General features: G+C 41.5%; 3 protein-coding genes across 7 annotated transcripts; 2 read left to right on the forward strand and 1 right to left on the reverse strand.

Moving 5' to 3' along the window:
- The first annotated feature begins 11894 nt into the window (after positions 1–11894).
- On the forward strand, positions 11895–45367 carry LOC134499264 (putative N-acetylated-alpha-linked acidic dipeptidase). The gene is made up of 19 exons (XM_063305910.1): positions 11895–12092; positions 14574–14685; positions 20993–21179; positions 21552–21653; positions 24029–24154; positions 25587–25773; positions 27078–27171; positions 29530–29628; positions 32322–32407; positions 32863–32982; positions 33949–34031; positions 35028–35091; positions 36441–36508; positions 39289–39380; positions 39913–40003; positions 41862–42126; positions 43923–44004; positions 44257–44349; positions 45143–45367. Exons 1-19 carry the CDS (start codon positions 11963–11965, stop codon positions 45330–45332), a joined length of 2271 nt encoding a protein of 756 aa, XP_063161980.1. The 5' UTR covers positions 11895–11962; the 3' UTR covers positions 45333–45367.
- A 7242-nt stretch (positions 45368–52609) lies between these two features.
- LOC134499265 (N-acetylated-alpha-linked acidic dipeptidase 2-like) lies at positions 52610–222133 on the forward strand. Of its 4 annotated transcripts, XM_063305915.1 has the most exons (20): positions 52610–52726; positions 56780–56891; positions 59885–60071; positions 63859–63960; positions 65991–66116; positions 68103–68289; positions 71289–71382; positions 72930–73028; positions 74545–74630; positions 75815–75934; positions 76298–76380; positions 77468–77531; positions 79541–79608; positions 81230–81321; positions 82292–82382; positions 83282–83546; positions 85540–85621; positions 86147–86239; positions 86807–87429; positions 222121–222133. In XM_063305915.1, exons 1-19 carry the CDS (start codon positions 52645–52647, stop codon positions 86994–86996), a joined length of 2223 nt encoding a protein of 740 aa, XP_063161985.1. In that variant the 5' UTR covers positions 52610–52644; the 3' UTR covers positions 86997–87429; positions 222121–222133. The 4 variants fall into 4 exon arrangements, with proteins under 4 accessions (XP_063161985.1, XP_063161983.1, XP_063161981.1 ...); XM_063305913.1 differs by lacking the exon at positions 52610–52726 and having other exon boundaries at positions 56748–56891; XM_063305911.1 differs by lacking the exons at positions 52610–52726; positions 56780–56891; positions 59885–60071 and adding an exon at positions 61389–61508.
- On the reverse strand, positions 90165–107201 carry CHORDC1 (cysteine and histidine rich domain containing 1). 2 transcript variants are annotated; one of them, XM_063305916.1, is made up of 11 exons: positions 107061–107200; positions 100256–100305; positions 99656–99712; positions 99073–99233; positions 95930–96030; positions 95428–95486; positions 94793–94863; positions 94565–94670; positions 93204–93323; positions 92403–92465; positions 90165–91713 (listed from the first exon to the last, which is right to left on the reverse strand). In XM_063305916.1, exons 1-11 carry the CDS (start codon positions 107122–107124, stop codon positions 91561–91563), a joined length of 1005 nt encoding a protein of 334 aa, XP_063161986.1. In that variant the 5' UTR covers positions 107125–107200; the 3' UTR covers positions 90165–91560. The 2 variants fall into 2 exon arrangements, with proteins under 2 accessions (XP_063161986.1, XP_063161987.1); XM_063305917.1 differs by having other exon boundaries at positions 91584–91713; positions 93278–93323; positions 107061–107201.
- Positions 222134–288358: the final 66225 nt, after the last annotated feature.

Here is a 288358-nt window from a genome sequence, read left to right on the forward strand (position 1 = left end):
GAATTTCCTTACCATGAAAGCTGTTGAGCAGTGCAACAGCCTGCCTCCTAGAGTCACAGAAGTTCCACCACTGGAGGTTCTCAAAAAGGTTGGGCAATCATTTGTCTGGACTGGTTTGAGGATTCCTGTCTTGGGCAGGGGTTGGATCTGAAAACTTCCAAGGTCCTTCCAACCCTATGATTCGGTGACTGTGAAAACTGAGCTGTGTGTGTATAAATGTGAGGGAATGGTATATATGTGCTTGTGTGGGAGAAATGTTTATGTATATGGATGGAGGAGAAATGTGTTGATAGCTTTGGGCACAGATATAGAACCCTGGGCCCAAAAGATTGGTCAATCTTTTCATCTTGATGACAGCATGAGACAGTCTCTTCTGCTTTGCCCATAAAATTCACTTGCATGTAAGAAAATAAATACCCACATTAGAGTATACTGTGATTATTCTTAGTCTTTCACAACCCACATGAAGTTGTCTGTTTTCACTCTGCTTATTTTCAGAATCTGCTCACTTTCCCCAGCCTCCTCCATCTCTTCAAGTCTGTTTCTGACAGAAGCATCTATTATTTGATTAATTCAAGGCAGCTAGCTGATGTTGAATATGAGACCATTAGGGCAACATGGGGCATCACCAAATAGGCCAGATGTTACCAGCTTAGGATGACTTCAAAGTGACATATTTGCAGAGGGCTCCAGTGGCAGTTGGAGAGAACATCTGGCCCTGGGAATTCATCAACGAATGTTCATCAGCTGCTTTTTGAACACAGAAATAGCAAATGCTGATAAGGTTTTGTTAGAACCAAAGAATACAGGGGAAGTGTGAGGGAGACAGAGTTTTACATGGCTGAGAAGCAAGAGTGATCCAGTGTGGTATATGGTTATAATGTTGGACTAACAGTGGGGAGACCCAAATTCTAGTTCCCGCCCTCACCCAAGGAAACTCACTGGATGACTTTGGGCTAGCCACTTTCTCTCAGCCCAACCTACCTTACATGATTTTTGTTTCAGGAAAAAAAATAGAAGGGACTGATTCATATGCTGCCTTGAGCTTCTGAATGCAAAGTAGGATAGAAGTCTCATAAATGAATAAGGAAAAGTGAAAGTGAAAGTGAAGGACTATTTTATTGGTGTGACCAGTATAACCTTATTTGCTGAATACTGGCTCTTTTCTTCTCATTCTGTCTCTAAGCCATCATATCTCTGGCAACAAACACTTTTTAGAGAGGGATTAATGAAGGCTTGAGCCAATGGGAGATTAATCTGTCCAAAGAATGGCTCAGGATTTGAAAGAATCAACTGATAAATAGAGTACATTGCATCAATTCTAATCATTTAATATATATCAGTACTACATTTAATATATGTTGAGTTTCCTTACATACTTCCATTGACTGGGCCATTGATTTGAATAAGGGGTTGACTGTCAATGGCTCTCAAGGCAGCATACAGCCCCCACCCCCATCCTTGGACAGTATTTTACAAAATTGTAATATATAATACAACCGAAGAGAAAAAATAAACATTGAGTTGAGTTCTCACAGTTCATTAGGGCAAACTAAAATGGGTCTGGGTAGCATGTGGTTTGGCATGTTATGTCAATCCAGACACTGACTTAGCATGTAGTGTGAACTGTTGTTGCTGTTTGTTTGTGTGTGTGTGTGTGTGTGTATGTGTGCGCCTTTGAGTCATTGTTGACTCCTGGTGACTGCCTGGACAAGTCCTTGCAGTTTTCTTGGCAGGATTTTGGAAGTGGTTTTCCCTTGCCTCCTTCCTAGGGCTGAGAGAAAGTGGCTGGCCCAAGGTCACCCAGCTGGCTTTGTGCCTAAGGTGGGACTAAAGCTCACGGTCTCCCAGTTTCTAGCCTGCTGCCTTAACCACTACACCAATCTGGTTAGCCCATAATGCAGTTTTTTAACTGGGACATTACATGTGGTCGGAGTACAGGAAATTAGGAGTTAGAGCACTGAACCCAAATGTGGTACCAGGATTCTGTAGTTTCCTGTTTTCCTGGTTACCAAGTAGTTTTATTTCATTTCATTTACAAAAAGCGTGTGGGTCCGCCAGCTAAAAACCGAAGCATTCACATCATTGCATCCAAAGATCTCTCTGGAATCCAGTCTCTCAGGCCTCATTGTAAGGCCTCAGCCCCACATGTAAAAAAGGGTGGGGCTTCAATCGCATGGTTGTGGCCTACCATCTTGACTTTTTCTAACCTCCTCCCTTGCGGAGACCTCTGCAAAGATGCCTCTTTGCTGCCAGGTATCTAATTGCATGTGATCAGAGACTTGCAGGAAAAGAGTCAACCCCCCCACCCCCACCCCACCCCCCGCTTCTGCTTCTACTTCAATCGGAGATCCTGTGGATAAGGAATGGTCTGTCCCAGAGTCTCCTACCATATGGAGCCCTGGGGGAATAGCAGGAAATGTGGGGTGTCGATTTATTTTTTATTTATTTGTTCATCATATTTATATCACTGCCCATCTCACAACATGTGACTCTGGGCAGAGCACAATAAAAAAATTAAAAAACAGTAATACAAAAAACAATCAACAATTAAAAAATAATAATATTACAATTTAAAAAAGGCAAGGAAAGAGGGACAGATATTAACCACAGTGGAGCCACCTCAACAATTCACCCTAACCCTTGGAGCCCCTAAGCCTGATGCCAATCTTGTGAAAAGTTAACAGGGATGGGGCCAGTCTCACCTCCGGGAGGGGGAGGTTGATGTTCTATAAGGTGGGCACCACAGCAGAAAAGGCCCATCTCCTGGGTCCTGCTAGATGAAGCTCTTTAGCAGACAGGACCTGCAACATACCTCTTCTGCCAGATCTATTGGGATGGGCAGATGTAATTGGGAAGAGGCAGTCCCTCAAATAACCCAGCCCCATGCCATGAAGGGCTTTAGAGGTCAAAAACAGCAACTGAATTGGACCCAGAAGTAAACTGGCAGCCAATGCAACTTGCAGATCAGAGGTGTAAATGTGCTGTTCTGGTGCCATACACAACTACCCATGCCTCTGCATTCTGCACCAGTTAAAGCTTCTGGATACTCTTCAAGGGCAGCCCCATATAGAGCACATTACAGTAATCCAGTCTGGAGGTAACTAGGGCATAAATGGCTGTGAGCAGAGCCTCCTGATCTGTCAACCAGCCCCCACCCTCCAAAGAGCTGAGCGATCCTGGGGGACACCATGGTGCAGCAGGAGAGCTTCAGTGGGGCTGTGGAACTTTGGATGGGAAGGGCTGCCCGGTGAAGCAGAAACTCTGATTTTACTTTTTTAAGTGGAACACCATCAGGTCATAAACCTTACTTTGTGAATGCACAGGAAGGTATTTCCAAGGTCAGATGGAATGGCTTCCCTTGCGTGAGAAAGGAATCTTTCAATCAGGCCATCCCATCATTAGTTTTGAAGGCAGAACTACATGTGTGCACGCTAATTCAGCTCACAGGAGAGCGCATTCTAGTTGTGCTCCATCACAGGATTGTAGTCATACATGATAATCTGAAATAATTCTCTCTCTCTCTCTCTCTCTCTCACACACACACACACAGGGTTAATGAAAGTCCTGTGTATATATGTCTCTTTTTAAAAGCCTGATATGAGAATATTGTGTTCTTCCATTAACTTTACTTTTAAAAGATGGGGTGGCCTTTGGAACTGTAATCAGTGTTTCACCTTACACACTTTCCTCCCCATTTTGATTTGGATCATTATTCATAGTCTCTTGACGTACAAATTATTCCATTTAAATAATGGTATTATGCAACCAATGTCAAATGGGAAATACTTTCAGGAGCAACACTGTACCACTTTAACCTGGATTTGCTGTGGGTGATAACAACTGGAACATGTATCATCTCAGCTGCACAGTTACTCTGCTGGTAAAGTTCAACCACATTTAATACCAAATCATCACAGGCTGATAGTTTTGCGTTCTGCTTCCCTGCCTCCCTCCCACCCCAGCGCCCCTTCTGTTTTTCTCTCTTTCATTAGATTGTTATTTCCCTAGTTTCAGGTCTAAATTTTAGGGCCTTATTTTGAAGGGAAACATGTAATCCATAATGTGTGTGGGTGTGCACCTCATCCCTGTTGGAAAACAAACCAAACCTGTCTTTTTTCAGAATTGCAAAAGAAAAAGATGTTGTCCCTTTATGGTTTCTAACAGGTGCTACATCCATGCCCACATGTGCTCCAAATCACATTTTTCTCTTCAGATCCAAAGAGCTGCCCATCCAAAGGGGTGAGATCTTGTGGAAGCTGGGAGCACATTGGTATCTCTGCGAAATCAAAGTTCTTGGAAAGTTTCTTCCTTGCCATATTGCTTTTGTGGCTTTCTAGCATCTCCAGGACCTGGCACCCTCTTCCTTTCTGCCATGTTCTATTGATGGCGTTTCCATCATGTCCCCAGTCTCTGAATGAGACTGGTTTAAGTCATAAGAACATAAGCAGTGCCCTGCTGGATCAGACCCGTGGTTCTTCTAATCCAGCAGCCTGTTCTACCAGTGGCCAACCAACTGCACAAGAAAGCCCACTGGTCCATCAGATGGCCTTCAGAGGCAGTCACACTGGCATCCAAGTGAATAGCCATTGATCCCAGGACTTCCATGAATTGGTCCAGCCCTTTGAGAGACTGTGGCATTCTCAAGTCAGATCTCAAGTTTTGCCAGTCATGCCTGAGATTTCTCAAATACTACAAGATTTCATCGGGGTGGGGTGGGGGGTGGGGGTGCTGTATTCAGGATAGAACATGCTCTACTAGAGCATCAGGGTGAGCTGGTGCATTGGTGGTGGTGCAAAAACACAGCTTTGTTCTCATTTCCATGCAGCCTGCCTGGGAGAATATGTCCACAACCAACGGGTCACTTAAACTCCAGCAGTTTAGTGGAGAGAGATCTGTGCAAAGGAAGGTGGGAGGTAGCAGATGAATAAACAGAAGAAAGCATGTAGCCCATCCTGATGAGATTATTATTGCAGAGAAAAGAAATGGTGCGATGAATAAGAGAGAAGTTTTCTGCTAACACAGTAAATCTCAAGCAGAAGCCTGGCATTTGATTTTTATCACAGGGTGCACCAGATAGTAGAGAAATATGCTCTCTCTTATTATGAATTTGGGAAAGCAAGAGAGCAAGAAAAGAAGAGAAAAACTTGCATGCAGTGATCACGGAGGGCCGCCATGGTTATGTGCTCAAAGTCACAGTTCATCACCTGCAGGCTTCTGACCAGACTGAAAGGAAACCAGATAAATTTTGTCCTCTAAAGCAAGGGGGTGGGGGGAGGGACACATCGCTTTGCAGATATTTAAGCTATCTACTGCAGTCTTTTAAAATAACCAAATCGGAGAGGGGCTTTTCTTTCCCCACTGGGATCTTACAGGGACAAAAGGGGTACTTGGAGGTTCTGTAAGTTAACTGCTGAATTCCACATTTAAAAAATTAAAAATAAGGAGAATAGCATGACTAAACCAATTTAAGAAGTCGAGTAGGATGTTCCATGAGGCAACTGGCCCAACTGCTGTTGTGTCCAGCTGTCTCCTCAGACAGCTTTCCCTGTTTTAACTCCATAACTAGGTCCCTTCCCCAAAGAAGCAGGTGTTCCTGAGATGAAAGCTGACTTAAATAGCAGTGTAAGTGGGAAGAGCTGACATCTAATTCCGGATTCTACTTCATGCACACAGACTTATATCTTCCCCTCCCATGTCGTTATTGTGCATTCAAATACTGCTTCTGCAGTTTCTCCCAGAACCCATGGAAAGATCTGAGAAAACTAGTGGAACCAAAATCAAGCACATAGAGGCCTGTCTATAAAGAATCAGTCTCTCATCTGGTTAATATTCTCTGAATATGACTTCACTGTGCAACTGTGGTCACTGCTCATTCCAAAGGAAGGGAATAAGTGGTTGGGATTCAGCCAGAGCATGGTGGACAGAAATCCATGAGGTTGGCCATGAAATCCCTTCAGAATTACCTTTTCATGATAGCTCTTTCCTGGTCAACTAGCGTCTTATGCTTTAGATATCATGATATCGTATCAGAATGTAGAAATATTCCTTAGGAATATTCTTTCATTTGGCACAAGGCCTGGTTAGTGAACTCATTAACAAATTGGGCCCTGATTACTGCCTCACTGAGAGTCAGTTCAGCCTAGTAGTTAAGGTTCTAGGCTAGAAACCAGGAGTCTGTGAGTTCTAGTCCCACCTTAGGCATGAAAGCCAGCTGGGTGACCTCGGGCCAGTCACTTTCTCTCAGCCCACTTTCTCTCAGCCCAATGTAGACTAGCCTCCTCATGGTACACCCCAGGCAATGTGACCTGTCATGGCTAAATAGTCCAAACATCTGGCTGCTGGACCTCACAAGGATTTCCCAGCAAGAAAAAGCAGCATGAACACCGAACTGCTATGCCATATGATCAAAAAAAAAACACTGCCTCATTTTCCCAATCTTGGGTATTATTTTGAATTGTTAAAGGACATCCAGACCCTCCCATGAAAATTGTTTTACCCAGCTGGTAAAATGTCTTGGACTTCAGCTCCCAGAATCCCTGGCTAAGGATGATGGCAGCTGAAAGTCCAACATCTCTGGAGAACACCAGGTTGAGGAAAGTTCTACTAGAACACAAAATATGAACCACATTCCTCTCACCCATCCTGGTTGATTACTCCCTATCAAATACAAGCAGGTCTGCATTTTCATTCTTAATTCACCTGTTAACATTCCCAGTTGATTTATGATTAAGTCTGAACCACAAATCTTAACTGCAAGAAGCAGGCAAGCCGAGAATAGCATCTGAGAAGAAAAGTAGATGATATATATGAGGAGGGCCTTTCTTCTATTCTCCATCTCCCTTCCTTGGAAAAATTGCAAACAGAAGAATAGTACAATCTGGACCAGTATTTTTAGCAAGATTTGGGGAAAGTCTAATTCTTCTGTCTGAAGAATGTTTCACACAGATGTACTATAGCAATTTGTTTTTAAAGCTACCATGTAGCTGCTGCCATTTATGGTAGCAAAATCAAAAGGGGTCTGACAGCACCTTTTTCAACTAACACACTTCAATACAATTTTAATGTATTCTATTATTATTTTTTAATTGAAATTTGTTAGTCAGAAAAGGTGCTGCCAGACTTCTGGTTTTTGGCTTATCTTGGACTAAGACAGCTTGCCTCCTATAATGTTTATGATACGTCCCTGCCATCTACTGGTAAATTGTGATATTGTAGAACAGTGACAATTCTGCTTAAATAAATTATGGAGAGTAAAATAAATAAACCCCAGGTGTCCAAGGTAGAATAGGCTCATATTCTATTCCTGTCAGTAAGGCTGAATATTCACAGTATCTTTATAGAGACCCATTTCTGTAGATTATTTCAGCAGCCATTAGAACATTCTAATCAGCCAATTCCCCCTGCCCCCCCAATCCCCCACGAGGACTTTTGATTCCTTTTGCTTGCTGGGATGATTTGCTTGATTCTTATCTGGATTAAAAAATATCCACTAGCTTCTTAAAAGTGTACAGTAGATGTGTGTTTTAAATAGCCGGATAGCTCAGTTAACTGAAGCCCCATGTTAAGACAGGATATGAAGGCAAATGTTGAGGGTGTGTGTCAGTGTTGACTCCTGGTGACTGCCTGGACAAGTCCCTGCAGTTTTCTTGGCAAGGTTTTGGAAGTGTTTTGCCATCAAGACATGATTTTAAAAATTGCGATTAAGCCCTCCTAAAAACACATCTTTCCCTGCTGCTCATAATGTGTGTTTCAGCTGTAATACATTCACACATTTAGCTGTCATGCAGAACCCCTTCTCCCTACAAGACTTCAGGGTTCAGTATTTCAATACTCAATACAGGTACATTACGAGAATTGTTCCCCAAGGAAGATTGCGGTTTAGCTACAAATTAGTACTGATATTCCAAATACATTCAGTCTGTTGGTCCTTCAAAAGAAGGCTTTTCCAGAGAGGTTGGGCTTCAGAAAATCAAAGAATGTCAGGGTTGGAAGGGATCTGGGGATCATCTAGTCCAGCCCCTGCCCAGTGTAGAAATCTGCCGCTAAGGTATCTGGAACAGATGGCCAAACAACTTCTCTTTAAACAACTCCAGTGAAGCAGAGCCTCCACCTTCCAAGGCATTCTGTCCCATTCTTGAATTGCTCTTCCTGATGTCCTACCCAGATCTACTACTGTGGCATTTAAAGCCGTTATTTCTTACCCTTCCTTCTGGAACAATTCTGCATTATTCTGCCTCATCCTCCACATGACAGATGCTCAGTTACTTGAGGACAGCTATCGTGTCTCCCCACACTCTGCTCTTTTGCAAGCCAAGCATGTCCAACACCATTTCTCATAGGGTTTTTGTTATTGTTGTTGTTGTTGTTCTCCTCCTCCTTCTCCTTCTCCTTCTTCATGTTCTTGTTCTAGGCCCCTTTTTATGATAGATGATTACCTCTCTGGTCATGTTCCAGTATGTCAATGGCCTTCCTCAGATGTGGTGCCCAGAATTGGACCCCAGGTGTCCAAGGTAGAATAGGCTCATATTCTATTCCTATCAGTAAGGCTGAATATTCACAGTATCTTTACAGAGACCTATTTTTGTAGGTTATTTCAGCAGCCATTAGAACATTCTAATCAGCCAGACCGGTGCTTCTCAACCTCAGCAACTTTAACATGTGTGGACTTCAACTCCCAGAATTCCCCAGCCAATTGGGGAATTCTGGGAGTTGATGTCCATACATCTTATGGACTTGAAGTCCATACATCTTAAAGTTGCTGAGGGTGAGAAACACTGAGCTAGACCATTGCCATTATCACCACTATGTGCATAAGTCATTGAGGTCCCACAATAGCATCTTACTTAAGGCCTCTTTGAACAAGTTGTCTTGCCCAGAGCGGCTGCATTTACACAACACATTTAGTCTGATTAACACAAGCTTAGTTAACTAGAACCAAATCTAGGATGTTATGCTAATACAGCTCATTTAAATGACTTGATTAAATCTAACTACAGCATAAAGCTGGGTTCCCACAAGCCAGGTTAATACAATATTAAGTATTAGGGATGTTTGCCACTTTGAGATGACCAAATATAAAGGGAGGATATAATAATAATAATAATAATAATAATAATAATAATAATAATAATAATCAGCACACTAGATGCCATACCCAAAAAGATGCCATACCAAAAAACTTTGGATAGCACTTAGATAATCAGTGCATTAACAAAATGTCCATCTGACAATTACAAAAGGCCACCCTGCTTGGATCCGCACGTATACTATGCCGATAGATTATGATAGGATGTTCTTTGGAAGAACTCAATGCAAATGAAGCCAACATCAGATAAAGAACTGGCAGCTGTGATTTCACGTTGTGTATGTAATAATAATAATAATAATAATAATAATAATACAACAGATGGAGTATATATACTGTCCCTTAATTCTCCCTTTAAATATGAGTGTGTGTTAGTTAATAGCTGTGGTATTATTTCCTTCATTTTTTTTCCTTTTCTTGATTGTATAGTTTTAGTAAATAACATTATTACTTTACTATTGTTTATTTTTGATGTTATGTAAATATATTGAGAGCTCTTGCACGGAAGTCAAATTCCTTGTATGTCTAATCATAGGTAAAGGTAAAGGTTTCCCTTGACATAAAGTCCAGTCGAGTCCGACTCTAGGGGGCGGTGCTCATCTCCGTTTCAAAGCCGAAGAGCCGACGTTTGTCCATAGACACTTCCTCCGTGGTCATGTGGCCGGCATGACTACACGGAACGCTGTTACCTGCCCGCCGAAGCGGTACCTATTGATCTACTCACATTTGCATATTTTCGAGCTGCTAGGTTGGCAGGAGCTGGGACTAGCAACGGGAGCTCACCCCGTTGCGCGGATTCGAACCGCCGACCTTCCGATCGGCAAGCTCAGCAGCGCAGCGGTTTAACCCGCAGCGCCACCGCGTCCCTATATGTCTAATCATACTTGGCCAGTAAAGTATTCTATTCTATTCTATTCTATTCTATTCTATTCATAATAATAATAATAATAATAATAATAATAATACCCTTGTTGTATTCAGGTAACATTGGATTCCCAAACTATGACTTAACCTAATTGCTTGATATACAGAGCATGACACTACGGCTATGGCTAAGTTCCCGCAGAGGACATAACTACAACCTACCAACCCCATTTTAACTCAGCTGAGCAAGTTGTGTGATTTGTGCTTCTACAGTACGTATCATGGCTCATGAATGTAAGAAATATTTTATGAATGGTCACTTGTGACAGTCTGTCTACACCCCAAATTCAATTTGCCTCTGATCTCAAGCCCCAAATGTTCTGGTTGCATGCAGTACAATAAGCTCTAATGTGCTATATCAAGCCAGTTACCAGGGTTAGTACATTCTACTTTATAATTTGCTATGTCATGTGACCTCTGGCCAATTATGTTTTTCTTTTCAATAAACAGTGGTTGAATGGCCAATGATTTGGTCCTCTGTGCAAAACCAATTCTCTACACACAGCAGGATAATACGTCCTTTGTGGATCTGATAAACTGGCTGCGATGTTTAAGCCGGTGGCCGCAATGGGCCAATCTTGCTTTTACTTGCAGGCTGTGGAATTGGTAAGAACTTGGATGGGAAATCTAACAGTATAAGAAAATTGGAAAAAAAGTCAATTTTAGAAGAAGGCAGTGGCAATCCACTTGTGTATTGCTGCCAAGAAAACCACATGCACATGGATAGGTTGTTTGACTTAAAAGGTACCTTGTCTTTTACAATATGCTAGAATAAATTATTGATGCCTTTGAACTTTAGAGGGACGCGGTGGCGCTGCGGGTTAAACCGCTGAGCTGTCGATCGGAAGGTCGGCGGTTCGAAACCGCGCGGCGGGGTGAGCTCCCGTTGCTCGTCCCAGCTCCTGCACACCAAGCAGTTCGAAAACATGCAAATGTGAGTAGATTAATTGGTACCGCTTCGGCGGGAAGGTAACGGCGTTCCGTGAGTCATACTGGCCACATGACCCGGAAGTGTCTATGACAACGCCGGCTCCAAGGCTTTGAAACGGAGATGAGCACCGCCCCCTAGAGTCGGACACGACTGGACTTTACGTCAAGGGAAACCTTTACCTTTACTTACCTTTGAACTTTGGTGCTGGAGAAGACTCCTGAGAAACCCATGGACTGCCAAGAAAACAAACCGATGGATCATCAAACAAACCGACCCAGAGTTCTCACTCCAGGCACAAATGACCAGGCTCAAATTATCCTACTTTGGACACTTTATCTGAGCATCTAGCTCTCCAGAGAAGACTCTGATGCTAGGAAAGTCAGGAGGAAAGAGAAGAAAAGGACGACCAGCAGCAAGGTGGATGGATTCAGTTACAGTGGCGATGAGCACACCATCGGGAGACTTGAAAGAACAGGTTAGGGAAAGTTCATCATAGAAAAAATCTATTTATGTGGTTGCTAGGAGTCGAAAACGACTTGATGGCATATAATCAATCAATCAAGAATAAAATAAATTTGTTCGCCTCCAAGGTGCCATAAAGCAGCATGCTGTTTTTGCAGCCACAGACTCCCATAATCCTTCCTTGAGAAACTTGATTCTGCTACTTGGGGAAGTATTGGGAGTACTTGGAAATTGTGCGCTGTAGGGGAAAGCATCTTTTGGAGTTGCAACGGGTAAAACCAGTGGCCCACAGAGACAGTGTTTGCATCAGTCTAAGAAGCCCTTCTGAGCAAAGCAACAACAGAGTGAGGCTGCCAACTTTGGCAGCAGACCAAGAGTGGTGCCTGGCCTGGAACTTTTCCTTCTTGAGGCTGATTTCTCTTTTAGGAACCTGCAGGAGGAGCTAAGATCCAGAGAAAGAGAGCAGGGAGGACTTTGTCCCCAGCCATAGTCCGTGTGCCTCTCTGTGTTTGGCGGAGGACTGGGAAACATCAGGCAAATCCCCAGCTCTGCAAAGGATGTGGACCAGCTTGAGGACAGTCACCGAGCCCATCTCCCCAAGGGGCAGAAGCTGTGGGTCCCGGACTCGGTTCTGGGTGCTGGCTGTGGGGATATCCATTGGCTTGTTCCTCCTGGGATTCATGATCGGTAGGACTGAGGCTGCGCAAGATTGTCATCCCCCTCCCCCACCCTGCCCAGGAGAAAAGGACTTGTAGAAAAGTTCTTTGTGTCTGTCTGTGTGTGTGTGCATGTGTGATCTGTCACTCATTATGGAAAAGGAAATTGCATTCATGTGCTTGGAAAATATTGGTGCAGCTTGTTAAGAGCAGGATGGACAGGATCCAGAATTAGTTTCAGTTTCTTGAGGAAACAGGCATTTCGCTTGACAGATGCTTTTTAGTTGTTGCTGGGGAAAGGGACGGATAAAAGCTCATGCTTTCCTCTCTTGCAGCAACTACCCAAAGAAAAAAAATGGGACAGAATAAAAAAAGGGGGGAGGGGGAAGCATTGATGGAATTCATTAAGCCACAATATTGGCTTAATTAGCTTTGAGTCAAATTCGACTCCTGGTCATGTCCTGGTAATTTTCTTAGCAGTGATGCAAAAGTGGTCTGCTTTTGCTTTCACCCAGGATGTTTTCTCTTGACATGTCTTAGACTAGGCTACAGCCCTGGGGGCTCCTGGTGATCTCCCATCCAAATATTAATCAGCTTCAGGCCTGCTTAGAATTTTGAGAGCTGGCCAGGCCAGTTTAGTTCTGCTACCTGCTAAGATGTATTAAGGGAGAATATGGGTTTTATTAGTTGCCCCCACCTCTAAACCCTGCTATAATAATCAGACCTGCAAGGCAATGGTAGGGGAGGCATTCCACTCCATAGGGATTTGAGTCTTTGCCTGCCGGATTCAGATGTTCACAAAATGGATCCTCCATGTATAAGGGCACTGGCTTTGGAGCATCAGATGCTGAGGGCTAACACTGATGCCGCTTTCATATTTGGCTTGTGGGCTCCCTAGAAGCATTTGAAAGTTTGGGAATCCTCCGTGCAATTATTTGGGAATAAACTCCATTTAAAACCAGTGGATAACATTTTTCTTTTAAACAAAATTATTTATTAATTTTATTAATCATTTTTTAAAAGAAGAGGGAGGGAGGACAATGAAAGGAGAAAAATAATTGATTTTTTCCATTTTTTTTTCAAATAATTGATAAAAGAAAAACAAATGATGCAGAAATATATCAGGAACTGGACAAAGGAATTACCAAAATTGTACAGTTAGTGCTCAGTATATCATTGATGAGAAATTAACTATAAAAAACAAAGCATATTGAATTATTTTAACCATACAAGAAAAGATTTGAATATCTGAGCTGTCCACTATTTGTTATTTAAAGAAAGAAAGAGAGAGGGAGAGAGAGAGAGAGAGAGAGAGAGAGAGAGAGAAAGAAAGAAAGAAAGAAAGAAAGAAAGAAAGAAAGAAAGAAAGAAAGAAAGAAAGAAAATCTTACTAAAACATTATACACACATATTTTGCTTCTAACTTCCCCTTTATTGTACTCTGACTGATGTACAATATTTATAAACACTTAATTTTTTGTGTATTTCTGATTTCAGCAGTCAGTTCTTTTTTCCCTTGAAAACCATACTCTAAATCACTCTTTCTCAACTTTTTCACCCTGGAGGAACCCTTGAAATATTTTCCAGGTCTCGAGGAAGCCCTGCACACTCAGATTCAAATATAGGCCAGAAGTTACAAAATTATTATATTTGTTTCATAGGTAGGCCTGTATATGTGCATTAACAGTGTTATTAAACCAAAAATAAAGAATGAAACTACCTCTTTAATGTCAAGTTGCCTGAATTTGAAATAATTTTTTAAATAAATCATGATCTCCCAGGGAACCCCTAGTGAACTCTCACGGAACCCTAGGATGCCACGGAACCCTGGCTGAGAAACCCTGTTCTAAATACTTACATTTGCCTTGTTGCATAAGATGTATTATAGTATGTATGGAAGCCATCCTTGCTTAAATTTGGTAAAACGTCTGTTGTTCTAACATTTTTCATGTGTAATAATGTGATTTATAAGTTTTGCTCTGGATTGTTTGAGGGCAAGGGTAGAAGTGGGGTAGAAATGGGGTTCATGGGCAGGAAATAGACATTTGGGGTTAAGACAAGCTTGTCCTACAACACTTATGTGACTCCAACTGGATAGGGAACTTAGTATGAGAGAGTTTGGCTGGGTTGGAGCAACACACTTAACCAAGTCAGCTATAACCAAGTAGCTACATTTACACATCATGCTGAAATTGGTTGGTTTAACCTCTGCTAGTTGCTGGCTGGGTGGCTTAGCCTGTTGTGTGCAATCAAGCCAGTTGATAACTGTAGTTTATGGTTCATGAAGAAAGCACAGGACATGGGTTAATTCAATATCCAGATTAATTATCTTTTTGGGAGAGATGGGCGGTGATAGAAATTTGATAAATAAATAAATAAATGTGTTAACACAACTGCTGTACCTTCTCTTGTGAGGTGGTGATTTTTGTGTGGTGAATTGCAAAATTTTGGGCATGCAACAATTCACTTAGTACTTTTCATGCCATGGAAATCACTTTGATCTGACTTTCAGGCTGGCTGGCTAACAGACATGCCAATCAGTTGCCGAGGACAGATCTCCATGAGAAGATGAAGGAGGCATTCATGAAGGAGATGAAAGCAGAAAGCATCAAGCAAATTCTTTAGTAAGCTGTACTGGATTGTATGTATGCTATGTTGCAGATGCTGGGAAAGCCTTTAGCCCAGGAGAGGTCAAAAAAGTCACACACCAAGCATTTCTATAAAAATAATTTATTTACAGAAAGCAAAAACAAAAGCAAAACATTTAAAGTACTTAGCTCCGTTTGGAGCAAGCCTTGCTGAGCTACATTTCCAGCAGAGAGAAAAAAAAGGAAGAAGAACAAGTCCGGGCAGGTCCTCCCCCCAGGCTATTTTGCATGAAGCACGTGAGAGGAGACAATCAAATGCAACCCCTTCACCTGGCCAAATGATTAGGTATAATAGTAGCTTAACCTATTAGTAGGAAAACCTCAACACTCCCCTTTTTACACTATAGATTAAGTTGCAAACCAATCTTCTCTGACAACTCTTTGTATCTTGGTACAGGAAGAGGTTTGGTTAAAATATCAGCAATCATGTCTTTTGATTCACAATATTTTAACATTATTTCTCCTTTGCTTATCATATCTTTGATATATTGATATCTAATATCGATATGTTTTGTTCTACTTCTGCAGGCTTCAGATTTTGCCATAGCAATGCAAGCTTGATTATCCTCATAAACAGTTATAGGCTGGTTCACTTCCATGCCTATGTCTTTTAACAAATGTTTAAACCATGTAACCTCATTACAGGTTTGTGTTAGAGAATAAAACTCTGCTTCTGCAGTGGAAAGAGCAACAAGTGTTTGTTTTCTAGAATGCCAGCCTAAGCTAGATCCAGCAAATTGAATTAAAATCCCAGAAGTGGATTTTCTGTCACTGACATCTGCTCCCCAATCAGAATCGGCAAAAGCCTGCAATTTCTCAGTTCCAGAGGCATTTAGCATCAGGCAATAATTCTTTGTTCCTTGCAAATACCTCATTAACCTCTTCAATGCTGCTTTTCCAGTAGATGTAGGCTTCTCTACCTGTCTACTTAAAATGGCCACAGAATTTGAGATATCTGGGCGAGAATGATTTGCAATGTACAGTAAACTTCCAATTGCAGATCTATAGTTCTCTGCCTCAGTTAATTGAGTTTCTCCTGTATCTTTCTGAAAATCTATTATCATCGGAGTAGAGACTGGTTTACAGTCTTGCATATTAAAATCTTCTAGGAGCTTTTGAATTTTACTACGTTGGTTTAACAGAAAGCTACCATCCTTGTCTCTGTGTACTTCCAAACCTAGGTAATTAGTCACAACTCCAAGGCTTTTTAATATGAAATGGCTTTTCATGCAGGCTTCAAAATCAAGCCTTTGTTTTTCTGTTGATGTGAATAGCAGCAAATCATCAACATAAATGCACAGATACATACAGCCTTGTTTGTCCTTCTTCATATATACACAGGGATCTGCTTTTCCTTTTTCAAAACCAAAATTCTGCAGTTTTTCATCTACTTTTTGGTTCCAGGATCTAGCAGCTTGTTTTAACCCATAGATTGACTTCTGCAGTTCACAGACTAGATTCTCCCCTTTTTCATAGCCAGGGGGTTGCTGCATGTATAATCTGTGGTCTAAATCACCATAGAGAAATGCAGTTTGAATGTCATAGTGGTTAACTGACATTCCTTTCAGTGCAGCAACTTTTAACAGTAATCTAATTGATTCACCTTTAGTAACTGGTGCAAAAGTCTTGTCAAAGTCTAAATCTTTCCTTTGAGTGAACCCTTTTGCAACCAACCTTGCTTTATATTTTTGGATTTTGCCATCAGCATCCCTTTTCAGTTTGAAAACCCACCTACAACCCAGACAGCGTTCATTGGGAGGTAGATTTACCAGTTTCCATGTTTTATTTTCCTTCAAGGATGCTAATTCCTGTTGCATGGCAGAATGCCAATTTTGTGCAATCTCAGGTGGTAAAGCATTCACTTGTTCTAGAGACTCAGGTTCTGTGAATATGTGAAAAGCCTTTACTGTATCAGCCTGAAAACGTGATGGAGGAACGCCTTTATTACTCCTCTGAGATCTGCGAGGTAATACAGGGCTTAAATTTTGACTCCTATCACTTTCCTGAGAAGCATCTGTCTCATCAGACAGATCTTCAGTTTGCTTTTCTGGTTTAATGTCCTCATCAGGCAAAAGATCACCATCAGCAAGTCCTTGCTGTTCTCTTGTGGTGGTCAGTTCAACTGGAGAGCTAGAATTTAATCTCCCCCAGTTTTGTTCAGCAAAAGAAGCGCTTTTGCTAATTATTAATTTCTCTCCCATTATGAACCTGTAGCTCCTCTGGCTTTGTTCATAGCCAACAAAGATGGCTTTCTTTGTTGTGGGGCCTCCTTTCCTTCTCTGCTGTTTTGGAATGTGAACCCATGCAGTGCTACCAAACACTCTAAGATGGCTTACCTTTGGTTTCACACCATAAAACAAATGGAATGGAGTGTCCTGAATCACAGAGTTATACAACCTGTTCTGAACATAACAAGCAGTCGATAAAGCTTCTCCCCAGAACTTAAAACATAATCGTGAATCTTTTAACATGCATTCCATCGCATTTTGCAAGGTCCTGCCCTTTCTTTCAGCAACACCATTTTGCTGAGGGGTGTACGGGTTAGAAAGAATTTGTTCTATCCCTTTTTCCACTAGGAACCTTCTGAATTTGTGAGAAAGGTATTCTCCTCCTCTATCACATTGGAGTGCAGATACAGGCCTAGGGAATTTTCCATTTGCCCATGTCACAAAACTTTTAAATTTCTCAAATGCCTCATCTTTATGTTTTAAGATGTAGATAAATGTGTATCTTGAGAAATCATCAATGATGGTCATTGCATACCTTGCTTGTCCAAGACTTGGAGCAAAAGGACCAATAATATCAGAGTGTACAATTTCCAAAGGTCTAGTTGTAACTCTGTCACTGTGCTTACTCACAGGAGCTTTTAGTGTTTTGCATTCTTTGCAAACTACACAATCTAAGTATTTATCACAGGGTTTTATCTTTAGGTCAGCACACAGCTGTGGCATTTGTGCTATATACTTGTAATTAGCATGACCAAGTCTCCTGTGCATCAGGTGTACACATTGGTCATGATATGGTGTGTTGCCAACTGCAGCCTTGCAGCTTGGCTTCCTTGCATTTTGCACAATGTACAAGGAGTCTTTTAACATACCAGTAGCACACAATTTCCCATTTTTACGTATCTCACAACCATTTTTCTTAAATGTTATGATATACCCTGTTGCAGCCAATTGTGCCACAGATAAAAGGTTTGATTGTAAATTTGGCACATACAACACACCTTTTACAGTTTCTCCTAAGCAGGATAAATACAAGTCACCTTGTCCCATAATTTTGGTCACAGACCCATCAGCCAAAGATACACTTTGTCTTTCAGTTTTAGACAGTGACACAAAAGAGCTTTTACAATTACATAAATGACAACTGGCCCCAGAATCTAACACCCATACATCAGAATTACCCTTCTCAGCAACCTGTGCAATTTGGGTTGTCTGAAGAGCCTTCTTCTGTGTTGCCCTTGTGTTCTTCTGCTCTGTCTTTCTACTCTTGGGTCTCATGGCACAGTCTCTTTGCAAATGTCCAGCTGAACCACAAGTGAAGCATCGCTGGCTTGCTAGCGCTGTGGCCTCAGGTTCCTTTCCCTTCTTTTCCCTCATTTTCTGGTCTTGCAGCTTTCCAGAAGAGATGGGGGGGGATCTTTCCTCTCTCTTCTCCCATTCAGCGAGTAAGCGCTGTGTAACATACGATGGGGTGAGGTCTGCTTCAGGCATAGCTTCCAGGGTACAGATCAGCGTGTCCCATGTTGCATTTAGTGAGGACAGGAGGATATAGGATTTTGTGAGAGGTGTAAATTCCATTCCTCTCTCCTGCAACTCAACATACAGCTGCTGAATATAATGCAGGTGCTCAGGAAGGCTATCTCCTTCTGCAAGGTAGGCTCTGTACAGCTTTTTCGTCAGAGTAACTTTACTCCCTGCTGTTGCCTTTACATATAAGTCTCTCAAAGCGTCCCAAAGTTGCTTTGCAGACTGCATGCCTCGCACGTGGACTAGCTGATTGTCCTCAACTCCCAAGATAATGGTGGCTCTAGCCCGCTCATCCTGTCTCAGCCATTCAGCACTGGGATTTTGGGGGGTTTGCTCACCAATTGGCAGCCAAAGATCCTCTCTGCGAAGATACATTTCCATCTTCAGGGCCCAATTCAAATAGTTGGTCTCTGATAGGCGCTCCAGAGGCATCGCTGAGGGCTGGGAGGTAGCCATGGCTTCTTCCTTCTTTTGCAAGTCACCTCAGCTAGCTTCTTTGTCCTGCAGACCGGCAGTTGCTGGAAAATCTCCAGGTGGCTCCAAAGAAAATCTTCACAGGTCTTTGCTACCTGCCTTTAAATTGTGCATGAGGTGTGGAGTTGATCTCTCTTTTCTCTCTGGGTTTTACTGCATTGTTTTACTGGGCACATAACCTGTTGCAGATGCTGGGAAAGCCTTTAGCCCAGGAGAGGTCAAAAAAGTCACACACCAAGCATTTCTATAAAAATAATTTATTTACAGAAAGCAAAAACAAAAGCAAAACATTTAAAGTACTTAGCTCCGTTTGGAGCAAGCCTTGCTGAGCTACATTTCCAGCAGAGAGAAAAAAAAGGAAGAAGAACAAGTCCGGGCAGGTCCTCCCCCCAGGCTATTTTGCATGAAGCACGTGAGAGGAGACAATCAAATGCAACCCCTTCACCTGGCCAAATGATTAGGTATAATAGTAGCTTAACCTATTAGTAGGAAAACCTCAACATGCTAGTCTTTCCAAAGGTTTAGGAAGTATAGGACAATGAGATAGGAAGAGAAATGGCCACTTTAACACACACACACACCCCTTCCCCAGCCTTGTTCTTGGATTATGGGAGTCTGGAAGACACATCTGGAAAGCAGCAAGCTGAGAGGGTTGGGAGCCAACGTATGACAGTCAGCTTCCCAGGATCAGAACTTGGTTGTGCAAATTGTCCCCCCTAGACAGATCCTCCCTCCCTTCCTTTTCCCTCTTTCCCACTCTCCTTTCCCCTTACTCTTTCTGTCTTTTTATCTTTCTTTTATCCTCTATAGAGAAAGTATAGAGACTTTTAAATGATGAGTTATAGAGCTTTCAAAAGCATCTGTGGCTTATGGTTCCTTCGCTCTACTTCTTTGCTCCATACTCTTGCACATTCTAGTGTGTGTCTCTGCATGTGTTCATGTGTTTCAAGTGAATGCCTGAACTTGTCCCAAGGCTGAAGAGATAATACATTTCCTAGGGTTGAAAGTGACATGATAGGCATCGCGAGGGCTGCACATGAGCATCTTTTGTTATGCTTCCACCATCTCAGGACAATGTCAAGAAAAAGCCAGAGCAAGACCTGAGGCACAGCTCTGCACACATGGAACTGAACTGAAAAAGACAAATTTGAGTGACACAACTCAGTCACTCAGTTCAGAGCCAGCAACCCAGCATCATCTGCATAAATTCACCTCCCCAACCAATGCACATCTACCAATCCCCTTGTATTAGTGCCTGCTGATTGTTGAACCATTCGCTGAGCATTTCATTTATTCTCCCACATGCTGAAGAGTAAAAATCTGTTCTGCACACCTGCTGACCAATCTAAAACCATACCATTTGGATTACTGCAATGCACTCGCTCTGGGGCTGCCCTTGAAGAACACATGGAAGCTTCAACTGGTGCAGAATGTGGTGGTGCATGCAGTCTTGGGCATTTCAAAGTTCACCCGTGCAACACCACTGCTTCATGAGCTGCATTGACTCCCAGTAAAGTATGCTTCTGGGTGCAATTGAAGGTCATTTGTGGGATCATTTATCTCTGAAGGCTTCTGCCCATCCCACCAGATCTGGCAGGATAGGCATGCCCCTGGTTCCCTTCATTAAACATTGCCATCTTGTGGGCTCAAGGAAGCATGCCTTCTCTGTTGCAGCACCTGCCCTATGGAACAGCCCCCCATCCACCCCCGAAATTTGGATGGCCCCGATCCTCTTGGCTTTCCAGAAGGCTGCTAAAACTTTTTCCCCATGTGTTAGGGCTGGGATGTTAGAGGAGTCCAACACAGCTGTTTGCTTTACGGAATTATTATGTAGTGCCTCAGTTACCATTTTTCCTGTATCAGTTTAAGTGGTTTGGGTTTTTATATAGTTTTTGTACATATTGTTCACTGCCCAGAGTTACATATTCAAGATGGGGTGAATATATAAATTTTCTCAACTAAATAAAGGAAAAAAAATAAGTATAACCATCTACCAAAATATAAGCAAAAGTAGGTTTTCCACTATCAAGCAGATAATGCCATCTTCTTTCTTCTAGCAACTTCACCCAGCAACCTCACTTGGCAGGCACACAGGAGAACTTGTGCCTAGCTGAACAGATACAAGCAGAGTGGACGGCATTTGGCCTAGACTCGGTGCAGCTGGCTCCTTATGATGTTTTGCTTTCCTACCCCAATGAGACAAATCCCAACTACATCTCAATCATTGATGAGCATGGCCAAGAGGTAAAGGACAGGGGCCGGATTAGGTATAAAGATTGGGTTTTCACAATGTGATAGACTAGGCTAACATGGGGTTGAATAGTTGAATAGTTCAAAGTTAAATGTGTTGTGGGAATCATTCCATTGTCATAATGATCACATTAAGTCGTCACAAAGACTATTTGGGCACTGTATGTTAGACAAACACAGCTATTGTTTTTAGAGTTTAGCTAAACTGGATTCACTTTTATGGGCTCTTGGCAAATACCCTCAAGTGTGCCATTCCTACATGAATTCCCATCCCATCCTTCAACCTTTGCCCACACTCAAGTTGAATAAATCAGATGCTGCTTTTATATGCCATGTTTTTCCCCTTGTGGCTTCTTTATTATCTAGATTTTCAACACATCACTATCTGAGCCTGTTCCTGCAGGATATGAGACTATTGAAAACATTGTTCCACCTTACAGTGCTTTCTCGGCCCAAGGTGAGCCAGAGGTAAGGATTAAAAGGAGTTGGGGCTGGATTTAGACCTGGCAAGGCTCTAAGCAATAGGAAGATGCAGCAGCTCTATCTGACAAGTGCTAACAGAGAAGAAGGCTGTGTAACAACTGAAGTTGGCATGGATCCCCCAAGAGGCCTCACAAAGCTGTGAAGGGGTGGGCAAGGGACCTCTTTGAACAGAAGGTGTGAATGCATGAAGAAACAAAGCATATCTAAATCAGTCAATGAAGATTATGTGGGCCATTCTGGAGGGCTTAATTTACTGAGATGTTCATATATGAAATTATGATAAAACTGCAGAAAATGAAAACAATTCTGAAATTTTGAGGGGCCCCTTAAGACTTGGATGCCGTAAGCTGTAGGTTGTTTAGATTATGCCTAAATCCAACTCTGATGGGAATAGCTTTGGTGTTATGTGAATGTTCTTGCATTATGTAATCTCTTTACTTTTAGGTATTTAGGTAACTTGAAATAGGAGTCCTTAATCTTGTAGGGTTATTGGGCAGATTTGGGCAGAGGTAGGGGGGGTGCTTTTGGAAAAAGTGGGCTGACTGTCCATGAGCATAGCTACAAAAGATCAAAGTACAGGAGGCAAATTGGCAAGATTTCCTCTTGTGTTTTCTTTCTCCTTATATCTGACCAGATTGTCACAGGCTGACATGGGATCCAAGATAAAATAAAGAAGGTCCCAGAGTCTGATGCTTTGCTTTTCAACAAGGCTCTTTCCTTCTTAATTTTGTTTAAAATAATCGTACTAAAAAACAAACAAACAAATAACAAGTAGAGGAAGTATGGTAGGTAAGAGGTCTACAGGCACTTTGGTGTCCGTGAATACCACCTTCACCCCAGACAGCAACAGATACTCTTGAATTGCCAGAGGCAGCTTCAGGTGATTAAATCTGAGTCACACTGTCAGATTCCTCCAGTCAACAGGTTCACAGGACCCCTTATCGGAGCATCTTCCACCACTTCCTTATGGATGGGTCGCCAGATGGGAGGGGGCGCTGGGAAGGAGTGTGAATTGCATTATTATGGCTAGAGATTTATGGTGGTTACACATCAAGGCCAGTGAGTAGAGATACACCAGCAACATCACCTGGATGGGAAAGCGGGGTGACATACTTTCATGGGAAGTGGGAAAAAGAAAGCAATTAAGGGAATGTAGTTTTAGATGTAGGTTTAAGCGGGAATTCTCCATTCACAGCTTTATTCTTGCATTGGTCATTTTGCTTCATTAAAACAGTTCAAGGATCTTAGTCTCCTGACTGTCATTGTGTGACTGCTTGAATGAGCCAGCGCTTACACATACCCAGTCTGCTTAGGATGGACTCAAAGGTAATGGCGTCCCTGGACTCAGAAGCGAAGCAGTGCTGAGTCTGGTTAGTACTTGGATGAGAGACCACCAACTAGGAAGTCCCAAGACTGTAGACTAGCTGGGAAAATTTAGAAAAAAAAAATTCAGAAGACAGTCACAAACTATTTCTGTCCCATTGCCAAGAAAACTGCATGGAGCTATCCATGAAGCTACCAGGAGTGAAGGATGACTTGAAGGAGACATTACCTTCTAATAGGAAATTTTGGAATATGGCCAGAGAAAAATAAGCAGTTGAGATTTGGGGGAACCCAAACACTCCTTCACTTTAGGTAACTTCCTTCCTGATGAGGGAAAATTATCATATCACCTCTACACAGCTACATATGCATGCTCCATACGTATAACATTCTTTTCCCTTGGGGCTCCATTTGTATTTATACATTTGCTTTAACTTGCATATCATTCAATACCTTTAGAGCAGGAACATGTGGCCCCTGAGGTCAGAGATGGTTGCTCCGAAAGGCTCTCCAAAGGTTTCTGCCAAACTGTAATCTTTAATGGGAAAAAAATCAAACACATGGGGTGGGACGATTTAAATGCAAAAATACACTATACTCAATTTAGGTTTTGTCCAAGCCCCACCTACCTTTTCACACATGACCCCCAACATATCATTCCAGGACGAAAGGAAGTCTTTGGCTGAAAAGAAAAATGCACATCAGCTAGTGAGGGTTGTGGATTAAGGGAGGGAGATTGCTTAGAATGGCAAAACAGAAATATATAAGCAAAAGTAAGTTGGCCTCCCTGATTGATTGATTGATTGATTGATTGATTACATTGTGATATATGGCTACAAAGAGTTTGAAATAAATTATTATGTCTCTTGGAAGGACCATGGGCCACGCAACTCTATTGATCTCCTTCCTTTCTGAATTCTTCCTTCCTCTGTAGTGTTGCAGATCTGGAAGGCATTAGATGCTCTACCATTCTGGGCTGGTCTCCCCATCAAGCCAAACACTGTGTGTGTGTTGTTAATATGCCTTTTATATTCCAGGGAGAGTTGGTGTATGTGAATTATGGCAGCATAGAAGATTTCCACAGGTTAAAGCGAGAGATGGGAATTAATTGTTCTGGGAAAATTGTCATTGCCAGATATGGGAAGATCTTCAGAGGAAATAAGGTAAGAGTGTATGGGCTTTGTTTTTCAGGCATGAGAGAAATGTTCACCACAAACCAAAATATTGTTCAAAGCTTGAAACAACAATTAATGTACTCTTGGAATATTCCACTTGAAATACCGTTTTCTTACATTCTTTTAAAAATCATAATGTTAGTGAATTTATCTGTCCGTTAGATAGTTGCAGCACTAGCTCATGGACACCTATTTCAACTACTGGATGAAAAATAAGAGAGCAGGATACCAGTTCCCAGTTCCCATTGTTCCTATCAGAAACAACAGGGACAAAGCAAGCTGTTTGCTTCTTAGCTCAGAACTAAACTACAAAACACAGGATATTTTGTTTCAGACTCAAAACGCATGAACTGGGCAGTCTGATCTCAAAACATTTTACAGGTCCTCATACGGCACACAAATAGAATTTACTGACATGGACGTGGTAATTTTTTTAATTTGGGGGGGTTTGTATTCCCAAAGTCCTCCATTCCTGCCAAGAAGATTTCTGAGGAATGGGCCTTTCACCATTGTTGGGCCACCACAGAAAATATTTATTCCAAAATCACTGCCACCCACTGAATCTCAGTTTATGGAGGACCTTCTGACATCAATCTTGGGATGAGGCAGGCACGTACAGGAAGAGACTGTCCTCTTGAAACTGAAACCAGGACTTGGCAACTCAACTCCATGGAGTGCCCAAATCCCCTTTTTGTATTCTTCAGTGCCCCCGCAGACCCCAGCTTCCTAAAATGAACAGCATGGTTTTCCAACCATTTTGTGGGAGAAAATACAGGCAAACAGTACAGGTTGTCCTCACTTAATGACCATTCTCTTAGTGATAGTTCAGACTTATAACAGTGCTGAAAAAACCAACTTATGACCGATCCTCACACTTATGACTGCCACAGCATCCCCTCAGTCTAGTGATCATGATTTGGCCACTTGGCAACCAGTTTGCATTTATGACCATCACATGTGGTCATGTGATTGCCATTTTTGACCTTCCCAGATGGCTTCTGGCAAGCAAAATCAATGGGGAACCGTGTGATTCTCTTAACAACCATGTGGTTCACTTAAAAACTGCCACAAAAAGGTTGTAAAATTGAGTTTGATTCACTTAATGACTGCTTTGCTTAGCAACCAAAATTCTGGACCCAATTGTGGTCGTTAAGTGAGGACTACCTGTAGTGTAAACCATAAAAATAATTTAAAAATAAAAAACCTCCCCCCACCCTTAAATCACCCTAAAAGAGGGTACAGTGCTGGTGCTATAGGGCATAGCCTTCACTTATAGCTAATTCCACAGAGACATATTTTTCTCTCCTCCTCTCAGCCACAGAAGACAACAATGAGGTTGTCCTACCAGTCAAAACATGGATTATTTTTTTTAGCTATGTTAATAAAATTATGTAATTCAATAAATTATTTTTACCCCTAGGTTAAGAATGCTTATCTGGCTGGTGCCAAAGGCATCATTTTATACTCGGATCCTGCTGATTCTTGTGCCCCTGGAGTTCAGCCTTACCCCGACGGCTGGAATCTGCCAGGAGGTGGAGCCCAACGTGGAAATGTCCTCATTCTGGATGGTGCTGGGGATCCTCTCACTCCAGGATATCCAGCTAAAGGTGACTAGGAAAGAGGTCTTCTAGCGACGCATCCTAAAATGGAATTTTATAGCCTCTTGGCTTTTATATTTATTTATTGCATTTTATATTTGTAATGTCTATGATTTTTATGAGATGTTAATGTTATTGTTGTAGCTTGATTTTATTGTAAGCCGCCCAGAGTCCCTCTCTTTGGGGGAGATGGGCGGTAATAAAACTTGAATAATAATAAATAAATAAATAAGCCAAGGTTCAGATAAATGTGAGAATGGTGTCCTAAGAAGATAGCCCACGATTTTTATTTTGTTTTGTGGAATAAGTATAACAGAGAGGGTACAATATAAAGAGTCTAATGTATAAGCAAAAGGGCGTGTGCATGAACTAGTCCACATGTTCAGGTTGTAGTGGATATATGCCTCCTGACCTCACCATGTCACTCTTCTACATACCTATGCAGTTCACTTGGTGTTACTCCTAGATATACCATTGTGATTGGATTTTGAAAAATTAAATGCAGGTGGATGCAAGGGTCCTAGATCTCTATGGCAAAGGGCCGTATTATTTGCTGCCCCTTGGGAAGGGAACGCATATATATTGTTTTCATATAAGGTGTTAATCTCCGCTATAACCTGAATCTGTCTCTGTGTTGAGATTATAAGGTCTATATTATCTTTCTGAAGAGGATGTTTATTATGCGTTTGGCTGCATTGTCCCATGTGGCAGGTCTTACCTTTATTTATCTTATTTAATTTCTTGGGGGAAATAGGCAGTAATAGAAGTCTGAAAAATAAATAAATACATAATTTATTTTACTAAGCCCCTCCGTTTGAAGGTAATCCTCTAGTAAGGCACAATTCCCATTTTAATTCAGATGAAACCACATCAGCATGATGATTATCAACAATAATAATCCCAGAAACCATGAGCAAAATATGTAAAAACTGTGGGATCGCTTCTCCCAGTAGCATCTCTCAGCCCAGTAAGATCAAGTCAGGGACTTGCTCCAGGTCCCCTGTCTCACGAACTGTCATTTTGCAGAAACTTTTTGCAGAAATATGCCTTTTCAACTGTCACCCCCACTGATGGAATCGGTTGGCCTCAAGCATCTGAACTGCTCCTTCAAAGGCATGCTTCTGAGGTCCCTGCATATGGCAGTCCCTGGGAGATGGGGCAGGTCCACCTCACTGGATCTTATTGGGGGACAAATGTTGCAGGGAAAAGATGACTGTGCAGTTATCCAGGCCCTGAACCATATAATGCTTTAAAGGTGACTCTTGAATAGCCCTCAGGATATAGTATAGTAATTGCTGCCTTCCTTACTCTAGAGCATGCATATCGCTTGGAAGAAGCCCAAAGCGCAGCACACTTAAATATTCCTGCCCACCCCATTGGTTTTCATGATGCTGAGCAGCTGCTAAAGTAAGTCCTAATGATTGTTTTGTTTATTCATTCAGTCGCCTCTGACTGTGACTTCACGGACCAGCCCACGCCAGAGCTTCCTGTCCGTCGTCAACACCCCCAGCTCCCCCAGGGACGAGTCCGTCACCTCTAGAATGTCATCCATCCACCTTGCCCTTGGTCGGCCCCTCTTCCTTTTGCCCTCCACTCTCCCTAGCATCAGCATCTTCTCCAGGGTGTCCTGTCTTCTCATTATGTGGCCAAAGTATTTCAGTTTTGCCTTTAATATCATTCCCTCAAGTGAGCAGTCTGGCTTTATTTCCTGGAGTATGGATTGGTTTGATCTTCTTGCAGTCCAAGGCACTCTCAGAATTCTCAGCCAACACCACAGTTCCAAAGCATCGATCTTCCTTCGCTCAGCCTTCCTTATGGTCCAGCTCTCGCAGCCATATGTTACTACAGGGAACACCATTGCTTTAACTATGCAGACCTTTGTTGTCAGTGTGATGTCTCTGCTCTTAACTATTTTATCGAGATTGGTCATTGCTCTTCTCCCAAGGATTAAGTGTCTTCTGATTTCGTGACTGCAGTCAGCATCTGTAGTAATCTTTGCACCTAGAAATACAAAGTCTTTCACTGCTTCTACATTTTCTCCCTCTATTTGCCAGTTATTAATCAAGCTGGTTGCCATAATCTTGTTTTTTTTGAGGTTTAGCTGCAAGCCAGCTTTTGCACTTTCTTCTTTCACCTTCATCACAAGGCTCCTCAGTTCCTCTTCACTTTCAGCCATCAAAGTGGTATCATCTGCGTATCTGAGATTGTTAATATTCCTTCCAGCGATTTTAAGTCCTAACGATATGATCATTTTTTCTTCAATCTCTAAGGTTGGTTGATGGTGGTGGTAGTTGTTTACAGTTTTCCTTCCACTTGAAATGGGATTTGAACTTGGTTTTCAAGAAGCAGCTTTGATAAAATTCTGGCCAAAGGGTTAGTGCATGTGAATGTCCTGTCTTTCAGTGGGCAATCTCTTCAGCATTATGTGTTTCCATTCTGGCAACAGGGAAGACGTCCTGTGATGGCCCAGTTTACACAATATTTTAAGACAAAGGCGAGAAACCGGGAGACCGGGAATTCTAGTTCTTCCTTAGGCCCAAACTCAGCTGGATGACCTAGGGCCAGTCCTTCTCAGTCACTAGGAAGCAGGCAATGGGAACCATTTCTGAAATATTGCCAAGAAAACTTCAGGGACTTGTCCAGGCAGTTGCCAGGAGTCAAAGCTGACTCAAAGGCAGCAAAACAACATAGGCAGTTTGGTGTAGTAGTTAAAGGTGCTGAATTAGAACCTGGGAGATCATGAGTTCTAGTCCAGCATTAAGCACACAAAGCCAGCTGGGTGATTTTGGGCCAGTCACTTTTCCCCAGCCCAAGGGTTAGGCAAACCACTTCCAAAACATTGCCAAGAAAGTTTCATGGACCTGTCTTATGTAGTCACCAGGAGTCAGGATTTCCTCAAAGGACCATAACAGAGCTGGATTACTGGGTAGGAAGTGTAAAGGAGAGGGAGGGAGGGAGGGAGGGAGGGTGGCAGTAATGGATCCTCTTTGAAGAAAATGCTCTACATTGTAACAAACTTTATTTTGCAATACCTGCTTATAAAAGAGATAAATGAATGTTCAAAAGAACACACTGTCCGAGTACTTGGTTTTCTTCAGCTTTATCCCCTTTCCTTTGTTTTTCAAATGCCTCCCAGAGGGTCTTTGTTTGCAGGCAGAAAAGTTGAAGGGAATGGGGAAAAGGAGCCAGTGCTTAACAGTGAAAACAGAAAGGTCAAAGATCATGTTCTTTCATTCACCATCTCTTTCTGAAAAGAACGCAACATGCATTTCTCCAACTGCATGCAATGTACTTCAGCAGTATTTTAGATTCCTTGGATTTATGATCCTCTATCATGGCTTCCCTGGGACTTCCAGCAAGGCTGGGCTTTCTCTTGCTGCAGTGGTGGTCAGGGGGCATGTCTGGTGGATCCATCACTGTCCTAAAACATTCTAGGGCAGCATCAATGGACTCTAATATTGGGGGACACCACTGGGAAGATGGCTTTTCCAATCCAAATCAAGGTGATGAGTGACCATATTTGAAAACCAATTTTTGTTATGATTTCCTATTTGGGGATAGGGGTGGGGAGACTTGAAGTCATAAAGCTGAAGTGTTGACGAGATGTCAAAAGCCTTCTCCCCATTTCCAGAAATTATTTCAGATTCAGTGTCCTTGTCAGTAATGAGAATCTCTTTTCTTGGGAGATGGAGCAATACTTTTTCTTTTACAATTCAAGTAAAGTTATTTTCTGAAGAGGGTTGTAATGTTTCCTGTTTCCAACAGGGAAATGGGAGGTGCTCCTGCACCAGATGACAGTTGGAAGGGACAGCTTTCCGTGCCTTACAATGTTGGACCTGGCTTTAGAGGAAGTTCTTCAAAAAGGTGGGGAGACGTTTTACAGAAACCTTGGTAAAACCTGTTAAGAAATAAAGAATGAATAAAATAAAAGTGTGGGGAGAAAATAACACCTTCTCTTTTAGAGTGGGATAGGGCAGGAGGTAGCTGAGGACTCCTGGTTGACTAAGACCATCTCTCTCACGAGATGGAGTGAAACAGCTGGGAGGAACAATGAATTTAATCAATCCAATTCCTGTTGACCTTTCATTCTGCTACCAAACCAGGTTTGCAGAAGTCCTTGGAATGACTCCCATGATCACAGAGGGCTGAAATGCCTATCTACTTAGTAGCCATGTTCTCACAACGCATCAAACCCAGTTACTAAATTAAGCCAATTTGCACAATACATTAATCAATAAGCAACAGACCTGCTTGTTCCCTTTGGCATTTGGGCCACAGTGTTTGGTAGGTCCTATGGTTTGGTTTGGTTTGTTTCCTGTTTCTTATTGACTGTAAGATGGAATGGTGTATTTGGACTTCTGCAACAGGTTATATTGAATGATTGTGCTTGAGATTCCCTTTTTAATTAATTTGAGCTGTTTTGTTGTTTTAATTTCTTGTCAGCCACCCAGAATTGAGAGAGACAGACAGACAGACAGATGAGACTAACATTAACCAAGCTTAGCAGAGTTGCAATAAAAAGGTGGGAGGATGGATGGATGATAAATAGATAGATGATGGATCGATAGATAAGATTAACATTGCTTCTTCAGCAAAGGATCGTTACCTTGTCATGGTGCGGGAGCTTGAGCACCTTAATGATGCCATGAGCTAAACCGTGAAGGGCCACCCAAGATGGGAAGATCATGACAGAGAGGTCAGACTAAAGGCGATCCCTGGGGAAGGTAATGGCAACCCACCCCAGTATTCTTGCCCTGAAAACTAAATGGATCAGTACAACCAGAGATATGCCGGTATACCATCGGAAGATGAGACCCCCAGGTCGGAAGATGGTCAAAATGCTACTGGGGAGGAACAGAGGATGGGTTCAACTAGCCCCAGACGTGAAGACGCAGCTAGCTCAAAGCCGAAAGGACAGCTAGCGGCCGACGGTGCTGGTGGTGAACAGCGAATCCGATGTTCTAAGGATCAACACACCATTGGAACCTGGAATGTAAGATCTATGAGCCAGGGCAAATTGGATGCGGTTATTGGTGAGATGTCAAGATTAAAGATAGACATTTTGGGTGTCAGTGAACTGAAATGGACTGGAATGGGCCACTTCACATCAAATGACCACCAGATCTACTACTGTGGACAAGAGAACCACAGAAGATATGGAGTAGCCTTCATAATTAATAGTCAAGTGGCTAAAGCAGTGCTTGGATACAATCCAAAAAATGATAGAATGATCTCAATTCGAATTCAGGGCAATCCATCTAGCATCACAGTGATCGAAATATACGCCCCAACCACAGATGCTGAAGAAGCTGAAGTAGAGCAGTTCTATGAGGATCTGCAGCACCTACTGGACAACACGCCTAAAAGAGATGTTATTTTCATCACAGGAGACTGGAATGCTAAGGTGGGCAGTCAAATGATACCTGGAATTACAGGTAAGCATGGCCTGGGAGAACAAAACGAAGCAGGACATAGGCTGATAGAATTTTGCCAAGACAACTCACTCTGCATAACAAACACTCTCTTCCAACAACCTAAGAGACGGCTTTATACATGGACTTCCCCAGATGGACAGCACCGAAATCAGATTGACTACATCCTTTGCAGCCAAAGGTGGCGGACATCTATACAGTCAGTAAAAACAAGACCTGGAGCTGACTGTAGTTCCGATCACGAACTTCTTATTGCACAATTTAGGATCAGACTAAAGAGATTAGGGAAGACCCATAGATCAGCTAGATATGAGCTCACTAATATTCCTAAGGAATATGCAGTGGAGGTGAAGAATAGATTTAAGGGACTGGACTTAGTAGATAGGGTCCCAGAAGAACTATGGACAGAAGTTCGCAACCATGTTCATGAGGCGGCAACAAAATACATCCCACAGAAAGAGAAAACCAAGAAGGCAAAATGGCTGTCTGCTGAGACACTAGAAGTAGCCCAAGAAAGAAGGAAAGCAAAAGGCAACAGTGATAGGGGGAGATATGCCCAATTAAATGCAAAATTCCAGAGGTTAGCCGGAAGAGAGAAGGAATTATTTTTAAACAAGCAATGCACGGAAGTGGAAGAAGACAATAGAATAGGAAGGACAAGAGACCTCTTCCAGAAAATGAGAAACATTGGAGGTAAATGGATGGATGGATGGATGGAAGATAGATTGATAGACAGATAGATAGATAGATAAGATTAACATTGCTTAGCAGAGTCACAATAACAAGGTGGGAGGTTGAATGAATGATGCATGAATGCATGAATGAATGAATGAATGAATGAATGAATGAATGAATGAATGAAGTTAACATTAACCAAGCTTAGCATGTAATGAAAATGCATTGCCTGGCCTTTACTGGCAACTTCCTCAGGCTCTAGAGCTGAAGGACTTTCATCATGCCCATCCACCAGAAAAGATAGCAGCATTAGAATACAGTCTTTGATTGTATGCCTGTGAGTGGATCAGGGCAGAATGTAAGCCCTGCTGTTTTTCAGAGTCCAGCTGTTTCACTTTTAAGGATGTTTAACCTGAGGATGACTGATTCTTTTTTTTAAAATTGCACTAGAAAAGTGAGAATGCACATCTACAGTTTCAAGCAAGTGAGACGGATTTACAATGTGATTGGAACTCTCCGAGGAGCAACAGAGCCAGGTAAAGCCTATCTCTCTCACAAGTCTGATATGCTAGGGGGGAGGCATAGCTCAGCTGAAAGTGTATAAGGTAACCCCAGGTCTGCAGGGCACTTGCATGCAGCAGTGGCTAAAGTTCAGCTATATAGCTAAATTGAGGGATATAAATATTGAAGGTAAGCACAGGCTGCGATCTTGGGAAGAGATAGGCAAATCATCCCAGACTACTGGCTCATAGTTGTATTTTCACTAGTCCCACCTCTGAATGCAGCAGTGAGAGATGGGCTCAAATAAAGAGTTGTTATAAACAGTCCTACTCACAGGTTCTGACTTCTCAATTATCTCTTTAAAATCTCTAAAAAAATTAAAGTCAGTATTCCTGGTGGCCTCGTGCCTACCTCCTCCCAGGCCACTTTTGGTGAACATTTCTCAACTTAATTATCATAATGTGAAGCTTTTCTATCCCTTTTGATCCAGATAGGTACGTTATTCTGGGTGGCCACCGTGATTCTTGGGTGTTTGGTGGGATAGATCCCCAGAGTGGAGCTGCTGTTGTTCATGAGATTGTCCGAAGTTTTGGGAAGCTGAAACAGAAAGGTTAGTCCACACATCTTAAAGCTGCTGAGATTGAAAAATACCGAGAGAGAAGATAGGAGGTGTTGTGTGCTTCTCTGTTGATTCATGTCTTGTCTTCTGTCCAATGTTTTAAGTTATCTAAAGCAATGCATCAAAATAATGCAATGATGCAACCGTTTTTTAAAAAAGGAATCTAAACAATGCTAAAAGACCAGGGGTTTGGGGTACAGCTCTACATTCAATCTAGAAAAATAGAAGAAAAGTATATTGTAATGCTTTGTATCATCAACATTACCATTACCATCATGATGCATTTTCTCAACTGTCTTCATTGCCATATGGCTTCGGTCAAAAGATACATTCACAGCCTCCGAAAGCAAAAATTCTATAGCAAACTACGCATTCAGAATAACCATTCTAGAATACATTATGCAGAAACAGTAACCTAAGAAAGCAAAAAGGAAAAAGAAATCAATCCTATAAACATCAATGTAGAGTTAGTCCCACTGAGTTCCATAGGATATATTCCTGGTTCCAATAGAAGAGAATATCTGTAGCTCAGGGTTGAGCTGTGGAGTCCTTGGTGCTCTCTGAGCTTGGCTGTTTGCTTGCAGACGTTTCATCACCCTTCTAGGGAACATCATCAATGCAAGGGAGGGTAGGGTTTGCTCCCTGTTTATCTACAGTAGCTTGCCCTGCCAGTGTTGGTGGGGTGTGACTTTCTCCTTGGTAGTTTCTTGATTAGGGAATTCTTTACAGATTTGATTTTTTTGTTTGTTTGTTTTAGCATGATGCTAAATGGGACAACTGACCCACGGTATCCCACTTAGAAGTGCCTGCTTGTTATTCATAGACTGCTGAAAAAACTAATGGGAAATAAAATCAGAGGAGGTGGGGTGTGGAATATTGTCATTTGGGCTACCTTTACTCTGTGATGAGTAATTTTTGAATACTACACTAATGGTGCTGTAACTATTATAAATATAGGTTGGCGACCCAGGAGGACCGTGATTTTTGCTAGTTGGGATGCTGAGGAGTTTGGTTTAATAGGATCAACGGAGTGGGCAGAGGTAACTCAATAAAGTTAATAATAACTTTTAGCACTTTAAGTTATTCCAAGCATCCAGCTGAAATTCTTAGGGCTATCCTGATTAAGTAGATGTCATTAAACCCAATTTGCGGTTGGGGTAAGCTGAGGCTTAGATAGCAGATTGCCCATGATGACCTAGACTTTTTATGACCCAGAAGTGAACTCAAGATTTCATCCTACCAGATGGATGATTACTAATATTCTGGTTGTATTAAATTAGGTGTATCGGGGCAGACTTGGAATATCTCACTATCTCATACATTTGTACCTTCTACAGTGTGAATACTCATCTCAGTTCCTCTAACACAGTATTTCTTAAAATTTTGCTCTCAGCACCCCTTCCCACTTGTAAAAATTATAGAAGACCTCAAAAGCACCTTTGTATGGGTTGTATTTATCAATATTTACCATATTAAAAATTAAAATTGATGCAGTCACAGAATATTTATTTATTGAATCATGTAAAAATAACAGTATTAACGCCATTATATATTAACGTGAATATTTTTCATGAAAATACCCTGTATTTTTTTAACAAGTGTCATTGTTTTAAATTTTTGCAAATATCTTCAATATTTGGCAAATAATTTTGATTTTGAGGACCCCGAGAAGGTCTTGGGTATCCCCAGGTGTCCTAGGATGATACTTTATGAAACACTACCCTAACACAAGCATGTCATTCCAATCCTCATTTTTTTTTCTTTAGCTACAGCATTTGAGGACTCACAGCCATCTTTTAAAGAAGGGTCTTTTTTATAACTAATAAAACTTAGAAAAACTACTAACTTTAAAATTCAGGGTGGCAGTGGAGGCTAGCGTACAGTGAGTATCACCTGTGGAGTTAGATGTGTGATGGATCATTTACCGCTTCCTATTGCAATTTACAAATAACAAACCTCTATGTGCAAACTAGTCCACAAAGAAATATTTGGGTCACTAATCTTAATTAGTTTTTAATTCCACTTTTCCATTGTAGGAAAATGTCAAAATACTACAAGAGCGGGGTGTGGCCTATATCAATGCTGATTCCTCTATAGAAGGTAAAACACACCTTGTGATTGATCATTTCTGGAATTTATTGGGTAATCAATGGTCAAAGTGCTTGAAACTTCTGAATATGCCAAATCTTCCTTCCCGTGGGTTTGAGACTGGATTTCAGTCGATGTTATTTTACCAAATTTAGATAAGAATATGAGATTAGTGGGGTTTGCTGAGGCCAGGCATTTTTCTCAGCTCTGTTGTCTAACTTTGTACATGATTGAGAAGCAAAACCTCAAGGAGATAAGTTTTCCTTGTTTGTCCTCAGTTTCTGATCAGCAGAGATAGGCTTATTTGGGCCATGGAAACAGCTCGGAGGTAGCCCTACTTTTGGCCAAAGCAAGGACATGACATCAGTGGCAGATGTATCCCTATTTATTCTTCCTAATTATTCCTCCCAACCTTTTTCCTGTATTGGAGAATGAAGCTGTATATACTGCTTGCTAAGATACAGCTGTGTTAAGGTCAAGTTCAGCTGCCACATTGTTGGCTTTGGTATGTGGAAAGTGTCAGCTGATGAAGATGGATGATATTTTGTCCTTTGCAAAATGGTTTAAGCCAGCTCTGAAGCATTCTTTCACATATATTATGATCCATTAAAATTAATTGTAATACCTGGATCAGTGTTTATCAACCTCCGTAACTTGCTAGCTGAGGGAATTCTGGGAGTTGAAGACCGCACAGCTTAAAATTACGGAGGTTGACAAACACTGTCCTGGAGACTGAGTATTTGTTGAATATGCAGGTTAAAGTGTCACCAGAAGCCACAGTTTAAGGGACCACACTTCTTTTCTCTCCCATTATATTTCTAGTGAAAACCAGTCTGGTGTAGTGGTTAAGGCATCAGGCTAGAAACCAAGAGACCATGAGCCCAACCTTAGGCACAAAGCCAGCTGGGTGACCTTGGCCCAGTCACTTTCTCTCAGCCCTAGGAAACAAGCAATGGCAAACCACTTCTGAAAAACCTTGCCAAGAAAACTGGAGGGACTTGTCCAGGCAGTCTCCAAGAACCAGACACGATTGAACGGATTAAAAAAAAACATTTCTAGTATGGCATCCTCATCATAAGGTATCTAAATCCTTGTATGGGATCCATAGCAAATAGGAATCGAATAAGCTAAACTTATCCAACCAGTTCAACCATTTTTGATACAACTTTTTACAACCATAGAAACCTGTATGCATATCTTACCCTAAAGTCCCAAAGACTTTAAAAAAAAACATTTAAGCAATGTAAGAACAGTAGATATCCACATTCAAATATGTTGGTTGGGTTTCCCCCCAAATAAAGTTAATTGCTTTAAAAAGATTCCTCCTGAAATATAGTAAAGATACTGGTCTTTTCTTTCAGGCAACTATACCCTTCGAGTTGACTGTACCCCATTGATGCATAGCCTGGTATACAGTCTAACTAAAGAGGTAAAACATGGACACGTATGCTGTGAGATCACAGATCAATATCTTATGGTTGTTTTGGAAGGGAATCCAGAACAATTCTCAGTGAGGTTCTTGGGAGCTTCACATCTATGACCTAACTGGGTTCATCCTGGTTTCTAATCTCTACAACAGAGATGGGTCTTTCTGGCTTCCCAGATGTTTTGGATTATTTTATTGATACACTGCTGAAAATGTCAAAACCCCTTCTTTTTTATGAGGTTTCACAAAGCTCTTTATATGTGCATGTGCATGAGTGTGTCTGTGTGTGTGCGTGTGTGTGTGCGTGTATTTATATTATATTATATTATTTATTTATTTGATTTCTATAGCCGCCCATCTCAACAAGTGACTCTGGGCGGCTTGCAACAATAAAACCATAAAACAATTAAAACAATTATAATTCAAACAGTTAAAATATAAAATAAATACAAAATAAATATACATGGCTGCCAAGTGAGCAATGCATGGATATTAATACAGCCAAGAGTCGGGAACATCCACACGCTCGAGGCCCCAGGCCCGGGCACAAAGCCAGGTCTTTATGGCCTTACGAAAGGTTAATTATATTAACCAGCATTTCTTTACTGGTATATTCTGGATGCCTTGGACTGCAGCATTTGTCATTTCCCTAGAAGATTGCTAAACTGCAGGTGGCTAGGGAATTCTGGGAGTTGGAGTCCACAGGTCTTAAAGTCGCTGAGGTTGAGAAACACTGGCATAGACTGTAAGGCTGGGCAATGCTTCCATTTAGGCAAAGGGGTACCAATTTTGAGCATGCATGGATGTACGTGTAGCCTCTGTCTTCAGCTTCTTAAACCAAAGAGATATTTTCTTAGGATCATGCTGCAGTTGTGAAGGGAGATCCTGCAAATTCAGGAAAAGATGCAGCTGCTTTGAGGAGATATAGACAGGTGCTAAATGAGAGCACCCACACACCCTGAAGCACTTTTTGTCTTCAGACTGAAGTTGTGCTCAGCCCTAAGAGACATCATGATGAAAAGTTCTCCCAGTTTTCACTGCCTTATTCCAGGTAGCACTTAAAATAATTGCTCCTCAATTTGAGCACCAGGTTTTATATACGCTTCCTTAGCAATTCCTATTCATTCATTCTAATCTTTTTTTCTACTGCTCCTAAGGGCAGGACCAGAATGGCTGATTAGATATCACACAGAAGCTGATTTCTGATAAAAAGTGAGCATTGTGTAGCTGTAAAATAAAACATTTCCACAAATGGTGGTCTTTGTTTAGATGGAAATATTTGAAGAGAGGCTGGACAGTTATCAGTCTGGGATGCTATACTTGTATTCTGCATTAGAGCAGGAAAGACGCTAAGATGTGTCAGCGTACACCAGACAGGAAACACAACTAGATAAACTAATTCTACTTTATTGTAAGGCCATGTTAACAGAATCTTGCAAGTCTGAAAGTACAAGTCTCCTGCCATCCCTTTTTACTGCCTGATTTGTTAGGGCCGATCCTTTCTAAGGTTCTTTCTCTTCTCGTTACTCAGCTGTGGGTTCCTCCCCTTGCATCTGATTGTTCCCTAGGCAGCATCTCTTCCCTCGCCTTTCACGGTCATTCTCACATTCCATTACAAGACGTGTCTGAAAGGTGTGAAAAAAAAGAGTTCTTAAACCACACCCTCCAGACACTCCTAGTTGTAGTGGTTAAGGTGTTATCTAGGGCCAGAATTCTATCACATTCTCCTTCAGCAAATGCACCTCCCAAAGTTGCTGTTGCAGGGATAAAATGAAGCCATCTTAGAGGAGTCAGCCTAGAAATCTACCAAACAAACAACTGTAAATTCTATGAATGCCAAGACATGCACTCTGTTACTTGATTGAGGGTAATCAAGTTCACATGCTACGCCTGGTCCAATGTCCACATGAGAATCTGTCCTGCCCTCTCAGTCGTAGAGCTTGCTATGTTGAAGGTGATACCTGAATTGTGAGGACCTAGTTGCTTTCTCTGTACAATTGTAATCCTGCAATCTCAACATGGGAATGTTAAAGACTCCAAGGGCAGAATTGGTATCTGCAGCTCAGTTGGTCTAGAAGGAATGTCCTTCTAGATCGGACAAATACTGTACAGCCAGATCATAAGGCTGAGCATGATTTTCAGTTGAGCTCAAACTTTGTCTGAGAAATGCAGGTCTTCCTGAATAACAATAATTAAAACTGACCACTTTTCTCTTAGGTATGTAAATAGCATGGTACCCTGAAAAATAAGGATCATGTGGTTTGAATAATGACAGTGCACAGAAGCTGGTAGCTTAGGAATGCCGGTATCAGCAAGTCTCATTTCATAGGATTGCCTACATGATTAAGGGAGTAAGAAAGCTTGTGGCCAGCAATCTATGTCTTTACAAGAGCATTTTATGTCAGACACCAGCCTCCTCCAGTCCGGTGTTCTCCAGATGTGTTGGATTCCAAAATATCCTGGGCATTGTGGGAGTTGTATAATATAACTGGAGCCAACCAGCTGAGAATGGCTATATTGTATATTTCCCACTTAGACCATGGCAGCATTATCATTAAAGCTACACAGCACTTCGAATTCAATCTCCAAAAGTGTTTTGGAGCACATAGGAATGCAAATGTAGCACCTGTTTGTAACATGCTAAAGCAACAGTACCTTTTCCTGGGATCACATAGCTGCAGACAGGTGCTATGTTCATGCACTCCCAATTTTCCTTTTGATAAAGTGATGGTATGTCATCCCTTTCTTCTACTTTTTCAAGAACACAAAATATACCTTTGTAGATACCAAGCCCTGATGAAGGATTTGAAGGCAAATCTCTTTTTGAAAGCTGGTATGAGAAAAATCCATCAATGGAACATAAAGGCTTCCCAAGGTAAATGCCAAACTGGGGAAGGTGGAAATCAAAACTGAGTTGCCTTGCAGAGAAAGGAGTGGATTTTTTTTGTAGCAGCTGAGATGCAAATACAAAAGTGAAGTTCCAAATATACTGGGACCTGTTCTGCAAGCCCAGCAAGATAGAAAGCAACTGAGTATCTCTCCTAGATGGTACTCATGGCAGAAAAGTTGTGTAGATCCATTGCTCAGGCAAGGTTCTTCATTTTGGCTGGGGAAGAATTGTCCCTCCACACCGATGTTTCAGAACAGGTGTGGTTATGCCTCCAGCTTCACCTCTCTCTCTAACCTATTCACGGGAACACCCAGTCTCTTTCCCTACTTTCTTCTGTAAATAATAAAAAACAGGCATATAAAGGGGGTGGGGGGAGAAGGATGGAGATGGAGATGGAGCAGATATAAATCATTGTATGGAAACTTTTTGAGATCTCTAGTGACTCACATTGAAATAATAATTTTATAATTTCTTATACAATTTGTTCCCCTTCCCCTCCCTATTTTCTTTCCAACAGAATCAACAAGCTGGGTTCTGGCAATGATTTTGAAGTCTTTTTCCAAAGATTGGGAATTGCTTCTGGAAGAGCTCGTTACACTAAAAACTTTGTAAGTATATTTATATTTATATATGTCATCTTTAGTTCTGGATGGGGTGGCACTGCCCCAGACAGACTCAGTATGTAATCTGGGGGTTCTCCTGGACTCACAACTCCTGCTCAAAGAGCATGTGGCAGTCGTGGCCAGGAGGGCCTTTGCACAACTTCGGGTTGTGCACCAGTTATGCCCATTCCTGGAACGAGAGGCCCTCCAAACAGTCACTCATGCCCTGGTCATCTCCCATATAGACTACTGCAATGCAGTCTACATGGGGCTACCCTTGGAGAGTATCCGGAAGCTTCAGCTGATCCAGAATGCAGCTGCGCGGGCCATTTTTGGTGCCCCTAGGTCGGCACATATAACACCTTTGCTGAGCGAACTGCACTGGGTGCCAGTCTGCTTCTGGGTCCAATTCAAGGTGTTGGTTATCACCTTTAAAGCCCTACATGGCATGGGGCCAGGTTACCTGAGGGACCGTCTCATCCCCATCACATCAGCCCGCCCCACCTGATCACCCAGCGAGGGCATGTTACAGACCCCGTCCATAAGAGAATTTCATCTGGCAGGGTCCAGGAAATGGGTCTTCTCTGCTGTGGCCCCCGCTCTTTGGAATATCTTGCCCCCGGAGGTGAGGCAGGCCCCTTCACTCCTGACTTCCAGAAGGCCCTGAAGACCTGGTTCTGCCATCTTACCTGGGGTGGGAAAGTGGGCAACCATCCTTGGGGGTGGCTCGCACCCTAAAGTCCCTCCTTCCAGCTTGGAATTTTATACCCTCTTGGATTTTATATTTATTTATTGCATTTTATAATAATTGTAATGTGGCTGGTTTTATGAGATTTTAACATTTACAATCGTAGTTTGATTTTATTGTAAACCACCCAGAGTCCCTCTCTTGGGGGAGATGGGCAGTAATTAAATTTGAATAATAAATTAATAAAATAAATATATTTATATTTATAGCCTTTGAGTCAGTATTGACTCCTGCCAAATGCCCGGACTAATCCCTGCAGGTTTCTTAGCAAGATTTTCAGAAGTGGTTTGCCATTGCCTGCCTCCTAGGGCTGAGAGAGAAGGACTGGCCCAAGGTCACTCAGCTGGCTTTGTACCTAAGGCGGGACTACAGCTCACGGTCTCCCGGTTTCTAGCCTGGTGCCTTACCCTGATGTTAAAAACATTAAAACATTTAAAAACAAATAACAATACAAACCCTCCCCAACAAAACAAAGAAACAAGATAGCAAAGAAAACAAACCTGGATGGGAAGAAGGGAAAGGAAGAAAACGGGCGTCAATTGTCCTCACTGTACTGGAGTGAGCACAACATTAGCACCAAATGGCAAAAGACTTAAAGAGGTTAATAGCAGCCAAGACTGAGATATTTCCATTACAGCTGGAGTATCTAATGATTGTGCCATCAGCCTTTTGGCTCAAGTGGTCACTTCATGAATTTGATCTGCCCAGGAGTTTCAGGATTGAAAGTGATACCTGCCCCATCAAAGTTACACTTGCCCCACTAAACAGCTTGTGTGTCTACCTCAAGGCTCATCTACAAATCAGCAGCAATTCACCATTTGCAAGGAGCAGATGATTAAACCCTGGAAAATAATGTAAATAATGCAATGCAATGCAACTGAAACATACGTTGAATTGTAATGCATCTGATAATCCATTTTAGCACGTTTGCAAACCAGGCCATCAGGTTCAGCTACCATGTATTTCATCTCGTTGGATAGATCTGTGAACATAGCGACTGCATTTTGTTCACCCAAGTTTTGGGTTAGACACGTTGTGAAAGCCCCACTTCTTTGTATACTAAAATAGTCGAATTACAAAAACAAAGCCCATGCATACTCACACCTTTCTTTCCAGAAAGTGGACAAGTTCAGCAGCTACCCAGTTTATCACAGTGTCTATGAGACGTACGAGATTGTGGGAAAGTTTTATGACCCGTCTTTTAAGAACCACCTGGCTGTGGCCCAAGTGCGAGGAGGGCTGGTGTTTGAGCTGGCTGACGCAGTCATCCTCCCTTTCGACTGCAGAGATTACGCCAAGGCACTTAATGGCTATGTTGGTACCATTTACAATATAACTATGAAACATCAGATAGCAATGGGAGCATACAATGTATCATTAGGTAAGTAGACAAATCTCCAGTACCAAGGTAGGACCTTCAGTAAGACATAGCATTCCTTTCTGATCCCTTTGGCCTAGTGATTGTGAGAGTGAGTTCTCATGCGGTCAGTGAAAAACCATGCAATGGCAAATCTGACCATTGCAAAAACAAGGTCCAAGTGGAAACTGGCCTTCCTATGCAAAAGAGAGGGTTAGGTAGTCCATTACATAGGCCCAAAGGGTTTACTTATTGTTTCTCTAAACAGAGCTTGCCCTTGAAACCCAGCAGTTGCTAGAATTCTTTAGTTAGAGCTAAATAACATTTACCTAATAAAGATGAATTATTGGAACATCTTGGATTCTTGTGGGCTTGCCTCCAGTCCTGCCTGTTGGGTGAAGCCCGATAGCAGCCATGTGAAGGATACTTAATTTTTCAGCCACTCTTTCCAGCTTTTTTTCTTGAAGTGTTATATATGCAAAACGACTCACTTGGCTGGGTGTAGGTGTTTAAACCTGTGTATCACTGGGGGTTCTTGGGGTTTAATTTAGCCCACTGTGAGTTAGTTGACTGAGTCAATTGATCCCCTTTTTGGTGTAACCTCTTCACTGTTCCAGTTAAGCATGTTGTGGGGAAGCAAAAGCTTAGTACAGCTGGGTACCCTCCAGATATATTCTGAACTTGGTCCAATATACAGCTGCTTCAAAAATGAAGGTTAAGATCAGGGCGTTAAGACCTAACCCTTCTTACCTGTGGTTTCAGGAAAGTCCCAAGGCTACTATAGATCTAGAGTCATTCCATGCAGGTGATAATAGATTCAGAAAAAGAAATGAAACTATTTCAGGAAGCTCAGTGCCAGAAGACTTGGGACAGCCACCAGTGAAGAATGCAACTATTAATGACTACTAGATATGATTCCCATATATCATCACAGGATTGGAGGCACTCCCCCCAAATAGAATTATTAGCCTGACTGTGATGATTGCCTGAACCCAAATAAAATGCTCAGACTCCAAATCAAAGTTTAGGTTCTGATTTTATTTAGAATAGAGTGCCAACAGAAAGAAAGCTGAGAATGAGAAAAGCGCGCCCAAACATGACACTTACAAACATGGACAACCATTATTTGCTGCTTCTAACAAAATGGTACTTCCATCCATCTTCCCAATTCCATGTATATAAAATAAGAACAAAGGGGCAGATAACTCTTATTTCAAGTGCAGCACCTGTACCCAAGCGCAAGAAGTTAACAAACAGGTTAAGATTGTGCCATGCACTCTTCATCTTCTCCTTGCTCATCAGCATCTGCTGACACAATCATCTTGGTTTGCCTAAAGATAGGCCAAAGCAGACGATTTGCTGCTGAATGCTATATAGAATTGTTATCTGCCCCACATAACATATGTTTGTATCTTCTTTACTCCACTTATCCTTCGTTTTTTGAGTTTACATCTGTGAAACTAAGACTACCTTAGAGTGAACAGCTGTTGACCTCTTCCTACTTTTTGTTAACATGGGTTTCTTACCATAAAACATGTTATTTCCCAATCTGGGCAGTCTCAGAATTTCCCAGCCAACTGGGCCATTATGGAAAATTCTGAACTACAGTTCTCATACCTCTAAACAGCATGGGCAATGATAAGGGATGTGAGAGGTGATGTTCAACATCTGGAGAGTCATAGGTTCTCTACACCTGAGCTAATTTTATGGAAACAATAAAGGTCAGATTCTCGTAATATAGCATTTTATTTATTATTATTATTATTTAATTAATTAATTTGTCCCCGCCCATCTCCTCCTTTTCTTCTGCATTGTTCCAGACTTGCTTCTTGATTCCATAAAGACATTTTCAGAAGTTGCCATTGACTTTCACAGCAGACTCAAACTACTGGACATCAATAAGTAAGTCTTCTAATTTTCTGGGCATTCAGATAATACTTCCTCCTTTCTCCTGATATCAATTGACATTTAAGGGCTTCACACAAGCTCTAGCCTGAGAAAGTCCAGTTGAAGTATTCTTCTCCCACCTTTACTGGGCTTCCAAAAGACTGTGCATCCTGATTACAATTGGTTTCATGTGGGCACCAAAGGGGGGCTCATAAGGGACACGTCATGCTTCCTCTAACATTGTAATCTCAATTGTCTGATTTCCAGCCCAATCAAAGTAAGATCTTGGAATGATCAGTTGATGTTCTTGGAAAGAGCATTTATTGATCCTCTTGGATTGCCTGGCACACCATTTTATAGGTAAGTAGAAAAAAATATATGTCAACTTTCTTTCCATCCTCCCTGCCTTAAAAGTCCTTAGATATCATAAGAACATAAGCAGTGCCCTTCGGGATTGGACTCCTGGCCCATCTAGTCCAACAGTCTGTTCTCACAGTGAGCAACCAACTGCATACAGAAGCCCACTGACCCCCCAGCCAATGGCCTTCAAAGGCTTTCACGCTGCCATCAAGGTTAATAGCCACTGATCCCCATGATTTCCATGAACTGGTTGCTCCAATCCTCATTTATTTTACAAGCAAGTTGGATTTAGTTCATTGTGTAAGTGCATAATAAAAATCTCAGCAATGCAAAGTTTTTAATTACTGTAACAACAAATTGCCCTATCTATCACATCATGTTGGATTTGTTTGGAAATGAGTCCAGATATTTGCCCAAAAGGTAACAAAATCTAAATAAATCATGGAGGTCATGCTATCAGGTCATGGTCAGTTGAAGTATGGGGACTAGATGAATTCATGGAAGAGAGGGTTCCTAATCTTTGAACTACTTCTTAAAAATGGATCTTAAGATCTTCTTAAAAAGAGATATTTCATCTCCCAGTCCAATCCTGTTAGCTTCCTGAATGCATCTGGTTTATCATTATGTGACACACAACACTAGACTATATGGGCCTTTGGCCTGATCCAATTAAGTTCTTTTTAAAGTTCTTAAGGCAGCAGGTTGGAGAAAACTGATTTATTTCAAACCTTGACAACTTCTGCTCCAAATATTGTGATTCCAATGGCCAATTGACATTGCTGCCTTTTTCTAGACACATCATCTTTGCTCCAAACAGCCACAACAAGTATGCTGGAGTGTCCTTCCCTGGGATCTATGATGCCCTATTTGACATTGATAATAAGGCAGACCAACAGAAAGCCTGGGAAGAAGTCAAGAGGCAGATCTCCATTGCTGCCTTCACCGTGACAGCTGCAGCTGGGACTCTTAAAGAAACACCATGATTTGCTAGACAGCCCCAAGCTGTTGATAGTTCCCTGTTCAAAACTGCAACTTGATGACATCGTCATTAACTCTGTATATGTTGTGCCTTCGAGAGGATTAAAGATTCAAGATCATTAATACCTCCTGCTAAAAGATCCATTCAATCCGAGCTGAAGCCAATGGCATTCTCCCGTATAAAAGTTTCCATGATAAAAGTTTCCATGAAACTCCTTGCTCTCACCGCCAATCAAGAAAATAACTCTGATGGCTTAAAATGTCCAATTATCTCCTGCTATTGAGAGAACTCTCTATATCTTTTAGAATTGGTCTGGGCAGGTGGAAAAAGACTGAATATAACTTTGGTGATCATTTTTCTGGGTTTTAAAAAAAATCTGCTTAAAAGCATGAGTTTTACCTGGAAGGTAACTTTTTTGAAGACTGTATCTAGGACTTATTTTTTAACCTGCTGACTTTAGATGATGTAGGCTGTTATATAGGCACACACTGTTCTGTGTTCAGTTTGGAGATACTGGCAGACTCCAGGAGAAGATGATACAGTTCCTACAACCAGGGTCTTTTTTTTATTACAATCTGATCAAATATTAAGATTTTAAGTCTGAAGTTCTGGCCTTGTTTGTTCTTATGCAATTTTATTAGTAGTATTGCATCTTACTTCCTATAATTAGGTTTTCTGTCTTAATATTCCACGTTGGCTGTCCCCTTTCCTCTTCTTCCAGGATTGTCACTGTGGGCCACTTCTGTTCTTCCTTCTTCTTTCTTTGCTTCTTTTCAATTCTTTTCTGTTTGCTTTTTGCCTTAGGTGTCACCACAATTCCTGCACTCCCTAGACTATTTTTAAACACCTGATTTGAGAGCCTTTAATGGCTGGAGGGTCATGGGGATTCCTATCATTGCAAGTCCTTCTGTCTACAATACCATGAAGTTTTTAATAATTTTTTCAAGGACCAGAAAATAATACCTATAGATTCAGCCCTAAGCTGTTGATATTCAATGTTAATGTTGTGGAACTAAAAGTGACCACAGTATGGTTACACTTTGGACACACCTTGCAATGACCCAGCTCTCTGGAGAAGGCTCTAATGCTGGGAAAAGTGGAAGGAAAGAGAAGAGGTTGACTAGCAGCAAGGTGGAGGGTCTCAGTTACAGTGGCGATGAGTGCACCATTGGAAGAGCTGAAGGACCAAGTTAGGGACAGATTGTCATGGGGAAAATCTATCTGTGTGGTTGCTAAGAGTCAACAACAGCTTGGTGGCATGTAATCAATCAATCGGCATAGATGCAAGTGGGGATGTGCCAGCAGGGTCCAACGCAGTCACATTTAACTACAAAAGGGGAAACTTCTCAAAAAATAAAAGAACTGATGAAAAAGAAGCCATCTTGACTTTGTTGACCCCCTGCCCCCAAGGATGCCTTTGTTATGGAATGCATTCTAGTTGAGCTTCATTTATTGTGGTTTTAAATAATCTTCAGGTATTATTTTAAATTTTTTCCTCATCTATTTATTTATTTATTTATTTATTTTATTCATTCATTCATTTGTTCATTTGATTTGTATAGCTGCCCATCTCACATTTGTGACTCCGGGCAGCTCCCATAAGTAAAACAAACTAATAACACAACCAGTAAGCAAAATACAGAATTCAATCACAAACATAATAACCTTCCTTTAAAACCCAATTAAAAACCAGTTAATCTCTTTTTCATTACTTCCTTTAATTTATAACCCCCACATGCTGGGGTCTTCCTGGATTTAACTGACATATTGTGGAATGGAAGCATCTTTGAGGTTGATTCCCCACCCCCTTTGTGTATGCATTGTGCATGAAACATCCCATTTTTACCTGTGTTGCATGCAGAATGCATACAAAAAGAGGGTGGGGCTTCAACTGGATTGTCATAGCTGCCATCTTGACTTTTTGTCCCAACCCAACCTCACGGATGTCCTGTTTTACAATGTGTCAGTTAAACGCAGGATGACCCCAGCATGGTTTCTAGCATAAAGTTAAGAGAGCTTTATTCAGGAAGCAGAAAACAAGCTGTAACAGAAAGGAGCAGACACAGATCACAAAAGCGTAAAGTAATAATAAGGAATGCAAAAAGAAATTTGAGAAGCATATGGCAAAAAACATTACCAAAACAGTAAGAACTTAAAATTTATTTAAAGCAGAAAAACTCTCAGGAAAGTAGTTGGCTGTTAAATAAGGATGGAGTAAAACAGATACTCAAGACTGCAGAACAACTGAATTCTTTATATCTGTTCTGATGATAGAGGATATAGGGCAGATATCTGAGTCAGTGGGCTTTTCCCTACTGCTGAGTTAAATTGTTTCCCAGCCTTTCTTGAATCAGTGGAAATTTTTACCAGAATGAATGTAGCTCCTCTATGGGCTGATCTCTGTTTTGCCTCTGTTGCCTGCAAACAGTACTCTCTTGATATTTTGTGTCTAGTGTATGTTAAACAGAACATTCTGTTGAGCACCTCAACAGTGTTTGGTTAAGCATGGATTTAAGGGTCAGCATGTTCTATGAAGGGAAGCGGTGGCGCTGCGGGTTAAACCGCTGAGCTGCTGAGCTTGCCGATCGGAAAGTCGGCGGTTCGAATCCGCGTGACGGGGTGAGCTCCCGTTGCTAGTCCCAGCTCCTGCCAACCTAGCAGTTCGAAAACACGCAAATGTGAGTAGATTAATAGGTACCGCTTCGGTGGGCAGGTAACGGCGTTCCGTGTAGTCATGCCGGCCACATGACCATGGAAGTGTCTACGGACAAACGCCAGCTCTTCGGCTTTGAAACGGACAGGACTGGACTTAATGTCAAGGGAAGCCTTTACCTTTACCTATGTTCTATGAAGACCTGGAAGACCAGGTTAGGGACGGATCTAGGAAGTCTATGTGGTTGCTAAGAGTCAATACCAACCTGATGGCACATGATCAATCAATCAATCAATCAAAAAAAGTGTTCCATGAACACAGAGTGCTTGGAAATTCTGCAGGGTGGTAAAGGGAAAACCCCAGCTTCCTTGTGAGTAAGCCACATCAGCAGGAAGAGTCTTTGCAGATTTGGCACCATCTGAACTTAAAGCCTATTCTGATGAAGATGAAAAGGTGGGAGGGGGTGGAGAAGAAGGATGAGGGAGATGAAAAACTCCAGCTATTGGCAAAAAGACAAATAAGGACAAGACATTTGTGCCTGGGCTACCCTTATCTGGCTGAACAAACAATCTGCCCCAGCCTTCTACTCTGCCTGGCTTTGAACCACCTTCCTGCCCCAGGCAGAGAAGAGAGCTGGTTCCTCCAGCTGGAATGTCAGATGGGAAGAAAGCAAGCCAGAACCACCACACATACGGTGTTGTCCACCCACCCACACTGATCTAGACCAGTGTGTCTCAACCTTGGCAACTGGGAAGCATGGCTGGCTGGGAAATTCTGGGAGTTGAAGTCCACCCGTCTTAAAGTTGCCAAGGTTGAGACACACTGATCTGGACTGTTGGTGAGAACACAGGATTGAAAGCCTCAAACTGCTGCTCCCAGCATGGTTTATGGTTTTGCTTAGGGATTTTATTTCAAATGTTACTTTGAGTTCTTAGTTTGAACTGCTGAGGCTCCAAAGAATCTGTGTTTTGTTTTCAAATGCATCCTTGAGCACTCAAGGGACCAGGGAGAATCAACCTTTGAAGAGTCCAGTGTTTACATGCTATGTAGCTCCTCACCTCTTTGTCTACAAGGATCACTGCCACACACCATACTATGAAGATGCCATGCTTGGAAAAGCTGGTCACTAGATTTTACTCCTTCGTGTAAACATTTGTATCTATAGCTGCTGGATCACTTTCAAGGTGTAAGGGGGCTTGAAGTAATAATTTGCTGTGGAGGTTGTAGAAAAACATAACTGGGCTCCTATATGCAGTCTGTAACTCTGTCTTTGATGGAGTTTTTAAAGGTTAATAAAAGAACTCCAAGCAGCTAACAACAATCTTGCAAAGTAGAAGCATGGACCAAAAGAGAACTTGCACATTAAGCTTAATTACATTCAGAAATAAATTCATAGTAGTTAGCTGAATAGAGTAGTAGCGATAGCTTACTTTTATTCAGTAGATCTGGATACAAGTAGATTCATAGTAGAAAACAATCATCACTGGTTCTTTGTAGACATTTTTATGGAACTAGAAATGTCTGTGTGCAAGTGAGATGAAAAGGAACAAGAGCTGCATTCTGCAGCACCTCCTGCTTGCAGGTCTGCCAAAAGGGTAATGGAGATCGTTAATCCCCAAGCCCAAGAAGAAGGAGGAAGTGGAAATCAGGTGACCCATGTGACATCCCACAAGCACAATAGAGATGTGTTTACTAGAGAGACCCCTTTATGCTTATGAGACAATGGTGTGTTGACCCCTGGTAATTCCAACAGTCATAGCCCAAGTACCTACCAGATTCCATAACATTCATAACATTTTTAAAGGCTCTCCCACTATTCTTCAAGTGACAGTATGCATGTAGTGGAATTCCATCTGGTTAAAATATTTGGAGTGAGATCCACTTGAGACCTGTGTTTTGTTGAAGTGTCATTAATTGGGGCTGAAAAATGGAGAGAAGGTCTATGATAACTACCTTTGAATGAGACACCTAATCTCATTGGTGGGGATGATGAAGACTCTTAAATCCATCCAGGCTTTCAAAGATCAGGAGGTTGGCTGAAACAATGGATGCAACTGAGATCAGACCTTCACCTCTACATTCCAACAAAATTGCCCACTTCCTGAATGAGGATTTGTTACACGGAAAAATAAGGTTGAATGTCCCTTGCTTATAGGGAGAGGACCACAAAGGTTGGTTTCTTTCGGATGACATTTGAAAACATTTCTTGGGGGTGGGGGATCAGGCAGAACATAAATAAGAATCCAATGACATTCCCCATTCTGCCCAAACTTTCTCAGAAAGCAATCTGGCTGCTGATGCTGCAGATCCCAATGATAGAAATGTCTGCTTCTCTTTCACACATGTGTATACACAAACACGTCCTTTTTCCAGATGAGGAAAGAGATCTAAAAGATTGGTGTACATGTGAATACTCAACTCTGGGTGTCTGAGTCTGATTCAAACACACAAGGCATCAAGAACCAAGAATTAGCTTTTCTTAATGAAATATTAACTGACCCTCATCAGACTGTTACCCAGTAATCTAATCAAGGAGGTATAGCATTAGCTGTAATGCTAAACATTCTTGTAAAGCAAACCAATGAGCTGCTAGGCAAGGATAATGGTTCTGGATGGTTTGGAATCGCAGAGAAAATATTTCCAAGGTCCATAGGTCAGGGTTCATAGTTCCTTCTCCCACTCTCCAAGAAAGAATGAGCAAAATGATGGATTTTGTTAGCACAAGAAATAGCTAAAGCTGGGAGGAAAAGTATTTTATTTGCCCTGTACTAAGAAGAATAGTTCTTAGTTCCAAAGTCTAGTTCTAAAGTCTAGTAGATAAAATGCACTTATACCACTGATCCTCTCTGCGTAGGTGTGGGGGAAAGGAAGGTATGTGTCATGTTCATCGTTCCAATGGTTTGCATACATCCTAATGTTTCGCATGTCATGTTTCTGATCCGTGTCTATCAGCTGCGGGGTGGGGAATTTTAAGTGGATGTTGATCATTTTTTCCTTGATTGTATTTTTGACATACAGTGTATAGGGGGGTGGGTGCATTTCCCTGAAGGCCAAACTGTTGGCAGATTGCCAGGAAAGCCTTTGGCCCAGGAGAGATCAGAAAAGTCACACACACCAGGCATTTCTATAAAAATAATTTATTTACAGAAAGCAAAACGAAAGCAAAACATCTTTAAAGGACTTAGCTCTCATTGAGAGCAGCCTGGCTCTACATGTCTGCACAGAAGAGAAAGAGGAACGGAAACAAGTCCGGGCAGGTTTCTCCGCCCAGGGGCAACAGCCATCAAGCACGTGAAAAGAGACAATTAAAGTCAACCTCTTCACCCCGCCAAAATGATTAGAGACAATAACACCTTAATCTGTTAGTAGGAAAACCATTAACACAAACTACATGATGGTTACAAGATTTGAGCAGGTTGCTGAGTACAGAGAGTCAGTTTGGTCTAGTGGTTAAGGCAACGGGCTAGAAACCAGGAGACTGAGGGTTCTAGTCTCGCTTTAGGCATGAAAGCCGGCTGGGTGACTTTGGGCCAGTCCCCCTCTCTCAGCCCAAGAGCCAATCAGGCATGGTATGAGAGTTCTAGTCCCGCCTTAGGCATGAAAGCCGGCTGGGTGACTTTGGGCCAGTCCCCCTCTCTCAGCCCAACCCACCTCACAGGGTTGTTGCCCCTGGTGGTTGTTTGGTGTATTGCAACGCAGGCAAGGCAGCTCTTCCCAAAATTCAGCTCTTCCTACCGGCTGGTTTACCAGACTTCCCCAACCTGGTGCCCTCAAGAGATATTGGGTTTTAATTCCCATAATGGGACTCGAACTCCAGCCCCTTTGAGTAGCACAGGCTGGGGAAGACTAGTTACCATTTCACCCCAAAGACAAATCGTCCTTCTGCAACCGAGCTGGCAGAGGTGTCGGTAGAATATGGTTAAAAAAGTCAAAACGGCGGCGGCGACGGTGCGGTCGCAGCTCCGCCCGTTATTTGTTTTTTGTTTTAATATGCCTCTTCTTGACTTTTTTGACCGTAGCCGGCGGGCACCCCTGGCAGCTGGTCCGTTGACCTACCCTGAAAAAATAATTTTGCCCTGTCAGATTTCTTGATCTGCTTTGCACCTGGTCTCATCCGAGCTTTAGGTGACAAATAAATGGCATCGCTTGTTGCAGTTGTAGTCTAAAGACGGGAGTCCGGAAAAAGTGGCCGCCCCGTGCAGGAGCTGGTTGCACGCGTTCAAGTGCAGAAAAGTGGACCCGGTGCGCGTTAAACTCGGGTAGTACTCGGATCTTTGACATCGGACAAAACGAGAACAGGGAATCCTTCAGCGCTCCAGTCCGGGGTGCGGAGTGAACGCGACCACCCCGCCTGGTGTTTCGTGCTTTCGACGGCGCCCGGCAGGTTATTCATATATGGGGCACTCTGCGTGTGTGTGTGTGTGTGTGCGTGTGTGTGTGTCTAGGGGGGGCTGGAAGGCGACGGTCAGCTCCCGGACTGGGACAACCGCCTCTCCCGGGGCGCTCGCCCAGCAACCCCAGCCCAGCGCCCCAGGTCGCTTTCGGCGTGGGCGCGCGCGCGAGGTTTGCCAGTGGGCGGGGAGATGGGTGGGGGCTCCCCAGTTGGGACGGGAGGATGCCCGTCCCTGGTCCCGCGCGAGCCGTCCTTGGTCTGGAAGGCAACATGGCCAAGCGGACAGTGGTGCTCTGCAGCTGGCTGGGCTTCCTCGCGCTCCTGGCCCTTTTCCTGCTCGGCTTCTTCGTGGGTAAGCGCGGGGGCTCTTCCCGTCTCCACCGGCGCTTTGGGAAAGCGGGGAGGGGGGAGGGGGGGCGAGGACGGGCAGGTCTGGACTGGAGCGCCGTCCCGGCGCGGGCGGCGGAGCCCGGGCTCCTCGCGCAGCAGATAGGAGCGCTGCCTTCGGCGCGGGGCCGTCGCCTTACCGGGTACGCGGGCTGGATTTCCACCCCAGACCCTCGCCCTGACGGCCGTACCGAGGGATAGGCTCGGAGGGGATGCGCGCGTGTGTTTGCGTTGCTGTGTCCCGCAGCCACAAATTCCGCCGTAAAACTTGCAGAGACCGGGGTTCAAAGTCCCACTCGGCCAGAAATTGGTCGAGGTGGCTTGAGGGCTTTTTCTGTCAGCCTCAGTTAAGCCACAGAGTCGCCCAGCAAGAGGCATCCTCCACAGGCTGCTCTCAGTGTCCTTACACACATACTTCCAGCCTCAAAAGTTTTAAGAAGGGAGCCCACAGGCCGGCCTGGAAGACGCCCTTTGCACATGCTCACTTGCGCTCTCCCAGGCATTCTGAATAGATTCTTGGACTTGCATTAACTTCTGGCAGATGCTACATATTCTTCAAATGAAAGGAAAAAAAAAATCTATATACTCCAGAACTTTACAGCCAGGTTTTTTTTTTTTTCAGGGACCCCTTGCCTCTCCCCACCATGAACTATGGACTCAGCATCAGTCCCCATGTCATGAATCACTCTGCCATCCTTGGCAAACTTGTTGAGCTGTTTGTAACAGGGATATCAATCATTGTTGCAGCACTCTGGGATCAGATGGTCTTTATTTGAAGGTCAGCTCTTAACAGCTCTAGATAATCAAATGATGATTCCTTCCTTGCAGTCAACATTCATTGCTTGCTTCTGATATTTTGCACCTGAATTTTCCTTTTAAGAATTGGTGAAGAGGCTCAGAGAAAGGGCCTTTCACTGACGACCAGGAAAGTTGAACAAATTGTTCCAGTGCAATTTTTTTTTATCAGAATTGCTTCCTAGAAAGATAAAGGCTAACTGTTTTAATCCAAGCATTCATTTTTATTCTGACCTTCCAGTTTTCTTTTCCAGCTGCAGTCATACAAACAAGCTGGGTTTCCAAACCCTCTTAGCAAAGCCCCCGCCCCCCAAACAAGTTGACCAAGTTTAAAATGTACTGCGCTTGCTCATGTTATGGGCATGATAACTTTGGTGAACCCAACTGTTCCTTTCCTCATCCGTTTTTTTTTTCCCCATGGAAAAAAAATTGGGAAAATGTAGCATGGATTTACAAATTTCCTAAGGCTGAATGTTACGTAACACTTCTGGTTCGCCTGAAATAACAATTAATGTCAAAGCACAAAGAAAGCTTTTGCAATGCTACTTTTGCAATGCTGGAGTGTAAGTGAGGCAATAAAAGGTGGCAACTTTTATTCCTTAGCAAGTGGGACAGAGACATCATGTTATGCCAGTTCTCTGGGGTCAATCATCCTTCCCCCCCCCCCCCCCCCAGGCACAATTTAAATTGCTCTGGCTTTGTTTCCAAGCTTTCTGTAACTCTGTATTCATCTCACAGCAGCTCTGCGGAATGGCTGTCCCCAAGGAGTTTGATCAACTTTGGGGACTGGGAGGCTCTGCAAAATGGGAAGACCAAAGTAACAGGAGGTCCTAATATGTGTTTGGTTAGCTATCCATGTAGCTGTAGTGGTCTTCCTCGTGTCCCCTCCTGCAAGCACAAACATGCCCTGCTAGCTTCTTAGATGACATGTCTTCGTGACATTGGCTTTGTCATATTTCTATCCATCAAGGAGTCAGCTTAAACTCTTCATTAACTGCTCCAATTTGAAATAGTGTTTTTCTTCTCCTGGTATACAGCAATTTTTGCCATGGACATGACCTAAGAACCTTCTAGAGCAGTGTTTCTCAAACTTGGCAACTTTAAGATGGGTGGACTTCAACTCCCGGAATTCCCTGGAGGAACCCTTGAAATATTTTTTCAGGCCTCAGGGAACCCCTACACATTCAGGCTCAAATTTAGGCCAGAAGTTACAAAATCATTATATTCGTTTCATGGGTAGACCTCTGTATATGCACTAACAGTGTTCTTAAACTAAAACTAAAGAATGAAACTTACCTCTTTAATGTAGAGTTGCCCGAATTTGATTTTTTTTTAAAATAAATTGTGATCTCCCAGGGAACCCCTAGTGATCTCTCACAGAACCCTAGGGTTCCATGAAGCCCTGGTTGAGAAACCCTGGTCTACAGGATTCCTGGTTTTTCAGAGTCATCTGGACACATGATGCCTGTCTGGCATTTTCTGAGATGCTTCTTAGGTTTTACATGAATTCCTTATCAGGGTTGTCTGGAGAGTGTGGCCAAAAAAGGTCAAGATGGTGGCCATGACAATGGAATCAAAGCACCACCATTTTTTTTCTGTGCACAAATTATCAATATAATTGATATTCTATTTCCAATATAATATTGGGGGAGTTCTCATGACATATTGAATCATAAACTAAGCAAATCAGTTGAACTCTGCACGATGCATTAAGCTAAAATATGTTGGGCTGATCTGTCATGGCACCCTATATTCTTCTGGACCAGAGTTTTTCAAACTTGGCAACTTTAAGATGGGTGGACTTCAACTCTCAGAATTCCCCAGTCAGCATTCTGGGAGTTGAAGTCCACACATCTCAAAAGTTGCCATGGTTGAGAAACTCTGGTCTAGATGGTGGAACTCACTGCCTCAGGGACAGTATTTGATTCCACTCTCCCCTCTTTGAGAAAGGATTTCAAGTCTCTTTGTAATTGGGCCACTGGATTTCTAATGGCAGATTTATTATTGATCAAAGTATTTTAAATGTTTTATTCTTTAAAAAAAAGGCAGTGCTTCCATATTTTATTTTCTTATGTCATGATGAACATCATTTTCTAATGGAAAGACAGGAGGCAAACTTAATCCTTAATACTAAAGTCTTGATCTTTTTTCTCAAAGGGTTCAGGCGGAGGCTTTTTCTAACCTTATCTGAAGAGGTTGGGAATCTTCTTCAGGCAAAGTAGGGATTCTTCTGCAGATCCATATCACTTCCTTGATAAATAAACAAGGGAAGGAGAACAGCAAGGAAATATTCTTGTCCTACAGCACAGATGAGCAAATTGCAGGCTGTATGCAATTTCTCCAAAGAAATCGGGTCTCTTACCAGTTTGCTGCCAGTGTAAGCTTTCGTTGCAGTTTTTCATCCCAGCTGAACTCTCTGACCAAAATGAGCCAATGCAAATGGCAAATTAAGCCTTGCCGGATTCCATTCCCTTCTGAAGTAATTCTTGCAGACGCCACTTCCTTGCCATTCTTCCACCACAAATAAATCCTCCATGTGATGCAATCTAATAACGAGAAACTTTACTCATCTCTTTAGAAAGCAGCCACACAGTGCTGTTACTCACTTTGCTCGCACACCAGGCCCAAGTAATAACACAAACCAGCAGCTCTGCAATTACTTCTTTGCCTCAATCTTGCCCAGATAGGCACTTGAATGGAATAACATCTTTTGCAATTCTGGTGACAGGAACGCAATGCAAATTGAATTTGCATGAGATGCAAATGCAAACAGAAAACATGAAACATTTTCTGAATTCTCTGTTAAAAGCACACATGGATGCGCCAATCAACAAGCAGCCCTCTTCCTGTTCCTAGACAGCAAATGTTTTCTGATTTTAGCCTAAAGTACCAGCTTTGCAGAATTGCCAAGAATTGCACCGCGTGCTGTCTTTTAATTGGGGTGATTGATTTGGGGTTATTAGAAGGTGTTTGCTCTTATTTCCATACTGAATTTCCCCCTGTTGACTTCTGCATCTTAGTCTGTCACTGAATGGTCAGGGGACAACTCAATGCTGCTGTCATTTTGGATTGTTGCATTCATACTTGATTTCCAACAGGCACTGCTGAAAGTTTAGACCACAAAGATGATGAGCCCTCGATAGGTCAACCATTAGGTGTTATCAACCTAATTATTGGGGAGGAAAGGAAAGAACTGGCATTTTGTTCTTTTTTGACACCGCAGGTTGGTGTGTGAACTCCTTAGGCAAGTCGCGTGGCACCAGCGAGGTCTTTCCAGATGCAAGAAGGCAACTTTTTTCAGAAATGAAGGCAGAAAACATCCAGGATTTTCTGCAGTAAGTCTGCTGCTTTGACCACCTGCTACTTCCTTTTATCCCTTAGGTTTTGGAAAACAATCTTGGGTGGGTTCATCAATGGGTTAGTGCCATTGCAGACAGAATTAGAGGAGGGTTACCTCCCCCCGTTCCCTTTCTTCCAATGTTTCACACACACAACTTGCCACTTGTGGATGTTCACCTCCTGAAAAATAAGAATATGCAAACAATGTCACTCCAGTAATGAAATGTTCCCAGGAAGTCTGGAATGTCCTTTGAATCATGGCACTCTGATCATTCTGGGTGGGGACCAGAATATGCTCCCAGTTCTAGAAAGTCTGCTTTTGAAAAACAGCTGGAGAATGGTCAAATTGATGTGATTCAGAGGGAAAAAATGGACAATTCTGGAATGACATGTTTTGTACTTAATTACTGAATCACCCCGGCTTGTTCTATTTTCAGCCTGATGGCTCATGGAGGCTGAAAGAAGACATGGGAGGAGCTCTAAGGGGAACTATAAGTTCATGCATGGTGTGGGAAAAGTGATTAGAAATCATTGATTGATTGATTGATTGATTGATTATGTGTCATCAAGTCAGGGTTAACTCTTAGCAACCACGTAGATAGAGTTTCTCCATGACAATCTGTCCCTCACCTGGTCCTTCAGGTCTTCCAATGGTGCACTCATCGCAACTGTAACTGAGTCCATCCATCTTGCTGCTGGTTGTCCTCTTCTCTTTCTTCCTACCTTTTCCTGCATTAGAGTCTTTTCCAGAGAGCTAGATCTTCATGTAATGGATCTGAAGTAGGGTAATTTGAGCCTGGCCATTTGTGCCTCAAGTCAGAACTCTGGATTGATTTGTTCAATGATCCATTTGTTTGCTTTCTTGGCTGTCCATGGTATTCTGAGGAGTCTTCTTCAACACCAAAGTTCAAAAGCATCAGTCTTCCTATTCTGCTTCTTCAAAGCTCAACTTTACTTCCATAGAGTCTCACAGAGAATGCCATTGCTTGCATAAGTCTGATCTTTGTAGGTAGACACACGTTGCGGCATCTGAATATCTTTTCCAAGGCTTTCGTGGCTGCTCTACCAAGTGCAGGTCTGAGGCATATTTCTTGACTGCTTGTTCCTTTACTGTTGATGGTTGATCCTAAAAGGCAGACGTTCTCCAGCACTTCGGTATATTCATTGTCAATTCTAAGGCCTGTTGTTCTACCTGTTGTCATTAGTTTGGTCTTCTTTAAGTTTAGTCCTAACCCTTTGCATTTTTGGCTGTCAGGGTAGTGTGACTGGCATAACTCAGGTTATTGAAGTTTCTTCCTCCAGTTTTAAAACCACATTCATCTTATTTCAAGAGACCATTCCCTCTCCTTAATATTAAGAGCTTAGATCATTTGATTTGATTTACCTTTAATTAAAAGTAAACACTGTTGCTATGATTGCTGTCCTCTATTTAACAATGTTCTGCCGCTGTTCTATTTGATGTAGCAACATTGGAAGTCTCTGGTGCCACACCCAAGGCTCCCAGGAGCTTTATTGACAGGCAGAGCCTTCCATGGTGCACCTCTGCCCTAGAGGGAAGATATTTAGCCTCAAAGGGGGATATTTTTCCAAGGCTGAGTTAGCAGGGGTGATAAAGGTACTCCTTTTGTGGCAGTATTGATATTTTGGTTAGGAATGGCACACTGAAGAGCAGTCTGTCCCAGATTGATTGGGAAAGGATAGGTAGGAAAAGAAAACTTTACTGTAAGAATCCTTAGTAGCAGCTCAGTGGGATCCTGTGCCCTGATGGACAATTTGACCTATTCATCGTAGTAGATCTAGTACATCCCAGTGAACAAGCTAGTACAAGTGATGATCTGAACCTTTCCTGCCTGAGTTTGTGAAGATGGGGCTTGTATATTCTTTACTGGTGTCAAGATGGCTGTAGAGTATGAATATAGACCAGAGGGAGGTGAGTCAAATGGGGTGGCCTAGATGGCATTTCAGGGCAAGGCTTGGGGATGAGAAAGTGGGTGACAGCTCCTATGTTGCTTTGTCCCAATCATTTCCTCCATAGTTCTGTCCTGACAGCATGCCAGCCCTTCAAGGTAGATCAGGCTAGGAATCCAACATCATGTAGGTCAGTACTACTGTTATTGTAAGGCTATAGTAACAGAGCCTTGCAAATCTGAATGCACTTCCCCCCTCCCTTTATCTTTGTGAGGACTAGGGTGGGGCTTTCTGAGGCGTTTACTCAGGTTACATTCCTGTCCTGGACTCAGTCCTCTTTCATCTGACCGTTGTCTTGGTAGTGACTTTTCCTCCTGTCCCTCAAGGCCATTCCCTCTGTCCTCCATGCAGCACAGCAACCCTAGCTATATGGAACACTTCCCATAGCTGTTGTTTGCATGAGAGTTGGGTGGCATATAAATTTAATACATTATTAATTTATCATTATTACTATTACAGAGTGGGAAAGACCAGACAACTTATTGTCTCTGGACCTTCTTTTGGTGCCTGCAAGGCTCCCCACCAGATTTTAATTCTCTTCTTTATCTTTTTAAAAAGCAAAGTGCCATCCTCTAGGATCACCTTCCTTTATAAGAATGCTTCTGGAGCTCAGTGAAGTCCCTAAATCTTATTAGAAAACAAACTTTTTCAAACCAGAGCAAGGTGATTGCCTGTACCTCCAAAAGCATAAAAGCAAAACCTTAGACTGTTGATGGAGAGAATCCAGGGAGCAGAATAGAAAGATGGTAGGAAACCGTCCCATAATTTCCTTTTCTGATGGATTAATGTTTTGTGATTGGCCACATCAACCTCAGCAGCCATTGTACAAGCAAGTTTAAAATGGATTACCCTGTGGGGTTCATCTTAAGCTTTTATTTTGAGCAGATAGGGACATGTTGCATGAGAAGATGAGGCAAACTCGAACATTTTCACAACAAGGTACGCCGTAAAACCAATGTCACAACAGTCCGGCTTCTGGGCTCGCATGTCCTTCCATCACGATGTTTTGTGCTTTTTCTAGCTCTTTCACTAGATTCCCACATGTGGCTGGAACAGAGCAGAACCTTCACTTGGCAAAGCAAATACAGAATCAGTGGAAGGCATTTGGCTTGGATACAGCAGAACTGGTTCACTACGACGTCCTTCTTTCTTACCCCAATCCGAACTCTCCCAATTATATCTCAATCACCGATGATGGTGGAAAAGAGGTACAGAAAGCAGGATGTTCCTTCTTCTCTGGGGGAGCCCCCAGGGGAAGGACTGAATGGAAGACTGCTTGGGGGAAACCACAGCAAATCCTGAGATTATGCTGGAAAGGCAATTATGTTGGAATTGTTTTTTTTTTGTTGTGTTGGGTGGGCAAAAATAACAATTTCTAACACCTTGTAAGGATGGAAAACAAAATAGACGTGCCTCCACAATACTGTTGGATGGGCATGGATGGACCACTCACTAGGTGTTAATGTGGGAACATTGTATCATTTGGCAGAGAGCTCCAGCCATCAGCATATATTAGAACAATAATCTAGTTTGGCCAGTTAGTGTATTAGACCTCTCTGGAATGGATATTTCTACAAGCAGGAATTCATGGGCATCTGTGGGGTGGGAGGGGTGGGAGGGGTGGGAGGGGTGGGCTTCAATCACCCAATTGCAGCTGGCATCTTAACTTTTTTCACCACTGCTCCCCTGTCCCCCCCAGCAGGAATTTACACTATATTTTTCCTATATCACTTTTATTACAGAATATATATATATATATATATATATATATATATATATATATATGTATATATATATATATATATATATATATACATACAGGATTAAAAACTACAGAAATGTAAAGAGACAATTAGAAAAGAGGGAAAGATATGAAAAAATAAAAGAAGTAAAAACACTAGAAATCAAAGAACTAGGAAAAAGGAAAAAAGGAAATTTAAAGAAGTAACTTCCAATCTTTTTTGCAGCAGTTACAAACATGATTAATACTGTTTCCACCCTCCCAAATTATATAACATGATTCCCTTCTTCCCATAAACAACCCTTTTCAATCAATAAATCCTGAAATCAATTCATTTTTGTCTATTTTCAGCAAAAAGTCCATCAAGGGTTTTTGTTCCTTCCCTAATCAAACAGGACAATTTAGCCTTTTCAGCAAGTTCTACCATCTTCACAGTCCACTCCTCCCTCGTGGGAATTTCTGTATTTTTCCATCTTTGTGCATATAGTAGCCTCTTTGCAATTACCATATATAAAACCAGTCGTCCATGAGTCTTTCCTAGTTGGCTATCCATAAGTCCTGGTAAAAAAAAAAAACTTCTGGTTTCAACTGAACATTAAGTTTTAAAATTCTCTGCATCATTGTATATATTTGTATCCAGTATTTTTTCACAAGTCCACCATGCACGGCAAAATATCCCTTCATGCTTTTTACATTTCCAGCGAGTTAGAAATACCTTTATACATCTTAGGTAGTCTCTCTGGTGACGTATACCAGGAAATTATATTACATTCCCTTACGTCTATGCGTGGAAGACAAATTGGTTGCTTTGTTTGGTGTGCTCATTTTCAGCATGCTTTAAATAGAGTAGCTGTACAGCGGCTTTATCTCATAGATGGCAGCCGCTAAACAACCTTGGCTGATGGTAAATGAGCTAAATACTTTTGAGCCTGGTTAGGATGTATTTATTTATTATGTGTTTGTTTTGCAACAGTTGTAAACCACACAGTCAGTTAAGGCTCTGGGCAAGTGAGCAACAGACCAAGAAAGGAATAGGGTTTTTGAAAAAAAGATCAGATTCTTCAAAGTACAGTATGGTCCAATTACCCACAATAGGATATTGGAGAAGGATGGTAGAATGATAGGGTTTTTACAGCATTACAAAATGCAAAGAGATAAGGCTTGAGAGCTACTGGAGACCTGCTTGCTGCCCCAGACCCCATGTACTTTTCAAGAGGGAGGGGACTCTCAGGCCTTCTCTGCATGTTTGGACCAGATGGGGAAAGTTGCTTTCGGCAGGGCCGGGCCTGATGTATCCTGATGTAATGCTGTATAGGGGTTTATAATAACCAGCAGTTTGCATTGTGCCCAAAAACCTACTGGCAACCACGATAATAATCTTAAAACTGGTGTTATTCTGCATTAGCAAGGTTGTCCTGCCAGCAGCCTGGCTCCCAAGTCATCTCCAAGGGCAGCCCCATGCAGAGTAGAGTGTGTTGCAGTAGTCCAACTACATGGTGAGGAAGAGAGGAGTAACCATTTTTAGGGAATTTGGTCTGGATGGGAGGATGTAGAGAGTATAGAGGATGGCCTTGAAAGACAGAGGGAAGATCTATTGCTAAGGCAATGATCAGATAAAGCGGTCTTGACCCCAGACCAAGAGAGTGGTTTATAAAAATGCTTCAGACAGCACCACCACCACCCCTCCATTCACAGGAAAACAAAAGAGGGAGAAAGAGAAGCACATTCCAACTTGGAAGTTACTATAGCTGTTCTAATCAAAGGAGCTTTAGGCTCACACAGTGTCTGTTTCTTAGTCTGGTCTCCCTTATAAGGCTCAGAGTTTATAACTGGCATACCAGCCAAAGTTGGGCAAATGTCTCCTGGCCGTGGTTTACATGTGCTGTAACCATGAATCCAGAATGACCTTCCCAGGTGATGAAACAACTTTTTGGGGGGAAATTATAACCCTGTTCAGAGTAGCTACTGGGGCTGATGTTACTGGATGCCCAAATATTCATTGATAAATAGCAGTAGTTGCTCAGCATTTGATCTGAGCTTGTTTTGATCGATCTAGTCTCCAACAACCCCCTGTATAACTGGGTGTTATCAACATCTTGATGATACCTTACCCCAAAATGACTTCTCCCAGCATTTTCATGGAGGTGTCATATCATATGGGGAAAGCCCCTGGGTCCCCATATGATATGACACCTCCATGAAAATGCTGGGAGAAGTCATTTTGGGGTGAGGTATCATCAAGATGTTAAATTACTCCAATAAAAAGCCACGTTAGAGCAATCAGTGCTGTCTCTCATCACTACCAACTGGAGTTGCCCTCCCAGGTAAGAGCAAAGCCACCTTAAAATGGTATCCCCAACTCCCAATCCTTATAGAAAGCCCAGAGGAACACAGTGAGCTGATAGGAGAAGATGGACCCATACCTTCCACCTCGGTCCCAGTGAACGCCATCTGTTAAAGTGGCCAATGCAGGATAGAAAAAGATATAATGGAAGAAGACAATTGCAGACTAATGCTATTGCTGCCAAGAAAACTACATGGACTTGCCAGTGCAGTTGCAAGAAGTGGAGTCTTACTTGAGGAACCCTTTACTGATAGCAGCTCCCCCAGAACAGATGCCGTCCAGATGGCTGGAGTCTACAGTCCCCAGAATTCCCAGGTAACATGGCCAGTGGAATTCTGGGAGTTGTTGCTCCCATATGTCTGGAGAGCGTAAGGCTAAGAAAGGCTTCTGCGCAGGTAAAAATGGTAAATGTAAGTGTCTTGGTGTTAGCCAAATCCCTAAAGGAAAAGCAAAGCTTTTTGCTCCTCTAAGAATTTTTTTAAAATGCAGGAATCTTCAGATTCTCACACAACATAATGATAATTTTCACTGATTCCACTTTTCACTGATAAATGCTAGGAATGGCCATCTGAAAAAAAAAAGAGTAAAAAGAATTGACCTATGGATGATTCTGGTTATTTTCTTTTTAATTGATGACAGTTCTGATACTCCAGCAAAAAAGAAAGACACACAGCTAAATCTTTTATATGGCAGTTATAACCAATTGGAAAGTAAATCTGATTGTATTGCGGATGTGACTTCTGACTTCTCAACTTCTGAGCAGATGTCCATGAGAGCTACATTTCTAAATGAAAATTGAAAATCAAAGTTGGAACCTTCAGAACAATCAGAATTCTAGGAGCCTGCCAAGTCTGCAACCTAATTAGGCTGTCATTTCAGCTTTCTAATGATGTATTTTTCTTCTGAGTAGATTTTCAACACATCGCTATTTGAGAATCCTCCTGGAGGTTATGAAAATATTTCTGGAGTGCTGCCTCCTTACAATGCCTTCTCAGCACAGGGTGAGCCACTGGTAAGGACCTGAGCAATTGGCTTCCAGCTTGGTTGGCTTCAAACAAGGGTTGGACCGATTCATGGAAGTCCTGGGATCAGTGGCTATTCACCTGGAGGGCAATGTGATTGCCTCTGAAGGCTATCTGCTGGGAGGCCAATGGGCTTCCTTGTGCAGTTGGTTGGCCACTGTGAGAACAGATGGCTGGACTAGATGGGCTGCTTATGTTCGTATGAAGTGTATAGAAAGAGCAGCAGAAGCTGTCAATCAAACCAAAGCCATTCTTCGGGCTACTATATCTGGGCTGCAAATCATCAGACAGAACTAGATGGCAGCAGTGAGTGCAGTTATCTGGGCTGCCATCTTGATTTTTGCAGCCCAGGTACCTTACCTTATCCTACCCAACACTCAGTCTGTAATAGCTGAAAGCTGTCCATGAGCAAATAAGATTATACTGCCTCTCCTCTTATATTGAGTATCTCCATGTTTTGTTTCTGAACGGAGATGTTCTTCATTTATCTTGTTTGACAGACATATTGATTCTTTGTAAATCACTTAGCCCTTTCTTAAAGCACTGTGGTCAGGAATTCCACATGTCACTGATGCCTTGTGTAATAAACGACTTTGCATCCTGCTAGTCCAACAGAAATCATTCTATTAATTGGTATACCACTGGTACCTCTGGCCCCAGATGTGAAATGGGAAGCAAACTTCCTGTCCTGGGGAGAACAAGGGTGCCAAAAGCAAAGAAAGCATCATCAACCAAACCACAGCCAGGGACATGTGAGACAATTACAGTAGGAGAATGAAGCAAGGATGGTCCATAGTCCAAAGCTGGAGAGGTTTAAGCGGAATATTGGGTCCTGAGCATCACAAGTGGCCAAAAACGAAAGTCTAAGGGGTTGAACTTCATGAGAACTTGGATCGGTGACCACCAGGATATGCCTAGCGTGTAAGCTAGACTCAGAAGATCAGAAGTTTCAGTGGCAAACTGCTTCCCTATTGCTGTCAAGAAAAGTAAACGGATAGGTCAACAAAATCATCAGGAGTTTATTTTACTTTATAGTGAAGGATCAGAAGTCCAACAAAGTGGATTGAGACATGATTTCATGGAGGTAAACTGCCAAAGAGATTTTCTTCAGCACGGCATTGTATCAGGGAGGGAACTTTTTACACCAGACCATACCAGTCTCCAATCCAGACCAGCTGGTGTGTGTGGCTTCCTCTCAGAATGTGAAGCTACTTAAGAATAGTGACAAGTCCTAATGAAAACGTCCTTGCATTGGGCTCTCCCTTCTACGCATTTCAGCCTTTTGATATTGGACACCGAGTTTTGGATGCATCTGAGGACTTGGGGTGTGCCAGAGAATATGTACTGGAGCTTGGAAAAGGAGGCCCTGTGTGTTGGTGGGATTAGTTCTTCCAGGAGTATCTGCTAGGGGAGGCATCAAAATCTGCAGAATGGCTGGCATGGCATTGCAATCCAAGCCCTTTTCTTGTTGTATGTGTAGTGACTTTGCCCACACACATATACAAGAAGTGGGACTTTGAGTGTGACATTGCACCTGGCATCTTACAGATTTTCACACACACCCTAAAAACAACCATGAGTTCTCCCCAGTCTGTATGTTGACAATTGGCTCTGGGGATTTAATAATTTCTGCCTTCATCCTTGGTTCATCCTCTTTCTTTGAAGAAGAGTCATTCAAGGAGACCACAACACTGGCCACTCTGTTCTTATTTTCTCAGAATGCCTATAGGGACTCCCAAGGCTTCCTGGTACATAAAGATGCTTTGCTTTACTGTATTGCCAACTTCTAATAAATATTTGAAGTTAAAGCCACTAAAAAATGGGTTGGGAGGCCTGAGGGGGCAATCAAATGTATGTATGGGCATGTTGGCACCTGTGGGCACCATGTTGGGGATCCTGAGCATAGAAGTTCAGGAAACAGTTCTCTGCATACGTGAAATAGATTCCATGTGTAGTGGTAAATTAAACAGAGTTAATAATACCAGACCAAAAATGCTGTTTTTGTTTCCATCCTGAAAAGGCAGATCTGGTGTATATCAATTATGGACGCACTGAAGACTTTTTCAAGTTAGAGCGAGAAATGGGAATTAACTGTACGGGAAAGATTCTCATTGCCCGGTATGGAAAAATATTCCGAGGAAACAAAGTAAGTTATCAGCATCTTTATTTCCATTCTCTCGTGCCTATTTTCTCAGTCAAAATCAATACCACTCCAAGAAATATTTGAAAGTTTTCTGTAGAGCTTTGTTTAAATACTGTGTATACGTTTTCAAAAAAGAAGCAGATCAAAAGTGGATAACAATTAATTAATTGGACGTTGAATTTTTGAAAGCTTGTGTTGTGCAAGCCTCAAATACAGTTCAGTCATTTGCGGTCAAATGCTTTATGGGAACCCAGATGGTGTTTTACAATTTGTGGGAACCAGGCCATTATGTTAAGCTATAGTATAGGTAAACTGTAATAAAGACAGGGGTTTAGCACTAGGCTAGAATAGTGCTATTCCAAATACTAGTTGATAATCAGGCTCCCTTTCTGAACACATCCAACCTGACCTTGATTTCTTATTTGTGGACTGTGTTTGTCAGCTCCCCCATATACCAGATCTTTCTGCTACACACACACACAGCTTTGGACCAAGAAGCCAACTGCGCTTCGTCTCTTTTCTTCTCAATTTCCTCTTACAGCCCAGGTAGGCCATTTGTGGTCCCCAGACCTCCTTAAAATGCACAATTGAATTTTGCAGTGCAATTGCCCCAAATAGGCAGTGTGTGTTTCCTGCATTTTTAATGTAAGAAAAACATGTTACTCCTAGTCTAAGGTACTGTTAACAGAATTAAAAACAAAATTAAGCTAACTCTGAATGTTTGGTGATTAAAGTGTTGGACTAGGACTGGAAAGTCCTCACTCAGCTATGGAGAGAGAGACCTGGGCTTCCTCACCTGGGTGCCTTCAGGACAGTTATTCTCTCTTAGCCCAACTTCCCCACCCAATTCCCCACCATTCCTCTTGCAACAACATGAGAGACCCATCTTCAACAGCTTCAGGGGAAAGGTGAGATAAAGACATAATGTAATATAATAACATTTCTTTCCACCAAATCCAGGAACTGAAACTCAAAATCCAGGCCTTGTCCATGTATGTCATGGAGCATTATCCATTTTGTACCCTCACCCCCTTATGGTAGCCCTTGGCTTGCCCCAAGAACATAAAGTCTGGCCTCCAGTCACAAAAAAGTTTGCCCATCCCTGCAGTGCAATAACAGATTAGGAGAGTACCTTTATTTTATCTATCTCCCCCCAAAACAGATTATCCCAGATTATCTGAGATGCCACCATTCGATCTATTTAATTTACTTGCAGTGCTCTTCTCATTTCTCCACAGCTATATCCAGTGGGGAGGGAAGGGGAGGTAAAAAAAAAATGCAAGGTCACATACCCATGAGAAGGAGTGGAGCTTCATTGGGGTCAGATCAAAACCATAAAAAGAAAAAGAGGGCCGAATAGGAAGACAGCACAGAATAACAGCAAAACAAACTTACAATGGGCCCTCCCCATTCCTTAGCCCAATGCCTGTGGGAAGGGCTCAGTCTTTAAAGCTCATCTAAAAGAGTGTAAGGATTGGGCTGTTCTGATTTCTGGAAGGATGCTATTCCCCAGGACAAATGCCTCAACAGAGAAGGCACACTGCCTGGGCCCCATCAGATGACATTGCTTAATGATGGAACTCAAAGCATGCTGCCTCTGTCAGGTATTACAGGATAAGTCGACACCAGGGGAGAAAGATGGTTCCTTAAGTAATAAGGCTCTATGACATGAAGGGATTTAGAAGTGATAACCAGCACCTGGAATTGCACCTGGAAGCCTCTTGGTAACAGTGTACCTTGTGCAGCAGAGGTTGTTACATGAGCATATCATGACATGCCCATACCTGATTATGCCACTGCATTCTGGACCAGTTGAAGCTTCTGAGGTCCCTGTTGAGTGCATTGCAGTAATCAAGATTAGAGGTGACTGAGGAATTGTTGGTATCTTGTTGTTGTGCAAGGAGCAAGTCAGAGTAAAGGATAATACTACCTCAGAAACTCAAGGGAATGCAATACCATATAGCTTCTTAACAGCTGATTTTTCCGCAGGTTAAAAACGCCATGTTGGCCGGAGCAAAAGGAATTATCCTTTACTCTGATCCTGCAGACTACTGTGCACCTGGAGTCAAACCCTACCCAGATGGGTGGAATCTTCCTGGACAGGGAGTTCAGCGTGGAAATGTGTTAAATCTAAATGGTGCAGGAGATCCTCTTACTCCAGGCTATCCAGCCAAAGGTTAGTGTCCACAGGCCCATGTATGTCACCCTGAGCCTGCTCATTGGGAACTGAAGACCATAGCTTGTTGATGTAGTATCTGCTTTGCATATAAAAGTTGTCAGTTACAAGTTTTGAGCGCTTCAGATAAGGCTAGAAAAAAAATAATCTAAGCTCCTTAATATAAATGAGGAATGGGTCAGCTCTTCCAGTTGGGGGTACACTCTTGAAAATAGATCCTAGGGGCTGTAGAGAGTTGCATAGCAATGAGCGATGCCACCAAGGGTTGGAAAAATGCTGGAATGTGAAATGTTAATTGGCACCTTTTGGTGAAAAATTAATGTGAAACCGTATAGCTGAAAACCAATGGTTTGACTGTTGGAAGTTCAGCAGTCCAATCTAAGCACCTCTTCAGATCACAAAATGAAGACTATAAGTGACAGGTGGTCTGTCTCTGATATAGGCCAGCCTTCCCCAACCACAGTAAGGACTCTCTAGTTGTGTTGGGTTTCAGTCCCTGTAATTTACTGCAGAGTAGGTTGTTGATTGGGACGCAGTGGTGCTGAGCTGCTGAGCTTGCCGATTGGAAGGCTCGAATCCGTGTGACGGGGTGAGCTCCTGTTGCTAGTCCCAGCGCCTGCCAACCTAGCAGTTCGAAAACATGCAAATGTGAGTAGATTAATAGGTACCGCTTTGGCGGGCAGGTGACAGCGTTCCGTTTAGTCGTGCCAGCCACATGACCACGGAAGTGTCTACGGACAAATGCCGGCTCTTCGGCTTTGAAACGGAGATGAGCACCGCCCCCTAGAGTCGAACACGACTGGACTTAATGTCAAGGGAAACCTTTACCTTTACCTAGGTTGTTGGTTGGGAAAGCTGGTATAAACCAGTGGTTCCTCAACTCCTGGTAGGACATGGAATTTTACTAAATGTTTCTCCTGTCTTGCTTGATCTGACAACAGGTCATCCAGATCACATTAGACTGTCCTAATATGGCTTCTTCTTTTTTTCTCCTTCCATATTTTGGGAGAAGAAGAAGGAACCATGACTGTCTGCCACCTGTCAAAACCTGACACGGTGTTGCTGAGGGTGTGGACCAATAGCAGACCTGGCATCGTTGCTGTGCCAGGACTTGAAATTGTTCCTGATAGCAACAATGTACAACAGAAGAGCTGAGAGGCATCACATTCTCCTCCTCAGCCAACACAGCAGGGGAATAGCTGCTCTCTTGTGTCCTGGTCCTTTCATTAGTGACAGACCATGCCCCGGGCTCAAATCCCCGTTTGGCCTAGCAGGGTTCATCAAAAACATCAGCTCAGAGATCCTTCCCTTTCCTACAGGACAGACTTCAGCTTCCTGTAAAGATTAGCTAAGCAGTGATTCCTTGCATGGGTAATTTTAGAAGTTAGAAATTCAACAGGGGAGAAATTCAACAGGGGAGACTTATCCTCTGCTGGGCAGCATACGGTACTTAAGAACTTGGAGAGTCTATTATTAGTATGGTTGGTTGCACAGTCAGCGAGATGTTTAGACTGAATGATGATGATGATTCCTGGTGCTACTTGTTTGTATTTAAGAGCAACCCATGAGGAGGAAGTTAACCTGGTAAAACTTTGCCCACCACTTTGTTTTCATGCCTTTTCATTTCTGTTGGCACTCAGGTTCTCTAACAGTGATTGGAGAGAGATAGGAGAGAAAAGGCTGAGAATCATAGGTCATTCTATAGACCATTGATCTACCTCAGTCTAAGGCAGCTTCTCTCCCACTTACTTCAGTGGGACATGCTCCAAAGATGAGGTGCAGAGGATTAGATCCTAGGAGATAAAATTATTGGGTTGCATCAGTATTGCTCATCAGTATTTGAGGGCTCATTGTGATAGAATTAGAACTTATCTGTATACCATAGATCCATCTGTGATTCCTTTGACCTGGTACTTGGAGGCATGGCCTACCTTAGTGCCATGCTGAACATTCCTGTCCTCCTCAGCTTTCTCTTTCCAATTCATATTCACATTAATATGAAGAAAGCCAAAGAGGAGGAAAGTTGGATGAAATTCTCAGATGTGGACTACCTGAATTTCTTTAAATTAAAAGGTGGCTTATGGATGTTGGCTCCCGTATTTCACCATACAGTCTTCTCTCCAGTGACAACCTTCCTGGCTTTCCATTCAATCCAAAAGGAAAGGCATCTTCCCAAGCAGGTGGTTTCAGGGCAGGAAAGAGGATGCAGGCAAAGAGGAAATGTGTAATCAAAACAAGACTTCAATTTCTGCTACCTTGTAAGAATAAAGTAAGCTTAAATATGTCATCTCTGCAAGAAAAATCTGAAGAAAATGAGGAAGAAAAACAAAAGAGGAGCGATCAAAAATTTCCAGAGAAAGGATAAAGTTTAAGCAGATCAAACCAGGATGCTGGAACCCAGTTCCCTAAATGCCAAGTGCTAACCCTGGTTCCATGTCTTCATATTGTCAGAGCGCGGGAAAAGACCCAACAAAATACACTCACCTGGTTCGTTGGCTCGAAGGAAGGAAGTTTATTTTCAACTTTGCAAAGCTGGGCCCCCCGAATTTGGGTCTACTCGCAGGTAGACCAAAGTCCAGAGAGCACCAGTTGGGGCATTCCAAACTCTTTTATACCCTCTCTGCCGCCCCTCCCTTAGGAGGCTTGGCTCACAATCTTAACTAAGCAATTTTCCTTTTTCTGCAAGCAAGCTCCTGCCCTCCCCACTTGTTGGGTGAGCGACCTGTCCTTGTTTCTAACCACATCCTTAACACACATACAAGAGCAAGAAGCATCCACCCCAGTTGCAAAGCTTACCCAGCTGCAAACCCATTTGTCGGAGCATATGCGGTTTCCTACGAGCAAGCATAACAGGGCATCAGGAGGACAGTTACCCACATCCATGCCTTCATGAATTTGAGACATGCTTTCTGCTTTTCACACCTGCCTGTGGTCAGCTGGTGATTTTCCACCACCTCTCACAATATCTTACTCATCTCAGGCTTTCCTTGGTTTTTCAGACTACATGTTCAGACTTGAGGTTAGCGATGGAGTGGGAATTCCCACCATTCCAGTTCACCCCATTGGCTACCACGATGCTGACGTTTTATTACGGTATGCAGATTAAATTACTTTCAGTAATAAAATCACGTTCAGAAAACAGGGTATTTCAGTATTGTTTAACTTAGTTTCCTTGTGTCTGGGTTTTTCTTAAAGGTGTGGAAATAAATCATGACACGGGCCTTGCATTAACATAACTCACTTAACCACCTCAATCAAAGATTTACTGGCTGCGTTTGTACCACCAGCTAAACTTGGTTAGTTTTAAACTTGGTTCGTTTTGTTCACAGCTTACTGTAGGATGAATAACAAACCCAGCCTATCTGGTTCTTTATATACGTTCACAAATCCAATCTACCTGATGGGGCCGTTGGAAGGAGAACAATGGACAAAATTGGGAGGGAGGTGTGCATGCATACTTCACTGATACTTGGAGGAGGAGGTGGGATGAAAGAAATTATAGAAAGTATGGAAGAAATGTAGAACTGATCTTGGGGAAGGAGGGAGCAAAGCCATTAAGGTCGGGAGACTTGTGGAAGAGGTTACCAGTTCTGAGGTAGAGGGAAACCTGAGAAATAGATTAAAAATAACCAGGCCTTGATTTTGTTTAGTATAAGATGGGACAGAGTGAAACTTGGATAGGCTTTCAAATTTCTATGATCTCTACCTTATTATAATAAAGAGCATTCCTGGAATCCCTGTGTGCCTGTTTCCTGACCTGGCTGACACCAAACTTGAAAGCTTGTCCAAGTTGTCCAACCAGGAAGTGTGTTTGGTGTAGTGGTAAAGGTGCTGGACAAGAAACCAGGAGATTGTGAGTTCTAGTCTTCCTTTAGGAGTGGAAGTGACTTTGGGCCAGTCACTTTTTCTCACCCAACCTGCTTCACAGGATTGTTGTTGGGATATAAACCATTAATTTATTGATTAGCTTTAGAAGCTGCTTGTAATGGGCCAAGAAATGCTGCCTAGGGAACGATCAGAGACACCGTAGCCGGCAGCTGGATAATAGGCAGGGCAAGAGGCTCAGAAGGGACCCTCCCCAGTTTTTCCAGCTTTAAGGAGATGGTGGGAGAAATGTACTTTCAGACTTGCAAGATTGATGTCAGCCTTACTAGATAGACCAAACAGAAAATACAACCTGATGAGCTAATGCTACTTTATTGTAAGCTACATTAACAGAATCTTGCAAGTCTGAAAGTTCAAGTCTCCCACCATCTCCTTAAAGCCTGAGGAACTAAGAAGGGTCCCTTCTGAGGCTCTTGCCTTTCCCACTGGGCAGCTGCAGGCTACGCTGTCTCTGATCGTTCCCTAGGCAGCATTTCTTGGCCCATTCTCCCAAGGTCTTTCCCACGTACCATTATACTGCCAGACTCCAGAATGACTCTGGGCAGCATACATTTAAAATAGGGAAACAATCAAAAGCAATTAAAAGAACCTAAGCATCCCAACAAGCTACACCACAGTCACCCCGGGTTCCACAAATACGCTAGCCCAAGGCCTGGGAGAACGGCCAGGTTTTTGAAGAATATCATCAGGATGGTTAACTAAAGGGTTCTCAAAAGACACGGCAAAAGATGGAGAGTGTGTCCTTGCTTTTCCAGGTTCATGGGGGGCCCTGCAGCTCCAGACAAGAGTTGGAAAGGAAATCTCAATGTATCCTATAACGTTGGGCCTGGATTTTTAGAACGCTACTCCACAAGGTGAGTTCTAGCATTTTTGTCATCTTACTTCCACTCAAACTGGGCATGTCCACTTAAAGCTGAGAGTTGTTTTCATCTTCTGAAAGGTCATGAATTTAGCAAGCAGTTTCAGGCAAGCTTTTCTGTCTAAACTTAATTTTTCCTCACCCCCCTGTAAAAGGGATGCTGTTGCTAACCATTTGGGAGGGTTTTGATTTCCTAGATTTTGGAGAGAGCTGAAGCACAAGCCCTATTTTCATCCTTAGTTTGCTCAAAAGAAAAGGAGCAGGGAGATGAAACGATAAGCAGAAAGATTCTGCTTTTGGAGAGGGAGGGAGAGCTTCCATTGTTTTGGGGCAAATGTTTAAAATGGTACCAATTGAAGCGACAACACCCCCACCAACACAAGCAAGGCAAGCCACGGTATATAAACTGAGAGCAAGGCCCACTCCCTCTTTGCACTGAAGATGTTGCCTAGTCTGGCAATGAAATGTCTTCAAGAAAACAACAAGGCTCAGAGAGCACCAAGGACTCCATGATTAAAATGGTGTCATATTGCTGTGATGCCAGAGCCACCCCTTTTGGACATGCATGAACAATCAGAGACAAAAAGGAAGGAGCTTGCATCACATCATAGTGAAGCTGTAGTTGTTATTTGCCCCCCCCCACTAATGGTATGGGAGAAAGACCTTGGAAAATGGGGAGAAGAGATGCTGCCTAGGGAATGGTCAGATGAGAGAGGGCATAGCCTGCAGCTGCATAATGGGAAGAGAAAAAGGCTCAGAAGGGACCCTCCCTAGCTTCTCAGGCTGTAAAGGAGATGGTGGGAGATTTGTACTTTCAGACTTGCAAGATTCTGCTAATGTAACCTTACAATAAAGTAGAATTAGCTCATCGGGAAGGCTGACATCAGTCTTGCACCATACCTTGGCATTTTCTCTGTACCCCTAGGCTCTTGGGAAAAATTCAGTTTTTAACAATTGCTGGAGGGTGTGTCATGTGAGGGTCACCTTGGTATCTGGAAGTTGTTAGACAGGATGGGTGTAGCCACCAAAAAACAACAATATACTTCTGTTCTGCAACTTTCTCATTGTGGTCATCCAGGATCACTAGCCATTTTTCTGAAGAGACAAGTTGATTCCAACCAGGATTTGGTTATGGCTGAGATCAGATACTTGTTTCCAGAAGTGGTCACTTGAATGAAGCCAGAAACAACTGAGGATTTGATCCAGGGATCCATTTGGAGATGCTCCTACCCAATCACAAGAAGATGATTGATTTCACTGTAGCAGAATTGAGTCCTTTTGCAAAAATGCAACTTATGAATGCTTTGCGGCACTCCTAGTATGGTTGACCTTACTGCTGGGTCACCAAATCATTCATTCATTCATTCATTCATTCATTCATTCATTCATTCATTCATTCATTTGATTTCTATAGCCGCCCATCTCAGCGAGTGACTCTGTGCGGCTTACAACAATAAAACTATAAAACAATTAAAACAATTACAATTGTAATTTTTCCCCTTCTTTTCCAGAAAGATTAGGATGCATGTTCACACTACCAGTCAAATTAGACGGATATATAATGTGATCGGAAGCATCAAAGGAACAGCAGAACCTGGTGAGCTTTTGAATTGTGTTGGCTTTCTTTGAAGCAAGAATGGGCAGGTTTTTGGTAGCTGGAAACCAGGCAAAACATGTTTTCAAGGAAGGCAGGGGTCACAGTGGATGGGGTAAGGAGGACATATCCAGGATAGGTTGTTTTTTCTTGGGGTCTTGAAATTAATGCTTTTTCAGCCATATTAACTCTATTTTAGCTCTATCATCTTTGTGGGTTTCCCACCTCAAAATGTTGATAACTGTGGTCTGAGAAGGCAGCAGGGACTTAAAACAAGGAGGAGGAGGAGGAGGAGGAGGAGGAGGAGGAGGAGGAGGAGGAAGAAGTTGTTGTTGTTGAGGGCTGGGACCTCAGGTTGTCCACCCCAGCTTTAAAGTGTTTCTTTTGTGAATGTGAAGTGAGTGCAGTAGTAGGAAAAACAAAACTGGCTTGCCGCTTTTCTGCGTGGAATATTGTGATCCTATGGATGATGAGCTGGTTTGGTGTAGCGGTTGAGGCACCAGGCTAGAAACTGGGAGCCTGTGAGTTCTAGTCCCACCTTGGGCATGAAGCCAGCTGGGTGACTTTGGGTCAGTCACTTTCTCTCAGCCCCAGGAAGAAAGCAATGGCAAACCACTTCTGAAAACCCTTGCCAAGAAAACTGCAGGGACTTGTCCAGGCAGTCACCGGGATCCAAAAACTGACCTTAAGGTACAACAACAAAGGATAATGAATGTGACTTGCTATGGCATGTGGAGAGCAAGGTCACCTCTTATTCAGATGTCATCTTTGCATTTTTTACAAAGCTGAGGTGACTTAAGAACAGCCCTGCTGGATTAGGGCTAGAAGCTGGATTAGTTGCTGGTTTCAACCAACCTCTGGAAGGCTTACAAGCAGGCAGATCTCTGTTGTCTCTGTCTCTGTTTCTGGCTTTTCCCTTCCCTTCCCCCTTTTCCCTTTTCCTCTGGCTTTTTTCCCCTTTCCCTTTCCCCTACCTCCATCTCTCTCTCTTTTTATTAAAATTTTTAAAAAGGAAGATAAAAACTAATACAAACTAATATAAAGCAAGAGAGAAAAGAGAAAAAGAAATAAAAGAGAAAGCTAAGAGTTCAAGAAAGGAAAAAAAAAACTAAAAGTAAAAGAGAACGGGAAGAGAAAAGATACAAAGAAGTGGCTTCTGATCTTGTTCGTATGCTTCCTTGTCCTAGATCGGTACATAATCTTTGGAGGCCACAGAGATTCCTGGGTCTTGGGGGGTATTGACCCCACCACGGGAGCTGCTGTTCTTCAAGAGGTGGCTCGCAGTTTTGGCAAGATGATGGAGAAAGGTAAGATTAGCAGACTTGGAGAAGAGAAATTGGGACACCCAAAGGAGAGATGGTATGCGCTGGGATTTAAGTGTAAGCACGCATTTGAAGTGGATTGTAAGTCAGCTTGATCCTTTGCTCAATAAATGAAGGAGGTAAATAAAACCAACAAATAAAACAAAATGCTCCTCCAAAGATACAGCAAGGAGAAATAGATATTTCTACTGAGCATCTTAAACATCCCTTGTCATGCTAAAAGGGATTTATGCTTCATTTTTAAACCAACTCAGGCTTATTTGTGGATAGATATTGATAGGTTTACATCTTCAGCCATCAGCAGTAGAGAATTAAGGTTTCTCTGTAACCTTAATTTCATCTGTGCAGGTTGGAGGCCTAGAAGAACTATCCTTTTTGCCAGCTGGGATGCAGAAGAATTTGGGTTATTGGGCTCCACAGAGTGGGCAGAGGTAAGTGAAGGACTCCGTAAAATCGCATTATTTATTTATTATTTCAATCAAATTTATAGAGCCACCCAGCTCGATCAGCTCTGGATGCTTACCACAAAACAGCCAATTACAAAAAACATGCAACCAATAAGATGGCCCAAAAGCAGAATAAAAATGGTGGGAACCCCAAAGAAGACAACTTGGTTGTGCAATGAAAACAAGCCCTCATCCCAGAACCTAGGGGAGGAGATGGGTCTTCAACACTCACTTAAAGGACAACAGAGTTGGGGTATTGCGAACTTCCAGGGGTGGGTGGGAAGATATTATTCCGGAGGGAAGGCTCCATGACTGGGGCAATGTGAACTTTGGAGTGGGGAAGGATATCATTCCAGAGGGCAGGCTCCATGATCTGTTAGATGACATTGCTTCAAGGATGGGACCAGGAACTTGCCCACTGTGCCAGATCTTATAGGGAACCAGAGACAAAGGGAGAAAGGTGGTCCCTCAGGTATCCAGGCCCCATTTCATAAAGAGCTTTATAGTCACCACCAGCACCTGGAATTGCACCTGGAATTCTGAACCAGCTGCAGCTTCCAAGTGGCCTTAGAATGTAATGCTGAACACAGCAGGATTTTCCCATAATTTCTCTTGGCCAATAAGCAAAACAAAACTTTTTTTTTCTTTTCAAAGTTTCAGAATAAAAGCCCAAGGAAGGATCAGAATCGAGATAATGATCAGAATCGAGATAATGAGAAGGAAGGGGATTCCCTAGGGCTGTACAACATTCCCATATTTGTTTGAGAGGATTTGCCAGATGGTAGAAAAGAGGAGTTCACGGTCATACTTCTCTGAGAAATCCTCAGGATGTTTGAACACGATTGGTAGTATTTACATTAGGGCTGAAGAGCGTTTGGACACCCAGATATTGCTGAACCTCAAGTCCCAGTTTACACTGTGATAGCTGGAGTTTCTGGGAACTGTAGTTCAGCAACTTTTGGAAAGCTTCCTGTTCCCCACTTTTGATTGCATATGCTATTCACAATAGTTCATAATGGGCATAATACACTTGTTTTTCTACCTTGCAACCCCCTTTTTTTTTAAACTGCAGGAAAACAGCAAAATTCTTCAGACACGGGCTGTGGCTTACATCAACACTGATTCTTCCATTGAAGGTAAATGTCCTTTAGTACACGTAGTCAACCTTGGCTGATCTTGTAAAGCTTAAGTAGGGTTGAGCCTGTCTAGGACTTGGATCAGAGATGACCAGGAAATTACGGGCCTATGTTGAACAACATTCTGGAAGAAGGTAAAACCATTTCCATACCATCTAGGAAAATGGCATAGATGTGTCTAAAAAGTTATAGGAGTCAGGCTCAACTCAAAGGAGATTTTATTTCATGGTAGTATCTTGAGGGTCAAAATTCTCCAGTCTTGTATTAGAGGATGGGTGCAACACACCCATACAAGATAATGATCTACAATCAAGTCATGTGTTCCCATAGCCACAGTTGTAATCAGTAAGCCAACAACAAACCATGGGAACCAATGGTAGGTTGCTGCCTTAAAACAATACCATTCATTTAGTAATTCCATTCTATATCATTTTAAACCAGATCATACACACAATCCTAGCTGGGACTAGGAAGCTAAGCAGGGTTGGATGTGGTCACACATGGATGAAAGACCATCTGGGAATTCCAGGGCTGTGGACTAGACTGGGAGGCTGAGTAACATCTTGGAAGAAGACAGTGGCAAACCACTTTTGTATTGTTAGAAGAAAAGAGTGTGGACACATCCATGTGTCACCAGGAATCAAGGCTGACTTGAAGGACACCCTTCATACACTGAGACATTCAGACCACGCATGGATGGAGGCCACCTCATTCTTAGGCAGTTTCTCTTTCTAAATTTATTTTCTAATAAGCATCTCTCCATCTCTCTGCAGCCCCCATGGCTGTACCCACTTCCTAATCTGCATAGAGCCCCATGGGAGGAGTTCCCTTGAATTTAATTAAGTAACCAGTGATGCTGCAGTAAGTGGGAAGCTGCAGTGAAAGATAGAATGCCAACATCCAGCCCTCAGCCACCTTGTAAGTAAGGTAAGCATAAGAACCCTGCCCTAATCTGTGAGATGCTTGGCTGAAATGTTCTTCTCCTTTGGGAAGAAGAAATAAAATTGGAGTAATTCCTTTTCCAGCAGATTGAGGGTGAACAGATGAAAAAAAATGGAGAATAAATTTTTAGCACAGTCAAACTGAGCATCTACATAGCTGCAGATGCTCATTTTAAAAACAACATATTATTATTACTGTTGAAGTACAGCTTCCTTCAAGTTGAGCCCAACTCTTGGTGATTTTGTGGACCTGTTCACATATCCATGCAGTTTTTTTGGCATTAGAAGGGAAGATATTAGACACTGTCTTCTTTCTGGATTTTTTTTTTTTTTTTTTACTTCTCTTCTCCAGCCCTGGGATTTTCTTGTAATCTCCCATCCAGGGACTAACCATGTGGGGCCCTGCTTAACTTCTAACTCAGACAAAGTTGATCAGGTGCTTTGAGCTTCTGAGACACTGATGTTATTACAATTACTATAGTTTAATAATTGCAATGATATTACAAGCTTACATACAAACTTACATGGGATAATGGTTACTGTACTGAAATCTTTGAAAAGACGCGTAACAGTTCAGTCCTTAAGGAATCACCTTCATTTAGAAGTCTCACTGAATTTCAGAGCATAACCCATGACTATGTCTGCATAATACTATAGCTGCATTCCAGTTGGATAACTGGAATTCCACATTCCAGTTATCCAACTGCAGAAATAATGTGGCTTGGTTTAGCATAGAGGAGATACTGGAGATATTTTCCACTGCTGCCAAGGTATGCAAGTTACACAGTCTCCTAGGATTTGGACAGTTGTTTCATGGTTGGTTGTGCATGTTATGTATTTAAGTATCCTCTTGTTTACATGTTAGCTGTCAGAAATCTTATGTCTTGACTCATCTCAAGAGGTGGGAGAATTCACTGGAGTGCAAGGAAGAGAAAAGATCTGGTCCTGTAGATAAATTCAGTTTGAGTGGGAAGTAGAGGAAGCTGTATTTTGATTTTTTTTTAAAGAGTATTTTTGAGAGAGAACTCTTAGCACTGACTCAAAACAATTTCTGTATTTGTGTTTCAGGCAACTACACCTTGCGAGTTGACTGCACTCCCCTTCTGAACCAGTTGGTGTATAATCTGACAAAAGAGGTATAGTTGGAGCATGTGCAACATGGGAAAAACATTTTCTTTTAAACCAGGAATGAAGCCACCACATTCCAGAGGTTCTTCCATGGAGCAGCCATGGTTCAGTTGAACCAACATCCAGAATGTTTTGGTTGTTCTGGCATAGAAAGGAAACAAAATGCAGGCAGGGCAAGTAGAAGACGGTCAATTCACATTGCCATCCTCTCTCTTTCTCCTCCTCCTTTCAGCAGTTCCCAGCATGGCATATCCTCCGATCCCCATATTCCCAGTGCCTCCCTCCCTTTGTCTCAGCCTCTGCCATCCCAAATGTAAAAGACAAACAACAAATGTTGGCCATGTCTATTTTATGGTAGCTCTGATTAGCCACAAAATGATTGCTGGGTGGTATACGCTTATGTCTTAGATGGTATGGTTGTAACTACAGAAATAAGGACATGTCTTGTATCTGTGCCTTCCTGCATGTGGTTTCCTGCCATCCCTGGTATTTGAAAGAACATTTAGCATTTCCCAATCAAGCACTCTTATTTTTTTTAAAGAACGTATTAACCTATGAAAAGTGGGTTGTGATTATCTGGCTGGTCATCTCATGAACATAATTGCTCATGTTTGAATGCAGCCAGTCTTGGTTTTCCTATCTGATGCCTGTATACTAAGCATGGATGTTATCTGGGCAAGTGAAAATGAAGTGCACTGATGTGTCTAGGTGTCACGCGCTGCCTACTACTGAGTAAGACACAGACACTAATTTAGGGAAGATCAGGTTCTGGTTTATTTCAGCATAGTGCATAGCTAGAAAAAGCTGAGAGTGAAGGGAGTGCGCCGGTACGGGATTTAAATAGCCCACGCCGGTCAGCGCTCCCCCCACCTCGGGTTGTGTCATCCCCCCAAGCCCTGTATGCTTCGTTGCCGGTAGGTGAGGGGTCGCGGGGCCCCTGCTGGTGCCCCAGGCTTCTCTCGTAATCTTCTTCCTCCTCCGGCCGGTGATTACTTTCAGCTGGGCGATATCCTTTGCGTTCCTGCTGACAGCTCCAGGCATGCCTCGTGTTCCGCCCTGTCTTTGTCGCTCTTTCTTCCCCCTTGCGTTCTTTTGACTGGATTTTCCGGCCGGGGTCGTTCCCTTCTCCTCGGGGTCTGTGTCTGTTGTTGTGCGTCGCTTTGCTTATCTTTTAATCCCTTGCTCTTGTTTCCGTGGCATTGTTATGTGTGCCGTTGTGCTGACGCATTCAGCTCAACGGTGCTCATGACACTAGGGAGTTGGAATCCTGGGTAAATGAAAGACCCCGCTCCCATGGAAAATTATGAGCATAAACATCACCAATATAAGTGCACAGAGGTTCCAACATTAGCTTGAGGAGAGCACATAATGTCAGGGGCAGCGCCATTGCCCCATTCATCACACAGCAAAAATTGCAGCATATAGTAAGGGCACATCCTTTATTTTTGGCAGCTGATTTTGATACCACTTCTTGTTCTATCAAGTCATTGTAACCCAGGAAGAATCTCTTGATTAGGTTGGGTAAACATTCAAACCAACCAACCAATCAACCAACTTGGATCTAGAACATTTAAAATGCTTAAAGGGGTAACAATATGGATGATAGATCAAGATTCATTTCCTGCCCAGATCTCAAGTCCTGATGAAGGATATGGAGGAAAATCTCTCTATGAGAGTTGGCTTGAGAAGGACCCTTCCCGTGAAAATAATCAGCAACCCAGGTAAGATATATTCTTGCCTACATTTTATTTGCATGCATGCCTTGGGGACCTATGCACACATGGGTGAACTATTAGTTTTCACATCTGCTGCATAACTATAGATGCAGTGTTGTTCTGTTCCCACACTGACCATCATAGAACACAGTAGGCTAGGCTCAAATGGAGTTGGGTCAGAGGATGATGATGATGATCATGAAGTATGCTGCTGAATCCTTCCATGGGGGAACCTAGCCACTGTTGTGTGAACTAGGTGATTGTGTTAAGCCATAATATGGTTTATATGTTAAAATATCTCCTGCCATGCAGATGTAGCAACCGTGGTCTGTTAACCTGAGTTTAACATTTTATGCGATGCCACCCATTATATTGTTCACCAGCACTGAACTCAAGCAGTGCACCCGGATTTGCAAATGACTTCCTAGGCAGTTATCTAGGCAATTATTCTAAATCAATAGTTGGGTCACAGAGGTCTTTTGGAGTTAAGCAGTCCTTGAATCCAGAATTAGAGAAGTGTGTTTAGCTCGAGTGAATTTGGAAGGGGTCATCAGGTGTTTGGATCCCAGTTCTCTGAGAAATGAGAAATCCAAGATGTCTTATCCTTCTCCTTTTTTGATCTGAAGGTTTTTAAGAGGAGAAATGGATGTCAAAAGCTTTAAGGCCTAAACATCTGAATGCCTCCCCAGATTGGTCCATTTTTTTTTTCTATTTTGGGGGTTAGGGGGCAAAATGAGTGCCTTAAGCCCAAAAGTATGATGTCTCCAGCCACGTTCCCTGTTTAACCACCAGATTTAAAAAAAAACAAAAACAAAAAACGCCACCGCCCACCGCCCCCCCCCCCCATTCTAGGGAAACCACCACCATACTTAGCCAATTTGCAAAGTTCCATTGTTTTTATCCCCAATGTAAAAAGGCTAAATGTTACAAGAGGACTGAATCATGCATTCTCCTCTTCATTCTTCTGTCTGGGCAGGATCAACAAGCTTGGATCAGGCAGTGATTTTGAAGCTTTCTTTCAGAGACTAGGGATTGCGTCTGGCAGAGCCCGCTACACTAAAAACCGGGTAAGCTGAACTGCTTGTTCAAATGCTGTCTCCAGCAGCTTTGGGGAGAACAGCCAATATATTTATTTTATTCAGTGAATCGGTTTCTTAGCTGCTTGAATCACTGAAGCAACTCTAAATGATGTACAGGGAGTAGAGATTAAAAGCAGAAATATAGTAATACAAAGCAGCAGGCGTGTCAAACCACATTGGGGAAGAAGAATGCCATAAAAACAGTCACCAGGAAGTGGGGTTATAAATCACTCTGCCCCAGAGTTTAGTGGAACAGCCAAAGCCTTATGGCTCTTCTAAAGGCAAGGGGAGTCAGAGCCATATAGACTTTAGGGAGATGGTGCAGAGAAGGCACTTCTCCAATATCCTGCAAGATGGCATTGTTTCATGGATGGTTTTACGTATCTATGGAAGATACCAAGACTGAATGTGACTTGAAGACACCTTTACTTTTAAAAAGTTGAATAAACTGCTAGGAAGGCCTCTGAAGTAAATAAAACTCCATTTTACATTCTACAGTTCTTTTAAAAACTGCTTCATTAGAGCTAAGTTGGTCTAAAGTACAGCGAAACCTTGCTTTAATCTAATTTTAAATGTCAAGTCATTGACTGTACATCATCACAGTGGTCTACACCTTTTGCAGAAGGTCCTTATACAAATGTTGTAAGCTATGCAAATGGTGTAATTTGTGTCCTTTGCATAATGCCATCATTCTACAAGTGGTCTAAATCACCATGGATGTTTCAAAACTGAAGTAAAATTAATGTAAATTTAACTGCCTCATCCAGACTATTTGGGATGCTGTGGACTTATCTGTGGTTTTGAGGGGATGTCTGGATGATGTCTAAAACATTGCAGCTGAATATGGGTTTCAATCTGCTGACTCATTTGTTTAATTGTTTTGACAGAAAGTGGACAAATACAGTAATTATCCTGTTTACCACACTACCTATGAGACTTTTGAACTAGTCAAGCAGTTTTACGATCCCACTTTCCAGAAGCAGCTCACTGTTGCTCAGCTACGTGCAGGCTTGGTCTATGAGCTTTCCAGTTCCCCAGTTCTTCCCTTCCAGTGTCAGGACTATGCAGAAGCTTTGAGACTCTATGCCAATGAAATCTATGACCAGGCCAAGAAACACAAAGCACAACTTGAGATGTACAAAGTATCATTTGGTAAGCATTCTCTTGAACACCATTTTGAATCCATAAATTTATGGCTGAGCCTTCTACTTACCACCATTCTGTCCACCAAGGATGGAATCACAGAATCTGAAGGATTCTTGAAGGCATTTAATTAATTCCTTGGTTCAGTAAAGGACATCTGAAGTCAGTTTTCCCACCTTTGCTTGAGAACCTCCAGCAAGGGAAGCTGTACCCTACCCGAGATTTTTAAATCATGATTTGTTGAATGGGTTGTTATAGTCTTCTTCACCCATAGCCCCAAGCCAACATTATGGTTTATTGTTATTTGTGAACTACCCACAGGCTGGTTTTGTACAAGAGGCTTCACTTGGTTTTCTACAAGAGGCTTCACCTGGTTACTCAACTCATTTTCCAGATTTGTGCAGTGCATTGAACCATAAAATAGATTGGGTTTGCATAACACTAACACAGGAATAACTAACCAAGGTTGAAAGCTAACATGTGATCCAGATAGAGGCACTGTCTTTCACTGATATGGTCAAGTGTATTGGGCCTCTGAAGCAGGCTACTGATTTGTCTAAGCTCAGTAATATTGTTGATCAATACTACATAGACATGTGGTTTTCTTGGCAATTATATGCACATGGTATATCATTGCCTTCTTCCAGAATATTTTTTTTCAACCACATGGTCAACCTGAGATACTCTCATGGTCTCCCATTCAAGTACTAACCAGTTCTGATCCTGCTTAGCTTTTTGAGATCAGCTGAAGTCAGTTTGAAAGGTGAAAGGTCCCCTGTGCAAGCACCGAGTCATGTCTGACCCTTTGGGGGGATGCCGCTTTCGTGTCGTTTTCTTGGCAGACTATAGCGGGGTGGTTTGTCATTGCCTTCCCCAGTCGTCACCTTCCCCAGCAATTTTACCAACCTCGGAAGGATGGAAGGCTGAGTCGACTTCAGCCGGCTACCCAAGAATCCAGCTTCTGCTGGGATCGAACTTAGGTCATAGGGTCTACTAATTAAAACTGATTCAGGGATTTTACACCAAAATCACACTATTATTAACTTCTTTGATTTATGGTTCTTAATTGGTTTTCTTGATCTTGAATACCTTGAATTGCACCTGGAAACTCACTAGCTACCAATGCAGCACAGCAGCAGAGGTGTTACATGGGTGAACCAAGATGTGTCCATAACCCTCCATGCTGCCATATTCTAGACTGGCTGTAGCTTCTGAGTGACCTTCAAGGATAATCTCATGAAGAGCTAATTGCAGTAGTCTACACATAATATGACTAAGGCAATGAGTTACTGTGAGAAGGGATTCCTGATTCAGGAAAAGGTGCATTTGGCACACCAGAGGAATGTGGGCAAAGGCTTCCCTAGCCACAGCTCTCACCCACTCTTCAAGCAGGAGTTGTGAGTCTAGGGAGACCCCCAAATTGAGCACTAGTTCTATCTGGAGAATTCCTACCCCATTCAGAACTAAAGATGGAATGTCCTTGGTACTAAGAGAACCCAAAACACATAGCCACTCAGTTTTATCAAGGTTGAGTTTAAGCCTGTTTCTCACCATCCAGACCCCAACAGCCTTCAGACCCTGAGAGAAGGCCTTGACAGTATCTGTTGGTTGGCCCAGAGTTAAGATGTCATTAGTGTATTGGTGATACCTGATCCTGTGCTGATGGATGATCTTGCCCAGTGACGTCACATAAATGTTCAGTAGGAAGGGAATGAGTATTGGGCCCTGTGACACCCACTGCTCAGGGGTCCCAGGCTTGACCTCTCCCCCATCCTCTGGACAGCTGTGGAGAAAGGAGAATGACCATAATTCTGTGCCTCCCATTCCTAATCCCTACAGTCTGTCCAGAAGGACACCATGATTGATTCAAAAGCTACTGAAAGGTCAAGGAGATCAGGACAGTTGCACCAACATGGCAGCAACCCCCTACCCCACCCCACCCATCTTGTTAAACTAGAGACCACAAAGGTTGAACCTGATTGTGCAACTCTTCTGTTTGTAGATCCCCTCTTTTCTGCTGTGAATCATTTTGCAGATGTAGCAACAGATTTTCACCGCAGGCTTTCACAGCTTGATATGAATAAGTAAGTTTCATATTTCTGGAAAAGTTAGTGCACCTTTATTGCTATTATTTATAATAATTTATTCATTCATCTTTAAGAGAACGTTTTGCTTACATCACAGTGCTTCAACACTTCGGGATTAATATAAGACATTCATTTGCAAGTCCCTTGCCCATTTATCTGGAAGTAATATAAGTTGAATTCAGTAAGGCTTACTTCTGAACAAGAGGTAGAGAATTTTAACTAACAGCTAAAAGCAGCTGTTATGTGACACAGTGGACACCTATATGGCCTTTCACTTGATCCAGTTAGGCCTTTCTTATATTTCTTCTAATTCAATATTCAGGGCGGCATGTTTGCAGGGTGCAAATTAACATCTAGGGCCATGTGTAGCCAGGGAATTGCCCACTTTAATGCAGAAGGGATCTGTCATTGTACAAATGCTGTAGAAATTCAAGATGGTTGGGACATAGCATATCTCAGGTCACAAGATCCTAAATTGTCCAGGCATGTTTGATACCTTCCTCTTCCTTCTATCTTTTACAGCCCCATTGCTGTACGGAGCATGAATGATCAGCTGATGCTTCTGGAGAGAGCTTTCATTGATCCTCTTGGTTTGCCAGGCAAACTGTTCTACAGGTAAAGCATCTGGGTATAGTGAGACTGTTTGCGAAGTATGGCTTAGTAACTCTTGACTTTTCCCCTGTATTACTAGATTGAAGAGATGGGGACACCAATGGACAAATAGGGTTAAAGATACCCAAGTAACTAGTGGTCAAAAATCAACCTGTCCGGAGAAGTTGCACTTTTAAGAAAACTGATTTTCTTGGTAAAGGAATCAGTAGTAAAACAAAGAAGGTGGCTTTCTACACCCAGCTGGCGAGACAATGGTCTTCAGTACGGTATGGTCTCTGCGGTGAGGAATAAGGGTTGTAGCACCTCCATTTGTGAAACTCTTCCCCATATAGCTTCAGAGACCAGCTACAATGTTCTCACTTCGTTGTAAGATTGTGTTTTTTTTAAAAGATCTTTATCTCAGGCAGTTTTGTTAAGGATCTGTTTAATGCTGTTCTGTTGTTTTCTTATGCCTTGCTAAACATTCTTCCTGCAATCCTTCACAGAAGACACTTTAAAAACATTTAAAGTAAGATTTGCTCTTCTGGCACAGCTTTGCTAATATTTTGCTTCTGTCTTCTTGCCCTACAGACACATCATTTTTGCTCCAAGCAGTCACAACAAATATGCAGGCATGTCATTCCCAGGGATCTATGATGCTCTTTTTGATATTGACAGCAGGACAGATCCACGCAAAGCTTGGGAGGAAGTCAAGAGGCAGATCTCTATTGCAGCCTTCACTGTCCAGGCTGCTGCAGGGACTCTGGAAGCTGTGTTGTAAGACAGTGGTGGCAGAACTGAAGAATTTCAGTGGCCTATTTGATTTGCACGGCCAGAAAGTTTTCCTCCTTCAAATGCATGTAATTTTACAACCACAGGACATCACAATAACGCTGTTTCCAGTACTGATTTGGACATTGATCAAATTGGAATGGAGATGTGAAATCCCCCTACGCTCCTTTCTCCATATTCAGTTCCAATATTTATTTCCTTAGGCAGTCACAAACACCTGGCTCCAAGTGGCCAAGCCTAGGGATGTCAATATTGTTCTGTACACAAATTGGCCTATGAATGGAGTAGCTGGTTTAGGACAGCCCATGCCTGCTTGGGCATTTTGAATTATGCACAAAATGCAACAGGGCTGTTTTGCTGTTTGTATGGAACAAAATGTGGCTGTTTTCTTCTGAGCACTAATGAAGAAGGTGGGAAGAGGGGTGGAGATATTGTTGGCTGAATGGGGGTGAAGATGCTGTGACATTAGTAGCAGGCAGAGGTATGGAGGGAGAGAAGACACTTGGAAGATCAGGGGCAGGCAAGAGGGTGGTACGTGCTCTAGTGAGGGATGGTGCTGGGAAAATTTGGAGTGGTGGATTATACAACTCAGGAAGCCATGGAGGAGGGAGAGGTGGTGATGTGCACGGCCTTGCCCTACCCGCTCTATTCACATTTTGTTTGGCCTGAAACCTGGAACAACTAAAGCACTGTGGGATTTATTTCTCCTAAACAGTGGTTGATTTGAATGTTTCAGCAGAACCTCTTGAATGCAATAATTTGCTCCATCTCAGATACATTTTTCCTATCTCGTGTACGTCCCCTAGTCAAATGTAATCCGCATATTCCCTCCAAATAGAGTGGGTTTTTTTCCCCCCTATCTAGTATACCCGATAGCATAGAAATCAACCTTCCTCCAACTGGTATTCTTCAGATGTTTTGAGGCTGCGCTGCTTGTCATGCACAGCTGACAGCGACACAGGTTAAGAGCGATCAGGGTAGACTGATCTTCTGTGGAAGAAGGCGATCTGTTTTGAGGAAGAACCTACCGTACATACCTGAACTCTGCTCAAAGCAATCCCTCGGCTCTCTGTAAAAAGTAGCAATTGCTCAGCACATGCTGAAAGCATCAAATTGATGCTACTGAATATCCGCTAAGGGGCCCTACTATGGTATCAAATGGCCTATGGCTTTTAGGAGGTAGTCAATAGGATGCATCCTTTACAATGTCAGTGTGTGGAGATCTACCAAACTAGATTTGGCAGAAGGCAGAACTCTCAAATGTTCTGTGGGTCTGAGCAAACAGGTCCTCTTACATAAATAAAGAAAAATTCTCCCAGTTCTTCCAAAATGGTAGAAATTAGGCATGGAACTAATTATTTATTTATTCCATAAATTTATAAAGACGATCCGAAGGCATGAGACCTCAAACATCCTCCAACGGAATTTAAAACGAACGTCCATGCGTGGGAAAAGACACCAAAAAGGAAAAAAAAAACATTTGAAAAAATCTAGTGTTCCAGACACCTTTCTTTTTTTTTCAATTTCCATATACAACTGAAGTTCTTAGATACAGTATGGAAAATCTCAGTTAACAGCCACTGATTTTTTTTAAAATTCTCATGCTATAATTTAGAGCAAATATCTTTATTAGTACACAGAATAAGTCATTTTCTGTTTTTCAAGACAAAACAACAGTGCTGACTGTTGAAATGGCGACTTGGCTATATAGCACTTCTAACACCTTAATAAAATTTGGGTCCCAATTTAAACATGCCTTGCTCAAGAATGACCATGCATTTTACCTGGAAAAAAGTGGTTCAACTGCGAATATAGAAGTTGTGCTTGAAAGAGTGCCCAGTCCACTGAGCTACAGCGGCAGCTGCCCAAATTAAGACCTACAGGAGGCCCTGCACATTAACGCTCCGAGCTAAGGGATCAGCCCAGCTTTCTTCTTGCCTATTATGAGACTACAAAAAATGCCAGGGGAAGAATGCTGTCAAGTTCTACCAGGTCATAATACACAGTGCTAGGATGGGTTCTACATAGCGAATCACTCACTAAATAGGCCTGAACCACAGAAGCCTGTGGAGATTGTTCATTGCACCCATCTGCCACCAGCTTACTCCCAAGAGCAGCAAAAAACAGGAAAGTTGCAGTATAGTCATTTCTGTGATGTAAAATCAGGATTTATCCAGGCAAGTGAACGAACAAGTAATGGCCATCTGGTGGGCGGAAAATTGGCTCTCCAAATGTGCCTGCAGCTATTGGTTTCAAGTCCTGCTGGTGCTGTTGCCTCCTAGAACCCTCTGAACAAAGCTGTGACTGATAGGCAATATGAACTAGATCTAAGAGTTACGATAATGAAATATGACAATGCTGGAAAGCGGGGAACTAAAGATACATTGTCAACAAAAAGCAACCATTTGATAGTCTGAGACTAAATTGACCTCTTGGGAAAATATTCCCAGTAACTGTAAGTAGACAATTAAGATCAACCTGGATTTGTTGTACTTTCTCCACCAATTTTTACACGTTAAACCACGGCTTTGCTCTTGAGAGGCAATTTTCTGAACTTACCACCCTCTACTTTGTTTGCAATTAAAGTTCCACTTGACCTGTCTTTATGCAGTTCGTCATTCGAAGGCACAGCCTGCTCAGAAATCAAGTCACAGGAAACATCTATAATCACCAAAGACTCTGCTGCAGTGTTTCTCAATCTTAGCTACATTAAGATACATGGACTTCAACTCCCAGAATTCCCCAGCCACCCAGAATTCTGGAAGTTGAAGTCCACATATCTTAAAGTTGCTAAGGTTGAGAAACACTGCTCTGCTGGGTATAATAAAGTTGCCTGCAGTGTCTGTAACTCACTGAATTGCTTCTCCAGACTCTCAAGTGCAGGATATTTGCATCCAAGGGTGATTGGGGTACAGGTGTGGTGACCTTTAGGCAGAGTCTGGAAGAATAAGACCACCAAGATCAGTTTAAACTGTCTCAAACGCTTATAAGAATAACAACCACGAGAAGTGGTGTTATGTCTTTTTCCCTCTGATTGCCAGATTAAAACCTTTTTTAAAAATATAAGTATATAAATACAAGCAAGGCATGCTTTCAAAAAAGGTACCTCTTTCTTCATGCAGTCAGTTATTTGAGTGGATATCTGCTTCTATAGTAGTTTGCTCCATGTTCAAGTATATAGGAGCTTGCTCCATGTTCAAGTATACAAAAAGTTCAGTCTGACTACAGTAACTTATTCTGCCACGCAACTCACAATTTATACAAAGATCCTGGTTTTGCATGAAACTGGCCATTTTACATGTATTTTATATATTTCAGCCCTCCCAGCCTCCCCCACTCCCATTAAAACCCACACTTCTGGAATGAGTGAAAGTAGCAAACCAAAATATATAGGTATGACAGGGTAACAGACAATACAGCAGAGTCTCAGCATACCGAGATGCCTTATTTCAGTGTTTCTCAGCCTTGGCAACTTTAAGTTGTATGGACTTCAACTCCCCTCCCTGGCTGGGAATTCTGGGAGTTGAAGTCCACACAGCTTAAAGTTGCCAAGGCTGAAAAACACTGCCTTATTTGCTTTAATGCAAAGGAGACAGAAAAACTGATCAGAAAAGCACAGCCATCAAAATCAGTCCCAGATATGCAAATATAAATGTTGAACCACAAGACAAATACTTGAGCATTTTGCATCTGCTTATTTCCTCTATGGCAGAAGGTAGGCCTAAGAGAAGCACATGAGAAAACTGCTCAAGGACCCAACATTTGCAATGCCTGCTTTAGCTATCTTAGTGCCTTGGAAAGCCTCAGCTTTCTGAATAAGTGCAGAGAGGTAGCTTAACAATTCACTGACAGCAATATATTTCCTGAATTCCAAGGAATAAAGAAGAGAAGAATTACCAACTTTACGCACAGACAAATCTAAAATTGTCAGACTGTTTTCTACCATTCCATTTCTGCACTGATTAACATAAAAATAGATGACACAGATACACAGTAAATAATCCTTTGTGCTATCCTTGCTACAGACCTAGAAACAGGAAGGGTTGCAAGTATCCAACTACATTAGGAAAATTAGCCTGAATTTTCACTATACAAGATGCTGCTTCTTGGAAGATGCTAGAGAAGATTAGCAGCTAGATCAATGTTTTTCAACCTTAGCAACTTTAAGAGGGGTGGACCTCACCTCCCAGAATTCCCCAGCCAGCCGTGGGCTGGGGAATTCTGGGAGTTGAAGTCCACCCTTCTTAAAGTTGCCACGGTTGAGAAACACTGCTCTAGATGTATTTGGTTTGGGCCAATGAAAACATGCGTCCTTTACGATAAGACGGCAGAGAAAATTCTGATGTTTGCAAGGTTTCCACAAGCATCAGCCATAATTGGGCAAATTAAGGAGTCAGTACAACAAAACCAGTGATCCACCGCACCGCTAAAAAGCCATGCACTTTGCTTGAGCTGGAATGAGAAGTATTAAAAAGTGACTGCCTATAAAATCAGTTTGTGTTAAAACAGCAAGTCACCATTTCACCAGGCACAATAGCCCAGACTCTCCAATTTCAAGCTTGTTCTGCAATGTTTTGAGGCTCTCTGTGTTGCAATTTGGATACTGGGAGTTCCAAGCCTGCCCATAACATGGGCTCAGCTTTCCTCATGGTGAGCTCAATCTTTGTAGCGGTCATATTTACATAACTTCTTTTCACATCAATCACCTGGAAGAGGAAAATAGTCCTTTCAGTTCAAGCAGTAAACTGGATGACTGACACTTCAAATGCAATTCATTCGGTATGCAATTATAGTATCAGCACATGATCATCCTTATTTATTATAGAGAAACGAGTAAGCACTGTTACGGCTTCAGGCAGATGTTTCTTAGTGCAAGTTCCTCAAATCTGGAAAATAATGTCCACCTTGTACACATGACTCAATATTATCTATGAGAGAATGGTGAATAAAATGAATACTTGCCAAATGAATAGGGTAATTGGAAATTCTATTCCCAAAGTATAAAAATAGAAGGAGACTAATAACAGCAGCAGTTTTGAATGCTTCTTGTCTATATTTCTGAGATCAGGAAGTGTTTACACAAACTACCTCAAATGTCACAGCTTTATATCAAGAGAGAAAAGGGACACATCTCTGTTTTCAACTGGTTTTCCAACAGGCTGTGATTGTGATGAACAAAAAACTGATTCAGAGGGGCCATATAGACTGTTGCACATCACCATGTGAAGAGTGATTTAAGTGCATAGAATCCATTCACCAACCACCTACTTCACCTGTCAGCTAGCCTTTGGCATTTGAACCTTTCTTGAAACAATCACACTGCATTAGAAATGTCTGACTGGAGATACCATAAAAAGACTACAAGAGAAACTTGAAAGCAGAATTATGTACTTACACCCCATAAATTCAGATTCTGATTGAACTCCTTATCGCCTTCAAACACAATATGGATATTTAACTGCAAAAGAAAAAAAGGTTTATGCAACCTCTCTTTTTAGAACTTATTTTCTAGATTATTCTACTGCCATTCTCTGAACCTGTCCTATTTCTCTGAATCCTTCTTAAAGCATAGTGCCCCAAACCTGACACTACCCCAGACAACCAAACAAAACACAGTGGAGAAGAATGATCACTTTCTGCAACTGGGAAATTATGTTATCTACTGATGTGGCCTAAAATTGCATTTGCCTTTTTTGCAATCACATCACACTGCTGGCTCATATCCAGTTTGCAAATCAACTATTATTACAAGCTTTTTCACAACATTATCAATCCAGTATTTGCCACTGCATTTCTTTGTGGTAAATTTCTAAGTGAAGAACTTTGTTTCTATAACATTGCATTATTTTCAGCCTATCTCTCTAACTTGAATTTATTTTTTTTTTCATTTTTTGGTCCTCTGAAGTATTAACTATGCCACCTAATGTTGTGTCCTCTATAAATCTGATAAACAATACCTCTATGTTCTCATCCAATAAAAATGCTGAAAAGTGCAAGGCCCAGGTCTGAACCTGGGAACAGATCACCATGGGGAAAATCTATCTATGTACACTGACTTGATGGCAATCAATCAATCAATCAATCAATCAATCCATCCATCAAAAGTGTGTGTATGTACATCAGCCCTTAATTTTAGGAAAAGAAGAATGAATTTTAAATATCAAGAAGAGGACTCCAAACCAAAACAGTAACTCACTAATGTTCTGTTTGCCTCTACCCGGCTAAGTTCAGGAACGGAATTCTTGGCATAGATTGAAATAGTCACTTCACCTCCAGTTTGATGCCAATCGTGTCTGCATGGGACCACCTTCTTCCCCTTAAAGTTGAGCACACGAACATGATTAATTTTTCATTAAAAAAATCACTGCTATCTAATTTTTCATTGGAGAGAAGACTGCCATTGTCAGCCACAGTTTGGAACAGAAACCTTTTATAAGTAAAGCTCTCACTAAAAACAGAGCATGGGAGTATTTATGTAATAAAAATATTAAGTTTTCCCCAGTTGTAGAATATATGCAACTGTATCTTTAAATAATGAAAGGAATCTGTATTTGCCACCCTTCCAGGTAGGACAAGCCACAGAACTTTTTCCCTTTTTCTTTTTAAATTTAAAAGTTCTCCTAAGGTTACGAAAGGTAGGCCTGATCCTGCTGGAACTTCAGAAGCCCTATTCCAGAGCTTCACCTCCATCAACCTGCACAACCTACTCCAGCAAGTTCACTGCAAGAGAGACTCTTATGTAACAGTACTGTCATGAAAAGAAATAAGTAGAAATAGATATATTTCCAGAATAGAAATAGATATATTTCCAGAAATAAATATATTTCTTCTACATGATAGAGCTATCCATGTTTGTGCCCAGGAACTTTACCATGTTTGGCCAGCTCCAGTCATCACGAGCTAACAGGGCAAGGAATGGAAAAAGAGCACCTCTTTATACACCTTGCTTTCTGGAGCTAGGCAGGAACAACTAGCAAAGTGGTGGGGAAGTGTTTTTTCCCCCATTCTAGCTATAGTTACAAGACTTAGTCCAACCTACTGGAGCAAGTGAGAGGGGTGACTCAGCTTTCGGGACACCCTCTTCTCCTGTAGGAAAAGGGGGAACTGTATACTTTATGGACAATTCGAGGGAATCTGTAAGATTAAGGGTTGATGCTGCATGGGAGACACAACATACGGTTCTACCTAAGCTTTCCTGTTCTAGGATCCATCATTAAAAACTTGCTGGCAAGGTGCTTCAAAAAGACCATTAAAGCTAAACATTTGGTTTAATTTTATTTTTAGAAAAATGGATTAGCATAAGGAGTAAGACACAGCGTAACCCAGTAGAAACTGCCAGAACAACTCACAGAAACATGTTTGTAAAATGTGTTTAATACATGCTACATTTCATTCTGTACATAGGGGCTTCTCTAAACGCTGTGTTCAAACTATCCTTTCTTTCCGCTATATGAAATTTCACAGAATTCAAGCTCTTGTCTTAAGGTACGAACTGACTGAAAAATCAAGTTTCTTATCCAGCCCATTGAGCCAAACAGTATAGCTGCAACTACTTACGGCATCCTTCTTAATCCATTCGTGAGTTCCTGTTGTGCAGCCCTCTTGAGACAAAAAAGTATTAAAGTCTGTCGTTTTTCTCTTACAACAACTCCAGTACTTCATCCTATATATTATGAAGGGTGGGAAAAAAGCCACATAGAATCACGTAGCATTATGGCTAGTAATCAAAATACGCTGCTCAGCTACACAGAATTTTAAGAATCAGTTTAGCCACACGATACCCACCCTTCATGGAATATAGGCACACCAGCATGGTACGTGCACAGGTCTTCCATGCTGTCTGGTCCTTCAAATGTCTAGGGAAACGTTAACAGAAAATTGTTCATTAGCCACTGAATTACAGCAGGATACATGCCAAAGTTTCCCAAGCTGGTAGAAGTCAAGCACTGTTACAGCCGTTATTATTATTCTGCAATTCCCACTGGATATTGACTGAGAGAGCTTCACAATTAGCTGAGTTTACTGCTTCCTCCAGCTGTCTGGATGAGAAAGAAGGGTGGGGGGGGAATGCTTTTCTGTGGGTTTTTTAAGGGGCACTGGGAAAATATTTGCACGTGCTTACTTGGATAAACGCTTTCCGCTTTAAATTTAAACTTCGTTTAAAATAATACCTTTTTGTTTTTATGATTATACATTTAAACATAAGAAAAGGGGTAAAAACTCCCTTTGTTGCAATTACAAGAAAATGTACTTATATGGTCATATCTCATATGCAGTTAAACTCTGATATATACATATGGTAACTATTCATGGCATATGTTGATCTAACATTGGTTGGCAGGGTCTGTACTGAAAAAAAAAAAACTTGAAACAAAGCAGAAGGTCTACTGTATTGTTTCAATAAGATTTAAGATATTTACCTTTGAACAGCCGGCATTTTTGCACGTAGTCCCAATCTTTATCACGTCACCATCATCTTCTGCAAAATAAGGACTCTGTGCTTTATTTCTAACATTTCACGCTTAAAGAAATTTAGGGAAAGACGGATTGCGATATATACAGTACAAGATCAGGGGAGCACTCACACTGAGCATTTTGGGCACAGGGTGTTCGCTTTTCAAACACGACAGCACCACGCACACTGTAAGAATGAAGCGGCAGGAATAATCTCTGCCTGCAAATCATAAAGAACTTTCAGCCACCATGGCTTTTATTATATTTATTGTATTATGTATTATAGTGTTGTATAGTTTTATAGTTTTATTTATGTTTTATTGTAAACCGCCCAGAGTCCCTTCTGGGAGATGGGCGGTGATAAATTTGATTGATTGGCAAACAAACAAACAAACAAACAAATAAATAAATAACGGACACAGCGCGTTCTTTTGTGAAAACACCTTGGAATGCTGCCAAGCTACGTACCCGTTCTTATTTCATTTCCCGATGATAGTTTTAGCTTTTCTAATGCTTGTTTCAAAGAAGGTGATACTTTCATCTGCAAGCAGCTCATCGGTTCATCAGAACTAAGGAACCAGAGGGGGGAAAAATGCATCATTTTAATTATTCAGTCTCAAAATCTAAATATTTTGTGTAGTTTAAGGAGGTCAAAAAGAGTTCTTAATTTTAATATCCTGGGTAGTTACCATTATGGTTAAAAAAGGACCTCTAGCACTGTTGCTCCTAAGCATGGGCAAGCACAGATCACAGCACGCAATCAAGCTTATTACGTGGCAGCAAAGAACTCTTTACTACATCCTAAAAGAGACTCAGCCGACACTCAGCAGGGGATAATTATTTCAGGATTTAAACTTCTCTGAGTGAAGCTGCTAGTTCCCAGGGGAACCCCGCTTGTGAAATAAAGTTGCTCTTGTGAAATACACGTGGCAGGCAGCACCAAGATTTGCATTTCTCAGGACAAAGCAAATTTAGCTGAGCATTAAGTTGCTCAGTTTGCTCTGTGATGCAGAAGGAAACGTGCCACTGGAATTCTCTTTACTCCCCTTTCAGACTTAGCAGGACGGCAGAGAGAGAAAAATCCCTTCCCCCTGACGGCAACAGGTCTGCAAAACATTTTGAAGGTAGAGGACCTGCTCCAAACTAGTATCATGACTATTGCAGAGCTTGTTGAGTTTATTCTTGCTGCCTAGACAAGACAGAATCTGTAAAATCAGTTTCAGCTACTGCTGCTTGAGGAAATGGACAAATTAGGGCAACTATAGGCTTCCCTTGCTTTAGGCTAGGACTATGTTCCCCAAAAACCTTGTATAAAGTGAATTCAAATTAAGTGAGACACTAAAGGAGTGTCATGTTCACTGTTTCAACGTGCACTGTGCATCGTAACGTTTCACATGCCGTGGCGCTGACGCGCGTTTCTCTTTGGGAGGGAGCTGCTGTGGAACCTTGTGCCAAGCTCTGTATCTGTGTTCATTTCAATGGGATGTGTTTGGGTTATGGGCTCTGCTCAAGGACTTTTCCCGTGGACCATCAGAAGCCGTTAGGAGCACCTGGGATTGTGAGCCTGGGAGGATTCTACGGGGGGAGGGATCTCGTTTGCACCGAGGGTTTTTTAGTTTGCATTTGGTGCGCTTTTATCACTCTCAGCTTTCTCTGTGATCCTGCATACTATTCTTTAATAAATCAGATATCTTTGAGTTCCTGCTCATGAGTCTGAGTGTTTTAGAACAGGCATTCATTACAAGGAATGGAAAAAATTGGGGCTGTGGAGTCATGGTTAGGGTCAACTTTTGTAACCCACGTGCATTGACAAATGTACTCATAAATTTTTAGATCCTTATTCTTAAGCAGTAGGTAATTCAGGTATGCTTTCTCCCTTGTCTTGTGTTCTCTCATTGTCTTCAGCTGGATTTCTAATGTGTGTGGTTGTCATGGTAGATGGATAGGCAGAATGCATCACAGCTATATGAATTTCATTAGCATTCTTAGTTGAATTGCACATGGTAGATTCGCCCAAATTAAAAGCTTGCCCTAGGGCTGAGGATCCACCACCAGCTTCAGCACAATGTGGTTGGGTCCATCTGTGTTTCTAGTGCTAGAGAGGTCCTTTTCGTTTTCCTTCTGGGTAAGGGGCTGAACGAGAGGCTGATGGTCATTTTGGCCATAACAGCAGCATTGGCTATTGCAGGCATGGAAGTAAGTGGGAAACAAGAGGAACAACTAGAACCACCACATAAAACGATGGTCAATGTGTGAAGGAGGGCAGAAAGGGGTTTTGGCAGGAAAAAAATTCAAGCAGTTTTCGTGGGAAGAAGTCTTGGCATGTTCCCAGACTTCTAGTACAAACTGACTATTCTGGCACAATCGTAATAGCCACATAAAGTGAATTCTTGGTTGAAGATGATCCATTGCCCAACAGCAAGGGAAATTTATGCTTATCAAGACGCACACCTATCGTTAAGCTCTAGCAGGGTCAGTCTAACTCAGGGATATGTGAGCTCTGTCAATTCAATGGCCCCATCAGACTTAATGCAATATCCTGAGATCCATACTCCAAAAGTGGATAGTGCTACTAAGGATACGGTCATGCAACTACAAGCATGCTTGGAGAAAGCTAATTATTTATCTCTCTTTCTTTCTGGCTTCAGGCCTGGATATAACAGGGAAATAGGCATGGCCACACTGATTGATGACTTTTGATAAGAGAGAACATCAGAGTGTGCTATCCTAATCCTTCTAGATACAGCATGGCAGCATACTTTGATACCATTAACCACAGGATCAGGAATTGGAGGAACAGGACGTAGCTTAGAGGTACTCCTTGGTTCCAGTCTCTTACTATGGGCACAACGGCTTCAGTAACACATACCCAGTTATGTGCCAACTATGGATCTACATGAAATGAAACAACCTGCCTTCAGAGATTCATACTTCAATAGCTATACTCACAATTGGATTGCTGCCCTGGATTCTAAACAAGGCAATCCTTGAGGATGGTTTGGAAATGCAGATGACCAGTTGTTCAATGGTGTGGCTAAATGGGTCTATTTCATGCAGCCTGGAATCCAGGTCCAATTTAAGGTGTATTAGTTTATAAAGCCTTGGAACTGAATACTTAAAACATGACTTTCTCCTCATACCATCTGAACCATGTACTAACATTCATTGAGGAGCCCTTGCTTGTGGCCCCACAGCTTAGTCTGGCTTATGTAATAGTGGCCAGGATTAAGAACTTGTCAGTGACAGCACAAAAACCTTTGGCTTATCTTCGAAGTCTGGCTGGCCAGCATACTGTTAATGAAAAGCATGTGTTCATCCAATGCACTTATAGGGTAAGAGTTACTCCAGAAATAGTGTTTTTTTTTAGAATGCCTTTAATATTGCTTCTCTAACGTGATCTTTGCTTTAATTCGTGTTTTTTTTTAAGGATTATAGATCTAAGGTTTTATCTGAGATTGGTTGACAAATATATTTTGGGATCCTCCAGGAGAAGAAGTAAAATAAAACACACTTAGAAATCCAGGGGTTTAACAGTAAGAAAAAAATATAACAAAAATAAAGTTATAACCTATGAAGTTGATTTGGCAGTAAAGCCAGTCTTAATATAATACCTTGGCCTCTGAATTGCTTCTATTGGCTTTGGTGCTTGAATTATGTGCTCTTGAAATTTAGGTTTCAGATCAGCTAATTCTTTTCGTTCAGAGGTAGTTTTCACTTCAGGTTTGACTGGTTCTGGAGGCTTCTCACTATTATGGAAACCCTTGGTGCAACCCTGTTGTAAAAACACATGTTTTATTTAATACAATCTATTACTCAGTTCTATCAATATACTTGAAAATGTCCCCTTTCTTCTCAGTTTTCAGATTCTTTTACCATTCTAATTTGTATGCTTAGTTAAGCAGCTGTTCCACTTTTTTATTAGAGTTATTATACGTATACACCAGTACCAGCTTCTGTTCTTCGTGGTATTATAAGATGTTAGGGCAGCAGAGTTCCTGTGCTTTAACTAGCATAGATAATAAGAGCTTCCATTTATACACAATGTGCCGTGGAGGACACCTGCAAGAGATTACATGAACCCAAGCGGTTTTTGCATCTGTCTGCCTTACTGGAAAGTTTCATTGATTAAATTTGGCCCTCAAGCATCAATATCATACTGTAGTGGATAAAAACTTTATAGTTACTAATACATACCATAATGCTTAGGAAATCAGAAAAGTCTGTTGTTCTCCTTTTACAGCATGACCAGCCCTGTAAAAATATGGCCACATCAAACATGTAATTCTCAACTGGTGACTACTGTTAAAGAACAAGTGAACTACAAAGCAGAGAACACTAACTTGAAGATGACATACTAGTCTTAAATTATTTATTCGGCATGATTCCTACTTTTTTTGTATTTCAGTTGCATCACTTCTTTCCAGCTCTGTTTGTACTGCCCAGCTAAGGCTTGATTAAGTGATGAATCAATTTAATTAAGTTTACAATCAAAATACGAATCACACCTAGTGAAAATATCCTTATCCCCAACTGAGTCAAATAAACTAATAAACTGCAAATCATTCAACATAATTCAAGCGGCTGCACCTGCCCACCTTTTTTCCCCATGATTTAGCATGTATTTATACTAAGGGTCAGTGTTATTTGAGGAATTTAGAAGGAGAAAAAAAGGAGTTCTACTGTACTCAGGTAAACGGATACAGAAGTCATGAAAACACTTGAAATAACTGCAGTTAGTATTATTTAACTGAAGCATTTTAAAAGCCTTTGAAATAATTATGTTTGCCCACTTACTTTAAGAGCATCATGAAAGACAGGTACTCCTGGATGATATATGCATGACTCTAAAAAGGAAGAGAAAGCAGAGAGCTTAGCCAAGCTCAGCAGTGAATAACATCATGTGAGCAGTATTTAGCTGAACAATTTAGTCTTATGAGACAGCCATTAAATATTTTCAAATGTTTCCAGAAGAATAGTGCCAGCTAGCGATGTATTAAATACTTATCTAAACAGAAAGAAAACAGAATTTAGGAAGCTTTTATAGTTACAGACCACTTATTTTGGAGGCCACTGTATCGCTTGCTCTAGCCCTTTCTCAGATACTTTTCTCAGATGCTGTCTGATCTGCAAAAACCAAAAAATTAACACACACACAGGGTCAGGAAAATAAATTCGTAGGCTATAATTATTATCTGAGGGACTGCCTCTCCCCAGTGACACCTGCCCATCCCACCAGATCCGGCAGAAGAGTCATGGTACGGGTCCCGCGTTAAGAGAGGTACACTTGAGGAGTCCCAGGAGGTAGACCTTCTCTGCCGTGGCAACCGCCTTATGGAATATTCTCCCCCCTGAAGTTAGGTTGGCTCCATCCGTGATTTTCTGGAAGTCCTTGAAACCTGGTTATGTCATCAGGCCTGGGGGTTCCAGGAGACCAGTGGGATCCTGAGGTGGCACCATCCTTGTTGTTAACATTCGCTGCTCCCTCTTAGCCTTGTGATTTCTAATTTTTTTTTTAATCATAGTTTTTTCTATGTTTTATTCTTATAATTTTCTTGTATGCTGCCCACTTTTTGTGAGATGGGCAGTCATGTAAATTTGATAAATAAATAAATAAAGGCACAATATTGAACAAGTTGAGGGAGGAACTTACTAGGCAATTTTATTCTTTTTACTAATCTCTAAACTGACAGCTGGCTTGGTATGAGCTCTATCCAAATTTTACCTAATTATGGTAGTATCGCTTGTAACGCAAGTTATCCTAGTATGAACCAAATGCAAGGAATCAGTCCAAGGTCAGGATCCAAAACAAAAAGTAACTAGTACTGCATGTTTTAGGAACTTTGGACTTGTGTTTGTTTGCCAACATTCACTCATGCTTCCTGGGAAACCTGATTTGGAACAGGAATTTCAAATGATTTTGTCTTGAGAAGAATGATGTTTAAAGGAGTAAAGAAGGCAAAATCCAATGGGAGGAGATGGGCGGGGATAAATTTGATAAATAAATAAATAAATAATAAAAATGCTGTGAGCTACTTGACACTACTCCATGGATCTCATTCTAAATGTTGGCAAACTTTAATCTAGGTGCAAAGATTACCGCAGATGCTGACTGCAGTCAGGAAATCAGAAGACGCTTCATCCTTGGGAGAAGAGCAATGACAAATCTCGATGAAATAGTTAAGAGCAGAGACATCACACTGACAACAAAGGTCCGCATAGTTAAAGCAATGGTATTCCCAGTAGTAACATATGGCTGTGAGAGCTGGACCATAAGGAAGGCTGAGAGAAGGAAGATCGATGCTTTTGAACTGTGGTGTTGGAGGAAAATTCTGAGAGTGCCTTGGACTGCAAGAAGATCAAACCAGTCCATCCTCCAGGAAATAAAGCCAGACTGCTCACTTGAGGGAACGATATTAAAGGCCAAACTGAAATACTCTGGCCACATGATGAGAAGACAGGACACCCTGGAGAAGATGCTGATGGTAGGGAGAGTGGAAGGCAAAAGGAAGAGGGGCCGACCAAGGGCAAGATGGATGGATGATATTCTAGAGGTGACGGACTCGTCCCTGGGGGAACCGGGGGTGTTGACGACCGACAGGAAGCTCTGGCGTGGGCTGGTCCATGAAGTCACAAAGAGTCAGAGGCGACTAAACGAATAAACAACCACCACCATCTCCTGAAAATGTAAACAGGTCTCAAGGGAAAAAATGCCAACACATATATGAAATTCCACCATCTGCTGGTGTCAAAAATGTGCAAACAACAGTCCCAGTTCACTTCCAATTTTTCGCTATCAGCTCTGCAAATACTTATTTCTGCATCTCAGCTTCTGAAGGAGAAATTAACAAGGTACTTTAAACAGTAAGCTTCCATTCAAGCAATACATGCAGCACATCTTGTATCAACAGAGAAGGTAAAATTACTTTCAAGATAAACTTGATTGCTGGTGACTGCATGGGCACATCCACGTTATCGACAGTTACATGGAAGTGATCTGCCAAAGCAGTCTTCTGGTGAGGTTTTCGGACATCCCAGTTTAGTCCATAACCCTAGCACCATAACCCTGGTGCTCTTTCATCCAAGTAATCACTAGATACAGCCATATTTTGCTTTTGCAAAATAAGTCAAGCCTTGCCAGGTGTTGCCTTGGGGAGGCTACTAGCACTGCAAATATGGTCAGACAAAATATTAATACTAAAACATGGGAAAAAAATCAGTCCCCAAAGTTACAAGTGTTAAAAAGGTGGGGAAAACCTTGGCTTCTGGAACTCTTTCCAACCCTTTTTCCATCAGTGGCCATATGAGGCATTTGTTATTTTCTTCTGTGTAGTCAAGTAACGTGTTGTACCTCTGTGTCTTTGCTCTTCCCTCATGGGGTTGTGTCTAGATGTGTGTATAAGGAAGCAAAAGGCAGATTGTGAGTGCTCTTCTCTGGGTCACTTGAACAGGAGGGAGAGGGGCTTCGAATGGACAGCCAGCAGTGTTTCAAGCCCAACTGCTTCTCCAATAGGCCTGCAAACATTTATTCTCTTCAGCCCCTGGCCTGATCTGGCCCATTTCTGATCTTCATGGTTATTTGGCCAGCTCCTCCCCATGCACGCAAAATTTGTTCCCATTCTGTTCAGGGTTATCAATCAGGATGTCTTGAGCCCCTTTACATAATTTCTTCCCAACATTTATGCTTTTGGCCCTTAGTTGTTTCTTTGCACCTTGTTACTCGCCTAGAGTCTGTGAGAATTGGGGTGGGATATAAATATTGGAAATAAACAAACAAAATTTCTCTTTGGTCGGAAAGAACAACAACAGTTTCTCTTTACATATTAGAGTGCCTTTATTCTCCCTTAACGATCAGGTCACAGGTTAATATAGGTTCAGAAAATACTCAACGTGCCTTAAGTTTCTGTTATTTATCTCAAGTAAAGGGATTGCTGTCATCTACTTGTTTAGGCATATGGAGGCTTGTTATACATAGTATATAAGATACTTTGAGCTAAAACCAATCCCTGGAGATAGTGAGGTTTGTAATACAATACCTCACAAAGTTAAAGAAGGAAGCTGCATATAAGTAATCTTTATTTGGCCAATGACCAACACAAATACAGTACTCTTCTGCATCTGCATCTTCCATGAAACCCTAATTTCTTAGCCTTCATCCATAACTGAAATGAAACCCAGACATGAAATCAAGCCTATAATTCTCTGTATGTTTCTTTCCTCTGCTGTCCTTGCCTCTCTCATCTCTGTTGTGTTCCGGTAGTCTAAATTTAGAATTTATGCTATTCAGGGCAAGACAATGTCATTTAGTTATTACTGTCACAGTATATTATATAATAATACTTTTAATGATGCTATATAAAGAAATCCCTAAGAATTTTCTTGATGAACCATAATTCTGTTATATTAAAGGTTTCATTTGTATGACACACATATTCCTCCAAGCGCTACAACCACATAGTCCAGTTGAGCATATCATTCATATTGCTCAAGCTTATCTTCTAAAATAAAGTTGAAATATTATCTGTGCAAGAGAAATAACATTCTTTCTTAATAACTAACACATAAAGTCTGCAGAAACTATAGTATTACCTCACAAATATTTAGACCAGCTTTTCTCAACCTGGGTTCCATGGCACCCTGGGGTTCCGCAAGAGATCACTAGGGGTTTCCTGGGAGATCACGATTTATTTTTAAAAATATTTCAAATTTGGGCAAATTCACTTTAAAGAGGTAGGTTTCATTCTTTATTTTTAGTTTAAGAACACCATGAATGCATATAGACAGGTCTACGCATGAAACGAATATAATACTTTTGTAACTTCTGGCCTCTATTTCAGCCTGAATGTGCAGGGGTTCCCCGAGGCCTGAAAAATATTTCAAGGGTTCCTCCAGGGTCAAAAAGTCAAGAAAGGCTGATTTAGACCAAACTTTAAAAAGAAAGGAGAAAACTTAGCCAAACAATCACTGAACTTCACATTCAAGATATATGTAACATCTAAACATCAGATAAGGGAATGGGAATAAATACAGTCAATTCTTGTTATTTGCTGATTCCATATCTGTGAATTCACCTACTCGCTAAAATTTATTTGTAACTTATTTATTTGTAAATTAATACTTGTGGCACTTTTGTGGTCATTCATGGACATGCAGAGCAGCAAAAAATTTCAGTTGCCCAACACACACATTCCCAGCTGAGGTTTCAGTATTCCCTAATTCAGTGTTCACGCTGATTTTATAGAAGGGGGCTATTGCAAATATTGAGAACTGACTGTAAGTTACATTCACTAGCCCTCTGCTATGTCATTGCCAATCTTCTACAGGTAGAGCGTGACTGTCGGCAACAGGGAACCACTCTGGTTTGGGAAAACATTCCGAATAATTTAGAACTTCAGAAAGCCAGGGTTCTCAACTGAGTGCCTTCCTAGGGATAGAAGACATGGAAGGAGATAAGAACACAGCAAGACTAGGGCATACATCTCCACCCGCCCTCCTTACAACCAAAAGACTGCAGATGCTTCAGCCACTCAATCCATGCAGTTTCATTCTGACAAAGGATTCTTCTTTAAGGTTATTACCAAGTAAGGTGAAAAAATGTGGGAGGAATTGATGTTGAAAAGACATGGAAAAAAAAGATAGGCACAGAATGTAGATTTTATTGTGCACCACATGTAGACCTCAATGCACCACATAAACATTTGCATCCCGATTTCTATTATTTTGTTTTTTATATATATGTGTGTGTGTGTGTATATATATATATATAATATAATATAATATAATATAATATATAAATATATATAAAATTTATATATGAACGTCAAGGAAAAGTACTTGACAAGACAATTGTTTATGTATTAGAGGCCATCATTAAACATTTGCACATATGCAAAAGGGGGCTAAGAACGCTCACACAAAAAGCAGCTGCAAATATCCCAGATACTACATTATCCAATGAGGGATGTCCAGTGATCCAGATCTGAAGGAGGTAAAATTGAGAACAGAGCACAAAGGAGCCCACATGTTTTCACCTGTTGGGACTTGTCACTGGGATTGTGCTGCAGCTGCAGTGGGCAGCTGCCCAACCTTAGTAAAAGGTACAGTTGTTTTAAGGAGTCGCCAATAGGTGAAAAGTTTATGCCCCTGCGTGCTCCGAATCACCGCATAGTGCCAGTTATTTCTTATTTCAGTTTATTGCAAAACTTAAGGCAGATTATGGCAATAAAAAAATACAGAAGGTAAAGCAATGATAAGATTCAGGCAATTAAAATCAAAACTAAAATCAAAATCCATCAATCAAATAATGAGCAATTAAGAGCTTGACAATAACCAAGCTTTGGCTGTTGGGGACAACTTGAGAGAGCATTTCCAGCTGACCAAAATAACCAGCCACCTCCAGTTACACTGCATGAAAGCCAAATATAGTCTATTTTCAGCAAATGTGTGTAAGCCTCCTCTTTTCTTTTCTTTTCCTATACCTAGCCAACTTTTGCAGATCTTGAAAAAGCCAGTTAGTGGACTACCAGGGCTGTAGACCAGACAGGCGTTGAGGTGTCTAGATGGAGAAGTACTAGTAGTATTTATTCGGTCAATGACAAGCAAATTTAAAAAAGAAAATAACAACAAATTAAATACAGCAGTATGCTAAAACAAATTAATACAGCAGTATGCTAAAAATCAAATCAAATACTATTATGTATACTCCTTCAATACTGTAATACTGCACTGATTACCCAAATAATGATACATCTAAAAACTATTATATAGAGTGAATATCCCCTGGCAGCTTTTTAATTAGGACATACCAATGCAAAAATGATATTGTACATAAAAGTGGGAATGGAGAAGTCAAAGAGCATCCTGAAAAAAGGCAGTGGTGAACCACTGTGCGTTGATCACTGTAAGGTTGTGCTATAGGGTTAACAGCAGATGGCTAGTGCTGGCGACCTTAGGGGACCTTGACAGACCAAATGAGGTCAGACCAAATCCCACAGCGGTTCACTTGGCCAGGAGGTCAAAAGACCATCCAGGAAGAAGGCAACACTGCCATGCAGTTGTCAAGAGAAAGGCAAGGAGGTGACATAAAGTCAGGGGTCAGACTGGAGACAAAGGAGACAGCAGTCAAAGGAGACTGTTGGCCCGGGTCTCATTCTGGGCCTCTTTAAGATGTGTGGACTTCAATCCCCAGAATTCCCCAGCCAGCTTTGCTGGCTGGGGAATTCTGGGAGTTGAAGTCCACACATCTTAAAGAGGCCCAGGATGAGAAACTGTGCTCCAGACTTTCTGGCAGGCTTCCCCCTTCCTCCGAGGTTGTCTTTCCCTCCCCACAACCCCGTGAGAAAGGATAACCCCAAAAGGCACGGCCCCACCTTCACCCAGCAATAAAGTTTCCACGACCCCCTTCGCCCTCTCCAGGCTGGCGGGACTACCACCCCCATAAGCGCCCGCAGCACGGCCGTCTCTCCTGAGCGGCGGGGGCTCTCAATCCCATCGCCCAAACCGCTCGCTGCCCCGGCCGTGCTGGCCGAGGGTCATGGGGACTGTAGTCGCAGCTCTCTGGAGTCGGCAAGCCGACGATTCGGGGATGGGGGAAGCCGCTCACCCTCCGTGTTGGCCGCGGGGTCGAAGCGCTGTCCGCACCCCCGGTTGTAGCAGAGCAGAGCCATGGCCGCCGAGGGAAGACGCCGCGCGCGCAGAAACACCGGCCGCCACTCGCACGACCGACGGACTGACTGACGGACTGACAGGAAGGAAGTCACCGCCTCTTCCTCGTTCCGGAAAGTGCCGAGCAGAAGCTTCGGGAACCTTCGCGAAACTTCACGGGGCTGGGACCGAAGGCGCAGGCGCAGAAGTATGGCCCCCTGGCGGTCGGAACAGGAGAGAGGAGGAAGATGAGCGGCGCATGCGCATTCGAGGGCGGCGAAAGGGTTTTGGCTTAGGGAGCGCGCGCGTAGCCGGGGAGGCTGTGCAGCTGTTTTTGCAAAGCTAATCCTGGTTATGGTTAACTTGGGCAAGAAGTGTTTGTTTGGTTGTGGCGGAACTAGCGCGGTCCGTTCGGTCCCTATCGTTCTGGGGGCTTGCACGAAGCCAGAAAACCCGGGTTAAGGGTGTTTTGTGTGAACGGATCGTTTGTGGGACAAGAGAAATGGGTGCAAAGGTCAGCTGGGTGGGGAGAAGCAAGGAGGAGCGGAAGAAGAGAGTGTCTTTGGGGACGGCTTTGTCCGACGGGCAGCAATGTAACAATTGGGGCTTCAGTCATAACAGGCACAGCACAAACACAACGTGGAAATACTTCTGAATGCACCAGCGCGGATACGGGCTGTAAGAGACAGGCAGTTGCATTCTGTGCCAATTCTGCAGGGCTGTTGGACTTGAGCCTCCATAATTTCCAGTGATTGGGATGAAATGGGGGTTCTGGAAAGTTTTTAGCATTGTAGCTGAAGAGTATCAGGGTGGAAGGGAGAAGCTCTAATTTTAGGTCTCCAGAGCCATTGCCCTAACGTTACTGCTGAATAAACGAGAATAAATGATTACAATACTGGGTTTTGGAGGCAGCAGTTCTCTCATTTTATGCATGGTATTTTGGGAGCTTGGCCCAAATGAGGGAAGTTGGATCAAATTTCCAGGTTGGCAGTTTTGGTCGCTAGTATAGAGACATCCAGGCAAATAACTGTCCAGATTTGCTTCCATTCAATGTGATAAAAGTAAACTCAAAATTAAATGCAACCATTGAAATCTCCTAGACCAAGCAGAATAGTAATCCTGATTGCACAAGCCCTGAATCTGCTTAATTTATTGGCAGGGTTCCAAAATAGTTCCAAGAACTGTCTGTAGGTTTGATTTAGTGTGCGGATCTATGACCTGCAAGTTACAGTTTTACTGGAAAGTATGAACTGGCCACAGCAGCTAACCAAACAAGCCATAAATAAAAGAAAGAATGGCTTAGTGTGATGTGGGTTGAGAACAGATTCAGTTTATCAGATTTAACATGCCAGGGGGAAGCTGCTGCCAGACATCAGTAAAGAATTACTTTACTGTAGCTGGGATTAAGCAGAAGATGCCAGTCCCTCCCCTCCAAAAAAGGGAACAAGTAATTTGACAGCTGCTATTTAATTTTTTCAAGTTTAAATTTAATTTTCTCAATTAAAAATACATTTCAGTGTGCAGATCACTACTTCTCAAGTGCCAAGTGTGGATTAGGAGAAAATGGAGGGTCCATTTAAAGAGATGGATATTGTAGGGAAATTAAATGATACCATTTTTAATTGAAGGAAGTGAGTTGGGGGCTAGTTATCCAAGCTGTTTTCAGCCTGTTTCTAAACTGCAGTATTAACAGTAGCCAGTATAACTGGGTCATTTTCAGCTGCATGCTCGTAGCTTCAAGAGGGCAACGGAATAGATCTGTGTTGACATACATCATCATCATCATCGTCATCAGACCCCAGTCACATTGCTTACAGGAAACAAAAAACATAGCTGAGTTCAAAAGGAGATGCTTCTCCTTTGCTGGCTAATCACAATTACAGAAATCAAAGCTTTTTTATTGATCTTTAGGGCGACTCTGTTTCTATTATAAAGCAGCTGCCAGTCTAGAAATTTCCAGTGAAGACGAGGGCTGTTGCAGCTTTTCTTCTGTCTGGTTCAAACTGGCCTTTTTTATTCAAACTGCTTGGCTAAGCCTGCACCTGCACAGTTTCAAGGCTTTAGTCTTTTTCTGGAGAAGCTCGCATACTGTGCTTTTTGTCATCTAAACGTTCAGAACTTGAAAAGCAAATCAATATTAATAAAGAAATCTTAGCTCTCCCTAAAGAGCACATTGTGTGCTTCAAAACACCAAAACAACCACAAAAAATATTTATTGCTAACAAATTATCACTTCAAAATATTGGCAGCAGAGCCTCCTGTAGAAAGCAGTCTGTGAGAGCCCTTTAAGTGTTATATATGAAACTTAATGAAATACTTGCAAGTAATTCCCATGAACTATTTTTGTTCTTTTTTTCTCTCTCTCTCTGTTACGGGTTATCTGTTGTACCACGCTTTTTATTTTGCACACACAACATGATGCATTGCTGGCAAAGCAATAGAACTGAAATGCAGGCTCTATTTGCATGATAACAACCATGGTTAAGATAACAATGGTTTCTGTAGCCTTGTTTTCTGGGTTCACTAGAGTAAAGAAGAAAGATGCCCTTTGGTTATGCTTGACTCCTGATGATTATGTGGATACAGATATGCAGTTTCTTTGTCAGTGATTTGAAAGTTGTCTGCTCTTGCTGTCCTCCAGGATCTTACCTGATATCCTGGTCTAGCCTCAACGTGGTCTTCCATCCAAGTGTCAACCTGGCCTGATTTTGCCTAGTTATTTGTTCATTTGTTTATCGCCCAAGGTCAGCTATGTGCAGAACTAAAAACCAACTTCATTGTCACAGGAAATAAAATATTGGGAGAAATAGTTGAATGGAATTGGAACCTGAGGAAAAAGGCAGATATGCAGAGGAAAATAAAAAGCAAGGAAACAACCAGGTGCCAGAGAAGAATTGCTATGGAGCATGTCACGGGAAGCGATCCATCGACACCAGAGCAGGTCTGGAATGATAGGATACCAAGGATAAGAGCTGCCATACAGCAAGTCATATAACGGTCACCAGAAGGCTGATTAGGAAGACTGGATTTGGAGTCTCTCAAGGCATGTTCAGAGTTGGCTGAGGGGGAACAGGAAAGCCTGTGAGTTTGCTGTACGGAATGAGAGGGAGATAGCAAGCTTGGATACCTGCAAACAAGTTGAACCCAGCTGTCTGGCAATGGAATAGGACTGCAGAGATTTCAACCATCATTTTGGGTGAGATTTATACATTTCGTGTGGCAGAGGACAAGCCCAGGATAACGTAGGAGGAATCTTTGCCAATGCATCGTTTGAGTTTTCTCTGTTTCTCCCCATGCCTGCTCTCTACCCCATGACTTGTCATCATGATTACTCACCGACACAGCCTTGCCAATCTTTCAGAGCACCTCTGCCTGGCAACATCTCATTCAGGCAATTTGAAAGATCCCAGACATTCGTTCTAGCCACCCTGAGCTCATTAGGAAAAATTACGTCTCAGGGATGTAGAGGTAATAGCTGTGATATACCAAACAAGATTGTTTGAGACTTGATAATGAGATAATCAGAAGCCTATTGGACCAAGAATAATAGGTACCACTGGAAAACCAGCGTGATGTAGAGGTTAAGGTGTTGGACCAAGACTGCGGAGACCTCAGTTCAAGCTTATTCTCCATCATGGAAGCCCACCAGGTGACCAACAGCCAATCACACTCTGCCCAACCTATCTCGCCAAGTTGCTGTGAAAAATTAAAGGAGATACTTTGTATTGACTCCTAGGGGAAAAATGGCTATAAAACTAAAATAATAGTAGTAGTATTCTGACCACCCGACCAAAATTACACTTCTGGATTTTGGATTAATTGATCTAGATTAAATTTTACTTGCTAGCTTTATGATTGCCATCACTTTTTTTTTTTTGTATCACTTATTTCCGGTTTTGTGAATTGTCCAATACAATAGCTTCTTACAAGATTGGCTGTCAGATCCTATCCTCTTCTGCATGTCATTTCTTAGTATTGTCAGATGCTAAATCCCAGTGCATAACAACAATCAGCTGTCCCCCTGTCCCATGAAACTGTGTGTGTCTTGACATATGTTACCAAATACCAAACTTCAAAATATTTTTTTTTCAGATGCCAGATGCAGTTCAAATTGCAAAGACACCAAAATTATGCAAAAGATTGAATTACTAGCCACTATTCTGAGATCAAATGCAATCAGAAATCAAGAACAAGTAACAATAAGCAGACCTTCGATTATTCAACCACAACTTTGGCAGAGGTATGTCCCAGATTGATTAAAGCAAACAGCTGTGCCTTGTAGTTTTAGAAATTACCTGGACAGATTACAACTTCAACTTCCTTTGTATTATGAATTATTGGTCCCCATCAAGAAATGTTCCAATCACTCAGAGCTCATTAGATGTTTCTGTCCTCACCAGGATGTTAAAGGCACCCTATTTAGAAGTAACGGTTGCTCATTAAGGCCCACTTTCACTAGACTCTCAGATGCTGCTGCTGACATCCTTAATGACTGTGACAAGTGTGATAATTGAATGATTCCCATTTATGATGTCAGCGTGACTATGAAAAGTGGGCATACCTGATTTCAAAGATGGTGGTTATTTACAGCTCCTTTTGTATTGGATGTGTCCTGTTGATCACAAAAATAGCTCCGCTGTTTTCTAACCCCTTTTTTTTCTTTATCCCCTGGAGAAGGGAGTGAGGGGCAAGGGGGTGGATTCTTCAGACCTTAGACCAATGTTTCTCAACCTTAGCTATTTTAAGCTGTATGGACTTCAACTCCCCTCCCTGGCTGGGAATTCTAGGAGTAGAAGTCCATACAGCTTAAAGTTGATAAGGGTGAGAAACACTGCCCTAGGCCATGAAGTGATTGCTTATCATGGGTTGGCTAACAGCTCTGGTGGCTCAGTGCATCTATCTGGGATCCCCATGTGATACTCATAGGCATATCCTTTGGCAACTGTCCTACTGGACTTAGTTTGTGTTTTCTAATAATTAAAAATAAAATTGAGAAGCTTGCATGCAGTCTCCTAAACACCAAACTTTAACTGTAGCTTTATTTTTTTTAGAAAGCAGAAATACCCAGCAGAATTGCTGGGATGAGAGAAGATTGGAGGTCCCAGTGCTTTCCTTCCTTTCCCAGCAAACCCACTCTTGATCACTGGTTGACCACTCCTAAGTGTTTGAGACCCAGCAACCACCCATCTAAGGCCTGTACTTCATAACGTTCCTTTGAGTCAAGCTTGGCTCCAGATACCAATATGGATATGTCTATATAGTTATCCTGGCAGCAATATTAAGTGGTTGGCCATTGTTTTCCAGGAACCATTTTTCTCACGAGTCCTGGGATTTTCTGACAGTCCTCCATCTAAGACTAGCCTGGCAACCCTGCTTAGCATCTTTCAAGATCAGCCAGGGTTGGCTTTGTGCTGCCATCTTGCTAGGCAAAAGCACAATGGTGGAATTTTATGCTGGCCTCTTTTCCATCCTCCTCCAAATGTATATGGACTCCTTTTTTCATCTGCCTCATTTGAGTTTTATTGCAGGTCACTGTGAGTGCCATTGGATTTATTACATTTATAACCATGCTTTCTCTTCTGTTTAAAATATGAAATACAGAACTTCAAGCAATACAAACTCCTTTCATTGTAATTAAAGTTTTAATACTTGTTTTTTGTTAAAATATATAGGAAATTCATAAAAGTAGCAGTAGATGGCACTCAAGGGCTTAATTCAGAAAACACCGACATATTTAAGATCTAAATTGTATTATTGCTATTCCTGGATGAAGGTATTGCTTAGAATTTCCAGTGTTCAGAAATATAGTTGAGTGTCCTCTCCCATGTTTTTTTTCTTTCTCCATACCAAGGTTTAGTTCTTGGCATCTCTAGTTTGAATCTGCCTAAGAAGCTTCCTGTGGTGGAAGTAGTTAATCGTGGACTTTAATCAGTGATTTGGCTGTTCAGAATCAAACCAAGCCATCTATATCTCAAAATGTAATGCGATGACCAAGCAACTGAATGATGAATGTTGAGTTTCAACAGCACCAATGGGTGTGTGTGTGTGTGAAAAAAGCCAAGATGGTTGTGCTATTGAAGTCCCATCCCTTTATACATGTCTTGACTTGTTTGCTCCCACCCAGAAGATGCTGCTGAGTGGTACTTGGTTTGGGAAAAGTTGCAGAAATTTTTCTGCATATGGTACGTCAGAAGTTAGAGGGAACATTGGCTCCAAGTATAGATGTATGACTTCTCTACCAAATGATAAGGGAGTCAGAAACCAAGGCTACATTCAATCCAAATATAGAGAAATCCAGTTTCATCTGAGTTCCACTTACAATTAATATTAACTGTGTGAGGGTGTGTATTGAGAGAGAAGCAACTGCAGAACACTGCAGAGCCAAATGAGGTATCAATGGCTAGCTTAATCCAATGTAGCAAAATATAATTCCTGTATTCACATAACTTCCTGTACTTAGGCAAATCATGTTGTTTATTCGTTTAGTCGCTTCCGATTCTTTGTGACTTCATGGACCAGCCCACGCCAGAGCTTCCTGTCGGTCGTCGACACCCCCAGCTCCCCCAGGGACAAGTCCGTCACCTCTAGAATATCATCCATCCATCTTGCCTTTGGTCAGCCCCTCTTCCTTTTGCCTTCCACTCTCCCTAGCATCAGCATCTTCTCCAGGGTGTCCTGTCTTCTCATTATGTGGCCAAAGTATTTCAGTTTTGCCTTTAATATCATTCCCTCAAGTGAGCAGTCTGGCTTGATTTCCTGGAGGATGGACTGGTTTGATCTTTTTGCAATCCAAGGCACTCTCAGAATTTTCCTCCAACACCACAGTTCAAAAGCATCGATCTTCCTTCTCTCAGCCTTCCTTATGGTCCAGCTCTCGCAGCCATATGTTACTACGGGGAACACCATTGCTTTAACTATGTGGGCCTTTGTTGTCAGTGTGATGTCTCTGCTCTTAACTATTTTATCGAGATTGGTCATTGCTCTTCTCCCAAGGATTAAGCGTCTTCTGATTTCCTGACTGCAGTCAGCATCTGCAGTAATCTTTGCACCTAGGAATACAAAGTCTTTCACTGCTTCTACATTTTCTCCCTCTATTTGCCAGTTATCAATCAAGCTGGTTGCCATCATCTTGGTTTTTTTCAGGTTTAGCTGCAAGCCAGCTTTCGTACTTTCTTCTTTCACCTTCATCATAAGGCTCCTCAGTTCCTCTTCACTTTCAGCCATCAAAGTGGTATCATCTGCATATCTGAGATTGTTAATGTTTTTTCCAGAGATTTTAACTCCAGCCTTGGATTCCTCAAGCCCAGCTTGTCGCATGATGTGTTCTGCATACAAGTTGAATAGGTAGGGTGAGAGTATACAGCCCTGCCGTACTCCTTTCCCAATCTTAAACCAGTCCGTTGTTCCATGGTCTGTTCTTACTGTTGCTACTTGGTCATTATACAGATTCTTCAGGAGGCATACAAGATGACTTGGTGTCCCCATACCACTAAGAACTTGCCACAATTTGTTATGGTCCACACAGTCAAAGGCTTTAGAATAGTCAATAAAACAGAAATAGATGTTTTTCTGAAACTCCCTGGCTTTTTCCATTATCCAGTGGATATTGGCAATTTGGTCTCTAGTTCCTCTGCCTTTTCTAAACCCAGCTTGTACATCTGGCAATTCTCGCTCCATGAACTGCTGAAGTCTACCTTGAAGGATCTTGAGCATTACCTTACTGGCATGTGAAATGAGTGCCACTGTGCGATAGTTTGAACATTCTTTAGTGTTCCCCTTTTTTGGTATGGGGATATAAGTTGATTTTTTCCAATCTGATGGCCATTCTTGTGTTTTCCAAATTTGCTGGCATATAGCATGCATTACCTTGACAGCATCATCTTGTAAGATTTTGAACAGTTCAGCTGGGATGCCATCATCTCCTGCTGCCTTCTGATTAGCAATGCTTCTTAAGGCCCACTCAACCTCACTCTTCAGGATGTCTGGCTCTAGCTCACTGACCACACCGTCAAAGCTATCCCCGATATTGTTATCCTTCCTATACAGGTCTTCTGTATATTCTTGCCACCTTTTCTTGATCTCTTCTTCTTCTGTTAGGTCCTTGCCATCTTTGTTTTTGATCATACCCATTTTGGCCTGGAATTTACCTCCGATGTTTCTAATTTTCTGGAAGAGGTCTCTTGTCCTTCCTATTCTATTGTCTTCTTCCACTTCCACGCATTGCTTGTTTAAATATAATTCCTTATCCCTTCTGGCTAACCTCTGGAATTTTGCATTTAATTGGGCATATCTCCCCCTATCACTGTTGCCTTTTGCTTTCCTTCTTTCTTGGGCTACTTCTAGTGTCTCAGCAGACAGCCATTTTGCCTTCTTGGTTTTCTCTTTCTTTGGGAGGTATTTTGTTGCCGCCTCCTGAACAATGCTGCGAACTTCTGTCCATAGTTCTTCCGGGACCCTATCTACTAAGTCCAGTCCCTTAAATCTATTCTTCACCTCCACTGCATATTCCTTAGGAATATTAGTGAGCTCATATCTAGCTGATCTGTGGGTCTTCCCTAATCTCTTTAGTCTGATCCTAAATTGTGCAAGAAGAAGTTCGTGATCTGAACTACAGTCAGCTCCAGGTCTTGTTTTTACCGACTGTACAGATGTCCGCCACCTTTGGCTGCAAAGGATGTAGTCAATCTGATTTCGGTGTTGTCCATCTGGTGAAGTCCAGGTATAAAGCCGTCTCTTAGGTTGTTGGAAGAGAGTGTTTGTTATGCAGAGTGAATTGTCTTGGCAAAATTCTATCAACCTATGTCCTGCTTCGTTTTGTTCTCCCAGGCCATACTTACCTGTAGTTCCAGGTGTCATTTGACTGCCCACCTTAGCATTCCAGTCTCCTGTGATGAAAATAACATCTCTTTTAGGTGTGTTGTCCAGTAGGTGCTGCAGATCCTCATAGAACTGCTCTACTTCAGCTTCTTCAGCATTTGTGGTTGGGGAGTATATTTGGATCACTGTGATGTTAGATGGCTTGCCCTGAATTTGAATTGAGATCATTCTGTCGTTTTTTGGATTGTATCCAAGCACTGCTTTAGCCACTTTACTATTAATTATGAAGGCTACTCCATTTCTTCTGTGGTCCTCTTGTCCACAGTAGTAGATCTGGTGGTCATTTGATGTGAAGTGGCCCATTCCAGTCCATTTCAGTTCACTGACGCCCAGAATGTCTATCTTTAATCTTGACATCTCACCAATAACCACATCCAATTTGCCCTGGCTCATAGATCTTACATTCCAGGTTCCAATGGTGTGTTGATCCTTAGAACGTCGGATTTGCCGTTCACCACCAGCACCGTCGGCCGCTAGCCGTCCTTTCGGCTTTGAGCTAGCTGCGTCATCACGTCTGGGGCTAGTTGAACTCATCCTCTGTTCCTCCCCAGTAGCATTTTGACCATCTTCCGACCTGGGGGTCTCATCTTCCGATGGTATACCGACATATCTCTGGTTGTACTGATCCATTTAGTTTTCACGGCAAGAATACTGGGGTGGGTTGCCATTACCTTCCCCAGGGATCGCATTTAGTCTGACCTCTCTGTCATCACCTTCCCGTCTTGGGTGGCCCTTCACGGTTTAGCTCATGGCATCATTGAGGTGCTCCAGCTCCAGCACCACGACAAGGTAACGATCCTTTGCTGAAGAGGCAAATCATATCATGGTTTAATATGATCATCTGGTTCACATGATGGGTTAAGACAATATCCTGAACCACAGATTATCTGGTCCTGTTTTAACTGCCTGCAAACCCAGCCAATAAATCAGTACAGCTAGTTAACTAACCCAATGGGCTCGCCTAGTTGCTTTTTTTTTTCTTCAATAGAAAAACTATTTTTTTCCCTCATGAAAAAAGCAAATGGGATAAGGTTATGGGTAGAATAAAACAGCCTAAAGGAAGCAAAATTGGTATCAAATGCAGAGCATGCCTTCTGATTTTTTTTCCTACTTTCGTACCAGCAGTGTTCATAGGAAGTGTCTATAATTTTTTCAGTGTAACAAAGTAATAATTGTGGCTCCTGTGTTCATTTCTGGTTTCCCCTGGCACTGTGATATCAGCCTTGCAAGGTAGTCCAGATAAAAAGCATACCCAGGAGTACCAGCTCTATCTTTATTGTAAGGTTACATTAACAGAATCTTTTCTCCCCCGTTGCCTTTACAGCCCAAGAAACTAGGGAGGGTCCCTTCTGAGATGTTTGCCACACCCCTTTTCCTTCTGTGGGCTCAGCTGCCTCTTATCCGACCATTTCCCTGGATGTGGCTCTTCCCCTGTCTCCCAAGGTCATTCCCACATACCATTACATGTGTGCATGCATGTGATCGGGAAGCATGGGGCAGGCTGCATGTGCTCTGCTTTGAGACACATGAACAGGAGAAGGCTTAGAATGGGGAGTCAACAGCTTTCCAAGCTGACACTCTCCTGCTTCTCCCAAAGGGAAGTACTGGGGGATTTTTACCCCTAAAATGTGGGCCATTTTCAAACTCCATCTTTCTTTTCCTGCTTCTTTCCCCACATTAACCTTTGTCCAGTTCTGTTCAGTTTTCAGAGAATTATCCTGCTGACAGATAGACAGCATCCTGAGCCCCTTTTCATAATTTTCCCAATATTCCATTTAGTTGGGGGGGAAAAAAAGCTAGGTAAAGCCCACAGAGCAGGGCTTCTGGGATTCTTTCCAATTCTTTTCGCAGCAGTGGTCATAGGAGGCCATATGGGAATTTATTCACCTTAGAAGGGATTGATCTGTACATCAGTTCAATGTGTGTTCTGATCTAATGCGAAATTCTAGAAGTTTGTAATGGTGCCTGTTACAAGGGTCATATGAGAAGCCATTTCAAAGCCTTTAATACCAAATTAACTGTTGTTGTGGCAGTGGTTGGGTTCACTGTGAATTAAATCACACTTGTTTCTTCAGTGCAAACACAGTCCCTGTGGATTTGTAAACCACTGGTTTATGGTTTGCCATAGTTGAACCCAGCCACTTGTGACTTATTCAATAATTCATGGGTTAGCAAGCCAAGGTTTAATGCAATGTGGGAACTTAGGCAGGAGGATGTTTGCATTTTCTGTAATTCTCATTCCTTTCATACCCAAGGGCCCCTTCTCTTGACAATGTAGGATTGCTCAGATACCTCCCATGCCTTCTTGGTTCTTAATCTTCATTTAAGCAGCCTCCCAGGACATAGCTGAGATTTTAGAGTAAGATACATTGGTGTGTGAGGGCATACCTATAGGACAGCTGAGTTTCTTGATGTTGTCAGAAACCCAGTTGGTACTGTCAGAGAGTTTTATACTCAGACTGAGTTTTGTGCTCAGACTGTGGCTATCATTGTGAATCCACTCTGGTTTTGTCCACATTGCTCAGACAGGATGAATGGATGGATGCTCACAGGTGCATGCATTCCCCCCCCGCACGTGTGTACTAAATACACTAAGAGAAATTACGCAAAAGCTTTGCATGTTAGAGAAAGCTGCCAATGAAAATAGGTGCACTTGGTTGGTATGCTTATCGACGCCATTTCTTTTCATTGGCAGCTTTCTCTAACTTTGCAAAGCTGATGGTGTGCACCGTTTTTATCTGCACCACACATTACGGCACTCTGAATGTTTCATGAACAAGAGCTTTTTGAGGAATTTCGAGAAGGAAAGGAGAAATGTTGTGGTCTCCAACTGTGCTGTTTTCCAGATTGTGGCAGAATTTGTTTTGATGACTCTCAAAACTCTATTTCCATTTCTGTTGAAATGCATGGCAATTTGGTCTCAGGTTTTTCCATTATTGGACTGGATCAAATCTTGAGTATGTTTGTGTTTTATATGGTAATAGAAGAACCTGGCCTGAAATTGGCATGCATTTTCTTCTTTTTACACTTCATGAAAATCTGGGACACCATATAGAGATTAATTTCAGGCCAAAATATTCTTTGTTGTTCTTTTCTGCAGAGGAAGAGATATTAAGCCAAGAACTAGAGAGAGCTTAAGGATGGAGGAAAAAGAATCCCCCAGCAATTATTTCATCAAAGGATAACTTTCAGAGTCGAAATAAACTTTTATTTAAAAGGAAGAGGGATTGTGATATGTAAATAAAAACAGAGAAGGCGGAATGGCAAATACTCTGAATGGTAGATGAAGGATTTATCTGTAACTCTGAACAGGGAATAGAAATCCTTTTGCTAGAATTAAGATGCTGACATTTTATGAAATAACTAATTGTAGCAGTGAAATTAGATCATTACATGTGTCGGAGGTAATGTTATCCAGGCTATTGCATGGATGTTTGCTTCTCATTTTCCCCAAACATCTGGGAGAAAAAACACTGATAACTACCCAAAAAGTTCTTTTAAATTGGTCGAACTACTGTCTGGGTTTCCATATTTTTTTACCTTAAGGGACTTCTTTCCATATCATTTGGTCTGCCAGAGAAGCCTTGCACATCTGTTATGGAAATGCTGACATATTGTAAAAACATCTGGTGTATTTTAGATTGTACAGTTAAGGGTACATGGGGAACATCTAAACCTGCCAGATGTAAGTACCTTGAACAAGAGTGACCTCACCGCTTGGAATTCTCCGGCCACGGCTGAAGATTCTGGAAGTTTATGTCCAGAACAGGGGAATCTCTTCTGCGAGAAGTATTCTTCAGTGTTTCTGAACCTTGACAACTTTCAGGTGTGTGTACTTCAACTCCCAGAATTCCCCAGCCATGTTGTAATGCATGTAATGCATACTATTTGTTTTTAGTTTCATATCTCTTGGTGCATTTGACTGATAAAGTTCTATACGAATATTTTGGCTTGTTTTCAGGCATGCCATGTCTGGATTTTCATTGTACTTTTGCTACCATGACCCCCTTTTTATCAGCAGTTTTTCTCTGATGAAATGCAGATTTGCCCACCCTTTTTTTTTTGTATGTGCATTTTTCTCTCCTGACATAGAACATTTTTTTAGTCATCACTGCATCACTATGTTCTAAAAAGGGCACATTTCAGATTCTTCTCTTTTGGAAAGGTCAGAAATGAATATATTGGTTAAAAAATTTCACTGTCACACATTAATGATCCATCCCTAGATGCCTTCAAATCAAGCTTATTTCCTGGCAATTCTATAGGTTCTAAACCATTATTTCCAACCTTGGTCAATTCCAGATGTTTCAACTTCGACTCCCATAATTTCCCAACCATCATGGCTGTTATTAAGAATTCTGGAAGTTGAAGTTGACACATCTGGGCAGGGGTGTCCATAGGGTGTGGTGAAAAAAGTCAAGATGGTTGCTATGATGGTGTGTTCAAAGCTCTGCCTGTTTTTTATGTTTGTTGCATGTGCAATGCACATAAAACAGGCAAAGTGTTGATTGCATCACAGTAGCCACCATCTTGACTTTTTTTTAATTAGACCTTATGGACATCCCTGCCCCTGGAAATTGCCTATGTTGGGAAACACTATCAGTCCTATGGAGTTTCGTGAATGCTTCATTTCACTTTCATGAGTGAATGATGCATCTAGTGAAGGCCATTCCTGTGCTGTGTCTAAATTACTGACCATCAGTTCCCCTCCAAGATGCCACATTCCAAGATAATGGAATAATGACATATGACACAACAACAGCAACAAACTCTTTGCTTTTCCATCTTTTTAAATTTAAATCATGAAGGCAATTCTAAATTTAAGACAACTTGCCACCCCCAGGAAAAAAAGGTGTGTGTGTGTATACATGTATGTATGTATGTATGTATGTATCTAGCACAGTGTATGGGCTAGACCTCCCAGGTCCAGATGGGAGATGGGAGATTCCACAGAAGGTTGTGCAGAATGACAGGGCTAAGATCCTGTGGGACTTCCAGATCCAGACAGAGAGACAGGTACTGACCAATCAACCAGACATCATTGTTGTCATGAGTAATGACGGTGAGCAGGAGGGGGCCTCTATCCAGGGGGGAAACGCATGCGTAGTACTGAGGAATTAAGCAGCCATTCAAAGAGACACAGATCAGGCCCGCCTTAGCTTTTGGGGTTTATATGTCTGGGTTTTTTCCCATGCTTATTCAGTTTGTTAGGATTCTGTTTATGTAGCAGTAATAAACACTAGAGAACTACTCCTCGTCTCAGTGTGTGTCTCACTGTTAGGACAGTTGTAGTAGACAAGGACCAGAAGACAGCGGTGGTGATAGATGTAGCAGTGCCAAGTGACAGCAACATCAGGAAGAAGGAGTAGGAGAAGCTGGAGAAGTACCAGGGCCTGAAGGAGGAACTGGGGAGGATGTGGAAGGTGAAGGTCAAAGTGGTCCCAGTGGTGGGAGGAGGAGCACTCGGGGTTGTGACTCCCAAGCTGGGAGAGTGGCTCCAACAGATCCCAGGAACAGCCTCAGAGCTCTCTGTCCAGAAGAGTGCAGTGCCAGGAACAGCTAAGATACTGCACAGAACCCTCAAACTCCCAGGCCTCTGGTAGAGGACCCGAGGTTGAGGAAGACACACACCACCCTTAGGGGTGAGAAGGGACACACACACACACACACACACACAAGATTCCCTCCCTCCCATACACTCCGTCTCCCACCCCAAATGGCCTGGGTGGGGGAAGCCAAATAAGAAAAAGAATGAATAATTATACTGATTAAAATTAATAGCCTATAAGGAAAGGTAGCCCATTTATAACATTAATTGACTGCCAATCTGCATACGCTAACTATTCGGTCATGCACAAAACATGGTTGCACCAAAACTTACCACCCACCCCCATATTCTTCTCCTTCCTTCCAGCAGAAACAGTGAAACAAGAAAAAAACGGAGATTGGATAAGAGAAAGGAATGGTTGCACTGGGAAGGAAAAAAAAAAGAACTGGAGGGGACAGGAAGAGATAACTGGATAGGAAAAGATTGAGAAGCCTTACAAAATGGTTAACATTTAGCAAGGAAGAAGATTCTCCCAAACAAGGGCTAATTTTGAGGCTAATCCAGGCTGTTTGGCAAAAATTATCTGCCGCTTTTTACACCATAGCCCTTTCACCGAGCTGGTTTTGCTCTTTTCAGCCAATGTATGATGACGCCAGCAATTCATTGTTAATTGTTTGGGGAAGAAATCTGTCCTTTTGAGAAATAGGGAAATGCAGCATAATCACTGCACCTCTGTCCCTTTCCATTTCATTTTCTAAATTAATGCCTCTCCCGTGCAGTAGGATTTGCTCAGAGCAATTCTGGCATTGCAGCATGGCCAGCTTCGTAAATTCAATCGATATGGGATTCCTTTTCCTTTTTTGAGGAGGGGGGCATTTACCCTATACACCAATAGCAAACTCATTTTTGGAGTGCCATTGTTAGAAGTGCGAAAACAGGAGAATTCCACAGTGCAAAGATTTGCTGGGAAGGCCATTTTGTGAACTTCGTAACAAGAAATGTAATAAAGAAGACTGTCCAGTTCATACTCCTACTAATGCAATTTTATGCAACATATCACTTCCTTCCCCTGCTTTCTTGCTATGGATACGTGGCACAGGGTTCATCTTCCACGTCTCTTCCATATTTTATTGTTGAAAAACCTACAGTAGATTTTAAGAAGACCATGATGGGATTTGTGTCCACCGAAAGGTTCTTCGTCCAATCTCAGTCTCCGTCTCCTTCCCGTTTTCTACTGCTAGCACGATACTAGTTGTGAGAATATGTTGGCTTGGTGACCTGTGCACATGATATTTGTTTTGTTTTATAATTATGGCTTTGAGAATCTAGAGATTTTTGCAGCATGAAAATATGTTTGATACTAGCACTTGTCGGGGAGCAACATATACGAAGAGGCTTAACCAAGGGAGAAAAATGACAATTTAGTAAAGAGAATTTCCAAGCAATTATCCTTATCCAGACAAAAGTCAGGAAGGAGATAAAACATAAGTTGTTTACTATAGCAGAATGTCATTATCCGTAAGTTCCATAAAATTGCCACATTTACAGTCTACACTGTGCAGCAAAAGATCTTGCCAAACAGAGTTGCAATCTTTTATTTTTTGTTTGGGGGGGTGTTGTTTGCAACTAGAGAATTGCATATGCCCCTTCCAAATCTTTCTGAAATAGCCTACAATTTTATAGTAATGAAGGAAATCAATATTTATATATATACACAACATGATTAAGTGGGGAACTCTGCCTATATTTACCCAAAATCGGGCCAAGGCATACAGTTCTGAAGAACAGTGGGAAAACTCTGACTTGAAGAATTAAGTAGCAATTGTCTAGAGTAAAACTTCACACCAACTGAAATGTGAAAGGGACCCCTGGATTGGAAAGTTATGAAGATAACTTTCCAGTCCACAAATCTCTTTCATATTTCTGTCTATTTGTGCAAACTGGTTTCTGTCTGATAAACAAGTCCATCTGTTAGTTTGTCAGATATGGATGAATCTCAATACTCAAATTTATTCAAATCTGGGAAGAACTGCATGAGAATCTAGCCTGATCCTTCCTTTCCCCTTCTTTTTCCTCCCTTTCTTCCTTCCAAAAACATTACTGTGGACACCCAGGAGACAAAGGCGGGCAGGGGTCCCCTTCCTGGTGGGCTGCAGTCTTTGAGAATGTTCAGTGGCCCATATTCACTGGGACAAGCTGGCCATGTGGATCAACTTTAGTACGGCATCTGCATACCGAGCCCCTTTTCTGAAAGTGGTTGGCCGAGGCCAACTTGATTTTCCTATTCTGAGGTCCTTCTTCTTTCTCTTTCTTACACCCTCTAACATTAGCTACCAGCGCAGGCAAAACCGAGGGCGGGGAAGAAATCTCTCGCTATGCAGAACCAATTCCTTTCACAGAGCTTTCAAATCTCGGTGAAGGTAAGCATGACTTAGCTAACTGAGTGAGATGATTCTGGAGAAGCAAGCAAGTTGCCCATCCATGGTTTAAGGGGATAATGAATCATTAATTCATGATTCCTGAATACAAATTCAGGACAAGAATGTCCTTTTCTAAGGTGGTACAGTGGTGGTGGAAAGTATTCATTTTCCTCTGTTCTATTCTTCCTAGCTGTAAGAGTCAGTTGTGTAAGCAACCATACTATACATTCTCCCAGTCCAGTTTGTGTCTGTGTGTGTGTAATTTGTTTTCCTCCCTCCCTCCTTCCTCCCTCCCTCCCTCCCTTTCTCAAACCAAAGTAATGCCCATTTTTAAATCAACAAATGTACACTGCACTGGACAAGTATGTGTATTTATTAAAATACACATACTCAAAAGCTTGCAAAAGCCACATAAAATTCGACTCCTTCAAAGACACTGATTTTCCAAAAGGTGGCACTCCAACCTTTCTTTTTCTTTTGCTCATTATGAAGATAACTGCAAGGGCAAAAAAAAAAAAAAAAAAATCAGTAACAGACCCCAAACACATTCCATTTTAGGTATCTGCATTTCAGCACCAAATGTTGCAGTTGGATACTTAACAGTAGAAGATTCAGGGCATGAAAATTTATCAAACAAGTAAAAACTTGCAAACAAAAAAAGAATACCAAATATGAAACTGGCATAAATTGTTCCATGTTAACGTATCTCATTACCTCTACTGTACAACAGCTTTATCAGAAATGATAAAGATTTAGCAGATATGTCCAGAGGGGGATAATGGTCCAAAAAGTCAAGATGACCACCATGATTGTGCAATCAGGACCCCATGATGCATGTACAAAGGGGGTGGCTGCCATCTTGACTGCTTTGACTTCCCTGCCTGGCATGAACATGCCTGGATTTAGCCTTATTTGCTAGCTAATTTGCCAGTATAGAATAGCACAGGTAGAGACAGGTGCTATAGGCTGGAAGATAAAATGGGGTCAGTATATCTCACAGGAGATATAAACAGAACAAGTACATAAATGAAAACACATCATGAAGTGACAAGTTGCTAGATTTGATTTAATCCTAACCTAGATATAGCTATCAAGTGCTGCAATCTGGGGTAACTGTATTCAGAAAGACCTCCCGCTAAATTCACAGCGGGATTTTTCAGATCAGCAAACAACCCAGCAGCTTCATAAACACAGCATGCTAACTTTGGTTAATTTTAACCACTTGGTGACTTAGTCTGTCAGAAAACCCAGCCTCCTCAGTTTGTTTAGGACTATTGTATGCCGCAGAAACGAGGCAAATTCAATACAATTTGTGGGAACCCACTATTAAGGAAGCTTGTGTTACAATTGGAATTGCCAGCCAACTGTAAAAAAAATTAAAGATTATCCCCATAATCTTAACTGTTCATTGTTCATTCCACTTCATAAGAAAAGAAATGTAAAGCCAGCATTAGGGTAGAATAACAGTTAGAAGTTTTTGTTACATTCTGAAATTAAAATACCTGTTTAACTTAAAGCCTTGCTCTACCCAAAGCTTAGAATGAATGTGATACAGGCAGCCCTTGCTTAACCACCACAGTTGGGACTAGAATTTTGATTGCTGAGTGAAGCAGTCATTAAGCAAATCCAACCTGATTTTACGACCTTTTTTGCGGTACTCATTAAGTGAATCACATGGTTCCCCACTGATTTGCTTGCCAGAATCTGTCTGGGAAGGTTGAAAATGGCGATCATGTGACCATGGGATGCTGTGGTGGTCATAAGTGTGAGAACCGGTCATAAGTCATTCAACACCATTGAAAGTCCGAATCGTCACTAAATGAATGGTTGTTAAGTGAGGACTACCTGTATCATGGTTAGAGTTTTAGACTAGGAGCAGTGAGAGATCATTCAAACACAACTCCCTAAGTGACATTGGCTCTTTCAAACAGCCTAGCCTACATTATGAGTGGAATGGCAGGGTCAGTATAATATGGAAAGACAAAATGTCTGCTGCTCTGAACTCTTTGCATAGCCCCCAATGCCTGAGCTGAAAACACACATTCTTCTTTTGCAAGTCTTATACATTGCCCCCAAACTGCAATTTTTAATGTTGCAGAAAAGGGGAGGGGATTATTATTCTGATTATATAGAGAGCAATCATGTTGCCATCAATTTAAATTAAACATTTCATTAAATAGAGTCAAATTTAATTTTTGTCCAGCCCTAACCATTCTTTGTCTCCACTGCTGTCCACATCTTCATTCTGGCCCCATCTAACTTGTTGAAATGAGGCCTCCAGCATGCTGTGTGCAGTTTGAGCATAGCGCTTGTATCAGGAAAGTTTACACATCCCAACCTTAGAGGTTGGTCCACCATAGATGGCAACACCTATCTCACCTTGGCTGATGTCAAAATGTTAAGCAAGGTCAGACCTAACTGGGGGGTCTCCAGAAAATCTTAGAGCTATGGGCTAGATTGGGAGGTTGAAAAAAAAAATCCATCTTTTCATGTTCATTCATCAAGTTGTATTTCTTTCTGCAGTTGACTGCACTGAGGTCCTGCAGTGGGCACAGTCTGCCTGTAATAAAGGACATGGAAAGAAATATTTTTGGTTGACAGTGTTGACATTTGGCCTTCCAATGAGGATGTGAAGGTAGATCTGAATTTGGGCAATTTCCACATATATGGACTTCAACTCCCAGAATTCTGAGCCATACTGTCCTGGCTCAGCTGTCCTGGGAGCTGAAGCCCACACATCTGAAATTTGCCCAGGTTGGAAGACACTGATTTAAAGCTTTTTTTCCAGACAACCTATTCTTCTGTTCCAACAGAGAAGGACTCTCTTTCACACTAATGCTTATGTCATCCTTTGCAAAAGTTCTTAATTCTTCTAGCAGAAGTCAACCTACTATTTAATGCTTTGGCAAAAGAAGCTAAATATTCCAGTCCTGTCATCACTGGCAACATAATCACATCACTGTTGTCTCCTGCAAATCTTGATTATTATTTTTTAAAAGTTAATATGAAAGAGCACTTAACCATCACCACAAAAATGTTGCTCACCTCAGTATTCAGTGCTGTGGGGGATTTTAAAACTTCAGATTTCTAGTTCGGGGTAGACAAGTGACAAAATGATAAACATTTGTCACCAGATGGTCTTTAAAACTTCTCAGTAAAATTTGTGGGCAGAGAAATGAGGTGGATACATTCCTTATTTCCCTCCCCCACCCTCACCCAGGAAAGAAATGAAGGGTAGGATTCTTGGTTAGAAGTGATGGTAAACCAGCTATTAAAGAGCCCCATAGGAGGCATTGTGTCCCGATGTCTTCACCTTTAACACATGTGTGGGAAGCTAGGGAGGCCACACATTTCTGGGGAGATAATTTTACAATGAAAGACAGGACATGATTCACACCCACCTCTTGACAGCCTCTCTAGTGCAAGAGTTCCACAGTCTGCCTGTGAGATTTTCACTGATTCTGTTCCTTCTCTTTTGAGAGAAATACTGAAAGAAAATTTCTCTTTCATCAAATGAATGGCAACTAGGAGTAAAAGATACAAGAGAACTGATTTGCCTATTATAAATGTTCCTTGATGAAATCATACAGACAGAAGTTTCTGTATGCTGTCATAAGGCTAAATAAAAGGAAGATTCCATTGAGATGTTCCTGCTGATCTCATGGATGCATCCATATCATTTTCTTGGGAATAATATGGTACTGGTTTTTCATTGCCTCCTGCCAGGGATTTCCTCCCCTGACGTTCTCTGTTTAGGCTACTACCCTAATAATTCCATCAGAGGTGTCCATAGAGTATAGTAAAATAAAGTCAAGATAATGATGGCATGATCAAAGCTGTTCCTGGGTTTTATATGTGTCGCGTCCATGGCAGTCTTCAATTGGAATACAAGTCAAGTCCAATCCCGCTTAGCTTAAGGGTTTTCTTTATAATTTAAACTTTTCTAAACCCTTTCCAGGTTTTGTCCATTTCCTGACTCAAAATGATAGGAAATTAATTGCGCTTTTTTTTTGGAAAAAGAGTACAAGCATCTGAGAACCAGTCTGGTGTAGTGGTTAAGGCATCAGATTAGAAAAATTGGGAGAATGTGAGTTCTACTCCCGCCTTAGGCACAAAGCCAGCTGGGTGATGTTGGGCCAGTCGCTCTCTCTCAGCCCTAGGAAGAAGGCAATGGCAAACCACTTCTGAAAAACCTTGCCAAGAAAACTGCAGGGACTTCGAGAATCGGACATGATTGAATGGATTAAAAAAACAAAAGAAAACAAAACATCTACCCAAACATGTCAGACCTCAAAAATACAATACAAAACAGCAACAAAAACCCTAAGCAAGAGCAGATTTGCTTGGGACTTGGATGGGAAATTACCAAGAAATTCCAAGATTTAGGCTAAAATATGTGGTCTATATGATCACCAGGAGTTGAGATGAGATGAATTCAATTCAATTCAATTCAATTCAATTCAATTCATTGGAGCCTTCATTGAACTAATGTCTCCCACTCAGCTTGTTCATCCCTGATTTTGATATAAAAATGGCCCACAAAGACTCAACATGGAAGGCTTTTCCAACGATTGTTTATCCTTGCTTGCTATGCTTTTCCTTATATACTGTATGTGTTTGGAGGCACAGGAGCCCTGCCATAGAAATGGGAGGGAAAATGACCATCCTTTTTGCTGCCCGTGTAAATCTCACAGAATTCTTCTGACGCTTAGTCCTTTGCTGCCTCATTCCCTGGGGCTATTCAGAAAGAAATGATGATCTTAAACACAAGAGAGTCAGCTTCCCAGTTATTTGCCAAAGGCTATAATTTATTCTGTCCTCCTTTCTCCCAAACTTGCAGTGTATACTGAGCCTGTAAATAGGCTTTAATCTACAGCCATTGTTAACCAGAGAAGGTAAGTACCATATAAAATAAATTGCTTCTGACTTCCTTCAAATGATCTTGTGTGATCTTCCCCTCTCTTCTAAAAATAATGCATAAGATCTGTGGCTCAGCTATCTGTTTTTAGTCACATTCCTTTTTGTATTTTTCTCCTCCAGCTCTGCTCCTTGGTTCCCTGCAAGTCTTCTGATGAATAAAAGTGAAAATGCACAGGATGTTGTGAATGCCAGCCAATTTGAAAGCCCCACCCTGGAGACGCCTCACTTGTGATTTGGTGCCCTGCAGTCTTTTCAGTTCAGGATTCCAGGGCATCCTCAGACAGAGAAAGTTGGACTCTTGCCATGGAAAGAGAGAGAACAGCAACAAGAAAGACTTTCTTTGTTCCTCTGCTTTGTGAAATATTTCCGTCTCAGTAAGGAGAAGACCCCAAGCTGCATGTCAGGATGCCCAAAGGTGATAACGGAAAACAAGGAGGCCTTGAGGAAGATCTGAATTAAATAATGGGCATGGATGGAACCCAAAGAACATGTTGCTTAATGTGCTATGATGACCTTTGATCTTGCATTTTCAGTTGGCCTGCATGGAAAGTGGAGCATATTTTCTGCAGCCAGAAACTTTTTTTTTTCCTTCCTCAAACAACTTTGCATTGGGAATCATTTTTTTTTCTTTTTAAGAAAAAAATATCTCCAATGCAAAGTTCCACATTACTTCCTTGTGAAAATAGGGAATTCAGCTTGGATATTAAGGAAACGTCATGCTTACAAATGAGAACCATGGAAACAGTGGTATTCCCTGTGACACTCTATGGAAATGAAAGTTGGTTTCGAAGAAGCAGATTAGAAAGAATATTGATGCTTTTGAACTTTGTTGTTGGAGAAGACTCCCGAGAATACCATGGATAGCCAAGAAAACAAATCAATGGATCATTGAGCAAATGAACCCAGAGTTCTCTCTTGAGACACAAGTGACCAGGCTCAAATTATCCTACTTTGGACACATTATGCCAAGACCTACAGTAATTATTAAGGAAACAAGATAGAAAGTTGAAGGGAGGGTTTACCTTACAACTGCTTGTAGTTTTCCTAATAAGGAGGGTGAAGTCCAGCTCAATTTAGGATGACAGTTGTTTAAGCTATAGATTTCTGCCCATGAACTGGATTGATAAACTAGCTCTATTCCTTTAACTCTAACTGACTGAGGGATTCACAATATAATATCATGCATCCATGGAGTCTGCAGGAGTATGACTTGACTTATAGGATTTACTATTAAAACATACACCTTTGATTTTAATTCCTAAATGTGTAATATTTTTCTTATGATTGACTTATGATAGGTGATAGATAGTTGATAGATAGATAGATAGATAGATAGATAGATAGATAGATAATAGATGATAGATCTGAATTAAAATTTGAAATATTCTTCACATTTATGGTATGAAGAATATTTCAAATTTTAATTAGTGTCAAACATCAGGATTTTATTGGAGAGAGTTTTTAATTAAATGCATTAATTCCTCAAAAATAGCTAGAACATGCCATGTAAAAGAGTTTGTGACAATAGATGTTCAGCCATTCTCAGAATAAATGTAATGTATGAAGAATTACCACTGTTTATTGCAGGGGTCCATTGATATTTGTTCTGACAAATGATTGTCCTAAATGTTCTGACATTTTCTGAAGTTTTGCTTCAGATGCAGGATTGGGAATGAAAAATAGAGAGGTTATTTGGGATCAGTGAGAATGTAAAACTGTACCCATGCTAAGGCTACCAAAATATCCATGGCTGAATTCTAACCTTTCAAACTGATACCCAGATTTGAAGGTCCCTGCATGCTAAAACTGACACTTTCCAGAATTTTGGGATCCAGTTTTTCAGCTCACAAATGCACAGGCATTCACATACTAGGGGAAAGTGCTCACAAAAATACATTACACAAGGGGCGATGGCTTGGAAATCAGTGTGTATTGGGAAAAGTATTTATAAGAGGACATACACTATGATCAATGCACAGGCAACAGAAGAAAAGTCGAATGTGACCTTTCATATTTGTAAAAAGGAAACTATTAACTGCAAAACTAAATTTGAGAGAGATGCTGATTCCTGGTGGCATCACAAAAGAATAAACATAGCAAATCAGTTTAAAAAATTTTGCTAGAAAGTAAGATACAGGCCCATGTCTCCCTGCTTATATGTAAAATATGTTTCCCCCCCTCTCTCTTTCTTTTTCTCTGTAAACATTCTCCATGAAAGCTGCTTTTTAAGCTCCTATTCAACAGAGCTAGTGCTTTTCTTATCACTGCAGTATAGAAACGGTCTTCTCCAGATGTGCATTGCTTTTGTCACTAGTTCTAGCATTTCTTAAATTGTCAGCTAAAGTCCTTATTCTTGACTGCATTGCAAGGGTCTTTCTGTACCTGTGCCAAAATGCCACACACTGACATTGTCACCACCTGATGCAAAATATTTTGGTTGGCTCTTCTTTCTAGGCAGTTCTTCATATCAACCACTCCAGGTGTTCTCATGTGATTGGCTTCTGTATTCAAAAGAAACTGTCCGCAGTCTAAATCACTATTCTGGTATTTTGTAGGTATTTCTCTGCTGTCAAGCCTATTAGAGAAAAGCAAAAAAGACAGGGAATCCAGATGTTCAAGCCATAAATTGCTTTTTGCATCTTAAGGAAATTCATTTCTTGGGCAACATTCCTCTCTAGATTTTTGTGCAGGAACATTCAGCCAGAGCATTCGCCCCTTCATTTGGAAAACTTGTTTCAAAGTATCTAGCCCTTAGTTTCAGGCTCAAATGATCCTACTTCAGACACATTATGTGATGACCTAGCTTTCTGGAGAAGGCTTTAATCCTGGGAAAGGTGGAAAGAAAGAGAAGAAGAAGGCCAGCAGTAATGTGGATGGATTCAGTTACAATGGGATGAGTGCACCATTGGAAGATCTGAAGGACCAGGTTAGGGACAGATCATCAAAGAGAAAATCTATCTATGTGATTGCCAAGAGTCAACAACAACTTAATGGCACATAATCCATCAATCCATCCAGCCATCCAGCCAATCTCTTAGTTTGTGACCAATCATTCCTATGAAATTATGAGTTCTTGTTGTCCGCTTGGCTGCTTAATCCTTTCAAGCTTTCAGTAGATACATTAAATAAATGTTAGATGAGAACGTTGGACCAGTCTAAGATATTTTGCTACCTGAGTCCAACAAACAACATGTAAACACCCAAATCTTCCTGCATGCAGACTTTCTTCATTTGAAGGAAGCAAGGAAGCTAAAGAGGTGCCATTTTCCTTGCTGGTACCTTCCAAAATTTGTTGCCCAAGACACACCCTCACTTTAGCTAATATTAGAGCTGATCTTGGGGAGATTTTCATACAGTTGACAGTATTAAAGCCAGACATAGCCTTGCTTTGAGATACTTTAAGGAAGTGCAGCAGGCAATCTGTGGCAATTCAGATGTTGCTAAATTACATCTCCCAGCATTTCTAAAAAGCATAATCAACAACAAGGGATGCTGTTATACCTTGTAATAAATACTGTTTTAGGTATCTGTTATTTTGAAGCATTGCTTAAGTTTTGTTTTCTCTTATTGGTTATTGCCTGCAAGAGGTTCTTATGAACAACAGCAACAACTAAAAATATTTCACCTAAATGAGAGTGTAGAAAAAGGAGGATTCATGGGAAAACCAGAAAGGGGTGCTTGTGAACTTAATATAGCTATAGTTGCTGGTCTGAGCATGTGCTTAGCAGGACCTATTTCTTAGTTCTTAGCACATTTCTATCCACATCAGTTACTGCTTTTGCACCTGGATCATCTTGATAGTTTTTTAAGATTCTAATTAAAAAAAATGATGTAGATCCTGAAGTCAATGTTTGCTCATAGATATACTCCCTGAATTCATTGGATCCAAAAAATAACATGGCATTTTCAATTCTTGGTTGACATCTAGTGGCCATCCATGTTTTTGAAGTCTACATACGGTAGACCTTAATCTTTGCTGAAATGTGCATTCAAGCTGCCCTTGTTACCCCTTCAAGGTAGGCAAGGTCAGGAAATACACTCCACAAGAATTATTAGAATTCTACTTTATTGTTAAAGACTACAGAATATTTAAAGCCTAACAGTGTTTTCCCTCCCTCTTATACCAATGGGAGTTAAGGCTGAGCCAGTTTAAATTCTTTCTAATGTTCTCTTCCTGTCCTGGGCTTAAATCATGTTTTTCTAACAGCCACCACGTTCTTTCTCCAGGATCATCTCCATCTCTATAGTCCCAGTCTGGTCTCATTCAAGTGCCAGGTTCAAATGGTAAGTTCTCAGCCTTCTGAAGAGCCATATGGGTCTTAGATGCATTCTGTTATTTCTGCAATCACAGGTCTCTGGTTATCTTCCCCTGGTTATCAAGGTCACCATATATCCAGTGGGGAAACATAAAGTAAAATTGTTTCTCCTGGACTAAGTTCAGCTATGTGGAGTGAAAGGAGAAAAGGTTGGTACGTATTTGAATCCCAGCAGAAGGGAATTCGTCCTGCAACAAGTAGCATCTTGGGGAATTTTATTTCCCTATTGCACATATACAGAGTCTGTTTTCTTCCTGTCATGAGGCCAAATTGCTACTTGCACCTATAAATTCTCCTGCTGGTCATTTCCAGAAGCATGAAATGGTACCTTTGTCAAAGTGAAAAAAAAAAAACTTCATGTAACATTTCATTAGCTGAGGAATTCACGACATCGTCTTGGATGAGCCATGTCTCTCTCACTTGTAAATTATGAATTCACTCCAGGGACTCTGTTCACTTCTAAGTGTGTCTAATTTGCAAAAGGATTTTGACAGCAGTGCTCCAGTAATTGAAATCACGAACTTTTGTCTCATAGCAGGCAGCATTTTTATCTGATAGCTCGGATTTCTTCTGCTTTTATCAAACAGTTGCCTGAACCTTCTGCATATGTTAACAGTGATCAGCTTAATCAGGGTAAGTAGTGAGGTGGATTCAGACGTGATGGCAGGGCAACTCATTAGCCCAGTGTTTTCATGTTGATCTCATGGAGACCATGTTGGGACAGTAATATCATCTGACTTTAACGTCACAAACATCCCTGTCGTCTTCCACGTGGTCCACTAAATGCACTTGTCTTCCAGAGTATGGGTGCAAAATTTGTGGCCACAGGGCTCTCAGATGATTTTAGCAGCTGCTTTAATGAATTTACATTTTTCCTTGCATCTCATTAAATCATGTTTTATGTTCTTGCCCCATCCTCTTCTTGTAGTGTGTGATCCCTGGTTTAAAGCAGAGAAGCCAGGAGCCCATCTCAGCACAAAAGAAGAACAAAAGCAAAGTTCTCCTCAAAAGCTATAACAGATTTCAAAAACTATAACAGATTGTCATAAGGTAGACAATCTGATAGATATTTGGGGGATTTGCAATTGATCAACAAGGGTTTCTGCTCTCTAATTATTTAAAAATAGAAGCAAACAAATCATTTTGTCCTTCTTATGTTTGCTAAAATGAAGATACTTTGGTGGAATTTTATGTGAGAACTGAGTTGTGTCTGATTCTATCATTCATTCAGGGGTTTATAATAGAGATTTCATGGATTACCATATTTGGTCCTCTTGAAATGGTCCAGTCTGTTCTGGACTAATCCAGTTCAATTCAGTATGCCCAATTCTGGAGCAACAGTTGGCTGGGTGATTTTGGGCCAGTCCCCCTCTCTCAGCCCAACCCACCTCACAGGGTTGTTGTTGTGGGGAAAATAGGAGGAGGAAGGACTACTAGGTATGTTCCCTGCCTTGAGTTATTTATAAAAATAATAAAGGCGAGGTAAAAATCTTAAAAAAAAAAAGGGAATTCCATTCTCCCAAAGTGTAGCATGGAAAAAAGCAAGCAACCATATGTTTGGAGAAAGGATGGGATGAAATTTGCAATGGTCCTAGTACCTACAGTCAGGAAATATTGCACAGAGTGTTATTGCTAGAAGGAAAAAGGAGAGTGGAAGATATTTTCAAAGGAAAAACAATGAACGCAGGAAAACCTAATTGTCTCATACACACCCAGAATAATCCTATCATTGACATCTTTTTTTATTAGCTGGAAGACTCATGTTTAGATTTTATTTTTAATGTAACATGCAGTTCTACCCTATCAGTCTTTCAGACTGATTTTTTTGCATAAATACTGAAGGGCAGGCCCTATTCCCCAGGTAAACTCATTTTAATATCAGGTAACATTAATTGAGTGAGACCCAGTTTGGTGTAGTGGTTAAGGCATCTGGCTAGAAACCGGGAGGCTGTGAGTTCTAATCCCACCTTAGGTACAAAGCCAGCTGGGTGGCCTTGGGCCAGTCACTCTCTCTCAGCCCTAGGAAGGAGGCAATGGCAAACCACTTCTGAAAAACCTTGCCAAGAAAACAGCAGGGACTTGTCCAGGCAGTCTCTGAGAATCGGACACGATTGAACGGATTAAAAAAAATTGAGAGTGGCTGGAACTCTAGCAGACAGAATTTGACCTTTGCGTTTAGCAGATTTCAAATAAAAGACATCCTCCTGCTTGTTAGATGAGTGCATATATGTACGCACGAAACCCACCCACCAAATTTAATATAATGAAGGGATTAATGTTGATATAAAAGAAATTTTATTCTGTATATCCTGTATGGCAGAATTTACCTCATTATACATACCAGGATGGCAATGTGCAGGACCAGAGAAAAGAAAGGGAAAAAGTGTGTCTGGGGCTATCTGGGAAATGTAATTATCATTACTGAAATAAGTCCATATCTCTTTTGTTTTGTGGGGTCCCTGGTGCTCTCTGAGCTTGGTTGTTTGCTTGCAGACATTTCATTACCCAACTAGGGAACGTCATCAGTACTGATCATCATCAGCAGCAGCACTGATGTTGTTACCTAGTCTGGCAATGAAATGTCTGCAAGCAAACAACCAAGCTCAGAGAGCACCAAGGACTCCACAGTTCAACCCTGAGCTACATCCAGTATATTTTCTTCTGTTTTCTTTTTCTAAACTGCTGTTTATTATATTGATGTCCAGATGCAATTTTTTGTGTGTGTTTGCTTTGTTTGGGCATATCTTATATTTTTGTTTTTTGATTTTGTATTTATTTTGATGTGAAAGAACAGTTCATTTTTCCTTCCTTCTGAATGCAGAAGATATGTGCGCGTGCGTGCATCGAAAACAGGGTGTGCGTATATGTGCTCACACCGAGAATATTTCATGCAATCTTCCTATACCTTCATTCTGGTCTTGTTCTCCTTGCCCCAAGATGAGGCTGTCTCCTCCCTGAAGCAGAATGAGGGACTTGCCTCAGGTAGCAGATGCTAGGACATCCTCCTGGGTCTCCTGACAATTCATCTCTCTAGGTGGACAGAGCTGGGTGTACCTCACAGCCTATCTTGCCCCTTAAACTTAGTGTTGCCCTCATGAATGGTGGTGAAGGATGCTTTCCTATCACCAAGTGTTGAGTGTTGGTCAGATGTTGCACGTGTAACCAAAGGAAGACTACCATGAGTTCACTTCTACAGGAAGTGCTGCTTCTCCTATAGTAGAAGTCTTCAAACAGAGGATCTACAGTCATCAGCCAGAAGTGCCCTAGGGCAGTGTTTCTCAAGCTCAGCAACTTTAAGATGCATGGACTTCAACTGGGGAATTCTGGGAGTGGAGAAACACTGCCCTGGTGGATCCTGCCCTGAACCGAGGAAGATTTCTAGCATTTCTAGCGTCCCTCCCACCACTGTGATTCTATGATGGCAGCTGTCGTCTAAGAAATCTAGAGGGCACCAGGCTGCAAGAGATTGGCCTAAAAGCCAGAGACAGATCGATGGAGGGATTTACTCTGGCATTAGGAAAGAACAATCAAAACTTTCCCCTTTAACGGAGCTCAGAGGGGTATCAGGTCAAACCTTGGTTATACAGTTCATTCATGGGATAAGAATGACAGCTCATACACGTTACTTCTGTTAAACGTGGTGTACTGATCTCTCCAAATATAGATGTTACAGCTCTCTTCTTGTCACCCCAGTGAAGCAAAACAGAATGAAGCTATTTAGTTGTAGGAACCAGGAAGAAAGCTGGAAGGAGACTCTACTGGTGCTATTACGCCCCCTCCCCTTCCCCTTCCCCCCAACCCTCTTTTTGCAATTGCCTTTGCATTCCAAACAGCTTGGCGCTATTATTTCACCTTCATGACATTGTGAGTGTAATTACCTTGATTCAGGGCTAGAACCTTACAGGTAACAAATTCCATTGGTCACCAATGAGTAATAATTCAATTATTCAGTAGACTTGTAACAGCTCTGAAATAGCTCTTTTCCATTTCACAAACATTCTATTTACTGCTGGAAATAAACCCTTTCTGCAGTGGAAAATGTGGGTTCTATATATCTCATCCCTCATAAGTAGGGAATCAGATAAATTCAGAACAATTTTCTGTGGGTATTTTCTATATTATCAGCAAGGCTGCTAAGGTGTGAATGTCTTGATAGTCCATCTCATTTGGTTTTTTGTTACGTAAATAAACACACCGCACACATACATAGCTATTGTATGGGCTGGTGAACAGGAAGAATGGGATGGGGTGGAATGTAAGTAGGGTCATCTAGGGGTGTGTGTATGAGAGAGAGACAGAGAGAGAGAAACAGCATTTGCAAAATAACAGGCCCAGCATCATGATATAAAAGCCCAGCTCCTTTTATAAGCGTGTGCAATTACAAAATGAATGTGTGCATACAAAATGATGCGTACATGTATAAAAAGGCCAGGGCTATGATTGAGACACCCCATCTGCCACTTTGCAGATTTTTATCCCCCCTGCAGCCACCCTTGGATGTGGGGACAAGATGGCACCCAACACCCAACCTTTTCTCAGGTTGCTTGTGAATTTCTTCTCAATTTCTCTTCGTGTAATTTTTGAGTTTATTTTTGATGATGGGAGACGGGGCATCTGTCACTGTCACTGTTGGTTCAAAACAGGCAAGATGGTGGAGATGGTGTTGGGATGCAAGCCCCACCCCTACTGTATGTATGGAGCACTTACAAAAGGAGTGGAGCTTGCAACTCGTAATGGTCTGTGAGAAGGTCCTTGAGAGACAGGAGGAGGAGCAGTCCAGGCAACGTTCACATAAGAGGTAGCTGCGCCCGCAGCAGGAATGGGGACGTGGCAAACATCTCAGAAGGGACCCTCCCTACTTTCTTAGGCAGTAAAGGTGAGGAAGAAGAGAGGTACTTTCAGACTTGGAAGATTCTGTTAATGTAACCTTTCAATAAAGGTAGTGTAGGACTCGTGGTTGGAGGTTCTTGTCTGGACTACCTCAAAGGGCTGACATCAATCTTGCAAGTCTGAAAGTTCCTCACTCCCCCCTCACCTTTATGGTCCAAGAAACTAGGGAGGGTCCCTTCTGAGATGTTTGCCAAGCCCCCATTCCTGCTGTGGGCTCAGCTGCCTCTTATCTGACCATTGCCTGGACTGCTGCTCCTTCTCCTGTCTCTCAAGGACCTTCTCACAGACCATTATACATCTTGATACCATGCCCGCCATCTTGCACATGTGACACCCTAGCTTGTGGATGCTGCTGGGTGCTGGCACCGTTATTTTCTGTTGCATATCTTTCCACCTCTCTGAAGTCTTCCCTCCTAAAGTCTTCCCTTAGAAAGTGACTGAAGCAGGAAAACATAAGGATGCCACAGATGCTTGAAACAGAGCACTTACATCCACCCCACCTCTTTTTAAACTTTGAAGGCAAAAACCACCTAACCTTAGGTCTAATTTTTCTTCTTTTAGGAAGAAAACAAAACAAAACAAAACAAAACTGAATGGAAGGAGGTATGTCTAAAAATATTGGTGTACATGGCTGAGTTATTGTGGTAGCTTAGGTCCACACACACCACTTGATTTCATTTTCTCTCACCATACAATACTTTTGTCTGTTTACATTATTGCTAAAGGATTAACTTTTATATACAGGTAGTATTATATTCATTTAGTGATGGTTTGGACTTACAGTAGTGCTGAAAAAACTGACTTACAGCCAGTCCTCACACTTACCACCATCGCAGCACCCCCATGGTCACGTGATCATGATTTGGGTGTTTGGCAAGTGGTTTCCATTTATGACCGTTGCAGTGTCCTGCAGTCACATGATCACCATTTTTGACCTTCTGAGTCAGCTTCTGGCAAGCAAAATCAATGCAGAACCGTGCGATTCACTTAATGACCACGTGGTTCACTTAAACACCTGCGGTGATTTGCTTAACGGCCACCACATCAAATCAGGTCAGATTCATTTAATGACTGCTTCACTTAGCAACCAAAATTCACACACAAACAAGGATGCGCGTGCACACACACACACACACACACATACAGAAGCTACCTGGAGTATCGGCTGATACTGGCACCAGGGCAGCAATGCACTTTTTAAAAATAATTTTTGCCATTATTAAAGGTTTTAATTTTTTTAAACTATACTGCTATTTTTAAAGAAGTAATTTTCAGATAAATAATTATTTTCCAACCCTGATCTCAGCAACAAAAAGCAATCCATGCAGATTTTGATCAGAGAAAGGCTTGTTCTATTTGGTCATCGTTTTGGCGGCTCTTGGAAAATTCCTCTGTCACAGAAATCCACTGGAGATTTTGTTTGTTCTGTTTTTTGCTGCCTTCCCTCCCTTGTTGGATCCTCTCCTTGGACCTCACAGGTCCCATGTGCCAACCTTTGATACTGTTCCTTACAAGGAAATTATATTGCAGGACTCCTGGACTTCCCCATGATGATGTCATGTGTGTCATGGCTTCATCCCAACAATACATTTGCACAAGGACGTCATGATGCGCCTGACATCAGTCACTTCCCCTTGAAGATGCCCCCTGCTGTGCCCCCCCCCCCGCCCACCCCTGCAAAATCGTTTGCCTCTTTCCCTTACAGGAAGAGAAATGCCTTTGAGAAGACTGGCATGTTAACTACTTTGCTTAATATGGTTAGAAACTGCCAGTGCAGATCTGCCGACTTTGCCCAGATGATAAAACAACGTTTGACAGCTGTTTTTATCTGCTTGTTCCTCTTGATCAAAGACAACAGCCTAGGAACTGACTAATGGGGATGACCTACATTTTTTCCAGTTCCTCTGAGAGCAGAGAGATATAGGGAAATGGATTCAGCAACTACCCAAAGGATGGGGAGGACAGGAATGCTCCACTTGATGACACAGAATCCATAGCCTTGTTATTATTTTTAGGTGCCTTCTGAATGCTCCTTACTAGAACAAAGAATAACCTCTGATCTTGGCACAGAATGCTTTCCTGGTATGAAGATCAGCAAAGAGCAAAGAAAAATCAGCCTTGCTCACAATATTTACAGATCTGGGAGAATGATAAATCAGTATATAACGAATGCTTTGGGACTGTGAAGCACAATTCCCTTAGAAAGACTGCTTGCAGACACCAAAACCTGACCTATGTTTACTTGGAAGTAAGTCTTGCTGAGTTTCATAGGTAAAACTCCCCTACAAAGATTGCCACTTTATTCTTCTCTCCTTCCAAATCTGCTGTCATGTGATTTGTAGCTACATCACAGATCAATACTGTAATAGCTCTATTTTGTATTTCAGAGGATGTCTATGTTTTTTTTGTTTGTTTGTTTAAATTAAGACAAGGAGGTTTTAGGGCTGTTTAACTTCCATTCATCTTCTAGCTACAAGCAAGCCCAAATAGGCTCAGAGATAATAAAATGGATTTTTCTTTAATACTCTGTTTATGTCATACATTAAAAAAAAAAAAGGATCAGGAAATCAGTAGACATGGTTTAAGCTATCTTTCTGCACATGGCAATCTCAAGCTGTGTTGGCCTTCAATTCTCTTAATTCTGAGTCAGGAGGATGTCTGTGTACGTTGCTAAGAATGATGGAAGTTGTTGTACTTCAATATATCTGGAGTAGTGCTTCTCAACCTTGACAACTTTAAGATGTATGGACTTCAACTCCCAGAATTCCCCAGCCAGCATGAATCTTGGGAATTGAAGACCACACATCTTAAAGTTGCCAGGGCTGAGAAAGAATGATCTAGGGTGCCAGCTTAGGGAGGGCTGGTTTAAAAGTAATCTAAGATCCATTGTGTTTGCAGTAGTAGATAGTACAATACCTTCCTGCTGCTGTATGCAAATTGGACATGCTTAGCTTGTTGATCCTCTTCTGGTGGTTAAAGGCAGACTGCCTCTACACATGGAGGTTTTTAATGAATTTTATGGAAACACAAAGTCAAATGATTCATGCAGCATCTCACTGCAGATGTTCAGCTGGACAGAAGCATTAGGAGGTAGGATGTGCCTCCTGGCCGCACAGCTGGAGGGATAAAAAGGGCTTTCTCCATGGAATTAAGATCCCTGCCTTGCAAGATTTCTAATTGCATGAGAAAGTTCTCCAGACCTACACCTGTTGCATTTCAAACCTCTAAAGAAAGTCAGATCTCTGCATGGAAGTCAATCCAATGGGCTAATCATGCTCTGTATTCTAGTAGAAAACTTTAAGGGTCTTTTTACCATCCTTGATAATATTCTCAGTTTTCCACATGCCAATTTTCTGCAATACCCCCAGAGTAAGAGGCAGGTTGCAGCAGGACTCAATGAGCACCCATTCATGCTCCGGACAGCAAGACACATCGCTGAAGATCCCTCCAAGCAATATACCAGTTAGGATTCCCACAACACGCTTAAGAAGGCAAGGCATTGCTCTGAGGCCCCATCAGGGCATCACCTGTAGAATGGAAGATGGGGCAGCAAGGCACATCTGAGTTTGCCCAGTTGGGTTCTTGACTGGGTATGCATTGTCTGTCTCAGCCTACCACACAAAGGAGTGACTTTATTTGTACCAGTTGCAGACATGGAGAACTTTACTCAGGCTGGATGGCCACACTTTCTCAAGCTCACCTAGGTGGCAGCATCTGGCAGAACTCAAAACCTCTACCTGGATGAAATGACCCCAGGGAATTCCAGGGATTCCCTAGAATGGAAAGTTGGAACAACTTCCTGGAAAGGAGACAGTGACAAACCACTTCTGTATTGTTGGCAGAAAACCTCTAAGGACATGTTAAAGTCACCAGGAGTGGAATTTAACTTAAAAGGGACCATAGCTTTTTAATAGGCAAAATTGCCCTTTACTCTTGGAAAGGTAAGGCACACATTTTTCTCCTTAATCTCTTCCATAAAGCAGGGGGAAAAAGGACTTGATTTAGGGAGATGGGTGGGAATTTTCACAGGCTGTAAAACTGAAGGCACATTTTTACAGACTCTGCCAACTTAAGGCACATTTTAATGGGTGTGTATAGTAGAGGGGGTGCGTAATTTGCAAGGTGGCAGATGCAGTGTCACAACTGAAGCCCTGCGTATTTTGTTGTACATGTGTGCAATGTTACTGCATGTGCAAAAGGGCTCAGGGTTTGATTGTGACACCTAATCCCTCTCTTTCAGAGTTTGACACCTATTCCTGAGGATACCACTGCTTACTTTCTCTTGATACCCTCTCCAAAATGAAGAAGGATTGCAAAATTTGGCCCTGCCCTTCAGGTCAACAGATGGCATGCTGGCCCCTGGTTGTCCACCCTATCTGAAGGGTAGAGCCAGCCCTGGGCTGGATGTTGGCTGACTGCTGGACAGAATGAAAATAAAATATTATTTATTTATCTGGAATTCTTGGTCACTTGGTAAGTAAGGTAAGTGCCCTAATTTAGCCCTCAACAGCTTTGAAATCTGGTGAACATTTCTTCTTCTTTGAACATTGAGGCTGATGCATGGTTTTGCAGCATTCCTACTTCCTGTTGAATTTATTTTGAATAAATAAACAAATGGAGTAGAATGGGGCAGTCAGTCTGACCAGCACCAAGCAAACTGTCCATCAACATTTTGATACCCACAGGCTCCATATTAGGGATCCCAGCTTTAAATTTATTGCACGTAAAATTTTGTGGATCATAGTCTGCTTAATACCATTTTTTAGTGTGTTACACCTGTCAACCAGATCTGTTGCTTCTTTGTCTTTCCCCTTGATGTTTCCCCCTCTCTTTATTTGATTTACTATTGCTCTAAATGCTATATCTGTTTTTTTTGTTGTTGTTTATTCGTTTAGTCGCTTCTGACTCTTCATGATTTCATGAACCAGCCCATGCCAGAGCTTCCTGTCGGTTGTCAACACCCCCAGCTCCCCCAGGGACAAGTCCGTCACCTCTAGAATATCATCCATCCATCTTGCCCTTGGTTGGCCCCTCTTCCTTTTGCCCTCCACTCTCCCTAGCATCAGCATCTTCTCCAGGGTGTCCTGTCTTCTCATTGTGTGGCCAAAGTATTTCAGTTTTGCCTTTAATATCATTCCCTCAAGTGAGCAGTCTGACTTTATTTCCTGGAGTATGGACTGGTTTGATCTTCTTGCAGTCCAAGGCACTCTCAGAATTTTCCTCCACAGTTCCAAAGCATCGATCTTCTTTCTCTCAGCCTTCCTTATGGTCCAGCTCTCGCAGCCATATGTTACTACGGGGAACACCATTGCTTTAACTATGCGGGCCTTTGTTGTCAGTGTGATGTCTCTGCTCTTAACTATTTTATCAAGATTTGTCATTGCTCTTCTCCCAAGGATTAAGTGTCTTCTGATTTCCTGACTGCAGTCAGCATCTGCAGTAATCTTCGCACCTAGAAATACAAAGTCTTTCACTGCTTCTACATTTTCTCCCTCTATTTGCCAGTTATCAATCAAGCTGGTTGCCATCATCTTGGTTTTTTTGAGGTTTAGCTGCAAGCCAGCTTTTGCACTTTCTTCTTTCACCTTCATCATAAGGTTCCTCAGTTCCTCTTCGCTTTCAGCCATCAAAGTGGTATTATCTGCATATCTGAGATTGTTAATGTTTCCTCCAGCAATTTTAACTCCAGCCTTGGATTCCTCAGGCTGAGCATGTTGCATGATGTGTTCTGCATACAAGTTGAATAGGTAGGGTGAGAGTATACAGCCCTGCCGTACTCCTTTCCCAATCTTAAACCAGTCCATTGTTCCGTGGTCTGTTCTTACTGTTGCTACTTGGTCGTTATACAGATTCTTCAGGAGGCAGACAAGATGACTTGGTATCCCCATACCACTAAGAACTTGCCACAATTTGTTATGGTCCACACAGTCAAAGGCTTTAGAATAGTCAATAAAACAGAAACAGATGTTTTTCTGAAACTCCCTGGTTTTTTCCATTATCCAGCGGATATTGGCAATTTGGTCCCTAGTTCCTCTGTCTTTTCTAAACCCAGCTTGTACATCTGGCAATTCTCGCTCCATGAATTGCTGAAGTCTACCTTGCAGGATCTTGAGCATTACCTTACTGGCATGTGAGATGAGTGCCACTGTTCGATAGTTTGAACATTCTTTAGTGTTTCCCTTTTTTGGTATGGGGATATAAGTTGATTTTTTCCAGTCTGATGGCCATTCTTGTGTTTTCCAAATTTGCTGGCATATAGCATGCATTACCTTGACAGCATCATCTTGCAAGATTTTGAACAGTTCAGCTGGGATGCCGTCGTCTCCTGCTGCCTTGTTATTAGCAATGCTTCTTAAGGCCCATTCAACCTCACTCTTCAGGATGTCTGGCTCTAGCTCACTGACCACACCGTCAAAGCTATCCCCAATATTGTTATCCTTCCTATACAGGTCTTCTGTATATTCTTGCCACCTTTTCTTGATCTCTTCTTCTTCTGTTAGGTCCTTGCCATCTTTGTTTTTGATCATACCCATTTTTGCCTGGAATTTACCTCCGATGTTTCTAATGTTCTGGAAGAGGTCTCTTGTTCTTCCTATTCTATTGTCTTCTTCCACTTCCACGCATTGCTTGTTTAAATATAATTCCTTATCCCTTCTGGCTAACCTCTGGAATTTTGCATTTAATTGGGCATATCTCCCCCTATCACTGTTGCCTTTTGCTTTCCTTCTTTCTTGGGCTACTTCTAGTGTCTCAGCAGACAGCCATTTTACCTTCTTGGTTTTCTCTTTCTTTGGGAGGTATTTTGTTGCCACCTCCTGCACAATGTTGCAAACTTCTGTCCAGAGTTCTTCCCGGACCCTACCTACTAAGTCCAGTCCCTTAAATCAATTCTTCACCTCCACTGCATATTCCTTAGGGATATTAGTGAGCTCATATCTAGCTGATCTGTGGGTCTTCCCTAATCTCTTTAGTCTGATCCTAAATTGTGCAAGAAGAAGTTCGTGATCAGAACTACAGTCAGTTCCAGGTCTTGTTTTTACCGACTGTATAGATGTCCGCCACCTTTGGCTGCAAAGGATGTAATCAATCTGATTTCGGTGTTGTCCATCTGGTGAAGTCCATGTATAAAGCCGTCTCTTAGGTTGTTGGAAGAGAGTGTTTGTTATGCAGAGTGAGTTGTCTTGGCAAAATTCTATCAACCTATGTCCTGCTTCGTTTTGTTCTCCCAGGCCATACTTACCTGTAATTCGAGGTGTCATTTGACTGCCCACCTTAGCATTCCAGTCTCCTGTGATGAAAATAACATCTCTTTTAGGTGTGTTGTCCAGTAGGTGCTGCAGATCCTCATAGAACTGCTCTACTTCAGCTTCTTCAGCATCTGTGTTTGGGGCGTATATTTGGATCACTGTGATGTTAGATGGCTTGCCCTGAATTCGAATTGAGATCATTCTATCATTTTTTGGATTGTATCCGAGCACTGCTTTAGCCACTTTACTATTAATTATGAAGGCTACTCCATTTCTTCTGTAGTTCTCTTGTCCACAGTAGTAGATCTGGTGGTCATTTGCTGTGAAGTGGCCCATTCCAGTCCATTTCAGTTCACTGACGCCCAAAATGTCTATCTTTAATCTTGACATCTCACCAATAACCACATCCAATTTGCCCTGGCTCATAGATCTTACATTCCAGGTTCCAATGGTGTGTTGATCCTTAGAACATCGGATTCGCCGTTCACCACCAGCACCGTCGGCCGCTAGCCGTCCTTTCGGCTTTGAGCAAGCTGCGTCATCACGTCTGGGGCTAGTTGAACTCATCCTCTGTTCCTCCCCAGTAGCATTTTGACCATCTTCTGACCTGGGTGTCTCATCTTCCGATGGTTTACCGACATATCTCTGGTTGTACTGATCCATTTAGTTTTCACGGCAAGAATACTGGGGTGGGTTGCCTTTACCTTCCCCAGGGATCGCCTTTAGTCTGACCTCTCTGTCATGACCTTCCCATCTTGGGTGGCCCTTCACGGTTTAGCTCATGGCATCATTGAGGTGCTCAAGCTCCAGCACCTTGACAAGGTAACGATCCTTTGCTGAAGTATATCTGTTTTCTTCAGTTATTTATCATTATTATTGTGGATAAGTTGAGATAAGCTGCAAGTCTTTAAATTCCACCAATCGAATAAGAATATCAATTAAAAAATGGGAAAATTGGATTGTTTGGAAAAGTTCTTAATATACACATCTGTAAACAAAGTCAGGATTAAATTAAAGTAAAGATTCCCTCAAATTGAACTTGACATCTAGAGACAACATGGACATACCTGGATAGTTTTCTTGGCAAAAATACATGAGCAGTCTGCTATTGCCTCCTTCTGAGAAGCTTTTCAATTTTCCACTGTAGCCTACAGTCCTGGGATTTTGGTCATGGTCTCCCATCCAGATCCTAACCAGATCTGATCATGGTTAGTTTTATCAAAATCCTTCCAAGTTGGCCAGGTAGTACCACCAGCTGAGCTTTATCTTTTTCCTCATAGAATTACATTTTAGCTGTTTTCAGTATAGTTGGGCTAGGGAGAAGGGAACAAACAAAGGAGAGGGGAACAAACTCAAGATGGTGGCCACAAGCATGTGATTGAAGCTCCACCCCTTTTGACATGTATTGCAGCTGGGACTCTGATCATCTTGACTTTTTGTCCTCCCCTGCAGACATCCCTGAGCTGGGCTGAACTTTGATGGGACACTTGACCAGCTATCTGAAGAAGCACCCCTTTGCAGAATCACTTCAAATAGGATTGTTGTGGGGAAAATAGTGGGAGGCAGCATTATGTATTCCACTTTGAGTTGTACAAAATAAAGATGCTATATAAATCCAATAAATCATCATCATCTCTCTGCAAGCAAAGAATCTCACCTAAGTGGATTGTCACATTTCTCATTCCCCTCCTTACAAGCTGGGACTGCTGATGTTGCTCAAAGACAGTAGACATGGAAAATTCTTTAGCACTTAACTGAAGGTGGCTGATGCAAGAAACTGAATGACAGGAGTTCACTGTAATAATTTCATTTACAGGGATGTAGTTCAATGTGATTAGCCTTTTGTTTCTGCTTGGATCCCTTTTATATGACAAAGGAAGAGGGCTAAACAGCTTGGGTAAATTGAGAGCAAATAACCACCCAGGTTGTCAGATTGCTTGGCTACCAAAGGATGGAGAGTCAGTTTCCAAAGCATACTGTAAAAGAAGAAAAGAAAAAAGAAAATAAATAAGGGAGAAGGACTATGGATGTTCCTAAAATGTTTTCACAAATGTACATTGACTGTATTGGCGCAACCTGATCAGACCAAGCTAAAGCAAGATACGGGTATGTAAAAGTTATGAAGGGAGGAAATGGATGGCAAATGCACATACACATGAACACAAGACTATCCAGAGAACACAGCTGTGGAAAGGGTGGCAGGGATGGCATTTTCAGTCTTCTTACATGGAGCTTTCTGCTGTAATTCTTAGAATTATACAGTACTTCTCCCCTCTGTTATCTTGACTGTAGGGTCCTTGAGTCCCAAGTGATGACTTTTGGGAAAAGACAGTTCTCAAGAGGGCCATTCATTTCTCCAATTGCATTTGCAGCCAACCTAGGCATTTCATCAAAAGAGAGACCCCTTATTCATTGTTTCTTCACAGGCAATAGCATCTCAACTTGTTTCTGAAACATGGCTTTCTTTCATATGTAGCTTTTCATTAATGGTTGGCAATCTAAGGGACACATTTGGCACTGTGGGTTGCAGACTACACAGGCCGGTTGCCCCCCTAAAGCAGGGACTATCAGGCAGATGCTAAAGTCCATTTCTGTGGTCCTAGGAGCCCCCAGTAAAGACAATTGCTAAAAATCAGTGGCATGGTTTTCTAACAGGCAATTATATGAATTTCACAGTGACAGTCCTAAAATGAACCAAGTTTAGTTTAACAAAGAAGTTAAATAATTAAAGAAATTAAATACCCCCCTTTTCTTTTTTGGTGCCTCTAAGTTAGTGTTGACTCCTGGTGACTGCCTGGACAGGTCCCTGCAGTTTTCCTGGCAAGATTGCAGGGGTGGTTTGCCAATGCCTGCTTCCTAGGGCTGAGAGACAGTGACTCACCCCAGGTCACCCAGCTGGCTTTATTCCTCTGGTAGGACTACAGCTCAAAGTCTCCTGGTGCCTAGCCTGGTGTCTTAACCACTACACAAACTGGGTCTCAAATAAACCGTACCAAATTCCTATTAAAACCTTGGAAAATAAAGAGAATTGGACCTCTATGGGCACATCATGATCCTGTTCCTTCTGCAGCATTGCCCCATCTGCTCTGGCTTTGCTTTCTCCAAAAATTCCTGGAATGGCCTGAGCTTCAAAAAATGCCTCTTCAACTTAAAGCATCCTTCACTGCTTATTACTCTCTTTCTTGCTGTCTTGTCTTTGGCAAAGGAAAGGAAGAAAAGAAGCATAATTCTTACTTCCCTGACAGCATTCTTGAAGCCTACAAAAGGCAAAATGAAACCCTCAATTTAATACTATAATTAGTTTCCCTTATCTATGGCTTGCTAATAGGAGAACGTACATCAAAATAATGCGTGACTGATCATGTTTAAATACACACAGGTGCTGAAAATAAACCTTACAACCACAACTTTTTCTGCTATGACTTTTGCAGAGCTTGTTTGCCTTCAGTTAAAAAGATTGGGCCTTTGTAGTTTGAGATTTCATTTTTGAAATGAATGAGCCAAGCAAGCCAAAGGAGCTAATTTTTGCTTCTAAGAGGTTTGGACTCAACACTTTGCATGGGATGCAACCAAGTCCTTGATTAGAAGTAACCCAGCTGATAAAATTCAGCAGTAGGCAGTCCACCCCAGTCTTGCAAAGAGGCAATCAGTGAGGGTTCTTTCATAATGCCTCTAAATAGAAGATTAATACATTTCCAGAACTGGAACTTGGCCCATTCAACTTCTAATCAAGGGTTCTTATGAGCAACATAAACCATGGTAATGATGAACTGTGTACTATTCGTTGGTCATTGTCCTGTTTTTGATGGATTATTCTTGCATATTATTATTCTTGAAGGTTCTATCTGGAAGCTCCTAGTTTACTGTGGTTCCTCTTAAAAAAACAACAACTAAGTAGGGTTAGATCTGGTTAATACCTGGATGAGAAAAGATCAGGAAATCTCAATGTTGTAGGATGCCCTAGGAAGTTAGAAAGTTGGAAAAATATCCCAAAACTCAGTTATCTATCTATCTATCTATCTATCTATCTATCTATCTATCTATCTATCTATCTATCTATCTATCTATCTGTTTCAATTTGCATAGCCACCCATCTCAAACCAGTGACCGAAGAAAATGCCAAGTTACTTGGTTGCCAAAAAAACTGCATTGACGTGCCATTGAAATTATCAGGAACTCAGAGGAGAATTTAGATTAAAAGCAGGTGCAATGGTGAGGTTGTTGTACCAATTATAGTTCAACTGAGGTTCTTTGTAAGAGGGCTGACCCTTTAATTAACTGTGGTGGGCTGTACAGGTGAAATTTTGGGAGAGGTGACAGAAGGCTTTACCACGTTGTGCCATGCAGACAGCTGTGAGCAGTAATAGCAGCTGCATTTCCACAGAGGACTACAGCAACTGAGGCTAATAGATGTTTGGCCATGCATCAAGGAACCAGCTCCAAGAATGTTCTGGAGCAACCTGCTCACTTCTTTGTTCTGTGGCAGGAAGACCCGAGCCATTCACAGAGCTCAGGAAGTTATTGCTGCATTGTAATGCCTAGAAAGGGGAAATGATCAAATTCAGCATGGAACAATCATGTTCACTGCATTGAATTCATCTCATTTCATTGTAATTATATGTAAACTAAATTAAATCTCATCCTCTTTTTTTCACATCCAGATGTGATGGATTCAGATCCCTCTAACTTGCTAGACCAGTGTTTCTTAAAGCGTGGTCCTAAGACCACTGGGATGGCTCAGAAACACTCTCAAGTGTCCACAAAATCAAAATTATTTGCCAGCCTATCTTGAAAGATAATACAATATTAAAATCCCATCAAACAATCGTGAGAGGCTGTAGTGGCAGCGAATGCATCAATTTTAATTTTTAGTATGGTAAATATTGATATGTGTAACCCATACAAACGAAAGCTCTTTTGGGGTCCTCCATAATTTTTAAAAGTGGGAAGGGGTCCTGAGAGAGAAAAAAAATAAGGAACACTGTGCTAGATCATTTCTCAAAAGAAAGGACATGTTCAAGCAAGCCTAAACCAGAATCTACCTAAATCTACTTTCCAGGCTGAATTAGTCTTATGCTGAGTTTCATATTTGATTCTACATTAAAAGTCTTGACTGAAATAAGGTAGCACATAAAATGAATAACTCAATGCAGGCATGAATGAACAAATGCTATGAGAGTCCCTTGTCTACCAGCCTTTAAAGCTTCTGTGAGTGTAAAAGACAGGGCCTTTTCATTAGTGGCCCCCATGTGATCCTAGTTTAACTGCTGCATGTGATCCTAGTTTGAATTTTATCATGTGAAGTTTAAACTCTGAGTAACCTTATGCATTTGAATTGTAATTATATTCTAATAGTAGTCCTCACTTAACAACTATTCATTTGGTGATGGTGACGGTGCTGGGAAAACTGATTTATGACTGGTCCTCACTTAACAACCATCACAGCATCCCTGTGGTCACATGATCATGATTTGGGCGCTTGGAAATCAGTTGACATTTATGACCGTTGTATCATCCCATGGTCATGTGATCACAATTTTCGACCTTCCTGGCAGGCTTCTGGCAAGCAAAATCAATGGGGAACCTTATGATTTGCTTAATGACCACATGGTTCACTTAATGCCCACAGCGATTCACTTAATGACCACCACAAAAAGGTCATAAAATCAGATCGGATTCACCTAATGACCGCTTTGCTTAGCAACTGAAATTCTGGTCCCAATTGTGGTTGTTAAGTGAGGAATACCTGTACATTATTTTAGGGGTGTGTTTGGGTGTGCTTCATTGGACATATTTAATATTTTATGTTTTTATTTTGTAAGCAAATTTAAGATTTTGTTTTCATTTTTCAAGACAATATGACTATTCTAATAAATGGCGTCTAATAAACTAACTCTGAAACAGCTTATTTATGGTCTTATAACATATGTCAGATAGTTAGAATAGATTTACCCTTAGCTGAACCTCATGAAACAAAAATCTAAGTCTGCTGCTATTATTATATCTTATGGCAGGAAAATCTACAGGTTAATGATGCTCTGGCAAAAACAATTTCCTTCAAAACCTGCAGAGAAGTCTTTCTGGAGCTGTTTCTTGCTGGAAGAAGATACTAGCAAAGAACTTCTGACCCTTCTCTGGACTTTCTTCCATTAGTATAAAGAGGGGGGAAAAAAAACTGATGTGCAAATATAAATGGAAATGTTTTCATCATTATTTTTGGTATCAGCTGCAATCATCAGTTAGAAAGTAAAACAAATGAAACTCTTCAAACTGACATTATTTCATGTCTGCTTGCCAAAGACGTTCAACACTTCCATCACGAGAATGCAAACTGGCAGCTATCTTTGCTGGCTGTTAAGAAATATCAACAGACTACACTGAAGAAATGGGATTTGTGGGTCAGGGCACAGTGTAGTCTACTCCTTTCTCTCTCTTACATTGTAAGAAAACTCCAGTGCTGCACAACATTTACTTTATGCTTAAAGTTAACGGGTAAGCAGAAGAAGAGACTTCATTTGACTTCAGAGGCAGAAGAAATATAGTGATATACTAAAAATGTCTTTAAATACAAAATTCATTGACAGACATTTATCAATGGTTTGTTTAACCAAGTTTTTTTTAAAATAAGAGATAGTTGTCTTGATTGACATATAATGCTTTGCCATAAACCAGGTTTGTGGACTGCCATGTCTAGGTAAACCCTAAACTAATTATATTATTGCTTAAGCAGACCACTCAGTAATTTTAATCTAGGCTTCATTTGTGAATTCTTCTGAGTGTAATATGTCAAGAAATAATAATAATAATAATAATAATAATAATAATAATAATAATAATGCTTATTCTATGAAATGGGCTTGGAAGGATATGTTACAATGTATTTATCAGAAGGTAACTTCAAGTATTCCCTCAGAAGAATGATGGGAGACTCCAATAACAGATGATGATGATGATGATGATGATGATGATGATGATGATGATGATACCAATCAAAGCGAATATTTGTAGCTCAGGGTTGAACTGTGGAGTCCTTGGTGCTCTCTGAGCCTTGTTGTTTTCTTGCAGACGTTTCATTGCCAGACTAGGCAACATCTTCAGTGTGAGGAGGGAGTGGGCCTTGCTCTCTGTTGTGTGTCTGTGTGTGTGTGTGACAATAGAAAAGCCAAAAGACCAGAACACCTCCTCCCCAGCAATCAACACCCAGATATGCAAAGATTAGCACTAGGATTAACTCCAGATGAACAATTAAACAGTACATTATATCTCAATCAAAGAACTATTAACTCAGTCAGTCAACCCAGCAGCAAACAACAGCCCAATCAAGGAACTCCCAAGGAGAGAACAACACCCCCACCAACACAAGCAGGGCAAGCCACGGTATATAAACTGAGAGCAAGGCCCACTCCCTCTTTGCACTGAAGATGTTGCCTAGTCTGGCAATGAAACGTCTGCAAGAAAACAATGAGGCTCAGAGAACACTTAGGACATCATCATCATCATCATCATCATCATCATCTAATAACAGAAACCCTCTTCACACAGCAGATAGCTAAATTATGGAATTTACAACCACAAGATGTTTGTGCTTACTTTAAAAAATACTTTACCAAAATACATGGAGTCTATTGGTAGCTATGGTTCATTATATCAGAGGCAGTGTGCCTGGTCAGCACTAGTTGGTCATTAATGAAACAGAATACTCGGTTAGATAGACCTCTTGTGAATTCCATCATGGTACTTCTGAGATCCTTGTATTCCATCTATCTGATAGCATGGAAAGTATCCCTGATTCCATATCTATCTGATAGCATAGAAAATAAAGCAGAAACAGGAAAGGCGTATCTACAATGTTAATTATAGGCATTAGAATGCAGTTTGAAATTCATGAACAATCTGTGATAGCCTAGACCAGCGGTTCTCAAAGTGTGGGTTGAGATCCTTTCAGGGGGTCCACAAAGCCTAACAAATAAAGATGTTAGAATTTCTCAGTTTTAATTTCTAATTAATTAGTATTTAATTAATTTAATTGTAAACCATCCAGAGTCCCTCTTCTTGGGGGAGATGGGTGGTGGTAAAATTTGAAAAATAAATAAAATAAAATAATACAGTAAATATCAATAGATATAACCCACATAAAGCAAAGCTTTTTTGGGTCCTCATTCATTTTTAAGACTGTGAAAGGGTCCTGAGACCAAAATGTTTGAGAACTGCTGGCATAGACGTTCAAGAAATCAAAAGCTGCACAATCCATTGATGTGTTTCTTTTCAGCTTCGAAGGCAAAAAAAATCAGTTTTCCTCTATGCAGCATGGCACCCCACAAACTGGTTAGCCACAGGATGTTTATGACTGTTGCTACTCTCACCAAATCTGCCTGGCCTTTCCCCTCTCCCAGGTGCAGTGTCACAGTACATTGACCAAGAGTTAGCTACATAGGATATTTCCCATGAGGATGTTCTCAAAAAGGCATTGTCCTCTTCCTCAATCGCCAGCTGTAATCTCTACAGACCTTTTGTCTCATGCAGCAACTATCTTTAACGCATATTTGCAGTATACTATAAATCCAATTTATTTAACTGGCTACTTCTCATGGGAGAATGAACAACTAAGCAGATATCCAGACCCAAATTAACTGCTCTGTTTAGGAATAAAAAGATGCCTGATTTATTTATGAAAATGTGTGATGGGGCCAGGATCATTCCTTTTTTACTTTTTCTTTTCACAGCAATCTGTCTTGCACCTTCTCAGCAGCATAGGGATCTCTGCAGTGACTGGTTCTTCTCTGCAGCATTTCTTGGAATGACCATGTGATTGTGCAATGTTGCAAGATCTTGCAGTGCGTTCAGGAATTGCTGCAAAGGAAAATAAGACTGCAGAGAGCCCAGCACTGCTGGGAAACCGTGGGGCATTATTGTTGTGAAAGAAAGAATGGCAGAAGAACCTCAGACATATTGTACAAGCTCAGAAGGGTATCAGATATATTTCATCCCAAGGAAGACTAGCTGGACTTCATTCCTGTTATGTTCATCTTACCCTACATCTGCTGGGACCAAATAGCCCCAACCCAGCAAGATTGGTGAGCACATTCTTATATCCCTAATTCCTAGTCTTCCTGTGCATCTCCTATTGTATGCTTGTTTGTGGGTCACAGATATTGACTGACAAGAGACGCAAATCACAGAAGGAAAGCTGGCAAACCGTAACGTGGAAAAAAAAGGGGTAATCCCAACTGTCAGGGAAACATTGCTTTTTGGGAGATCAGTTGAATCAAGCTTGGGAATAGAGCTTGATTTAGATGGGGTTGCCATCCCCCTAAAATTTTAGGATTCCCTCTGAGTTTGTTGAATGAAACTTTCTCTTACTGAGGTAGCAGTGTCTTAACCAACTTTAGCTACAACTGAAAGCAGGTATCTAATTTCCTGACTGGATAAGCTTTTCTCTGGAAAAGGCTCTAATGCTGGGAAAGGTGGATGGAAAGGGAAGAAGACAACCAGCAGCAAGGTGGAGGAACTCAATTATGGTGGCAATAGGGGCACCATAGGAAGACCTGAAGGACCAGGTTAGGGATAGACCATCTTGGAGAAAATCTACCTTTGTGGTTGCTAGGAGTCAAGAACGACTTGATGGCACTTATCAATCAATCAATCAATCAATCAATCAGCTATCAGTCTGTGGACAGTCTGCCATCAAGGAGGTGAAATTTGGGTAATTTCATGGGAGGTCTTCCTTTGGGTAACATCCTGGGTTTTGATTCCCTAAGACCCATTTCCTTTCTTTGCTTTGTGATGGAACTCTAATAGGACCAGCAGCCCCCAAGGATTCCTTTTTCTGCCTGCTTCCACATTTGATTTTCATTTTTCTATGACCATGAACTGAGCTCTGTGATTTACCTACTTGGTATAAAGTCATCAGCAAGAGACAGCACTTGATTTAGAGCTATACTGTTTTGAGAGCTAGGAAGATATTGGAAAGGATGACACAATCCTTTCCAGGTTTAAGTGACTACAACAGCCATGGAGATGTATTCTGCCTTGATCAGTGGGACAGCAGCTTCTGTTTTGCCACCAGTTGGGTTTGATTTACTTTGCTCTACTTACATGTGAGTGGCTTCTTCTGCTGATATCAGAAAGGGATGGGAGGGGGAGGATTCCATGGAAGAAATGCTGATCACCCAGAAACGCACAATATATTGTTACCTTGTAAAATATTGCACTTAATTAATTTTATAGCCTGTGGCTGGCTGCCAACACAGGTTCTCCTTTTAAAATTCAACCTTGCTAATGCCTTGTGGGAATGTGGATACCTTTAGTCTACACTTTGGAGTAGTGGGAGGGCTGCAATTCAGTGGCTGAGCATGGACTGTAGGTTGTACCCAGACACAGTTGCAGATTCAATGGAGCAAATGCTCATTCAGTGCCGAGATTTGAACAAGGAGCTTTATGCAACAGTACACAGTTGTCCCAAGTGGTGAGGTACCCTTAATAAAGGCTAGAATCATGCACACTCCACAGACCTGATTGTCTTTCTTACCTAATGCCATTCAAATAGATGAAATACAATTTGCTTCTGAAATGTCTTCCAAGGAGCAAGGAACATTAGTGAATTTTCTCATGGGTGAATGTTGCTCTTCTTGCACTTAGTTAGTTAGAATGCTCCCAAAGGTTGTGTCTCTCATCTTTCACTGAACAGCCTTCTTCCAACAGGGTTCAGTGGAGCTTCCCACATTGCAATTAAATTCCAAGGAAAGATAATTTCAGATTGGAAAGTGGAAGCATCCGGGAAGGCATCAGAATAATGGAAAGGCATGTAACTGAAAACAGTGTCATTGAGAAACCTTCTACCACCTTCAACAAGTAAACTCATACCCCCAAGAGAAATGAGAAATAAATTCTCAATTGCCTTAAAACAGTGTTTCTCAAACTTGGCATCTTTAAGATGTGTGGACTTCAACTCCCAGAATTCCCAGCCAGCAAGGCTGGGAGGTGAAGTCCACACATCTTAAAGCTGCCAAGTTTGAGAAGCACTGCCTTAAAGGAACAAAGCAGAAAAATACGAGCTTGAAGACAATAGATGGTCTGAAACCAAAATAAAAATGTAGCCCTCCTTGCCTACCTCCCTTTCTCAGAGCTTAGCCAGCTACTGGGGGAGAGTGAGGTTGTCTTGCAAGAGAATTTTGCATTAAACTCATGAATTGAACTCAGGGTTTTCAAATTGCACTACGGTCATAAGCAGTAGCCCCTGTGTGAAGGCGGGTCAAAAAGATCAAGACGATGGTTGCAGCAGTGCAGTTGAAGCCCCTCCCCTTTTCTACATGCATCAATGTTGCACACATGTACAAACGGGGAGGACTTTGTGCTGCTATGATTGTCATTTTGACTTTTAAACCTCTCCCTCCAATGTACAAAGCCAGACATAAGTTGTTCACCCAGTGCTAAAGACGTAAACCATATCGCCTGCCTGCCTGCCTGCCTGCCTGCCTGCCTGCCTTCTCCACAGTCTTCAAGAACTTCAGGACAATTTAAAACAAGCTTGCCATAGAACATTTTGGAGAAAGCTGTCACCTTATTAAGATATATAAATTTAATGTCACTAAAGGTTGAGATCATGGAGGAACATATCTCGATAACTGACTCTATGGTCGCTTTTCTATGCACTTGGACTGTCTTCTTTCTTCTAAATTGGTGAATAAAGAACCAAAAAACCCCCAAACAGCTGATTCAGGACACAATAATCTAACTGAGAAGCAAAACGGAGAAGAAAAATAATATTTTTTTTTCCTTGGGACAATAGGAGTGGAAAAACTCCATGTAAGCAGGACTTCAAAGAAAACATATAAGGAGAAAATCACCAGGGGAAAAAATCTTTTGAAGTGAATTTCATGGTTCTGAAAGTTTCAAAAAACAGACTAATACAAGTATATGAGAATACAGTAGTCTTGGTGCTTTACTTAGATCATTGTTTCTCAACCTTGACAACTTTAAGATGTGTGGACTTCAACTCCCAGAATTCCCCAGCCAGCACACTGGCTGGGGAATTCTGGGAGTTGAAGTCCACACATCTTAAAGTTGTCAAGGTTGAGAAACATTGACTTAGATTGCCACTTCCCCATTTTCACCAGTTCCAAGCAATGTTTACAGCATATGAATAGAACAGTTCCATCCAAAAGCTGAATGACAAAAACAAAGAGGGTGGTCGTCTCTTTAGTAGTTCTTGATACTCCACCCACTTGCTTCTTTCATCTGTTTCCTGGATTAATCAATGGCTCTGTTTTCTTACATCATAAACTGTATTTGAAGGAAACTGCTAGTTTGCAGGCGCAGAATCTGTAGCATGGGCGCTCTTTCTGAATCGGAACAGCACCAAACCAATTTCTACTTTTGAAGGTGCTGTGCTAGATTAAATTGATCAAAATAAGATTTAGACATTAAATATTCAGAGGAAATTATGCTCTTAAATATGTATTTGGTAAGAAAATGTGGATTAAATATATTTAGGTATTTTGAAAGATGTAAGGAAACAGTGAACATGGTAGGAGATTTAAGGAAACATTGAGTTAAGAGATTTTAAGGATAATTAAGTAAGAGGTTGAAGGAAATATAAGATTTAAGGAAACAGTGAAGTAGACTAACCTCTTGTCTTTGCTAATTTCAGTGTTGTGTTTCCTGCATATTGATCATTCTTCTTTTAAATTGTTGCACTATAAGGCTTTCATATTATAATGGTCTTGTAGTAGCGTTTACTAGAAGAAACAAGACATAAATATTTATACAAATTAGCAGAAGAGAAATTATTTGGGATGTTACATGATTTTATATTGATGATGAATGAACTCGTGCTAACTGTAGCTGATTTAACAGACCACAATTAAGCAAACTTCAGGATTCTACAATTCCACCTCCTTGTCTCTGCCCCTATTTGAATATATACAATACAGTATTCTGGTGAAACAATTCAGATCGGTGGGTCAGTTCCCCCAATTTCTAACTTTGAAGCACAGCCTATATAAATGCATCTTTATCTCTTTATGAAAGCCACAGCTTTCATGCCCATTTCCATTCAGTTTCCTGGTTGGTTGCAGCTGTCTATAACGGAAATGATTCCAGATAGGATCTTAGTCTTAATGAAATTTTGGGGAAGGAGTATGTGCATAGCAGTAATTCAATAACTTCTTACGTGAAGTATTTTCATCCCATTATTACTGAGAAGGACAATCAAAAAGAAAAATAAAGATCCTCCCCTTCTTTTTTTTTTGTGCCACAAATGCAAATTTAGACCAAAACTTTATTTTTTACATCACAATTTTAACGCATTAATCTATCTGTGGAATCCCACCTATTTAAGCTAAATTCAGGGAAGAAATCCAATCTAGGATGTGAAATAATATTTCTTTGTGGGAAGCTTCAATCACCAGTCACTGTATTATTTTACTTTTCTGCCAGTAGCAAATTCCTAGTTAGCTTTTCTAAAAAATATGTGCCATTGTCAAAACCACTGTGAGATGTCTATTAAAAACACTGAACACACAGAGTTGCTTTTAAAAAAAAACGTATGCCCTGAACCCCTGTTTCACACAAAGGATCCCCAAAATTTGAAACCATAGCAAACATATTACACCAAAAAGCTGGTATGGCAGAGGGGCTACCTTCACTTCTGCTGTGGATTCATGAGGTGGTTGGGACAAGGCATTCTTTCATACCTTCAGCCTTTCTATCTGCAGTAAAGGAGAATGATACAATTGACCTATCTTAGGCATGTGAAGATTGATTGGTTGATTATGTGTCAACAAGATGTTTTCAACTCCTAGAAACCACATAGATAGATTTCCTCCATGACGATTTATCCCTAACCTGGTCTTTCAGGCTGTCCAATGGTGCCTCCATTGCAACTGTGACAGAGTCCACCCATCTTGCTGCTGGTTGTCCTCTTCTCCTTCCTTCCACCTTTCCCAGAATTAGAGACTTTTCCCTAGAGCTAGAGCTCACATAACATATCCAAAGTAGGATAATTTGGGCCTGGTCATTTGTGCCTTGAGTGAGACCTCCAAGTTCATTTGTTCAATGATCCCTTTGTTTGCTTTCTTGGCTGTCCATAGTATTTTCAGGAGTCTTCTCCAACACCAAAGTTCAAAGGCATCAATTCTCTTCCTATCCTGCTTCTGTGCTGTGTTTTCTATCCTGCATGTGAGGAACTTTGAGGATGACATCACTGGGTTCATAGTATGCATGTTATTGTTATTGTTACTAGTCTCTACGGCTACATTCTACCATTCTTTCAGTGAGCAAAAGGTCCTGCTCCCATTCATATTACCCCCATAAGAAGCCCGAGAGGGCAACCAGCATGCAAGAGTATATCTGCTCCAATGTCACCCATGGTTAACTGGAGACTTGGATCCACTTCTTCCAGAGCCGGTTATACCTATTGTTTGAAGCCATAGGGTTTGCTTGATTTTTGCTTAGCATATATCCAACCATTATGCTTTGTAAACCAAGGTTTTTGTAGAACATGTGAATTCTGGCTTATTCAATGAATCAAGATTATAGCTTACAGTGGCTTAGCAAATGGGTGCCCCCACCCCCAACCTGACTCTGAAACATAATGCCACACTGGTGTCACTTTGAAAGTCTTGAAGGACAAATGAGAGAGAAATGAAATAAGTAAAAAGATACCAAGTTCCAGGATATTTTACTTTAAGTCCATGTCAGTATTCAAAGATAGTTGAGGCATCAGCCACACACTATAGTTTGAAGGATACCAGTTTAATATTGAAACATACTATCACTTGCTTAGGAGATATTCCTGATGCTTCTCTGGCTTTGCTTTTCTGCCTGCCCCTTTGTTTGTTTATTTAATTGATTTACATCCTGTAGATCAATTGTTGATTTTTCTCCATGACAATAAGGCAGCATACATGGGGCAACCTCTTCATTTTATCCTTACATCAGCAGTGTTGGTTGGGCTGAGACAGCACAGCCGACCAAAGTCACCCAGTGAGCTTCCATGGATGAAGGTGGACTGGAACGTGGGTCTCCCTGTTGTTGTTTATTCGTTCAGTCGCTTCCGACTCTTTGTGACTTCATGGACCAGCCCACGCCAGAGCTTCCTGTCGGTCGTCAACACCCCCAGCTCCCCCAGGGACGAGTCCGTCACCTCTAGAATATCATCCATCCACCTTGCCCTTGGTCGGCCCCTCTTCCTTTTGCCTTCCACTCTCCCCAGAATCAGCATCTTCTCCAGGCTGTCCTGTCTTCTCATTATGTGGCCAAAGTATTTCAGTTTTGCCTTTAATATCATTCCCTCAAGTGAGCAGTCTGGCTTTATTTCCTGGAGGATGGACTGGTTTGATCTTCTTGCAGTCCAAGGCACTCTCAGAATTTTCCTCCAACACCACAGTTCCAAAGCATTGATCTTCCTTCTCTCAGCCTTCCTTATGGTCCAGCTCTCGCAGCCATATGTTACTATGGGGAACACCATTGCTTTAACTATGCGGGCCTTTGTTGCCAGTGTGATCTCTCTGCTCTTAACTATTTTATCGAGATTTGTCATTGCTCTTCTCCCAAGGATTAAGTGTCTTCTGATTTCCTGACTGCAGTCAGCATCTGCAGTAATCTTTGCACCTAGGAATACAAAGTCTTTCACTGCTTCTACATTTTCTCCCTCTATTTGCCAGTTATCAATCAAGCTGGTTGCCATCATCTTGGTTTTTTTGAGGTTTAGCTGCAAGCCAGCTTTTGCACTTCCTTCTTTCACCTTCATCATAAGGCTCCTCAGTTCCTCTTCACTTTCAGCCATCAAAGTGGGTCTCCCTGGCAGTCCAATATCTTAATTACAACACCATTCTGGCCTTTGCACCCTGACTGTTATTTTTGTTGGCAATGGATTATTGTGCCTTGTTAGTAGCAATCAGACACTTTTGGCAGTAGTGGTATTATGGAGAGTTATGGTTCAGCAACATCTGAACAGCCAAAGATTCTCCATTCTTTTCTTCAGGTCCTCTTGGCCCTGGCCTTCATTCAGTAGGACATAACTTTTGATCAAGAATAGGGAGTCAAGAGTTCTCTGGACTCATACTTGGTTTTCCTTCTCTGCCCACATGGCCAAAAATCCATAGGGTAGCTTCCTGCTGGTTTTATATGGAAAAACAATAAAATTGTTGGGTAAGGCTACAATAAGCACAGCATGATATAAAAGAAGGCAGTGGGCAAAGTGAGCAAAGTGGCCCCAATCACATGAACAATGATTCATATGCATTTTGATCACCACCCAGCCTATTTCACATGATGGCCTTTCAGAAGTTGGCCTAACTCCCCAAATACTACATGTTTTCCCTCCCCACTCCCAAAGCTTACCATTTTGCTTTAAAGGATAGTTTCTACTGTGCTTACTTAATATAATGTTCTTAACTAGTAATTTATTATAGTCATTAGTTATTTTAAGAACTATTTATATGATGTTTTCAGTACTGGGGGAAAAGGCCATTAAAATATATATATTAAGCAATATATATAGTTGGATTTGCAATTCATTAGTTAATGGACATTTTTGTCTTTGCCTCTTTGTAAATTTATGTGTTTCACTTCAGGGATGCTGGATAAAAGCAGAGCAAAGGGATTCGGTTCTCTCCGGTCCCTCTCTGTGTCTCATGCCACCTATGAAAACTAATGGAAAATAGTTAATTTCCTGACTAGTAACACGGCCTCCTGGGAAGGGAGGTCTTTTGCAGTCCCAAGAGTCCTTGAACCCAAAACTAGTGGGGGAGGCTGTTCCAGGTTCATTATCTGCAGTGCCCCATATGTGGATACTCAAATCTGAGCTACAGACGGAGACTTTAAGAAGGTGTTCTTCAAAGCCAGGATGCCAAGCAAGTTCAGTTATAGATAAAATTCCTTCAGAGTAACAGATCTACTCAAGATCCAGATCTACTCCTAAATAACATTTTAAGGTTGTTAGCCCTTGACAGCAGCAGTTACCACAAATTACAGAGTACAGAAATAGAAGCATGAAAGTCTTCTTTAGGATCTAGAGAAGGTCCAGTAACTTTTGCATCCATCTTGCTGTTCTCCTGCTGTATCCTGATTGCCCAGTTCTTGCTATTTCTTTGTGCCTGAACCTTTGGCCCCCTTGATTGTTTTCTTTACTTCATGGCTTGCTACTATTTCCTAGTTTTTGTCCTGTCCTTGTTGATAAACCTTGGGCAGCCTCCAGGTGTTGCCAAACTTTACTCTTCAGGCTGACTTTCTATTGCCTCTGGGAATATGACTGTCAACTGTAATTTGGCCTTATATTTGTCAACCAGGACTATCTTCAGAGAGATCACCTATCAGTTGGTAATGCCAAAGCTGGGATGTCTACATGTCTACATTAAGACACAGAAGTATAAATTCGTATTGCTAAGGTGGAGTCTGCAGACAGTTTGGTGTAGTGGTTAAGGCAGACTAAAAAATGAGAGACTGTGAGTTCTAGTCCTGCCTTAGGTGTGAAGCCAGCTGGGTGATCTTGGGCCAGTCACTCTCTCTCAGCTCTCGGAAGGAGGCAATGGCAAAGCACTTCTGAAAAACCTTGCCAAGAAAATTTCAGGGACTTGTCCGGGCAGTTGCCAGGAGTCATGAATGATGGAAGGCACCAAAAAACCAAGCAAGCAAACAAACAAACTGGAGTCTGAATCCAGGAAGAAGTAGAACTTGGAGGGACCTAAATATGAGCACCTCTTCCTCTTCCTCTTCCTCTTCCTCTTCCTCTTCCTCTTCCTCTTCCTCTTCCTCCTCCTGAATTCATTCATTCACTCATTCATTCATTCAATTTATATGGCTGCCCATCTCAAATACATACTGGAACTCTGGGGGGCATTGGCAGGAATGACTGTACAATAGCCGAAGAGAGAAAAATGATAAGAAAGGGCAAGTGTGAGAAGGAGGATAATCATCTAAAGGAGAAATCAATAACCCACAATTGAAAGGCTTTCAATGCCAACACAGTACCTTTTTTTCCCCCTGAGATATTTAGGCCATCATGGCCTAATTATACTTCCACAATGCCTTTTTCTATTACTGCTGAGTTTTGGTACCTGACACTAATTTTTGTACTGACACTAATGAAGACATGACAAAACACCTATTGGTACTGCATAGGACAATTTAATTACTTGACTGGAAAAGAAAGATAATGTCTTATCATTTCCCAGGGGGAAGTCACCCTGTCTCATTCTGAGAGATAATCGCCCCTAGCTCAGGAGAAAAATATACCTTATAGAAGTCGAGTGTGCAAGTATGCTTCCTTTTAGAGTGTTTCACATATGTGCTTTATAACTCTGCTCCTACTACTGCATATGTCTCACTAATTTGGTTAGTTTGTGTAAGGATTATACCACTTCAAATTCTGTGTGTGCATGTGTGTGTTGGGGGAAGCGTGATATACTTCTCCAGGTTTTGTGTAATCCTGCATTAAAATATTTCTAGGCATACATTTTGGACACCAAAAAAGCAGATTGTAATAAACTCAAAGCAGGGTTAAGTAGCATTACATGACTAGAATTGCTAATGGGAAGAAGACATCAAGATAGGTGGACATTCCTAAAGAAGGAGGTAATAAAAGTCCAGTTGAAATACAGTGGAAATGGAACACAACAGAAGAACTCAGCCTTTACTTCATTTCTCAATTGTTGCCTTTTTTTGTTTTTTTGTGTCAGTTATCAATTTCCAACTCACAGACTTAACTATAGTTTGAATTAATGTACTCATCAAACATACAGGCATAATTTGTCAAAAAAGACAACCTGATTGCACTGAATTTTCCTGGTCATAAACTTACCCAAATTTTATTTCTTTACAGCCTCCTGTGTTCAAAGACTGGCTCTGGTTGGTTTGTTTTGAGAAATCACATGTCCAAAAGAACAGGTATCCATCAACTGAAAGCTGCTGTCCATGGTGCTGTAACTCATCTGACTTTTTTTTTTCTCCCCCTTGACTCTTCCCACCATGGGGGTGGGGCTATTTAAAGACATAAACTTAAGATTTTTTTTTTAAAAAAAATTGCTCTGATAACTTATTTGCATGACAACCTCATCTGAATATTATTTTAAAATTAAGTATTGCTGCTTTGTTGTAAGGATTCCAAACAGCCTGTCAGGTGTGATGGCTAAGGTGAAAGACTAGAAATTGGGAACAAGTCCCTCTCTCTCAGCCCAATGTACCTCACAGGGTTGTTGTTGGGAAAATAGGAGGCAGGAACATTATGCAGGCCACCTTGAGTTGTATTAAATAAAGATGGGATATACATCTAGTAAATAAAACAAGTATTTATTTATTTATTTATTAATCAAATTTATCACTGCCCATCTCCCTAAAGGGACTCTGGGCAGTTTACAATAAAAAATAAATAAAAATATAAAACTGTAAAACACTATAATACATAATAAAATAAATATAATAAAAACCTCGATGGCTGAAAGTTCTTTATGATTTACAGGCAGAGCAGGGTCCTTCTAAGAAGCTAACCATCCCCAGGAATGGCTACTTTCTCTCCTGCCCCAGGAATAATTACAGAACCAGGTCTTTAGCTGATTCCGAAAGTCCAGGAGGGAGGGAGCCAATCTCACTTCCTGGGGAAGGATATTCCAAAGGGTAGGGGCTATTGCAGAGAAGGCCCACCTCCTGGACCCCGCCAGATGGAATTCTCTTGCAGATGGGGTCTGTAGCATGCCCTCTCTGCATGACCGGGTGGGACAGGTTGATGTGATGGCAAGGAGATGGTCCCTTAGGTAACCTGGACCCGTGCCATATAGGGCTTTAAAGGAGATAACCAACACCTTGAATTGGACCTGGAAGCATACTGGCAACCAATGCAGCTCACGGAGCAAAGGGGTGACATATGCTGATCTTGGGAAACCCAAGATTGCCCATGCAGCTGCATTTTGCACCAGCTGTGGCTTCTGGATACTCTTCAAGGGTAGCCCCATGTAGAGAGCATTGCAGTAATCTATATGGGAGATAACCACAGCATGAGTGACAGTTTGAAGGGCCTCTCTCTCCAGGAAGGGGCGTAACTGGTGCATAACACGAAGTTGCACAAAGGCCCTCCTAGCCACGGCTGCCACCTGCTCTTCGAGCAGGAGCCGTAAGTCCAGGAGGACCCCCAAGTTATGCACTGGGTCTGTTTGGGGCAGTGCAACCCCATCTAGAACTAAAGATGACAATTTCCCAGAAATCGAGGAGCCATTAATCCACAGCCACTCCATCTTCCCCAGGTTCAGCCGCAAACTGTTGTCCCCCATCCAGGCCTCCACAGCCCCCAGGCACTTGGAAAGGGTGGCCACAGCATCACTTACTTCACCCAGGATGGAGATGTATAATTGGGTATCATCTGCATACTGATGATACCTTACCCCGTAGTGACAGATGATCTCACCCAGTGGTTTCATGTAGATGTTAAAAAGGAGCGGAGAGAGTATTGAACCCTGCGGTACCCCACAAAGGAGGGGCCATGGGCCGGATCTCTCACTCTCTATCAGCACCAACTGGGATCAACCCTGGAGGAAGGAGGTGAACCAGTGCAGAACCACACCACCCACCCCCAACTCCCTAAGTCGGTCCAGAAGGATACCATGGTCGATGATATCGAAAGCCGCTGAGAGGAGAGCGAGGATGGATGCACTGCCTCCATCCCACTCCCACCAGAGGTCATCCATAAGTGCGACTAATGCCGTTTCCATCCCATAACTGGGCCTGAAACCTGACTGAAAGGGGTCCAGATAATCTGTTTCCTCCAGAATCCTCTGGAGCTGCAAAGCCACCACTTTCTCAACCACCTTCCCCAAAAAGGGGAGGTGGGAGACTGGGTGAAAATTGTCCAGTACAGTAGGGTCCAGCAATGGTTTCTTGAGGAGGGGGCACACCAGCGTTTCCTTAAAGGCTGCTGGGAACACCCCCTCTCTCAAGGATGTATTTACCATCGCCTGGACCCAGCCATATGTCACCTCCCACGCTGCTTCCACCAGCCAGGAGGGGCATGGGTCTAATTGGCATGTGGTAGCATTTACAATCCAAAGGATCCTGTCCACTTCCTCGGGTTCAACAGGATCAAACTGGTCCCAGATAACCTGGTAAGTATACTCCCTGGGTATCTCCTCCAACTCTGTCTCACGCTTGGAGTCCAACTCTGTCTGGGTCCAAGCAATTTTATCCTGCAGGTGCCCCGAAAATTCCTCCGGACAGCCCTGTAGATAGATTTCTGACTCCCCTTTGCCTAAAAGGGATTGGGTAATCTTAAACAGGGCCACTGGGCAGCATTCTGCGGATGCAATAAGAGCTGAGAAGTACTGGCGCTTTGCCGCTCTTACCGCCACAAGGTAGGCCTTAATTGCAGCTCTAGCTTGTGTTCGGTCGGGTTCAGTTTTTGTCTTCCTCCAGTGGCACTCTAGGCATCTCTTAACCCTCTTCAAAACCTTCAGCTCCTCCATAAACCACGGGGAGTGCAGGGTTTGGGTGGGCAAGAGAGGCCACACAGGCGCGATCCTGTCCAAGGCTCCGGCTGCCTCCCTATTCCAGGCAGCAGCCAGGGCCTCCACTGGACCATGAAGGAGAGACTCGGGTATAACCCATTATAAATATGCTAAGAAAGCCCTACATAAATGCTAAATGATAGAATTTTGTATTTAATATTTAGTCAAATAATACCATGATTAGTAAATAAAATAATCCTAATCTTAAAATGAAATGAGAAATGCAGGTAAGAAAAACAAATAGAAGGAATAATCAGAAAGGAAAAGAAATAAAAGTCCATAATTACTTTTATTGAGTGCTTGAAAGTGCTCAAAGCACTCAATGCACTATTGAGAATAATCAATACCACATAGTTGTAAACTGGTTAGTAGTACAGATTGAAGCTGAAACATAAGCCTGCTTTAGGCACGAGGGAAATTGGTGACAATATCCTTGAATTTCAGGAGAGCAAGGACCAATGTTTAAAGCTGCCTCCCCTTAAATTGTCACCATGTGTAGAGGACAACTGCTCGTAGTTGGAAATGCCCTTCACCCATTGAGGTTTTTCTTGTGATTTAGGATTTTGATTTTCCAGAGTCTGCACTTACTGGGAAAGCTTGCATGAATAAAAACAGTTCTCCACATGAGCACCTGGAAGGCAATGCAAGAATGACAACTTTATCCTGCTCTCTCTAAACATAAGTATATTGTCACAGTTTCTTGAATACCAGAAAAGTTGTTATTGCCTCCTGCTTAAGATTATTGAAGGGAAGAAGTTGTGGGGAAGCAGATTTAAGAAAAATCTATCTATTGTTTTATTAAAGTATTTCTATGTTGCCATGAGAGCAGTTTTGGTGTAGTGGTTAAGGCATCAGGCTAGAAAGTGGAGACCGTGAGTTCTAGTCCCGCCTTAGGCACAAAACCAGCTGGGTGACCTTGGGCCAGTCACTTTCTCTCAGCCCCAGGAAGAAGGCAATGGCAAACCACTTCTGAAAATCTTGCTAAGAAAACTGCAGGGACTTGTCCAGGCAGTCTCTGAGAATCAGACATGATTGCATGGCTAAAAACAAAAACAAAAAATTCCCTTAGCCACTCAGGGTGGCTTCTAAAATGTAATTAAAACAGACATATAGTTAAAGCAAATCTCAACAGATTATTAAAATAAAACAGCACTACCTATTTTATAAGAAATAAAATGTCTAAACAGTTAAAACAATTTAAAGGCCTGGGTAAACAAGTATTTTGAGGAGACACTTGGTTTATCAGCCAACAACCAATATTAGCAAGGGTTTTATAAGAATCTATGAGAGCCAGTTTGGTTTAGTGGTTAAGGTGCTGGCCTAGGAACCAGGAGACTGTGACTTCTAGTCCTGCCTTAGGCATGAAAGCTGGCTGGGTGACCGTGGGCCAGTCACTCCCTCTCAGCCCAAGAGCCAATCAGGCGTGGTAGGAGAGTTCTAGTCCCACCTCAGGCATGAAAGCCGGCTGGGTGACCTTGAGCCAGTCCCTCCCTCTCAGCCCAAGAGCCAATCAGGCGTAGTAGGAGAGTTCTAGTCCCACCTCAGACGTGAAAGCCAGCTGGGTGACTTTGGGTCAGTCACTTTCTCTCAGCCCAACCCACCTCACAGGGTTGTTGTTGTGGGGAAAATAGGAGGAGGAAGGAGTATTAGGTATGTTCCCTGCCTTGAGTTATTTATAAAAATAATAAGGGCAGGATAAAAATCTAAAAAAAAGTATCTGTTTGCCACTAGTGTTACATAAGTGGCCAGCATCAATACTAAATCCAGAAGGACTCAAATCAGATCCTTAAGGAAGAGTGCAATACAGACTAGGACAAGAAGACTGATTTAGAGGTGGTGATCTCTTCCCTTTTGCACACTTACTCCCATTGTCTTTGCAAACAAGTGGATTTAAGGCTGCTTGCCTGCTCAGCCAGCTGAGTGAACAAGTGCACTCCTCTTCCACTGTTAGAAATATCGTCAGGTTGCAAAAGGTGTCCTAGCCAGATGGCCAAGGGCTCTGGATGATGTGGGAGTTGTCCTTCATCTTCCTTTTTCAATATAGAGAGAGATGGACAAGGCCAATTTCACAGATAAAAAGAACCATTTTTCCCTACCATCTGGAGTCAGCTTCTTGCCATCTGCATTAATGGGATCGTGATTGAACCTCCACATGGAGAGGGTTAATGAGGCCACTTGATAGTTTAAGCAAACTGTATCTGCACGTGCAATTGGGAGGAGGGACGCATCCCTTCCTAAGTGCCTGGCAAGGTAAGTCACCATATCAGTTCACATACATCAGCCATTCATCCAAATGCTATCATTATCCTGTAAAGAGCACTTCTTTTTTGGATCATCTCTGTGATCAACCACTGCCAAGAAATGGTTCTGTAGCTTGTGGGAAGGAGCAGAGTGCGATTACACCGGAGGCCAGGAGTGTTTAGCCCTTCAGTCAGAAATTGGAAACTCATGCAAATCCATTTACTCAGATTTGGTGGCAGTGAGATCAAAGCATTCCATGAGGGTTCGCTTTGATGAGAACCACTTGAGAAGAAATGCTTCCTGCCTAAGCAAAAGCTTATTGATGCAGCCTGTCATGAAGCACAACTAGATGTCACCAGTAAACCAACTTTCTGATCAGGAAGCCAAGTCAAATCTCAACTCCCATCTTCCCAATCCAGGAAGGCGAGTTGGTGTTTGCCATTGCCTACTTCCTAGAGCTGAGAGAGAGAGTGATGGGGCCAAGGCCACCCAGCTAGCTTCATGCCTAAGGCCAGACTAGAATTCTTGATCTCGCAGATTCTACCCCAGTGCCTTAACCACTACACCAAACTGGCTCTCATAGATTCTTATAAAACCCTTGCTATTATTGGTTGTTGAGCCAACAACTGCTAGAACTTGCAGCAAGGAGACCCTAGAATAGGAATGCAGCCAGGTCAAAATAGTGACTTGTTTGGGACTTCCTCACATTTTTCTTCAAACAAAAGCCCTGTGTGGAAACTAGACTGAAATACAGTCACCCAAAGTTACCCAAAGTCCATTGGTTAGGGTTAAAGTTGGCTGTTATGGGCCATTCTCTTTCTTCATTTTTAGTTCTCCCTGCCACGTGGTCTAGAAACTGAATTCTATGTTCCATAGCCAAGGGCAGCCAGGGCAGATTGCTGATCATTTTTTAAGTTCATGCTCCAAGACCCGCTCCCCACTTTTAAATAGGGACTGGAATTTCATCTCAGCACACCAAGCAAAATTTTATTGTGGTGTGGACTGCCAGCATGACTTCTTTTTCCATTTCCAAGATAATGGCTGCTTGTAAATTACAGTCTGCTCTGAGTTTTGCGATAATGACCTATTACTGCCTCTTGAAATGGTAAGATCAGTGCCTTCCTAAGTAGCCAATTCCTGGTTGCATTAATGGAACTGAAATGACTTTTTTTATCGGGATTGAACCTGGATGTCATAAAGCTCAGCTGCCTTCAGAGACTGTTAAGAGGAATCCTAGCTGACTGTTCAACTTCTTCACCACCATCAAGAGCAATTACCTAAGTAGGCAAAGATGATGGATCTGTGGAATGCAATAGGAAGCCTTGAGGAGGGAAAAAAATGAAATTGCAGACTTGCCTATATTTTAAGGAAGACCAAGGATTTAACTTTAGTCCATATGTTCAAGTTGGCTGACCAGATTCATTTTTCCCAGAATGATAAGTAAAAGAATAAAGACATTTTTCAGTTTGCACACTGCTGAAAATTGGTCATCCAGTTCCCAGCTTAAGCACATTATCTCAGTAGGTATTTTTTTGGGGGGGGGAGTTAAACATCATGCAAATTTGTCTTGTTTTACATCCTCCATCTGTTGAAGGAATGGGATGAAGCAAACTGATAGACAAAACTAAAGAACTGTTGAGTTGGAAGTAATCTTAGAAGTCACCTACGCTAACCCACCGCTTGGTGCAGGATCTGCTGAAGCCAGATTGGTTGGCCAAGCCAATATTTATTTATCTGACTGATTTATATCCACACATTTCTAATCTGGTGAGTGTGCAAGGAGGCTAACAAAAGAGAAGCACAAAAGAATATAAACAGTTCAAAACACAGATTGAAATTAACATTACCATAGACACTACAGTGATTTAGCAATTAAAACAAGGTAGGGAAAGGATGCAGACATAGGATCTGGAAGGTTTTCCAACCTTTTTATCAGCAGCAGCCCTAGGAGGTGTCTGTAGTTTATTTTGTGTAATGAAGTAAAATGTTGTGTCTCTCTGTGTGTCTATTGTACACTGGGAGGCACAGGGTGGTGTTAGCCATGTGAGGTTATCCAGACAAGAAGCACAACCAGGAGTAACAGCTCCATCTTTATTGTAAGGTTATATTAACAGAATCCTGCAAAACTGAAAGTATTTCTTCCCTCCTTTCCTTTTATTCTCTGGAAAACTAGGGAGGGTCCCTTCTGAAACACTTCCCATGCCCTCCCTCCTTCTGTGGGCTGAGATACGTTTGTCACCCCAATTGTCCAATCTGTGGCTCTCCCTTACGTCTCCCAAGGTCATTCTCACACACCATTACAGGTGGGCTATGTATGCTCTGCTCTGGATCACAGGATTGGTAGGGTGCTTAGGACAGAAGAGTTACCAGTATTCTGAACTGTAGCTCAACTGCCTCTCCAATAGGGATGCATGAGAGTTTTTCTCTGCAGTCCCCAGCTTGTGCCAGTCCATTTTTGAACTCCATCTTACTTTTGCCAGTTTCTATACCCACGCCAAATATGGTGCAGCTCAGTTCAGTTTGTGAAGAATTATCCTGCTGATGGAGAGACAGACCCAGAGTTCCACCTTCATTTGCATTTCTTTCCAACATTCCATTGGGTTGGAAAGAAGGAAGAGAAGGTGGAATTCATAGATTGCCTGAAAAATCCATATGTGGTCCATGGAAGGGATGTAGACCTGTCCATTTTACATCTTCCTCTAATCATTTGCCTCCAGCTTCCAAAAGTTAGCCTATGCTTGTAAGGAGAGGCCCACCCTATCACATTGGTATTATTCTAATCTCAGCATTTCAAATTTCAGTTATGTAGGAGAAAATAATAAAAATGTTTCAAAAACTAACTTTTGGCTCTTTGTTTGAGTACAAAAATTCAAGTTAGACATATAGCAGGAATAAAAATAGACTTTAAAAAGCTGTAGTATTCCTCCAGTTTTTCCCCAAAGGTTTCCCAAAAGATAACCATATCAATGTTTTACAGAGAAAACAAAACAAAATGAGAACAAAAACAATCAAAACAGAATTTTGGAAATGCATCTTAAAGGCTACACCATATTATTTTATTATCAAATAGGTGTTCATGGATTACATCAACTTCATTAGAACTGTGGAACACTTAGCACTGAATGATGGCCCATCAGGAGCTCCAGTTCTGCACTTAAGTATTGGATTACATTTCTTGGTGGTCTGTTCATTATGATGGGGAGTAGACAATAAAATAATTTAACAGAGATGATAGAACAATATTTGATTATATCACCTCTGGATGGCCCAGCTTCTTCCTGAGATGGAATTTCATCACGTGAATTTGTTGTGTGCAAGAGACAAATGGGTTTCACCAATTTTGCAACTATAGCCGACCTCATTAATATTTGTGGGTTTGGTCTACCATCTTAAAACCACTGCAACAAATCTCCCAATGAAAGTAATCCCCTGGCAAAGTTACTATATATTATATTAAAAACAAAAACAGTGATGAGGCTTAGATTTATGTCTTGATCTGTGATCCCCTCACATATCTGCAGAATCCAGCTAATGGTTACCCTGAATTTGGAGATTTATATCTCCCTGGGAAATTGTGCTTCAGATCTTGTAAGCTTCCCACTCCTGTTGCGACAAGCATACTTAAAGGTTGAAGTTCGTCCATTTAGAGTCTCAGTTTGAAGTGAAATAAGAGCCCATTTTCAGGCTATAACAACAGCAAAAATTGCCTTAATTAAGGCTCTGGTTCTCCTTTGGTGTGGTTCCCTCTCCTATTGTGGTCTTTAATTCAACAACCCCATGGAATGTCAAGAGGTCAGTAAAGTTAGCCATGCTTTAACTGCAATAATTGACAGTGAATAACTGCCTGCTGTGGGAATGTGTATTTTTTCTTCGCTTAAAAATAAACAAAAGAAAATATATTGAGGGTCTTGGATGAACTGTTAAAATTCACAGGATGCTGAAGAGTATTTGTTATATCCACAGATTTCTGCAGGTGTAGATTAAGCTTGTTGAAATCCCCTCATAATCATGATTATAGTAAGAATACATTCATTATTATAATTATTATTGCTTATTATTAGTATTAAAATATACAAGGCCCGTTGCAAGAAAGCATCTAGGCCTCACTCAGACAGATGAGAAATGCAGGGACAATTTATAACACATGGCACAAATACAGGCAATGTAATGGTATGTGGGAAAGACCTTGGGAGATGGGGAGATGAGATGCTGCCTGGGGAATGGTCAGATAAAGACTGCATAGCCCACAGCTGGATAGTGGGCAGGGCAAGAAGCTCAGAAGGGACCCTCCCTAGTTTCTTGGGCTGTAAAGGAGACGGCGGAGAATTATACCTTCAGACTTGCAAGATTCTGTCAATGTCGCTGTACAGTAAAGTAGAATTTGCTCATCTGGTCATGTTTCCTGTCTGGTCTACCTGGTAAGGCTTGTCTCTACCCTTCCTACCTGATCTGGCAGGAGGAGCATGCTCTGGGTACCATCGGCTAAGGAGTATCAGCTAGTGGGGCCCAGAAGGAGAGTCTCTTCTGCTGTGGCATCCAGCCTTTGTAACATCATCTCCCCTGAGATTAGACTGGTCCCATCCCTGTGGGCCTTTCATAAGGCCTTGAAAACTCAGTTTGGTGCCTGAGCCTGGGGCCCTGGGCATGGGATGGAGCCTGCCTCCTGGTTGTGTGGATGATTGTGGGACTTGCACCAACATTTTTGCAGTATGGGGTTATCCTGTTCAGTGGGCTGGCCAGCTTGCCCTGTCCTTCTCCAGGACATTCCACTCCATTCCACTCCATTCCTCTACCATTCCTCTACCTACCTACTTTTCATCTCCAATCAATAGTTAAACATGGAAATAGGAAACATGAAGATTCCTCCAATATAGATAAGGAAAGAGCTATTCCTTATGCAGTCAGAAGGATATCTATCCCATGACTCTCCAGATTAAAAGCAGATGAGTTTGCTGACGAGCAGACCAGTATTGGCTGAACAAAAACTATAACAAGAGAGTCATATCTTCCCAAGTTCCATAGATGTACAGTTATTCTTTATTATTAATGCTTTTTATGAAATTGGTTGCCTGGGGTTTTGAGAGCTCTACTGTGGATGTCTTTATTTTTCTTATGTTTCCTTTTGTAAGCCACCTAGAATCTGGAAGGAATTGGCGGATAAAATTTAATAAATAAAATAAAATGAATGAATAGCTTGGCATTAATCTGGAAGGAGTTGGCTGGAATAAGACTAGGCTAGACTAGACTAGACTAGACTAGACTAGACTAGACTAGACTAGACTAGACTAGACTAGACTAGCTTGGTGAGTGCTTAACCATTCTCACTTCTTTAGGCTGCCTGTGGATTTTGGCAGAACTGGCTAGACTTAGAATGTGCCAAATTAAATATATTTATTACACCATTTTTCTTGGCAAGATTTTGGAAGTGGTTTGCTATTACCTTCTTCCTAGGGCTGAGAGAAAGTGACTGGCCCAAGGTCCACCAGCTGGCTTCATGTCTAAAGCAAGACTAGAACTCCCAGTCTCTCGGTTTCTATACTGATGCCTTAACTCCGTGTTTCTCAACCTTGGCAACTTTAAGATATGTGGACTTTGTTAGCAGATTGCTAGGAAAGCCTTTGGCCCAGGAGAGATCAGAAAAGTCACACACCAAGCATTTCTATAAAAATAATTTTATTTACAGAAAGCAAACATATTTAAAGGCTCTCAGTGAGAGCTGCTTAACTCTCTACATGCCTACACAGAAGGGAAACTGAAACTAAAACAAGTCCAGGCAAGTTCTTGTCCCCAGGTGCAAAAATTAACATCCGAAAAGAGGACAATTAAATTCAACCTCTTCACCTGGCCAAAATGATTAGTTACCATAGTAACCTTAATCCCAGCCAGCATGGGAATTCTGGGAGTTGAAGTCCACATCTTAAAGTTGCCAAGGTTGAGAAACACTGTCTTAACCACTGCACCCAACTGGCTCTCTAGGTAATACTGCTCACTTTTTATTGTAAGTTTGTGAATTACACACAGGTTACAACTCAGAGGAGAGATGGAATGAAATACAATTCTAATCTGAGAATAGGAGAACGAAAAGTCAGTGCCTTGTATCACAAAGATCCCAGGATGGAAAGAAGCAGGATTTAGTAGAAGAATAAACTTTCATTAGGCAAAATGGCAGTAGGTTGTACTTGTATTATTCTAAATAAACTCAGTTAGTGTTGTTCCTTGAAAGGTTTATAGAGAATAATTGCCTCCCTCCATGCCCCCCTATCTGCACACTGTAGCTAAACACACACACACAAACTCATTAAAAGGGCATATTTGCAGTGAAACTGAATTAGAGATGCATGCTTTAGAAGAAAAGCTTCGAAACCAAGAACTTGTTCAGAAATCCATATTACAATAACCATTCAAATCCATTTCATCTGGATTTTCTTTCATAAAAATTGAACATGAGTATGGAAACAGGAGATGTTCGGTTTATGGTTTAAGGTATGAAAGTGAAGCAAATGCGGAGGAGAGCGATTCATTCATCCTTCGTTCCGATGCCGTCCTCGTGCATAATTTTCTATTACTTGGACATTTTTCACACTTCAGTATGCTCACATCGTTTCTTCCACAGTGAGGGTGGGTGGGGAACTGTTGAAAAGCACAGATTTTAATGTAGTACGTCCCGGCAATTTCTCCACTTACATCTGTCTGCTGTGAAAATGTTTGCCTATATTTTTCCAGTAAAAAAGAAAAAGGACCATCAAAATGATTAGGGGATTGGAACAACCATCCTAAGAGGAAGTACTTATTTATAAAACGTATTTATTCAATTTATTTGGCCAGCCAGAGTCATGTACTGAAGATGGGTGGCCATATATTGTAAATCGAATACATACATACATACATACATACATACATACATACTGCAGGATTCAGGGTTTTTTTTTTTAAATAGAAAACCTGTAAAGTTATATGATAGAAATATACAAAAAAATAATAATAATAATGCATGAGGGAAATGAAGATAGAGAAAAGCTTGTTGCTGTTTCTCACAGGGTTAGAATGTGCATTATGCAGAGATTCAGGATCAATAAACATGGGCCAAGAAATAAACGACTCTCAGTTAAGCCATGAATTCAGATTTGATAAAGGTTACCAGTTTTGATGATTTTGAAGTGGGTATGGACAGGGCATTCTGCAAGGGAGATCAAAATGTGAAAGACCAAAATTGCGCCCCTTGTGGATACAATTGTGACATCACACAATGGCCTTCTTTATTGTATAAATCCATAAGGATGCATTGTTAGAAATTATGGGCATGAAGCAGAACAGATCCATGACCATCTGCCAAGGTCATTCTGAAAATTCTTACTCAGGCCTCCGGCGTAACATTTATCTGGGACTTCAATGTAGATTTGCAATGGCAGCTTCATGTGCACCATCCAGAACCTGATAGCCAAATGGTGGGTGGCCACAGTTTTGTTCGTCTCATAGCAAAGTAAAGTTTGACTGGGCTTCCCCAGGCATGATGGGAAATTCTGAGTGGTGGCCAGTGCTGATGAAAGAGCCTAACTGGAGAAGGCTTCCTACTGTAGGATGAAGCCAGTTGGGAGGGCACTAGTTGAGTGTGGGAACCATGCCAAGACCCTCCTCAGCTCATTGTTGTCAGTCAATTTGTCTGATGAAGATTTCAGACTGACCATTTTCAGCATCATTTCTGAACTATAGATAATTCTCTCCAGTTTTCTGGCATAAATACAGATATATAGAGAGAGGATAAATACCAAAATCAATAGCTCAGCAGTTTCATATTTGAGCTAACGCCGGCACGCATGCCATCTGGTCCTGGAGATTTATTTTTCCATTTAATCTGTCAATTTACTCTAACTGCTCTTCTTCCATTTGTGTCAAAGAAAGACAGCATAATAGCACAGGGGAAGGAAATCTGTGGGTGCTTAGCTACCTCCCAGTAGCTGCGGAGGCACTGAATTACAACCAAAGAGAACGAAGGCTCCGTTCAAGCATTTCAGGATAAAATTGTCCACTTGATATGTGTTAGATATCATGGATAAGCACAATTCAGATGCCGCAGCATCCCAGATAATGTAATAGTCATAACATGGCTACTTTTTCCCACTGGCTGGGATCCAAAATGTTGCAGAGCAAGCACCACATGCTTAATATATTCTTGGATTTTTTTTTAAACAATAATGTCAGCTATATCACACATGCTTACCATCTACTTCAGCTGCAGAAGTTATTTTTGTGTAGTAAAGTGTGTGTGTGTGTGTGTGTGTGTGTGTGTATAGGAACATATGCGGATGTTGCTGTTAGTAGATTGGTCTACCTGTGTGAATTTGGGCAATGTGTGGCTCTCCAGATGTTTTTGGAGTGCAAATGATTTTATTTACATGCTGCTCATTCCTGAAGGAATCAGGCAGGTGATAGGGAAAAAAAACCCTCTATAAAAATAAATAAACCCACTAGGATAAAAAAATGATAAAAATCTCCACCAATGCATCCCAATAGTCAAAGTGTGCCTGGGATATAATTTTGGGATATTGCTCTTAGAGACCTCAGCTTTAAAGTTGTTTCATGACTGAATTTAAGGACTTTTGTCTTGTATTATGAGCTGCCCAGAATCACAAGATTGAGATGAGCAGCTAGATAAGTAAGTAAATGAATAAATCTCTTCCTCCTGGGCTAGATGGAAAAGCCAGGTCTTAACTGGTCTCCTGAAACCCAGGAGAAAAGGAACAGATTCAATCACCATGGGGAGGGAGCTCCAAAGTAGGAGGAGAGTGATGGAAAAAGCCCATTTCTTAGGTCCCATTAGATGGAATTCCCAGACCTGGATCTGGAGGTAGTTAACCCTGTTTAATCTGATTGGACAGGCGGATGAATCCAGAAGAAGGCTGTCCCTTAGATAAACTGATCTGAGCCATGAAGGACCTTAAAGAGGACAACCAGCACCTTGAATCCCATACAGAAGCCAACTGGCAGCCAATGTAGTTCCTGAAGCAGTGGAGTAACCCAGAAATGGGAAATGCCCATCCCTGCCCAGGCGATTGCATTTTTGTGCCAGTTGTAGCCTCTGAATGCTTTCCAAAGGCAGCCCCACATAGAGCATATTACAATAACTCAGTCGGGCATGAGTGACTGTGAGCAACCAAATGGCCCATGAGATGTAACTATGCAAAAGCCCTCCTGCCACTTGCTCCTCAAGCAGAAGCTGTGTCTCGATGAGGACCCCCAAGTTGTGGGCCTCCAAGCAGGAGCATACAACCCCATTCAGAGCCAATTCCAATTTGTTGTGGTTCTCCGCCCCTTCCACTACTATCCCCATGCACTGTTTGGTCCTCCTTTAGCTAAATCTTAGACTTCTTCACCATAGTGCAGAAGTTCCCCAATTTTCTCAATCCACAAGGCCCCTAGAACCTCAGTAATTCTTTCACAGTGCCTCAAGGCAAAAGAAATACCTAACAGTTCCATTTATTAACTAGTTAGTAGTTAAAATATCCCATAGTGCCCTTGTGAGTTCACTGTGGTTTCTTGGGGCACCGTGGCACAAAGTTGAGAACCACAGCCACAGTGTATTTGAAGCAGAAGAAGAAAAACTAGATCAGGGTGGACAACCCAAAGATTATGTGCAACACATGGCTCCTTATCCCATGTTTTGCAGTTCCCAGAGCAACTTTAAATCACATTGTCAAAGCAGCAGTGAAGTTCTGATTTTCAGTGATATGGTTCTCTGTCTTTCTTTTAACAAATAAAGACTTAAAATAGTCTTTTTTAATGAACCCATCTGAACATTTCCAACCACTCATCAAAAGGCTGTAATTGTCACCCCTTCCTCCCTCTACCCTTGTTTCTCCAGTATCACTTCCTGGGGTCCTCTAAGATCTCCAGTGGGAAAAAATGGCTAGATCAAACAAATCTGAATGTTTTTGCTAGGGATAACACCAGAAAGGGCTAAATGGATTGATAACACCATTAAAATATAATAGTAGGGTCAACAATAATCCTACTTTTAATTTTCAGTTGCCTATAGCCCAAAACTGAGACACTACTATAGGACTGCACAGAACTTTGTTTCAGAGGTTCAGTGCAGAACCAAATGTGCCTCCAAAGTGAATCAACTTTCTGAATCAATTATTCAAACTGGATGTGAGATGGCCCACTTACTCCTAATTGATGGCATCTTTCTCTCTATTTCCCCTGTTCAAAAAGGACCAGTGGCAGGTGTTGGCATTTTCCTTGGAACCATGGAGGTGTGGGTCTGGGGGAGGTAGCAGTTCATGTAGTGTGAGGCTAGCAACATTATCATTCTTGGAGGCTAATACTGGTAGTGTCATTAATGGGCAGTGCACTGCAAGCCTCACAAAATTCCCTGGGCTACCACAACTCTAGCAGGATGTCTATAGCCACAGCACACTGTGGCTCACTTGCACCACTGCTGTGACCCTGGACGAGATGCTGACAATTCAGGGCAGTTCCTTGCCATCTTTTCTTGGCCTCCATGGATGGGATATAGCTGTGAGTCATTGCTAATAGAGCAGAATGACATCACCTACTCATAAGAGGGAGTCAGCAAAAACCTTGTGGAAATCCCAAGATGTATAAATATGTTAAACATCTTTGCCTCAGCAGATAGTTGCAAACTAAGCAGGGCTGATCTGGTAAGTACTTGGATAGAAGATAATCTTAAGGAAGTATGGTAGACTGAAAAGGTGAAAGTCATCCTAGGCGAAAGCTATTGTGCTGTACTTCTGTACTACTCCACTCAAAGATTCAACTCAAATGTTACTTTACCTTTTCAAAAGACATATGCTAATATCTGGATACTTCTCTCCTCAGATGATCTTGCATATTGAAGAGCTGAATGTGTCTGGGGAGGATGAATTAAAGTACTGATAGGGAAGACAATGGAGTGGAGTGTTTTAACAGAACCATTTCACACAGCTTCTTCCTTCTAAACAAGCAGTGAGGGAACTAGGACCAGGTGTCCCAAGCTGAGGGTAAAGAAGATGGCTGGATGCAGAACAATATGCTATAGGCTAGTTCTCTTAAAATCCCTTTTAAGTCTGACCTTCGTAAAACTGTTGATGAGAGCCAGTTTGGTCTAGTGGTTAAGGCAATGCGCTAGAGACCAGGAGACTGAGAGTTCTAGTCCCACGTTAGGCATGAAAGCCAGCTGGGTGACCTTGGGCCAGTCACTCTCTCTCAGCCCAAGAGCCAATCAGGCATGGTAGGAAAGTTCTAGTCTCACCTGAGGCATGAAAGGCAGCTGGGTGACCTTGGGCCAGTCGTCTCTCAACCCAACTCACCTCACAGGGTGTTGTTGTGGGGAAAATAGGAGGAGGAAGGAGTATTAGGTATGATCGCCGCCTTGGGTTATTTATAAAAATAAAATAAAATAAAATAAAATAAAATAAAATAAAATAAAATAATAAATAAATGTGGTGTTACAAACATTGTTGCAGTAAGGATAGTGATGTGCTACCAAAAACTTGGAACTTATAATGAAATGAAGAATTATGAATTTACTGAGCATGAGGTGTGGATGTTGGAATAACAGAGCTTCCTCAGTTTTATAGTCTTGGATCATTGACATGTGTTCACTCTCTGTTTACAAGCTGGCTCTCTACCAACATGGTAGAAAGTAGTATTTTATGTGTTTTTGTCAAATTTTAATGATTCTTAAAAATTAAACTGGATTATATTTTCCTACGAAAATAATACACTGCTTTCTCCTTCCTTCCTTCCTTCCTTCCTTCCTTCCTTCCTTCCTTCCTTCCTTCCTTCGAGAACTATTTAAGGCATCTTATGGGCCAGTGAAGTTATGTTAAGAACCACTGAATACAGAGAGAGGGCAAGTGATTAAGGAGCAGTGTCTGAGTAGCAGAGAGAAAAAGAACCCTCCATCAGACATGAAGACCACAAAGAACATCTAGGGAACTGTTGAGAGAATCTTGATGACGCTGACAGAGAAGGACAATTGTACAGACAGTTGGATAGGGAACGATAGAGACAGAGTCTTCCAAAGCTAATGACAGCAGTACTAAAGCCTCCAGTCCAGCCTGTGCAAAAATGGTTTAAAAAATATACATCAAGAAGTTGTTACTGATAGACACATCCATAAGAACAAACGAAAGAAAGCAGAGAACAATTAGGAGCACCATCTGGAGCTGTTTACCTGGTAGATATCTTTCATCAATCCATCTGTTCTCTTCCTGTGAGCTATATTGCATGGATAGGTGAATGGAGAATATTTATGGAAGATTAGTTAGATCAAACAGTTGTCCCTCCAACTGTTTGATTCTAGGCAAGGGAAAGACAATTATGTAAACCCGTTACTAATATCTAGCCAAACTCTAGGATATTTTAGCTCTGTTTAAGATGAACTTAAATTTTAGAAAGTGCTCTCTGGATCATCCTATTGGAAATGTTTCAGATCTGAACTAAGTAGAACATGTGGAAATAGCCAGAGAGACAGTTGCAATTAGTGGATTTTGTTTAATAGAATGGAATTCCCATTTAAGGGGAAAATTATATAGGCTTTTTTCATTCTTATTGACTCCATACTATTCCATCTAATGGTTTCTAGCTTTATTGCCTGAGATACATACTGGTGGGATTTCTGGATCTGAAAATCCTTGTTATGAGCTAATTTCCCATTTTCTTTCTGACATCCCTTCCTTCCATTGTCCATTAGTGCTTCTTCCATTATCCAATAGTGCTTTGTGTTTTTTAAAAAATGGAGCCAAACCTTCTCCCACTATCCTGTAAAATGCAACCTAACCATACAAATAATTCATTGTGACAACTGTCATCTGTCTCAGTCTGGATTCACAAACTGTGACAAGTGACTGTTTCCTGAAAAAGCCACACCAAATTATACAGTGTGGTTTGAAAGCTGAAATGGCTCTCTCAAAGCACCAAGCCATGGTTTGTTAGTAGAATAACTCACAATATTTGAGGACCTATATCACACTAAGGTATAAACTATGGTTTACTAGACACAATGAGTGGTTGTTTGTATCATGGTATGGTTAAACAATGAATTCATATTATAATTTAGCCCAATGTTTTAATCCAATCAATATGTTTATAGAGTCTTCTATTAGGCCTGCATGGTGATACTACAAAATATTGATAATAGTAACTTGTAGAGCAGCCTTCTCCAACCTAGTGCCATCCTAGTGTACTTCTTAGGTATTCTGGGCATTGCAATCCCAACACAGCTGGCAAATGCCAGGGTAAGATGATACAGACTAAGATTAAGAACATTACAGATACCCATATAATTATTATATAAAAGAGCAGAATACAAATTAGGTATAACCATAAGCAATTCAGTTTTCCATAATACCACCCCCACCCCCCCTGGACAAATCCTAAGAAACATAAAAATGTGATTTTTCCAGCAATTCCTGGTCTTCTTTGGAATCAATGAAAATTTTACCACCATCAGTGCAACTGTAGAACCCTATCAGCTAATAGAGCTGCCCACCAACTCCTCTGGATGTATTGGATTTCAGATCACTGTTTTCAGGTTGTGAAATCCAACATATTTGGAATGTATGAGATGAGGGAAGTCCGGGGCAGGGGGGAAGTGGGGTCAAAAAAGTCAAGATGATGGTGGTGACCATGTGATTGAAGCTGCTGTCTTGCCCTTTTCCCCTCTTCCCCCCTCTCCCCTACCCCCAGGTACCAGACTGAGGGAGGCTGAGGCTAAGTTATATAAAAAGACACAAAGACACCAGAGGCAGGATAACAGCTCGTTACAAATCTCAAAACAACAATAAAATAAAAATGGAGGACCTAGCAGAATCTTGACATCTGGATCAGATACTTATAGCCACTGACATACTAATATCTTTCTCCAATAATGCTTAACTGGTTTATTATCTGAAATCTGTTTCTATATTTTTCCTATTGTTCCTGTTATGAAGCACATCATATTATTTTAAACACTTTTCTACAGTGCTTATCTAGTCACTTAGAGTGTCTTCTAATGCCATCCAGCCATTATCAAGGAAATGTAAAGATTGTCCCCATTATTCTTATTTTAGCACAATGATGGGTTGGATGAATTCAGGACCTTTCCTCACTACTGAGCTGAAATGATGTCTTCCAATATCTGAGTCAACAGAAAACTATACTGGCATAAAATTGGCAATTCTTATTGCCAATCCCTATCCCTCCTCTACTGCTTCAGTTGCCAATCATTACAGGGGAGATAAACTGTAACATTTCTTATACAGGGGAATGGCTGTTGAAGATGCCATAAGTAAAGTACAAAGATACACCTATGGCATTTTTTTTTAGACAGAATAGTAGAATGCTTTTTCACCTGGGTTTCCAAAGGAGATGACACAATATTTCTGAGTTCCTGTTAACCCAAATATAAAATTTTACTGGTTCCAGAGGACTTTTTGTTTGTTTGTTTTGAAGACCAAATAAAAGTAAAGTGATTCAGGAAACTTGCAAAACATTCTGAGTTTAACTAATGAAAGTGATACTGAGCTCTGCCAGAAAGTATCTTTCTTACAACAAGAGGGAGCTTCCTTCAAGGAGCAGGAGAATGAGTTGGGAAATAGTTACGACGGCCCCCATGAATCTGGGCAATATGGAAGTGCAGTTTGGCTAGGATTTAATTAGAAGTGGTGCTCCAGTATGGACTGTTAAAGCAGTCCAATTTGAAGTGGTGCTGCAGAATAATAATAATAATAATAATAATTATTATTATTATTATTATTATTATTATTTTATGCCACCTGACTCTCAGAGACTTTTGCTCTGATTGTCATTTTGATTCATGTTGATCAGCTGCTTTGCTCTAGAGAAAAAGGCCAGTTCATCATCCCAACCAGAGTAATATGAACTTTTATTACAGTCAATGTACCAGGGCTAAAGTATTAAACAAACAAAAAATAGTCACAAAGAAAAATATGGTCCCCAAAACCAATAATATAATGCACAGGTACAATGTACACAGAGCACAAATAGCCCTACTCCTATAAGTGACTACAACAAAAATGGTCACCTTAGGAATGTTATCTTCTAACAAATACTCAACAGTAAATTGAGTGGTTCTGCCTGGTAATTCAGCCAGTAAAGGTGTAATCAATTGTGGGCAGGCTGCAGTGTAAAAATAGCAAAACATGCTTCTCCCATTTGATAGAAGAGACTGTGTAGCTCAGGGTTGAGCTGCGGAGTCCTTGGTGCTCTCTGAGCTTGGCTGCTTGCTTGTGGATGTTTCATGACCCAACTAGGGAACATCATCAGTGCTGGTGAGTGTGGGATTTTTTCCCTGTTTATCTACAGTAGCTTGGCCTGCCAGTGTTGGTGGGGGTGTGGTTTCCTCCTTGGTGGTTCCTTGATGAGGGTATTGTTTTCTGGTTGACTGTTTGTCTGGTGTTCATCCCTGCTTATCTGGGTGTTGGCTGCTGGAGGGGATGTGTTCTGGTCTTTTTGTTTCCTCCCTAGGTTTTTTAAAATTGTTTCTTTTGAACAAATTTCAAATGAAATGCCAGAAATATCATGGTGAATAGGATGAAGGAAAATGACAGAGAGATCTTGGAAAAAAGTGTTCTGAAATTTTGCTTCATTAGAGTGACTGCAGCATTATATCCCTTCCAGTAAAGCAAACCAGATGATAACTCAGTGCAGTGAGCTCGCTTCGCTACAATGTCATCCGGGAGCAACTGTAGCCATCTGCAAGAAAATTTATGCATTAAGGAAGGGACACACATTTTGTGCACCCATTTCCCTCATATACATATTTGACAAACTGCATTGCAAAATTCAGGAAAGTGTGACTTCGAAAGATAGCTAAGTTTCAATTTTGTGTATTTCAGATCTCAAATGTGAAACTGTATAATTCTGCATTCATATGCAAATGAAATACATTTCTCCCCCTTCTTTATTCCCTCTCTGCCTCTTTCTTTCTTCCCTCCCTCAAAATTATATCAAAACTCTTTTCTTCTTTGACAGTTTTGGCTTCACTCTTTTGTCTGCATTCTGAATGGAAAAAGTGGCTGAACAGGGGCATCCACAACTCACATAGAAAGTTCGTGGCTGCCATACTGACTTTTTTGACACTCCCCAGCTGATGCCCCTGTAAGTAAAATAACCACGTAAAGACATTGAGCAACTGTCCTTCTCTTTTTCCTTTCTTTACACTAGGGAGAGTGGAAGGCAAAAGGAAGAGAGGCCGACCAAGGGCAAGGTGGATGGATGATATTCTAGAGGTGACGGACTCGTCCCTGGGGGAGCTGGGGGTGTTGACGACCGACAGGAAGCTCTGGCGTGGGCTGGTCCATGAAGTCACGAAGAGTCAGAAGCGACTAAACGAATAAACAACAACAACTGTAAGTACATTCACATATGTCCCTGATCAAGACTGGGACTCCACACTGGGGTCAGGGAAGCTAAAATCTTCCCTAATTGCTTTGTTATATTCCATCCTCTTACACAAGGGATGACAGCCATTTTTTTTTTAATCCATTCAATCATGTCCAATTCTTGGAGACTGCCTGGACAAGTCCTTGCAGTTTTCTTGGCATGGTTTCTCATAACTGGTTTGCCATTGCCTCCTCCCTAGGGCTCAGAGAGAGTAACTGGCCCAAGGTCCCCCAGCCGGCTTTGTGCCTGAGGTGGAACTAGAACTCACAGTCTCCCGGTTTCTAGCCTGGTGCCTTCACCACCACACCACCCTGACTTCCTGTCAGTGGTCAACACCCCCAGCTCCCCCAGGGACGAGTCTGTCACCACTAGAATATCAGTTCTAACTCTACCTTAGGCAAAAAGCCAGCTGGGTGACCTTGGGCCAGTCCCTTTCTCTCAGCCCCATGAAAAAGACAAGGGCACTTCTGAAAAATCTTGCCAAGAAAACTCCCTGGGCTTCTCCATGAGGGTACCAGGAGTCAAGAGTGACCCAAATGAAGAGCAAGGGTTTCAAACAAAACTTCAGTGGCTCTATTGGGACTAAGAAATACTCCCCCCCCCCATTATTTGTGTTTCATAAATGGCTCATGAGTTATTGCGAAGACCATGTGAGTTTTGATTGCCCTCTACTTATCTATTGGATTAATTTTTAATTAGTTTGGTAACTGCTTTTTATGCATTTTGTTTCATGTATATCGTCATGTCTTGTTTTTATGTTATTAATATTATACTGTAAATGTTTAAATGCATTGGATGATCTTGAAAGAAGAATTTTTTTGATTGAAGTAGGTAAAAAATTGAATAACTCACTCACTCACTGAGAATAATTTCCCACCTTAAAAATCAGTGTCTCTAATTCATAAATATTTCATTTGACTATGCCACATTTAAAGCAACATAAGTTATTAGTGGCAATTAATTTCAATTCCTGAGCAATTAGAAATGACTAACTGGAATTGAATTTAAGCCTGAAGACAGAAGGCTGCATTCAAGGGTATCTGTTGGTGGTGGTGGTGGGGCACAGGAGGCACAATAAGGCAGCTGTGACAGCCAATCAGAGCTCTTCTCCTTTGTTTGCACAAATATAATTTACATTAAAAGGGGTGGGGCTTTGATTCTCTGCCACAACTTTTTGATCCCCCCTGCAGACCTTCCTTGACTGCATTTATATCTATCTCACCATAATTAGAATAGCGATCTTAAAGAGGCTTAATTGGAAAATAATGTTAGGAGTGATTACTATGATTATAAATGAACTTTTTAAAGGGTGCTTCCTGACTCCATCCCCTTTTTGCATCATTTGTACTGAAATGAACAAATGCCCACTGCTGGATAGCTGTAGCTCAGAGACAACAATTAATATCTTTATGTTGTTATTCAGCCTGGTGGGCAAACACTGGCTATCTGAGGACTCACTATACATGGATAATACAAACCCTATATTTGATTACTGTAATAGGATTTTCCCTTTTTATATTTTTAAATAAAATATAAATGTGTTTTTATATTTTATTAGTATCTGCCCAGCAATTTAGTGTAGCATCTCCTCCAGCCTGGTGCCTAAAGTAACTGAATATCCCAGAATTCCTAACTAGCATGACCCAGGCTGGAGATGCTTTGCTGTAGCATATAGTTTTGGCTTGTTCTCCTAGGTGGCCTGGTCTGTAATGGTTACGGTACCATCTTTATGGTTCTTCCAGAATGGTGTGGCAGTTAGATCAGTGTCTCTCAACCGCAGCAACTTTAAGATGTGTGGACTTCAGCTCCCAGTGTTCCCCAGCCAGCCATGAAGTCCACACATCTTAAAGTTGCTGAGGTTGAGAGACACTGATCTAAACTACCACACCATTCTGGAAAAACCAATGTTGAGAAACACTGTTTTAGATGCTGGACTTATACCAGAAAGACTGCACTTGATCATGAAGTTCAATAAATTACTTTGGACCAGTCATTCTTTTTCTGTGAGCAGGGTTGTTGTTGGGTAAAATGAAGGCAGCTTCCTCCAGTCCATGGAAACCACTTTTTCTCCCTCAGCTTTTCAGAGAAAAAAAAAAGGGATGGAAGTGGAATAATAATAATAATAATAATAATAATAATAATAATAATAATAATAATAAAAAATTATCCCAGGTAGGGGCTGGGCAGGGGTGACAACAGAGGGAAGGGTCAAACAAGTAAATATGGGACCAAGCCTTGCTCTTTTTTCCATGTCCCATTGTAAGAAAGGAGTGGGGCTTTGACTGAGGTTACAGACACCACATTGACATTCTTTGACCCTCCTCTATGGATGCTCCTGCAGATGAGCAGACTCAAAACTGCTTAGCTTCAAAGAAGTGGGGTCATCATTCCTTCTTCAACTTCCACCTTCAGGTCAACAGGTTAGAAACATGAGCAATCCTGTGCCAACTGATTCTTTTCCCTAGGCCTCCAAGGATCGAACGGCCAACATCGGGAGATGCTGTTTCAATAGGCAGTTGGAAGGGACAGCTCTGTTTTTGAGAGCTGTAAAAATTTGGCATGAATATACCTGTGCTTGTTTTTGTTTGTTTTTGCTAAGAATGATTTTTCCCATCTGCCTAAGATAATTTTGATTATCCTTTGTTAGGTAAAGTAGAGAAATCTGTTAACATTCAGGGGACTAAGTCTTCACAGGAGGAATGGAAGTGAGAACAATGCTTATGATGCTTTAGGCAGCATTTTTAACTATGCTTATTATTATTAGATTGATCTATACAGCTTCCCTGTTTGCTTACATTTACTTGCTCGCATGTATTGTAAGTGCATCTGGAGTCTTTCACATAAAAGCCTTGAGTGACTGGAAAACTTACAGCGACTTCAAGTGCTCTGAGCCCATCATGCTAAACTCTTAACTGCAACATATTTTTCTGACTTAAAATGGCTCACAGGAAAAAAAAAAAAACATCTGTTTTGGCCACATTGACTTACTGCTTGAGTATTCCTCTGTACCTCCCATCGTCAGGAGGAAAAGAAATTGTTTCAGCCAGAATAGTTGGAAGAAACTAAGCACAATGCCTCCTTGGTTCAAAGCCTTTTATATTCTTAGTAAAAAGCAGAGTGGCAATGGAGCGGGGAAAGAGTTTTACATGACATCTTGAAAACCCATTGTGAATCAAGCTAGAGATAATTTGATTTAGCAGAACATAATTTCCAATTATGGTCATCTCCAGGAAGGGATAAACATTTGCAAGATTCTGGATGGGTCATCACAGTTAAATGTGATGCTACTATTTCAGATTAAGGCATCAGTGGGTCAGAATGCATAACGGTACAGAGGGCAATTGGTTTTACTCCTGAAGATATCTAGAGCCAGTAAGAATGAAGCTCATATTCTTAATGAGAAATTGTCTGGTGCAAAGATTAAGGAGTTGGACTGGGATTGCAGCAATCTGGGTTCAAGTCCCTATTCTGAACTCAGTGACTGATTTCACTATCTCTTTATTGATGCAAGGGTAAAATGAGGGGAGACCCCCATGAGCCCCAAGAAGAAATCTGGGATAGAAATGTAATCATAATAATCAATAGTAGCTATTATACCCTTCCCTAGAAAGCTTCAGCTATCGGATAGTTTAAACATTTTAATAAATAATAGAATAATTTCCCTACGGGGCCAGAGGCAATGTAGTCATTGGATGGGAATTGTGTGCCACACTGTTTGTCTTCTTTCTCCACCAACTTTGGATATACAGTTATGGTAGATAGTGTTGGCCTACCCTTCTCTTCTTCCTCAAAGGTTGGGGCACCAATGGCTCTTATGTTAGTCAGACAGAACTTCAGTCCCACTAAAACTTACTGGAATACCAGATAAACCAATTTCATTGCTGAGAAAACCCTCTTTTTGGGGAGGTCAGCTATTCCTTCCTCTTAATTGTTTGGAATTGCTAAAATCAGTCATGAAAACTAGAGATAAAGTCTCTATCTTATCTAGTAAAAATTCTTTGACAAAAGCGCTGCGAAGCAGCATCATATAAACAATTAGTGCAAGGTCTTCATTTGCAAAAACACTCATGAATAAGTCCAAGATCAATGTTTAACATACTATATTGTTTGGAACTTACATTTTAAGACACTTTGGTTTCTTCCTATAAAGTCAGACTATAGCAGGATTTAAAAGTGAAGATCTTTGGAGAATCAACATGCCTGTGTGTACCAAGACCTTCACGTGTGTTGACTTTATGCCTTTTATAGCTGGAAGGCCTGTCCCTTCAGAGGCATCTCTTGTCATTCTCAAGCTCTCTCTACCCACCATCACATCTTGGCAGGCTTTAATCTGTTTGCTTATAGCCTAATTAACTGCTTTGTATTCCTTACTTCCCAGGACTGTCGCACAATCAATCTCTTCAGTTTAATTACTTTGCCATGTACTGTATGCTCTATCAAGTGTGCAGCCTTGGACAATCCAGTGTTTATTAAATGGGGCAAATGTATAGCCAATTAGTCTGCTAAAGATAAAAATGGGTATCTGCCCCTAAAAGCACCTCTTGAACTTCTTAGCTATTTTTCACTAATAAATACTCTGATCTTCTAAATCCTGCATTCCATTCATATCGTGGCATGTTTAATGACTTCTTCTCTGCCCTTAAAGTGAAGATGTATGGAAATACAGGTAAATCAAACAAACTTAGCAAAGTCTAGTCTTTTGAGGGTATAGGAATATTTGGGAAATTAGACCAGGTGCTGATGGTATAAGTCCTCACTTTTGAGAGATTTCCTCCTATTATCCTCCTTTATCAGGGTCATCAGTAACAAATTGGTTGTTCCCAAGGCCTTAAGATAGGGTGGCTGTGGAGTCTCCACTCGTTAAATCTGGTTTTGTGGTTAGTTGTGTGGCTATGATCTTTTAATATGTACTGTTTTTCATTTTTGTTTGTAGACCACAATAGAGTTGTTAAGGGCAGCTCAAACTTGGATAAACAAACAAACAAACAAACAAATAAGAAGGCCAGAGTTCACTGAAAAGATGATTGCAGAATGAAAGACAGGACATTCACGTGCACACTTGCGCACACAGACACACATGTACACATGGCTACTACATGATCTATTTATGCATTTATCATCAGGCAAGTAAATAAATAAATAATGACATCTCACTATAAAAGTGGCTCTGGGCGGCTTACAAATAAAAGTTATGAAACCATTATAAAAATAGAAAAATTACAAAAATAGAAGTAGGTAAAAGAGGGAAACTAAAAGGTGGAGAGAGTGTCTTTAAGCCACCAACCGCCCCCAGGGCTGCCTATCGCTCTTGGATCTCCAAGCTAGTTGGCAGAGTGAGGTCTTAAGCCCCCCAAAAAAAGACTACCAACCACCTAGGAAAGAATTTCTGAAGCAAAATTGCTTTCAAATGGGATAAGAAGTAACCAAACAAAATACAACTTTGTTTTAGCACCCTGTGGCAGATGATCAAATGTTCTTTACCACTTGAGTGGGAAGAAACAATGGAAGGGCAGATGGCAGCAAGAGGGCTCTACCCAGTCTGTCTGTATTGTATGTTGTCACCATCTTCTTGCCCTCTTAGGCTGATTGAGCAGAACCACTTTAAGGAACAAACATATTCAGATCTGACTGTATTTTTGTTTTTCCAAGAATTTCCAGGCAATGGCATCTGGGATAAGCATTCAAGGTTGAAGTGCTCCAAGGGCCTTCAAGAAAATGGGGCTTGTGATGTACACAAGTGCACTGAAGCAATTCACTGTTCATTGATTCATAGCTTTGAAATGAGAGGGCAATTGTGATAAAAACTTGACATTCGTTTCTCTTAATTTGGTTGACCTGGGAGGATATTTGGGGAATTTGGTGTTTTTTTCTTCCATGGTTCTTAAAGGAGATGTCAATGTCCGATGGGTGCTTATGAGAAGAAAGGACAGGGAGTTAAGATCAGCTTTGTTTCATCAGAGATAATGGTTTCCTGCAGTTTTACAATAACTTGGCTGCATAGAGGCTAAAGGAGCCGCCGCTAATTCCATGGGCCAATTGGGGCATATCCAAAAGTGTGATGATATGCAACAAGCAGTTATTGGCCTTTTATTTACATTATCGTATTTGTATGCTGCCTCACCAAACAATGCTAGGCAACAGGTAACAAACTGAATACAAATGCTAAAAGCCAAACATGAATCCATCATGACCCACATCGAAAACAATCATCCCTGATCATTTACCTATTAATTTACTAATTACCGCTGGCCCTCTCTGAAAGCTGTCCAGAAAAGCACTGTTTTCACCAATTCACTAAGACTGAAAAAGCTGCTTCCAGATTCCTGCCACTCTAACACTTTGGTGAGGAGGGGGAGGAATCCACACATCCCCTCTCAGCTTGCATGTATGGGTGGGCAGATCCTGCCTGCAGCAGATAAACTTGTAAATGTTGAAGAGTTGTGAGACATGCTGGCCACATGACCCGGAAGTGTCTATGACAACGCCGGCTCCAAGGCTTTGAAACGGAGATGAGCACCGCCCCCTAGAGTCGGACACGACTGGACTTTACGTCAAGGGAAACCTTTACCTTTACTTACCATTACCCAAGTGGTATAAAGCCTATCTATCTTACTATTATTTTAGCAGAACAGTGATTGGGTGACTTTTGTGCGGAAATGCCCTTTATATGGAAGCTATCATGGTGGATCCCACTTCCTAAACTAGGAATTTTCCTACAACTCAGCCTTATGCTAAAAAAGTACTGGAGGAATCACTTGGAAGTTGCCAAGATCATCCAAGGCACAGATAGAATAGCTGAAAATTATCTTCCAGCCACGAGAGGTTTCTCTGTTGGATAAATCTGCTTTGTCTACAGGACATTGTGTGTGCGTGTGTGTGTATGCGCATGTGCTCATGCCTTTGAGTCAGTCTTGATTCCTGGAAACTGCCTTGGCAAGTCCTTGAAGTTTTCCTTCAAGATTTCAGAGGTGGCTTGCCCTTGCCTTCTTCTGAGGGCTGAGAGAGAGTGACTGGCCCAAGGTCACCCAGCTGGTTTTGTGCCTAAGGCAGTACTAGAACTTATAGTCTCCCAGTTTCTAGGCTGGTACCTTAACCACTACCCAAGCCTGGGTCTCCTACAGGACACTAGTGCCAAGGAAAAGGAGATTCTGCTGTGAAGGCCAAGGAATCATCATGTCAAACATTAAAATCCAGATGAATTTATGTAATTAAGCCTGGTAAGCTTAGTTTTGTTTTATCCTGAACTACAATTAGCCATTTCTAACTCCTCTTCCTCTGTGATGGATTATTTAATAACTGTATTAAATTTGGAAATGGGGTGGAATTAGGGCTTTTTGCTCAGACTGGGGAGTGATCCTCTGCCAGACTACATGCTTACTTGGTTCTCAAGGAGAGAAAAAGAAAGCTTGAGAAAGAGGGCCAGTAAGTTCCCCTCTGCCTTGATTCTTGACTGTTCAGTCAGCACTGTATGAATTATTGCAAATCACACCACTTTGATTTGGGAAACTATCCTGCTTTGCAGGATTTGTGGTGCTGAGGCTGCCAGTTTCACAATTCTGGAGCACCATCACTTAATTATTAATTTATGGTCAATGTGGTCAACGAGAGAGGAGAGAGAAGACTCCTATGGTTACTGTCTGACCTTGCCCAGCTGATCCAACAAGTCTGAAACCGGTCTCAAAGAAATCCCAGCTGTTTGGCATGAAGTCCACCCTCTTACTTGCTTCTACACCAGCTCATTTATTCACCCAGCTACCCCTTAAAATGGATAACAATTTCATAATGATAAAGATAGTTTCAGCTGTTGGCAGCTCCTTGATCTCAAGGAAAAAGAATTAACTTGTCAAATAAGCTCAATTTTCAAGTGCTTAGCTCTTTTACCAAATCTTCTAAATTAAAGCAAGACAGTTAAGAATGATCAAACCGGTACTAAATATGGAAGTTTCCATTAAAAATCTCCCTCCTACTTCTCTGTTCCTGAGTGCAGAGATGGAAAGGAGGATTAAGATCAAGGATGAATGACTTGCAGCCCTGGGATCACTCATGAACCTCAGTCTCACTTCATGGCTCTTGTCCTAATGTGGAGAGCTATCTGGAATCAATCAAGTCAGAGCTCTGGAAAAACCTAGGTTATTCAGAAAATTTCTCTTGCATTTTTTTTCCTCCTATCAGTTCTCATTCAAACTGATGAACAAGGATTTGTTTTTTGAATTTCTTTCAAAGGAGAAAAGGATTTGGGTTAAATTCTCATGGGTGCCTTTGTACTTATTTAGTTATGAGATGGCCAAGGTGTATTCAGTGTGTGCTCCAGTTTTTAATGTCTTGTTTTTTTCATTCAGGGATCCTTCTAGTGGGTCTGCAGCCTTCCTGGATTCCCAAGGGAAGATCTGCTGAAGTGGGGAGTTGATTTCCATTTAGAAAGTGTGACCTGTCATGGGACCTTCGGAATGAAAGAAAGATGTGGAGCAGAAACTTATGCTACAATTGAAGTATCGCATCTAATAATCAACATGAAAATAGCACCAAGAGAAATTCAGATGAAATTTACAGTAACCCTGAAGAGGAGGAGGAGGGGGAGGAGGAGGAGGGGGAGGAGGAGGAAATTATTTTTGAGATTTTTGGCATGGCATTAGGCAAGAACAGTACAGGTAGTCCTCACTTAATGACCTTTTGTTTAGTGATGGTTCAGACTTATGATGGTGCTGAAAAAAATAACTTACAACTGGTGCTCACACTTATGACTGTCGCAGTGTCCCCGTGGTCATGATATGGGCACTTGGCAACCAGTTCACATTTATGACTGTTGTGGCATCCTGTGGTCATGGGATTCATTTTCAATCTTCCTGGCTGGCTTCTGGCAAGCAAAATCAATGTGGAACTGCATGATTCACTTAATGACCATGTGTCCACTTAATGACCACTGTGATTCACTTAATGACCACCACAAAAAAGGTCATAAAATCGGGTCAGATTTGCTTAACGACCACTTTGCTTAGCAACCAAAATTCTGGTCTCAGTTGTGATCATTAAGTGAGGACTACAGTGGTTGTAATTTTTTCTGCTGTGGTCTAATGTGGAAAGGGTAAGCAAAAGAAGGGTGAGGAAGAAGACAGAAAAGGGAAATATCAGAAGGAACATGAAAAAAGGTAATCAAAGGGAGATAGAATAGTAGCTTCGCTCACTTTGGGCTCTGGTGCCACCTGTCACCTTCTTCATACCCACCTGCTGGTTGTTCAGCCTTCCCCATTAATTATCATGGTTACTCATGGGGAAATGTGTCGCTTGACAAGAAAATGGTTGCCCATTTCTGACACAGAAAGGTAGACTAAGAGTGAATTAATCAATACATGCCAGCCCAGGTCACTGAGTTCAGTAATGAATCTATTCTGTCTGATTTCTTGATTTAACTGTGAATTAAAATATTCACATAGTGGGACGCGGTGGCGCTGCGGGTTAAACCGCTGAGCTGTCGATCGGAAGGTCGGCGGTTCGAAACCGCGCGGCGGGGTGAGCTCCCGTTGCTCGTCCCAGCTTCTGCACACCAAGCAGTTCGAAAACATGCAAATGTGAGTAGATTAATTGGTACCGCTTCGGCGGGAAGGTAACGGCGTTCCGAGTCGTCATGCTGGCCACATGACCCGGAAGTGTCTATGACAACGCTGGCTCCAAGGCTTTGAAACGGAGATGAGCACCGCCCCCTAGAGTCGGACACGACTGGACTTTACGTCAAGGGAAACCTTTACCTTTTTAAAATATTCACCCATGCACTCATTCACAGGTGTTTATATATTTTTCCTAACACTATTATTTTCACATGCAGCTTTCCCTCAGATTAACCCAGCATACAAGCCTCTAAACCATACCCGCTTGTCACATTCAGTGACATGCCCACAGTGTGGTGTTAGGATAAGGTCTGGCGCTAGACCCAGCTGATTGGATGAAATGGCCTTGTTCCTGATTTATCTTTGAACCAGGTAGCAGGTCTCAGCGAGGGGTAGCAGCCTCTGGACAGCTAGGAGTCATGGGACAAAGCCGATCGTCATGAGAGAATAACACGTCAGATGTAAAGGATATACCAAGAGACTGGGCTGGGAAGTGTCAACACTTTGAGGTAAACCACAGTGGGAAACCAAAGTTGTGAATGCTAATATTACTTTTATTATAAGGTTACAGTAACAGAATCTTGCAAATGTGGATGTTCCTCCCCTCTTCCCTTTCTCGACAAGAGAACCAGGGAGGGTCAAGCCTGAGGTTCTTGCTCAAACTACATTTCTACTTTGGATTCAAATTTCTTTTGTCTGACCATTGTCTTCATTGTGGCTCTTCCTGAAGTTCCTCAAGGTTACTTGTATAGCCCATTACAGGAAGCACATTAGATGCCAGGTCACCAAAGCATCATCAGTACAGCAATACACCAGAATTCAGAAAGACCTTGCTGGATGGAAGAGGAAGTCTTCTGAGGCTTTTGCATTAGTTAAACCCTACCTCAGATACTGGGTTCGGCAGTATGATGTGGCTTCAAGAAGGCAAATCCTGTATCAGCAGAAATATACTTTCCAAATAAAGTATAGTTTCAAAACCAAGCAAAGGAAAGTACTGATTCTCACTTTGAGATGTCATTTTGAGTACTGTGTTCCATTTTGGGCCCCCCATTTTTAAAAGATTTCATACAAAACAGAACAAGTTCAGGGAAGTGCAAGGGCTGGAAACAAAATCTATAAAGAGACACGGAAATAATTGGAAAAAGTTTAGTTTTGAAAGTTCAGAGACGCACAAGAAGCTTGTCAGTCAGAGGACAGGGAAAAAGAGGGATTGAAAGAACTGGGAAAGTTTAGTCTTGAAAAGACAAAATTGCAGGAGGATATAATAGCATTCTTCAAATACCTGAAAGGACATCATACAGAAGATGGTGAATACCTGTTCTCCAGTCTTCCCAGAGTGTAAGACATAAAATAATGGATTTAACTTACAGGATTTTCTAACAGTAAGAACAGTTGCACATAGGAACAAGTGTCCAGAGATGTGGTGGGGACCTCTTCACTGAGGATGCTTTCTTTCAGATTCCTGCTATAAATAGGGTTTTGGACTTGACGGCCTTAAGGTCTCTTTAAACTCTATGTTTTCTATGGATCCATTCCTGATGAGAAAGAGCCAATGGCCAGCTGAACTGGAATGTTTCACTGGGAAATCGCCGACTCCACTCCAGTGGTGGACCATACAAGACTGATGGCCACCAAAGCCCACGTCTCTTGTCATCAGGAGACACTGAGCTCTCTGTACCCCCAAAACTACATGAGAGGTTCATATTGGCAAAATAGATCTTCGCTTTTATCTTTTCCTCGACTGCAAACATTACTCCATTGTCTAACAATGATAGGTTAAAGAGTTCTAAATATTTATTTATTTATTTATTTATTTGTTTGTTTATTTATTACTCAAATTTAGCCACCGCCCATCTCCCCCAAAAGAGGGACTCTGGGCGGTTTACAATAAATATAACTTCTGCTAAGCCTTTATACATGGAGAGGACCGAGCAGTATTGGTAATGCCCACACACAAAAATTCACATAGAATTTGGTGTACAGTTTTGCCTTAGTAATAAGTGGACTGAGCCCAAAATCAATTCTGCAATCCAGCTGAATTTATCTAATGCTCTGTTGTTCATCATTCTTAATATTTTTTCAGCAAAACCAAGACTGCCTTTTAAATTGACTGGACAGTGATATTATACACCCTTTTATCCTGCTATACTTGTTTCAGTAAGATTAATTGGGGTTGCCTAATAGATATGATTGCATATTCTATCAATCAGCCTTTATGATTTTTGCAGGTTTGAAAATTTAATATACAATGGCAGAGAAATGCAAGATGGTATTGACTACAAGGCATACACAGGGTTATGTGATCAATGGATCATGTGAGCTATTTGGAAGATGAATTTTGAAATTTCAAGCATAGTCTTTCAGTTGCATTATGATTTAATAATGATACCAGTAATAAATTGAAGAAAATATGCCCATTTATTTTTCTTACCCTCCCTCCCTATATCTACTTAGTATTTTTTTTTAAAAAATCCTTATATTTTTATTTCCATTAACAATCTCTGTCAAATAGCTTCTTCCTCCCTCCCTACAGATGTACATATATACATATAGCTTCTTTTATGTGAATGCGTTGGTAAAAGAGGGGTGCATGCCATAAATGGTCTCCATCCTCCAACTGCATTTTCTCCTTGCGTCTACAGAATTTCATAAGCAAAAAAGATCTCCCTGGCTCTCTTAATAAAATGTGAGAAGTCATTAACATTATCTCAGAGCAATTTTCAATTATGAAAAATAGAATATAAGGGAAGGAGGGGAAGAACCAAGGAGGCAAGGTGTCGCTGATGATGACAGAAATCACAGATGACTGACACCTTCTCATTTGTCATTTGGAATCAGTTTCACACACAGGCAGAAAATATATATAACTTAAGTAAGGAGCGGATCATCTGCTGTCAGCAGATGACATGAAGAAGGAGGGAAGAGAGGGAGGGGAAGCAATTGGGATTTCCAGGGAAATATGCAAGAATAAGCCCACAACTCTTCTATGAGGCCCAATTAATTTCTCAAAATATAAGTGGTAGGGTTAGGGGTTTTAGTTAAAAATATAAGTAGAGGACTAGGGTTTTAGGTTATGGACAAGGAACTTCCAAAGGGTGTAAAGCACATGTTGCAGAGCAATTATTTGCTAGACTCCTGCACTAAGCAGGAGGCTAGACTCAATGATCTTCCAACTCAATCCCATGAGCCTATATTTCATAGCATGTGGTAACACATGTAGCTGGTCTTAGCTAATTTTGAAACAGTGAAGCAGAGTATTCAGAGGGTTGGGATGATGGTGGTGTTGGTAGGTACCAAGACATTCCATGGCTGTAGGCTAGAGTGGAAAGTTAAAAACAATCTCAGAAGAAGGCAGTAGCAATCCACCACTGTATTGTTGTTAACAAATACATTTATTTATGAATTCGAGTCAGTGTTGACTCCTGCTGACTGCCTAGACTAGTCCTTGGCAAGATTTCGGGAAGTGGTTTGCCTTTGCCTTCTTCTTAGGGCTAAGAGAGAGGGACTTGCCCAAGGTCAGCCCACTGGCTTTGTGACTAAGGTGGGCCTAGCACTCACAGTTTCTGCTTTTCAGCCTGGAGCCTTTAACCACTGCACCATATTCTGCGTGAATAAGCGCACAACAGGTTGCTAAGAAAAGTGCAGATGTCTTAATTTAGATCCAAAATGTGAATAAAGTGGAGGACCTGAATATGTTTGCAATGGTTATCATGCATTCAGTTGGATGAACATATAATCTATGCCTGAATTAATTTCCTATACTTTTGTGGCATAAGTTAGTAATGTGCAAGGCTAAAACATTGTGAATAAGGGAAAGTAGGACTGCTCTGATAGTGGTACCCCAAAATTGTAGATATTGCCCCAGACACCTGCTTCCCCACTATCAATGTATTGTGGGAATCCATGGGAGACAAGGGGGAAGTGATGAAACATGCATCATGACATCACAGTGCAAACCACATGACTTAGGTACTTGTGTCTGAAGTTGGATACCCTTCCCATTGGACATTCTAAAATGAAGGTATGTATTCCCACACTGGGAATTTCACTGAAATTTTCTTCTGTTTTGAAAACAAATGATAAGTAATTTCTTTCCCATCCCACTGAATGAGAGATTTTCAACCCAGCACTGTCACACCATATTTCCTGCAACCCCAATTGTTCCACATCCTAGAAAAAGATAATCAAGTAGTGAGTTTGCAAGCATTGGGAAACAAACAAGGTGATTACCAGAAGCCAGCATGGATTTGTTAAAAAGAGGTCATGCCAGACAAATTTTATTGCTTTCTTTGACAATGTGACTATTTTAGTAGACCAAAGGAATGCTGTGGATGTAGTGCATTTAGATTTTAGTAAAGCATCTGATAAAGTAGACCATAACATTCTTCTTGATAAACTGGAACAATATAGGATGGATGGTCTCACTACCAGATGGATTTGCAGTTGGCTGAACAACCATAACCAACACATAGTCCTTATCGGATCTATATTTACATGGAGAGAGGTATGCAGTGGGGTACTTCAGGATTCTGTCCTGGCTCAGTACTCTTCAATATCTTCATAAATGAATTATTGTAGATAATTCTACAATAGAAGGGATGCTCATGAATTTTGTGTATGACACAAAGCTGTGGGGGGACTGGTATAACATCTCAGAAGACAGGATCCAAAAAAGTCTGGATGGCCATTTGTCCAGGATAGTTCCTTGCATCCATTTGCTGCCATGAAGTCATCATCTAGATTTTTGCAGACCAGAAATGGTAGTGGTAGCAATCGGTGGAACTAAATAGCTAATGATGCCTCGTGCCTTTTCAAAGGTAAGAAACACCACAACAAAGTTGCTGTACCAATACAAGAAAATATATGTAGCTGAGGGTTGAACTATAGAATCCTTGGTGCTCTCTGAGCTTGGTTGTTTGCTTGCAGGCATTTCATTTCCTGACTAGGTAACCAAGCCAAATCCAAATATGTTGGGGAATTCCTGGAAGCTTGGCATTCAGACAAATCAGCCATCAATAGACACATAGGGATAAACCACATTTACAGACCATTTAAAAGAGACAATTAAAAAACTAGGAAGGAAACAAAAAAGACCAGAACACATCTCCTCCAGCAGCTGACACCCAGATAAGCAGGGATTAACCCCAGACAAACAATCAGGCAGAAAACAATACTCCAATCAAGGAACCACCAAGGAGGAAACCACACCCCCACCAACACTGGCAGGGCAAGCCACTGTAGATAAACAGGGAGCAAACCCCGCCCTCACTAGCACTGCTGATGTTACCTAGTTGGGTAGTGAAACTGACTCTGCAAGCAAACAACCAAGCTCAGAGAGCACCAAGGATTCCACAGGTGCTATACTAAGATGGCCCTTGCCCACGTAAACATGCCTAGGAAATTGTCTCTTGAGACAGAAGTGATGGCCTTGTTCATGGACCTCAAAGGACAGGAATTCCCATATATCACAGTCAGTGATTTAAAGAGAAAACCCAGGGAGAAATAGGAAGTTGCTGTTAAAGTGGGGCCAAATTTCATTGTACTGCTGTGGAAAAAAACAAACACCTTCCTTCTTTTTCAATTTGATGGAAGAGACTTCGTTTTAGGAATTCTTTCGAAGGAAAAGAGGATTCTAGAGAAGTTATCAGGGGCAGAATTTGGTGTTCTTCCAGTTACTTTGTAGTCATGATAGAGTCAAGGGTTAAGTGCAAATGTTAATCTTTCACTGTACAATGAAAGATGTGTTCAATCTGCAGTGTAACTGTACAATCAAAAATCACTGTTTGACCCTCTCCACCTTCCACAATGCCATTAAATCCTATGTGAAAATGTCAGAAGTGAGTCCCTTCCGGTAGTCACTCATGCCTCAATCACCCTGCACGTAGATTACAGTATTGTACTCTAAATGGGGTTGCCCTTGAAAACCACTTGGAAGCTACAGCTGATACAGAATATAGTGGCATGGGCAGCGATGGGCAGGTCTCCTCGCATCACTTGGCCCCACTGCTCCATGAGCTGCTCTATGAGTTCCAGCTATCGGTTTGCTCCTGGGAGCAACTGAAGGTGGTAGTTATCACCTATAGAGCCCTTCATGGCACAGGGCTTGGTTATTTGAGGCACCCCTTATCTCTGGTTGTTTCTGGTGAGATCAGGCAGAATGGGTGTGCTTCAAGTGCTGTTGATTAAACAGTGTCATCTAGCGGGACCTGCCAGGCATGCCATCTGGAATGGTATCTTCCCAGAGATCTCAATAGCTCCCCCACTGATGATGTCCAGGAAGCTTTTCCCTCAGGCTTTGGAGCAGGGTAGTGGCCGAACCCATTGGATGTGGAGGGTGGTGGGGTAGTTGGTTTGCTTGTTTGTCTTCAGGCTGCTTGTTATTTCTTTGTGTTTTGCATTTTTTTTTCTTTATTTTTTAATTGTAAGCCACCCAGAGCCATTGGAAGTTGTTGGGAATTGTATAAATTAAATTAGATTTGTCCCACTGGCATTTTCAGTAGTCGTAGTATTTCTGTTATTGCTAAGAGAGAGCCCTGCCCTTGAGAAATTTGCCCTTCTCTTGGGGAAATTCAGAGAAATGGTCCACTTAGTGTCCTTGCCCAGTTTGAATGAGAATTTTGAAAGGCCATTTGAGCCCAGTTCTAGTGGCTGCTTTCCAGAGTAGTGGATCATTCCCTTTCACACTTGTTCCCACCTGTGGAAACCAACAATCATAGTTAAAGAACTCAGGCTTGGGGAATGCCTGGAGATCAAGTGGTTTTTTTGATGCAGTGGATCTAAGGCAGTGTTTCTCAACCGTGGCAACTACAAGCTGTGTGACCTTCAACTTCCAGAATTTCCCAGCCAGCATGGGGAATTCCCCTGGCTTGTCTTCTTCCCAACTTCATCATTTCATACACTTTTCCACTCTTGTAATATCTGACTCTTCTCCCTGTCTCTTTGTCCTCCTCCTATCATCTTCCCTTGTTATGTCTCTTAATTCTTGTTTCTTCTCCCACTGTCTCCTTCCCATTCACATTTTTTTGGTCCCTCTTCTTCTTTCTTTTACTTCCAATCTTAATTTCTCCTCCCTGCTTGTCAGCCCTTTAAGGTAGACCAAATCAGGAAACCAACTCCACAGGAAGACTAGAACAATACTTGATTGAAATAAGCTATAGAAAAAGAAACGTGCAAGTCTGATTGTGCTTTTCATCCCCTCCCTCTTATACCCCACTGAGTCAGCCTAAGTCTTTCCTTGATACTATCTCCCTTCCCAGAACTTAAGGAAATGTCAGCCTTTCCAGGTAGACCAGACAGGAAACATGACCAGATGAGCTAATTCTACTTTATCGTAAAGCTACATTAACAGAATCTTGCAAGGCTGAAAGTGCAAATCTCTTGCCATATCTTTTACAACCTGAGAAGTTAGTGAGGTTCCTTTCTGAGTTTCTTTCTCTGCCTGTTATGCAGCTGCAGGCTAAGCCCTCTCTTATCTGATCATTCCTTAGGCAGCTTCTCTTCCCCCATCTCCCAAGGTCATTCCCACATATCATCACAGGAAAGCTTCTGTACCTGATGGCTTCAAGGCCATCTCCCTGAGTCTCTACATTGCTAGATCTCTTTTTCTGCTTCTTGGGAAAATCTCCCTTCCTAAAACTCCTTCTTCTGCTACTCCATCAATTCTCTTCACATCACCTATTATGGGGTTGCAAGTAGATTTGTTTCCCCACCATTGGGACTCCTTTCAGCTTTAGGGAGCTATTTCATCTACAACCTTGAGTCCATGTTGGGTGAAGTTAAGATTAATCTTGTAAGTCTTCAGTGGCTTTCAGTTTGAGTGTTATGGGAGATATTTATTTTTTAGAAAGGAAAAGGGAACCAGAATCTATTAGGAAATTATTTTATAACCCTTTCTGCAGGAGGATCAGTTATCTGCTAGGCTCAGGTATCTGCTATAGGATCATCTAGGTTTGGTTTGGTTTTCTTTTAGTTCCAGATATAGTCTACATTAATTTCCGTTCTCAGATAACTACAACATTGACTATTGTCCCTTAGGTGTTTTTCCCCATAGCAAGGTGTTGCATTAAAATTATTGTGATATACAAGTGATATTTTTAGCAGAAGATGAAGAAACCAACTTCACTGTAGCTTTAAATGTCATCTAGTAATGATAGCGAAGACCTGGAAGGAATGGTAAGGAGCAGCTCCTTCATATGTAAAGAGACTGACTTTTTAATAGGAAGGGCCTACTTCTTATTCTCTATTCTCGCAGGGAATGCAAACACATCATTTCCCTTTTGTCACACAGATGAGTCCTCAGGGCCTACAAGTAAAGCATATTTTGACTTAGGCTACAGCTAGTAATCGGGTGCCATCAAGTGGGGATTGACTTCTGGAACTATATGGAACAAAGCTCATCATCTTGACGTATTTCCTTATCAAGAGCTATTTCCTAAGTTCTTCCAAAGACAATCCTGTAATCTCTCTGATCTTATGCACCTATCTCTTCTCCTTCTCCTTCTTCTCCTTTCCCTTCCCTCAGTTTGCCAATCATACTCTTCTTTTTTCTAGTCCATCATCTGCTAGTGTCACATGGCCAAAATATCCTTTCAAAGAAAAAGAAAGTTCAATTGAAATGTCATGTTGTTGAACTTCCTAATTTCAATGTCCTTCACTACATGTGTTCAGGCAGAGGCTGGGCCACCATCTCTGGGTTGGATGTTTTCATTTGGATTCATGCAAGAAGCGCCTTCTAATCCTGTGATTGTGTGGTTTCATTGATAACCTGGAGTTTTTGAAAATAGTCAAAATATTTATGGAAAAAAAAACTTTGAGAGGGAATAAATCAATCTCTAAAGGAATTTAGAGCTGACCTGGGGGATGTATGAAAAAGCCATTAAGGGGAGAAGGAAGGAGCAAACTAATGGAGGTATTTGGACAAAAGATTATCTAGTCCAGAGTTAGAAGGAAGTATGAGAAAGAAACTCAAAATAACCCCACATTGATTTTGTTTAACATAAGATGGGACAAACTTGGACAGGATTTCAGGATTCTGTCATTACACCCTACACAATAACACAATATCCCTGGAATCCCTATGGTGCTTGTTTCTTGTCCTGATCTACCTCAAAAAGCTGATAATCCCATGCTTTTAGATCCAAGATTGATGTGTGTCTCAGGAAATAGGGGATGAGACTGTCCTTTATGTAGGATTGGGAAAGATCCCTTTCTGTCCCCATCTTTCCCAAACAGAGCCAACAATCAGTGCCTAATATTTCACAGCCTTGGCCATCTTGGCTGAAACAGTTGGAAACTGTAGTTCAGCATGAAGTTGTGGTCATACACCATTTTTTAAAGGAATATCTTTGTGGCCAATATGGAACTGAAATGCATTATTGAAAGCGAAGGCAATCTAGAGGCTTGTGCTTTGCTCTGCAGCATGCCAACTTCCCATTTAATATTTTTAATTAAAATAATATTTAAAGAAATTAACATTAGGTGGGTCAGGGAACATGATGGGTGCCAAGGGAAGTGATTATAGGCACTGCATTGCCTGCTCTCCTAGTAAAATATCCATACAATATAGATATATAATATTCCATATAGTCATATGCTGAGCAGTTAAGTGGGTCACCTTTCTAGTAGGATTCTGTTTATGTATGCTTTATGAAGTGCCATCAAATTGTTGATCACTGACATAACTTTTCTCATTTTTCAGTAATGTCTCCATGTGCCACAGTAGGCAGGCTCTTCAATGAGATATTTCCCACCAGCATGAGAGGAGAAGGAACTGTCTTATTTAATATTGTACTTGTCACCTGCAATTTTTGTACACACAGACACACCCTTATGGACATTTCCTTTGCTTGCTTGATTAAGTGCATCTTTAGCTGATTCAATTTTTTAAAATCTCACTCATGAGTTCATGAAATACTGTGCTCCTAATATAATGATCCTCGTGATCCATTTACAAAGTTGTAAATGCCAAGTATGGTTGCCTCTCTTCTCTACTTCAGTGAGTGAAAAGAAGTTTCAAGGACAGAATTGCAACTTAGTTTCCTTAAGAAGAGAAAGCACTGAAGATTTTTGGCATATATGAAAGATTAACTTTCATTTTGCAAAATTCAGCAAAGCATAAATGGGGAATATACCTACAGAAATACTCCTACAGTAGGTACTGTATGTAAATGTTGGAGAACTGAAACATTATCTCTTTGTATCCTTTGTCCCATTGATCATGGGTTACTTTTAGTTGATTTTATTTATTAAATTATATGCTGCCAAATCCAAATGGACTTAATTATGGCTTACAACTGAAATAAATCATAAGTGGTAGCAACATACTTAAGAGATCTGCAATCAACTAAATAATAACTGATACAGGAATTAAATGCCAAGCTAGAGGTCATCTTTCCCTTCATTTCTGCTCTGCCTTCCCTTAAATGGAAGACTGTTTCTCTTAGCCACCACTACCCTTTAGTCTGCTTCCTACAGGAATAGAGTTTTTTCCTTTTTTCTTCTCTTTTCTTTCAACATACCGACAGAAAAGAACTCAGAAATGCCTGGTTTCTATTGGAGCGTGTAATTTCCTTTATAAGCTTTACCTGTCCTTTTTGATCATAAGCCTTTGACATGAGATATTCTTAATGGACTTGGTACTACTTGCATGCATCTACTTTGCTAAAGATGAATGATGGAATGAAGTAGAGGATTTTCCCAACTGTAAAAGAAATTTGCCACTGATATATTTTAGAACGAAACTGTGGGCTACCAGATGGACATCGCTAATATCATAATTCACAAGCATCCATTTTAAGTGGTTCAAATGTTCATGCAAAGGTATATCTTTGGGAAATGTGTACATCCAAAAGCACGAAGTAGTTGCCTTTTAAAATGTTGTGTACAGCATTATATATATTGAGTTACTTGGATTAAAAACTATATTGGAAATGTTGAATACAAAGCTCCACCAACTGCCATAAAGTAAAAATATAAGTGAGCCTTGTATGGCGCAGAGTGGTAGGTGGCAGTATTGCAACTGAAACTCTCCCCACGACCCAAGTTTGAGCCCAGCAGAAGCTGGATTCTCAGGTAGCCGGCTCAGGTCGACTCAGCCTTCCATCCTTCCAAGGTCGGTAAAATAAGTACCCAGCTCACTGGGGAAGGTGACGACTGGGGAAGGCAATGGCAAGCCACCCCGCTCTAGTCTGCCAAGAAAACGTGGCAAAAGCGGCGTCCCCCCAAAGGGTCAGACATGACTCGGTGCTTGCACAGGGGACCTTTCACCTTTCACAAAAATATGAATAGTACAGCTGTGGACACTCTGCAAATGATTCAGAAGAAATGCTTCAGATCTCAGGTAAGCACAACACTGCTGTGCTGTTTATGAATGCAGCCAACTTTTTTCAGGTGGCACTACTTTAAGGAATCCTGACTCTTAAAGTAGCAGGAGCTTTCTTTTGAGGCTGATGTGGAACGCTGAACAAGGTCAGTCTCCTTTAATAAATTTGTAATAATAAATACATGCAGGGTCCAAAGCATGTCTCCTGAATCATTTTCAGAGCATGCACAGACTCTAGTAGGTAGACCAGTGTTTCTCAACCTCAGCAAGTCCCATACTGGCTGGGGAATTTTGGGAGCTGAAGTCCACACTTCTTAAACTTGCTGAGGTTGAGAAACACTGAGCTAGACCCTGGCTGCATCAGATCAAAGACATTGCCTTGTACAGCCAGCCAAGGATTCTTTCATGTTCAGATTCATAATAATAATAGCAATTTATTAAATTTATATGCACCTGATTCTTCTTTTCACCAACAGGGTTGGAGTTATGATATATATAAAACCAAGTCTCCCTGTCCCTCAGGTTCAATTCAAGCTCAATTTCTGATGGCTTTGGAGTCATGTCCATGTAGGGTTTTTGGAAACAATATTATCATTACCTTCTGAAATGTGTTTTGATTTCCTACAGCCCTGGGATTCCCTGGTAGTCTCCAAGTACTAACCAGAATTAATCTGAACCTACTTAGCTTCAAAACCCAGAGATGGTCAGCCAGGTGCTGCAACCTGCTAAAGCTTTTGCTGTTTGTTTTATGGTCCATCAAGTCAAACCTGACTCCTGATGGCTGAAGGAACAAGTCCTTGCAATTTTCTTAGCAACATTTTCAGAAGTGCTTTGCCAGTAAGATCTTTCTAGGGTGAAGAGAGGGCAATCAGCCCAAAGTCACCTAGCTGGTTTCCATCATGCCTAAGGAAGGACTTGATCTTGGTCTCCTGGCTTCTAATCCAGCACTTCTAATCATTACACCAAACTGGCTCTGTGCTAATATGTAGGGTCCCTCAAATTCCTCATATAACTCTTTCCTCTTTGGATGTGAAAAACAGCTTTCAGCAGAAAGCTGTTAATTAATTCTGTCCATTGCTTTATTTATAATCCTGAACAGAAGAAGGAGCTTGCAGAGGGAGGAAGAAAAAACAACAATGCAAATCTGCAACTGAAAAATCCAAACTGTTACTTTGATGAAGTGAAGAATTGATCATCAAGCAATTCACTTCTTAGCACAGGACACCCATTTATCCATTCTGAATGATCAGTCTGCAGGAAATTATTGTTCTTCAGGGGGAAAATAGATCAATTAGCTGCTGGGTAAACTGAAGCTGTGAATGCAGATCTCAGAACATCTATTTCCTTCCACCAAGAACTTCTCATGTTCTCTCAGTTGAGCCACAAAATCCATTTGATTAATGGATTTTTTTAAAAAAAGGTTGTTTTTCCACATTATGTATTTAAAGAATTGTTCAGAGTATCTCTGTGGATGTCCTATCAGATGTGAGTGAGATAATCAGCGTGGATTGCTATGGGAAAATACTTTTCTACCAGTCTTTCAGATTCAATTAGGGATGTATCTCCATGGGAGTTAAGATGGCCAGGATGGATAAGTACTGGTACAAGAAGATGATCCATTTAGATTGTTCCCTGTAGAGGATAGGAAAGGGTCCTATGCTCTACAGGGGATCCTCTGTGAAAATGTTTGATACAAACTGTGCAGTTCAGGAGAGAATATGGGAGAAACTGGGTCTGCATGCAGCTAAATCACCTTAGGCTGATCGTTTTACCAGAGCAGAGGTGAAATAATCTTTTTCAACTTGTTTGCCATTACATGATCTTACATGATGGTCTGGGGGCACACATACACACAATTACAGGAATGAGCCTTTTATGCCAGAGGTAGATAATTCTTCTAGCTGGTCCTGCATTGGACACAGGTTTAAATAAGCTTTTATTGTCTACTCTAAGCCATGAAAACTTGCTAGATGTTGTTAGATCAATAACTTTAAGTCTAATCTATATTTGAGGGCTGCTGTTGTGTGAAAGAATTGGAATTGGAAGAAGAGAATGCTGACTGAAGCACTTAGAGGAAAAAGTGAATGTGAAGTCTTAATTTGAGCTGAACTCCTAGAGATTTCACGGTCATTTCCATGTAGGTTGGCATTAGCATGAATGCCATTTCCTTTATTTAATTCATTTAATCAGTTTGTAAAGCCGTCCATCCCAGCAAGTGACTCTGAGAGGGGAACAACAAACAGAATAAAAACAATTATGGACACAGAAATTAAAATCCATAGCAGCTGAGAAAAACAACACAGTCAAAGCACCAATAAGGCCAGGAGATGGGTGCTTTCACACACTCTGGGCTCCAGGCCTGGGCACAGAACCAGGGCTTTAGTGCCTTATGAAAGGCCAGTAGGGTTGGGGCCATCCTAACCTCTGGAGCAGTGTTTCTCATCCTTAGAAACTTTAAGATGCGAGGACTTCAGCTCCCAGAACACTAGGGAATTCTGGGAGCTGAAGTCCACACATCTTAAAGTTGCTAAGGTTGAGAAACACTGCTCTGGAGGGAGAATGTTCCATAGGGCGGGCATTAAGGTAGAAAAGGCATGACTCCTGGGCCCTGCCAATCTGCACTCCTTAGCCAATGGAGCCCAAAGCAAGCCCATCTTGCTGGACCAGGTTTTTCTGCTTTCTTTCTTTCCTTGACTTCCCATTCTATCCTGTAGTTCTTGCATTTTTTGATGAGCTCCCATCTAAATAGGTGAGTGTTGCCACCTAATAGAGCTATGGAGGAAAGGAAATGGGGGGGAGGGGGGACAAACGTGTTCCTAATAATGGTAAGTAAAAATCACCCACATTCTTGTAACCCAGATTTTTTTGCAGCCCATAAACAACCAACAGGCCAAGGAAAACCCTATCATTCATCCTTACCCATAAATACAGAACATGGAGGGATTCTTATTTTAAGACAGTTTTTCTCAGCCTTGGCAACTGTAAGATGTGTGGACTTCAACTCCCAGAATTCCACAGCCAACTTTGCTGTCTGGAGAATTCTGGGAGTTGAAGTCCACACATCTCACAGTTGCCAAGGTTGAGAAACACTGTTTTAAGAGGTTCTGCCTTATGCTACAGCTGCATGTTCTGGATAAAACTAGGGGTGGGGAGAGGTAAGTCTGGAGCTTGTGTATTATATTAATTCTACCAGTCATCTCTTCATTTGAGTTCTGTGCTGGCCTTCATTGTCCCTGGTGAGCAGAAGATGCAATTGAGATCAGAAGAACAAAGTTCCTGCTTATCTAAGTGTATACCAATACTGGTCATGAATCTTAATCTGTACTTCAAAAAAAGAGAGAGAGAGAGAAATGGAAGCACAAACAGTTCCCCTTTTATGTGAAGCTACAGATCAAATATGGTAATTTTCTTAGTAGAATAAAAACAAACCTCAGTAGGAAGAAATAGTTTCTGCTTTTGAACATAAGCAGAGTCCTGCTGGATCAGTCTAATTTAGCACAGTGTCACACAGGAACCAACTGGAGGCATTTCGGAAGCTCACAAGAATAGACAGCAGGGTGGTGACTCTCCTTCTAGCATTTTTCCCCAGCAGCTGTTTAAGATACGTCGCCTAGGGTTCAGAGGGTAGCAAAACAGCCATCAAAACTAACAAGAGCTCCAAGGAGTTGTAAATGTCTATTCCCCTCTTGCAGTGTTAATAAAAAATATGAACCTTCAAGAGCAAAGGGCTGCAGGAAGAAAAGAATCAGTTCCCGGTTGACTTATTTATTTATTTTTAAAGGAAATACTGAAATTTCCCATCGTTTAACAAAGAAATGAGGGAACGCTGGCTTTTCTGAGTCAAACGGCAGTGTTGCTTTCTACCTGCTTCCCCCTGTAAATGATTTTATATCATTAATCTTATGTTTATCTACCTGCCTCTCAAAGGAATTCAGCATGTTCTTTGAAACTTGCAGAGTCTGCATCCCTAACTTTCTTACGTTTCTCTAAAGATTAAAAACACATCCACATGCAAGGAATTATAACCACTACGTAATTACATGGCAAGCTCAAATGACCGAATATTGGAAATGATTATGGATCATTAGAAAGTTTCCCTGATCTTGATCTATACTGTAGTCTTCCAGTTGAGGTTATAGACTTAAAAGGAATGAAAAAGCCACAAACTGTTTTAGATCACATTGAGGACAATGTTGAAAAGCATCCAGGATTATATATGAGTTCTGTGCTAGCAGAGCAGGATCTCACCAATATGAAGAAAACTTTGTTTTCTGGATCACTTCTGGCTGCTACCTAGAATCCAGGCAGAGTGATTATAATACTATAATACTCATTATATTTTCCATTATGACTTGATAGTTCTATATTGGTTGCCACAGTTGGACTGGTAGTAGAAGGGAGAAGGAACAGACAGAAAACCACAAGGATGAAACAATCACATCGAGGAAGAGGGCTTAAATAACATTCTGAGAGTATGACAGCCAGTTTGGTTTAGTGGTTAAGGCATCAGCTAGAAACCGGGAGACCATGAGTTCTAGTCCTGCCTTAGTCATGAAACCAGCTGAGTGACCTTGGGGCAGTCACTCTCTCTCAGCCCCAGGAAGGAGGCAATGGCAAACCACTTCCAAAAAACCTTGCCAAGAAACTGCAGGGACTTGTCCAGGCAGCCTCTGAGAATTGGGCACAAATGAACCGATTAAAAAACAAAACAAAACCTGAGAATCTAATAAGAACAAACCTATAGGGATCAGCTGATGTTGAATTGAGCTATTCTCCCATGGAAGAGCCTGATTTTAAAGACAGTTTCTTTTTTCTCCAGAAAAAAACAAAGGCTTGGAGATCTTGACTTTTGAAGCCGATGGCCAGATTATATCATTACAGTGAACATTTCACATATTTCTCTGCCTGTGTCTTCATCAGGCTCTATGAAGCACTTATTAATAGGCTGCATCAATTTTATAACAACTTGAACCAAAGTGGGGAAGCTGGAAAGGACCAGAGCTCTAAGGATATGTTGTGCACACACAAGGTTTCAAATTCAGTCCGTGGTACCTCCACGTTGTGCTGGGAAGGACACTAGATTTTCCAATCTAGCATTTTGTATACATGTTGGCCCATTTTCCATGTTGGTCAGGAATTATGAGAGTTGTAATTGCAATCTATTTGGAGGGCACCAGGCTGGTGAAGGCCACTATAGACTCTTGTTGAGCTAGATGAACAAGCGGTCTCTCATGACTTAAGAAACTTCCTTTATTTCACCTGCAAAGGAATCAGATTATGTAGTCATATACATTTTACTATTACTTTCTGAAGAATAATGAGAACATTGTTTTCTCTCTCTTATGGTTTTGGGGGTCTCTTGAGTCAAGTGATGAATTGCCCTGTCTTTATATACATATATGACACAGCCTCTCACAATATCCTCACATGAGCAATTTCAGAAGACCAAGGGAAGAATAAAGGAATCCAGTAAGAGTACTATGCCTGTGCAAATCATTTGACAAGCACATTGTTTGAGGACAAAGTGCTCTTCTGCATGTGCTCCTTGAAGCCCTGAAATAACCTTGGCCAGACAAAAGTCTGGGGCAGCTGGTTTGAGGCCCTCATGGGAAAGCTGATAAAGCATGGCAGCCACCCTGAAGCTTCAAACCAAAATGGCTGCATTACAGCCTCAAGGAGTTGACCTAGAGGGGCACCTCTCTTGTGAACAGCATTCCTCAGCGAATGATTTCAACAAGTCTAAGTATACCATATTCCCAGCCTTGTACAGTAGTTTGTTTCAATAAAAAAAGCTAACTTGAGATGTCAAGCCAATGTCAAGCTCTCAGCTTCTTAAAGAATTTATAAGGGAAATCAACATTTTGGTAGCCAGAAAAAAGTGCTGATGAACTATGTATAATTTCAGGCCTTGAGGGGAGAAATTAGTGAGAAGCACGAACATCTTAGCGGACTGATTTCTGTCCTATATTTCCTTAAAGTGACACTAATTCAGAAAGACTTCTTTTGCCATGCTTATCAGATTCCTTAGGGTACACTAAAAAGAGGCTGGTTACCATCTCCATTATGTTGGAAGTGTAATATGGATGAGGGAGCATTTAGTCAGATGATAGGGGCCTGTTCAATTAATATTCCATTCTGGGTTGATATTCACAAATATGTTACAGAGATCCTCATTATTTAAAGAGGTGGAATGCACTCTTGAATTATGTGCCCCAAAATTGACATTTACCATTATATGAAGAATTACAAATTTATCCTGAAATAACTGTAAGAAGGAGATTCAACATTTGAAAGAAAACAATTATTCCACACTTTGTTTGTTGTTTATTCGTTTAGTCGCTTCCGACTCTTCGTGACTTCATGGACCAGCCCACGCCAGAGCTTCCTGTCGGTCGTCAACACCCCCAGCTCCCCCAGGGACGAGTCCGTCACCTCTAGAATATCATCCATCCATCTTGCCCTTGGTCGGCCCCTCTTCCTTTTGCCCTCCACTCTCCCTAGCATCAGCATCTTCTCCAGGGTGTCCTGTCTTCTCATGATGTGGCCAAAGTATTTCAGTTTTGCCTTTAATATCATTCCCTCAAGTGAGCAGTCTGGCTTGATTTCCTGGAGGATGGACTGGTTTGATCTTCTTGCAGTCCAAGGCACTCTCAGAATTTTCCTCCAACACCACAGTTCAAAAGCATCGATCTTCCTTCTCTCAGCCTTCCTTATGGTCCAGCTCTCACAGCCATATGTTACTACAGGGAACACCATTGCTTTAACTATGCGGGCCTTTGTTGTCAGTGTGATGTCTCTGCTCTTAACTATTTTATCGAGATTTGTCATTGCTCTTCTCCCAAGGATTAAGCATCTTCTGATTTCCTGACTGCAGTCAGCATCTGCAGTAATCTTTGCACCTAGGAATACACTTAGAAACTTGGATTATAGAAATGTGCTCACTTTCCATTTATGAAGCGGCACTCTATTAATGAAATGGAAAGACTGTTGATGGTTATTTCATGTTGTCAAGGATTAATAGTATATTTAAAATTAGTAAAATATGTAATATAGCCATATGTAAGACCATATTTCCTTCCTTCCTTCCTTCCTTCCTTCCTTCCTTCCTTCCTTCCTTCCTTCCTTCCTTCCTTCCTTCCTTCCTTCCTTCCAAATTGACAAGAGAGAAAGACAGACAGACAGACAGACAGACAGACTATAACAGTCTTTACCTGGTGCCCCCCAGGAAAGAAATTTCCACAAAGGAACAGTGCAATCCCCTAAATCAAGAGTGTGGAGCCATGTAGTTGTGGTTTGGTATGTGTAAATAGCAAGGGGCAGCTTGGGAAATGCATTACATTGAAACGGGGCTTGATGGTAATTCAAGGTGTCAGACTGTGAAATATGAATGGTTCACAAATGTAGTCCATGCCCTAGTAAACATTTCTATCAATTCCTGGGATTACAATAAGACTTTTATGTATTAAAATTGCATACATCAGGGTTATACTTGGGAAGTTTTAAATTAAAGTATGTATTTTGAACAGCTATATGGGGTTGACAGAAGGGAAAACTGATGCAAAAAAAGAAACGGAGCCAGCAAATGCAAGTCTGATTTAGCAGCACAAATGAAAGGCAGAGCAGCAACAAGGGAGGTGTTTTGTTAATGCACACACCCACCCTTACCTCATCATTATCACTACCAACAGCAACAGCTCCATAATGAAGGAAGCACGTTTATCTCGCCCTCATCTGTAGCTGGGTTGGCTCTATGCCTTGAAGGAATGGGGTGGCGTTTAACAATTTCATACCATTCTGCCTGAAGACATTTGTGATTGACAGCAGAAGACTAGCAAAGGTTTCTGTTGCAATTCAGTCTTAGGCACTAAAAATACTTATATCCTCCTTCCAATAAAAAATCTCTGAGAACAATAATGGAACAACAATAAGTGAAAAGAAGTGATATATAACAAAACTGTAAAAAAATGGGTGGAAGTTAAAAAAAAAGAACACTGGGAGAAGAGGAGTCTTTGTAAGAATCTAAAATATGTTATTATATTATAATAACCCTTTGGTTATTAGGGACAGAGCCTTGCAAAGGGAAGGGAATCATTTGAACAGTTTGATCCTGTTGGGCTGAGGAAGTGGACAGATTCTCCGGACTGTGAATGCAACCACATGTCAGCTTGACCCATGCCCTTCCTGGCTGATAAAATCATCCCGGGAGGCGACTTGTGGTTGGGTCCAGGCGATGGTTAATGCATCCTTGAGGAGGGGGTGTTTCCGGCTGCCTTTAAGGAGGCGCTGGTACACCCCCTCCTCAAGAAGCCATCCTTGGACCCTACTATACTGGGCAATTTTTGCCCTGTCTCCCAAGGTGGTTGAGAAAGTGGTTGCGTTGCAGCTCCAGAGAATTCTGGAGGAAATGGATTATCTGGACCCCTTTCAGTCAGGTTTCAGGCCAGGATATGGGATGGAGACTGCATTGGTTGCACTTATGGATGATCTCTGGCAGGAGTGGGATGGAGGGAATGCATCCCTCCTGGCTCTCTTGGACCTCTCAGAGGCTTTCGATACCATTGACCATGGTATCCTTCTGGGGCAGCTCAGGGGGTTGGGGGTGGGCGGCTTAGTTTTGCGCAGGTTCACCTCCTCCCTCCAGGGCCATTCCCAATTGGTGGTGATAGGAGAGGAGAGATCCGGCCCTCGACCCCTCCATTGTGGGGTGCCACAGGGTTCGGTACTCTCTCCTCTCCTATTTAACACCTGCATGAAACCGCTGGGTGAGATCATCCGTCACCACGGGATGAGGTATCATCAGTATGCCGATGATACCCAGTTATGTATCTCCATCCTGGGTGAAGTAAGTGATGTGGTCTCCACCCTTTCCAGGTGCCTGGGGGCTGTGGAGGCCTGGATGGGGAACAACAGGCTTCAACTGAACCCTGGTAAGACAGAGTGGCTGTGGATTGATGGCCCTGTGGGTTCCAGGAAGTTGTCTTCTTTGGTTCTGGATGGGGTGGCACTTCCCTGTTCGGAGCCAGTGCGGAACCTGGGGGTCCTCCTGGACTCGCAACTCCTGCTCGAAGAGCAGGTGGCAGTCACGGCCAGGAGGGCCTTTGCACATCTTTGGGTGGTGTGCCAGCTACGCCCATTCCTGGACCGAGATGCCCTCTGAACAGTCACTCATGCCCTTGTCATCTCCCATATAGACTACTGCAATGCGTTCTACATGGGGCTACCCTTGAAAAGTATTCGGAAGCTTCAGATGGTCCAGAATGAGGTTGTGCGGACAGTTATTGGGGCTGTAAAATCAGCCCATGTGACACCACTGTTACGCGAGCTGCATTGGGTACCAGTTTGCTTCCGGGTCCAATCCAAGGTGTTGGTTATCTCCTTTAAAGCCCTACATGGCATGGGACCAGATTACCTGAGGGACCATCTCGTTCCCATAACATCGACCCATCCCACCCAGTAGGCAGGGAGGGCATGCTATAGACCCCATCAGTAAAGGAATTTCATCTAGCGGGGTCCAGGAGGCGAGCCTTCTCTGCAGCGGCACCCGCCCTTTGGAACATCTTGCCCCCGGAGTTGAGACAGATTTCCTCACTCTCGGACTTCCGGAAGAAACTTAAGACCTGGTTCTGCCCCTTGGGAGGGGGAGAGAGATAGCTCCACCTGGGGGTGGCTGGCGCTATAGCACCCCTTAGTGATCCATCTCCACTTGGATTTCATGTTTGCTTTTATGTATATTTTAATGTAATTTTTACCTGGCTATGTTTTAATGCTATTTATTGTAAACCGCCCAGAGTCCCCCATTGGGGGAGATGGGCGGTGATATAAATTTAATTAATCAATCAATCAATCATCTTGTGATGATTCAGTAACAACATTGGATAATTGTAGTTTCATTATTCAGTGAGAAACGCAAAAACCAATAGGAGTAACACAAACAAATAATGCTGAATCAATTAAAAAGGGAATGAATAACGAGACACTTTTAATGGTTGGAGCAGATTAACAAGAAGAAGAAGAACAACAACAAATTGCGTATCCCTTGGGATAGACAAGTATCAATCGAAGCAAATATTTGTAGCTCGTGGTTAAACTGTGGAGTCCTTGATGCTCTCTGAGCCTTGTCGTTTTCTTGCAGATGTTTCATTGCCAGACTACTGTAGGTAATATCTTCAAGGCTAGAAGGAAAAAGCAGTACCACTCCCTTCTAGCACCGAAGATGTCACCAAGTCCGGTAAAAAAATGAGCGAAAAGCACTTGTTGCACTGAAGATGTTGCCTAGTCTGGCAATGAGATGTCTGCAAGCAAACAACAAGGCTCAGAGAGCACCAAGGACTCCCAGAAGTATCCCTCTTCTTCATGCTTTGGTTATTGACCCAATATGTATACATCAAATGTATATGTATACATCAAAGGAGAAGAGATATAAAATGAAATACTTGCCCACCAATATTACTCTGAGTTTGGTCTAAGGTAGCAATGTAATTTTCATAGAGGAAACGAAGGTGGGTATACTAAGTCCTCCTTGCATGGACCATGTGTATGGAGGGATTAGAAATGTAACATTAGAAGAGAATATGCGTAACTCAGGGATGAACTGTGGAGTCCTTGGTGTTCTCTGAGCCTTGTTGTTTTCTTGCAGATGTTTCATTACCTGACTAGGTAATATCCTCCTGACTAGGAAAAAGCAAACACCACTCCTTTCTAGCATTGAAGATGTCACCAAGTCGGGTAATGAGACATCTGCAAGAAAACAGTCAAGCTCAGAGAACATCAAGGACACAAATGTAACATTTTTTTCAGAACATTTTGTGATGTCTTTTGTATATAATTAGAGAAAACAGACTTCTGTAAGGTGGGTTAGCTCCTCATTAAGGTGATAATATGAAATAATTCTACTTAATGAGGCATCCTGCATCTCCTAAAGTATTCTCTGATAGTTCCAGTGTATGCTCAGATGCTCCTTGTACTGCTTCCAGGAGCTAGCTGAAGGCTCTCCTGGTCTTTTGAGTTGCCAGTGAAAGCCTCAGAAGCAACATGTGTATCATTTCTCCATTAGGGGATTATCATCCTCATAGCATGACCTAGCTATTGTTGGTATTTTGTTGTTGTGCAAGGACCAAGTCACAGAGACGCCATGTATCCATGATAACAAATCATTTTCTTAAGTGTTTGGCAGAGTCAGAAGGTCAGGCTTCATTGTTCTCAGGTTAAAATGTGGCCAGGGGTCACAGAGGTTAAGTGTTGCATGACCTTATATGGGAAAACTGTAGTTTGAAACCTGTCCTCCACTTCCTTGCTTGATTTGCATTTAAATAAGCCAGCTCTGCCAGAGCCAGCTCCTTGCTTCTCCTGGTTGCAGCCTCTCTTCAACCCTTCTGCTCAGCACGCTTGGGCTTGTGTGTGTACTTGCAAATATGCTTTTTTGTATTTAAGGACTTTGCCCATCCAGGCTCTCGATGAGGAAACTGTTTATGTTCTATGCTTTGTTTGAATACAATTATTTTTGTTGAAATGCCTGGTGTCTTCTTTCTGATCTCTTGGGCCAAATGCTTTCCAGCACTCTGCACAAGCTCCAACAGCTATCACTTAAGTGATATAAAGCCTGTTCTCATTGCTCTTAATTTGGTACAACAGTGGTCAGATGACTGTAGAAGATGCTGGAGGTCTCCAGAGGGAGAATAATCCACAGGAAGCGATGTGGCTGCTTTGAATTTAGAGGTGAAAGGGTGGCATTGCTTCATGGAGCCCCTTCAGAAGAGTGAATCATAGAGACTCTTTTAGAGCAAAATACCCTTTCAGAACTTTGCACAGTGCTCTGAGAAAAATATATGCAAAAGTTCTTGTAACATTTTTTTAAGAAGAAAAGCAAGATAACAATATTTTAAATAATATATTCAAATCATTTTAAATAATAATTCATACAAAGAAAAAATAGCATTTTACTGTGGAAAATGTATTGCAAAAAAAGGGTGCCTGCTAGGACACATTTGTAAATAAATTCACATATTTATCAATATTTAGGTGTTGGTTATTACCTTTAAAGCCCTACATGGCACGGGGCCAGGTTACCTGAGGGACCGCCTCTTCCCCATTACATCAACCCATCCCACCTGATTGTGCAGAGAGGGCATGCTATGGACCCCGTCTGTAAGAGAATTCCATCTGGCGGGGTCCAGGAGGCGGGCCTTCTCTGCAGTAGCTCCCGCCCTGTGGAACTTGCTGCCCCCAGAGGTGAGAGTGGCCCCATCGCTCCTGGCCTTTCGGTGGAGTCTGAAGACCTGGTTCTGCCACCTCGCTTGGAGAGGGGAATAGGTCTCCATGGGGATGGTTGTTATAGACCACTCCTCCCACACTTGGACTATTTTAGATTCTTCACCACCTGGATTCTTTATTTTTACCTTTATTTATATTATTTATTATTGTATTTTATGGTTGTTGTTTTTAATCGTTTGTTTTAAACTGCCCAGAGTCCCCTGACGGGAGGAGATGGGCGGGGACAAATTAGATAAATTTATTTATTCATTTATTATTTTGATTTACATAGCTGCCCATCTCAAACGCATGGCTATATTACCAGAGCACATGAACATGAGTGTAACAGCTTATGCATGCTCCTTCTGGACAAAGATGGGATAGAACGTAGACACAGCTAAATCGAAAAAGTTAAATTTCCAATGAAAATGATGTAATTGCCTAGCTTTAATCATGTCATATTTCTTTTGGTTCCTGGAGTATGCAGTGGGGATAAGATTTTAATGGATGACTTCTTAAGCTTCCAGTCTTTGCAGAGGATGACAGGTAAGCCTCCTGTTCCTCTCTCTCGAACACCATGAAGATGCTCAAGCTGGTGTTGATTTTTGCAAAGACTTCTTTAACTCCAGAAATTAAACTAGAGTTATGCCGTAAGTGAAAATCAGTGCTTATTCTAAGTACCAGATTTCCCCAACCAAAAATGGGATCACTCAATCTGTATTTACAGCATTCTCAGAGAAGTTGTACAAATATCAGAATGTAGTTTGGCATTCACACATCTTGTTGATGCAGCTGGAAGTTGGCCACCAGTCAAATAATCTTGGTTTTTCAAATGACAGAGGATTAGGAATTCGTATGGACTTTCCATACAGGTCCTAAATAAACTCATTCTGTTTGACTTTTTATAACCAGCTTTAATTTTTCTGTTCAGCTAATAAAAGGCTTAGTGGTTTTGTTTATTGTGGTGCCATTATGTCAACAGCCTGATTTGCTTTTTAAGAGTTGAATCAACGTAGTAGTTTGTTAAAACAAATGAATGCTTTTTGTAATATTTCCCAGTTAACCTTGCTTTTTTTTCCTCTCAGCTCCTGCCTAGTAATGTTATTTTCTGTTAAGTAAAATAATATTCTTGCTTCTTCTCCACTTTAAAAGCTTAGGGGGTGAGCCAATAATGTGGAGTAAGGCTTAGACTATGCATTACATCTCATAATTGTAGTTTTTTCATGAGTGAACTATGGACAAATTTTGTGTCCAGCCTTGAGTTAGAAAAATCATTCATCAATGAACTGAATGGTTCCCATTGACTTCAGTGAGCACATGCATGAAACAGTTTGGTGAGTCCAAATTCAAATTTAGGATAGTGTCACAGCAATTTGGTAAGCTGAAAATGTCTCAGCAGATCAGGTGCAGGTAACCTCTATGTAGACTAGAGGTTCTCATGGTGCCATGACTCATTAAAATGATAAATGAATTTCAATGAAACAAACTTTAATTGGGGCAAAAAATCAGAACACCTTTCAATGATTTTATTTTAATCTATATCTCCAAGGGATTCTCAGTTGTTTCAATATTGCAGCTGTCCATTATAGAGCAAAACCCAATGAGTTCTGACAGAACTCCACTTTCCCTGTGCAAGCCTGATCAGGTTTTAAAAAAAATTATGATACCTACCCCCTTTCTCCCCAGGGAGGTCCCAGAGTTTGAGAACCTCTGTTATAGATTTTCTTTGCCCAATTTTTTACCTAATTTTACCCATTTTTTAAATTTTACCCACGCAATGCATCTTTGAAGGTTGCTAGCAGTGATATGATGATGTAACTTGGAGGAAATAGCTGGCATTTTTAAATCCAGATCATTGCCTTTAAGGAGGTGCTGGTACAACCCCTCCTCCAGAAACCATCGCTGGACCCTACTGTACTGGATAATTTTCATCCAGTCTCCCACCTCCCCTTTTTGGGGAAAGTGGTTGAGAAAGTGGTGGCATTACAACTCCAGAGGATTCTGGAGGAAATGGATTATGTAGACCCCTTTCAGTCAGATTTCAGGCCAGGATATGGGACAGAAATGGCATTGGTCGCACTTATGGATGATCTCTGGCGGGAGCGGGATGGTGGCCGTGCATCCATCCTCACTCTTCTTGACTTCTCAGCGGCTTTCGATATCATCGACCATGGTATCCTTTTGGGTCATCTCAGGGGGTTGGGAGCGGGCAGTGTACTTCTGCCCTGGTTCACCTCCTTCCTCCAGGGCCAGTCCCAGTCAGTGGTGATGGGGGGGAGAGATCCGACCCTTGACCCCTCCTTTGTGGCGTGCCGCAGGGTTCGGTTCTCTCTCCTCTCCTATTCAACATCTACATGAAACCTCTAGGCGAGATCATCCGTCACCACGGGATGAGGTATCATCAATATGCTGATGATTGATGGTCTCATCTTCCGATGGTATACCGACATATCTCTGGTTGTACTGATCCATTTAGTTTTCACGGCAAGAATACTGGGGTGGGTTGCCATTACCTTCCCCAGGGATCGCATTTAGTCTGACCTCTCTGTCATGACCTTCCCATTGTTGATGATACTCAATTGTATAACTCCATCCTGGGTGAGGTAAATGATGCTGTGACTGGCCTCTCTCAGTGCCTGGGGGCTTTAGGGGTCTGGATGGGGAACAACAGGCTTCGGCTGAACCCTGGTAAAATGGAGTGGCTGTGGGTTGAGGGTTCCTCCGTATCCAGGACTTTGTCATCTTTAGTTCTGGATGGGGTTGCACTGCCCCAGACAGACCTGGTGCATAATCTGGGGGTCTTCATGGACTCACGGCTCCTGCTCGAAGAGCAGGTGGCAGCCGTGGCTGGAAGGGCTTTTGCACAGCTTCGTGTTGTGCACCAGTTGCGCCCTTTCCTGGATCGGGAAGCCCTTCGGACAGTCACTCATGCCCTGGTCACCTCCCATATAGACTACTGCAATGCGCTCTACATGGGGCTACCCTTGAAGAGTATCTGGAAGCTTCAGCTGGTTCAGAATGCTGCTGCGTGGGCTATTTTTGGCGCCCCTAGAAGGGCGCTCATAACACCTTTGCTATGCGAGCTGCATTGGATACCAGTTTGCCTCCGGGTCCAATTCAAGGTGTTGGTTATCACCTTTAAAGCCCTACATGGCATGGAAGCGGGTTACCTGAAGGATCGCCTCTTCACTGTATCATCAGCCCATCCCACCCAATCATGAAGAGAGGGCATGCTACGGACCCCATCGATAATTCCATCTGGCGGGGTCCAGGTTGCAGGCCTTCTCTGCAGTAGCGCCTGACCATTGGAACATCTTGCCCCCAGAGGTGAGATTAGCCCCATCGCTCCTGGCCTTCTGGAGGAAGTTGAAGACCTGGCTCTGCCACTGGGCTTGGGGCAGGGAGGAGAATCGACATACTTGGGGTTGGCTAGTGCCTTGAAGTGCCCCTCCGACATAATGACTAAAGGAGATCACAGCCATCTGGATTTTATGAGCTTGGGGTAGCTGAGAAATTGTTTTAGAGGGATTTTATTAGAATTTTACTGTGTATTTATTGTTCTCTATTGTAAACTGCCTAGAGTCCCTCCGGTCGGAGGAGATGGGCGGTGACAAATTTGATAAAGAAATAAATAAATTGCATCAGTGATAATAAAATATCTAAGTATTTGTAAGAATACCTCTAATATTTCCAGAACAAGCAGATATTTCAGATATGAATGAATACAGGTGAAAATGATACAGGTAAGTCTGTCCTAGCAGAGTCCAGAGAAGCAGAACAATGGATGAAACTTTCTAGACAAATTTCTTCAACGTATTACTGATTTCCTGAATCTGCCAGCGAGTTATTGACAAGATAGTTAAAAAAAGAAACTAGACAGAGGTTCCACCATGATTTCTCTCTGTGTCCCCTCCCATATCAAATCCCTCCCCTACATTCTACTCTCTACCACCTCCCCCTGGCTGCCTGATCATTTGGAGATGGAGCCAGTAACTTTGAGCCAGCAGGTTTTCCCCAAATCTGTACCTTCATTTACCAATCATCCTGCATCCTGAAATCTGGCTATTTAGCTCAAACACTTTATTTTTTCTTGCCTTGCACTCAACCTCCCTGCAAAATGTTGGGTTACTGCGAGACTGTTTCAGAAAAAAGGCATAGGGTTATAAGAACTTCGACAATTGAACAATTTCTCATTTAGAACCATACATTTGGGCAGAGACTTCTTTAACAGGCTTCCTGAGATCAGCGGGAAGGTGTATGTTTTCTCTGATAATGGAGAAACTTGCAGACGGCTGCTTACATAAGTGTCTCCAGAATCTTTATCGGTCTAGGAAACAGCCATTACTTTTTAGGGGGAAGGTGGCTCATGTATTTGCGATTATATTTTGTCTGCTAAATCTGAAATCCACTAAACAGGGTCCATTTAATCAGGGATCTATTGTTCTTGCCTAAGGAAGAACATCTACTGTGGGTTTCCTCTCCTCCTCCTCCCCTTCTAATGGCATGATATCTGATTTCCTTTCAAGACACTGGCAAGCCCTGATATGGAGGAAGAGTTAAGTTTAGAATGCTGTATTCAAAGTTGTTAAGAAATACTGTTCTACACAGTAAGGAGCAAAATAGGAGGCACTGCTAATCTTCAGACACTACTTGAGACAAAGTCAGATTGGAAGAGTGAGAAGAAAAAAGAAAGTCACAATCAACTAAAATTCTTGTGGTTCTTTTTTAATTGATTTTGGTGGATATTACATTGTAATTCCTAAGAAAGTTCTTGGTAGAGTATCCCCCTCCTTGATAGGTACATAGAATTAGGGAATCTAAAAAATGAAGAGTTACGAGTCATCTAGTGCCATTCACTGCCCAGTGAAGGATTCCACTAAAGCATCTCGGATAGATGGAAATCCACATTCTATTTAAAGACCTTCAGTGAAGGAGAAGCCGTCACTTCATGGAGCAGCCTGCTCAATTGTAATGGGAAGAAGGAATAACCTTGAGGAATAGGAGGAAGAGCCACTACCAAGTCAATTATCAGATAAAAGAAATCTGAGTCTGGGTCAGAACTGCAACCTGAGAAAGCTTCTCAGACAAGACCCTCCCTAGTTCTCATGAAGATAAAGGGAGGGAGAGGGGAAGCATGTTCAGACCTGCAGGATTCTGTTACAATTGCTCTATAATAAAAGTAATATTAGCTTGCATGACTTTGGTTTCCTAGTCTGGTCTACTTTGAAGGGCTGACATCCACTGGGTGACAGCTCATACATTAAGGAAGCCCCTCCTGACCTCTAGCCTAAACTTACAGTTTTAACCCATTGCTTTTGGTCCAGCCTTCTGGGACAATATTTACTCCTGTATAGGACAACCATTTAGATAATTGGAAACTTCTATTACAGTATATATCCCCTAGTCATCTCTTGTATGTTGAATGTATCCAGATCCTTTAACCATTCCTCATAGGGCTTAGTTTCCAGATCCCTCACTAACTTGGCCCCAATTACTTCATCTCATCTCAAAACAGTATTTAATTGCACCTATCCCATTATCAACTGAAGGCCATGCATGGCCCCATCCATGCTGGTAGCCCCATCCATCATCATTTCACTGGATCCCTGTCATGCTCCTCTTCTGAACATCAATTTGGTGTTCCCTGGAAAAAGTGCTTCCTGAATAATAGGGCCCTGATTAGATGTACAGCCTGAGAGAATGGGAATTATTTGAAACAGCAGCAGCAACCACTGACATTTGTTCCATTCATGGAGGCGACTGTATTTAGCCACAATGATCAGGTGCTCTAGGATTTGGGTGCATTGTAAAAGACTGTCAAAACTATTTGGCCACGAGGTAGGAGAGACATCACAAGCAACAATGTTTTTTTTAAAAAACTGGGTCTATAGGAAATAAATAAATAAATAAATAAAACCTACAATTTGTCTTCTTTCAGGGGCTTCCTCTTCTTGGCTTTCACAGAGGCTGCAGGGAGGCTGGGCCTATTGAAACCCCAGCAATACAAATTGGAGCAGACTGTGCTTAATTGATAGTCAGGAAAGGCAAGATTTAGGAGACTTGATATCTCACAGCTGCAGCTACAACTGTTTGTCCTCCTAGATTTGGCCAGAGAATGAGCAATCAATCACTTGCCACTAAGACTTGGTTGTCCTTTTTTTTAAAAAAAAGTGTCTGCACCATATGACAGAGCAGCTACATGCAAAAGAAAAGGAAAACCTTCAACATAATGGGAACAACCATTTTGTCCCATTATTTAGCAATGCAGGAAAGCAGGAATCGCTAGGAAGTATGCACTTTTAATCATGGGATTAGGTGAATTTCAGAAAAAGTATAATTAGATTTAAATTTTACACAAGGGAATGTTGGGAGATTTGCTACCTTGAACTAAAGCTAGCAGGAAGAATTAAGTACAGTGACTAATGAGGTCATATTTGCAGGACACAATGAAATTTGCAAAAGTGAACCAGATCTATAAAATTATAGTTCAGGAAATAGCTTATTATTATATTTTACTACCTGCTGAAATGTCTAATATTTACACCTCTTCTTTTGCTTGGTGCCAAAAACAGAGGGACATTCATCCCTCCTTTCTAGATCTAAGGCCAACTGTATGGTATTAATTTTATGATCCTGATGATGAATAAGGAAGGAGATATCTCAAGAAGGGTGTTGCTCAGTTCTGGTAATGTCCTGGATACCATGAGAATGAAAGGTGTCTTCAACTCCAAACTTATTGACATACCAGAGGACTATATAAAGGATTAATTTCTCCTTGATACCTTGAAATGTATTGGCCGGGCTCATCCAGAATGTAGACCTAATCAGCTACTTTGCAGACATTTTGCTCAGCAATCTGGTGAAGCCAAAGATATTTCTGTTGGGTTTCCTGTGGACATAAAAGAAAAGTCCTAGCTTGTTGTCATCTAGTATTGAATGTGTTTTCACAGTCTGTGTATAGACTAGTTTTGTTGTACTACTTCAAGCATCCCCTGATTTGCTCTGTTTTTAAAACCATTTTCATTTGCTTTGGATATACTGGCCCTGCTAAGCTTTGAAACCATGTTTGGCAGACTCTTTTCAACACATTGGATTCAGTCTGCTGATTCAGAGATATCAAAAGTACCTTCACACTCCAGGAAGGCTGACTGCCTAAGCCCTAGTGTTGATATTTGAAATATTGGTATAATTGAATCATGGAAAAGGAGTAGGTGATTGCAAGGCCAGGTCAAACCTCCAATTCTTCTGCATTCAACAGTATAGCAGTGACCCCTGAATTTGGGTCTTCAGTTATTGTTGGGGCACAGTTGTCATCCTTTATGATTACTAACTATTGCTTCACACCCAAATATCTTTTAATGTGTCTCCTCTGTATCAATTCTCCCATTCAGTGCAATCGATTTCCATTGTGTGCCCACACTTAAAATGTGATAATCAAAAAGAGTTTCAATTGCTGGTTATTATGCTTTCCCTAGGAAGGCTCACCTAATGCTTACCTGAACATCCTTTTGAGAGCAGGTATAAAGCTCTTGAAGGTTAAACTTTGAAGTGATGAAAGGCAGAAGTCTCTCTTTCCCCATCTTGTTTGATATTTTGTTCGATGCACTTCTGTTCAAGTCATCAAAGTAATCTAAATCCAAGTGGCATTTTATTTGGAAAAATCAGGGTATCCTGCTTTTGTTGGCTGGATTAAAGGGACATAGCCACTTTATGATAAAATAGAGTATAGGCTGTGTTAAGTACTAGCTGAAGCTCAGCAGAAAGGCATTTTTTTTTAATCTGGTTCTTCTAAATAAATAAGCAGTGACGACAGTAGGGAAATGAAATAACAGTCTCTACTTTCTCTTATACTGGGCAATTATGTACATTGTGTTCAAAGAGAAGCTAACAAATAATGATAAATGACATTAGGACTCATATATGACAGAAGAATATCAACCATGCTATCAAGTGTCCATTCACTTATGTGGGTGGTGTTGTTGTTTATTCGTTTAGTCACTTCAGACTCTTCATGACTTCATGGACCAGCCCACACCAGAGCTTCCTGTCAGTCATCAACATCCCCAGCTCCCCCAGGGACAAGTCCGTCACCTCTAGAATATCATCCATCCATCTTGCCCTTGGTCGGCCCCTCTTCCTTTTGCCCTCCACTCTCCCTAGCATCAGCATCTTCTCCAGGGTGTCCTGTCTTCTCATTATATGGCCAAAGTATTTCAGTTTGGCCTTTAATCTCGTTCCCTCAAGTGAGCAGTCTGGCTTGATTTCCTGGAGGATGGACTGGTTTGATCTTCTTGCAGTCCAAGGCACTCTCAGAATTTTCCTCCAACACCACAGTTCAAAAGCATCGATCTTCCTTCTCTCAGCCTTCCTTATGGTCCAGCTCTCTCACCCATATGTTACTATGGGGAACACCATTGCTTTAACTATGAGGACCTTTGTTGTCAGTGTGATGTCTCTGCTCTTAACTATTTTATCGAGATTGGTCATTGCTCTTCTCCCAAGGATTAAACATCTTCTGATTTCCTGACTGCAGTCAGCATCTGCAGTAATCTTCGCACCTAGAAATACAAAGTCACTGCTTCTACATTTTCTCCCTCTATTTGCCAGTTATCAATCAAGCTGGTTGCCATAATCTTGGTTTTTTTGAGGTTTAGCTTCTAGCCAGCTTTATGTGGGTGTAATATATGCCATAAAAGGTCAACAGCAATCCATAGCATTCTATGTAGTCTCTGCACATAGGAATAAATGGGAATATAACTTGTATCAAAGTCTGGCAATACCTTCAAAAGCATGGGTGGACTTTGCAACAGCTTAGGACATACCATCACTGAGTTCAAGATGACTTTCCTTGATTCAAAGAATTGCAGATTGATTTCACTAGGAAGCAGTTGAGTTAGAATTTCTCAGCAGGTTAAATTCAATTTCCTATAGTTTGGATAAAGGCAAGGGATTTGTATCACATAGTGTGTTTTAAATCAGATCACTGGTGGGGAAGGGAGGGGGAAAAGAATGTAAGTTACCCCTAGAATTATTTTGTTAATCATCATTATTAAGAAAGCACAACATTGTCTATTGGATTTCATTGACATCTGATGTTGCCGTTTATTTTTCCCCATCTATGGGGGTAACATATTCTTCTATATTTCGATAATGTCTGTTCTTATCTCAGATTAATAAATTGAGATCCAGAAACACTAAAGCCATGAAAAATGAATTACTCATCAAGCTGGCATTTTGTAAACATATTTAAACTGAAATAATATATACTATGTACTGTTTATTATGGTATATGAACATTACTCATGTAAATCATGTTGATGTTTATTTTAATGAAAAGTGGAATACAAATGCTGCAAATAATAAATTCCCTTTCGGTCAATTGATCTTACTCCCAAGAAAGAGGCTAAATATAAATTTATAAATGACATATTTAAATTTGGACTTTCCATTAGAAGTTTACTGAAATGCTTTAAAATATTTTGTGCCACAGCAGCTCAATAATAGATATTTCCCATATATGGTATGGATTGTAAGACGTGGTGATGAGAAGGGAGAGAAAACATCTACAGATAATTGTTTTCATGGCTAATTTTACCATATCTGAAGACAGATCGTATAAACACGCATACTTTCCTGAGATAGTTACCTGGAAAAATTGCTAAATAGAAATTTAAATTTAAATTTGGCAAATATGGTTTCTATCCCTTCAAACCAATTAGTTTCTGTTGCATACATGAGCCATGCTATTTAGTATGCTATGTAATGGTGCATTTTTAAAAAGGGATTCCCCCCACCCACTCTACATCATTGATCATACCTAAGATGGAGCATTTAAAAAAAAAAAATCTTTTAAATTTACAGAGATATATGGTGTTCACTTACAATGATACTTTTAAAATGTTCCAATGAAGCATTTATATTTTTATATATATTTATGTGTACTTTGGAGAGCCAGTTTGGTGCAGTGGTTAAGACAGCAGGCTAGAAACTGGGAGGCTGTGAGTTCTAGTCCCACCTTAGGCACAAAGCCAGCTGGGTGACCTTGGGCCAGCCACTCTCTCTCAGCCCTAGGAAGCAGGCAATGGCAAACCACTTCTGAAAAACCTTGCCAAAAAAACTGCAGGGACTTGTCCAGGCAGTCTCTGAGAATCAGACATGATCGAATGGGTGTGTGTGTGTGTGTGTGTGTACTTTATCTATCTAGTTATAAACTCAGCTTGGAGGAATGAATCATGAAAAAGACTGAGCCAATTCTTTATTTGAGTTTTGAAACATTGATTCACTTGCACATCAACAATGACCTTGGAAAGGTTACAGGTCAAAGGGGAATAAAATCATCTCTTCCTTTTGGCTAACACTATACTGAACCAGCCTTTCATGATCATCCATTCGGTATTTATGGAAGATATACTATATGAACCTTTTGAGGTTCCTCACTGTTTCACTAGGAATCAACAATATGTTTATGCTTTGTCCAGGTCTTAGAAGCCAGAAAACCACAGTAGCTTCAGGAAGAAAAGAGAAAACTACCTGCAGAAGCTATAAATTACCACGTCAACCACAGTGTCAGCTCACCATGGGATTGATTCCAGGTAAACAGGAGAAAGGAAGCAGCTGGTTATTGATGAAGTGCATTTTATTTATAAGACATGGGAGATGTTGAGTCGGGGAACAAGAGACTAGTGGAAACCCAGAAGTGCTTTAGGGTGCATGCAAAGCTGAAGCTGAGGGATCATAGAATTTAATTGTCAATTCCAAAAACTTAGAGAGAAACATCTAGGAACTAGCAATATCTAGAGGGAAAAGCTATCAAAGTAAGGTATTTATGGCCACATAAATATAAAATCATAAGCATTTTGTAAAGTTGGAGAGGGAATAAATCAGACTGGTTGAATATTCCATATTTTGAACAGAACCCCAAGGTTTACTTATTGGAATCTTGCACCTCATTTTTATAAGCTGAGGCTGTCAAATGGTTGAATTCTTGATGTTCCTGCAGAATACACAGAACTCAATTTATTTTTGCTTCACTCCCCCTGCCTATTACACATTTATTTCTCAGCCCTAAAGCAGGGATTCTCAAACAGTGGGTTGTGACTGTTGGAAAATTAGTGGGTAATTTCCAGTTTAGTTTGCATCCTGCGCACTCCCAGTTGATCCCTGCATCCAGATCAGAGTGAGCACACATACCACTCAGTTCATCTAGCAAGACTGAGAGCTTGAGGTTTATCAGAACAAATTAACTGGGCCAACAGGCAGGAAGAGAGAAGAAATGCAAGAGATAAAAAAAAAGGGCAGATGGCTTAATAACAAGAATCTACACACTCCCTCTCTTGCTTTCTCTTTCTCAAAAAAAAAAAAAAAGGCACAGAACTTTCCAGAGCATTGGAATCAATGCTGGGGATAATTAGGATGGACAGTCCCAAAGGTAGTGGCCTTTGCTTATTCCAGCCTTAACTCTTTGATGTGCCTAGCAGTAGCATGAAAAGAGATGCAAAGTAGGACATCAGATGAGCCCTCCTCTCTACTCTACCCCACAAAAGAAACAATTTGGTGGATGGGGGTGATGTATCTGACAGCAAACACCCAAGGGAGTGTGAACAACTTTGAGGTGGCTGCATTGTTTTTTTCTGAACTGAGCAGTCTTGTAAAGTAGGAGCTCAGGGAAGTTCAGAAAATCAAGATAGCAGCTGTGGAAGTGTGATTGAAGACCCATCCCTTTGGTATGTGCACTGATGTTGCATGCATGGATGGAGGGCTAGAATCTGACTTTTTGACTCATTGTGCAGATGCCACTGGAGGCACTGCCCAAGCGTCTTCCCACTTTCTGTGGCCAAGCCAGCATGAATCTTGCACAGGCGAAGTTAGAGCAAAGCTCAGCAAGTTTTGCCAACACAAGTCATCACGTTCATTTACAATTTTGTGGGCTGCGGTATGGCCAAGTTTGAGAACCCTTCCCCTAAAGTGATCATCTTTGTGTTATCTCACCAAACGACCTATCGATCTATAGATTGACCTACAGCCTGCACAACCTCTGGGGAGAAAGGGCCGCACTGATCCATTAAAAGTCATTGTGGGCCACAAAGGAATATCTGGCGTGCTGATCAGCTGACTGGTGGCTAGTGAAGCAGTGGCATCACCTTAGCTGGTTGAAGCGGTGAGGCCTGGAGATGTTGGAGGCACTTAGCGGCATATCTTTTGGGTGGCGGTGGGAATTTTTAAAAAACACCAGTGGGCCACACAAGACTGCTGGGCCATATGTCATGCAAGCCTGATCTACACACTTTACCAGGTTTACAAGAAGGACTATACAACAGGATGCTTGGCTTCATTCCTCTGAAGCACCTTCTTGAAGTGATGGGCTGTTCCTTTTTTAACTAGTGGACTGGTGCTTCTGCTTGGTCCAAGTGGCTTTTCTGCCACATGAAGTGGCTGTTTGAGTTGAACTGGCCTCACCTTGCTTAGTCCCACAGGCCTAGTACAGGACCTTTTAAAATCTACTTCTGGAAGAGTTCCAAGGCTGCCCGCAGTCAAGATGGTGCCCACAATGGTACAATGGAAGCTCCGACTGGGTTTTGTGTGTGTGTGTATCCTTACACAACCCACATAAAAAACAGGTGGAGCTTTGATTGTACCATTGTGGGCACCATCTTGACTTTTCTGACCATTATCTGCAGATACTCCCGAAGGCCACAGTTCAACTTTGATAGAACCAAAGATAGCATCAAGCACCAAGTGAGCAAGATCAAGGAAGCAAGAATTACACAGATTTCAATGAGGTGTCTTTAAAGTTAGTATTCGAGGTATTAATGGGTTCATTAAGATGGAGGCTCTCATATTGTTCTGGACCATTTCTAGCCATCTGGATTTCTCACAGAATAAGAAAGAAAGATGGATGCAAAATAGATGATCCTGAGATATTGGATAGAAAGAGTACAGTATACAGTATATAGGTATTTATGGTCTCCTTTGCCAGCTCCTGGCAGTTTCATGGATAAGTCCACACAGCTTTTTTTTTGCAACAGTACGGAAGTGGTATGCCATTTCCTTTTCCTGGCATGCTTTTTTTTGACTTCTCAGTCTAGCTTTGACCAGATATTTCCTGAAAGTCTCCCATCCAAGGGTTCTCCATGTCCAATCCTGCTTAGTTTGGAAACTCAGATAAGAACAGCCAGATACTGCCAGCCCTAAGCTGCATGTGGGAGGCCACTGTCTATGGTTGTTAACTTACTATTATCAGAAAAAGCTTTTTTTTTTGGAGGGGGGGGTGGAGAAAGCACCTCATCTTTTTTATACATAAGTCCTTCCTTTCAATTCTCTCTCTCTCTTCCCCCCCACTTTTTAAATAAAAATTGGAAATAAAGCGAAATATTGTGTTTGCAGCATAAAAGCAAATAATGTGAAATAAAATGAAGACAGGCTTCCCTCAAAGATCTCCATTCTCTTTTTGTTTTCCTTTTGGCAGTAAGCAAAAAATAATAAAAATAAAAATAAAAGCTTCCCCCCTCCCCACTTTTTACTTTCCATTCTCCTCCCTCCCTTCCAGATGCCTGTCTTGAAGTAACCATTTATTTATTTTATTTTATTTTATTTGTTCCTTTGAGTCAGTCTTGACTCCTGGTGTTTGCCTGGACAAGTCCCTGCTGTTTTCTGGGCAAGGTTTTTCAGAAGTGGTCTGCCATTGCCTCCTTCCTAGGGCTGAGAGAAAATGACTGGCCCAAGGTCGCCCAGCTGGCTTTGTGCCCAAAGCAGGACTAGAACTTACAGTTTCCTGGCTTCTAACCTGATGCCTTTAACCACTACACCAGACTGGCTCTCATGGTAACCATGCCCAATCTCTTATTCTGAATGTAAGATTCCTATTACAATTAAACTGGAACAAGCTTTTAGAGATAACGCAACATACAGATGAAGGATTTCATTCCCTCCAAGCTGGAGACTCCAACCTTGTTAATATGCTATGAAGAAAAGTGATCAACATATAAGTGTTGACAAGATCTGTAGTTTGTTTCAGAGTTCATTTCACTTCCACTTATGACAGCTTCTGCTTGAAGCATCATGGTTATCAGGCTTCATTAAGATTCATCAGGGCCAACAACACTGCATTGACTGCGGTTCTCCATGAGGACGTCTGATAAACAAGAGCGCTCACCTTTTGTGTGGTGTGAGAGAGAGAGAAAAAGAGATCACTGGTGTCCCAATGCACATGGTGCACACAATGCACATGGAATTATCTACCTGGTGGAGGAGTGTGTTGATACTATTTGCACGCTCCCTTAAAGGCATGAAAGGGATTGAGGTGTCCTCCTCTATGTCTTTTGCTGACTGAGAAAGAGCCAAAGAAATATGTTCTCAGGCTATCCAGAGACAGAGAACCCATAAATGCTATTTTGCTCATAACCCTTCACATTTTGTTCTTTAGCAGCTCTCTTCCTACATCCCTTCACAACTCTCTCCAGGAATCTATCAGCCCTGGCCCAGATGTCCATGCATTCAGTGATGGCCAGTGTCATGAATACAGTGAAGGCAGGAGAGGAAGCCCCAGAGGGCCACCAGGTTCCTCTTTGCTATCAACTCCTTGGCCTCCACGGTCAATAGACCCAATTGCCCAGGATGGGGCTACTATATTTGTACAGGCAGTCCTCACTTAAAGACCACAATTGGGACTGGAATTTTGGTTGCTAAGTAGTCATTAAGCAAATCCGATCCAATCTTATGACCTTTTCTGCCGTGGTTGTTAAGTGAATCACCACAAACATTAAGCGAACTACATGGTTCTTAAGCAGATCATGCGGTTCCCCATTGATTTTGCTTGCTAGAAGCCGTCTGGGAAGGTTGAAAATGGAGATCACATGACCACAGGATGCTGCCACAGTCATAAATGTGAGTGGGTTGCCAAGTGCCCAAATCATGACCACGTGACCATGGGGATGCTACAATAGTCATCAGCATGAGGATCGGTTGTAAGTTGGTTTGTTCAGCACTGTTGTAAGTCCAAACCATCACTAAACCAATGGTTGTTAAGTGAGGACTATCTGTACCACCCAACAACTGCACACTACTAGGTGGCAGCAAAGTGTTAGTCTTTCTCTTTGCAGCCATGGATTTTTGCTTCCCAGCAAAAATGGTAACCAAAGCAGGGGGCCCAGAAGAAAAGTGCAGAAGGAGGGAGGAACCACCACTGCTGCCGCTGTTTCCTCGTCATCCTCTTCTACAACTGCAGAGCCAGCAGTCACTTAGCAGCAGCTTCCTTTGCTGCCATCTAGTGGCCATGCAAATTATTACAGTCCATGTAATGTGCATGGCCACTAGATGGCAGCAAAATGATGCAGCAAAATAACCCTCTGCTGCCATCTGTTGGTTGTTTCCATTTTTGCAGTCCAGAAATGGTAAGAAAGAAAGACTTTCAGTTGGAGGGAGGGTCTTCTGAGAGGGGGGGTGAGTGCAGAGAGTGAGGGATGTTGATTGAGGAGAAGGGAAACCTTCATGGAATTCAGGTTTGCTATTGGTGTGACAGTGCTGGGGAAGAAGCAGTCCCAGTCTGAGGCCTCTGGTGGGGTCAAAGAAGTCAAGATGGCGATGGCAGTTGCAACCATGCAATCAAAGCCCCCACCCTTGTTACGTATGTTGCTTGCACAATGCATATAAAAAGGTGCCGGGCTTTGATTGCGTAGCTGTGGCTGCCATCTTTACTTTTTTGCAGTGCTTCCAAAGTATTCTACCAAAATTTGGTGGAAAATGGCCAATTATGGCAGCCTTACTTCCTTTGAGGTTGGGTGGGTAATGAAAGGGAACAGGTGTGTTAAGTCTCAGCAAGGCTTCATTCTGTCAAAAATACATCCAAAACCTGAGAAAAGTAGCTAGAATTTTCACTCACCAGGAATATTATCTCATTGCTCTGCTCCTCAGGGGCCCTTAACCTCCTTACAAGACAGTCAATTGACCAAACAACAACAACAACAACAACAACAACAACAACATGCCTGGCTGTAAAAGCTTTGCCGTACAAGGTCTAGACATACCAAAAGTTATTTTTCAATGCCAGGCGTGGTAGGCCACAGCCCCATTTTTGCAGCCTGAGGAAAGCAAATTCAGTGGCAAAATAATACCAAGAGGGAAGCTTTAACAGCACTGAGAAGAAGAGTTAATTAATTTAAAAGCTTTCTGTCACATGTGTTCGTACAAGGCATCTTACAGGGGGTCAAAAAAATCAAGGTGGCTGCTCATGGAAGAAAGGGGCAGGGCTCCAATTGCAGCCACCATCTTGAGTGTTTGACCTCCCCCTAATGGAGGCAATGCATTTTCTAATAGCTTGGGAGGGAAGGGGTGTCTTTTTGTGCTGTTTTTACTTCGATTCTATGTACGACAAACATCGTTCCTCAGCAGAAATGGTTCATATTTATTTATCAATTTGATTTTAGCCCATCACAACTCTTGGTGGATTACAGACAGTAACTTGCAATAAAACATTCATGGTATAATCAATCAAAGTAAATTTCTTTCCCATGGAGAAGATAAGAGCAGGAGAAGATAGAGGGAACTAAGGAGAGTACAGCTCCCTACCTCTGCCTGCCTCCCCTCCTTCACCAAGGTGCCCTCAAAGGGATACTGAACAACTTGCATGAATCCTTAAATCTTGTGGGTTGGAGCGGTGACATCTGTGGGGTTGAGTCAAAAAAGTCAAGGTGAAGGCTGAAACCATGCAGTCAAAGCACCTGCAATGCACATAAAAAGGGGTAGGGCTTTGATCACCCAGTTGCAGCTGCCATCTTGACTTTTTTGGCTGACCAAGTGGATGTCCCTGAGGTGGGGGCATTGTGGCTGCTCACTAGCAGCTACCAGAGGAATATCCACTGACAGTTGTTGAAATCTGTGCTCAAGCCCTCTTGAAGATGAGCCCCAGTTGGCCCTGCATTTGCTACTCCTACGTGGATGGATGCCACAGCAGTGGTAGCACCAAGCTTAGCCAATCTTGGCTGATCTCCAGAAGCTGAGCAGGGTCTTGCCAACTTCTTGAAAGGAGACCAAGAATTCTGGGAGCTATAATCTGCAGAGTTGAAAAGGCATTCTGGAAGAAGGCAACAGCAACCACTGAAAACAGGACAGATTGAGTCACATATTTGAGCTCAACTCAGGAGAGGCTTTACTACCTAAACTCTAGACCTGACCTGTCCAAATCTGAAGATCAGGATGTGTGCTGTGAAAAAATCAGGTCCACATTTCTCTTCCACTCCCAGGAATTGTCCACCTGCCACAAGAACTTCACTGGGCTGGCTGTTTCACCTATCTCTGTACTCAGGTTCGGTTGGGCCACTTCTACAGATCACCAATTTCAAAAGAGTTAAACTGGATCTAAGCACCTTTTTGGAATGCAGAATACCTTGAGGGAGCTTTTTAAACTCCTTCCTCCTGCTGTAAAAAATCTTGTCTGTATTCTTTCTCGTTTGGCTTGTCACTGCTCCATCTTCCAAATTTTCAGATCTTTCTTTCCTTTCGAATTTCAAATGAAGGGGGGAAACTACCCTTGAAGAGTATCCAGAAGCTTCAGCTGGTCCAGAATGTGGCTGCTCAGGCAGTGATGAGTGCCCCAAGATCAGCACATGTGACACCACTGCTGTGCAAGCTGCACTGGGTGCCAGTTTGCTTCTGGGTCCAGTTCAAGGTGTTGGTTATGACCTTTAAAGCCCTTCATGGCAGGGGCCAGGTTACCTGAGGGACTGTCCCATCCCCATAACATCGATCCGTCTCACCCGGTCATGCAGAGAGGGCATGCTACGGATCCCGTTGGCAAGGGAGTTTCACTTGGCGGGGTCCAGGAGGCGGGCCTTCTCTGCAGTGGCGCCCGCCCTCTGGAACATTCTGCCCCCAGAGGTGAGGCAGGTCCTTTCGCTCCCAACCTTCTGGAAGGGTTTGAAGACCTGGTTCTGCTGCCTCGCCTGGGATGGGAAGGGACACAGCTGTTCCTGGGGGTGGTTGGTGGCGTAGAGTTCTCCCTACTGAATGTAAATTCTCCCACTTGGGTTTTATATTTATTTATTATTTTACTATTTTGGATGTTGACTTCATGTGTCGAGGTTTTAAAGGGATAATTTTATTGTAAACCAGCCAGAGTCAGCCTTTTTGGGGGGAGATGGGCGGTAGTAGAAATTTGAATAATAAATAAATAAATAAAATACTGCATCTGATAGGCCATGGAAGGGAACAGAAATGAGATAAATAAGGTGTTTCTTTAGCTTCTAACAAGTTACTAGCACATAAAGATAATCAAAAGGAAGCACTCCGATGTATGGTGCCTCTAACAACCCAGTGCTAAGAGGCAGAAGTTGTGTTAGTGGTAGAATAAAATGTAAAGTAAAGAGAGGGGGGGAAAAAGCCCTATACTTGTTTTATTGGAATGGTGCATCAATCAATAGCAGTTTCTGCTGTTTCTGGTTCATCTTCCTTCTTCTGTACATGGAAGAAAAGATTTGTGGGCATTCACTATATACAAAGGCAGTCCGTGACTCTTTGGGATGCTGATTTGAATCAAGAAAAACGACCCAGAGGATGTAATCCCTTTCGAATGACCACTGGGAAAAAGAAATCTGTCTTTAACCTGGTTGTCCAAACAGGTAGCCTGGGATGGAGTGGATGAAGGAAATGGGACGCTAGCCTGCCTTCTTTCTTTCCCACATCCCCCAGCATAAATTCTCTGAGAGATGAATCAGAAAGGCATGAAGCTCTTTGCTCTTCAGAAAATAGGTCTGGAAAATATCATCTTCCTAGCAGGGGAAAAAAAAAAAGAACAGTGTTCAGAAACCTCTAGGAAATTCTCAACCTGTCTGATGGCAGAAAAATCAGGCAGGAGAGTGATTTCACTGCGTTTCTTCAAGGGAAAGATAAATCATCCTGGGTTTAGGGAAGGGATAAACTCACCGTAAGTATGAATGCTCTTTCTTTCTTTCTTTTCCTGAAGTTCTCCTCACCCCTCGCTGTTGTAAGTATCAGTGGTACTAACTGGTTTGGCAGCCTGAGCTCTACTTGTAGTCTTCAAAATTCCTCGGAAAAAAGATCATTCTGGTGCGTTGTGTAGCTGGCAATGGGGAAATAGCTGTTGCTACTAAAATGTTCTGAGAAAATTTTGCATACAGTAAGCGTTCTTCTGAAGTCAAGCATTTTGGACATTTTTTCAAAGGAAAAAAAGGTAGTGCAGTCCAGCTCAGGTCCAGCTCTGAAAATTAGCAGATTTTGCAGAGCCAAGCTTGGATATGTTGCTCCTAAAACAGAACAACAAAGGTCCCCCCCCACCCCCACCAATCCTGGCTCAAAATACATACAGTATGTTGATAATGGAGGTGGAACACCTCAGAACCAGCCCTCTCCCTTCCTGGCAATAAAATGCAACAAGATTGTAAACAGCTAAAAATGAGATTTCCAGCCATAAGCCCTTAATTAACTGAGTGAGGAAACGGCCTCCGTCTGGCTAACGTTTGGATTAAGCTGTCGTGATGCTACTCAGCTCAGGTTTAAGTGGAGCATATGAATGAATGTTCCTTTAGACAAAGCAGTAAAAAAAGGGAAAACACAATCAAATGGTTAAGTAGTATGTCAAGGGGAAATAGCATTTTTTTTTGTCCTCCCTGGCATTCAGATATTCTGTGTACTGGACACTTTTTCCCCCATAAAGAAGAAACAGCTTGTTAGAAGAGCTTCAGGTTGAAATGTATGCCATAATGTTAGCGTGTTTCCAGCTTCTGCATCAGGGAAAGAAAGCATCAAACAACATACTTTCCTAATATGTGTATCTGAAGGATGAGTACATGTAGACATTAGGCTACGTTTTTTTTGGGGGGCGGTGTTTTAAACAGGAGAATCCTGGCTTTCTAGTGATAAGTTTATGTTTCTGGTGAGTTGAAGGTGGTAGGGTTTTTAAGGGCTGTGCACAAGGCCAAAAACAGAAAAAGGAGGGAAGGAGGGAAAGGAGGGAAGGAGGGAGCAAACGCTGTCTCTTGCTCACAGGGTTATTGCAGTAGCATAGAGAACTCAACTCTGATTGGTTCATAGAACGGACCAGATTTTGTGTGACAAGGGCAGGGCCAGGATCCACAGGGGAAGAGCTTTGAGTTTTAAAGTATGAAAGGGGTGCTCAACCTCCCTAAATTCCAGCCTCTTCCCCTCTCCCAAATGGAAAGAGGCTGAAAAGTTTGTCTCCATTTCCCCAGATGTTCTGAGGCCTGAGATCACCTACCACTTCTTTTGCATCCTGATGGAAGAACTTAGAGAGATGGAGGGCATTGCAAATGGCAGCTAATCTCACACGATGTGAACCCAGAATTAGGAATGCACCTTTCAGTAGAAGGAGATTGTTTGTGTACACGATTACAGCTTTTTGAGCTTGTTTGGGTTTGTCTGTTTGCTTGTTTGTTTACTTTTACTGTTTAATAGTAAAGCCACTGGACACATCACAGAATGGAATATACTGTATTATGCTTGATTACATTAACAGTTTTATTCAGTGTCCCATAAAACACCTAGAATGGTCTATTTACTGCAAAAGACCTTAAAAATACATGTCTGTGTACTGAATGAGGTCTGTGACATCTATAAACATGGACTCCGCTACCATATGATGTACCTCTATTTATTTTTATTTTGCTTTATTTTGAGGGGTTGTGTGTCAAACCTCCCAATTTGTTTATTAGGAATCAGGTCGAAAAAGGATGTTCTGCTTCTGAAAACTGCATGCATAATGGGTATTTGGTATTTGGAAAGAGGTTACATCAAGGCATATCTGAGAAATCATCATGCAGAAAGGGATTCAAAATATTCAGTGATGCACATGACTGTCAGGATCAGCTAACATATGGCCAGGCATTTCTCCTTCCCTTTTGACTTTAGGGAATCCTGCATAGACCATTGAAACAGGTTGGACTAAATTATCTTGAAGTCCATTCAAACTTCATGCCTCAGTTCTATGTTTGCTGGGAAACATCTCTGATTATTATTTTAAAATGTTTCTAAAACATTAGTCATCATGTGGCAAAAATGTTTTTGCCACATGATGACTAATGAACAATGACTGGATTATTGCAACACGCTTTACATGGGGCTGCCCTTGAAGATACTCGGGAATTAGTGCCAGTCCAGAAGGAAGCCATACAAGCAATTAATTGGTGCACTTTGGTATGCCCAAGTGACACCTATGCTCCAAGAACTGCACTGGTTACCAGTGGCTTTCTGGGTGCAGTTCAAGGTGCTGCTTGTCACCCATAAAGTCCTAAAGTACATGGCTCAGGGCTTGGTAATCTAGGTGACTTCCATTGCCTTTGCCATTCCTATAAGGTCTGACAGGGTGGGCATGCTTCAAGTCCCTTCAGTTAAACAATGCCATCTTGTGAGATCTTGCAAGAATGCCTTCTCTGTTGCTACTCCTGCCCTCTTGAGAAACATTCCCCAGAGGTGGCCCCATCCCTACTGTGTTTTAGAAAGGCATTGACCTGTTGAAGAGGCCATGGGCCAAGGTGTCTTGTGAGTGATGAGGGATGGCTGAAACTGTTCTTTTCATGCACTTCCCCATAGCATAGTTCAATTTTTGCATTTTTTTCATTCTGACTGTTTTTATTGGGTTTTTGATGAACACTGCCTTTAATCTTTCTAGTTTGGTAGTTGAAAAAGAAGAGGAGAAAGAGGTGGGGGGCAGGCAGGCAGGCAGGCAGGCAGGCAACAATTGCAGAACTTCAACTAGGACTAAATGTATGGGTACTGCATTTTCCAGATTATAATTCTCTGCATCCCTTGCCATTATCCATTTCATCTGCAATTGCTGGGATTGTGGTTTGCCAGCATCAGAAGGGATACAGATATCATGAACTTTAGCCCATCCCTGGCCACAACGACCGATAACCTAACTAACTGCACTCCTCAGGGACCCCGGGGTAGATGTTTTCTCTCCAAGCATATCTATCCTGTAAGAATGACAGGCGTTTTACTTCAGGGGCTCTTAAGCTGCACAGTCAAACAATATTCATTAGTATGGACTTGCAGTTCACCAAAGCCTTTCTAATTTTACCAGGCTAATATCTAATTAAATTCTGTCTGTTGTGGTGTGCTGTGCTTAAATTACATTCTCCACTTGCAAGGGGGAAAAAATGGAGAAAATGTTATTAAAGTGGAAAAAAAAAAGGATTAGTGCCCCTCCCCTCTCAAATATGCTCATTTGGATTTTTCTTTTAAAAATCCAGCCCATTTTGGGGGCCTGTAGCTTGCAACTTTTTGTATAACGTAATTTGTTTAATCTTTGTATTACTTTCATGTCTTTAATTTCTAACCCCTACCCCACTCCTTCCCATAATGAAATGTCTTTTTCCTAAGCTTCTTGCTCTGCTGCATAATACCCCAGGAATTTTGCCAAGGTTATTACATTTGTTCATTGTTCCTAGCAGCTACACCTCATTTCTGCCATCGACCTGGAAACCACCTTCCATAATATCATTGTTCTGGCCTCCTTGTTGAATAATGTGATTAGGACAAGAGGTGATACAAACAAGCAGGGTAACTAACGAAGTGCTTCTTGCAAATGATAAAGAGACACTGATCCTTAGAAATGGAAAGCCAGGCACAATGCAACAACAACTAATGGCATTAATTTGTCCTTACCTGATTCTGCTGCTGTTTACAGCCATTGACTGTATCAAGGATAATGGAATAAGTTCCAGGGGCTATCCATTGCATTAGCCTACAGTGCAAGACAAAGGAGGATGTAGGCATGCATAAAAGGTACAAAACTGCCATGGGAGCATAGTGGAATAATTAATTAAGAGGCCTGGAATGTTGGCAAATTATTATTAAGGATGTGGGATGTTCTGTTCTGACAGAGATCTGAGTGTGTTTCTAGAAAAGGAATCTAACCTGAACAAGGACTAGTGAAGCAGAGGGAAGATAATTTACAGGTAGTCCTCAACTTATGACCATTCATTTAGTGACTGTTCAAAGTTATGATGGTGCTGAAAAAAGTGACTTATGATCATTTCTTGCACTTACGACCGATGCAGTACCCTTTCAGTCATGTGATCAGAATTCAGATGCTTGATGACCAGCATGTATTTACGATGGTTGCAGCATCTCACGGTCACATGATTGCCATTTGCAACCTTCCTAGCTGGCTGCTGACAAGCAAAGTCAATGGGGGAAGCCAGGTTTGCTTAACAACTGTGGTGATTTGCTTAACAACCATAGTGATTCATTTAATGACTACAGCAAAAATGGTCATAAATTCAGCTGTGACTCATTTAACAACTACCTTGCTTAGCAACGGAAGTTCCAGTCCCCATTGTGGTCGTAAGTCAAGGACTACCTGATTACAGAAAATGTGTGTGTGTGTGTGTGTGTGTGTGTCTGTGAACAGAGATCAGCAAAGCTGAACTCCTAGCCAGCTACATCCTATCAAGTCAGAGAGCAGGCGTGCTGAGAAGGCAAAAACAGGAAGGAAGGAAACATTTCAGGGGTTCAGAGAAGGGTGACAAAGGTGATATGGGGACTTGAGGACAGGTTGAAGGAATTTGGGATGTTCAGCGTGGAGAAAAGAAACACAATAGTCTGGCATGTGACAAGTATCAATATTCAAGCACATAAAAGGATGCTATAGGGAAAGCCCTGTTGGGAAGATGCTCTAGGAAAGGAAAAAGAAGAGGACAACCAGCAGCAAAGTGGATGGGCTCAGTGACAGTGGCAATGGGTGCAAATTGGAAGACCTGAAAGACCAGGTGGGGGAAGATCATCCCCGAGAAAATCTATGATGATGTCCCTGAATAAAACTACTGATAAGCTCCCATTATAAGCTAGTATACACTATCACTACTTAAGCTGCACTAGAAGAAAATGACTGGTCCATAGTCATTTGGATCACTAGTCACTCAGTGAGTTCCATCATCAAGTGAGGATCTGAAACATAACCTAAACACTGGCTCTCCCCTTGAGGCATGATTATTTTTTTTTAAATGCTTCTTTATGATCTTTAGTAATTTGCACCAATTTCCTCATTTCTCCAACTTTACTGCAATCCCCTGAGCAATCCATGTTAGTAACTCAATTGTCAGCCTCTAAGTTAGACCAGTCTAAGAAACAGAACTGTATAGACCTAAAGGTACTTTGATTAGAACAGCTATAGGAACAGAAGCTTGCATGTCTGAATGTGCTCCCCTTCTTCCTGCTTTTCTTCATGAGAATTAAGGGTGGGAGGCCTGTCTGGGGAATTTTTGTAAACTACACTCTTGGTCTGGGCTCAAGCCTTGTTTATCGGATTGTTGCCCTGGCAACAGATCTTCCCTCTGTCCTTCAAGGCCATGCTGTATATTCTCTATATCAATAGGGATAATAAAGCTAGGGCTGACCAATCAGTGTTCATTTCAATAGTTTGGTGGATGTTGTACACCATCAGTAGACTTTCCATTTTTCAACTGCATGATTAATTTAAAAACTTCAGAGGGGGATATCAGCAGCCAATGAAGAACAGACTCTCAAGTTAATTCAAAGTTCAATATACTAGTTGAGTCCTCACCAAAGTCGATTGATAATGTATTTCCCAGACAGTGAACATTCCCTCTGCAGCAGAAGGACTTAGCTATAAACCACCACCATAAGCCACAGCGTTCTTCACTTTAATGATCTTAATTAATTGCAGCCAGCAATGCAATTGCACCAGCTATGCAATTTCCTTTTATTGCCGTTTTATAAAATTTTTACATTTCACAGAAGGCACTCGGGGGGAGGGCCAATTAGGCTTTAAATGCTGCAAACCATTTGGTTTTCACCCTGACATAATCCTGATCAAACTATGGTTTAGATTTTCCCAAGGCTGTAATGCTGTTATTTGGACAACTGAGCACCAATATATTCTGAAGATTCGGCTTCACCTCTTTGAAAGTATATATGGTATCCTTGGTGCCCTTTCCAAAAGTTTGGGAGAATGGTAATTCCCCTGAAACTGGGAAAAGGCTTTTTCCAGACCTGCCATCCGTTTAGCGTAAAAAGGGCCCATGTTAGCTTTGCTGAGTGAGCAAGTTTTAAAGTACAGTTTAACAATGCATTGGTAGCTAAACATGCTATCAAAGAGAAGTGCTCGCTCTTGGGTTGACTGCTTATGCTGAGCATGATTTAGTGACTATTTGAAACTAAAACATAATCAATGGCCCGCTGACTAGGTATACTCCCCATTTTAATCTATTTAAATCACCATCTGCTACCTCATTCAGAACTAGAAGATTTAGCGTGTTAAAAAGTGGAACTAATCCATCACTGCACAAAGATGGTACCCTTGTCTTCCACCCATAAAACTGATGCCTGCTATATATCACACTGAGGGCAGAGAATCAGCTGAAGCACTTAAATCAGGCTTCTTCCTCTGAACCTATTCTAGTGTTGAAATTGCTGCCCAAACTGTGAATAAAAAATAGGAAATGGGCATAAAATGTATATTTAAGTAAAGGATCTTCCTTATGTCCCCTAACACAAACATGCTCACCAATTATTTTCAGAAGATAAGACCTGTCCATCATCCTTAGCCTACAGCAGAGGCAGCCTAAATGTGTCCTTAGCTGTTCCATGTTTAAATTATTATTGTCCATCTTCTCCTAATGCAGTCAGGGGCTGGTGTCTGCTGAGCTCTTACTGGGCAGCTGACATTGATGTCAGTGAAGCCATTAGTGGACAGCTAGGACCCCTGAATGGAGCAGAGCTTAACACAGTGAAAGATGTGCACAGAAAAAAAAATCTAAAATAGCTTTAATGAGCACATTAGAGAAATAAATGTTATTGATCTTACACACTTAGCCCACCGCATGCATAAAGAATTACAGACTTAGAGAAAGTAGGTTCAAAAGTAAGTAAAAAGAGTCTTACTGAATTATTTGGTTCAGTTACATCCATCTCAGTAGAAAAGTTGATTATTCTGGTTCTTCTTTCTGTTCCCTAAACTTAATTTACCCTCAGCCCTCATTGCTGCCGAAGGCTGCATGCAGAAAGGGGAAAAATCCTTCCCTAGGCCCATGCATGTGGCCAAGATGGAGGGAACTGCAAAAACATGCTGCCTCCTCAGACAATGGAAGGAGGAAGAAGAAGTGAGGAGTGTGGGAAGGGCAACAAACAGCTTCCTCCAGAAGCACATGGAGAATTTGCATCCTAAAACACTCATCCACATGCTAATGAGGCATCCTAGTTTGCTGATACCTCCAACAGTCAGAATGGTCTCGTCCTTTTGGTCTTACTGGTCACTGCTACCTACCTATGGCCATTTGGCTGCAGCTGTAAGGACGACTGAACATCTGCGCGTTGTAGAGGCAACTGCCTGCTTCAGGCCTGATCCATACTTCATTAGGCATTGGTCAGGCATTATGTGGGCTCCATGTATACCAAGGCATACCAACTTTCTGGGAGATCACTAGATCTCTTATTAAATTTAGATTCTGTGGTCTTGGAAAGATCAGTAGACCCTTCAGTAGAAAACAGGCTACTGATCAATTTAAAAAGGAAAGAGATATGATACTGCTTCCATCCCAAAGAGTGCATTTTGGGTTTTTTAACAAGGAGTTTTGTGTGGCTGTGCTTCCAGCTGTTTTACTACTCTGGGGCTGCTATTTGCATATTTGAATTTTCTATGCTCCATGGAGTACCTCCAGACACTACCAACTGCAGCCATTTACTGCCAACACTGCTGTTCCCTTCCAGTGTTTACTGATTTGGAATATTTGGGAGATGGGATGAAATTGATGGGAGTCTTACCAGTTTCCCTGCTAGCCCAAACCAGGAAGACTGGCAGGAAGACAGATAAAGCTGTGTCCAGAAAAAGCTTGGCTGATAGGTCAATGGGATGGAGAACAGGCCTTGGATGATGTGGGAGGGAGTTCTCTTGACAAGCTGCTTCATCCCACATCCCTTCTCTCCCCTACCTGTCAGTTGGGCCACAACGGTGAGGTGACACTTTTCTCTCATGCCTAGGGCTCAGGGTCACCTGAAAAAGGCCCACTGGTCAGCTATCAGTGGATACAATAAGAACAGCAGAAGCACTGTGTTTTGCTGCTCTGATCACCACAATGTAATCCTGAATGTGGGCTTTCACACATGCCTGAATTTCCTCTTTGTCTTCCTCCAGTGGCACTCTCTTCTGACATTTCTTCTCTTGGAGGTCCTTAGAAAACCAATTAAGCCCCCTGAGATCAATGCACAGCAAGAGGCCACATAAGAGCCATTTCAACTAAGGACCTCATCCTCAACCCTTTCCAGGCAGAAATGAAGGCTTCAGATGAAAAGCCCATCAGATCCTTGGGAAAAAGTCCCAGAGTCCTCTGAAAGCCAAGCAAATGAAGACTTGGCTGTTGAAGCACACCTTAACAACCATACTTAGCCAAGGTGGGGAAAAAAATCACTTAATTGACATATAGGCTCCATGGACTTATTTCTCAAAACAAATAAATAACTTTTTAAAAATTGCCATATGCTACTAGTGGACAAAACCTGCATTCCTTCTGAAAGTTGGGGTCTGGAGGAATGGGGTATCATGGGTGGGCTGAAGCAAGTATTACCTCTCAGAGATTCCCTTGTTATGACTTCTAGTAGCTCTCTTTTGTTTCTTCTCTCAATACCCTTTTTTGTCCCATGGAGAGGTGATAAGGAGAGAACAGACAGCTTTTACCAGAGTTTATTACGATTGCTGGGAGAAGGCTTTTGAAATTAGCCAAAGGGCACATGCTATAATGTTGAAGACCCTCCGCAGCTTGAGAATTGTAAGTCTCTGCCGTAACCTTTAATGACCCCCTTCCAAGGAAAACCATACCGACAAAAGAAACTGAGTTGCAGAACATGAAGTTCTTGGAGGCATTCGTAACAGCAGTTTTGCAAGTTGCCTTATACCAGAAAATGCAACTCCATCTATTTATCTGATTAACAGAACACAACTCATTGGCCCTTGAGCAAGATGAAGGGGTTTGGAAAGTGAGAATGGATTAAGATAATGAATGAAATAGAATGGAGATGAGAGAAACAGACAGTCTGGAAAGCAGACTTCAACATGAGTGAATCACAGGATGACTAAAGAGGCACCCCAGAGAGATGTATAGCCCCAGAATCCGGGCTATAGATTTCAAAAGGATGACAGACATGCTTTTAAAAAGCACAAAAAGATATGGCACATGCCTGATTCAAAAAGGATGAAGGGCTATAGCTGTAAATTATTTAAAACAATGAAGAATGTATCAAGTCCAGCCTTCCATTCTATCTGGATGTTTCCTTTCGCCTTAATATTTTAAACCAGAACAGGGCTTCGATTTTTTTTTTCAAGGATATTGCTTTGATACCAACTTGAAGTATTGTGTTAATGGACCAAAAGAATGAAATTCAGCTGACTGGAGAAAAGGTTTTAGTAGCTTCTGGAGAAAAAAAACTCGCTCAACTACCCTCTAGTAATTCTGAAAATTGGAATAATAAGCAAGAAGCTCAAGCTGGATTTGGTCGGAACATGCTTCATTTGGTTTCTATATACTAGATGACTGGCAGGTGAATTTTTAACTAGCTCCACTAAAAGTCACTGGTTGGAATCCTGATGAGTGTTAACTTCAGATGTTTATGAAAAGAAAGTTTCTCCTGCCATCTTGCCCTCAGCAACCACCCAAAGTCTCTAGAATGTTGAAGACTTTTTCCAAAAATGCATGGGTGGGGGGGTGGGGGGGTAGAAAAATTAGGACAGAGAAAATATTTCCTCTGAGAACTTCCTTAATTTACTTTAGGATCCAAACCATGCTGTTTGATATGCTTTCAAGACAAGTCTCCTTTAAGTCAACCTGACTTCATGTTCATGTCCATGCAGAATGTTGTCAATGCTATGGAAATCACTCAATGGCATCTGCATGTGGAGGTGTGGCATTATGACTGCACTCTTGCTCCTTTTGTATGCTGCTGAAGAGATCTGCCATTCCTTCTTCTTGGATTTTTGTTTGTTTGTTTGTTTGTTTCCAGGTATAGCCAACAGCCTTAATATTCCTGGTGGTTTCCAATCCAGGTATTAACCAGGTATGATGGTAGAGCTTCCCAGAGCAGCAAAAATGGTGCTGTATTCCAAGACGTTGTGAATTGAGAGATATGAAAAATCTATACTTCATCTCTCCATCCATCCATATATTACTATGCCACACAGTTAATGGTTCTTTCAGATATACGTCATCATTTGGTGTTCTGGTCAAAGTGCGAATAAACATGCCTGAACCAGCCTTGGTCCAACACGGTGATACAGTTACATATGATTAATGGAATCTAGCGGATCTATCACATCAACCACAATACAGCTGAAGGACAAACACATCTCCATTAATGTCTTGGATGAAGACATAGAAGGGATGCTTATTAAATTTGGAAGATGTGAAACTGGGTGGAGAGCTAAAGGAACAGAAATCAAAAACAAAACACAAAATGCTCTTGACAGTTAAGAGAAAATGAGCTTATAATAAGCAAGATGTACTATTGCAGTGATAACTGCAAAATTCTTCACTTAGAAAAAATAAATCAAAACCCCAGCTATAAGATTGGAGAGCCTGGCTTGTGTGAAATTGAAACCTGTAGTTGATCATAAGCTGAATATGAATCAGTGGTGTGACATGGCTCATGAAATGTCAAAGGCAGTTATAGACTCCATCAGTAGAAATAGATTTTCCAAATCAAATCATTTCTTGATTAGAGAAAAGACAATATCTACATTTATGTCTGACTGGAAACCCCTTATAGACTTTTTGCATGAAATAGAAAAAAAAATACACTTATGACTTGTGGTTTTGCTGATTAGGAAAAAAAAAGGGTAATAAAAAAATGAGATTTTTTTTATAATCTTAGAGTAAGAGATAACTTTGGAATCATAATTACATTTGCTGCAAAGGAAATCAGAAGCTTCTTCTATTTCTATTTATTCTTTCTTTTTGTACTCCTTCCTTCCTTCCTTCCTTCCTTCCTTCCTTCCTTCCTTCCTTCCTTCCTTCCTTTGTTTTTACTTTATTCTGTATTTGTTTTTATGTTCTCTTTCAAACTTTTAAGGATGGATGGATGGATGGAGCGTTGCCAAGTGACAGCAACATCAGGAAGAAGGAGTATGAGAAGCTGGAGGAGTACCAGGGCCTGAAGGAGGAACTAGGGAGGATGTGGAAAGTGAAGGCCAAGTGGTCCCAGTGGTGGGAGGGGCACTCAGAGCTATGACCCCCAAGCTGGGAGAGTGGCTCCAACAGATCCCAGGAGCAACCTCAGAGCTCTCTGTCCAGAAGAGTGCAGTGCCAGGAACAGCTAAGATACTGTGCAGAACCCTCAAACTCCCAGGCCTCTGGTAGAGGACCCAAGGTTGAAGAAGACACATACCACCCATAGGGGTGAGAAGGGATTTTTATATATAAAGAAATAGATTTTCCAAATCATGAGAAGCAATAGTTCTATACTGGGTCACCCTCACCTTCACACTATATGACTCCATTTTAAAAAAGATTCAGAGAAACTGGAACATGTGCAGAGAAAGGCAAAGTGCATTGAAACTTAGTCTTAAAAGGAGATACTGATGGCACTAGATACATTTAGTCTTAGGAAAAGACAGCCAAGTGGGGAAATGGTAGCATTTTGTAATTACCTGAAAGAGTGTCATACAGAAGAAGGCCCAGATCCATTCTCTATCATACCGTACTGTAGGACACAGAATAATGGTTTCCTATTATAAGAAGGCAGATTCTGACTGTATTTTAGGAAAAATGGTAAGAACGTTTTAGCCGTCAATCTCATTATTGAGGAGAATGCTAACTTCCCCTTCGCTGGGCAGGTGTAGACAGAGCTGGACAGCCAACTGATCAGGATACTTTAATTTGGATTTCTGCATTAAGCAGAAAGTTAACTGACCCCTTCCAGTTCTGTAATTCTTTACAGTTAGTTTGGGGCACAAATATAGGTACCAGTCTATTGTGGTGTAATATTATGTGTGAACTAAACTGAGGCACTATGGTTTATTTACCAGGTCAGTTTTAGACATCCTGGCTTACCATTTTTGTGTGAATCTAACCAATATGTATCACAATAGTATATAAGGTTGGAATTGCTTGGTTTTGCTCGTAAATTATTGTGTAGTTCGTATTTTATAGTGATATTCCAAACTGGGCACCCCAAGAAATCTCTAGCTTGGTACTCCAAAGAAGACTCGGAGAATAGATGTGAAGTTTTCAAAGTGTGCTTGTGTTATCCTTTTGTTCATGATGAAAAACACACATGGAGAGCTATGAAACTTCATGAGCTACAAAGCTTCTGTTTTCAGAAAGAAAATGATACTGGAAATTTCTCAGGGTGCCTTTATTATTTTTAGTATTAAACATATAAGATTTTTTTTTAAAAAACTTGCTTATGTTAAAATGGGTTTCTCACAAACAAGATAGTGTGTTGAAAGCTGGCCTTTATCTTACACATGAATGTTTTAAAAATCGATTAATTGCATAAGTTGGTTATATGTTTTTTGTTGTTGTTTTATTTTAACAAAGGCATTTTCCAAAATGGATTAGGCTTTTCACACAATGAAAAAAAATGTTCTTACTGGCACCAGATAATCCATTCTCCCTCTTCTCATGTTGTCAACAGCAATGGAAAGTATTCTGAGACTTAAAAATCATTGTAAAGTTATTTAATAAAGGCCTGTAAGATCTGGCATTTGTACAGTACCTTGAAAGCAAATCACATCAACTTTATTCTTGAATGTTAACATCCATTTTGAGTGATATCCTCTAGATTAGCTACAAAAATAACTTGAGGTGTATGCAGGGGGGTAGGGTGTAATATTAACTGTCTTTAAAAATTATGAGACAGCATTACTCATCTGATCCCTTTCTGATAGCATTTGGTTGAAATGGCAGCTGAAACGAGCTGATCCCCACTTGGTTTTATGTAACAGGAAAACAGATAACCAGCTTGAATGTTGGATGGTTTGCAAATGCCTTCATATTCATAACTTTATCCCTGAACATTGAATGATGACACATGGGTAGGAATGGGGGAAAATAAAAGCATAGACAGAATTTTAACGTTGGCTATGTCCCAAAGCTTTTAAAAATGGGACTCTCTAGACCATATCCACTTTCCCAGATACATACATCTACCACTGGATTTGTGTGGCTGGTTACTTTACAAGATAGGTGGGCATCTCACCCATTGGCCACATTCCATCCCTGGTTCCTTTTCTGAGACACCCCCTGAAGTCTCCCATATCACACCACAGAAATTCAGCAACAGGATGAAAAATTCTGGCAGCTTCATTTTTTTTTTCTTGACAAGAAAGCAACCTGGGAAAACGGGGTGTTAAAAATCTGCAAGGTTAATGCATGTCTTCGTTAATCGTCTGAACTCACTTGTAAAAAAAATGATAAGAGTATCTCTCACTCTCTCCAAAGATGTCACTGGATCACAAGCATAGACCTTCTGGATTTCAGGGGTCAATAACAACATTTTTGTGCCTGGTCTTTCTACATGTGGCAGTCTTGCATTACATGGTGGCCTTCTTCATATGCTTCATCCAGTCAGCCATTAAGCAATCAAATCTTCTTACCTGGCATCCTTAAGCTCCTGTACCAGACCAGTACTACCAAAACTTCATAACAGCAGAAGCTCATTCCTCAATGGAAAATCAGAAGTTGGTGTGGCTCAGCCACTGCAACCAATCAGTGCTCAGAAGATGCTACCAGGTCACCAGCTTTTTCTTGGAGGAATAGGTATGCAATTCAGATCAATTAACTGAGTTTAAGGGTTCCCACAACACAACTGACTCTATGGAGTTAATGTAACTCCATGTATGTCTAAGTCTGTTTTAGGTTAGATGTATAGAGTACCTTCCTCAATGTGCTGTATCCACAGTGGAGTGGGGAAAAAATGGGAAGAACATTTCTCACCCCCTTCAAAGAAGTTACTGGATCATAAACAGAGAGTTACAGGTGACTAGGTCAGTTGACTCCCTGGTGTCCCCACAGCACTTGAAACTCTAGTAAGGTAAGGGATTCATGATAACAGAGCAGTTGGCTACATTTCAATAACACTTTTAACCTGGTGACTGAATTATCCTATTTTCTAACCTAGCCTGCTTGCCAATGCTGCTGCTGGTACAGTTGATTCTCATTATTCACGGTAGTCTGCCGTGAACGCTGAATTAGCAAATACTGAATCATCGCTCCTGGGGGAAATATAGGGCATGTGTTTACAGTATGAGAGATGAAACAAGAAGGCAGCGCATCATCTTGTTCAACCTCAGCTGGGAATGTGTGCATTGGGTGACTCCCATTTTTTGGTGCTCTGTGCGGGGCCATGAATGGTGGCAAAAGTGCCACAAGTATTGATTTTGGGGTGTTTTTTGGGGGGGGTTGTTTATTTATTCATTCAGTCGCTTCCAACTCTTCATGACTTCATGGACCAGCCCACGCCAGAGCTTCCTGTCGGTCGTCAACACCCCCAGCTCCCTCAGAGATGAGTCCATTGTTGGCAGAGTGCTAGAAAGCATTTGGCCCAGGAGAGATCAGAAAAGTCACACACCAGGCATTTCTATAAAAATAATTGTATTTACAGAAAGCAAACATATTTACAGGCTCTCAGTGAGAGCTGCTTAACTCTCTACATGCCTACACAGAAGGGGAACTGAAACTAAAACAAGTCCAGGCAAGTTCTTGTCCCCAGGTGCAAAAATTAACATCCGAAAAGAGGACAATTAAATTCAACCTCTTCACCCGGCCAAAATGATTAGTTACCATAGTAACCTTAATCTGTAGTAGAAAACATATTAACATCCATCACCTCTAGAATATCATCCATCCAGCTTGCCCTTGGTCGGCCCCTCTTCCTTTGGCCCTCCACTCTCCCCAGCATCAGCATCTTCTCCAGGGTGTTCTGTCTTCTCATTGTGTGGCCAAAGTATTTCAGTTTTGCCTTTAATATCATTCCCTCAAGTGAGCAGTCTGGCTTGATTTCCTGGAGGATGGACTGGTTTGATCTTCTTGCAGTCCAAGGTACTCTCAGAATTTTCCTCCAACACCACAGTTCAAAAGCATCGATCTTCCTTCTCTCAGCCTTCCTTATGGTCCAGCTCTTGCAGCCATATGTTACTATGGGGAACACCATTGCTTTAACTATGCGGACCTTTGTTGTCAGTATGATGTCCCTGCTCTTAACTATTTTATTGAGATCTGTCATTGCTTTTGGGGTTACAAATACATTTTAGTGAGTAGGTGGACTTTTTTTTTTAATAGTATGGCATAGCAGTTTGGTGTTCATGCTGCTTTTTTTTTTCTTGCTGGGAAATCCTTGTGAGGTCCAGCAGCCAGATGTGTAGACTATTTAGCCGTGACAAGTCATGTTGCCCAGGGTGCACCACGAGGAGGCTAGTCTACATTGCACTGAGTAGGTGAACTTGCAAATGTGGGATCTGCAAATAATGAAGATCGACTGTATTTACCTGGCAAGGTTAAAGATATTGTGTGAACCCAGGCAAGGACTGGCAACTGCATGCTAAACTGGCTGCAGATGAAAAGATCATTGTCCCTGTCTGCACACCATACTGAAATGGCTCATGGGAAGCGGTAGCCAGGACAACAATGGGGGGGGGCAAGTGGGGCATGTTCCCCAGGTGCCACACTGGAGGGGCACCAAAATGGGCGTGGAATCCATGTTTGCCCTGGGTGACACAGTCCCTAGCTGTGGGCCTGGGGGTAGCATGTACTGCAAACACCTTAATCCATATTGTTAACTAAGAGGAAGCTTAGTTGAAAGAACTCTGGATTGATTCTGTTTTTAAAAGACCACTTCCTTCTGCAATTGTACATCTTCTAAAGAGTTGGAACAGCTCCTGAATATTTTGAGCATGGAAGCTGGTACATAAGTACCAGCATCCTATTTTCCATGGTGGCCAGGATGCCTGTGGGAAGCTCTCAGACTGGGAGTGGAGACAGCAGTTTTTTCCTGCTGCATTCAGATCAATTGCTCACAGCAACCCATAAGAACGCCACTGAGAGGCACCAAGATTAACATTACATGGTTTTGGCACATACCTTTATAAGCCATGAGATCAACCTGAAGGCATGTGTACCATCTCATTTGAATTGTTCTGTACTTCTTGTGGCAGTAATATTTGATTTGCAACATGTTGGAGCCTGTCATTTTGGACAAATTCTAAATGAGATAATTGTGAACTTTGGCAACATCACCATAAACAAACCAACCCTGAACGCCAAGTAGACGGATTAAACTAAAGGGCCTGTTTCACACAGCTGACAATAACAAGCTTTGTCTGTGGGCAGTGTTGGATGTTTTCCAGAAACTCCAAAAAGCAGTTATGAAGGAATTATGTGAATATTCAGCACTTCTAAAATGACCTTTGGTAGATTTTCTTTCTCCATGGTGTTGGAGGAGAATTTTAGATAAGGATGGAAATGTATCCCTTGCTCTGTTTAAAGCTTTTTCAGAGGTTGCCTTATCCAAGCATCATGCTCTATCATAATTTTATTGTGGATTTAAAAACTCCATATAATAAATCTCCACCAATTTTTTCTTACCAGTTTTTCCTTACCAGTCCTATTAAAGATAATTTGTTTTTAGTTTTTTACTTTTTACAAAAAAGGAGAGAAATTTAGAGAATAAGCATGGCTAGTCTGTGATAATCTCACCCTCTTAAAGTTACTAGAGGTATACATATGTGACTGCTTTGTACTTTACTGTGCACTGATTTCATTTCCTCTGTGGGTTTCAACCTCCTTGGCTTCTCACACTTCCATTCAAACCCAACAGAAGATCTCAGAAGTAGACTTCTCCTTCCTTTGACTTTTTCCATAGTAAAACTAAGGAGGAACTCTGCCATCAAGAAATTCTTGGAGGAATTCAGAGAAATCCTCCATCCAGTTTCTCATTACATAAATTTGGTGGGGAATTTCAAAACACTATTTGTACCCAGCTCTGAGCAGTTTTACATGCTGTACAAAACCATACTTGTTCTCAGATGGAGTAGAAAAGCATATATGAGGTTAGAAACAGATGTAGAACCTGGAAGCATGGAACATATTTTCTTAATGGATTGTACCTGTGGCAGGAAACTGAGCATATTGGGATAGATCGCATTAACAATTAAACTGAATATGTACGTGGACAGAAGTCAAACCCATATTAGACCTTTACAAAGTTTCCATTCAAAGGCAATTCAATCACATCAAAGTTGACTTCATAATGGGCTTCTGTGCATGTGCAAATGCCCTTTTCCCAAATTCAATCATTTCAAGAACTACTTGAATGTAACCAAACTCTAACTGGATCAAGGCTGACTTGCACATCCCAACAGAATCATTTTTCTTTCATTCCTCAGAAACTGCATTTAGGAATTGCATATGAAATCAGTGCCATGATTTGTACACATATGATTCCATCTCATCAGGGGGCTGATGGGATGTTGACTAAATGATTCCATGGAAAATTTTCTTCTAGGAAAAATCTGAAAGCCTTCCTGGAATGGCTGTGCAACACTTTGGATTCCAAATGGGAGGAACCTTGCTTTGAAGTTTGCATGGGGGTGCATGTAACATCTGTCAGCAACTCGTTAACCCAAGCATGAATTTTCCCAAGATTAAACAATGGTGACAGGCAGCACATGAGTGCTCACACATGCTCTGAAGCACCTTTTTCCTTTTAATCAAAAGGCCTGTGCAGCCCTACTCACTAGTTCCTTGCTCTAAATGTTGACCAGAATTATCTGCATAAAACCAGGCCCACCATTACATCAAAGGAAAAGAAATTCCTAAGTTAATGGTTCTGGATTATTGATTAATTCATTGATACTTAAATACATCTTCAGCAAAGGATTGTTACCTTGTCGTGGTGCTGGAGCTTGAGCACCTCAATGATGCCATGAGCTAAACAGTGAAGGGCCACCCAAGACGGGAAGGTCATGACAGAGAGGTCAGACTAAAGGCGATCCCTGGGGAAGGTAATGGCAACCCACCCCAGTATTCTTGCCATGAAAACTAAATGGATAAGTACAAGCAGAGATATGTTGGTATACCATCGGAAGATGAGACCGCCAGGTCGGAAGATGGTCAAAATGCTACTGGGGAGGAACAGAGGATGAGCTCAACTAGCCCCAGACATGATGACGCAGCTAGCTCAAAGCCGAAAGGACGGCTAGCGGTCGACGGTGCTGGTGGTGAACGGCGAATCCGATGTTCTAAGGATCAACACACCATTGGAACCTGGAATGTAAGATCTATGAGCCAGGGCAAACTGGATGTGGTTACTGGGGAGATGTCAAGATTAAAGATAGACATTTTGGGCGTCAGTGAACTGAAATGGACTGGAATGGGCCGCTTCACATCAAATGACCACCAGATCTACTACTGTGGACAAGAGGACCACAGAAGAAATGGAGTAGCCTTCATAATTAATAGAAACGTGGCTAAAGCAGTGCTTGGATACAATCCAAAAAACGATAGAATGATCTCAATTCGAATTCAGGGCAAGCCATCTAACATCACAGTGATCCAAATATACGCCCCAACCACAGATGCTGAAGAAGCTGAAGTAGAGCAGTTCTATGAGGATCTGCAGCACCTACTGGACAACACACCTAAAAGAGATGTTATTTTCATCACGGGAGACTGGAATGCTAAGGTGGGCAGTCAAATGACACCTGGAATTACAGGTAAGCATGGCCTGGGAGAACAAAACGAAGCAGGACATAGGCAGATAGAATTTTGCCAAGACAACTCACTCTGCATAACAAATACTCTCTTCCAACAACCTAAGAGACGGCTTTATACATGGACTTCCCCAGATGGACAACACCGAAATCAGATTGACTACATCCTTTGCAGCCAAAGGTGGCGGACATCTATACAGTCGGTAAAAACAAGACCTGGAACTGACTGTAGTTCTGATCACGAACTTCTTCTTGCACAATTTAGGATCAGACTAAAGAGATTAGGGAAGACCCACAGATCAGCTAGATATGAGCTCAATAATATTCCTAAGGAATATGCAGTGGAGGTGAAGAATAGATTTAAGGGACTGGACTTAGTAGATAGGGTCCCGGAAGAACTATGGGCAGAAGTTCGCAACATTGTTCAGGAGGCGGCAACAAAATACATCCCAAAGAAAGAGAAAACCAAGAAGGCAAAATGGCTGTCTGCTGAGACACTAGAAGTAGCCCAAGAAAGAAGGAAAGCAAAAGGCAACAGTGATAGGGGGAGATATGCCCAATTAAATGCAAAATTCCAGAGGTTAGCCAGAAGGGATAAGGAATTATTTTTAAACAAGCCATGCGCGGAAGTGGAAGAAGACAATAGAATAGGAAGGACAAGAGACCTCTTCCAGAAAATTAGAAACATTGGAGGTAAATTCCAGGCAAAAATGGGTATGATCAAAAACAAAGATGGCAAGGACCTAACAGAAGAAGAAGAGATCAAGAAAAGGTGGCAAGAATATACAGAAGACCTGTATAGGAAGGATAACAATATGGTGGATAGCTTTGACGGTGTGGTCAGTGAGCTAGAGCCAGACATCCTGAAGAGTGAGGTTCAATGGGCCTTAAGAAGCATTGCTAATAACAAGGCAGCAGGAGACGATGGCATCCCAGCTGAACTGTTCAAAATCTTGCAAGATGATGCTGTCAAGGTAATGCATGCTATATGCCAGCAAATTTGGAAAACACAAGAATGGCAATCAGACTGGAAAAAATCAACTTATATCCCCATACCAAAAAAGGGAAACACTAAAGAATGTTCAAACTATCGAACAGTGGCACTCATTTCATATGCCAGTAAGGTAATGCTCAAGATCCTGCAAGGTAGACTTCAGCAATTCATGGAGCGAGAATTGCCAGATGTACAAGCTGGGTTTAGAAAAGGCAGAGGAACTCGGGACCAAATTGCCAATATCCGCTGGATAATGGAAAAAGCCAGGGAGTTTCAGAAAAACATCTATTTCTGTTTTATTGACTATTCTAAAGCCTTTGACAGTGTGGACCATAACAAATTGTGGCAAGTTCTTAGCGCTATGAGGATACCAAGTCATCTTGTCTGCCTCCTGAAGAATCTGTATAACGACCAAGTAGCAACAGTAAGAACAGACCATGGAACAACAGACCGGTTTCAGATTGGGAAAGGAGTATGGCAGGGCTGTATCCTCTCACCCTACCTATTCAACTTGTATGCAAAACACATCATGCAACATGCTGGGCTTGAGGAATCCAAGGCTGAAGTTAAAATCGCTGGAAGAAACATTAACAATCTCAGATATGCAGATGATACCACTTTGATGGCTGAAAGCGAAGAGGAACGGAGGAGCCTTATGATGAAGGTGAAAGAAGGAAGTGCAAAAGCTGGCTTGCAGCTAAACCTCAAAAAAACCAAGATGATGGCAACCAGCTTGATTGATAACTGGCAAATAGAGGGAGAAAATGTAGAAGCAGTGAAAGACTTTGTATTTCTAGGTGTGAATATTACTGCAGATGCTGACTGCAGTCAGGAAATCAGAAGACGCTTAATCCTTGGGAGAAGAGCAATGACCAATCTCGATAAAATAGTTAAGAGCAGAGACATCACACTGACAACAAAGGTCCGCATAGTTAAAGCAATGGTGTTCCCTGTAGTAACATATGGCTGCGAGAGCTGGACCATAAGGAAGGCTGAGCGAAGGAAGATCGATGCTTTTGAACTGTGGTGTTGGAGGAAAATTCTGAGAGTGCCTTGGACTGCAAGAAGGTCAAACCAGTCCATCCTCCAGGAAATAAAGCCAGACTGCTCACTTGAGGGAATAATATTAAAGGCCAAACTGAAATACTTTGGCCACATAATGAGAAGACAGGACACCCTGGAGAAGATGCTGATGCTAGGGAGAGTGGAGGGCAAAAGGAAGAGGGGCCGACCAAGGGCAAGGTGGATGGATGATATTCTAGAGGTGACGGACTCGTCCCTGGGGGAGCCGGGGGTGTTGACGACCGATAGGAAGCTCTGGCGTGGGCTGGTCCATAAAGTCACGAAGAGTCGGAAGCAACTAAACAAATAAACAACAAACTTACATACATACACTTTATAGACCTCCGGACTCCAAACAAGTTTGGGTGACTTACAATTAAAACATTAAAAATGTTAGAAAATATTTCTAATAGAAATAGAAAAAGAAATCATGAGCAGCTCTGTCTGTCTGTCTGTCTGTCTGTCTGTCTGTCTGTCTGTCTGTCTGTCTATCTATCTATCTATCTATCTATCTATCTATCTATCTATCTATCTATCTATCTATCTATCATCTGTTCTCTAGCAGAGACCCAACTCTTATTCTGCCCCAAAACCTGAGAGAATAACATCTTCCTGAAGGTCCTCAGGGTGTGAGCCAACTGGATCTATGGGGTGGATGTTGTGTAGCAGTGCTTAATGTCATGATAACATCCCCTTTATAAAGCTCCATCCATCCCTTGATATCATCCTCACAGGGACTATTGATTCCCTTATTCTTATTCTTATTCTTCAGTATGAAAGAAAGCAATTTATCTGGCATGCATCTTCTTTCATGGGATCTAGCTGAAGCAATTAGGGATCACATAGTGGTGTTGTTGGCTTTGCTGCATAGTTTCCCTTTGAGGACACAGAGGATATGTTTGTTATGGCTGAAATGAGATGAGAGTTTATTTCCAGGACCCTTCCCCTTGACCTTGCAAGCATGACAGGAGCTGGGTTCAATTTCCCTCTTTGCATAATCCTGTCAGACCCAAAGGAACTATTCCTGCCTTTAAAGAAAGACACCCCCCCATCCCTTCCTTGCTGAGAAGAAAGTAGCATTGCTCACCATTAACAAAGGCTGAATGAAATTGACTAGAGGCAGTGAAGATCCAGCCCTGTGTGATTGACTAAGGCAAGACTAATAAGGAAATGGCACAAAATAGGGACCTAACCCCATCAACATTTCTCCACTTGCAAACAAGAAAAAGTGGCTATTTCCAGCACTCTGCCACCTCTAAAAAGCACAATGTTTCTTCACAATAAAATAGCTCTCCTTACACAAAAAAACTTACCCAGTTTTCCCTACATGGTCCCAAGATCCTGACAGCAAATAGGAGCTCTGGGATTCCCTGCCCCACAATTCAAAATCCTTATATAAGATCTTACTATCTGTTATTCTCTGCTCTCCTTCCTTTGTTAGCTGGAACCCAACGATAATCGTTTCAATACGGTGCGATCTTCCTCCTCAGAGTTGTGCTCCACCTTCCACATCCACAACACATTGTAGGTAAAGTGTTTCTTGGGGGATATTTAATAACAATGGGGAGAAAGAATAAAGCTTTGTGGGGGAGGGGAAGGAGGTCTTGTTCAAAATCCTATGGGACAAATGAGTTGATGTATATAAATTTGATAAATAAATATATATTAAAAATGTTGTGGGTTAGATGGGTCTGTACTGGGCAGAACAAAATGCACAACTGCCTTCTCCCAGTATGTAACAAGCAATGCCATCAGGAGATCCTGTCTGAGCAAGCTGATGGAGGGATCCATCAGAGAAAGTGTGTTTCTCTGTGGATATTTCAGCTACCAAGGGTGGAAATTCAAACTAAGCAATCATAATCTGGGTGACCCAATCAACTGACTTCCAAGACAATCCTTAAGTGCCTGTTCAGCTTAATAACAGTTTACTCTTTTCCTTCTTTTATCCAAGAAAGGAACAAAGAGACCAGAAACAAAGCATCTTTGATTTGCCTTGGGCCAAAGTTGCTGCTTTGAATATTGCCAAACTCTGGGGTATTACTCAGGTTGTTATGAGGCTGATCATGTCTGATGAGCCCTGTTCAAACTGGGGGTTGAAAGAAATAAAATGATAGGGCTCTAAGGAAAACAAAAAAGGAATATTAACCTCTGCATGGAGTCTCAGTGACAACTGTTTTTCTTGGAAACAATTTAATACTTGGCAGTGTTTGCAAAACCTTCAACAAAAGGCAACCCTGTAATTCCAGAAGCATGTATCAGTTTTTGGCCTCTAATAAAAGTATTCTTGCCCTTTGGGTAAAAGACAGCAAGATGGATTATAGCTGAAAGGAACTTGGACCATCACGCCAACTTGCCAAGCCTGTGGCACCCAAGTAAAATGGCACTGTGCCATTAAGAAGATCTTTTTATTTTTTCTGCCACGCAAGATGCATTGGAGTGTGTGTGTGTGCATGTCCATATACACCTACGCAGAGAGACACTTATACATACAGACACACGCACAAACCCAGATACATGCCCTTATACACGTGTACTTTCATGTAATAATTAAAATAATGTTTTAAAAAGTTCTCTTATATGTTTGTATTTCTTCTTCTGTTTCTGTCCTGCACCTCTGTTCCTTCTGTTTCTTGTACTTTCACTGTAATTTTTTTCCTTTCTTCCTTTTTTTTTAATCTGTGCATTGCTAAAATAAAAATAATTTTAAAAAAATTCTCTTGAACAGCTTTTTTTCTTCAACCTTGCCCTTTGTGTTAAAGATACAAGTGTTATTTCAGTCTGACAGTCTTAGTAGCTAGCAACATGGAAGGCAATGTTGAAATATTTTAAATATAACTTTCATTGCCAAGTATCCTAGGCTAGTAACAGAATGTTCATGTCCATGAAATGGGGAGCTGCTTTAGAGTGAATGAATGTGTTTCGAACTTGTCAAATGTGACTGGAAGAGAGGATGCTATGATGTCTTGTATACAGGCTGCCTTGAAAATGAGTCACAGGTGTCTGCTGGAGCAGAATGCACCTTCATAATTGATTGGGATGTCCAGCTTTATGGAAGTCATGCTAATTTTGAACAACTTGGCTGGCTGCCTGCTCACTTCTGCCCACACAACATTAAAAAAAAGCCTAAACACTTTGGGATTTAATTAACTCAGAAAAAGTCAATGTAACGTCTCCAGTTGTTTTGAATTACAGCTCTTATAATCAATTATCAATGTTCATGCTGAGTGGGACCTATAGAATCCATCATCTAAAATATCTGGAGGACACCAGGTGCCCTTTCTTTCAGTACTTTTATCAAATCTCCATTGCTTCCCAATTGCTGTCCTGCTGCCCAAGACATCCTGTACATTTCTGTAGGTCCATTAGAAGACTGAGACATCGAAGCTCATTATGTCTGATCCCCCTTATCAGCCTTGCATTAATGCTTCCAAATGAAAGCTTTTAAGAGCCAACATAGAACTTTTGCTAAAAGCTAAATTTTTACTCATTTGCAGGAAAAGCTCACAGTTATTCACAGGTGATTAGAGCCGATGACAGATCTTCATGGATTATATCATATGGTTCTGCACTGAATTGTAGTATCCCATCAGCCCCAACACTAGAGGCAGAACAGTAATAAAAGCTCAAGCCTGAACAGTTCAGTGTTCTTTAGAAGTGGAGACAGGTCAAGCAAGTGTAACATCTCTGGTGGTCTGAATCTACTGTTTAACCTCTGGAAGGATGACCAAATCTCATGAAAACATGAATTTTCAGGTTTCAGGATCAACATTTCCCAAAGGCGAATAGACCCAAAGGAAGAAGGCCATGTTCACTTAGATTTTAAAGGTGAAAGTTGAGGGTTTCTTGTTGTTAGCCTACTGAGGCCTTCCATGCAGAGAAGAAAATATTCAAGTGGAAATGACAGGAGCTTCCTTGCTGCAGTGGTAAATAGTTCTACAACCATTACATTTTTAGCACTGTGCAGTGGTAGGGATGAAAGGGGGCTATTAGGGAACATCAAATATGGGTCTCTGGAAGCTTTGTATCTGCTGGATTAAGTCCTCCATACCCTAACAAGTAGAAGGGACGCGGTGGCGCTGTGGGTTAAACCGCTGAGCTTGCCGATCGGAAGGTCGGCGGTTCGAATCCGCGTGACGGGGTGAGCTCCCGTTGCTAGTCCCAGCTCCTGCCAACCTAGCAGTTAGAAAACATGCAAATGTGAGTAGATTAATAGGTACTGCTTCGGCGGGCAGGTAACAGCATTCCATGCAGTCATGCCGGCCACATGACCACGGAGGAAGTGTCTACAGACAAACGCCGGCTCTTCGGCTTTGAAACGGAGATGAGCACTGCCCCCCAGAGTCGGACACGACTGGACTTAATGTCAAGGGAAACCTTTACCTTTTTACCCTAACAAGTAAGGAAAAAAATATGCCTAGCACAGGTTTAGTTATTTTTCTTCCCACCAAAACCAGTGGAAGGGGTTTGATGGATTTTATTTTGTTTTTAAAAGATAGGACAAGCAACAACAACAAAGGAATGGGGAGAAAGGTAGAAAGAAAGTTTCTCCAATTTCATTCCTGTCCTGGATATTATTTTAGTATTATTTATATATTGGGACATGCATTACAGTAGGCTGTGCAGTACTTTAGACTGGATTTCCAACAGGTGCTTTGGACCATCTGACAGTTCAAAAGTAGCACCAATAGGAGATACCTGCCTGGATAAGGTAGGTGTAATATAATAAGCTTCTGAGAACTCCTTCATCCTGAAACAGTCTTATGCAGTTTTCATGGGTAAGGATTTTAAAGAAAGAAAGTGTATAGGAAAGAGCAATCTTACCAAATATTGTTCCCTCCTTAAGGCCAGCAAAGGTCTTAGTGGTCCTTTATACAAAGCTCCAAAGTCAGTGTCCCAAAACAATGGGCTGGATTGTCCCACTTATGTCATGCCTATTTTACTTAGGACATTGTTCTTAATACATAAAAAGACAGGTGGAGCTTCAGTTGTACCTTCATAGCCTGTGATGGTCTATAGTAATGCAGCTAGTTCTCAGGAAGGAGGGAGCACATTCCAAGGAGGTGGAGGAGATAAGCAGGGGCACAGTCCAGGAAGTGATGGTGGGAAAACCAAGAGGCTCAGGATAGCCCCATCCTAGAGTCTCCCAGGCTATTTCCCCTTAGGTTAGGTAGAGTAGCTTTAGTCTGGCAAGATTTTGTCTATAGGGTGTGAGCAAATAAAGAATTTGAATTTGAATTGACTGACTCTTCGTTGTTCTTGGGCTGGGCCTGACATGGCTGTCATCTTTACTTTTTTTGAACCACACCTCCAGACATAAATTGTTATAGCATGCTGAAAGCTGAATCCAAGTGAGAAGAAGCAAGTCATCTCTAGATATTGCTCACTGAAACATCACAATTTCACGTAGAGTCAGATACATAATCTCTAATTGCAGTGTGAAGGCTGGACTGCTTATCCAGAAGAAGGAAGTTGCCATACTGCTACTGCTTATTTAGCTGGAAATACCACAGGGGGGTAAAATCACTGATCCTTATAGAAAGAACAAGAAAAAGCTGTGCACTCACACATATCTTAATCAGGCAGCAAATTAAACAGGAAATTTGACAGAACTCCTGTAGGCATTCATTTGTAGCATCAGCAGGGAAGCTGTGACAGTCTTCTCTTCTGCTTGCAAAGCACGCTAGCAGGAAGATGTGGCCATGCTTGTCTGCTCTAATTTAGGAGCTTCATCAAGATGTTTGGGTGACCAAGGGTCGCTCCCTTGGAGGGCTTGAATATCAGAGCTTATAAACTATTTTGGACATGGCGTTTATGTCACAGATAACATTTGGGCCTAGTTCAATAAATCTGGTACCAACCTCCATATTTTGTGTGCTATTAAAGTTGTGTCTTTCTCCTATCAAATATCTTTCCTAGAAGAAAAAGTTAGAATGTTTGAGGTTGGGAAAAAAAAATGTTAGCTTGGAAAAAGGTGGCTGAGGAGGACCTGATCAGGGCATATACAATCATGTGTGCTGTAGAGACAGTGGTCAAAGAGATGTTTATCTTCATTTCTCAAAACACTAAGGACCAGGTGTCATCCAGTGTAGCTGATGGGAAAGAGATTTAGAACAGGCAAAGGAAAGCACTTTTTCACACAGTGCATAATCTGGGGAATTCATTACCATGAAATGTGTGATGGCTGCTAACTTGAATGACTTTCAAAGGGGATTGGATACATTCATGACGGACAGGTGTATCAAGGCCTATTAATCTAGAAGACTTGATGTTACCTCCAGATTAGAGGTAGGGGATCTCTAAATGTCAGTTATAGGAACAGTGGTGGGACAATGATATCTTTCTATGTTCAGCTTGCATCTCATTGGCCATAGTGAGGAACAAAATGCTGGACTAAGATGGGCCTTGGCCTGATCCAGCAGGGCTATTCTTACAATCTTGTTTTTTGGTTACGCTTTCTGTAGCTAACCTTCAGAGTGACCATGCAAACATATTACACATTTCAAAAATATGCTCAGAATCTTGAAGGTGGGAACTATTGATAAGAGAAATGTGTAGACTGATAATACTTTAGTTAATGGATATGGAAATTGGAAAGGACAATTCTTTCTTATGACTGAGTACAGCCAATGCTAAAATCAAATCAATGATTGCATATTTTAAAGATGCTGGAGATGTTTTGAAGGGTATAATGGATGCCTTAAATTCCGTAGATTCCTTTATAAATCTTGAAGATCCTTCCCAAACAGACGTTCACCTTTCCTGCTTTTGAAGTACTCCCTCAGCATGCCACACAAACCTTGATATGGTCATCAAGCCAACAGGAGTTATGCACCCCGCTTGCAACACAAAACAAGACAAGACAGAAACTATGTTCATAACTATCTGGATTAGTCTGCCAACCTCAATTTCTCCAGTCCCAAATCCAAGCATGCTTTTGCCTATTCCATAATTCAGCCATGCGCTTGAGGGTTATGTATATGATAAGGGAAATGTGGCAATTGCTAATGTAATCTAAATGCATTTCATATTTTTTTTTAGTCTTTATTCTTTCTTTCATTTATTGGCAATACATACAAAATTGATACCATCTGTGTTTCAACTCAGATATGGTTATCCAAATTTGTTGTCCTGCAAAACTAACAAATGGATCATCAAACAAATCAACTCAGAGTTCTCACTTGAGACACAAATGACCAGGCTCAAATTATCCTACTTCAGACACATTATGTGAAGACCCAGCTCCCTGGAGAAGGCTCTGATGCTGGGAAAGGTGGAAAGAAAGAGAAGAGGATGATCAGCAGCAAGATGGATGGACTCAGTTACTGTGGTGTTGGGTGCACCATTGGAAGACCTGAAGGACTAAGTAAGGGACAGATCATCATGGAGAAAATCTATCTACTGTATATGGTCATTAAGGGTTGAAACTGACTTGATATAATCAATCAATTGATCAATCACATAATCAATCAATGGAACCCATATCAATATGGTAAAAGTTGCAAAATGAATTATTTCACTTGCACAGAGGCAGTGGAGTATAATTTCCTTTAATCTGGCATCCAACTTGAAGCTGCACTCAGAAGAATAGAGATCAAAATAGGACATTATCAATTCTACTTTTTTCTGATGAAATACTTTTTACCTGTTGTATGATAGGTACTAGCTGGCAGAAACATAAAGATAAATTGCCTATCCATAAAGCAACTGCAATGGATCCAGGTTTTATTTTTTCCCCCTGTTCAAACATTACTGCTGAACTGAACGTTCTCAGAGGATTTTGTTTGTGGACATTTCCTTCAATTGTTTCCTAAGACAGATAGACCTGACTTATAAAAATCAACCAAAGGGTTTTCAAGACTGTGACAGGTTATCTACCAACCTCCAACCATTGCTGAACTTCAACCTCCATTGTCCCTTTCCATCAACATTATAAGTTAAGGTTCATGGGAACTAAAATGCACCAATATCTGGAGAGACACAGGTTAGTTATCCATCTATGTGGGGAAAAGATATTCTGGAATAATGACACCCCCCCTAATATATTTAGAGTTTTTTTTTTTCCCTTTCTTATGGAGGAATTTCTTCAATAACAATTCCTCCTCTCTTCTTCTTCTGGCTACAAAATAAGGTGGACCATTTTGAAAGGCCATTTGCCCGTGGGTCTGTGTTTCCTACTTTACCAACTGCACATCTTCAGTAATAAAAATGCAGGCAACCTTGGACACTCCGACAGCATCTTCTCTCCTGCAAAAAGAATTCATTAAACCAGCTGTCAGCCAAACCATAGAGTCTCAACATTGTCTTTTGTATTTGCAAGCTTTATTTCCTCACTTCTGAAACTGTTTATCAAGAATTCCTCTGGAGGGTTTGAAGAGCGAAGTAAAAGCAATTTTCGCTACTCAAAGAAATAGGTTGAAAAATTCAATAATACTGCATATTGCTTGCCAAGCTAAGTAATTACATGAGCTACAGCAAATATTTAAAGAAAAGCAACAGTTTCCCCTCTCATTGCTGTTTTTGTTGATAATAATGAAGTGACTTGATAGGAAGAAACTGAAATGAGGGGGAAGGAGAAAGGAAGTGAAAAATGAATCAGTCTCCTATTTATCAGCCCACATTTCAAAACTTAATTTAAGGAGATGCTTTCTGATTTGTTTAGGCAACCGTACAAAATTTGGAAAATCCAAAGTGATATTGCTTTCTAGTATTCTGTACATTATTCTCATCACTTATTCTGATTATACTGATTATACTGCATCATCAATGTAAGTTAATCATTATATAGTTTAATTATTTCAATTATTTTAAGGATATTAGGCCTATATGGGATATCTTCTGTGATGGTGGGCTATCTATCATCTATCATCTATCATCATGAATACTCTCTAGAACAGTGTTTCTCAACCTTTGCAACTTTCAGATATGTAGGCTTATCTTTCCCACGGCTGGCTGGGAAATTCTGGGAGTTGAAGTCCACATATCTTAAAGCTGCTAAGGTTGAGAAACCCTGCTGTAGAACATTAGACTTCAAATATCAAAGCAATCAACTGTCATCATATTAATACATCCATTTACAGGTGGCTCTAATTTTATGCAAATACTATATGCAATTCACAAGCCAGCAGCAACCGCACTGAAAGTTGTCAGATAAGACATCTGGGGCCTTCAGAGCACTTTTAAAGGCAAGAACTGATGTAGCTACCCTGAAAGAGGATATTTCATAAGCCAGGACCCCCAATCTAAGAATTCCTGTTTCATTTACAAAGTTTTGTAAATGTAAAAGTCAGGCTGTGGCCAGAGGGGACAGGATTGGCCAGTGTTCCAAAGATATCTGTGAAAAACTAATCATAATGTCCTGGAAAATCTTTGCCAAGAGAGGACCACTCTGAAAGGGTTCATTGACAGAAATACTGTGTCTTTGTGGATACATTTGTGATGGTTCCAGCTTTTGGAGGCTCCTGGGTAAACAAAGCTATGAAGGGAGCATTCAGAAGCTGCCGGGTCAACAAGGGCAAAAGCATTCCTTAAGCCCTTGGAAAGGAGGGAGTATTAGAAAGAGGATCAAGCTGGCTTCTCAATGACTCAAGGGGGTATAAGATGGAGGGAAAGTAAAACGCAAGCAAACTTGCAAGATTCTGGTATTATAAAGTGCAGTTATATTCTTCCCACAGAATCAGTTTCTTGATCTCCTCTACCTCAAAGGGCAGACATCCTGTGTTTATGCTGATGAGGGTTATTTTATTTTAAGCTTTGAGTCAGTCTTGATTCTTGGTGACTGTCTGGACAAGTCCCTGCAGCTTTCTTGGCAATATTTTCCAAAGTAGTTTGCCACTGCTTTCTTGCTAGGCTGAGAGAGAGTGACTGACCCAGTCACCCAGCTGGCTCTGTGCCTATGGCAGGACTAGAGCCAACAATCTCATGGTTTCTAGCCTGGTGACTTTAACCACTACACCAGCTAGCTCTCTGATAAATTGATCTAGCACCTCCTTATACTTGCCTCTGACAAACCAGTGTGTAGGGCTGGATAGACCTGGCACACATTCTGAACCTGATCCAGAAAGGAGAGATCTGGGGGGACTTCCGTCTTTGGATTCATTTTAAGGGCTCTTGAGTTACGTAGCCTTAAAGCTTTAAGGCATGCATCCCTGCTTTATTTTGGAGGGAGGGAGGGAGGGAGGGATTCCATGTCATGCTCCCTGATCAAATGTTCCCAGAACATCTGATTGGACTCTCATGCATGAATTAAGTCAACACGTATGAGGCCTTGTGAGTCAGTAGAGGGGAGGGGGAACAGTCAGGAGTGAGAAGACATCATGTTTGGACTATCTCTTGCATCCAAGGTCAACTGGCTGAGCTGTTGCAGACACCTGCAAGAGACTGGCACGAACTGAGGGAAAAGGGGGCTGCATACCAGAGCGAGGGGAGGGTGATCTTGCACTCGTTGTGCTGTCTGAGTTAGACAAAACGCAGGAATATTCATTCGTAACTTTTTTGCCATTCTGTACACTTCTTCCATTAAAAAGATTTCTACTGTATTTATGTATGAATTGGATTTAATGGTAATAGAGTGTTGCAGTCATCACATAAGGATAAAACAAAAAGTCCCTTCTTACCTAGTTAAATAACTGCAGGAACATTTGTTTCAAATAACAATGTAAGAGGGATCCGATATTGGTTTTGGACAATCATAAAATGTTAGGGTTGGAGAGAAGATTGGACACCATCTAGACCAACTTGCAGGGAGGAACTACTATATATAAACAGCCAGCAAACCCCACTCTCTCTGGCACAGATGAGGCAATGGAACATCTGCAAGAAAACATCCAAGCTCTAAGAGCACGGGAAGCCCAGCAAATTAGGGAGGGTCCAACCTTTTGCACATTAAAATGTTTTTGTAGATCATGAAATTTGGAATAATTTGGCTTTCTGTAGGAACTGGAAGCATTCTGGAGAATTTCCCATTTTCCTATGCTCTGAATTCTGACTGGAATTCTGGTCCATAACTATTTAGGATCACTCCGCTTCAATTTTGCCTTCCTCCTTGATGAATGAGGATGGCATCAAGACAGAACAATCTCTCAGGTTAGCACTAACAGAGTCTATAACTGAATTACAAAGGCAACAAAAATGGTTAATGGCATCTCAAGGAGAGACCATGTCCTGGAATGTTATGGATGCTCCCTCTTTAATAACTCTTCTTTAGAATGAAAATCTGAAATTCCTCTCTACTTTCCCTCTGTGATACAGTCTTTCCCTTCCACAATTCATTCATACTTAATCTTTGCAAACCTGAAATTCCTTTGTGCCAGTTGATAATTATAATTGTAATTAATGAATAGGGTGGACAGGGCATGATAGGACTCTTACTGTTCATCAGACCAAACTAGTGAATCATGATGTCTATTTTGTTTATACAGCTGATGCCTCACTGACCTGTCTTAGCATTATTCCTTCATTATCTAATTAACACAGATGTTATGACAAACACATGCCTAGATTTAGTTGAATGGGTTTTGTTGCCTTTCCATCTCATCTGTTATTTCTGTCCCTAGTCCTATCCTCATACTTCTTCTTATAATATTTTCATTAGATAGTTGCCATATCTATCTTCTCACCAGCTGCTACTTAGCTGTGATGTTTCTCAGTGGATACCTGTTATAATATCATTGCAAGTTGGAGTTTTCTAATGTGAAATTCAGAAAGCGCAGTTGTGAGTTGTGAAGTGGAATATTAGGATGCAGAAAAATGAACTTCTGTGGAATCAAACGATTAGTTCATCCCGCCCAGTATCTTCAGAGCTTCAGACAATTTTTCAGCTTTACCTAGAGATTTTAATGCCTCTCTTAAATGTGCAAAGAAAAACTGATGCCCAAACATATTGTTATAGGAATATTGGAAGCTGTCTTTTACTAGTATGATTAGCTACTTATTGTTAATCTTGACTGGATTTCAGGAAGAGAGTGTGTTTGTGTGTGAGTGATAAAATAGGAAGAGAGTGTGTTTGTGTGTGAGTGATAAAATAGGAAGAGAGTGTGTTTGTGTGTGAGTGATAAAATAGTTGTCTGCTTCAGTTCACTTATATGTGTGTACCCTCTGCCTAAAATTTCAGAAGAGTTGGCTTATCTTGCTGTAAAGTGTGGCAGCTGAGGCACTGTATATAATTCTTCCTGTTTTTTTTCTAATAAAAGATGTAAAACAGTTTCTAAATCTAAGGCAAATCTGAAACAATTATAACAACCATTATGACCTCTGAAAGAACTTTGGAAAAAGAGGTAAACTTTTCAGATAATTATTTTAGAGAGCTTGTAAATACTGAACTTAAATACTTGAGGGGAGCTCGCCCATCAACAATCTTGGTAAGGCATCTAGTTGTTAGAAAGCAAGAGAAGATCCTGCTACTTCAGAGAATCCTACCGCTTTGGACAGTTCAGTAATGTAATCCAGTCTTCTCCAGCCTGGGTATCCTCCAGATGGGGGAAATTCAAGTGCCCAAATTCTCACTAATGGCCCATATTGTCTGGAGAATCCTGTGATTTGAAGCCCACACATCTGGTGCAGTGTACAGGTTGGGGAAAGCTGATGAAAGCTGGTTATATATCTGACAAGGTTATTGAGTTAATTCATTTTCTGGCTTCACTCAATACACTAAATTGTAACTAATGAAAGTAGTTGGCTTCCTGTAATGTGCTCAGCCACCAAAAGCCTCAACAAAGTTAACTCCAACCATGTTTTGCAAGTCTTGCACATGCAATCATTACGCCTTTAACTATCCTGATTAGGCAGGTTGGGTGAGCAGGCCCATTGAATAAGAAATATTCAAAGGTAACTTGCTGTTTATTCTTTGCATTCACTTTCAATACTCAATCAGCCAATCATTTCCTCTTCTTGTTTCCCATTCAAATGGCCTGAAATATACAGCAAGAAAATTCCTTGGGAAAAGGAATGACAAACTGAGAAGGAAGGAAGGGAGGAAGGGAGGGAGGGAGGAACCCAAAGAGCATTGCAGAATATGTCATATTCATTTATTCATTTCTTAAGCTATTTTTAATGTTCTTGCATGTCTGGGGGAGGAAGCTATTATGAAGTGCACCTGCATGCTAGTAATTGAAATTGGGTTTAATGCTCATTAAAGATGAAATCAGGAAGAAAAAAAGGAACAAGACCCCCCCAGGCATTTATAATTAATGGCACTGTATTAAGGCCATTACTTGGGTGGCTAAACAATATAAAATTGAATTGTAATTACAAGACATATTTTTCAGGCCATCAGTTGATCACCATCCTGCTAACTTGTTTTTCTTTTGTTTCATCCTGATCTTGAAATAGTGTTCCTCAACCTAGTGCCCTCTGCTTATGTATGGAGTATAACTCCCAGAATTTCAAGCAGATGGGAGAAGGGTATCTTAAAAGGCCCTACTTGACATATGAGATCTGCTATCCTGCTACTCCAGATATATTGATAGCAGCACTGTAAGGTAGATCATGTTGAGACTTATTGATTTTTCTAGTTCTGGAGAAGCTGGAACTCAAAATATATCTAATGCTTTAGCCAAGGACACATTGACTCTTGACTAATAAAATACACTTAGCATCATTGTTGGAAGGCCATTTTGAGAAAGGGATTTGGGGATAGAATATACAATGCTTCACCATGGAGGTTATCAAATCCTGCTGAGTCAAATCATAAGCACAGTCGTGGTCATGTGATTTTTCACTTAGTGACCACCACTTAATGACCAAGTTGCCAGTCCCAATTGCGGTCACTAAATGAGGACTACCTGTATGTTCAGAAGAAAGTCCCATTGAAGAACTTACAGGTAAGAGAATCCCATCTAACATAATTTTGTGGGATCCTATCTTTCTCATTCATATGGAAGAACTTTCTTTGACAATATTAGCAGTTGAAATCACTTACCAAGAGGAACAGTGGGCTATTCCTGCTGTAGGTATTTAAGCAAAGGCTCAATGGCTATCTCTTGAAGTTATTCTGACAGGGTTTTCTGCATCTACCAGGAGTCTGGACCAAAACAAAGGTGGGCAAATCATGGCCTGCAGGTTGCATTATTTGCGACTTCATCTTTCATATGGCTCTATGTATTTTAGTCCAGCCAGGTCCAGTTGCATTATTTGAAATAATTACATTTAAGATTAATTTAATTCCATATGTTGGAGTCATGTTGGAAAGATGTACAAATTCATAAGAATTGATGTTGACATTTACCTTGACTCAACTGATTTATCTGTCTTGACCCTGCTCACTTTTACACTAAGGGCCTGCCTACATTTTGATTTTAGCTATAGCCTCCCTTCAAGAAAATGTCAAGTGGGAGGTTATAGAGATTACTTACCCATATCCAATTCTATTGTACCTTTACAACCAAATTGTAAATGATTTTACATTTGATGGGCCACCACTGTAGTATTATTCCATAGCAAGCCTCTCCCCTGAACAAAATTCCCATTTTAAAAACCTTGAGATAACTTTAATATTGAGTTAATGATGTCGTTTTATGGATTTGCTCTACTGGTAGAACTATAGTTGTTTAAATATGATATCAGAACATCACTGGGGTGAGTTTTATTATTTTACGGAAGCCAGAGAACAAAGGTGAATCTTAAGTTGATAGCAGATTTTCATATGCATCTGTATTATATGCTATCTGATTGAGTTTTTTATGCTAGCTAGATGTCAGGTTACACAACTAAGTTTGCTGTTTCATTGTTCTGCTGATAATGCATTGTGTATTTTGTTTTACATATGAGTTATTGGAGTTTCTATTGTGTAACCTGTAACCTGCTAAGCTGTAGGTATGACATTAATAAAGCTCCTATTTTTGAAATAGTAGTAAATGAAAAAAATGATGAAATAATTTTTGTTAAGGTAAATTGATTGTTCATAAAGAGAATCAGGTCTTCCAGTAATAATTTTCCTGTGAAAATAATTACAGTTAAAGAAGAACAACTCTTTATAATAATAATCTTTTCTGAAAATGAACTAATTTCACACGTAAGCTTCACTCAAGATCCTGCGGCATCTCTATCTATTAAGCAAACGGGGAAAAGTTACTAGATTGTGTATGGTTGGTTGGTTGGTATTTGGCTCCATATAATACCAAATGAATTCACAAAACAAATTAAGCCAAATGCTGATGATGTGATGAATTTAAAGTTGATTTTATTTATAACCATGAAGGCCTCAGCTGGAGAAACCCTTGATGGAATGTAGTCAAAACATTTCTCCCTCAGCTTGTACATTATTAGATCATCTAAGTGATATCTTGGCTAAAGCCCAGTTGGAATTGATCTCAAAAGAATCAATAGCTGCCAAAATTGTAACAGCTAATAAACAGTATAGGTTTTCTCTGTTACGATCATTTCTGATTTTCAGGATTTGAGTTCTGATGCTTAGCACTACCTATGCACAAGGGGGGTATTAGCTAAAATTAAGGGACTTCCAAATTTTGAAAACCGCTCAAGGTTTTGAAGGAGGAGAACCAAAATCAGGTAGTCCTCACTTAACAACAGTAATTGAGATAGGAATTTCCATGCTAAGTGATGTGGGTATAAAGCATGACATAATGTTGCCACACCAATTAGTGATGGAAATCCTGACACTTCCAGTTGTTGTTAAGTGAATCCCATGCTATGTTAAGTGTGATATCACATGGCTGCCATTTATGACTGCCTGCTGTCTTCCCCATTAACTTTGCCTGTAGGAAGCCGGCAAAGAAGGTCGCAAATGGTGATCACACAACTGTGGGACATGGTGATGTCATAATTGCAAGCCAGGGACCGAGTGCCCCGATTGCAGGCACGGGGATGTTGCAACAGTGATAAGTACAAGGACCAGACATAAGTACCACTCGTTCAGCACCATTGTAAGTTCAAACAGTTGCTGAATGAGTGGTTGTTAAGCGAGGACCATAGCAATTGCTTTTGATACTTTGTTGCTGTGAGCTTCTGATCAACTTTAGGGTAGGAGGTGTCCTAACAACCAGGAAACACACTGAGACAAGGAACTGGTCTCTAATATTTATTGCTAGTACTTAACAGGAATCCTAACAAACTGAAGAAGCGTGGGAAAACCCAGACATATAACCCCCAAGGGTTAAGGCGGTCCCGATCTGTGTCTCTTTGAATGGCTGAACAATTCCTCAGTGCTACGCATGCGCTTGACAGTCTGGATGGGAGCCCCCTGCTCGCCATCCTTACTCATGACAGGAGGTAGAGGAATGGGAAATTAACTGGTGGGAAATGATACAGAATAGACCAGATGGAGTTATAAATACTAGATGCACGTGATGTCAAGATTTGAACTACACTTCAGATCAAATAATCGACTTGTACTGAATCAAATTGGGTGCTTTCTTATCAAAGTGGTATGAATGCACATGCACCCATGCCCCTTTTTTTCTAAACTGAATTGGTGGCCCCAGTAGGGCTGAGGATTCAAATAGGATTTTGCCTGTTTCCCACACCCTCAACTGAACAGTTGCATACCACACTATGACATTTTGTTTCATTTCTACTTTCTGCTGCTCTCACCCCATAATAGCTCTTAGAGAATAGTGGAAATTGGTGGAAAGAAACCTCATATGTGAAAATAGGTAAAGATAGATGAACTATCGTCCACCTTATTATTTCAAAGAAAGATCAGCAGATTGTAACAGGGCTTCACAACTTGAAGCCCCAAGAACTAATATGGCTTCTGAAGCCTACCAGAATTGGCCACTTAATCATAAATGTTCATGTGGAAGAAGGGGAAAAATATTAAATATACTGAAAGCACTCAAATTAACTGTATTGGATCAGTTTAATGCAGTGTTTTTCAAATGGGCAACTTTAAGATGTGTGGACTTCAACTCCCAGAATTCCTCAGCCAGCATGCTGGGAATTCTGGGATTTGGAGTCCACACATCTTAAAGTTGCCCAGCTTGAAAAACACTGGTTTAATGTAATTAGGATTAGCTTTCAATTTAGTATTTGTCCTGCATCCCCACCCCCCCACCCCGTTTTTTCCTGGTCCCATACAGTTTTAGAATCCAGTCTGTGATCCACCATTAAAATCCATGTCTTGTCTGTAGCTCAGAAGAGGGTAGCATCTCCACTTTATATGTCTCCTTAGAAGTAAATTAGTTTGTTGAAGGCATTTCCACTAAATGCATATCAGATTGCGACAGTGCAGAAAAGGGGAGCCTCTGCTACCTTTCCTGTTTTCTTTCTTTCCTGTCCTTTATTCCTCATATTAATGAGTTCAATTATTTTGAATTGAGCACACAATCTTTAGAATCTCTCTTCTCTCTCCCTCAATCTTTCCCTTGATTGGATTCCTTCTGAACAGGACAATGAATGAATTAGAAATGTGTTCTTTTATTTTACTTCATACTTCTGTCCTATTCTTTTTGTGTGGTCTTGGGCTGATATTTTATTGTTAATTTGGATACCGGCTTGCTATTTTTATGACTAGGCTCTAGAATGAATTCCTAACAGATTACTCCCTCTTAACTGAGCAGCTGTTGATAGGAGACATTTTGATGGGTACAGTGAAACATTCAGCATGCTAGCGTTTGGTAATCCACTGAAAAATAAGGGAAAAGATCCCTTAATAGGAAAACGTGGAGACTATGTTTATCTATAATTTGCTGATTGGAACCGAACTGTTAACACGTTGGAAATATGTTGTCATAGTTAACAATGCCTAATAAACTCTGGTCTTATGTCCTTGGTGCAGGTTTATTTTTGAAGAGTTCATGGTTGAGAATAACTATGAATTAGAACTTGCTTTCAGGAATTGTTTCCACAATGAATTCACTCATGACTTTGGGAAACACCAATCTCTAGCTTCATTTGCCCCATCTGAAATATGGGGGCAAGAATATGAGGTTCTCTTCCAAATGGATTCTCTCCTTCCTATGTAATCATCTAGGGAGGGAATTTTTATGTTTCCAATTCCTCTACAAGTGAGGTCTTTGATTCAAAAGTATTCCTTCTCCATAATGGCTCCAACACTTTGAAATATATTGCCTCTGATGCTTTCCCTGGCCTTCTCTGTTAGTCTTAACAAAGTAGAGAGGGCTGTCTTTCAGTGGGCTTTTATTTGTGAAGTTGAGCAATGAAGTGCCTCGCCAGCGTTGTGATTTTACTCAGAGTTGATTATATTGAGTGATTAGTTTTGGAAATGTTTTTCATGTTAAGTTTTATCATATTTTGTGGTTTATATTTGAAGCTAATGCTGTAAAGCTCCCAGAATCTTGGAAGAGGGAAGGTATGTAAATAATTGTAATAAATAAATAAATAAATATGGACTTACCTCTCAGGGCTATGTAGGAATTACAGTGAGTAGTTCTGCAGGTGGGGTATTTTTAATATTTGATAATGCCACTCAGATATATATTATATCTTTACTTTTGTGTGTGAATTGCAGACAGCTCACTCTAAACTAGAGCCAGTCTGGTGTAGTGGTAAAAGGCACCAGGCTAGAAACCAGGAGACTGTGAGTTCTAGTCCTGTCTTAGATATGAAATGTACTGCACAGCAGCACTCTTCGTGAGCTCACTCACCACAGTTGACATGGATCGCAGCATGTGTTCTAATGATTGCACCTTGGACTCCAGAGCCCTGATCCTGTCCGGTGTGACGGGATCGTCCATCCTCGGTGCTGCCAGTTGTTGCCCGATCGGCCGTCCTGCGAATTCCCTCTTGGGCATCTGGGGGTATTGGAGTCTCCAAGTGGTGTGGGATGTCCCCGGCTGGGGGTCCGCTACGCTGTCCCACCTGAAGTGTTGTTGACTCACGATTCCCTCTTCCATCGGGGCCCTCCACTCTGGGCTGGGGCTCCAGGCTCCAAACTGGGGTGCGGTGTGGGTAAGGAGGGGGCTCATGTCCCATCTCGGGAGCGCCAATTCCAGAAGCTGTCTGGTCGCCTCCCCCACTCGCGTTGAGTCCTTTGCGTCTCCGCTCTGAAGCGCCGACTCTAGGATCATCCCCAGTTCAGTCATCGCTAGTTGCTTCTCTCACAAAAAAAAATTTCCTGGTAGAGGCTAGCGAGGTTCGTTCTTAAAAGACTCTCAGCTTTATGTAAGGAATGCCTAAGACCAAATAAAAGACTCAGACTCTAAATCAAGTTTAAGCTCTGGCTTTTATTTAGAATAGAATGCACACCAGTAAAAAGCTGAGAGTGAGGGAAGCGCGCCAAAAGTTGAATTAAATAGTCTCGCGCCAAACAGCGCTCCACCCCCACACTCCCCGGGTGTGCCCCACGAGTTCCACGGAGTGACAGGCCATCAAGACTTGATAGGTGAAAGGTCGTCCAGCCCCATTCGCCCCGGGCATCGCCCTGTTTATCTTCCTGCGAGGTAGTGGTCCATTACCGGGCGATTAGACCTCGATATTCCTCAAAATAACTGGCAAATAGAGGGAGAAAACGTAGAAGCAGTGAAAGACTTTGTATTCCTAGGTGCAAAGATTACTGCAGTTGCTGACTGCAGTCAGGAAATCAGAAGACGCTTAATCCTTGGGAAAAGAGCAATGACCAATCTCGATAAAATAGTTAAGAGCAGAGACATCACACTGACAACAAAGGTCCGCATAGTTAAAGCAATGGTGTTCCCCATAGTAACATATGGCTGCGAGAGCTGGACCATAAGGAAGGCTGAGCGAAGGAAGATTGATGCTTTTGAACTGTGGTGTTGGAGGAAAATTCTGAGAGTGCCTTGGACTGCCAGAAGATCCAACCAGTCCATCCTCCAGGAAATAAAGCCAGACTGCTCACTTGAGGGAATGATATTAAAGGCAAAACTGAAATACTTTGGCCACATAATGAGAAGACAGGACACCCTGGAGAAGATGCTGATGCTAGGGAGAGTGGAAGGCAAAAGGAAGAGGGGCCGACCAAGGGCAAGATGGATGGATGATATTCTAGAGGTGACGGACTTGTTGACGACCGACGGGGGGTGTTGACGACCGACAGGAAGCTCTGGCGTGGGCTGGTCCATGAAGTCACGAAGAGTCAGAAGCGACTAAACGAATAAACAACATTCCTCGAAAGCCCGGACGCACCCTTCCGAACCTCACCCTGATAATTTCTTTGACAATGGTGTCAATGGTCGATTGCCGGGCGATGAGACCGTTGTTCAATAGATCTCCCAAACCCATTACCTTCTTTGTCCGGTTTATCGCCCGCACCTCTCCAGTCATTGACACGCATCCGCGCTTTGCCATGCGAGCCGTTACGATGTCGCAAACATCGCAATGGCGATCATGACATGAAAGCCGGATGGGCGCCCTTGGGCCAGTCACTCTCTCTCAACCCTAGAAAGCAGACAATAGCAAACTACTTCCAAAATCTTGCCAAGAAAGCTGCAGGGACTTGTTCAAGCTGTCACCAGGAGTCACCACTGACTCAAAGGCACAAAAATACTCTAAACTGAGGGTGGAAAACTTTTTTCACTCTGGAGGACCCCACTTTATTTTTGGTCTACAAAGGAGATGATGTGGCAGTAATACCCCTGGCAAAGGTGGAACGAAGATTGCACCCCTTTCTTCAAGGTGAAAGGGGATAAAAGGCCAAATAAAGATTGTAAAGCTAAGAGGGAATACAGTAGGCTGCCGCATGAAGTGGTGAAATCATTTTCACCAGAGATTGGAAAGTTGGGTGGAAGGAACTAATAATTATTTTGCCCTTCAGGGTCTTTAAAAGGCCATATGTTCCATGCTTGGAGATAGTAGATACTTCAGAATAAAAGTGACCAATTGAAGCATTCAAATTCTCCCCAGTCCTAGTTGATGTTGATGCTGATGCTGTCTGGGATCAGAAGCTAAGTAAGGTTAGACTTGGGCAGTACTTAATGGGAGGTTCCCATGGGATTCCAGGGCTGTAGGCTAGGCATGGAACTTGGAAAGAAAAAAAAAAACTTTGCTGAAGGGAGTAGAAAACCATTTCCATATTGTCAGTCAGAAAACTGCATGGGAGTGTCCATGTATTCTCCAGGAGTCAAGCTTGACTAAAAGACAGCCCTTTCCATCTGCCTGAGAAAAGACACCCATCTGAAGATATAATATATATCTCTGAGACGGCAAACAATTCTAAGCCACCTGGTATCCCAGCCTGGACATGTGGTAGAATATCTGAATGCTCCCTCCACCGCTCTTCATTTGGCAAAGGACCCAAGAAATGGAAAACCATTAATGTTCTGTTTTTCTGGAGGTGATATGGCTCGCTGTTTTTAGCAAGGGTATTTCTCTACTCGTGCAGTAATATGGAAATCCCTGTGCTCCCCTGCCTGAGTTCACACTTCCACTTCACCAATGGAAAAGTGTAAGGTTACCACCCTGAACTGTAATGCAATCATGTGCAAGCGGATGGCCAAGAACCCTGGAGATCTACTAATGCCTTCTTCAGCTGTTTCTCTTTCACTGCTTGTATTTCAATGTTGCACATCCTTATATTTAGATATTATTTCCGGCACTAAAAGAACCAGTGGGGAAGGGAAAGGGAGACGGGTTCATTGCAATGCATTTGTCTTGAAAGAATGCACAGAAGCCTCATAAAGCCTCATATCTCAGCATTGGGGAAAACAAGGAAGAATTCTTTATAGACTACAAGGGCCAAAGATTTAAGCACAAACTAAATTTTTGGTGTGTTGGCAGAATGGATACCGGACATGCATCTGTTCCATGTGCACATGAAATATCCTTCATTTAAATCAGATGAATGGCCTTTTCCCATTGGAATAGAGGTCGTTTCAAATATTGCCTTGCAGGAGAAAGGTGGGAAAATGTTATATACATAATTTAGTTTAATTTACAGTCATTCCTCTTAGATGATGTTCCCAAAACACCTAAACTGTGATTACTAAAATTGTCCTAACAACCAGGAAACACACTGAGACAATGACTTGGTCTCTAATATTTATTGCTAGTACTTAACAGAATCCTAACAAACTGAAGAAGCGTGGGAAAAACCCAGACATATAACCCCCAAGGGTTAAGGCGATCCCGATCTGTGTCTCTTTGAATGGCTGAACAATTCATCAGTGCTACGCATGCGCTTGACAGCCTGGGTGGGAGCCCCCTGCTCGCCATCCTTACTCATGACAAAAATACAATGGGGTGTGGGCTGGGGAGAAGGGAAAAGGGTGGTTGTTTTTAATGAGCATAAAAAAGAGTAATGAGCTTTGTGGATTAGAGTAAATCCTACTTTAGCCTTCTACAACCTGGCATCTTTCAGATGGATTGGGATTACAATTCCCAGTACCCCTAGCCAGAATTGCATTGCTAACAAACCTGCAGGGTTGGGTAAAGCTACATAGTTTGTTTGGTAAGGCTGTGAGCGGGACTCTGTCCCTGTCATGAGTGCCGTTGAGCTGAAGACATCAGCGCAATGGCACACATGACAATAACAAGGAAACAGAGGAAGGGGCTCAAGATAAGTAGCCATCAACTTACAAAGACTAAAGGACAAGAGACAATGGCTAAGCGGATCGCGAGGCACACCCAAGCTGTTAGCGCTAGCGCAACGGAGATCGCCCAGCTGACTGCAATCACCGGAGGAATAGGGAAACCGATGATAGGCGATCCCGGAGCGCCAGCGGGGCCTCGCAACCCCTCACCTACCGGCAAGACAGCGTGTTGGACAAAGGGGGGTGACGTAACCGCGAGTGAGGGGGCGCTGACCGGCGCAGGGTATTTAAACCCCGCACCGGCGCGCTCCTGTCACTCTCAGCTTTTTTCTATCACTGTATCTACACTGCGAATAAACCGGAGCCTGCTTCATCGGAATCAGTGTCTGTGTATTACTCGGAGGTAGGCAGCGCATGACAGTCCCATAGTTATTCCTTAACAACTAGCATTAAAAAAAGCATCAGGTTCCAGCCATGATGGTTTGCAAGGAGTTATCATTTATGGTTTAACCTAATGTGAGTGCACACCACAAGCTTCCTCCCAGAGTTGGTGTGCTGTGAAGATAAGTATTGGCCAAGTCTTCAATCAAGTCTCTGTGCTAGTGGTAGGTATCCAAAATGGCACCAATATGCTCATAGACACCGCCTTTGGATTCTGCTGTGCTCCTTTCCCCAGAAGGCTTGTCCCCATAATGCTACCTCTGGCACTACTTTTATTTCCAAAGAAATCTCTCAAAGCCGTGCTAATCATTCTCTGAAAATGGAGATAGTGGATGGCTGCAACCCTATGCTTTCTCCGGAAGTGGGACTGGAAGAACAAGCCCAAGGTAAGGTTGAAGTAGAAGGAACATCCTCAGGAACAAGAGACAAAAAGATGGAGAGAAATCTCCTTCAATTGTCTTTTTGTAAAACTGGTTTGACTTGCCACTGTCATCACAGCATGTGCACATTTGCAAGAACAGTACCTGTCAAGGTGTTAAAGACATAAATATTTCATATCAGCTCTCACCGGTCTGATTCTGCAAGCTATGTTGGCTATCACCCTCAAATCCCTCAGCCAGCATGGTCCTTGGCTTAAAAATGGCAAAATGATACCCACTATCGCATTGAGGATTAATGTTTGTGTAAACTGAGTTGTTCTCCTTTCGTACAGACTTCTCTTATTTATTAAAAGTGAAATAGTCTTATTTTATAATCCCTCCAGTTCCTTTTTGGAGAGAGAGGAAGAGAGAAGAAAGGAAAGCAGCACATTTCCACCAGAGAAAACTACATTTAACATTGCTTAATTTTCTTTCCAGATCATCACTTTTTTTTGCCTCTCCTCCAAGGATCAAACATTTCACTGAGATCATCCCCAGCAACCCTTTATCATTTTACATTCTGCAAATCAATTCACCACAGTACCATTAAAAAGAAAAGTATATGGTGAGAATCAGATTTCTCACATTGGAAATTTGCATTTGAGGAGCTGTGAATAAATTCTAATTATTTCACTCTCGTTTTAACAAGAGTTAAAAATATACCTTTTAATGCAGAAAATTTCTTGCTTCAGTGGCAAAATTCCCTTTACTTCTTAAGCTTAAGAAGTGAGGATTGGTGTAAAAATGTAGAACATGCTAAATTATAGTGGTTTTATGGTGCTTGTCAGGACTTTTTATAGGCAAAGCAAAAAAGCTACGGAGATAAGCCCGATTGAGTTCTATGGACATTCAACTTTCTATAGGCAAGGGAGCATGGACATGTAAGCCACATGTGAAAGGGAGGAAAGGGAAAATGTGGTGGAATACTGGATCATGTCCAATGGTTTTGAATAAAGTAACTCGTTCTTACATTTATTTATTTACATTATTATTATTATTAATATTATTATTATGATTTTATGATTTACACTGTGATAATGTTCACTTACCTCATAGATTATGACCAGAACAGTAACTCCATGTGTATCATCCATTGTTTTAAGATGTTGGTCTTGTTCAATCCATCTCTAGTCTCCATTTATGACAATGAATTAATCAGAAGATACTGTTTCAAGATTTATATTCCATTTGTTAATATTTGGTAGTTTCAAATGTTTCCCTGATCTGTTGTTTGCTATTTGAAGATTTGCTCTAATGAACAGACACAAACTTAAGCAAGACCGCAGTTCATCTTCTGTGAAAACTATAAAACCACTAAACCTAATTCGGGAATGGCTTTCACACTGCATATTTTTAAAATGTACCTCTCATACTTTCATTATATATGTGGATTTCATCCAGGGTTGCAATGAATCATGTGTTTCACATTGCATAAAAAATCATTATCATGAAATATCTTCTGCATGAAGAAATGAACTAGTGTACACAACTGATATGATTTTTATTATTTTTTTTAATCCACAAGGGATTCTGCTGAGGTCCAGTGGCCCAGACTTCTAGTGAGGGAGACTAACAATGCCCCTGTCAAGTCCCACATAGCTGACAAGATTAAGGAAGTAAAAACAGCATGGGTTTCAGGAAGGTCACTTAAATGCTACTCTGGGGCAAACAGGGAATCTTGGAAACTATAAGCGGATTGACACAGGCTCAGTTATAGCAAGTTAATTAAAATGGAGTCTCTTCATTTTAATGCTTTTTTCCCCACCCCTCTTGCGTTTGGACTGTGGTGCTTCTTCTGAGATAAACCTTTAAACACCTTGTCCCCTGCTTGCCTGCAGTGTCACAGTTACGTGGCAGCCTGTTGCATTGGCTGTCAGCTTGTACAGTTAGGCGCTTCTTGATGTCTACCCTGAACCTACTTTCCTGTAATTCTAACCCATTGGTTCTACTCCTGGCCTCTTTGGCAATAGAAAATAAGGCCCTTGTCTTTTCTTTGTGACAGCCCTGCAGATATTTGAAGACTGCTATCATAATTCCCTTTGGTTTTCTTTTTTGCAGACTAAACTTACAGTATTCAAACTATACCTCATGGGATCCAGTTTCTACAGCCTTAACCAACTTAGTAATCTTCCTTTGAACTTGCTCAAAATTGTCACTGTCCTTGTGAAGCCAGAACTGGATCCAGTACCTCAATGAAATCTGACCAGGGTAGAATGGAACAGCTATTTCCTATGATCTGGAATCTATGCTCCTGTTAATACATCCCAAAATAACATTTAACAGCTGTATCACACTACTGGTTTCATGTTTAACTTGTGGTTGACCAGGACATTCAGTCTCTTCACATGTACTACAGTATTGTCAAGCCAGGTCTGCCCCCCATCCTGTATTTGTGCTTTTCATTTTTTTCTGCCAGATGCAAACTTAACATTTCTCCCTGTTAAATTTCATTCTATTCATTTCAGCCCATAACTTATCATTATCAATAAGGATTTGTCTCCTTATCAGTGGTGTCAAGAGTTTTTCTAGGATCAGCCTTCTCAAACAACTCAAATCTCACTTGTGCAGAGACTGTTCCTACCATTAACTGGAATGGAACAGCAGACAAGGTTTGGCAGCAAACTGAGGTCAGGTTTCCATCTGCTGCCCTCCCAACTTGCTTCACAGAGTACCCATTTCATTGAAAATAAAATCCATAGCTCTCCAGAGTAGCTTGCACCTTCAACTGGCTACCTTATGTGTATTGATCTGAAGGGTCATCGGTCCCATGCAGCATGATCTGGCTGTGGCAATCAAGTCTCTGAAACTTAATCATGCTTATAGGGCAATCAGGTGTTAGTGAACATTGGTGCTATGTTCATGGATTAGGGGGAAGGCACAATGGGGATAAGTAATGTCCTATCTGCCATGTTGTCATTATGCAAATGACATGAATTGTAAGTGGTAGTCATATGCAAATTACACAGTTGATGTCATGATGCATGCAACATCTCTGTGGCTTCCTTTGGGCCACCCCTGGATCTTTATCCTATTAAAACAGCTGGCCAGAACCTGGGAGGCTACAGCATAACCTATCTCATGATATTCTTCAAAGTATTCATGATCATTTTGGAAGTTAAACCTTTGTATGCTTTCTTCTGAAATACATCTCACTAGTCCATAAGAATTCAGCAATTCCTACTCTGTTCGCATAGTTCCTCGTTCCTAAATCTAATGATCTCTTAATCATTGTCTTCGTTATTAGGAATATCAGAATATTATATTGGTCCATATGCTAGAAGTTGAAAATACTAACTGCACAGTTCTTCTGCTTTTGTAACATATTTGTCTATTTTTCTCTGTGTACTAAAACTAAACATAATGTTTGAATAGTTGCTGGAACTATTGCTGGTTCCTTATTTAGTAGGTATTCCCTATTCTGCAGAGTGTGAACCACACCTCTCTAAAAGAGTTCTCATGGAGATCTCAATTTGAACTTGTTAGTTATCATACTACCAACAGGAAGCTCTGGCGTGGGCTGGTCCATGAAGTCACGAAGAGTTGGAAGCGACTAAACGAATCAACAACAACAAGTTTTCATACTTGTATGGACAGTAAAAGTTTGGCAACAGGTAGCTATTACATTCATATATTTATTTGGATGTTATGCTGCTTACGATTGCTTTCCTAGATTATTAAAAAAGTATATGGCTATTGGTTTTCTTATAGAAAGCATATTTGATGAGATAAGTGATTCAGTATAAAGTGCCTTCTATACATTTCATATTTTTCATAGGCCCTGTCAAGTTTTTGGAATTAACACTGTAAAAACAAACAAACAAACAAAAACAAAAGAACTCAAAACTATCTCTTTTTTTATACCAAAACAAAACAACAACAGAAACATTGGAAACAATATTTCATGTTCTTGCCTACAATATTTTTTTCTCCCTAAATAAAAATTAAGGACCTCTTCTTTTGCTGAGTTTCCCACTGTTCTGAACTGTGCTATGCTTGTTCAACTGCTCTATCTGCCCACCTCGTTTTTCTCCCCGCATTCTGATTTCCTGAAGCTGTGTGATATATGCTGCATGGAAAGCTGTCCCTAAATAAAACTTGATGGATGGATGTCTGGCATCCTGGGACCTGTAACCTTGTACATGGACAAAAGCATTAGAAAGAGCAGATGGAATCATCGTTGCATATTGGACCTGAAAGATGCCATCTTCAATATTATTTCATGTCTAGCCGTGCAGAGTCTTTCTGTTTCCAAGCAAAAGAAATCTAAAGCATGCTAAACCAGGCAATATGGATAGTTTTGGAAACGAGAGTGGCCAGACTGTGACAAATAAGTGTGTCCCTGTGGTTCAAGCACTACATGGTCAAAATGATGTGCAGTACGAATGTGGCATATAAACTGGATTTGACAGGCTGGCAAACTGCAGTGCTTGATATTTGCTATCATTCAACAAAGGAGCTGTAATTCTGTTTAGTAAAACGCTGAGTTTCCCCCTCTAGTGCTTCATTAAACACAATGTTCAGTATGTGGCAAAAGCAAGCAAGTCAAATCCTGTATTTAATTTTTAATTCTCTTTATCCTTTAGAATGTGTATTTATATCTTGGCTTTTCCTGGAAGACACAGGGTTGTGTATGTTTTGGGAGTCATATAATGACTCTGGACACCACTCTGGACTCCACCATGGTTGTGGATCCCTTCTTTGGGTTCTGTCAGCTTCCCTGTTCCACGTTGACTTTATTTCTTTAAGATGTCAGTGTGACAATCCCAACAGAAGATAATATCTGTAGCTCAGGGTTGAACTGTGGAGTTCTTGATGCAACATCCTGAATTGGATGTTTGCTTGCAGGCGTTTCATTACCCATTGCACTGATGATGTTACCTAGCTGGATAATGAAACGTCTACAAGCAAACATCCAAGCTCAGAGAGCACCAAGAACTCCACAGTATGACAATTTTCTAACATCATTTTTTACTTATGGGAATGCCTTCAGCCCCTTCAAAAGCCTAGAAAATCAGAAAATAAAAATTGTGCTTGCTCTGGAAATAAGCATCCAATGCTTTGTAAATAAGCCATCCAGGGAAAAAAAGGTTAATATAAGGTGGGGTGGTAGAAGGAGTTTTTGAAGGCCAAAGGAGCAGGTAGGAAGCATCCTTACCAAACTTGTCTTCCAATAAATGGGTTTTTGTAACAAATAACTGTGTCTTTGACAACTCTGTTGTGCTCAGTTGAATGCAATTAACCTTCAGATCACTGTGTTCCAAGTTTATGTTGAGGGGCCGGTGATGACGATGCTAGCAGACAGAGCCTCATTCTTGTCCTTTTTCATAGAAAGTAAGAGTTAGAAAGGACCTCAGAGACCATCTAGTGATCAGTGGAAGACTCCATTACTACAGCATCCCCAACATATGGCCAACAGATCTTTTTTAAAATGCCTCCAGTGAAGGAATCCATCTGAGGCAGTCTGTTCCATTATGAATTTTTCCCCCTGATCTCCTACTGAAATCTGCTTCTTTGTAATTTAATTTTTTGTCCTATCTTCTGAAAGAACTCTGAACAATTCTGCCCCTACTACATGACAGCCCTTTGGATATTTGAAGGCAGCTGTTCAGTCTCCCTGCAGTGTTTGTTCTCCAGCCAAAATATACCCAATACTTTCACAACCAATCCTCCCAAGTTTTGTTTTGTTTTGTTTTAAATTCAGGCCTCTTATCAACTTGGTTGTTCTCCTTTGGACATGCTTCAGTTTGTCACTGTCCTTCCTAAAATGCAGTGTCCAGACCTGGATGCAGTATTCTAGGTTGGTTTGACCAACACAGAATAAAAAGAGACAATTCTTTAACTTGCCCTTTAATTTTGCTTAGTGCCTATATAGGATAGATGAGTTTGCAAGAAGATGCTAAATTCTCTACCCAAAGTGTTCCATTTTTGGACTGTAAAGGAGGGAGGGCGAGGAAAGCTAATTATTTCAGAAGTGTCCATAAAGGAGAAAAACCCTCTTTCTGCTAAACTTTAATACATTCTTTATAATATCTAAGGCATTTTTATAGACATTTTACTTAAATTGTATTTATTTCCTAAATTTTGTTTAAACAGTTGTACTTTCTAAATGACAATAAAATTCTAGAAATCAGGGAGAAATATTGCTGTGCCATCAGTAAAGGTCTTAAGGATATATGATGATGTCAATAGATCCAGAAACAAAACAGTGTGTCCTTTTTAAGTATAAAATATGTATGAAAAAAGTCTAATACCTTCCAGGTGGTATTGTAGCCTTATTCCTAGCTTTTATATTTTCCTTCCAATCAGAATACCAAGTGGGGGAAAATAATTGGTTATCCTTTCAATTTAAAAAGGACTGTCTGAACAACAGGAAATTAACTGTGAAAGGCACAATTTTACTGGTTGCTGGGCAGTAATTTTTTGGCAAGAAATAATGGAAGTCCTAATAGTGCTATGATGGTGTGGAATAATTGGTCATCCACTAACTGCAATATGGGAACACAGTGCTGATTCCAGTGCTTTAAAGCTTTTTTTAGTCCTTATTAACATTGCTGCTTAAGGAAGGTATGTGTATGTATGTGTAGATACTTCAAGACTCCAAAAGAAGAGAATATCTGTAGCTCAGAGTTGAACTGTGGAGTCCTTGGTGCTCTCTGAGCTTGGTTGTTTGCCTGCAGACATTTTGTTACCCAGCTAGGTAATATCATCAGTGCAAGTGAGTGTAGGGTTTGCACAGGGAAC

The sequence above is a fragment of the Candoia aspera genome, chromosome 5 (genome assembly GCF_035149785.1).
Source record: "Candoia aspera isolate rCanAsp1 chromosome 5, rCanAsp1.hap2, whole genome shotgun sequence".
In the NCBI taxonomy this organism is placed as follows: Eukaryota; Metazoa; Chordata; class Lepidosauria; order Squamata; family Boidae; genus Candoia; species Candoia aspera.

Bases quoted from the DNA above. Each gene is read 5' to 3' on its own strand.
- LOC134499264 (XM_063305910.1), top strand. From the start codon at position 11,963: ATGTGGACCAGCTTGAGGACAGTCACCGAGCCCATCTCCCCAAGGGGC. The intron at 32,408-32,862 runs GTAAAGCCTATC...CTTTTGATCCAG, and splicing joins CCGAGGAGCAACAGAGCCAG to ATAGGTACGTTATTCTGGGT. The intron at 35,092-36,440 runs GTAAAACACACC...CTTTTCTTTCAG, and splicing joins TGCTGATTCCTCTATAGAAG to GCAACTATACCCTTCGAGTT.
- LOC134499265 (XM_063305915.1), top strand. From the start codon at position 52,645: ATGGCCAAGCGGACAGTGGTGCTCTGCAGCTGGCTGGGCTTCCTCGCG. The intron at 75,935-76,297 runs GTAAGATTAGCA...TCATCTGTGCAG, and splicing joins TGGCAAGATGATGGAGAAAG to GTTGGAGGCCTAGAAGAACT. The intron at 83,547-85,539 runs GTAAGCATTCTC...TTCTGTTTGTAG, and splicing joins GATGTACAAAGTATCATTTG to ATCCCCTCTTTTCTGCTGTG.
- CHORDC1 (XM_063305916.1), bottom strand. From the start codon at position 107,124: ATGGCTCTGCTCTGCTACAACCGGGGGTGCGGACAGCGCTTCGACCCC. The intron at 99,234-99,655 runs GTATGTATTAGT...TTTTTACAACAG, and splicing joins CTGATTTCCTAAGCATTATG to GGTTGCACCAAGGGTTTCCA. The intron at 92,466-93,203 runs GTGAGTTACTGT...TTTCTTTTGCAG, and splicing joins TAGAGGCAAACAGAACATTA to TTAAATATCCATATTGTGTT.